Here is a 270325-nt window from a genome sequence, read left to right on the forward strand (position 1 = left end):
CAATGTGACAGAGAGCTATCAGTGGGCCATCTGACATTCTTGGCACCCTGGCCTCTAACGTGTACTTAGATCCCATCCCAGCTCGGCCCAGCCCCCCGTGCAGGTGCTCGGTGGCAGCCTTCTCTGGACAGTGCAGGCTACTGCGAGGGGCTGACGACTGTCCTGGCAAGTGTGTAGCCCTGGGTCCCGTGCGCTCTGGGTAACAGGACTACAGCTCCTGTTATGGAGCTTTGCATGAGGAACAAACAGCTCTGCCCTCAGGAAAGAGCGGCTGACTCTAGCCCCTGTAGGTGGGCTTCAGGGAGGTGGTGGCATTTGTATGCAGCCTCCGTGAGGGAGGGAGGAGCAAGGACAGAATGAGGGACGCGCTGCAGGCAAAGGGAAGCAGTGCGCCCCGTTGGCGCGGGCCCTACATACTCTGCAGCCAGTCGCCCTGTGCCCATTTGCCCGACAGGCCCAGGACAGCCCAGTTCATGCCTGCTGTTCTGGTATAAGCATCAACAACACGTCGTCAAGGTGGTCACCCTGCCTGGACTCCAGGTTGGTGAGGATGTGATGGAGCTTAAAAGCGGCGGACCTGTGACTCAGAGCCCAGCCTCCACGACCTTTGGCTCGACTGTGGGCCTAGACCTCTCTCCTGCACACCAGGCTACAGAGGGTCAAGAATGTGAGGGCCTCCGCTCCAAGGGCTTAACAGGAGGGAGGAGGGGATGGGCCCTTGCACCTTTGCCTCTGCTTCCCCCTTTGAGGGGGGTTAACAGTGACATCCGTCTCTGCAGAGCGGTTTGTTGGGACACAGTGACTGCAGGATCCAGGGCTGAGTTCCAGCCCACGCTCGCTAACTCTGTGTTGAAATAGGTTGGGACCTTGATTTCTGCAAGGCAAATGTTAGCTTAGCAGAGTGGCCACGTCAGATGGGCTGAGACTCCCCCGGCACCCCCTGGGGCCCTGGCAGCGTGGCTGTTCGCCGCCAACGTCACAGCACACTCCTTCCTTCTTCCCAGGCTCCCGAGTCCCAGGGTGACCCGGGAGCCCTCCACCCCCAGGCAGGCCTCAGCGGCTGCTGTTGCACTAGCTACCGCTGGGAGCTCGGCCACGGGGGGGGGGGGGGGGGGGGGCGGAACACAACCGGACTGGCATCCCTGCCACTCTTCCCGCCCTCTGGAAGGAGCTGGGGCAAGTGGGAGCAGGCTGCTACCCTCCCCTCCCCTGCCAGGCAGGTGTGCAGGTGAGTGCGTCGGGCCAGGCCGACTGCTTCCCCACCTTCCGAACCCCCCTTCCTCGCTGGGTAAACGTGGATACACACGGCCGCACCGCCTCGTCCCTAAGATCCTCCACGGGAGGGCTCGGATGGGGCCGTCCACCGGGAGGAGCAGGCCAGGCGCGGCGGCCCGGCCTGTCATTGCACACGAGTACCCGCTCAACGGCTGCGGAACGCCGAACGGAGCCCTGGCTTGTCCACGCGGCTTCGGGGCCGCGACCGGGCGCAGAGGCAGCCGCTGCCTGCCGCGGGGGGGAAGAGCAGGGGCCTCGGAGGGGCGGACGGAGGAAAAGGACAGAGCAGCGGGGCGTGCGCGGGGGGCTGCCTACAGGACGACTCCCAGGGCTCCGCTTCCCGAGAGCCGGGCGCCGACCGAAACGAACTTCCCGGGCGGAACTGGAACCCTGAGCCACCAGTGGCCGTAACCAGGCAACCGGCGAGCCGCCGCGAGGTGCGCAGGCGCAGCCCGCTACGGCGGCCGGCGCAAGCGCGGTCGCCTTCCGCCTGTCCCCAGCCTTGGAGGAAGTCCAACGGCAGAATGGGAGGGTCGCGCCTGCGCTAGGGTGCCGCTCGGCTTCTCCGCGCCGCCGAGTAGCCGTTCTCGGCGGGTGCGCCCGCTGGCCTCGGTCGTCCAAGACCGGTTCTTCACTTGGGTCTGACTGAAGAGCCCCGACTCTTCTCCCATCCTAAGACGAGAAAAGACTGGGAGAAAGAGCTAGCGTAACCAGGGCGACGTCTCCCAGCGGCCCTCCGAGCGCCCGGCCCGGCAGGTGGGCGAAGGGCGGGTCGCAGGGGGGGCGGGTCGCAGGGGCGAGGCCAAGGGGGCGGGACGAGGGGATGAACGCCGAAAGATTGGTCGCAGGCGAGGGAGGGGCCAACGGGGCGGACGAATGGATGGCCGGCGAGGGAGGGGGCGGAGCTAACGTACGGGGCGTAGCGGCTCGGGGGCAGCTGCGATGGGCGGGGCTGATGGGCGTGGTGGGCAGGCGTGGCGCGCGCTGACGTCGCGGTCGGACACGTCGGCGGCGCGGCGGCCGGAGCCGGATGTGCCAAGATGGCTGCTGCGGTTGTCGTGTCTGCGCTCGTCGCCGCAGCCGGGCCGGCTTTCGCCGGCTGCTCCTGAGGGGTTGGCCCAGGGATTGCGGAGGGGCCGGGCGGGAGCCTCGGCCGCCCTGTGGCGCGCCGGTGAGGGCCGGGATCGGGCGGAGGGTAGCGGCCGGGCCGGGCCCAGCCCCAAGCGGACGGCGCCTCTCCGGGTACCGCCAGGGGTCGGGCAGAGGCCCCGGGGGCGGGTGGGGACCTGCGGGCCCGGGGTGGGTCCGGCTGGGCCAGGTGCGCGGCCCTCCTGCCGCCCTCTGCCCCTCTGTTGGCCGCCTCGTCAGACTGACGGGAACCCCGCAGGTGTGGCCTGCACTGTGGCAAGTGCCGGTCGGGCTCAGCGGTGTCGACCCTTGGCTTAGCCCCGGTGGCCTGGCTGGAGGGTTGTGTTGGAATGGCCGGAAGACCAGACCTGCAACTTGTTAAAGAGTACACACGTGTACGAAAATTCTTTAGCAGTTTTGCGTGTCCTTTGCTTGGAAGCTTCTGAAGTAGTTCTGTCTCCATTGGCTGAGAGATCTCTCCCGAGCCGTGCTGGTGAAGAGACAGATTGGCATTGCTGTTGTCTGTTGGGAATTTCGTGGCAAAGTGACAGGTGTTGCAGCGGAGGTCTGTCACTTGTGTTTTACATTAAGGGTTAGAAGGCTGCGGAATAAAATTATTACAGTTCTTGTGGCGGAAGAATTACAGTCGAGTGTCTGGGCACATCACAGCCATTTGAAATGAGTTTTTGCTGCTTCACCTGAAAACACTTTTAAATGGCTTGGAGATTGGGCATGAGCTGCTTAAGATTGTGTGTTAAACCCGTGTGTGCAGATGTTAACCTGAGCGGTATTTCCCACCCCAGATATGGCAGAGAGCAAACCAGGTCACACACAGTTGTTTCTAACATTGATACTTTTGCAAGTTTCAGCAGAACCAGGCTCCCTGCAGGTTTTTTTCCCCCCCGTGCCGTTCTTAGGGTTCTGGGTGCTGTTATCTTGCAAAGATAAGGCAAGAGGCATGTTCCTGTGATTCATTCACCCTAAATAGCAGTAGGTCCCAAAATCGCCCAGAAAGCTTTCTTTATGGTAGTGTGTCGATTTTAATGATTCCTTCTTTTGTAAAGCTCTTTCCTGAATGTCAGTGCATCCTTTAGGATCTTTGTCATTTTTAGCAGTGTTGAGATTCCCTTTTCTGTAAATGTGTTTGATTCTGTATTTAGGAAAGTTGGAGTTTATGGTGTCTTTGAGCGGAGTGTCTCATAGTCTGACAGGGACATCACACTCACGGTTGCCGTGAGGGAGATTGAAGGCAAATGGTAGACTCCCACGTTCTTTCTGGCACTCCTATTGGTTTACACACTCCTAGTTTGAGGCCGCAGGTCTGAGGATAAGGAGTGGGCTTTAAGTGTCTTGGTCCACAGTCAGGAATTTATATTGGAAATAGGTTGTGCTTAAGTATTTCCCAGAGATACAAGGCAGTCTACTTGAAGGACTAGGTTTATGAGTAATGCATCTTTAAGAACAGCAGCTGGTGTCTCTGAAATAGTGCTTTTTGAAAAAGTTAGATGACTTGAGGGTGCAGGATGACTTCCTGGCTGGAATTAAGTTCCCTGGGGTCAGGAGGGAAACGATAGGCAGTTTTTCTGTTTGTGAATAGAGAAAAAAGATTAAAAGGTTAATGTTCAAGATTGTTCCAAATGAAATTGGCATATTGGTAAAAAGCTCTCAATTATGGGTGGGGGGGAGAGTAGGGGATTCTATGTTACAGGAAAGTGATAGTGTTTGCTTATAAAATGGTTCTTAGTCTGAGGGTTGAGAAAATACTTTTTAAGGGAAGTTTCTTCAAGGAAAGCATGTAAGTATAAACCTGTGAAATTTACATTTTGATAACATTTCCCTATTAAATAGCAGTAGGGATTAAGGCATCCCAGAATCCTCTGTGAGTAGAACTTTGTAAGATGAAACCCAGAAGAGACCTTAGAAATTGTCATATTGCTTCTCTCACTTCACAGATGAAGTGACAGGGTCACAGAAAGACAAGGGGTGTGCCCGGAGCCGTTCAGCTGGACACCCAGCCGGGCTCTCCCAGTTACGCCTCTGCTGTGTAATCCTCTGGGCCTCTGCCACGTGTGGTTTTTCTTTTTTAAAGCTGCTTAGGATGGTGAGGGTCCTCCGCTGAAGCCTCAAAAGGAGGAAGTCGTGTCTTGGAGGGTGTCCTGGGTGCCTCTGTTGCACAGATAACAAGAAGAGGCTCTGCTTGTTCTACTCTCAGTCCATAGAAAGCTGAGCTGTAAACGTTCTTTGTTTTGAAATGGCTCCTTATAACCCAGTGAGGTCTCCAATGCTGTTCCTAATATAGTCCGTTAAATTTGAGTGAGTTCCGGAGTGCTCTTCAGTCAGAAGGGGTTCCCTGTTGGCCTAGGACAGAGCATGTGTGGGCAGTAATGGTAGTGAAGTAATAGATTCCTAGGACTAGTTTCCAGAGAGGCATAGGAGCTTTCCTTTGTAAATAGCTTTACTTAAAACACATCCATAAGTGTGTTCTTGTATCTGGCTATCAGAAGAGATTTCCAAGAGCAAAAATTGTGTACATCTGCAGAAACGTGTGGGTTACACTCTGGAGTCCTTCCACGATTTCTCCCTCTGGTGTTTACTTATCCCCGTGATTGGCTAAACTTACCCTGTTTGTGAGGGTGGTACTAGGGGGAAGGACTTACACATAGAAAAAGACTTTGTGAAGAGACAGTACCTGGGTTTTTGCCTTAAAAGTACAGGTCAACTGTTCAAGATTATACTTAATGTATTTTATTTAGAAAAAAACCCACCACTAGCACCAGCAAGAAAAAACGCTGTAAAGATGATTTTGTGCCTTTGTTTTCTATAAAAGTTTTTTTGGCATTCTATTATTGAAAACTTTCGAAGGAAGTCGGTTGGTCAGTTTTATTTATTTATTTATTATTTTTTTAAAGATTTTATTTGACAGAGACAGTGGGAGAGGGAACACAAGCAGAGGGGAGTGGGAGAGGGAGAAGCAGGCTCCCCGCCGAGCAGGGAGCCCCATGCGGGGCTCTTTCCCAGGACCCTGGGATCATGACCTGAGCCGAAGGCAGATGAGCCACCCAGGCGCCCTGAGTTGGTCAGTTTTAAAGCTGCCTTAAGTTTACTTGGGGTTTTCATTCCAGGGATAGTTGTTACAGCTCTGGCAGTCAGAGGCAACTTGTTTTGCTAATGCTATTCAGGCAGTCATCACACAGAAAACGAGGGCTTTTGCATGGGAGCATAAAAGGCATTTTAATATATTTTAGATTTTGCAGCTTGTGTTACTCTGTACTTTATAACGCTCTTTCGTTAGAATGGAAATACAAATTTTAAACTTTTGTTTTCATTTCAAGATTTAATATTAACCTGTGTGAGAAGTATGATATGCAGTCTTAATATGAGGAGTTGGCTCTTTCGGGATCTGGAGATAATTTATGGAGAGATATCAGCGTACCTGGTAGTAAGTCAGACCAGCAGTTTAGCTGAGCTTCATCTCTGCCCCCTGGGTGAGGGCATCATGGAGGCAGCAGACATTCCACATGGGTATTCAGCTGGGCTACAAAACTGAACTGCAGAGAAGGCAGTGACTTGCGTAAAGTCAGTCAGTGAGCTCCGGGCACAGCCCGCGTTTGCGTCCCGATCCGGTGTGCTCCCTGTTCTTGCCTGTGCACACAGCAGCCCCTCTGGGGCGTGGTTCGGGGCGGGAGGGGGTGAGAGCAGGAGCTGAGGGACTGAAGATGCAAACTCTTAAGTTGTTTCCAGCCTTTTTCTGTTTTATTTAGTTTTCCTAATTCTGGCTGGGAGTTTGAATATATGGATTTTATGCTAATTTCTTCTTTTTCTTTTTCAGTTCAAATTAAGGAAAACCTATATCCTTCTTTCTGTAAGCAGCATCTAATTGTGCAAAAGATCAGTCATGCAGCCGCCTCCCCAGGCAGCCCCATCCGGTGTGGTTGGGCCACCTCCAGCTGGGACTCCTCAGAGCATGTTCTGGTCCAACAGACCGTATAGGAGACAGGCAAATAATAACGCACCCGTGACTCCTATAACTTGCCCACTGCAGCCGGTGACGGATCCATTTGCTTTTAGTAGACAGGCGCTACAAAATACATCGTTGGGCAGTTCGTCCAAAAGTAGCCCACCCATTCTGCAAGGCCCAGCCCCTCTACCAGCATTCCTTCAGCGCACCGGTCTGCCTGTGCCTCACACAAATGCTGGGGATACCCTCCAGGGACCGGTGTCACAGCCCAGAGCAGATGGCAGTCTGTTTTCCAGTGTGTGGACCCCTTCAACTCCATCGGAGCCCGAGGTGAACAGGAGTGCCGAGGTTGCTCCCGGCTCAGAACCTGAAGTTCAGACCCTGCCATATCCTCAGTACATTCCAGGAGCGGGTGTTGACAGTTCTCATGGGGGCCATCCTCACACGAACGTGCTTGGGCCCGATAGGCCCCTGAGTAGGCAGAACCCACATGACGGTGCTACAGCATCAGCACCATCCCCTTCCTTCCCTCAGCCTCGTCAGCAAATGCCGGGGCAGTGGGGACCCGGGCAGGGAGGCCCGCAGTCCTCGGGGCAACATTATTGGCCCCGCCCAGAAGGACCTGTTCAGAACGCGGTGCCTCACGCCTCCAGCGTTTCTCACTTCCCTGCTCCGTCCAACCCGCCTCAAGGTCCTGGCCACGAGCAGCTCAACCCACTGGTGTGTTTGCCAGGACCCTTCGCCAGTGATGGAAGCAACGAGGCGGCCTACCTACAAAGTGGAAACCATTCAACAAACTTTGATCCTGAAAATGCGTTCAGGCAAAATTCTAGAGCTGGGAATACTCGGGCGAGCCAGGAGCTCAGGCCAAATCCAGGAGTGAATAAAGAGCAGTTGCCAGACCTCGCTCTCGTTAATCCCCTCGCTCAGGGAAATAGCCCAGAAAGCCATTTGCACTACCCCCCAGGGGCCGGGACCAGCCGAGCCCTGTCAGAAGTGGACTCTGGGGCGCTCTCCATGTTTTTCCAAGGTGGGGAAACAGAAAATGAGGAGAATCTCTCCTCTGAAAAAACAGGCGCTGCTGGTCAGTCTGACTTCGACGGCTTCTCCCCCAGCCCCGCACTTGGTCATCCTCCTGCACATGTGGGAGCAGGTGGCATTTACCAGGCCTTTCCCAAAGGTTCCAACAATGAGGCCGCGCAGCAGGGAGGACTCCCACAACCTTATTTTTCTCAGTCTGCAGGCGCCCAGCCTGACCGGCCCCCGGCAGCAAGCACCACCGCTGTGTGGGGTAGCACAGCAAGTGCAGGGGTGCACGCGGCCAGCAGCTCACAGTCTGAGAATGTGGAAGACCTAGAATTCATTCAGAATCAGGAAGTTCTGCCAAGTGAGCCCCTGAGTTTGGACCCTTCCTCCCCAAGCGATCCGGTCAGATACGGGCCCCTTCCCGGGCCAGCCGTCCCCAGGCTTGGTGGTGTGGGCCACCCTGGAGGTGGGGGTCCAAATCTCGAGGCCCCCGATTCGTCGCCGCACCCTGTGCGGTCTGATGGTGCGTCATCCGGTTACAGCAGCAGGAACCACAGGAATCTCCCGAGTGCCGCCAGGCCCCAAGACGTAGGCACTTTCATTCAGCAGGAGGTTGGAAAACCTGAAGATGAGTCTTCGGGGAGTTTTTTTAAGCAAATTGATTCTTCTCCTGTGGGAGGAGAGACAAACGAGACCACCGTGAGTCAGAATCACCACAGCAGCCTGTCCCAGCCCTCAACCCCAAGCCCCCCAAAACCCACTGGAATATTTCAGACAAGTGCAAATAGTTCCTTTGAACCAGTGAAATCCCACTTAGTTGGAGTAAAACCTGTCGAGGCCGATCGTGCCAACGTGGTGGGTGAGGTGAGAGGGGCCACTGCCCACCAGAAGCAGCACAGAGCCATTGCTGCCCCACCCGACACCTCCCCCGGCAACCTGGAGCAGCCGCCGGACAACATGGAGACCCTGTTCACACTCCAGGCCTGTTCTCCACCCTTTTCCGTACCTGTGGAGGCTGGGCACGGGCTCGTGCACACCGGGGGACTGCCCTTGGAAACTGTGCTCCTGGCAGCGGAGAAAGGGCCTTTGGCCAGAGCCCAGGGAGCTGTGAAGTGTGAGAGCCCAGTGACGACGTTGTGGGCACAGAATGAGTTGCCAGATTTTGGAGGCAATGTTCTTCTAGCCCCAGCTGCTCCTGCGTTGCACATGCCTGTGAAACCCCAGCCGTCGGAAGTGATTCAGCCTCCAGATGAGGGCGTGTCCACGCTGCAGTCCCAGCAGCCGGGCTCCGGCCTCTCTCTGCCGAGTGGGGACAGCATCTGCGCTTCTGAGAACCTTGAGAATCCTCCCAAGATGGGAGAAGAGGAGGCCCTCCCGTCACAGGCAAGTTCCGGCTATGCCAGTCTATTGTCCTCACCGCCCACTGAATCTTTGCAGAATCAACCAGTCTTGATTGCCCAGCCTGATCAAAGCTATAATTTGGCTCAGCCCATTAATTTTTCTGTGTCCTTATCTAGTCCTAATGAGAAGAATCAGCCCTGGAGAGATGCTATGGTCGGGGATAAGCCCTCGGCAAGCAGCCGGGCTGTGGGGGGAGACTCTGGAGATGGTGCTGCTGTGTCTGGGATCACGGCCGGCTCTCTCACCCGCTCGCCTCTGCCTAACAGTCTCATGCACAGTAGTTTTCCACAAGTTCCTGGTACTTCGGAAATAGTTTCTAATCAGCCTGCTAATTTGCTGGTTCAGCCACCACCTCATCCAGTTCCAAAGAATTTGCTTTCAGAAAGCCAAAAGATTGATAATGCAGAGAACGTTCTTCCCGAGTTGGTTAGTAGCCCTGCTGGAAGCGCAGGCGTGATGTTAGTGCCCCCTGCAAACGCTACCTCAGTACCTACCGGTAATAAGGCAGATTACTCCAGTCATCGGGAAGAAACTTCTGGAGCCCTAGACTTCACACTCAATAGGACTTTGGAAAATCCTCTGCGAATGTATAGCCCCTCCCATTCCGACAGCTCTGCGGGTCAGCACACCGTCAGCAGTCACCCGAGACAACCTGGGCCCGGGCCACGTAACTCAGACCATTTCTACCAACAGGTGACAAAAGACGCTCCGGACCAGCGTGGCCTAGAGAGAGCCCAGCAGGAGCCAGCACCGCCTCTTCCACAAGGGCCCAAAGCAGCGTGTTCAGAACCTTCAAACCCAGGAAGTCCACCCTTGCAGGGACAGTCCCAAAACTTGGTCCCACCACCCGCAAGCCCAGCTCCAGGTGACACAGGTCAGCCGCTGCCGGCCCGGCCACCTCGGTCCTCCAGCGCGTCAGTCGCATCCACCAGCTCGAGCCAGGCAGCCATGCAGTCGGACCAGCACTGGCCGCAGCCGCCGCCTCCAGATTTGGCATCTTACTACTATTACAGACCCCTGTACGACGGCTACCAGTCCCATTACCCCTCGCCATACCCGCTGGAGCCCGGCACAGCCCCCCTCTATTACCAGGTATGGTCAAGCTCTTGTGTGACCAGTGGTTCCTTTCTCTCGAGCCGTGCTCCTTGGCAGGCTTTTGTTGCTCAGTGCAGAAGTAAGTCGTGCCATCACTGTGCAGAGTGCCGGTTCCAGGCGCCGCTGCGTGAGGCTTGCCCTGCCCAGTGCGGCCCATCTCTTGGAGGTTTACTCTGCACACCTTTGTATTGCATTGCATGCAGTACCTGATTCATTTTTTCACATGGCATCCCCCAACTTACATGGCTGAGAAGCCACCTGCTTCCTGTCCCGCTGGTGGCTTCTCTGTAGAACTTAAGTTGTGGGTTGCACACTTCGGGAAACTGGGATAGCCTCTGGAAGCTTCGGTGTGGTTTTGATGTGAAAAATCTACCTGACGAGTAACAGGGAACTCTAGTATTTGAAGTCCCTCCTTGAGAATAAAAACATTTAGAGAAAAAAGGTTTGGAATGTAATCCTAGCAAAACAGCCAAGGGGGATGAAATTCCATAACCTTCTTGAGGGACACGGTGGTCCCAGCAGCGGGGTGGGGGTGGCCGCTGTGCTACGCGGAAGCCTTGCCTTTCACCGTGGCCCCAGTGCGCGAATGTTGTTTAAATTGGGTTCTGTTCAATCCTGTTACTTTGAAACCATATGGTTCAAGCGTACACATTGGAACGCTGTCTGCTTCTCATCACTTGTAGCCCCAGCCCAGCATCACCCAAAGTTAGCTGAATTCACAGGAGCATGGACCGCAAGTTTGAAAAGCACGGTCCTACTGGGCAGGGGCAGGTGGCCATCCTGGGGGCCTCGCAGTCAGAGGCGGCTGGGCGTGCAGGGCTGGTTGGGGTTGGGCCAGGCGGCAGCCCCCATTGACAGGAGGCTTGGGTCTCCTTCGTAGGCTTTGAGCATCTTTGGGAATGTATGCATAGTGCACAACTAAGCACTGAGACCAGTCTAGATTCTGGAAGGAGCCCCAAGGACTCCTGTTGCCACACACCGAAACTGATTTTCGATGCGCCCAGAGCCCACCGGGGCTGGCAGAGCGTGAGGGGAGCAGTGCACCTGCTTTGGGTCCTTTGTGTAGCAAAGGACCTCCCAGGAATTCCAGCCAGAGCCCAGCACACTTTTGTGGGAGCCCGCTCCCTGCTGCTCTTTGGCCTTGTCGCCACAGCCTACAGCAGTGGTCAAGAATAAGTCCGTTTGACGTGATTTCTCCTCTTCTGCCAGGTGATAGCAGAGAGTCAGGCTCGTAGACCAAAGGGCTGATTTCTGTCTCATGCCTGGATCATCTCATCTCTGCTTCGGGTTTGCACACGGCCGCTTCTTAGAGACAGAGCCGCGGCCATTCATCGGTCCATTAATGGAGCCGAAAGCCTCATGAGAGTAGAATGTGATCCTCTCTTTTGAGGTTTCCTGTAGCTTCAGGACCCACTGAGATGAAATCCTGGTTATTTTGCTTACCTGAGATGGTGTCTGAAACAGAACACAAACTTGTGGGGTCATCGCACCTCCACATTCGAGACTTCAGGGACTCGAAGCCTGGTGGAGCCCTCGAGAGTCTCCACGGCTCCGTAGGGGTTGCCTGCTGAGACATTGGCCATTTCCTGAGCAGGAGCAGGGCAGTCCCTTTGAGGAAGATCCTGCCCCCTGCCTGTGGCTGTGGATTTCAGATTGTAGGTTTTCTGTTGTGCATGAAGGAAGAAGGCCCACGTCCAGTGCTGCTCCCAGAGGGCCATCGTCAGTGCCGTGCAGAGCTAGTGCCGGCTGCTCGACATGTTGTGTCTCTACCGGTCTCTAATGTCGCACAAACCCTTCTTCCGGCAGGACGTCTATGGCCTGTACGAGCCCAGGTTCAGGCCCCACGACAGTGCGGCATCTGCCTACGCTGAGAGCTACCGCTACGCCGGCCCTGAGCGACCCAGCTCCCGAGCAAGTCACTGCTCAGACCGGCCATCTGCCAGGTGATGGGCGTCCGTGTTGCTGGCTGTGGTGGTAACTTAGTGATCTGAGAAAGACTGTGCTTGTGAAGAGTTATACCAGCCTATCCCGTGTTTGTGTTTACTCAGCACGGGCAGAGCACAGGAGCACTTTGAAACTGAACGAAGCCCCGCCCCCACCCCACCCCCGAAGCCACCTTGTGCTGTCAGCCAGCGCTGGGTCAGGCCAGACCTTTGGCGGGATCCTCTTGGGGCCAGCTGCTCATCCTACGGCCGAGGCGCGTACACGGCTCTGGCATTTGGCTGACTGGGTGTTCAGGGCCCTTAGACCGTGGCAGCTTTGCCCTTGCACAGACTCTTCCCTACTACTAACCACAGAGGTGCTGGATTCTTGGGCCAGGCAGTCTTGGGCCAGAACACCTGCCACGTCCCTTTTGCAGCACTGCCCCTGTGCTAGAAGGCCCCCGCACACCCTGGTCTGCTGCTCTCTTTCGCTGACCAAGCCCGTCTCGTTCTGTGATTACAGATGAGGGATTCTTTTTTTAAGGTTTACTTACTTATTTTAGAGAGAGAACGCAGAGGGAGGGGCAGAGGGAGAGAGAATCTCAAGCAGACCCCCTGATGAGCACAAGAGTCCGACGCAGGGCTTGATCTCCTAACCCTGAGATCATGACCTGAGTTGAGATCAAGAGTCGGACATTTAACCAGCTGAGCCACCCAGGCGCCCCTGGATGAGGGATTTTGGAAGATCACGGGTATCATGCCTTCTGCCAACTAGGAACTGAGGCGGGTCCCAGCCCCCCACTTGGAGCCACAGGGTGTGCGGCCTGTTCCAGGGTGTGACCTTGCCTGCCTTCCAGGGCCTTCACCTGTACTCGCTCATTGTCCGCTTGGAGGAAGGACGGGTCATGGGTGTAGGTTTTGTTGCAAGAGTACATGGCTTCTTGAACTCGTAATAGAGGAGGTCTGATTGCCGATGGAGACTTTGTGCATGCGTTGCCTTTCAAAATCTTGGGGTCCTGTTGCTGGTCCTTCAAGGCTTTGATAGCTTGTCTGGAGACAAGGCTCTGTCTCTGTGAGCCTTTGCCTGTTGAGCTGGCCTCTCTGTGCATCGCTGACCTGCACGTGGCCCATACTTCTAGGAACTTTATGTAAGAAAGTTCGCAAGGGTTTAGCTCCTGTATAGCACCTAGAAGGTGAGGTTTGAAGTTAAGTGTTCTGACTCAGGGAAAGCAACGGGCAAGTGATTTCTAGAACCCCGTAAGCACGGGGGAGGGTGCAGCCAGCGCACAGCTTGCCATTCCAGTTTTCTGTCTGCTTGCCCACCTGCAAGTTAACATGGTACTTCACTCTAAGAGGCCAAAGGTGGCCCTGTGCTGTTGAAAAGTCATCCAACCAGAGGCTAGGCCGGGTCACACGGGAGTGGTTCTGTCCCGTCTTGCAGTGTTTCTGTCCTCCTGCTGTCTTCACCGCTCATTTGTGACACCTCTGGAGAACAGCCTGTTCTTCTTCCTGCCCCGCTTCGGTTGGGGGGAGGTGTGCGCTTGTGCCTGGTGTGAGCACATCCCTGCAGGGACTGCCTGTGGTGGGAACATGTCTTTCGTTTGTGTGGCTGTGTCTTTGCTGATGGATGAATGGGCCTGGTTGGTGAGGGCGGCAGGGAGGTGGCATGCTCTTGGTTCTGCCCTGTGTCAGATCATTGTTATGAGCCCACTGCTGGTGTGCTCAGGGGCCCCCACTCTGCAGATAGGTGGGGTCTAAGGGTTCTCCTCCAAAGCCCTGGGAAGGGGCCTTGTTCCTATAGCTGAGCCATGGGAGTGGGTGCTCCTCATAGGCTGCCTCTGCCCTAGGAGCTGTGCCAGCCAAGCCCCCAGGCTCAGCTGGGTGACATTCCTGAAGGGACATGAAAAAAGTTATATTTTAAAAGTCAAATATTGTCTAAAACTTGTTATTAAGAAACAAAAATGCTAGTAGGTTCTTCTGAGAATCTTATTGCCTCAGGTGCACTTGGGTGGCTTAGTTGGTTAAGCGTCCAACTCTTGATTTCAGCTCAGGTCTTGATCTGAGGGTTGCGAGATTGAGCCCCACACAGAGCTCTGGGCTGGCCCATGGAGTCTGCCTGACATTCTCTCCCTCTGCCCCTACCCCTCGCCCCCCATTCACTGCATGCACGCGCTCACTCTCTCACTTGCACCTCACTCTGTTGGAGGGAAAAAACAAGAATCTTACTGCCCAGAAGGTCTGACAGCTGACCTTGCTAAGTTCTGCTTTCTGTGCGCTGAGAGTCAGACTTGTAGCTTGGTCTTTGAGGCTGGTCTCCATCAGGCGCGCTTCAGGTCTCATACTGGTCACATTCAAGAGGCCGACACCAGGGGCTGAGCCAGCTGCAGTCCCACACCTGGGCGCACACCGTCACGTGTCCAAAGGACACAGCACGTGGTCTGTGTGGATGGGTTTGACAGCTCAGTGCGTTTTGCTCCTGCTAAGCGTGATACCAGAAACTCGAGAACCCGTTTGAGCCTTGCCATGCAGGACATAGTGCTGAGCACACAGAGAGCACACAGCTCGTTGATTCTGCATGGCACTTAAATAGGTACTTAAGAGATGGATTTTAAAGATTTTATTTATTTGTCAGAGAGAGAAAGAGCATGAGCAGGGGAGCTGCAGGCAGAGGGAGAAGCAGGCCCCCCCGCTAAGCAGGGAGCCCAACGCAGGGCTCGATCCCAGGACCCTGGGATCATGACCTGAACTGAAGGCAGACGCTTCAGCGACTGAGCCACCCAGGCGCCCCAAGAGATGAATTTTAATTAGCTGTGTGGGAGGGGGTCCCATCATCTCCTTGTTACTGCTTCGGGTCTACTGATGAGCGTTTTTTCACGACCAGAGCATTTTGCTGAATGCTTGATGCTCTGGCAATTGTGTATATGGACTGACGTCTTGTCCTAGTCTAAGAAGTAAGTAGGTGAGTTGTTTTTAACAGTGCGGTGTGTGCTTTCAGGCAAGGGTACCCCGAAGGTTACTATAATTCCAAAAGTGGATGGAGCAGTCAGAGTGACCACTATGCAGATTATTACTCCGGCCAGTTCGACTACGGAGGTACGTTCAGGATTCTGCATGGCCAACCACTGGTGCGTCCCGGTGTGCAGCTGCGCTCTGTGATCATTTCTTAGGAGACTTTCCTGTTTGTTAGTCCTCGTATGTTTTTAATCTAAGAGCCGAAGTAGTTGAAAATAATCTGTGCCTGGAAATAATTACATTGCTATTTTTCATTAGGAAATTACGATTTAGTTCTAGTGTTAATGTGTCTTTATCACATTAGTAGTTTCCTTTGACTTTTTAGCAAAGCGTTGTGCGTAGTTCCAGAGTGGCCTTGTCCATATGTGACTACTTAAATTGATTAAAATAAATAAAATGGAACACCAGCTTCTGGGTCGCACCCAGTGGCCTCCTGTGGCTGGGGGCCCCCGACTTGCGTGGTGGAGACGTCAGTTGTCCCCACTGTGCCAGGTGCTGCCTGCTGGTCTTGACGTGCTCCTGCTGGGCAGTGCATGCCCGTCGGTGGCCCTGCCACTCCCTGCTGTCTGGTGCCGGGCAGGGTCCCAGGCCCACAGCCTCTCAGGCATCCCGGCACAGCCACCCCGTCTGCTTCTTCCCACAGGCCTCTCTCCTTTCTACGTTTGTACTGCTGTAGATGTAAATTATGCTCACACCTGCCAAAAGTGGGACTTCTAGTTTATAATGTTAATGTATTTTTTTTTTAATATTTTAGTTTTGGAATATTTCTTTAAAACTTTCTGGGTTATGTTAGAAGACATACGAGGGAAATTTGTAGTCACAGGATTAAGTGTTAAAAGGTCGTGACTACGAACGAAATTTTAACAAAGATGTCTTCTAGCATGTTTTTTGGTTCTTTTTAATCACGTGTGTTGAGAGAACAGCCGGTGGCCATTAGGTGTTACACGTAATAGGCGGGACACCACCTGGTCCCTCTGCCTCACAGTTAACACTCTCCAAGGTCATGCTGATTTGTGGGAGGACAGTTTGGTTCGTCTAAGAGCCTGGAGGCATTCTTCAGTCCTGGGGCGGTGTGGTTTCTCTAGCAAGGGCCAGAGGAGTGTCTTCCCTTGCCTATAGTAATCAATCACAAATCCCCTGCTTACAGACCCAGGTCGCTGGGACCGGTACCACTATGGTTCCAGATTCAGGGATCCCCGCACCTGTGACCGGAGGTATTGGTATGATGCTGAATACGATGCATACAGGAAAGAAAACTATGCTTATGGCGACAGGTTGGTACAGTGCACTTTAATAAGAAGGGTTGCTCGTAACCAGAGCTTCGCTCCTGCGTCTCTGGCCTCGGGTCTGTCATTTACCCGAGCTGCACTTGTGTTCGGGATCCTGGTGAGCAGCTAACACTGGGGTCACTGTCTGAAAGAGAAGGATGAACCAGGCCCTCCTGGCAGTTCCCACTTGGGCTGTTGGAGGGGAACTGGCCTCAGCACAGGCGCTGGAAGTCGGCTCCTCCTCTTCTTGGGTCTGGGAGAGGCGTGGCCGCACGCAGCATGAACTTGAAGGATGTTTCTCCAGATCTGAAGGCAGGGATTTGAACTTGGGCTTGGGATGTGGCCGCTCTTCCAAGGGTAGGCTCTGACTGGTCTGAGGGTCACGACTCTGGGGTGGTGACGACACGGTGGGGCCTCACTGTTGGGTAGCAAAAGGCCGTCGTCCTGGAGTCACCCACCCACACTCCCCTTTCCTCGCCTCTGTCCCCGCTTCCGCCAGGCCGGAGAGGTACGATGACCCCTGGAGGTACGACCCTCGCTTCACTGGCAGTTTTGATGACGACCCTGAGCCCCACAGGGACCCTTACGGGGAAGAGGTGGACAGGCGCAGCGTGCACAGCGAGCGCTCAGCCCAGAGCCTGCGCAGCAGCTTCAGCTCCCACTCGCATCAGGTGGGGGCCCTCTCCCCCTCCCTTCCCGCGTGACTGCACGCCCGAGCCCCCGCGTTTCCAGGAGTTGATTTTTCCCGTTTGCTCTATGTTTTCTCAGAGTCAGATTTACAGAAATCACAGTGTGACTGCTGTTCCCTATGAGGCCCCACACCCCCCCGGCTCCTTGCCTGGCCAGTATGCCTACGGCGCCTACGGCAGCAATTTCAGCAGTGCCCAGGGCTTCCCAGAGTACGGTTACCCTGCCGAAGCTGGCTGGCCTACTGCGGAGCGAGGTGTGTGTGTGTGTGTGTGTGTTTGGTTGGGGCCCTGTGCTCTCATAGGTACAAAGGGATGTCGAGGCATACTGCTGGGGCAGCCTCCCAAGCCTGGGGTGATGGAGGGAGTGGATTTCAGCTCGCATGGGAATCAGCAATGGCCTGGCCTCATCTTCTGTGCAGAATACGGGCTGCTGTGAGTCACAGAGCTTGTCACAGCGGCTGAGAGCTGCCTGGCCTGTCCATAGTGGCCACGTCAGTGTGGCTCCAAGGACCGGCTCCCTGCCAGCTTCCTGGGTGCGGCTGCACTGTGTTCCCCAGTGCTGGCCACTTGGGTAAGCAGTTTGTGTGGGGACATTCCTAATTCCCCTTGAAAAGTTCCTGTGCGTGGACTTGTCACCTGTGCCACGTTCTCAGCTCCTCTCGGAGCTGTTCCATCAAATGCTTTTTCTTAGAGAAGTGCAACAGTGTGTGTCACGTCCTGTGAAAATCTCTCTGCACTTCAGGCATCCGCCGTTGTCATCCTTGTCGGTGCCCCGTGCCCGTCACTGCCAGGAGCCAGCCTCTGAAGAGAGCTGGGGACACGGATGCTCTGGTGGGGCCTCTGAGCAGCCGGCGGCCAGACGCTGCTTCCGAGTAGCCTGTGCTCAGTGCATGGGGCTGTTTTAAAGAAGTTTTGTTTTCAGAAGAGAATAGTTCTCGTTTTTAACAATCAGAACATTCTTTTTTTTTTTTTTTTTTTAAAGATTTTATTTGACAGAGAGAGACACAGCGAGAGAGGGAACACAAGCAGGGGGAGTGGGAGAGGGAGAAGCAGGCTCCTTGTTGAGCAGGGAGCCCGATGTGGGGCTCGATCCCAGGACCCTGGGATCATGATGTGAGCCAAAGGCAGACGCTTAACGACTGAGCCACCCAGGCGCCCCTGAAACATTCTTCTGACACATACCTAAGTTCTCCTTTTTGATGGGATATTTAGTAATTACTACCTTCCAGTTGAAAGCCAGGTCATCGTAACCAGTCTAACCTAGGATTCCAGCCATATGGGTACCTTGAAAATCTGTACTGTTGATCTGGTCCAGAAGCATTTTTTTTTTTATGATTTTTATTTATTTATTTTGAGAGAGAGACACACACACACACAGCATAAGCAGAGGGAGAGGGAGAAGCAGGCTCCTCGCTGAGCCGGGAGCCCGATGTGGGGCTCGATCCCAGGACCCTGGGACCGTGACCTGAGCCGAAGGCAGACGCCCAACCATCTGAGCCACCCAGGCGCCCCTGGTCCAGAAGCATTAAAAAATGACAAGCTGGTTGTTTCTTTCTCACTTTATTTAAATGTAGCTCCATCAAGACCAACTTCTCCTGAGAAGTTCTCAGTGCCTCATGTCTGTGCCAGGTTCGGTCCTGGGGGTCAGCTCATTAAAGTGATTCCAAATCTGCCTTCGGAAGGACAGCCTGCATTGGTTGAAATTCACAGCATGGAGGTAATTGCGTGAGTAGAAATTCTGCATCGCAGGACAGCCCTCTGAATAAGTGACCTTGGAAGATGTTTTTTTCCCATGAATCTTTAGGTCATAGGTTTTTTTATCGTGCTCGGTTGTTTCTCCCCTCAGAGGTCAGGACTTTGAGTACCTGCGTCGGGTGTTACATTAGACTTCGTTTCATTTGCATATTCATTTTGTCTTTATTCGCGTTTCTGGTTTAGCAGGGAGGACCCTGCTCGTGTTCATCTCATGGCTTTTGGTCACGGGTAGAGGAGCTTCGTGATCTGGTGGCAGGTGGGGTGGGGGGCCCTGTTCTGCGGGCTTGGCAGGCCTCTTCTGTGCATGTATTAGGGCCCTGCCTCAGTTGGAGGGGAGACGTAGAGTTTGAAAATCACGGTGGTAAAGCAGGCAGGCCGGCACTCAGTGAGGGCGTGGGGGTCCAGTGGAGCCGGCAGACGCGGGCCGGCGTGGATGTGCACCTGCTCCCCGTGAGCTGCTCTCTCTCTGCCCCCCCCCCCCCCCCATTGTGCCTCAGACCTTGCTGCAGCACATGCCGGAGCAGAAGGAGCTGCGCTCGTTCCCAGGACCACTCGGCAAGTACGTGCCCTGTCCAGCAGCCCACGACGGCCGTGCGGAGGCGGCCACTGTGCCCAGCTTCGCAGATGCAGTTGCTGCTGTCCATTGAGTGTGTGTTCTTTTTTCAGAGATGACACCCATAAAGTGGATGTTATTAATTTTGCACAGAACAAAGCTACAAAATGTTTGCAGAACGAAAATTTAATTGACAAAGAGTCTGCAAGTCTCCTTTGGAGTTTCATTGTTCTCTTGTGCAGACAGAATGGGGTAGGTTTCTTGTTGGCCTCCGTCTCGCCCCCCCCCCCCCCCGGCGGACTTGGGCGGGATTTCTGTGCCAAGCTGTGGGCGGCGAGCAGCGTCCCCATCCAGGGGCTCGCTCAGCAAGTGTCTTAGCGGTGATTTCAGGGAGTGGAATTCAAGGGCGTGTGGTTGGGTCTGCCTCTGTCAGCCTGTCAGGTCATCTGTGGTCTGTCCGTCCTGCTCCTGGCCAGGTCGTGAGCAGTGGCTTGTGCCCATGGGATCTTAACGTGCTCATTTGAGGAATCCTGTTGGGGGCCTCACCCATGCCGGGACGCCTGCGGTAAGTTCCGTGTGTAGTGACGCGCTTTCTTCTCCTTCCTGCCCCCGCGGCCCCTGCAGACCGTGGTGGGAACAGACCTCGCGGAGCTTTTGTTACGAGACCACAAAACCGCGTGGCTTCCTGGGAAGTCACCCAACGAGGCCAACCTGATTGATTTCACTAACGAGGCCGTGGAGCAAGTGGAGGAAGAGGAGTCCGGGGAGGCCCAGCTCTCATTTCTCACTGACAGCCAGGCAGCCGGCAGCAGTGCCCTTGAAAGGGAGACCGAGAGGTTCCGGGAGCTGTTGCTATACGGCCGCAAGAAGGTGAGGCCCCGGGCGGGCCCTGGCGTGCACGGTCCTGCTCTTAGGCGCGGTGGCACCTTAGCCCGGCACCACGGGCTCGTTCGGTGAAGAACATCTGGTGTCCGGAGTGTCTGCTCCCGGTAGCAGAGCCCTCTTCCAGGGGTCGCCAGCGTCGGAGACTTGCCTGTGCTTGGCCGCACCCCTGCTGCGTATACTTCTCAGGGACAGACCCGTGCGCGGGACAGAAAGCCAGCTGTCCTCACGCAGTTAGGCGTGCGTTCACTGTCTCTTCAGCGGGGTGTGCGCTGGGTGGGTGCCAAGCCCTGCAGGCCACAGAGCGCACGTGTGCTGGGGAAGCTCCCCGGGACTGTGCAGACCCAGGGATGGCCATGCCTGCGCTCTGGCGGCTGGGCTCTCACGGGCCCAGAGTTCTTAGTACTTTGATGTCGTGATGTGTTCGGAAAGCTCGTATTTGGTAAATAAACAATCCTCGTGTGGACGTCGTAGGACGGATCGGAACTGTAGAATCTGTCAGGTTTGGTTATCGTTTCCTCTACCGTGACACATCCATCTCCTTGAAGAGGCTGTCGTCTTGACTGCTACCCCAGATGATTCTGGACGCAGGGGAGGCCGCATTAGTAAAGGCTCTGTCTGTGTTGAGATGGTGTTCATGGAGGCCTTGTGTGTCGTTCTGGAACTGGGGATGCTTGCCAGTAGCGTTGCTCATAGTGGAAGGGACAGTCCGAGGTGGCAGGACTGCTGCTCGCTCGTCCTCGTTCCTCATCTGTGTGCTCCTTCCCTGTGCTGGCTGCTTGCTAGCAGAGAACAAAGCAACAAAGCCTTCGCAGACCCACTGCCACAGGGACTTTGCAACTAGGGCAGATTGGGAGAAGCGGGCTTCTCCTTCTTGTCTGAACCGGGCGCGTGTGTTGGCAGGTCTGTGACTCATACCTTCCTTCATGTGCACTCTGGCCCCTCTCCCCCGCCCCCGCCCCCACCCCCGTGTAACGACACACGGGCCGTTGCTTCTGCTCACGTATGTCACTGAAGTTGTTCTGATAACTCAGGTAACCACTAAAATGCTTTGCAGGATGCTTTAGAGTCTGCCATGAAAAATGCCTTGTGGGGTCACGCTCTGTTACTTGCAAGTAAGATGGACAGCCGGACACACGCCCGCGTCATGACCAGGTAGAGAATCTTACTGTGTAGACTGTTTCTGGGCACGTCCTGCTGGCCCAGTTGCGCTGCCTGGGCAGCTCTTGGAAGCACAGTGACCTGCAGCCCTTGTCACAGAAAGCTGGGGCGTGTTCTCTGCACCATGCTGCTGTCACACCGGCATGGGCTTGCTGGGCCCTCTTCCCTGTGGTTGGACTGCTGAGGGCTTTGTAAACATTTTTTTAACTGCAGAGTTTTCTATGCTCTGTGAAACCATCACGAATTCCTTAGTCTTTATTTCCTTTATTCTTTTGTTCAAATACTGGGCTTTGTGCACTTTGCCTGGGTCAGGCACCTGACGGTCATCAAAGGGCCAAGATGAGACCGGGCTTGTTTCTGCTTGTCTTTTAAATAGGGCTGACTTAGCTCTTTCTCTCTTCGTATCTGCCTAGGTTCGCCAACAGTCTTCCAATCAACGACCCTTTGCAGACAGTGTACCAGCTGATGTCGGGGCGGATGCCTGCTGCGTCCACGGTCAGTGTGCAGGGGCTCTCCCCAGGGTCCCCGTGGTCCCGCTCCCTGTCCGGGCTTGATCCTGTGACAGATGGCCTCCTGGGCCGCAAGGTCTGCACTTTCTCTCGTTCCAGCTTCTGCGTTGTGCTCTGCGAACTCACCTGTGACGAGATGAAAGTGATGCTCTCTTCCAAGCATAAGGGTTTATTTTGTTTTGCTTTTTTCTGACCCCAGTGTTGCGGAGATGAGAAGTGGGGAGACTGGAGGCCACATCTTGCTATGGTTTTGTCCAACCTGAGCAGCAACGTGGATGTGGAGTCCAGGGCGATGGCCACCATGGGTGACACTCTGGGTAGGCCGGGTGCAGGTGCGGGCATGGAGGTGGGGGCACCCAGCACACCTGGGCATGAGAGCCGCTGTCAGGGTGTGGAGGGCCACGGGGCTTCTCCATTTGTATGGCCTCTCTGGTGTTTGCTGTCCACGTGTTAAGATTTCTGGTAGAACTTGCAGTCACTGAGTCTTGGTCTGCTTTATGTCTCCTCAGCTTCAAAAGGTCTCTTAGATGCCGCACACTTTTGCTACCTCATGGCCCAGGTCGGGTTGGGGGTTTACACAAAGAAAACCACAAAACTCGTCTTAATTGGATCGAACCACAGGTGAGGAACGTCAGGGTATTTGTTTTTCTTTAGAAAGGAAGGATCTCTCCATCAGTTAACCCAGAAATGGCGCGTGTGCACCCGGCGGCAACAGCCTCCCATCTCGATCGCGAGGTGTTGATCACATGGCGTGATGTGCTTCTGGGTGCCTTGCTCAAGGATTAAAATTCTTTCCTCAACAGTTTGCCGTTTTCAAAGTTTGCGACCAATGAAGCTATTCAGAGGACAGAAGCCTATGAATATGCCCAGTCTCTTGGGGCACAGACCTGCTCCTTCCCCAATTTCCAGGTAAGCTGGAGCCACGCTGGTCCGTGGTTTTTACGAGTGGGGTGGTCAGTGCTAGCAAGTCTTTGGTTGTTGAGGGCTTTTGAGCTCTTACACAAAAAGTGATAGTGTTTTTTGGAAATCTTAGGGAGACATCTGTAATGCTTGAGAAGGAAGCTCTATTGAATTGAGGATTTCATTTGCATTTAAAATGTTTCTTGAGCGTATGGTTTCCAGTAGTTTCTGTCCACGGTTTTTAGTGTCTCAGGCAGAGTGTTACCTGGTCTGGGGGCGTGTGGTGTAAACATTGTGTAGCGCAGTGTTAGTGGGGACAGCTGTCCTGCCATGCTGGCTGGCCCGGGCACTCGTGGTGACAAGCCCCTCGTGACCAGCCTAGTAAGTGTGTTGAACAGGAAAAGTGAGTTTCTAAGAAGCTTGGTTCCAACTTTCATCTAAAAGCCCTCTGGGGTCGGAGCTCAGTGCTGTGGGGGGGGCTGGGGGCACACGTGAGGCACACAAGGTGTCGGAGGAGCTCCAGCTTGGGGGGCTGTCGGGTGACGCGGGGGCTCTGGAGGCGTGCTGGGACGACTGTGCTGTGCTCCCTTGTCCCAGGTGTTCAAGTTTATCTACTCCTGCCGCCTGGCTGAAATGGGGCTGGCCACACAGGCCTTCCACTACTGCGAGGTGATTGCCAAGAGCATCCTGCTGCAGCCGCACAAGCACTCACCCGTGCTCATCAGCCAGCTGGTTCAGGTAACGTCGGCTTGAATGTGCTTCCAGCAGCATTTACCCCGTGGGCGAGTCAGTATCACTGGACTTGGGGACTGACCTGTGACCGTGTAGACACTCGGGGCTTCCTTCTTCAACAGCTTAGAAATTCAGGTGTTCTTGGGCAGGTATTGGGTGTTTTGCGTGTTAGCTTAGGAAGTTTTCAGAGACCTTACCCCACTACGGAAGCTGGGCCATAAGCTTTGAAGGAAGAAGGACCCCATCTCCAGGAAACTCACTGTGGAGCGGTTGAATCTAGCGGTTAACAGCATGAGCTTCCGGAGTCCAGCAGCCTGGGTTGGGGTCCGTGCTGTTCCAGTGCCAGCCTCAGTTTCTTGCTCTGTAAAACAGACACCGCGCGAGCAGCCTGCAGGAGTGAGTGAGGCGCAAACAAGACAGGGCCGGCCGGCGCCCAGGGTGCGAGGGTGCCGCTCTTCCCCTCCCCCGAGGGGCTTCATTCTAGGAAACGCGCTCGCATGATAACCTGAGAAAGCGTTACTGTGGGAAGTTTCAGACGTCTAAGGAAATAAAATAATTAGCAAGTCCTCCTTCCCGCAGCTTCAGGAGCTGTTGAGCTAAGGCCACCTGGTTTCATCGTACCGCCATCCTGCACTGTCCCCACACCCCCCCACCGCCCATCAGAGTGTGTGTGGTTCTGGGTCCATTCAGCATTTTGATCAGTAAAGCCAAGTCTGTGTAGTCGATGACGGGGGCAGCAAAGTCGGCTCCGGGGGGCCCAGGTGCTGGCGGCCTCTGTGCACACGGGCTGCTGGGCTCGCTAGAGCGAATTCTAGGTCCCACGCACCCTTTCCAATGACTCGGCAGTACGTGCGAGGTTTCAGGGCAGGTCACCACACGCTTCAGAAACCCTATGTGATGGGAACTATCTCACTGGGCCCTGAAGATGCTTTTTGTTCCAGATGACGGTAGGTTTCAAAAACACGGTCTTCCTTGTCATGCCAGGTAGTAACAGGGCCCTTTCCTCCCTGTGTGTGTCCAGATCGCGTCCCAGCTGCGGCTCTTCGACCCGCAGCTGAGAGAGAAGCCGGAGGAGGAGGCCTTTGTTGAGCCCGCCTGGTTGGTCCAGCTGCAGTGTGTGGACAAGCAGGTCAAGGTGTGAAGTGTGCCCTCAGTCTCAGGGGACAGCATGTCAGAGACATGCTGACAGGTGTGGTTCACGCCCCCGTCGTTTTCACACCGAGCATGTTCGGTGTGAACGGTACGATTTTAGGGGTGTGCACGCTGGTCAGAGCACTCACGCTCCTCCTGAAGCCCGGACACAGTGAGCGGGTCGGCGGGGCCAGGCGGCGCCATGTCGGGCTCTTAGAAATGCCTGCTATTTCTCTCCGTCAGGAGGGCGCCACGGCATGGAGTCGGGACGGGACCTTCCCCCAGCGCTGTCCCAGCACCCCGAGCTCGGAGGCGGGGCAGTGCGACGGGCCAGCGCCCACCCAGCCCGGGGGCCCGGGCACCGGCAATCCGCTGCTGGCACCGCCTGGGCCCAGTGCTGAGCACTTGGGCCAGGGGGTGCGGCTGCTGCCTTCAGGTGAGCCCCGTGCAGCTGGAGAAGCAGCAGGCCTCCCCACCTTCCCCTCGCAGCCACTGCTTCCGAACGTGGGACATCGCCGTTCTGCCTGCGGGAGAGCGGAGGGGACGGGTCCTCCCAGCACTCAGCCTTCCCTCTCCCCATGCTTGCTCCCTCGGTGAGCCTGTCGGGTCTCACGGCCTTAACCGTTCGTCTGAGTGGGTGGGTGGCCTGCTGAGCCCTGGAGGGGGAGGAGGGGGGCGGGGAGGGTGCAGCGAACACCGAACTCTCAGGCCGCTGCTCCCCAGGCTGTGTTGGGGTCTCGCTGGGGGTCAGGGTCCAGGCCACACATGACATTTAATGATGTCCTCCCCTTGTCCCTAAAAAGTGCATGTTCTGCTTTTCCCCAAACTATCAATGCCCTGGCATCGTCAGCACTCTCTGCTTTGATGATTGGTTCTCTTATCCCGTAACGAAAGAAACGTGGCCACACGAAGGGACACGTGATAAACTGTTGAGGGACCGCCACTTAGCTTCTTCACGTGCCCGGAGTTAGCGCCAGTACCTCAGGCTTCTGTTCTTCGCTCTCTTGGTGCAGCTCCGCCGGCCCGCCCCGACAGCCAGCCGGCCCTCCCCGCCAGGGTGCCATTGTTCCCGGTGCCCCCACCCCCAGGCCCTGTTGAGCTGGGGCCTGGCTGTGGATCCCCAGGGGCTGCCCTTGGCTTTCCAGAGCCCTCTGGGCCTGACCCTGCAGCTCCGTACGCGGGGCCTGCCCTGCCACCTGGTGCACCATCTCTACAGGAAAGTGAGCACACGCCCCAGGAGGCCAGGAGCCAGGACCCAGGTAGGCCTGCTGCAGTGCCGTTCTGAGAGCAGAGCTCTGTTGGGTTTCGTGTTGAAGGAGGCGATTGGTGGAAGAGCCTTCAGTCATTTGAACTTGAGACGGGTTCTGTTCGTCGGTGTATACAAAGCGTTCTGGAAGCCGTAGGCTGGAGGGCTCGTTGATATCACTGCTGCTTTCTTCCGGGACTCAGCTGCGTGTCGGCATGTGGAGCGCGAGTGGGTGTCCGGGTGTGGCGGGCTGGCCGTGAGGTGTGCCCGTCCGCAGTCCCTCGTGGGGCTTCTCATGCCTGTTGTGTGCCGGTCCGGCTCTGTGCCCTTGAACAAAGCCAGACGTACACCCAGCCGGACTCTGAGCACCGCGGTGGCCCTGTGAGAAGCTGCACTGTGTCGCGAGCGCGTCATGCCAGTTCCTGTCGTGTGTTGGCGACACGGAGACCGCAGTGGCCTCTCTTCTGTTGACAGGGGCGATGGCACCGGAGGCGCTTGGGAGAAACTCGCTTCTGGAGCTGAGAGAAGAGGGTTTTGGTGGAAATTTTGCTCATCTGGTACTCTCCCACTTTTTCCCCCCAAGCTCTTTGTTTTCCATAAGTTGCGTTAATTAGCCCGAACTTGTCGTTCTCCAGTTGTAGTAAGAGGAGAACAGTGAAAACCACGAAATTGTCTTTTAAGCTGCTCTTCAGCAGGAGAGCACGCGTGAGGTGTAGTGCAGACCTGGCAGCGAGAGGGGTCGGTGCAAAGCACTGATGGGGGGGGAAGAGCGCTTCGAGGTGCAGACAGTCCCCTCCTGGGAGGCCGTGTTGCTGATGGCGACTTGTCCGGCACAGAGAGGCTTCCCCAGTCCTGCAGCCGTCTCTCTGCAGCAGGACCCCTGAAACTTCACTGCTCCTCTTGAAGTCCTCATTGCCATTCGCACAGGTGTCTGCTAGAAAGAGCACCTCCCTCTGTTGCTGTCCCGGGGAGGGACATGTGCTTTTCTGTGCAGGGCGTCCCGAAGCCTTCTTGACAAACTGGGCCTTCGTGGGCACGCCATCATAGGCCCTTGCTGTACCTTAGACTCCGTTAGGCGTTCTCCCACGACGATACTTTATTCTCATGTAAAATGAGAGTTTATGGAAAACAGGGTTTACGCTCAGCGATAAGTATTTTGGAAAAAAAACAAGTCTGTGTTTTAAAACGCCCCCTCCCCTTCTGTGCCCAGCGTCACCTTGGTGCACTCATGTACACCCCTTCTTCTAGCCCCGTGGTGCCCAGTGGACCCCACCCCCCCGTGTGGAGTCCTGCCGTGCGCCCTGATTCGGTTGCTTGTGAGAGCAGGCCGGAAGCAGGGGCAGCTGTCCCCCAGCCCGCTTCGCTCTGCTCGCGTCACTCACCAATGTCTTGAAGGCTCCTGGGGAGGTGCCGTGGCGAGCCTGCCCCCATGTTGCCTTGGGACAGGGCTCCTCCAGGATGTCGCAGGGCTCTGAGGGCCCCCCGGGTTGGGAGCATGCCAGCTCCAGTTCCATGCAGCCGCCAACAGCCGCTCCTGAAGTGAAGAGACCTGCGCCAGCTGCCAGGAGAGAGGCCAAGGAGCCCAAGAAGGTGATGCACGGCCCAGCTCCAGCAGGGTGGGGGCCCAGGGCCCGTGGAGGGGGTGCAGCTCCCACAGACAGCTTTCCTCCTACACCGGCGGCGGGGCAAAGGCATTCCGAGTGTCCTAAGCATCCAGTGGAGCGTGCAGAGCTTCATGAGCGTTCAGGTGTCCGTGTCCCCATATAACCACCAGCCAGAGCATAGTTGGAGCGGGACCAGGAGGCCGCGTGTGTCCATGGCCTGTCAGAACCCATCCCTAGAGGGTGGCCTCTTCTGACTTTGGGACCTGTCCCAGAACTTCTTACAAAGGGGGTAAATCTTTAAAAACCATTGTGTCATAGCATCTGTTGTATGCAGATGCTACAATTTTATTTATCCTTTTTTTCTCAGTAGCGGATATTGGCCTTTTTTTCAGTTTGGGGTTGTTCTGTAAAAGCCATATGTGTGTTCTTCTCTGTCTTTTGTTGGTGAAGGCACTTGTTTCTCATGGGACGTGCCTAGGGCCCAGGACAGCTGTGCGTCCGGTGTGCGAAGGTGCCACCAGTTTTCCTGGGTGGTTGTGCCAGGTGACCTCCTCCAGCAGAGCCAGAGAGGCCCAGTCATTCCTCGTCACTGGCCTGGAGGTCCCTGTCCCCGCACACACAGGGTCGGGCCTCTCCACGGCAGCCTCTCGGCGGGGGTTCGTGGCCCTTCCTGGTGTCGCTTTGCTTCACAAGCTAGTGCGCCAAGCACCTTTCTCGTGTACCCGTTACCACCTGTGTGTCTTCCTGTGTGGTGCTGGCTTGCGTCTTCTCCCACTTGAATGTTGTGCCACACGTCCTCTGTGAAATGTGTGCTTCCCCAGTGTCTTCTTCCCCCAGTCTGCGGACTGCCTTTTTGCTCTCTTAATGTTAGTTTATGTAGGACGTGTTCTTAATTTTCATACAGTTTGGTGTATCAAATTTTATTTAACCGTTAGTGTCTTTTTTTTAAGATTTTATTTATTTATTTGACAGAGAGAGGGAGAGAGTGTGAGAGAGAGAGCACAAGCAGGGGGAGCAGGAGAGGGAGATGCAGGCTCCCCAACGAGCAGAGAGCCCCACACCAGGCTCCCTCCGAGAACCCTGGGATCATGGACCGGAGCTGAAGGCAGACGCTTAACGACTGAGCCACCCAGGCGCCCTGCGTCTTTTCTTTTTTAAAGACTTATCCATTCATTTTAGAGAGAGAGTGAGCAAGCATGGGGTGGGGGAGGAGCGCAGAGGGAAAGGGGCACCCAAGCAGATTCCCCACAGAGCCCGACGTGGGGCTCGATCCCATGACCCCGAGATCACAACCTGAGCCGAAACCAAGATTCGCTTAAGCGACTGAGACACCCAGGCGCCCCTTAATGATGAACATCGTAAGGAGACACAAATTTAATTCAGAGTGTGTGTGAGCCTGAGCCGGAATAGGACACGCTGACCGGCCGTGAGCGTGCAGACCTGTGTCACCCTCCGCTGGGGAACTCAGGGTGGCGGGTTTGAGAGCACACGCACCTGCTGCTTCCTCGTTGGTCTGTGTTTTAGTTGAAGTATGGCCTTCTGGGATTGAAGTGAACGTCCCTGACACCTAACTGCTCCCAGTAGAGGACACGGGGCGGGGGGCTGTGTTTGAGGGGGGCCCATGAGGACATTCCGAGTCTGTTGGCCACTGCTCAGTCCCGGAGAACGCCAGAGGCTTCCATTCGTTGCCATTTAGACGGGAAAAGCTCCAAAAGGCACACTGTTCAGATGTTTTAATTGTAAAATACACATACCATAAAACTTACCATTTTAGCCATTTTTAAGGGCACGGTTTTGTGGCGTTCGACGCACGCTGCTCTGTAGCCGCCCTCTCCGCCCTCCTCCGGGACCTGTCTTCTCAGACTGGCCCTCAGTCCCCATTGAACACCATCCCTTCCCGCTCCCGCTTCTGTGGGCCTGACTCCTCTGGGTCCTCCGGGAGTGGATCCTCAGGGTCTGTCTTTCTGTGCCGGGCTCACCTCACCCAGCACCGTGTCCTCAAGGTGGCTCTGCTGGTTTTTACATTTAGAGTAGTGAATCCTGGTTCTCTCGTTGGCTTCCTGGGAAAAAAAGGACCGAAGCTTACTTGCCAGACGACAAGAACAAATCGGTGAGTGTCATGGAGGGCGGGCCCTGAGGGGCGTGCCGGCTCCTGTGCACGGTGGTCGCCGAGCGGGCCAGGGTCTCGTCTCCCGGAGGCTGCCGTGTCGGGAGGAAGCAGGTGCTGCTTCTGCTCAGCTCTGCCTCCTGACGTCTTCCGTTACTTTTCACAATCGTGGCAGATCGTCTGGGATGAAAAGAAGAACCGATGGGTGGATGTAAATGAGCCAGAGGAGGAGGTAAGTCAGAATTCCTCGCGCTTCCCTGGGCCCTGGCTCCCCATGCCGTCTCGGCGGCTTCGGGTCCGCAGGAGGGTCTCTGAGCCGCTTTCCCTCCGCAGAAGAAGGCTCCACCCCCACCACCAACCTCGCTCCCCAAGGCTCCGCTCGCTGCACCCCCCGGTCCTGGAGGGCCCCCGAGGGCCGCTGTGAACATGTTTTCTAGGAAAGCAGGTAACAAAGTCAAGCCGGAGATCAGAGTTGGTGTGAGAACTTGCTTGTTCTCCAGAGATACCAGAGCTTAGGGACCGTAAGTATATGGGTCAGATGGCGGTCCGTCTGTCTGCAGAGGGCATCCTGGTTCTCTGTGGGCGAGTCCGCAGGGAGAGCTCCCCTTCCCTAGAGCGTGAGAGCCCTGCTCAGCAGCCCCCGAGCTGGTAGCTTCGAAGTGCTGGGCGGGCACCTCCCCCGGGTGGCAGCCGGGCTGTGCTGTGTGGAAAGTCGCGTCCCCGCATGCTCTTCCCGCTCGGGGAAGGGGGGGCCCCGGGGAGCGGGGTCATGTGGTGCACTGACCTGAATCTGCCGCTTCTCCCGGCCCAGCTGGAGCCAGAGCACGCTACGTGGATGTTTTAAACCCGGGGGGGCCCCAGCGGAGTGAACCAGCTCTTGCTCCTGCTGAGTTTTTTGCTCCTCTTGCCCCACTCCCGATTCCTGCTCACTTGTTCGGACCAAACCCAGGTAGGCACTACGGGACCTTCTGACCTCTGACCCCTTTTCTGAGAGCCTCCGGCTTTCATCTCCCATAGGAAGAGTGACCCGGCCGATGTGCGGGGAGCCTGGGTTCATCTGCTCGTTCACAGGCTGCTTCCCCTGTCCCCCACGAGTGGGGCTGTGGGAAGTGTAGGGCCAGCAGTGTTTTAGATGGAATGACAGCTTCCCGCACTGTGCCCTTCACAGACGCAGAGGAAGCCCCACCTGCAGAGGGGGCCAGCAGGGAAGGGCAGGCGCCTGCAGGGGGTCCAGCCAACCTAGAGCCGGCCTCGGAGCCCCAGGTGAGCGGGGACACAGGACAGGCAGGAGGTCGGTGAGGGTTTGCCCCGCACCCTGCCCAGGAAAGGTGGCCCCGACCTTTGCATCAGGCCCGCCGTGCACCCAGGGGCCGAGTCTGGGTCTGTCGGAAGTCTCTCTCCCTTGAACAGAGGTCCTCGAGAGAAGCAGAGTATAACCATGTGCACGTGGTTACTGGAATCCGTGTCATAGAGATGTTTTTTAATTTTGGGAACTTGCACGTGAAATAGGATCATTCAGAGTCTGGTGTCTGAGGTGGACACAGTGGATTTTGCAAGCCTGGTTCCCCATTTAATTTAATGAGCTGCTTAACACGTGAGGGGTTACGTAACTCCTCAAAGCCTGTTTCCTGCTCGAAGATGGGGTGATAATGCCATCGCAGGGCCCAGGGTCCGCGTTCCCTAGAGTTGGGCCGTCCGTCCGCAGTGGAGCCCGTGGGCCCTGCAGCTGTTCAGAGGGATGCTTTACACCGAGCGGAGCGCCTCGGCGCCAGGGCCAGAGGGGGGCCGTGCCGTTCCGCCCAGTGAGGAGGACTGCATGTCTTCTTCCTCTGATAGGCGTTCGGCTCCTCGGCGTCGCTCCCCGGCCCTGAGCTCCCACCCACCCGTGAGGACAGCTCCCAGGGAGGAGAGGTAAGGCGCTCCCCGTAGGAGAGGACCTTCCCCGAAGCCAGACCCGGCACTTCACTCGTGTGTATTGTCCAAGTGGCTTCTTCTTTTAAAAGCGAGTGTTGACGAGTCGGAAAAGGCGGTTTAGCAGCTTTTTAGAACCTGCAAGGTGTCGTGTTCTCGCACAACAGACGGTCCCAGTTGTCTGTGCAGAGTTGCCCGGGAGCCCCACGTCGAGCAGAGCTGGAGCACACTCGCCCCAGGCTCCGCTCACACAGCAGGGCTGCCGAAGGCCCCCAGCTAGGGGCGTGTTCTCCATAAAAACTGTCCACGAAAGTAGGCGTTTTAAGCTAACCCTGGCTTTTCTCCCATTTGGACTGTACTGATTCTAACGGCGTCATGAAGCTCTCTGGGGTTAAACTGACTGCTTGGAGCAGCAACATGCATGTTGATTTTTTATTTGTCTGTGTTTTGTGTGTGTTCTTGCTGTTTTGTAGCTTTCACGCTGTAGTTCAATGAGTTCATTATCACGTGAAGTAAGCCAGCATTTTTATCAGGTACCTGTGGCTGGCGGTTCTCACTGAACACGAGTTGAACTGGGTCGCCTTTGTGTTCCCTCTGAGAGCGCTGTGCTGGCTGGCCGCCGTGCCCTTGTCGCTAACGCGCCCCACTGCCTCCCCGTCCGCTGCACGTCAGACGATGCAGTGTTCCTTTCTCCCAGGGCCCTCGGGGAGTCGGGAGCCGTCCAGAGGCACTGACAAGCATTTGGACCCCAAAATGGTCCTAGTGAATGATTGCAGTCTTGTAATTGTGTTCTTTCTGGATTGGTTTTTCCACATGGCCGGCCTCTGGCGTAGGCTCGCCGTGTGTGAGTGGGTCTCAGAAGCCCGCCGGGGGCAGGAGGGACTTTGAGCGCGAGACAGCGTCTCGTGGGCCAGGCCGAGGGCGGCGGGAAGCTGTCCTTTGGCCAGTCTGGGCGGGAGATAAAGGAATGCCTCATCTTTTCTGTGTATCGTGGAACAACGCATTTCCACTGGCTCAATAGAAGGCTTCGTGTGACCTTTTTATTTGCATACTAAAACACTGGATTTGATAGCTGGATACCGGAGGTCTGAAGTAATCAAAAATGTTTACTAACTGCTTAAAGTCGACGCTAATGGGACGTCTTGGTGCCGTGCACTCCTCGTTCCCGCATGTTCTGGTTTTAAGGCATTTCTCTCTGCATGCTGCTTTATGTCTTAACCATTTTCCCGTGAACCTGACGTAATTAAATCCAGTGTTGCGAGAAGTGTCTTCGACCTGCTTCGGTGGCTTACTTAGAGCACTGTAAACGGTCCCCCAGGAGTAGTGTCTGTGTTCACGAAGGGAGTAAACTGCTGTCACGGCACTGTGTTGACACGGGCTCTCTGTGGTTCTCAGGCTTCCAGTGACCACCCCCCTGCAGGGCCCGCTCCCGGGGCAGCCGTGCCCTTCTGCAGCCCTGCTCAGTTTGCACAGGTCAGTGCTCTCCTGTCCCCCAGCCCGTGCTGCGACCCACCGCGCCCGTGCCCCTTCTCCCTGGTCTGCCCCTCCCCTGCTCCTGGCCGAGCGGGGGCTCCTGCACTTTCCTGCTGACACACTGCGCCGTGGGTCTGGGTCTGACTCCCACGTGCTGGCCTTGGCCGCCCTTCACCTGCCAGCCCATGTCCTGCAGTTGGGGAATGTTCTTGAATGTTCCCTTGTGGTTCTCTCGCTCTGCCTTCTCCCTCTTCCATTCCCAGTTCTTGCCTGTAGTGTACAGACTGGCTGCCAGTTTGGGGGGAGCCGAGGAGTGGGGAGGGGTCGTCCTGGCATTCAGGATAGAAACTCTCACCTGAGCCCAGGTGTCCTGGTGCGGCCCCTGCCCTCACTGCCTGGGGTCGCCAGACCTGCTCCCTCGGCACCTCGCCACCCCGACCTCAGGGCGACCACGTCCCACTCGAGTTACAACCTGGCCGCCGCGCATCTGCTTTTCTGCTCCAAGATTTTTTTTTTCTTGTCCTGTTACCTCCATCTTGTAGCCTGTGCTGTACACGCATTCTTTGATGTTCGTTCCCACTAGGATTTGCAAGGGGGCAGAGGTAAACGCCCATGTGCTGCCCACGGGTTCTCCTGGGGCGGCTGCCGGCATCGGCCTCCCCTCCCACCACCCGACAAAACCGCAGACACCTTTAAAGAGACCGCCCGATTTGGTCCCCACCTGGTCGGTTACCGGCGGCTGCCCGTGGGTCGGTGTAGACGGTCCCGCACACCCGAGCCTCGCAGGTGTTCCCGGGATGCTGCCGGCCTCGGAGGCTGGGCGCGTGGAAGTCAGCGCTCTTCCTTGTCTTTCCAGGTCTCGGCCCCCTCGGGAGGCGCAAGGATGGGGAGGATTGGGCAGAGAAAATACCCGGCGTTGAGCTAGAAGGGTCCGCGTCCCGGAGTGCAGCATCTGGAACCCTGAAATCATTATTATGCTCCCCCAAGAGCTCCGACGGGTCACCTGCAACATCCCCGTGTTCCCGAGTGGGCACAGGAGTGACCCCCACCTGTTCTCCCCCCCCCCCCCCCCCCCGTCTGTGAAGGGCGGCCAGGGCCAGGTGCACAGCTCCTGTACGAGGCTGCCCCAGACGGGGAGCTCTCTGCTCCTTCGTTCACCCAACAGTGATTTAAGGGTAAAACAGTCTCAGTTGTGGAAGAGCGTTGTGCTGCGCGAGGCTGGAGGCATCTTGGCTGCAGGAAAGACTTTGCTCTTGAGGAACCCAGGTGTCTCTGCAAACCTAACCGTTCCTTATGCGTGCCCCCCCCCCCCCACCAAGGGTTCTTTAAAACGCTGAGCGAAGAGCGAGCCTTGGGGCCAAGAGAGGCCCCACTGCCTGCCTGGCGGCCCTGGGAGGTCCTTTCTGCGTCAGAGTCCTCAAGGAACTGTGGACTCGGTTTAGCAAGAATTCGGTTAGCTTTTGAGAGAGGCCTGAGTCACTGAAGTGCATCTCTGTCCGGTAGCAGAGACATCTCCAGCTGCTTCTTTGTGTCCCATGCGACCCAGGGGCCTGGCTTTGCCTGTCCACGAGAGGCGGTCCTGCCTCTGACAGCTGCGTCCCATACGGGACTGGTCCCCATGGATCCACCAGTACTAAAACTGTCACTGTAACAGATTGGATTTGGGTTTTTCCAGGCTGTGAATAGCCTGATCAGACTCCTCGTCAGAGAACCGTGAGGGGCTGCCACGACCTTTGTGTGATCATCGACCCTGTGCTCGGTCGTGACTGGTCTTCACGGCGCCATCCACTTGCCTTGCTTTCTCTCGCCTGACGTCCTCTCGGGTCGCTGACATCTTGAAGAGAGGGCGGAGACGACTTTGTTGACACGTGCTCCGAGTCTGAGGCCCCGCCTCCGTTTTCCCACACCAGATCTTCCGCAGGTCGTGTGCCGACCACCAGCCACCTGAAACCACAAAGGGAGAGCCCTCCCCCCGGACTCCAAGCTTTACGGCTCCATCGACTGTTCTGAAAATTACTCACATTCTTGTTAGCTCTGAAGAAACTGCAGAAAAGATTTAAATATTTCTAAGAATCATTAGAAAATAATTTCTGTAGGTTCTGCTGGGGAACGTAGTTTGGTATTTTAAATCTAAGTGCAGAAATGGTATAACTGTGGAATCCGCGCAGGCCTCCCGTTTCCCTGGGGCCCTGGGTCATCTAGGAAGGGTCACCCACGTGCACGTCTGGGTACATTACTCCTGTCACTTTGAGAGGGGCCGGGGCGGTTGACCGGGCAGCAGCCTCTGTGTCCCTTGGTCCAAACTCAGTGGGGTCCTGGGACCCCAGACCCTCCGGGCACCCCCCAGCTTCCTCCACCTGGCCTGCCCACCGTTGCCTGCGCCGACTGCCAGCGACTTTTGATTCAAGAAGCTCCCTCCCAGGCCAGGCGGGAGCTGCTATTTTTCCTAGATGCAAATTGTTACACTGCAAATTGGTAAATAAAGTATTTTGCGCTCGCAAGCGCCCTCATCTGTTTCCTTTTGTCTGTGGGTCACCAGGGGTGGTGTGGGGGGATGGGACAAGGCCCCTGCCTGCGGGTGCGGGCAGGAGGGGGGTCTGCTGGGGAACCCACGCCCACACCCACCCCCCCCCCCCCGCCTTGGCAGCAAGTGAGGTGCGTCCCTTGGGCAGGCCCGGTGTGGCCCCCCCACCCCTGGAGCCTGGGGAGCCGCAGGGTGGGGGAGGGGCGGCGCTGGCGGGCGCGCTGGGTCCTCCGGCCGCTAGGGGCCGCTGCGGGGGCCGAGCCCGGGATGCCGCCGACGCCCGTTGCCGGGGAGCGGCGGCCGGGCTCGCAGGGCCGGGGAGCCGGCGGCGCAGAGAGGTGGGCGCGGGGCGACCCCGGGCAGGGGTGCGGGTCCGGGGCGCGGGGTGACCCCTGGGCGGGGATGCGGGGCGCGGGGTGACCCCTGGGCGGGGCGGGGGCGCGGATCCAGGGCGCGGGGCGACCCCTGGGCGGGGCGGGGGTGCGGGTCCGGAGCGCGGGGCGACCCCTGGGCGGGGCGGGGCGGCGATGCGGATCTGGGGCGCAGGGTGACGCCTGGGCGGGGGTGCGGGGCGCGGGTCCGAAGCGCGGGGCGACCCCTCGGCGGGGCGGGGGCGCGTATCCGGGGCGCGGAGTGACCCCTGGGCGGGGGCGCGAGTCCGAAGCGCGGGGCGACCCTGGACGGGGCGGGGGCGCGGGTCCAGGGCGTGGGGGTGACCCCCGGGCGGGGACAGGAGCAGGAGTCCGGGGTTCAAGTTGACCCTTGGGCGGGGGCGGGGTCCGACTGCGCTGCGGTCGTTGCCCTGGGGACCCCGCGGTGGCCTCACTGGCTCCCAGGTTCTGAGCCTGGGGCCTTTGGTGGCGGTGGCGGCTTGGCCTCCAACCTGCAGAGGGTACCTCTCTTGGGGCGGGGTCTGCCGGAGGAGCGATGGGGGTGGGCACGCAGGTGAGTGAGGGCGCAGGAACCCCCCCATCCCCATCGGAGGCTACGGGCACTGGCCTTGACCTTGGGGTTATGGTTCTCCCCTGGTCACCCTTAGCACCCCACGGAGCGGCAGGCCGGTCGGCGTGGTGGCTTCCCATCCTGAGAGAGCCGCTTGCACCCACCTCCCAGGAGGAGGCAACGGGCGAACGTCTCAGTGTGTGTTCTTGCTAGACTGCTGCTGGCCTGTCCCTCTGTCACCCTGTACCACGGCGGTGCCGTGGGAGCATTCACCCGGCATGGGGGCCGTGGCTGTGGGAGGCCGATAGCTGGGTTTTCCTATAGGCTCCTGTGGGAGACAGCGGGACTTCAGGGCTCCTAGCCATGCAGCAACGGGCCCTGCCCCTACCGGCCGGCCCGGGCCTGAAGGGGAGCCCCTGTGCCTTCTCTCCTCAGTGACTGCCTGCCGACGTCTGACCGTGCATCCCTGACCCTGGGCTTCACCGGTAGCGCGCAGCGGGAGTTGTCTCCTGGGGCCTCCCCCCGGGGCGGGGGGGGGCTGGGCTGCCAGCACCTGTGCTCTGGCCCCTAGACTGTCCCAAGGTAGCGGGCCTGGGCCGTTCAGAGGCATCTCCCCCGCAGCCTGCCGCTTAGGGGCATCTGCAGCCTGAAGACAGAATGCTCAAGGGACAGCTTCCAAACACGGGCAGAGGCCTCGCAGCCCACCCAGGGTCCCCACCTACCAACAACGGTCAGGGCCCTGAGAAGAGCCCGGTGCTCCCTCTGAACCTTCCAGCACAAATCAGCAATGAGGACCCACAAGCCAAGGCCACACCCTTCACCCCAAAGCCACCGACGAGGCCCCGGCTGGAGCGAGCTCTGTCACTGGACGAGAAGGCATGGAGGAGGCGGCGTTTTCAAACCAGCCACGAGGACCTGGCCGCACGCAGTGGGGCCAGCCCCTCTAGGGGCTCCTTGCAGGACGAGGTCCCCAGGGCCCCCACCCACACTGACTCCCCACCCTGCCTGAGCACCTCCTTGCAGGAAATCCCCACATCCCGCAGGGCCCAGGGCAGCGCCGGAGGGAGCCCGAACTCGTGGGGTCACTGTATCTCCGGAATGATCGGCACTTCCCTGGACCTCCTGCACCGGGACGGGGCCTTGGCTGGGAGCCCCAGCAGGCTGCCGGCTGTGGGCCAGAAGGTGGCCTCCAATTCCCTGCGGTCAGCAGACAGGGTGGACTCGGTTCAGACCGACTGCAAGTCCCGCCTGCAGAGCAGACTGTTCCGGGCCCACGGCAGCCTGGGCCCCGGCCGGCCCCCAAGCCCCCTGGCCTGTGATGCCAAATCCTTCAGCCTCCTGGCGCCCATCCGCGCCAAGGACGTCCGGAGCAGGTAGGGCCTCCAGGGGATCGGGGGGGGGTGGTGGGGGGCATCCTCTGTGGCTTGTTTTAGCGTTCGCGTGCAGCCTCCTCGAGAAGCACGTGAAGGTTTTCTTGTAAAACTGTGTGGTGTGGAGATGTGGAGGCTAACGGCCCAGCTCCTTCCCAGAGGGACACCCCTTCCAGAACTTTCCCTCTGTGTTTCAGCATCACTCAGAGCACGCGTGCCTGTGAACCATGGTTCAGAGGCATCCGTGACCTTCTGCACACAACGCCGTATCTCGGTGGCTCTCTCTGGTTCTGAGCGTCGGGACAGCTTCCTGGGTCAGCGTGGGTGTGTCCGTGTTGCCATCTGTGTGGCCGCAGGGCCCCGCCGTGTCGCCTTGAGCGGTGCTGTCACTTCCGCACTCCGTCGCGGAGGAGCCTCCCGGGCCCCGGCTGGTGCTGTAGGCCTGCAGCGCGAGCAGCCGGGGCGGAGCTCTGTGCGCCCACCAGGCTGCTGGGACAGATAGCCGGAGGGGGCCTCTCGGGCCTCAGAGAGGGGGCCCCCTGGGCCGCTCGCTGGCTGCAGGGAGGGCGTGCAGGGCCCGATTGGCTGCACGTTGCTTCCAGGAGTGTCGCAATTTCTCTGAGACTCAGACTGTTTGTTGAGCGCCCCGTAGTCCATCAGCTCCCACTTGGCCCTACAACGACAGAGGACGCTTGGTTTCCAGGCTTTACGGGACTTTAGTGGCTAATGCGTTTTGACTTTATTATAGCTTCCAGAGAACCTAGCCAGGCGCTTCCCCCCCCGATGCCTTTCCTTCGCTCGTGACTCCTGCGCATGCTTCTGGCTCCAGCCGACAGACCGGGGGTCCCGGATACTTCCAAGCCCAGCCTGTCCAAGTGTGGTCTTCCCCGGGGACCTCAGTCGTGGGGCCCCCGCTGCCACTCTCCTGCCACTTGGCCCAGGCCGCTGCTCCCTACCAGGGTTGGGCGGGTTGTTTGAAGCACACACAGGCCCTGACTTGGGGGTCCCCGCACCACCCACTCCCCAGCATGGCACCCAAGGCCCCGGGTGAGGCCCTGGCCCCACTTCCCTCACCAAATTCCTCACCACCACTCCACCTGCTGCCCTCTCCCGTCCACACCAGGCCAGCACCAGCCCAGCTGGACCAGAGCCAGCAGATGGTGGGATGGTCACTGCACTGGTGTCCGTGACCCATGACCCCAAACCAGAAGTCCTGAAACAACAGGACCATATTCTCTCCCAGTTCTGGAGACCTCCAGTCAGAAATCCCGGTGTCGCAAGGCTGCGCTCCTTCCGGAGCCTCCAGGGCAGGGTCCTTCCCGCTCTTCCAGCTCCCGGCGGCCCCAGCGCCCCTCCGGCCTCTGCCCTCACCCGTCTCTCCTCCGACAGGGGCGCTGGTCATTGGATCTAGTGCCCACCCTCCATCTGGGACGCTCCCACGTTGCCATCCTTAACCATGCTGCAAAGCCCCCGTGGCCACCAAGGGTCCCCCGTGTGGGTTCTGAGGGTCAGGAGGCAGAGGAAGCTGATGGCGAGCCCTGCCGTGCCGGACGGAACCGGTTCCTCCGCTAGGGTTTCCGGAAGCCGGCGAGGCTTCGTGCACCTGCAGTGTCACCCCCACGGGAGCGGTGTGTGACTCGCACACCGCTCGTTCCAGAAGACGGGACTCTCGATTCAGAATCGGGTCCTCGATTCACTGTTTTCAGACGAGCAGCAAACAGCAGGATGATGGGGATCCCTCACCCCAGTTCTGCGGCCTGAAGACCCCGTCTCGGCCCCTCGGCGTGCTCTAGAACGGGCATGAGCACACTTCCTCTGAGAAGAGCTGGAGAGTCAGCGTCCCCCTTCCGTGGGCGTGCGCACATCTGCCGGGGTCGGGGAGAAGCAGACCGCCGCGGCGGGGCAGCGCCTCATTTAACGGCACCGACATTTGGATTTTAGGTCATTTTCCCGTGTCACGAAACACTGGTTTTCTTCCCCGAACCATTTGTAAGCGTGAAAACGGTTCTTAGCTCACAGACTGGCCACAAACAGGCGGGACCTGGCCGAGGTCAGAGCGGAGACCCCCGTGCTCAACCGGCCAGCTGCTGTGGACGGTGCGGGGCGCGGGGTGGAGAGTCGTCAGAGGCTTGGAAAGTACTCGGGGTGTCTGTTAACAACGTTGGGCCGGTTTCTCAAGGACGCTGCCGAACGAGCCGTCCATTATGAAACCCGGGTAAGCCGCGGTGGCGGGGCCGGGCCGAGCGGCCGCAGGGGAAAGGTTCTCCCACGTTCCAGAAGGTGGAAGCCGGCGGGGGAGGTGTGTGCGGGGCAGCGTGGAGGGGCGCGGTGTGGGGAGAAGGGCGGAAGCCAGGTGCGATCAGCGGCACCTGGTGGTCCACCCCAGTGTTCGGACCCCACCCCCTCTGCAGCCCACTGCCCCCCCCCCGTCTTCCTGCACCGCAGTGCCCAGCTGCCAGGCCTTGGCACACAGCCCCCTTGGCCTACCCCTGACAGACAGGACTGGACAGCCCTGCCTGCTGGGAACAAGGGGGAGCCTCAGAAGGAACAATCAGCCACCCCGGGTGCTGGCAAGAGCACTTTGAAAGAGCCCTCATTGGCACGCGGCCATCAGGGTGATGGCTGACAATGAGGGCTGTTCTTGTGGACTGATCAGGCCACCATCTTGGCATCACTGGAGTAGGGATAGGACCCACGGAGCTTATTGGGGTACATCTGCCAGGACATAGGAATGGAGTCTAATCAGCCTCTGATATGACCAACACTTAGGAGACGATGGAGCCCCCCTCTGGGTGTACAGGGGGACGGGTGGTCAGTGTCTGCAGCAGATGGATGGCCCTGGGTGGGGGACGGGTGGTCAGTGTCTGCAGCAGATGGATGGCACTAAGAGACCTAGGAGACAAAATGACCAAATACAGGAATGGCCATTGCCTGGGTACTGATTTCAGGAGTATCCTGACTGATCTCAAGCTGGGTTGGAAGAAGGTTCTGGAAGGAGAGCTCCCAGCAAAAGGAGGACCACAGACAGTTGGAGAAAGACTGAGGCGGCCACAGGTGGACACCGTGCAAGAGGAGAGATGACACAGGGAGGCTGGTGTCGCGCCCTAGCATGGGTGACCGGGCCTGTGTGCACATGCTGGGCTCGTCCACCTGTGCAGGAGAGAGCAGCCACGAGGCCACCGGCTGGACAAGGGCACAAACGCAGTCTTAGCCCTTTTTTGTTCTGTCCGTCGGCTGAGGACGGTTTTCTCATGGTTGAGAAGACGGTGCTACTGTTTCACGATACGTGAAAATTACAGGACACTCAGACTCTGCAGTCCCCAGATGAAGCTCTGTGGCCGCACGGGCTCGCCCCGCTGTCCGCGGAGCCCAGCAGGGCCGGGGCCGGGGCTGTAACCATGCGCACGCCGTGCTCCGGAACTCTTGAAACGAGTTGTGACCGGCGGTTGTTGTGAGGGTGGACGTGCCCCCTGCCCCCTGTAGCTTTCAGGGCCCCCGAGGCCATGCTGAGGTGGAGGCAAGGCCCTGGCCCAGGGCGCGCGTTGCCCCAGGCCGCTGCTGTCCAGGGCCAAGAGCCCAGATGTCACCTTCAAGTCCTTGGTCTCAGGAGGCGACCGAAAAGTTGAACGCGTGCTGGTGTTTGTAGAATTGTGAACACAGCGGGTTTTCCAAGAGGGCAGTGGACCATCGCGCTATGCCTCCTGCCAACCCGTGGGCTCTCAGGAAACCCCAGCTCTGGGAAGCCTCCCGAAAACTGGGGTTCCACACAACTGCGGGGGCCTGAGGTTGCAGGTGTGCCGGCAGGTGTGTCCCTGCACCTGGCCCCTCCCTGGGTCTGCCCATTCAGACCCTCGACTTCCGGCTGCCCTCTCTCCACAGGAGCTACCTGGAGGGGAGTCTCCTGGCGAGCGGGGCACTGATGGGGGCAGAAGAGCTGGCCCGGTACTTCCCAGACCGCAACATGGCCCTCTTCGTGGCCACCTGGAACATGCAGGGCCAGAAGGTAAGCCGTCCACTCCCACTCGGGTTCTCTCCTGGGGCCTCCGCGCCGCACGCCGTCTGCCTGGCCTCTCCCCAACACCTGGGTCACCCGGAAGGCCCCTGCCTCACCCACCTCCCCACTGCCTGGGGACGGAACGTGGTTTTCTTACACGTGCATGTTTGTTTTTAGGATAGCTTTAGGCTCACGGCGGATTTGAAGGGAACAGAGATTTCCCTAGAGCCCCCGCCCCCACGCACAACCTCCCCCTGTCCACACCCCACCGCTGGGCCAGCCATGACCGTCCGGGAGCCTGCACAGCCTGGTCTGGTCCTTGTCACCTTGGGGTCACCCTGGGTTACGTTCACTCGGCAGCTTCTGTGAGCAGGTGACAGCGGAGGCCTCTAGCCGCTCTGCCAAGACGGGTGCTTTGTGTCCTGACCACGCACAGGCCAGAAGTCTGCACCCTCATCTCTGGCCTGTGCTCCTGGAGGCTCCTGGACACTGCGCAGGTGGCTTTGTCTCCAGCTCAGCCATCTCTCCCCGGGCCTCCCTCCTCGCAGCAAGGACTGTCCCCGGGTCGGCGGTCTCCGTCCCCCGCATGTGCTCTGACTTCTGGGGGCTGGGCGTGGACTGCCCAGCACACCCCTGGGTGGGGCGAGGGGCACGGTGGTTGTCATGGTGACATCACAGAAGGCCCGTCCCTCCACACAGTGGTGCCCCAGGCTGGCACTGGGGGATGGGCGCTGCGGGGGAAACAAGGCAGGGCCGCCACCAGCACAGTTTGGCTGAAGAACCAGGGGCCCTGACGACACAGCCCCCAGAAGGAGACAGAAGTGATTCTCCCTCGGGCTGAAGGAGGCAGGTGCCCAGGCCGGTGGCACCACTGTCCATGGGACGGCGCTCTTGTCCAGGGCCCTGAGGGCTTGGAGGCCATGACATGCAGCCACAGGGTGGGGGAGGGCTCACCTGCAGGATCAGGGCGCCCGGCCCGGGCAGCACCACCTCCCCACCCGGAGTGCATCTGGGGGCACGGGCCACGTGGTGAGGGCGCGGCACAGATGCAGGCGTGGCGGTGACCAACTGGGGTGGAGGGCGGCCTGCCCAGACCTGAGGCTCCCCTGGACGCGTCCCACGGGCAGCGCTGGTCCCCGTGCTGCAGGAGAGGCCGGGGCTGCTGGCTCTGCGGGAGCCTCTTGCTATACACGGTTCTTCACAGGAGCTGCCCCCAAACCTGGACGAGCTCCTGCTGCCCGCCGAGGCCGACTACGCCCAGGACCTGTACGTCGTCGGGGTCCAGGAGGGCTGCTCCGACAGGTAAGGTGCACCCCTGCCCCACGTCTGCCCAGCCCGTCAGCCCCCCAGTCCCTGGGAACGGCGCTGAGGTCGGCCTTCGGGGCGGAAGCTGCTGTGGCCCGAGAGCCCCATGTGGGGTGAGGCCCGAGGCCACAGCAGGCCGGGGCTGCCCGCCAGAGCCGCTTCCTGGTCTGTGGGCGGCCCAGAGAACTTAGAATAAACGAGCTTCACTTCTTGTTGACTCACTGCTGATCTAAGAACGGCAGTGAAGAGCTGCGGGAGCCCTGGCTCAAGCCCGACCCCTCCGTGGGGTCCTAGGTCTGTAGCGCCCTGGCCACACGGCTGGGGTTTGCAGGGCGAGGGCAGGACCCGGGAGTCCCACCCCTCAGGAAGCCGCAGGAGGCCTGCCGTGCGCAGGTGCCCCTGACCCAGGGGAAGGGGCCAGGCTCCAGGCCCTCAGGGTAGCGGGAGAGCACCGGCCCGGAAGCCGCCCAGGGAACCTCGTGTTGCTTGTCGGTCCGCCACTCTCCCTGCAGGGCGAGGCCCGATGGCGGGGCTGTCTGGGCTGCAGGGTGAGGGGTGGTGGGTCTGGGAGGTTCCAGCCCCCTTCCCAGGCTGTCCTGGCTTCCCTCTGCAGGCGGGAGTGGGAGACGCGCCTGCAGGAGACGCTGGGCCCCCACTACGTCACACTGTACTCAGCGGCCCACGGGGCGCTCTACATGTCCGTGCTCATCCGCAGGGACCTCATCTGGTTCTGCTCAGGTAGGCGGGCTGCTCTGCTCTGCACCGGTGCCCTGGGCACCCCCACCCGGCAGGTGCGCGTGGGGCGGGCAGGGGCGGCCGTGTCAGCCTTGCCCCTCCATCCCGCAGAGGTGGAGAGCTCCACGGTGACCACGCGCATCGTATCTCATATCAAGACCAAGGGGGCCCTGGGCGTCAGCTTCACCTTCTTTGGCACCTCCTTCCTCTTCATCACGTCCCACTTCACCTGTAAGTTCCAGGCGCTAGGGACACCGCTCCCCCCATGTCCGCCGGGAGAGTCTGGAAGGCAGAGGCCCCGCCCCGCTGAGACGGTGTCCTCCAGTAGTGCTCAGCTCCAGTCTGGGCGCTGAGGAGGCTGGTGTGGCAGAGGGCGTGGGGCTCAGAGCGAGAGTACCCGGTGGGGCAGGCCGCCACAGACGCTGTGGTAGAGCACGCTGGGGGGCAGTGACCACCTAGGTGTCCCGTGTCCTCAAGCCTTGCTGGAGAGGCCCCCCCCACGCTCTGTTCTCACAGCTGGAGACGGGAAGGTGAGCGAGAGGCTGCTGGACTATAGCAGAACCGTCCAGGGCCTGGCCCTGCCCAAGAGCGTGCCCGACACCAGCCCCTTCCGCTCCGACGCTGGTGAGCCCCCGTCCGCGCACCACCGCCTTCTTCTCTGGGTACTTTAGTGAAAGTAAACTTTGAGAGCTTTTGAGAATCGAGGTCAGAAAAGTCTAGACTAGCCAATGGAAATAAAACCGCTGAGGCCTGGCGCTGGGTTCCTCACGAGCTGTGACCCTGTCGGCGCATTTGGCGGCTGCTTTCACGAGGAGCCTGGCCTCTCCAGCCCGGCTCTGCATCCTCCCCCCGCCCCCCCCCCCAGGCCCCCCTGCCCCCTGGCTGCCCCGCGGGACGGCGCCATGGCGGAGGCGGCGTGCGTGGCAAGTGTGGGCTCCTGTGAGCGTGAGGGCGCCATGCATCCCCGGATGTCTGTTGCTGTTTGAGAGAGAATCGTGACCCCGACTGTCGACCCAGGAGGCTGCAGGGCACAACCCCCACGGGCTGCGCCCCCTTCCCTGGGGAGTCCTTGCCTGTGGCTCTGGCTGGACACAGACCAGTCCCTGTCGCTAAGGCAGCACGGAGGGCCGGACTCACACGCTTTCCCATTTTGGCCAGCGGATGTCACCACCCGGTTCGATGGGGTGTTCTGGTTTGGAGACTTCAACTTCCGTCTGAGCGGTGGGCGTGTGGCCGTGGAGGCCATCCTGAAGCAGGACCTGGGAGAGAAGGTGTCTGCCCTGCTCCAGCATGACCAGCTCACCCAGGAGATGAAGAAAGGTGAGGTCTCAGGGAGGAGGTGTGGCCTCCCCACCCCCAAGAAGGCACAGCCTGCGGGGTTGACATGGGGCTGTGACTGTTCCAGGGTCCATCTTCAAGGGTTTCCAGGAGCCGGACATTCACTTCCTTCCATCGTACAAGTTCGACATTGGGAAGGACTCCTACGACACCACCTCCAAGCAGAGGACCCCCTCTTACACGGTGAGCACGCCCCTGGCGCCAGCCCGGCTCTGCGGCCGAGGTCTGGGTCCGCTCGCGCTTTGGAACGTGGGCCGAGGACGGAGGTTGGCCGTGAGGGCAGCGCCCACGAGCTGCGGGGCCTGCAGGGTGCGATCAGACTCGGGCCTGAGCCGCTCCGGGCTAGTGACCGCACCTCTCCGAGACTGCTGGGGTTGGGGGCAGTGCCCTCCGACAAAGGCCCTTCTGAGGGCCATCTGCTGGTCCCGGGACAGCGAGGCACACGCCCCACGCTGTCACTTGGTTGAGCTCCTGCCTCCACCCCCTCCACACTGGGTGCCCACACTGGGCTCGGGGGAGGGGCTCCAGGAACAGGCTCCGGGGCAGCGGGGGCGGGGGGGATCTGACGCGAGGACTCTGCTCAAGCACAGCCGAGGTGACGGGCACGCAGGCCGAGCCCTGCAGCAAAACTGTGCAGCATCTGGGCCCCCGTCTGTGGGCTCTTTTCTGCAGGACCGGGTCATGTACAGAAGCCGCCACAAGGGTGACATCTGTCCCATCAAGTATTCCTCCTGCCCTGGCATCAAGACGTCTGACCATCGCCCCGTGTACGGCCTGTTCCGGGTGAAAGTGAGGCCGGGGAGAGACAAGTCAGTACCCTGGCCACATGTCCTCACGTGTCCTGCCCTCGGGGCGCCGGGGGGCGGGATTCCTGATCTGAAGGGAGGGTCAGGGCTGGCCGGCCGTTCCTGACACACACGCGGCCGGGCCTGGCCCGGGCTCCGGAGGGGGTTCTGCTCGCGGGCGGTGGTGGTCACGCTCCGTACGCGGTGGGTCCCAGCGGCCCGCAGGGACCGGGTGGCAGAGTCGGCCTCCCGGAGGCTGCGGAAACAGCCGGCCCTCCTGGCTGACACTCTTTCCTCCACAGCATCCCGCTAGCTGCTGGCAAGTTTGACCGGGAACTGTACTTAATAGGAATTAAAAGACGGATTTCCAAAGAAATTCAGAGACAGCAGGCTCTGAAGAATCAGCACTCGAGTACTATTTGTACTGTTTCTTGAGGTCTGCCCAAGGGCCTCTGGCACCTCCACCGGGAGGTTACTTGATCAAAAGCCCCTAAAGACCGAAGAGGTTGCTGTGTGGGACTTCTTTTTGGGCTGCCGACGAACCACTGCTCGAGACTGACACGCTTTCTTACCAAGAACCCCACGGGGAGGCCAGCAGACCGGCCAGGCGGTACTGAGGCACCGGGGCCCCCGCCCGGAACGACACCAGCCACGCTCGCTCACAGCACGTCCCGGCAGGCCCCGCGCCGGCCGCACGTGCGGTGCCGGGAGGCAGGCGGTTGGGGGGGGCGGGGCCTGGAGCGGCCTGCTCACCCAGAGCGGGCGTTGGCAGCCTCCCAGCAGCCGCTCCAGTGCAAACTGGGAGGTGCCCTTCCCGCTCTGAGCACAGCGGGCCGGTACCGAAGAGGTAAGCTGCTCGGGGTCAGGCGGCCGAGGGGGGCGGTCTCTGTCCCACCGGTGCACACGCGGACTGAGGCCAGGCCCGGCCGGTGAGGCCAGAACCAGCCGACTTCCAAGCAGGGAACCCAGTCCTGCTGGGACAAGGCGGCCTGGCCTGTTTCAGGGCCGCCTCTCATCTTGGGGGGCTGGCCCGGCCCATCCAGCCATGAAGCCACCTCCCTCTCCTCTTCTGGTTTTGGTGATTTAAGACCATTTGCATACACGTCGCCAGCCTCAAATAGCATTAGCATAAGTAGTGCACTTCCTGGCCTGAGAAAGCAGGGGAGGCTTAGGGTGTCCCCACCACATTCCGGGTCTCTTCTTTCTTCGAGGGCTGAGTGCGTGACTGCCCACGATGGCTTCTGAAGACAGGCTCTGAATGTGGGAAAACCAAGGGGCACTCAATCTAGTCTTTTATTTATTTTTCCATATTTATATTTTTAAATAAATCCATATATTAAATCTTAAACTCTTTCTGGCCAAAGATCGAGTCCTAGAAAGAGATCATCTGTACACTGAGCCTGTTCTCCTGATGTTCTCAGAAAACGAGGGTGTCCAGTTCAATGGCAGGAAGTTTGGGGTATACCGTGGCTCCCCGGGGCCATCTGCTCTGCACCCAGCTGCCACCTCAACCGTGGGGCTGGCTGGAGGGGAGCTTTTAAGGGAGAAGGGGACACCCCAGACCTGAGTGGAGGAAATGAAGTCACTTCCACAGGGCATGTGTACCCCCTTTATTAGTGCCCACTTCCACAACACGGAACCAGGCACACCCAGTCTCTGACACAGAGGGGAGAGTCTGTTCATGAGAAGGTCCAGTCAACCCCATCGGACTTCAAGAAACTTGACTGTATAAAATTTTACTCAAAGAAATGTGCTGTTGAGTTTTGAATCATGATCTGAAAATGTCTGTTACAGATTTTTGCGGTGAGGGGCCTGGAGAGGAGGCATTTTTATGCATCTTCCCAGGCACCATCTCTGACCGACAGGACAGTGATGGCGCAGCATGGAGTCTGGCTTGAGACGGGGCTTTGTGTCTTATGGGGATCGTTGACACACACCTGAGGGGTCACGGGTCCCAAGTCAGGACACTCCCTTAAGAGCAGCCAGGAGATTTGAGATGAACAGGTTTCACTTAGAAAGTGGGGTTAAAATTCAGATGCATGAAAACATGGGCCAGTCTCTGAAAACCAGCTTCACCAAGAATCGAGAAGCACAGCATGAGGGTGGTTTTCATGACCCGGCTCTCATCGCCTCCATGTATTCTGCTGGCGCCAGGCCTCCCTCGGGCACCTGCTGAGCCTGCGGCAGCCAGCCCTGAAGGCTGCGTGGGGCCGAGAACAGGGAGGGGGCACAGCCGCATGCCAAGGGGAGCAGAGGTGCCAGGCCATGACAGGGTCAGGGGAGAAGCCAGTGGGAAGTAGTACAGGCAGGTTAGCACCAGCTTCCTGACCCTGGGTCTGGGCAGCACTTTGGCTGGCCCCAACATCCACCCAGGCCTCATGTCTTCACGAGCTCTGCCCCCCCACCCCCCACCCCACTGCATGCCTGCCGTGCGGACAAACTCCTGCCCTCTATCTCCCCTGGGTGCTGCCCTCCCCCTGGGGTAACCACAGAAACAAGGCAGTCCTGCTGCCCACCCGCCCTCCAACTCAGGCTCGTCTCCCTCGGGCCCCACCCCAGTGGGCATGGAGGGCCTGGCATCCCTGTTGTGCACCCCCCGCCCCCCCAGCAAATGTAGTCATTGGCACGTGTGCTGGAAAGGCACCTAAACAGGACGATGGGCTCCGGCAGAATAAGTGGATCAAATAACCCAAGTAACATTTACATGTCGATCTCGGAACAGCCCTGCCCTCCTGCCCGTGCGGCCGGCTCTCTCCCCAGCTGCCGAATGCTGGGGACAGCAGCGGCCCTGCAGCTACAAGAGGTGGCCCACGTGGGCTCCTGGGGACTCTACACGCACTCATGTTGGAGAACCACAAAGCTAACAAAGCTAGCCCATGTTACTAGGCACCGGGCCCTGCGGCACTCCTGACACGGCCACGCGCACCGGCTGAATCTAGTGCGCCTTCACTTTCCAGCACGTTCCTGGCTTTGCTCTCCCCACCGGCCACTGAGTCTGCCTCCCGTCCTGTGTGCTCAGACATGCCCGCAATCAGAACAAAGTATAAGAGGCCTCGCGACGTTGGGTCCAACCGGACGACCCTGAGGGAGATACCCCACTTGCCCGCTTCCAGCCGTTTCAGGGATGCTGCTGCTACTGCAGACACCCCATCCTTACTGAAAGTGAAGGAAAACCGTGCTGAGAGAAACGCTCCACGAAGCAGACCAGGGGCTCCTGCCCCGCCCCGGGGGCCGACTGTGGGGAGACAGTGTGGCACTGCTGATCTCCAGGAGCGCAGGACGGCAGCAAGAACGCTGACCTGCTCCCTGACAACAGTCTGCCTTGAACCTTCTTGCACTCCACTGGTTTCTAGCCACGGTGAGGGCAAACCTTTATTCCACCGAGTGGCCTATTCAACAGCAAAGAACCGGAAATTGAGCTGTGCTCAGCGACATTAAATTTGTCCAAGTTTAAGAGTCCCGTGGTTTGCACCATTTATGAATCTTTGCAGTAAACTCACACCCACAGAGAAACATATGAACACACACGGCTCCCGCAGCTGCAGTCGGGCCACGTGTCCGGCAGCCTCTAGCGGAAGAGCCGGTAGATCCTGGGCAGGCGCCCATCTCTGCTGGACAACGCCGCCTGGATGTGCTCGTAGGCTGGCAGGTCGCTCAGATCACCCAGGGCCGCCACCGCGGGCTTCCTGCGAAGCATCTGAGAGGCAACTCTCCGGATGTCTTCCGGCTTCACGCTGCCTGGCACAGGGGACAAAAATACCTCAGGGGATTGCCCGCCTCCTGCACGGACTCCGTCTCCATGTGTGGCTGCGGCCCCTCAAGGCCCTGGGGGTCTGAGGCCGGGCTGCAAACTCTAGAGGGTCCAGATTCAGCTGTGCGGACTACACTGTGAGTCAGGGTGAAATATCGGGTTTTTCTTGGTAAACGGGGAAATACCAGTGGTTTAAAAGGATTTTCAAATGCAGACATGTGCCCACCCAGAAAAGTTGACACACCTGTAATGCAACAGCTCCTTGTCTGCAGAGCTACCCACATGGAGAGGCTGCGGGGATGGAAAAAACACCCCCTCCCAGGGCTTCGTAGGGCGGCAGCCGCTCGCGCAGCCCAGCCTCCTGAGGAGGGACCTGGGACCATAGCCTGTGTGGGCACAAAAATGCACCGTGGGAACACACTGACCAGTAGCTTGGTTTTGCTACAGAAAACGAAGCCTTAGGGACATCGGGTACTGTGGTGTTCCATGGTCTGAGGGGCTCCCCGGGGTGGTGGGGGGGGGGGGTAAGGATGCACCTGTGGATGGGGGTAAGGATGCACCTGTGGACGGGATGCATGCTGGAGCTGCCACGAGGTAATAATCATCACCAAACAACCACTGGCCTAACCCTTGTGGGGTCACGGACACTTCGAGCTGATGGAAACATAGACTCGTCCCCCAAAGCGGGACACACAGAGAGAAATTCAAGGACTTCCCGTAGTTCACTCACGGCAGGCCATGGAAACCTGGGCTCAAGTCACAGAGGGCACCACCACGTGAGCCCCGTGTGGAGCATTTCCAACAGCTCACTGAGTCGGCTTAGAAACCTGGAGCGGTGGTGAAAGGCCCCTTTATACGGGGTGAAAAGCTGGGGTCACAGGGGTCGGTACTCAGGGACACAAGGCAGGGCTGGTCCAGGGTGAGGGCTCATGGGTGCAGGAGCCACAGGTAAACAGGTCTGTGGCAGTCTCCTGGGAGGGAAAAGAGGGAGCCCGATCTGTGCCCCCAGCAAGGTACTCACGGATGAGCGTGCACAGCTCGTGAGGCAGTTTCCTGGAACGGGTCGCCAGCACCTGTCTCCCTACGTCCTCAAAGATCACAGGCCTGGACTCCAGGTTCATCATGAGCATGGACATCAGCTGCGTCTTGGCCCGCTCCAGCTCCACCTGGGATTCAACCACCAAGTCACGCGGTTCGGTTCACAACAGCTCACACACCGTCACCCAGTCACAGCCACGTCACAAGGAAGACAAATCCAAGAGTCAGGGGCTCCACGCAGACCCCAGGCACAGGGCGTGCCCCCGGGGAAATTCTGAGGGGACCAGCTCGATCTACCAAGTCTGGGCCTCGAGCCTCTCTGACCAAGTGTGAAACTGACAACAATGGGACTCGCCGGCAAGTTCCGTCCACAAAGCTCAGCCTGAAACCGGAGGGCAGGGAAACACGGCTGGGTGAGCGACGGGAGTGGCTGGTGAAAGCAGCACACGCGTGCTGGAAGACGGGCCGGCTGCAGAGATTCCATGTCGCCGTCTAAGCAAGAGGACTCCTAACTGCAGACGAGTCCTTTCTGTTTTGCCAACTCCGGGCAAATACTTACAACTTACCTCAAATTAGCTTCACATTAACAGGAAGTACTTCCTAGCAGGCCACTAATGGAGCGCCCCCAACAGATTTTTAAACACGTTTTTGTAAAATTACTTTTTTGAAATACTTTTTTTTTAAAGCTTATTTTTCTGACTAAAAAGGGAATATGTGATCATTGCAAAAAGCAGGGACTGAGCAGGAAAGATCCATAGGTGAAGGCCGTGCACCAACTCAGCCCACACGCTGGGCCTCTCCTCCCAGGCCTCCTATGAGCATGCATACAGAACCTGCTTATTTGTACCAGTATTAGTCCAGGAAGAAACAAGATCTCTAAATATGTAAGATGACAAAAACTAAGCCAAAGAAACAAGGAAACAAAGACTTAGATTAAAACACAAAATGGAGTTCAGGGCGCCCAGCAGGCTCAGTCCACAGAGCACGTAGCTCTCGGTCTTGGGGTTGTGAGTTCCAGCCCCATGCTATGGATAAAGATTACCTTAAAATTAAAATCTTCAAAAACAGAACAAAACCAAAAAAGCAAAATAAAACATAAAATGGAAGTTAGGGGAGAGCTCGAAAACCACCCCGAGAGGCCCGCTCATCCTGTGCGATGTGGCTTTAGTTCCCATGGTTCTGCAGGGTGGCTGAAAAGGGCACACGAGACCGCTCTGTACCATTTCTTCCAGGAGGGCCGGGGCCAGGCAGGTGCGAGCAGGTCCAGTGCTGGCAGGGCAACAACTGTTCTTGGTGCTGAGACCAGGGAGCAGGAGAGGAGCTCAGCTGTAGGTCTGGGTCACCCCGGGGCTACACTGTTCTGGTGGGATGTTGGCGGTGCTGGGAGCACAGAGGCCAGCCACGCCCACACCGTGTTCTCTAACCTGCCAACACCGTGGGGGATGTCGGGATTCAGCTCTGTGCTGTACTTACCACATCCACAGTTCCCGCCATTAAAATAAATTCCTTCGTGAGGATTTCCACCATTTCTCGAACCTTTAGGGAAAAGGGAAAGATGAAGAGTGTGATCTGGACCTAATGGTCTGTCTCTTCCAATTCAAGACAATGACACCCCTGCTCCAAGAAACCAGCTCTGTGTCCGGGGACGTGAGCTGCACAGGAAGCAGGGGCGGGCGCTCACCTGTCTGGGGTCGGCGCTGGCGTGCACGCACAAGAGGCCCGTATCCTCATAGCTGTGGTGGTACGAGGTCGCGTTGTACATCCAGTGGTGCCTGTAGGGAGCAGGGACAAAGGGACACCTGGAAGGTGGTGTCACAGTCCAAAAGCACCTTCAGCTGGGCCTGGTGACCCTGGGGACAGCCAGGTGAAAGGAATCCAACCTACCTGTTGAGCACGTTAAGGTAGAGCCTGGTAAACATGCCTTTGCCAGGCCCACCGGCTGAGAAGGAGCCGCCACCCCCCATCATCATGTTCAGGACGGCGAAGGGGATGAAATCTTCCTCCTGCGGGAGACATGAGGGCAGAGCTTGGCCGGGAGGTGACACCCGGCTCTAGGACGTGGTAGGACCCGGCTGGGACTTACCAAGAAGGAACAGCTCTCCAGTCCTATCATGATGTGCGTGAGCTCAGGAAACGGGGCAGGACCCAGACTGACGTTGGACATGTCTCTTTCCAGCTATAAGCAAAGAGAGTGAATGGTGTACCCACACGGAAGACAAGCGGGCCTCAAAACCTCTCAGGTCAGATCAGCCTACAAAGAGTTCTAGCGGGGCGCCTGGGTGGCTTGTCAGTTGAGTGTCCCAACTTTTGATCTCAGGGTTGTGTGTTCAAGCCCCACACTGGGCTCCGTGCTGGGTGCGGAGCCTACTTTGAGAAAAAAAAAAAGGCAAAAGACCCCATCATGGTTTTACAGAAATCATACACGCACATCAGTAAACTCCCTCTAGAGAAAAGAATAGTCCTTTAACCTTCCAGTGAAGCTAAACGCAATCATTTTTTTTTTTTTTTAAAGATTTTACTCATTTATCTAAGGAGAAGAGAGGGAGAGAAAGAGAGCACAGAGGGAGAGGGAGAAGCAGGCTCCCCGCCAAGCAGGGAGCCCGATGCAGGGCTCAACCCCAGGACCCTGGGACCATGACCTGAGCCGACTGAGCCACAAGGTGCCCCTAAACTCATTCTTAAGTTCTCAGCTTTGCTTTAAACAAGGAACACGTCCTGCCCTAACACCACAATGTGTATTATGGTAAAGGCACAAATGCACAGCTCACTGTAACACCTGTGGGATAAAGCTGAGAACGTACCAAAAACAAAGTAAAGAAAGTACACATACCCCATCTTGGCTTTACCTTGACAACGCCCCCGGTGTACTGTGCTACCGATCTGTCAACGTCCACAGCCCTCTCACATCCCCAGGCCGGTTGGGTTCCCAGGAGGTACTTTTTGGCACATTCCACCAGGTGCTCATGCTCCACCCCGACTCCAGCCAGCACCATGCGGTCGGGGGTGTAGTAGTTTCTTAGGTATGAATGAAGCACTTCTCGATCAATCTTTGCTATGTTTTCTGTGGGGCAGAAACGGTGGAGGCCAACTGTGTTTTCCCGATAAGCAGCCTAACAAAAGAAGGGAGAAACACAGGTGACAGAGAGACCACGGCCAAGTCTCCTCCTGGCTGTGCCGGGCCTGCCATGACCCCAGCTGTGGCAGGAAAAGCTCACGGTTGCTTAGCTTTGCTAATTTGGCAGGAGCAATTTTGTTTGCTTACAAAAGCAGTAAAATCCCTCTCTCCAGAATGAAATCTCAAAAAAACCCCATGTAAAATAAAAAGCTCATTCTAGAAATGGATGAAAATCTTATTGCTGTAAGAATGAGAATGTGAAACGCTTGCATAAGTTGCAGGTTTGAGAATTAAGAATCTTCTGTCCACACCTATAACCTGTGAATAGCCTCAGGAAGGCAGACAAGCCCTCTCAACTATGCTGATGTTGGGAGGGCCACGAAGGCGGGTGCTTGCGGGCTTTCTAGTACCTCATGAATCATCTCCGTGAGAAGCGGTTCTGGGTCAGGCCGCATGTCAAGGTCCTCCAGCTCAAACTGGACAGCCATTCGGGTCATCTCAATTTCTTCATCTGCAAAGAACCGAGACAAGGCTCAGACCGTACCAACCAGGAGGGAAATGGCACTGGGCCTAGGCTGCCAGGCTGGGCCAAGGGTCATTGGCTGGCAGACACCGGCAGTCTCCTCGGCCTTCATCTGGGATAGACCTGGGGGCACTTGTGTGAGTGAGGGGGCAGGGCCTGGAGGCACTGGGCCTCTTGTCCAGCTTAGCCACCTGACCTGCCCCAAGCCCCGGCTTCCTTCCCAAGAGAGGCACTCAGGCCCCTGGCCCGTCTCCCCAGAGGGCTGCTGTGAGGACAGTCACGTGGAATGGGAAGGTGTTCACAAAAGAGGCACCATCCAGCATCACGGCTGCCACTTCATCCGCAACCTGGAGTAAGTACTGGAAGAACTACAAGGCCAGGCTGACGTGACCAGAGCACAGCCAGGGCGGCAGCAACGGGCAGCAGGGCCCTCTCTGGCCCACTGCGGGCACAGAATTCGAAGTCTTGCCACCACCAGGCCAAGGAAGGGGATGGACACAGGCACGTGGAAGCTTCTGGTGGCACACCAGCCCGGTGTTTAAAGACAGTCTGAAATGCCTTTCAGAAGTGAAAGACCCAGGGCTGCCTGGCTGGCTCTGTCAGAGGAGCGTGCGACTCTTGATCTCAGGGTTGTGAGTTTGAGCCCCACGTTGGGTGTAGAGAGTACTTAAGTTAGTAAATAAAAACTTAAAGGAAAAAAAAAAGATGAGAAATGAAAGACCCAATTTAACTAAAAACGTCAAAAGGCACAAAGTTATGTCAAAGTATTGAGCTCATTGAAGGACTTTTCTGACCATCAGTGTTATTTCCAAGGAAATCATGCCACCTCACTGGTAGCTGAGCTCAAGGGCTGCATACAACGCTCTTCCTCAGGGCAGCGCTTCCATGTGCCTCCCAAGGGCCCAGCCCCCAGCCCCTTCACGCAGCCCTGGGCCCACCTGTGAGCCTGGGGTGCAGGACCACGTCAGCCAGCAACCCAACCACCGTGTCCAGGCCTTTAGAGTCAGCAGACACAGCATACATGGTGGTGTCCCTGGAAAGAAGCAACGACATGAGGCACTGAGGTCACCACAGGTACACACCAACGGGGGCTGATTCCCCCCGCTGCACTGAGGACCAGCACACACTTGCTATGTCCCATCTTACAGGACAACTTCCAGTACGCACCGGAGTGACAGCAGCTGCCCAGCCAAGATGGACAGGAGCCATCCTGAGACATTTCCACAAGCAAAGGCCCCCTGCCACGGGGGCCTTATCACCTGCTTCCTGAGCATCAGCTGCCCCGACTCACGGTCAACATGCAGTATGCACGGCCTTATGTGGCTGCGGGACAGGCCACATGTGGCAGACAAACACCACCTGCCCTATCCACAGCGCCCCTCCATCTGTGTGCTGGCTACATACTGGACCTCTCCCGGTCCCCAAAAAGACCACTGCCTCTTCCTGGCTGAGCCTCTCCCCATGCTGTTCTGCGCCACCTCCTCCCCTCAGTTGGTCTGGCAAACTCCTTCAAGACCAGTCCAATCATGAGTTTATCATTCCTTTCCTGACTCCAGACCAGATTAGTTGCCTGTGCCCCACCAGTCTCGGTTTCTGGCTCTTGTATCCGTTACCTGTGGTGCAGCCCTCTGCCAGATCCGTGAGCATAGTGGGGACAGGGCCTGCTGCATCCCTAGTGCCCAGCTGGCAGTCTCTGGGAATTGCCTGGCCCTCCAACGTGTTCTCTGCTCTAAGTGCTGCTGCCTGCATGTTTCCCCCACCAAATTCTCCACCCAACCCGGCCTAGGCCAGGCTCGCTTCTCACCCCTAACCTCCACAAGCCTCTCCAGGGGGTAGGTTTCAGTGGGACTCTGACCAAGGATAAGAACCACAGTTCCACGTGGATGCAAAATACACTGGCGTACCTTGATGTCTGGCAGTCACAAATACCCCCGTGCTTTTCCAACGTAAGCAGAATTTCATCTTTGCTGTTAAATCGATCTGTCGACTATTAAAAATAAATAAGTAAACCTAAACACACGATCCAAAACAACCTCTAAAATATGTTCTCCGAGAAAAAAGTTTACGTTTACTTTGATAACATGTGAAATCAAATTATCTTTTAATCTAAAGATCTTTTAGTAGGATTATCTCAGCAGCTTAATCACTTATTAAAATAACCATTCTAAAGAAAGTAAAACTTGATAAACTCTTCTCAAGTATAGGCTCAAAGATTACAAACAGGACACTGACCGAAAATGCCAATTTTTCCAAAAAGTGAGCAATTCCACTAAGATATTTTGCTTCATATCTTGATCCTGAATTAATAAGAACTGGCAATAAAAAGAAAATTGACAGGTTAAACCAAACGTTGAAAAGGGGAGGTTTTAGGATGATTTAATCAAGAGAAACCTTTTAAAACTGAATGTGATCAGACAGGCTGACCTAATTACGTGAGGGTGACGACGTGTCCACTACCTGGGCTACGTCTCCACAGCTGCACACACCCACGTTGACACCGACAAGAGTTAGTTGTAGGCTTCATATTTATGGTGGAAAAGTGTTAGGTTTCTATGAAGGTAGAAAGGGAAAAAAGCCCACCGCCAACGGGGTGGTTCATGCTTTGTGTATTGTTTTCAGGGTCTATGCCGTACTTTTCCACTCAGGACACGATTCACAGATGACGTATGAAGCGTAACAATCGACTGAGGCACATGGGCGTGAAAATAAACGGGATGACCCACACCACCACCAACAGTACTTACTTCCTACTGTACAAAATTGTCCAAACTTGTTTTGGGAGGCCACGCGAAGCCCATTATCCAGCGTGGTGACTTTGGTTTCAAACTTTTCCTGTCCATCGACTGTAGCAAAAACAGGCTCAGGCACTCCGGGTAAGGGGGATGAGAGCGGGACGTTGGCAGAGGCGCTGCCACTCCTGGACTGTCTGTGTGGAGGAGCTCCGGACCTAGACACCGAAGTTACCCAGTTACAGCAAACCCGAGACCACCGAGCCTGTGGTGACCATCTGGGCCCAGCCGGTCACGTTCTGTCCACGTGAAAACTGGATGTGCCCCTCTCTGCAGATCTGTTTCTAGACACCTGGAGGCAGCGCTCGGGAGTGATCAGGGACACCGCTGCGGGTACAGATCCTGGCTCGGCCCAGGGGCCTGCGGCGAGCCGGTCAGTTCTTTGGGCCTGCCCTGCGCGGTCTGGACTCCAGCCCCCTCCCCAGACTCGCGTCTTAGAGCGCTCTCCACCACCCCCGCAAGGTCCCGGCCCCAGCGGCCCGCGGGTCCGATCCTGGACCACACCTGGTGGTTACCGCCAAAGCTTCTGCCCTTCCCGTCCCGGCCGGCTCTTGGCCGCGCTTCCCCAGCGGCTGCCCCCGCTCTCGTTCCCCATCTGTCGGCTGCTAAAGGCGACCCCCTCCGCGCCCCCCTGAAGTCAGACTCTCCTGCTACCCTGTCTATCGCCGGACCCCACTTTAGGTTGGAGGCGTTTACACGACCGCCCCCGCTTTGCCGGCGTACAGGGACGGGCCGCCCCCAACTGTGGCCCGAGGGGACGTGCCCGAGGCCAAGAAGGCGGGAGAGCGAGTGGGCGCGGAGGCCCCGCGGGCTCGGCCTCACAAGGGGGCCCGCGGCAGGACCGGGCCGGGGCGCAGGTGACGCGGGGCCTCCGACGGGCCCCAGCGGCCCGGGAGAGGTCAGGCGAACGGGGCTCGGGGCCCGCACCCGGGGCCCCCGGCAGGGAAGCGCCCTCGGCGCCCCGGAGACAAGGCCGGGGTCCCGAAGCCCGAGCCCGAACCAGCGGCGCCCCGTCTGCGCGCGGGGAAGCCAGAGGTTGAGCGTCCGCTCGGACGCCCGCCGCCCCGGCCCCCGGCCGGCCCCCGACGCGCGCCCGGCTCACCTCAGCCGCGAGCGGCGCCACGAGCCCGAGCCGCGCAGCAGCAGCCGCGCCGTCGCCAAGACCATAGCCGCCATCTTGGGTCTCCGCCCCCTGCTTCTGTCGTCACTTCCGACCCCGCCCCCGACGCCCCGCCCCTACGGCGCCAGCCCTCGGCGTTCGGGCGCTCGCTTCCGGTGCCGGGAGCGGAAGCCGCCGCGAGAGGCTGGGAGCGGCGGCCGGGCGGCGGGCGACGCGGGTGGGCGACTTGGGCCGCGGCCGGGGCGGAGCCGGGGCCATGGAGCCGCCGCTGCCAGGCTAGGGAGGGCCGGCGCTGCCGGGCCCGCGGCGATGGCGGGCTTTGCGCGCCGCCCGGGCGTCCCCCCGCTGTCGCGAGCCCGGAGCCTCGTCATTCCGGACGGTGAGCGGCCGGGCGCCCCCGCCCCGCCGGGCCGGGCGGCAGGTGAGGCGGGCCGCGGGCCGCGCGGCCAATCGCTGTCGTTGTTGTTGCAGCAGCTCCGGCGTTCTATGAGCGCCGCTCCTGGCTCCCCCAGCTAGACTGTGAGCGCCCCCGTGGCGGGGGCCTGGACCCCCACCTCTTCGGCATTCGGCCGACGTTTATGTGCTATGTGCCCAGCCCGGTGCTAGCTTCCGTGGGAGACACAGGTGAGAGACAAGCCAGGGGGCCCCCCGCCGGCACTGCCTGTAGGGACCTCGCCGTAGTCTTACCTCGCTCCCTGACCCAGCGATGGGCGCCGAGCACCGCTGGGGGCCGGCCCCTGGGAACGCAGAGGTGCAGGGAGGCCCCGCCAGCCAGGAGCTCGCGGTCTGGCCTTGGGGAGCCCCCTCCCCAACACAGACACCCCAGTGTGGGATGGTAAGTGCCAAAAGAGCGGTATGCCCGGCCGGAGCACCGAAAGCCACTCCTTCGTGGGGGTGGGGGGTGAGGCAGAGGAGCTGCTGGGCAGTGGCCAGCTTTTTAGTTCATTGTCACCCTCCCCAGAGCAGTTATGCTGCAGGGTGTCCAGGGTGTGGGGCGAGACTTTAGGTGGGGGTCTCATCAGGGTCTCAGAGGAGAATGGCAACCTGTGAGGGTATTCAGAAGGCTTCACAAGACAAAGGAGGGCACGCGTAGCCACGCTGGTCATCAGAGCCTACCGGGAGCTTTTCCTGAATCACACATGCCAGGGCCCGCGGAAGCCATACTGTCTCCATTGGTAGGAGCTGGGAGCTTGTGTTTGAAAAGTTCCCCAGCCTGTAAGAATTACTGCGATAGAGACCCTGTGTGGAAAACAAGTTGTCACAGAGGCCTCTGTGATCACGTTAAGGTGATGACGTCTCTTTGCAGATTTTGGCTACGGAAAGGGGAAGTGTACTAAGCAAGGTCTGCCAGGAGCCCAAGAGACACATTTTGGAGGTAGGGTAGTTGGGCAATTCTCTCTCTCCTCTCCCCAACACAAAGCGCCAAGCACATGCCCTGTGGCTGGTTGTCAGTTTGACAGCATATAATCAGTGTGCCAAGTGGGGGTGGAGTCCCACGGATTCAGTCTTGGCCCCAAGGTAGAGAGAGAGAGGGTACAAGGACAGATGAGCCTGATGTGCACGACAGCGATGTGGGAAGGCACACCAAAGGGGTCTGAAGAGGCAGCATGGGCTAGAACACTTTGCACAAGGTTGGCGCCTGGGCTCAGATGGCCATTGCTGGGAGAGCGGAAAGGAGGTAGGCAAAGAGAGAAGGGAAGGATGGGTGAGCAGGGAAATGGATAGAGGTGGAGCAGTGATCGCCAACCTGGCGGCACTTTTGGAACTCTCGGACGGCCCCCAGCGCAGGTTATGTCCCAGGCCAGCTGAGTCTGTGCGGGAGTGGAGGTGCATTGTCATCCCAAAGACCCCCGGGTGATCTCCATGGGCGGCAAGGAGCGGGAACCAGGGGGTTGGGAGTGGGAAGAGTTCATAAGTAAACTACCCCAAGGTGAAGAGTCACCCGTTCTACTGACCAAGCCAGCCAGGTGCCCCTGGGAAGGAGAATTCAGAATGTGAAAGTGGATCTGTTTTATTGGCTAGGTTTTTCATTTCCTAGTGTCACTGAATTCTGGTGGGACGAGAAGGGTGGCGGTCCTGAATTTAGATGTGGCTGTGTTTTAGAAAAACTAACGGGGAAGTTTCTTGTCAATGACTTGAGAGACATTTTCCAATTGTGTTGTGTCATATCGTTTTAGATGATAAACTTGAAGATCTTGCAGAGGCCAATCCATTCTCCTTTAAAGAGTTTCTGAAAACCAAGAACCTCAGCCTGTCAGGAGACGATACAGCCAACGACAGGATTTATTCAAAGGTAGATCCAAGGCGTCGTCTGCGATGACCGTACACAGAGAAACGTCCAGAGGACATCTCTCTTCCGACGTGGGATACGCTGCAGGCGCTGGGGGGCAGAGGGAGCCCGCAGCTCAAGCTGACGGGAACATCGGGTGGAGAAGCTGCCGGGAGCCCTCCTCTTTCCTGGGAGTTCCACTGCTGAGCCCCTCAGAAGACAGGCCTCCAGCGGCTTCTGGGTCTGACCCGTGCCTCCAATTGTTTTCTTTAGGAAGCCACGAGACACTCACTGGGGCTTGGCCGCAACTCCCCGACCTCCCAGACCATGGGGTATGGCTTAGAATATCAGCAGCCGTTTTTTGAAGACCCTACGGGGGCTGGTGATCTTCTGGACGAGGACACAGACGAGGGTGAGGACGGCGGCTGGGACGGGGCGTACCTGCCCTCCGCTGTGGAGCAGACCCGCTCCTCCGGGGTCGCCGCCAGCACATCACCCTGCAGCACGTACGTCTCCTTCTTCTCTGCTGCGTCGGAGCCGGTGGCGCCCAAGACACTGCCCCCGTGGACACGGAGCGACTCTGACTCTCGTGCCTCTCCGGTGGGGAGCCCCGGCACAGACTTCGCAGCCCACGGAGAGTCTCTGGGAGACAGGCACTTGCGGACACTGCAGATAAGCTACGAAGCAGTAAGTGAGGGGGCTCTGCAGCGTGCGCGCAGGCGACCTGGAGCCTCCGGTGGCCTTGGTGGCCTGGGGTCTCGGCTCCAAGGACAAGGTGGTCTGTGGTGCGGCCGTCTCCCGAATTGACAGATTCCGCGCGTGACGTGCCCCTGGAAGAGCAGTGTGCGGGGTGGTGGGGTGCGGCCCATCTCAGGCAGGAGCCGTGGAGACCCTCCGAGGTCCCCCTGTCAGGAAAGGGTCCGCTTCAGGCATCGGCTCAGGGACGTTTCGTTATGTTCTGAGGAGAAGAAATACGTTTAGAGATGATTATTACTTAAAAGAGAGTTAGAAGTAAAATTGGTGTTCGTGACCGGAGGCCTTTAAAGGGAGACTTCTCCACTCACGGTTTTCCGTTTTAAGCAAACAGTACGTTGACACTCTATAACGTTCGTTTATCGAGACGTTCCAGAGCCAGTTTGTAGAGGTGTAGACTCCTTTTGGGTGAGACCCAGAGTTTCTAATAAGGATTTTCTTCCTCTGCAGCTAAAAGATGAAAATTGTAAGCTGAGAAGAAAGCTGACTGAGGTTCAGAGCTTCTCTGAGACTCAAACAGAAATGTACGTAAGCTTTGAGTCAGCGCTGCGCTTCAAACGTCAATAATGAAGCGTTGGGGGTGGAACCAAGCTTGGCTTTCATTGTCTGTGGGTCATCAGCATCACACGTTCCTCCTCGTGTGCTGAGTGAAAGTTGATTTCAAATACCCGGCCCACACGGCCGCGCTTGCTAAAAGCAGCAGAGCGGTGGATGGCGAGCCAGCTGAGGAGCGCGCTCTGCGGCTGACGCCTCCGATCGGCCTCCCGAGGCCTGGCGCCCTCGTGGCGTTTATCCGCCCCGCCCCACCTAACTGCCTCTCAGATGAATTCTGAGAATGAGACGCGTGAGGGATCGACAGCTTGGTCTTCTCTGTCCCCAGGGTGAGGACATTGGAGCGGAAGCTGGAAGCCAAAATGATCAAGGAGGAAAGTGACTACCACGATCTGGAGTCAGTGGTGCAGCAGGTGGAGCAGAACCTGGAGCTGATGACGGTATGGGGGCCTGGGGGGCATTGTGTCGAGCCGGGTGTGCCCCCTCCTCTGCTGTCAGCCTGCAGGGGCACGGCGCCAGGAGGGGTCCCTCACAATGGGCCGACCTGCCGGTTCGTGAGAGCCGGAGGCCCCTGGGTGGGGGCAGAGCCCGCCTCCATTCCATGTCCATGTCTCGCCGTGTTACGCAGTGGTGATGCCCTTTTTTTTTTTTTTTTTTTGGTGCCAGAAACGGGCTGTGAAGGCAGAAAACCATGTCATGAAGCTGAAACAGGAGATCAGCTTGCTCCAGGTGACTAGACAGCATGGGCACAGGGTCCAGGAGCCTCCCAACAGTGGTGGCTCCCGCAGTCAGGCCACGCCGGCTCTCCCCCCAGCCCTGTTTTCTCTGCTTAGCAGGAGAGTGGTGGGCATGTACTGTATTGTCTGGGACAGCACGGACCCTGGCACGAATCTCCCATTTCTGTGGATGAGTGCTGAGGGCAGACTGAGGAAGCCCGGCTCCCTTGAGAGCCCCCTCAGGAGATGCCCACTGTGAGGGCCAGCCCCCATCCCTTCACTGCCTGTGCCGAGGCTGCCAGCTTCAGCTGGGCTCGTGCTGCCTCTCAGATGCTCTCTCGTGAAGCCGTCAAAGTGCTTTACTGCTCTCGCCCACCTCTAGGCACAGGTCTCTAACTTCAAGCGTGAGAATGAAGCCTTGCGGTCTGGCCAGGGCGCCAGCCTGACGGTGGTGAAGCAGAACACCGACGTGGCCTTGCAGAACCTCCGCGTCGTCATGAACAATGCCCACTCCTCAATAAAGTGAGTGCGGGGGAGCTGAAGGTGCCTGGACATGGGACAGGGGTGAGGCAGAGATGGCCGGCAGGCCTGGGGGGCGGTCTTCAGCTTGGTGTTTGAAACCATGACCACACTGCGTGCAGCAGATGGGGCTCCGGGAGCAGAAGTGCACTTGATGGTGCTGGTAACCCTGAGGCCGCATGTCGTGTGCCAGACTAGCAGGCTCTCGAACCGTCTTTGTGGTAATCACTGGTTTTACCAGAGCACTAACCTCAGACAGATCAGAGTCCCAGCTCCCTCACCTGCCGAACACCTCAGTTCTGCACGGAGAGGAGTAACAGTGTTTCCCTCCCGTCATAAGAAGCAGATGAGTTTGCAGGAGAACCCCCCCACAGAAATGGCCGCTCTGTTGCTCCCCGTGAGCACCCTGTCTGCCTGCCACGGGGCTGGGCCCCTCCGGGGAAGAGCAGCAGCCACCAGACACCCCAGGAGCTGTTTTCTGGCTTCTGTCGGGGCCGTTGGACAGTCGCGGTAGCAGGCCTGTAACGTCCACGTTTCCATTTTAGGCAGCTGGTTTCTGGAGCTGAAACGTTGAATCTTGTTGCTGAAATCCTTAAATCTATAGACAGAATTTCTGAAATTAAAGATGAGGAGGAGTCTTGAGAACCCTGAGGTGCTTCCGGGTCACAGCTCCGCTCACACCCGGATGTCCCTGCTCACTGGATTTGGAAATGCCGTTGTGTCTTTAAATATGTCGTCCTCACGGTAGTAAAGATACTTATCATGACATGCTAATTTCACGACCACACAGTGTGAGCAGCGCGCTGCAGGGAGAAGCAACCCCCGCGTGAGAGCCGCAGTGGCTTCTCCGTAAGCCTTCTGGGGGAGCTCCAGCTACTCCACGAACTAACGCTCTATCGGAAGACGTTTCTATAGAAGCCAGTGATTTTTTGAAGTTACTAAACCTGAAAATCACAGTTCTATAATGAGTGTTTTCTGTTATCATTGTGGAACGCTAATTGTAAGATAAGTCAATTGCTCGTCCTTAATTTCGACAGGAGAGAAAGCAGGGGAGCCGCAGTGAGTGGTTGCCTCAGAAGGGTCCTAGTGCCTCTCCGACCTCACCTGGTGCCCCTGATGGCTTGGAGTCCACTCCTGCGGGCCTGCGGGCCTGCGGGAGGTGCCTGCCCCGGGAGACCTGAGCGCGGATGCCCCATGCGGGGCCCCGGGTCACCCAGGTGGGCCACTGTGTGCAGCTATCACAATGCACACGTGGGCCTTGGGTTTGAAAAACTGCTTTGGCTGGAGGGTTTTGATATATGTTTCAAGTGGGGTTTTATACGATGAAGTTTAGAATTCAGGAATTTAGAGTGTGCAGAGCCTCCCTGTGTTAGCACAAGGCTTGTCCACAGTGCCTTTCCAACTGCTCCCCCACATAGGGAAGGCAGAACATGCACTACGTGCCTTCTTGCCTATTTTTCTGTAGACGTTATTTTTTTTAAGTAAGCTTCCCTTTTCCCTTCTGTTCAAATTGACAGTTTTCCTATTTAATAAATTGTAAAACTTCTATGAACTGTACCTTTTTTTTCTGATTTAATCAGGTCTTTATGCTTGAGAATCATGGTACTGTCCTTTGGCTTTAGGGCATGCATCTAGTCGTAAGGGGTGATTTGTGCTGAGAAATTCAGCATCAGTCCCGTGGCCTGTGGGGTCAAGGGTAGACTCAGACCAGGGCTGCCTGGGCCTGACCACAGTGGCCCGCACACTAGACGTCAGAGCTGCCTGTTTTGGAGTTGAACAGATTGGAATCTAGTACTGGAGCATTCTTCAGTCACGTGGTTGAATTTTTTTAAAAGACATTTAAACTGGGAAACATCACCTCATACTCCAGCCTGTTGGTGAGAAGCGGGTTCGGAGCTCTGGCGGCCTATTAGGAAAGCGCTAGGATGCGGTTCTCTTCTGGGTGCAGGCACGGGGCTTCCTGGGAGGATGCCTCCAGCCACAGCCCTGCATGCAGGCACAGCATTTTAAGGGGGTGCGGGATGTGCACCTAGAGCCCCCCTGGGGTGTTCCACCTACTGATGCTGCACTTGAGCCAGCCCTGACCTCTGCAAGGGCAGGCAGAGGGGCTGCGGGCGCCGGAAGGGTCTAGATGAAGCAAGCGGCCCGGTGCACACATAGGCTCTTCCTGCTGTCCCCCGTGTGTTTGGAGCGCTCACGGTAAGAGACTTAAATTGTATGGCCGTCCAGCTCTGCCTCTGCATTTCCGGCCCCGTGCAACCCGTCTGTTTCTCCAATCTGGCTCCCGGGGACGTCCCTTACCCCATGCCTCGCCTTGCAAAATCTCCGCCTGCTCTGTCCACCAGGCGAAGGCGCCCTGCTGGTTTCCAGCGGACACTGGCTGCTCTTCCGAGCCCCAGGCAGCATTACGCCCCCCCCCCCCCGCAATCCCTGAGACGCACCGCGCTCTGGGGGTGGCGCCCCTGCTCTGCCCCCGCCCCGCACGTACCCCCAGGAGGAGCAACCGCAGGCCGGCCCCGCTCGGGCAGGAGCGGCCTCCCAGACGGACCAGAGCTACGCGCTGGGCGTGGGGACCGGGGGCTGGGGCGGGCTCCGGCCCTGCGCGACGCCTGCCCCGGGCCAGGCAGCGGCAGCACTGAGCCCTTGGCCACCTTGCTCACTGGCTGCGCAACAACAGCCGCGGATATAGTCAGCACAGGCAGAAACGAGCGAGCGAGCGAGCGAGTTTCGGCGATGCGGAGGTCCCGCCCGGCCGACCACCCCCGCCCCGGCCAGCGCTCGGCAGTCCCGGGGGCGGCCGCGCGGGGGCAGCACTCGCCCGCTCGCCGACCCCGTCCCGGCGTGCCCCGCGCTGCGGCCGCGGGGCGGGACTTCCGGTTGTGCGGCCGCCGGAAGTGTGGGGGGCGGTGGCGCTGGCTGAGGGTGAGGGCGGCAGCGCGGTCGCCGGGGATGGGGCCGGGCCGCGGCGGGAGGAGCGGGGCCGGGGGCCGGGGGGGCCGGGCCGCGGCGGTGGTGGCGGCCGGGCTCTCGGCCGGCTCGGCTCACTCGCGCTCGGAGTGTGCACCTCGCGCCGCGGGACCGGCTGGCGTCCTCCTCTGGCTTGGCCTCCGGCCCCGGGTCCGTGCGGAGCCCCCGGGCCGTCCCTCCGCGAAGCCTCATGAGCCCCCTTCTGTTCCCGGCCCTCGGCCCCGCCGCGGCCTCCCGGACCGGCGCCCCTGTAGACGCGGGGGACCCTGCCCCCCGGGGGCGGCCTTCCCGGCGCCACACCTGCCACCTGCGTCCCCGTGCCCTCCGCCGTGCTGCTGGGTTCGGGTTTCCCAGGGCCTGGGCCGCGTCCCTGTGCCCTGGTGCCTCAGCCACGACACCCCGCCGTGTCGGCCCCAGGTGCCCGGCCGGGCCGGGGAAGGCGGAGACCAGGCTCTGGGGCCATGCCGGTGCCCGTCCGGCTGCCCCCGTAGGTCACAGCCTCGAGCGGGCCGGCCACGTCCACGTGGCTTCAGCGCCCCCGGGGAGCAAACAGTGGGTGTGTTCGCGGGTGTGGGGGGTGTCGGGTCAGTGGTCCAGGGCTCCCCCGAGCGGGACCGCCTGCTTCGGTCAGGCTTCCGTGGTGCCCCCAGGGGCGTGCCCGGGTCAGGGGCGGGTCTGTGAGATTCTGCGATCCGTCCCAGTGGCAGGTAGAAGTCATGGACGTAGACGCCGAAAGAGAGAAGATAGCAAAGGAGATCGCGGAGCTTGAGAGGATTTTGGATCCCACGTCCTCGGGCGTCGGAGTGGGGGTCTCGGAGTCTGGTCTCCCGTTGGATTCTGACGCAGGTACGCTTTCACGGGCCACAGCTGGAGCCCCTCCACCTGCCCTCCAGACGAACGTGGTGCTCGGCCACACTGACCTTGCCCTTACTCCCCGGGACGGCCTGTTAGCGCTCCTCAGTTGGCCGAGGACCTGCTGGCTGTGAGTGAGCGCGCTGTCTCGGGAGGTTGGCGGGCTGTCCTCAGGCATCAGAGGTTCCAGAGCTCAGTTTGTCCGCTGCCGCCACGCCGGACAGCTGGGAGTCACCCCCACATGCTGTCCTCGGTGCTCCCCTGGGCCCTGAGGCCCCTCACCACAGCTCTGATTAGAGGCCTGCCCACATGGTCAGAACCTACGAGAGACGGGGCCCTCGGGCCTCTCCCTGGCACCAGGTGCAGGTCTGAGGCTGTTTCTGAGTTTCAGACCACGCCAGGGCCTGCCTTTCGCCTGTAATCAGGGCCTCAGCCATGCCCCCGCCCCTGACTCCAGCACCCCCAGGACGGGGCTGGCTCCTTCGAGGTCTTCCCTCTCTGGCTGACCCTGCCCTTAGTTCAGGGCCTGTCTTGCCTAGTCAGTGAGTGGCGCTCAGCCACTGGCTGATGGCGAAGGAAGGTCCGGTTTTGTCCTGAGGCCTTTCAGCGTCTCCCCCGCCCGTGGCCATCAGGAAAAACCCTGTGCCGTACCTACTGGACATCTCTTTAGCAGATACGGGATTCTGTTGCTGGTCGCTCACACGGTGTGCTTGTGTTCCCACAGATTCACTGCCAGAGGAGGACTCGGAGGCTACTGGTTCCCCAGGCTCGGTAACTACTGGCCTGGGCTGTTTGTGGTACCCACCAAGGCAGACACCACCCTGCCAGTGGGCCCAAGACCAAGCGGGGAGTGCTCTGAGCACATCTCGGTTTTTCCAGGTGTTTGTTACCGGAAGCATCGCGTCACAAAGTATTTGTCACCAAAATTAAAATTGTTCCTAGAATAACATCTGTCCGAGGTTTGGCGTTCACGCCTCCTGACTTTCCTAAGCTCTCTATGACGCGTATGTGTCTGGGCATGGCGTCATGCGTGGAAGGTTTTGAGCGTGCTGCCTGGGTCTGGCCCTTTGTAGCTTACTTGTCTGCCTCGGTTTCCAGCGTGCAGTGGGGTAGTCACAGCACAAGTCACTCCGCACGTGTGATTGTCCAGGACGGTGTCTGGCACATAGTTCCTCAGTCGGGCCAGTTTTTATTGCTACTTTTTACTTTAGAATTTCATGTTAATTTGGAGAATTTTTACAATTTGTTTTTTGTCTTTTAATGAAGGCAGCAGGTACAGAGTTGATTCTGATTTTTAACGGCCAGGTAGTGCCTTTGGCTTAGGTTTATCATAGCTCCTCATTGACGGTCCTACGGGTTGTTCCCGGGTTTTAGTGCTGCTGCTGCTGCAGCGTCCGTCCTCACACGTGTTGGGGCTCACCGTTCCCTGCCAGTGACGAGAGCGCACGAGCCCATCCTGAGCCTCGAGTTCCATAGAAACGTTGTGGAAAGTAGACGGTATTTAGCTTTTCACGTTTTCCCACCCAAGATATATTTCCAGATGTTTGCTTCTTTTGTCTCAAGTTGTGGAACGTGCATATGCTGGACACAGTCCCACATCAGGGTGGTCTCCTGCTGGCCCAGGGACCGGAGCGTGAGCTCAGAGGCTCGTTGTGCTGCCCTGGGTCACGAGGTGGGGCAGCGTCTGCATGCCTCCTTCCTCACCTGCAGTTTCCCACTTGTAACCAGGAAGAGGAGAGGTGGGGTGAGGCCAGCAATGGTGAGGATGACCCCAAGGAAAAGACCCTTCCTGAAGACCCAGAGACCTGCCTGCAGTTGAACATGGTCTACCAGGAGGTCATCCAGGAGAGGCTGGTGGAGGTCAGCCTCCTACTGGCCCAGAACCAGGAGCAGCAGGTAGGACAGGGCCTGGCCTTCAGAACCGCCATGGCCAGACACCCCAGAATAGGGCTTTGAGCTCTGTCTGTTCCCTGACTGCCCGGGTCCCATTCACAAAGGGAGTCGCTGCTGCCTGACCCCAGATGGGCCCTTTGTATCTGCCACAGGAGGAGATCATGTGTGACCTGGCAGGGTCCAAGGGCTCCAAGGTGAAGGACAGCAAGAGCCTGCCCCCGAATTTGTACGTAGGGCACTTCATGAAACCCTACTTCAAGGACAGAGTGACCGGGGTGGTGAGTAGCGGGGGCCCTGCTCTCATCAGGGAGGGTGGAGCTGCACGGGAAGGAGCTCTCGTTTCCAAACTTGCTGTGGCTGTTGTGAATTCCCTTGGGTTGTTCAGGGTGATATTCTTTAGCTTCTCTCAAACTTTTTTTGGTTGCCAGTGGTGAAAGTCAGGGTCTCCAGCCTTGGAATGTGGCAAGCTGACCTCAGCTCCACAGATGAACCCTGGGGGCATTTCCATAAGAGGTGGCACCATGGGTGGGGCAGCTTGGCAGAATTGTGGTGGCCTGGTAGCGAGGTCCTGTGGAGCCACTGAGCCCGCCCCATGCTCCTCACGGCCCCCAGCCACTCACCAGGGAGTAGCTCTGGGCCCAAATGTCTGGTGCCAGGCCTCCCACGTGGCCAAACTGCTCGAGGAGGCTGAAGGAAAGGGCTCCAGAGTCTTAGTGAGGCCCCACCGGGACATGCTTGGCCCGTGAGGTGAGCATACCTGGGTTCTGTCTATGGTGTGACACTGCTTTGTCTGGCAGGGGCCTCCTGCCAATGAAGAGACGCGGGAGAAGGCTGCCCAGGGCATCAAGGCTTTCGAGGAGCTCTTGGTGACTAAGTGTAAGTGCCCAGGCCGGGGCCTCAGCACCACAGCCCTGCCTCTCCTCAGATGCCTTCTTGTGGCTCTGTGGGCTTCTTCGGGCCCTGACCACTGGGACTGGCCCCTCAAAGCCCTTGCCTGTCCCAGGCCACGTGGGGCCACCATCCCCACAGATCACTGTCTGGTCTTCCTTTTCATCCCTGAACACCCAGCCCCACGGGCCCAGCTGTGAGCTTGGGCCAGGGCATCCTGCTTGGTGGACAGAGGGCCCTGGGCCCACAGCCCAGCTCCCCTGCCAGCTCTGTGGTCCTGGCCTGGTCATGTGCCCACAGCTTCCTCACGTGAAAGTAGGGGAAGGCGTTGCTGATGTCATTGTTTCTCGTTAGGGAAAAACTGGGAAAAGGCCTTGCTCCGAAGATCAGTGGTGAGCGACCGCCTGCAGCGCCTGCTTCAGCCCAAGTTACTGAAGTAAGTCCGAGCACAGTCATGGACGTCGGCCTCCCCGGCGAGTGAGGGAGTCCGGGCTCAATGCTTTGTCACGGACACTCAGTGCAGCCGCGTCCCCTGCTCCCAGCGGAAGAGGTGCTGATCCCTGGAACTTTTCCCCAAAGAGGCATCTGGGCTCGAGGTCAGGCATGCGAGAGCTGGGCAGGCCGAGTGGCCGCAGTCAGTCATGCAGCTCGGGCGGTTTCTCTGGTCTGAATGTGGACCGTGCGTGAGACTTTTTATGTTGTGCTGGGGTGACACCATGCGACCAAATCACAGCACCTGGGGCTGGGCCAGGGGTTCCAGGGGCTGCCCCTAGTCTCAGGGCTTGATGTGTGGGTCAGGATTTGCTTCAGGGATGGCTTTCTTCTCCCTGGACTCCAGAAGGGCCAACTGCAGGCTTAAGTAGGCCGTGGCTTTGTCACCAGGCTTCCCGCAGAACACCTCCCTGCGTGCGGGGTCCAAGGCAGGTAGCTGGGATGCCGAATCAGTGGTGTCAATTGCTGTCTGTGTGTTCACAACTGCAGTGACAGCAGGAGAGGGAGTGTCGTTGCTTCCCGTGGGCAGGAAGCCGGGCAGCCTCCTGCCTGCGCAAGGCAGGCTTGGAGTCGGAGCCAGGCTCCAGTGTGTGCTTCCTGACACGCAGCTTCATCCTATGGAGTGATGTGCATGCCTGAGTACTCAGGGAAACTGCACTGGACCCAAGACACCCCCCCTCCCCGTGCCCCCCCCCCCCCCCCCCGAGCACAGCCACGATGTGGGTAACCCTGGTGTCTCTACCTGCCCTGTAGGCTTGAGTACTTGCACCAGAAACGGAGTAGGGTGACGAGTGAGGCAGAGAGGCAGGTCCTGGAGAAGCAGAGCAGGGAGGCGGAGAGGGAAGTCCAGGACATTCGGTGAGCTGGGTCTTACAGGGAGGCTGTGGCCTGGGGAGAGGCATGGAAGGCCCGGTGTGAGCCTGGCAGCCTGTTTCTGTCTCCAGGCAGCTCCCAGAGGAGGCCTTGCTGGGCAACAGGCTGGACAGTCACGACTGGGAGAAGATCTCGAACGTTAACGTGAGTCGGGGCAGTACTGGGCCAACGGCGGCTCGTGGCCGTGCTGGCAGTGGAGGGCGTGGGCTGGCATCGGCAGGGTCAGATTCAGGCAGTCAGGCTAAGTCCCTGGTGGCCGCCAGACCTACTGCGGCGCCCCTGGGCAGGTGAGTGTCAGGCCTGCCCCGCCGGGGTGAGCTACCTTTTCAGAGACGGATGAGCACGAAGGTTCAGGCTTCGTGCTTAGAGCCGACCCCTCGCTTCTGGGTGTGTGAGTCCTGGCAACCCGGGCTGGGACCCCACTTCTCCCCGGGTGCCAAGCTGCCAGCCGTCCGCGAGCAACAGCCCCTGCAGCTTGGGTTTCCCTGTTGGTGCAGTTTGAGGGTGGCCGCAGTGCGGAGGAGATCCGGAAGTTCTGGCAGAACTTCGAGCACCCGAGCATAAACAAGCAGGAGTGGAGCGGGCAGGAGGTAGACCAGCTGAAGGCCCTTGCGGCTGAGCATGGCCATCTGCAGTGGCAGAAGATCGCCAAGGAGCTGGGGGTGAGGACCGGAGGGGCCTCAGGTGCATGGCTGGGAGGCTGGGCGGGCTTGGGGTCACCACGGGCTGAGCATCACAGCCCAGTACTGGGAGCCGGCACATTGCTTCATCACGCCGCTCTTGAGGGTGTGGCCTACAGGGAGAACAGCCTCTCCACCCCTCTCTGGGCCACGTCTCTGGGCACTTCTGGCTCCTCAGCCTCCGTCTGTCTCCGAGTGCTCACTCGTCTTCCGTCTCCCTCCCAGGGCCTGTCTTAGCTGGGTCCTTCCTTATTTCCATCAAGTCAGGAGTTGGTTCTGATGGGTTTCGAGGGGAACGCTCTTCCCGGTTTTCTCTGGGTTCTTGTGGTGTTTTCCTCATTTCTAAGGCGAGGACCAAGAGTTCCACTCAGCTTCTGTCTGCACCATGAAGGTGTTGGAAGCTCGCCTCTCTCAGAACAGCTCACTGTGAACTAGGACCCTTTGCCGCCCCTTCAAACCTTAGTTTGTGTAGGAGGGTCCTTCTCATCTGTACGTCGTTAGGTGTCTCAGGAATCCTTTGTGTTGTGCTCTGTTTGAATTTCACTGGTTCACGGCCTGAGAGGGTGATGAGTAAAGTCCCCATGTTTGAATGGAGCACTCTTACAGACAGGCACACGCTCGCAGCGAACCGATTAAACCGAAGCTGCCCAGAGACCAGCATAGACCCTAGGGTGGCAGATGGTCCGTCTGTCCTGCCAAGCTCAGTCTGTAGAGCCGCTTGGCCGGAGCACTGTGCCCACATCAGAAAGGCACGCCCCCCCCCCCCCCCCCCGCGTGTCTAATAGTTGTGTTTCACGTACTGAGCTGCTGGGTAAGCTGGCGCATGTACACTTATGCTTCGTACGGTTGGTAAGTTGGGCTTTTAAAGTCGTTTTTGGTCTTTGTTTTCTTAGTTTCTGGGGTTTTATTTAGGGTTTTGGTTTAGAGCAGCGTTCGTTCTCGGTAAAAGTGAGAGGAAGGGGCGGAGACTCCCCTTGTGCCCTTCGCCCCCCCACCAGCATCATCCCTTCCCAGAACGGTGCTTCTGTTCAACCGAGGACAGGTCTGTGCTGACACACCGCCGCACCCAGAGCCGATGTGCACGTCAGGGCTGTGCTGCTGGGGGGCTGCCCCATGTGGGCTTGCACAGTGCACGGGGACACGGGTCTGCGGGGCAGCCTCCTGCAGACTAGTGCTCTGCCACCTATGCTGTGCCTCTTCCAGGGCCACCCAGAGCTGGGGGCCTGTCCCCGCAGCTTCCTCCTCTCGGGAACCGAGGTGTCTCCGGGCCTTTTCCCAGCCTGCCCACGTGTTCCGTTTTAGCACGAAAAACACCCCATTGTCTAGATCCATCTCACTTTGTCTCTCCACCTGCTGAGGGCATCTTGGTCGTTTCCAGGATTTGGCAGTTGTGAAGGTGCTGTTAACGTCTGTGCCCAGGCGTTCGTGTGGATGTGAGTGTTCAGGTCCTTTGGGTAAACACCAAGGAGCAGTCGTATGCTGAGAGGATGTTTGGGTCTGTTCTCCAGAGTGGCCACCCCGTGCTGTGCACCCCCGGCCACAGGCAGGGGTCCTGCTGCCCTGCACCCTCACCAGCCTGTGGTGGCGTCTGGGCTCCAGACTCGGGCGGTGCTCCCAGACGACGTGTGTTAGCATCACATGCACTTCTGCATCTCCGTGATGACAGATACAGGCTGCTTTAGGTCTCATTTGCATGTCTTCTTTGGCTAAGTGTGTAGGTTTTTGGTTTATTTTTAATCGGATTGTTTTTTTGCTGAGTTTTATTTTTTTATTTATTTTTTTTAAATGTTTTATTTATTTATCTGTCAGAGAGAGCACAAGCAGGGGAAGCGGTAGGCTCCCCGCTGAGCAGGGAGCCCGATGTGGGACTCGATCCCAGGACCCTGGGATCATGACCCGAGCTGAAGGCAGACGCTCAATCGACTGAGCCACCCAGGTGCCGCTTGCTGAGTTTTAAAGTCTTGTGTATTTGGGAGAACAGCTTTTACCAGACATGTCTCACAAGCATTTTTTCCTGTCTGCAGCTTGTCTTCTCATTTTTCTGACGTCTTCCACTGAGCAAAAGGTCTTAGTCGAGTCCAGCTGATCCGTTCTTTCAAGGACCATGCTTTTGGTGTTGTGTCTTAAAAGGCGTCCCCAAACCCAAACCTCATAGGCATGCAGATTGCGTGTGTCCAACCATACGTGTTCTCTGTAACTCAAGGGTTTTCTTTAGGAAAAAAGTTCAAATCGCATCGATTAGCTTTTGGGAGATACTCTCCCCATAAGGTGATGAATGAGGGGACAGGCTTGGGCGACCGCACCTGCCATGGAGACTGGTGCTTTATGTGCTGAGTTGGAGCCCATATGGAAGCCGAGATACAGTCAGTCCGGAGCTCTCCCTAGGGTGGCATCCCCAGAGAGGCCCGTTGGGGCCCCCGGATTAGGGCCGCTGTGCAGCCCCTACGTCATCAGAGGCGCGTGCTCTGCAGGGAGGCTCCTCCAGGCTGCTGAGCTGGCGGTGCCCGCTGAGGACTCCAGTGTCGCTCTGGGGTCATGTGAGTGCAGCGTTAACGGACTTACCTGGACACGCTGTGTGTCTGAACGTGCAGACTGGTGCTTCGCGGCCTCCTTCTGTCAGGCTCTCCACTGTCCCTGCAGGGTCTGCTAGGGGCGATAAGCTCGGTTCACAGCACCCTGGCCGTCCCTCTGCGGGGGGTACACACCCAGTAACACCCACTTTGCTTTGGTCTTGGGGCCTCGGAAGACCAACCGCAGCGCCTTCCAGTGCCTGCAGAAGTACCAGCAGCACAACAAGGCTCTGAAGCGCAAGGAGTGGACACGGGAGGAGGACCGCCTGCTCACCCAGCTTGTCCAGGAGATGCGCGTCGGCAGCCACATCCCCTACCGGAGAAGTGAGTGTCCGTGTGGGCCCTGCTCCCTGTGCCCCCCGCTGAGGCTCGCAAGCCCCTGGACCCAAGGCCCCTCACGGGTGGAGGCACCTCAGTCATGACAGGCTTGAGGGGCTGAAGGGGGACGCCCGGGGTCACCCAGCCCCTGCACCCCACGGCCCAATGACCTAGTGACCAGAGCAGCTCCTTGCTGAGTGACCCAGGAAGCGCGGTGCCCATCAGGCCCCTTTGTCCCCAGTTGTCTACTACATGGAAGGGAGAGACTCCATGCAGCTCATCTATCGGTGGACCAAGAGCTTGGACCCCAGCCTGAAGAAGGGGTTCTGGGCCCCAGAGGAAGACGCGGTGAGTATACGGTCGCAGAAGCCAAGGAGAGCCGTACTCCAGGATGTGAGCCTCGGCGCCCACTGTCCCTTCTGAAATGGACTGGTGCGGGCTGGGGAGCTTACGGCTGCCTGTAGAGGCCTTACTTGTTCGCTGTCCTTTACTGCAGAAGTTGCTTCAAGCAGTTGCCAAATATGGGGAGCAGGATTGGTTTAAAATCCGGGAAGAGGTGCCAGGTAGGAGCGATGCCCAGTGCCGAGATCGGTGAGTTGGACCTCGCTGGGTGAGGGAGGCCTTGCTGGGGTTGCTTCTGGGTAGGCCAGAGGGTGGGCGAGCAGCCTGCGGCCCCAGGGGATCTGCTGGCCGAGGCTGGGGTGACCTGGGAGCCCTGCGTAGCCAGGGTGTCTGGTTAGGAAGCAGGATGCGTGTTGGTTTTTTTGAAGCAGACTTTTGTATGGGCTCAACCTGAGGTGGCCCAGGGGGCGTTTCCCTGACTCTGTTGTTGAAGCTCCTGTTCCAGACCCCTGACGGCAAGGTCTCTGGAAGGCTGCTTTGGGAATGTCCTTTCTTCAGCCTGTTTTTTTTAACGGTTCATGATAACTTAATCTGTATGTCGTGCAACATACTCCAGTGAGGGGTTCTGGGGGGTTACTGTTGGTGAGCCGTGCAGCCGTCACCCCAGGCAACTTCAGAACGCAGTGACCACCCCCCAGAGAAACGCTGTTTGCCAACAACAAACAATCGAGGAAAGGGACAAGGGCTCGAATAGACCTTTCTCCAGAGAGCGCACGAGACAGGGCTCAGTGTCGTTAGTCGTTACAGAAACAGGGAGAGCAGCAGCGAGATGCCACCTTGCGCGCGTCAGGACGGTGGTTTTAAGGCCGCACAAAAGGGCAAGTTTAGACGAGGGTGCGGAGCGTGCGTGGTGCGGTGCCGCTTCCTTGGGCAGCTAGCCAGGGAACCATGCTGTTGGCCGGCAAACTGCCGCCCGCCCGCGGGAACCGGAAGCCAGGCCTCACACGGGCACCTACACACGTGTGGTCGTAACCGCGCTGGTCATGGGGCCACATGGCAGGAACTGACTATGTCAGTGGAGGAACAGGTTGATGACAAAAGTTGTTCTCAAGCTGGACAGACACTAGAGTACCGTTTGGTCTTAACGACGAAGCCCCGGGGCACCTGGTTGGCGTGGTCAGTGGAGTGCCCAACTCTTGATCTTGGGGCCATGGGTTCGAGCCCCGCATTGGGTGTAGAGAGGACTGAAAAGATAAGTGCATGAAGTCCTGACACACACACACACACCCCCCCCCGCCTCGTGGGTTCGCCTTGGCAACGGCAGTGTCTGTGTGAACGGGCACGCTCGGTGCTCTTGGATGTGTGCCTGCGAGTGGGGTTTTCAGGGCATGTGATGCTGTGGTTACCCGCAGTGGCGGCCCTGCCCTGTGCCCCCATGGGAGACACCCTCACCAGCCCCCATGAACCCCAGCTCCCGCAGGCGTGGGGTGTGAGGTGGCGTCTTGGTGGCTTCCGTTCGTGGCTCCCTGACAGCTCCTGGCATTGAGCATCTTTGTGTGTTGCCCGGCCCTTTGCATGTCTTCTCTGGAAAAACATCTGTTCTTGTCATTCTCCCAGTTAAAAAACCGAGTTGTTTTTGTGTCACGGTTTGTGTGAGTTGATACATGTTCGGCTACAAGTCCCTTATCCGAGGTCTCATCTGCCCGTCTTTCTCGATGGCGTCCTGTGAGACACATCAAGGTTTTAATTTTCATGAAGTTCAGTTATTCTGTGTTTTCTGTTCGTCCCCTGAGCTTTTGTCGCCGGGTCTCGGGAGCCCTTGCCGGCGTGGGGACAGTCGCGGGAGGGCATTCTGGCGCCCGAAACACCCTTGTGTCCTTGCCACTTTCAGGTACCTCAGACGGCTGCACTTCAGCTTGAAAAAGGGACGATGGAACGCAAGTGAAGAGGGGAAGCTGCTTGAGCTGATCGAGAAGTACGGTGTTGGTGAGTCTTGGGCCTCTGCAGGCCCTGAGCCCCCAGGAGGCACGGCTCGCGGCGACCCCAGCTGCCCTCCTGTCCGCAGCCTTTCCCCGGCTCAGCGGGCAGCAGCTTCTCTCCCTTGCGCACTGCCGAACGGTCGGGATGCAGAGTTCAGGAGCGCCGTCACTCCTCTCCTGGGGATGGCTGCTGCCGGCCACATGCACCTGCGCAGCCCGCTCTCTGGGCCCATCTCTAGGGCAGCTTTTTTTAAAGTTGAGTCACTCGGTGTGAGTTTATGGAGTCCGCCACTTTCCACTTAGCATTCTCTTGTCCGTTGTGACTGTTTTTCTGTCTTCACGCGTCCTTTGTTCTCCCGTTGTTGTCAACAGTCACATCCTGTCTCCCTGAGAAAGAGCACGGAACTTCCTCAGCCGCCTGTCTCTCGATGGATGTTTCTGTTGTTTCTCATTTCTGCCCCTTTTGCTCCTGGAAGGAGCGAAGGGCTTGGTCATTGCATCTGCTCATTATCTGCAGCATCTCCTCAGAAACAGACCCTAGATGTGGTGTTGTTGAGTTCAAGTGTGTGCAGAATCCTGAGTGTGGCACGGAGTCACACTGCCCTAAACACAAGGCACCAGTGTCCTCCTGCCTGTGGAGTCGGGAGAGAGAATAGTTTGCCACGTTTGGTGTAGAAGCCGGGGTGTGGCAGGATTGCACGGGCTGTGTTTACATAAACGCAGATGGTTTTTTTCTTCTTGTCTGTGTGTTTTCTAGAGTCTTGCTAAAGGGCTGATTATCCATTGAGAATCCGAAGGCCCACTTGTCACTGAGCTTCTCCGACGTGGGGAGCAGTGTGCAGCGGAGCACGCGTTCCCTCGGAACACGGTGCAGGTCTTCTACGGGAGACCACGCATCTGCGAGAAGAGCCTCTTGTTCAGGCTGTGAACATGTCATCAAAGACCATGGGAAGCAACTTCCGCGTTGTTTTGCTTTTGTAGGTCACTGGGCAAAAATAGCTTCTGAACTACCCCATCGGACGGGCTCCCAGTGTCTGAGCAAGTGGAAGATCATGGTCAGGGTGAGGCTTTGCCAAAAGTCAGTCGAAGGCCCTGTACCCGTGGGACCGGCATCACTGCTGGGCGGGGAGGGGAGGAAGGACATCTGGTTTCTGGCCCTGGCATCTTTTCTTCCTGGAAGTCAAGGGCAGAGAGCCCCAGCCTCTCCCATAGCTGCTGTCCCCTCAGAGTATTCGGGGGAGTGGGGGGTTGTGCTCCCAGCGCGCCGTGTCCAAGCCTGCTTGGGGTCTCTCCCCAAAGGGCTGGCCTGCCTGCTTGCTGTCCCTGGTCCGTGAGCCCTGGGCGGCCGAGGACTCCAATTAGCCCTTCCCCACAGAAAAAGCAGAGTCGGGGCAGGAGGCGGCGGCGGCGGCCCCTTGGCAGTATGCGGTGGAGCTCCAGCAGCGGGGACAGCAGCAGCGGGGACGGCAGCAGCGGGGGCGGCAGCAGCGGGGGCGGCAGCAGCGGGGACTCAGAGCCAGAGGAAGCCCCAGAGGCCAGGGCAGGTGGCCAGGCGCTGCCGTCAGCACAGCATACCGTGCCGGACATGGACCTGTGGGTGCCTGCCAGGCAGAGCACCAGTGAGCTGTGCGCAGGGGGAGCCCGGGGCTGGCCAGGACACCGTGCCGCCTCCCCCAGCCCTCCCCGGGCCTCCAGCGAGGCTCAGGACAGCAGAGCTGCTGGCCCCACAGCCTCGGCTTCCGCAGAGGAGGCAGGCCAGACGCACACTCCCTCCGGGACCCACAGCACCAGCGCGAGAGGCATCGGGCACCCAGGCTCGGCGGACACGCACCTCTCGAGCTCAGAGGAGCTGGCAGACAAGGTAGGCCCCAGACCCCAGTGCGCCCCACATGGCTGCTCGGGGGTCACTTAGCTGGTGCTAAGGCACAGCGGGCCGGCCTGCGCTCGCGTCAGCTGCGTTCTGGGCGCAGTGGGTCAGACACCCGTCCTGGCTCCAGAGAACGTTCACTTCTGGTGCGCAGGAGACTCGTGTCCAGAGCAGCAGCCTCTACTTCCCCAGGTTTGCTTTATAAGCCGTGCAGGGGCCCTGCCGGGTGGGGCCGCAGACTTGGAGCCATTTCTGACCTGTCTGTCCCTGAGTGGGGGTCGGCAGGGGGCAGCAAGCAGGAGGGTGTTCCCCTGGCTCGCGGAAGTCCAGACACTTCTCCTGTGCAGGGTCCCACTGTCCACCAGCCCTGTGTATGCCTGTCCCGGTCGGCGTCTGAGCTCTCAGGGCCCTGGCCACCTCCCTGGCTCTGGCTGTGTGCGGAGTTGCGGTGAGCAGGCTGGCCTGTCCTGGGAGAGATAGGAGACTGTGGCACCTGAGGGGACAGCAGGCTGTCCAGGCAGCCAGGCAGACTGCACACGCCAGCCCCTGCGGTGCCATCGGCTCGGGGGGGCTGGCCGGGGGAGCAGGGGCCCTCTGCTGGTGCTGGCTGCAGCCAAGCTGGGTAGGCAGGTGGGTGGCCAGGCCTTAGGGACCCTCCTGAGGCCGTCATGCCTCAGAGTGCTTCCGCCACCCCGCATTGGGACCCGGGCGCAGGGATGTGTGCTGCCTCTGCAGCCCCTGCACCAGGGCTTCCCACGTGTCCAGCCTCACGCCGTCTTTTCGTCAGAGTGGGAGCTGTCTGCTGAAGGTGCCACTGGAGACAGTGCTGCAGGTGCTCAGGACCAACACAGCCCGCCGGCGCCAGACGCTGGTAGGAGCTGGCCCCCCGTCGCCCCCCACTGCCACCGCCCTGTCGGCCCAGGGCCCCTCCCCAGTCCAGGGAAGGAGTGGAGGGTGGTGTGTGGGGCTGTGGGCAGCCTGGGAGCCCAGCCTGACTGGGAAGCCCAGGTGTCTGTCTTCCTTACACAGAAGGAGAAACTGAGACAACCGTGCCCACTCAGCCCGTCCCTGGGGGCCAGCCCCAGTGACAGTGGTGTGGCCGGGCCCCATGTACGGCGGCTGTGGCACAGGACGATCGGGAACAGGCGGCAGTGGCGAGGACATGCCCTGCAGAGGAGGCTCATTGAGCGCCAGCTTCTGGTGGCCATGAGCCCGTGGGTGGGCGACGTTGTCCTGCCCTGCACCCCCCGGAGGCCTGCCGTCGTGCACACTCGAGGTACTGCCCCAGGGTTCTTTTGAGAGCCTCCTGTGGGTTTGGGGTGGGGGAGACACAGGGCAGATACGGGGTGACCTTGCTGGGGAGGGGGTGCACGGGGAGGGACCCCTGTGCCAGTCTCATCTTTCTAGAAAGCATCCCTTTGGAGGGCTGTTTGGGTTTTGTCTCTGACTTGCTTAGCACACGAGGGACAGTCTGGAAATGACCAGCCATTTGGGCCTTAGCAAGGGTCTTCTCGGGGCTCGGATGCGCAGTGCCTGCATGCAGGTTTCTGGAGAGCTGGTCGTGTTCTCGGGGCTGGGGGGCGGGGGGGCTCCACAGGCCAGTCAGGGCCAGCCTGCCCTCTGGGCTCCTGCCCTTCCTTCTGGTTGAGCATGGCGGCAGATGGATGCGGGGTTCTTTGGGGCCTCAGGGAGAGGGGTCTTGGTAACTGCGCATGTGTGCCTTTGTCTTCTCAGCCGATGGCATCAGGAAGCAGCTGCAAGACGCCCGGCTGGCCAGCACCCCTGCGTTTACTGTTTTTATCCAGGTGAGAAGCCCCGTAAGGCAGAGCTTTTCTATCTTATGCTTGGTTTTCCTTGGGTAAAGGTGGATTCACTTCTTAAAATCTAACTTTTTGAAGTTTCAGACCTTTGGAAAGGGTCTTTCGGTGCCTTGCAACACCTAGTAGGCCAGTCACTATGGAAGGGACAGCCCCGTCCCTGCCACCATCAGTTAAACCCCATCCTGAGGAGGGACGGGGATGCTGGGACCCCAGTGCGTAAATGGAAGCTCGGAGGAGACCTCGGCTCCGAGGGAGCTTTGCTCCGACGCACCTAGGCTCTGAGGCCAGGCCGGGGCTGAGCAAAGGGGTCATGGCCTTGAGGGGCTGTGCCGGGCTCCGGACCTACCCCGAGCAGTGGTCAGAGCTGGCTCAAGTTCATCGCAGACGCCCTTGTCATCTTGGTCCTGGACGGGGAAGAGGGACAGGCCCTTGTCGTGCGTGTGCCATGCATGTGTCATGCGTGTCCCTCAGCTGTTCCAGATTGACACTGCTGGCTGCATGGAGGTCGTTCGAGAGAGGAAGGCCCAAACCCCTGCCCTGCTCCAGACTGGCACTCGGGACCCAGTGCCTGGGCTCCTACAGGTGAGAAGTAGGGAGTGAGCACCCGGCACAGGCTCACCCGGTTTCTGCCACCCTCCCTCCTCTTCCTGACACGGCAAGGCCAGTGCTGGGGTGGGTAGCAGCTGTCCAGCCAGAGAGTAAGAGACAGGAGGCATTCCTGAGTCCCCCTTTAGGCTGGTCCAGCCCCTGAGAGCAGCCCTGTTGGCTTTTGGCCCCCTCACGGCAACCCTTCTAGGAGGTGTCCGCCCATTTGCTTGGAGCCCTGAGGGCTTCACAACATGTCGGGGTGGGAGGGGGCAGAGCTGGTACCGTGCCGCCCCTGCGTGGAGGCCTCCAAGCTCTTGGACATCTACTGCTCTGGGCATTGGCCTTGCTGGGGTGAGGTGCCAGGTGTGGGGTCCGTGGGGTCCGTCGCATTCCTGTGTCCAGTTAAAACTGAAGGGAATGACAGAATGACCAGGTTGGCCCTGTGGTGCCATCCAGGCCCCAGAGACCCCGATTCCTTCTGCCTGGGGAGCCAAGCTCCTGCCTCTCCCTCAAATCCCACATAGGCCTGACCTCACCATGATGAGTTCACCCAGTGGTGCTTGTAGGAGGATGTGGGGAGGGAGGGAGGCCGGCCCTGGTGCTTGGGCCTTGCTCCCACTGCAGGTGAGAGCAGAAGGAAGGCTTTGCTGCAGGTAGAGAAGAGTGGGTCTGGGCCCTGGAACTTCCCTGAGGCGCACACTTTTGTTTTTCAGATGTCTTCGTTGCGGGACTCCCCAGGTACTCTCTCTGTTCCTGTCTGGACCATCTAACCTAACGGCAAAGGGGTGTTGGATTTCGGGTTTTGGGTAGCACAGCTGTGGCCCTGCTGACAGATCTTGTCCGAATCCCACGGCAGGGACAGAGCGTGGCAGGCGGGAGTGGGCAGAGGCAGCTCAAGCTCCTACCTACCCTGCACGTAAGCCAGCCCCGGGCATCCAGGAGGGGCCTCTGCTGCTGGCTGCCACCAGCCTCCCCACACCAGCAGCATCGTGCGAGGCTCTGGGGGCCTGGGAGACCACGTGAGGAGGACAGTGGTGCCCGGCGGTTGTTGTTTTGAAGATACCGAAGGCATGGGGCTGGCGGCCGGTACCCGGCAGGCCCTGCTGTCCTGGCTGCGGCAGGAGCTCGAGGAGGTCTGGGACGTGCGGATCAGATGCCAAAGCTCCTGCTCTGTACTCCCAGCAGCTGCCCGCCCTCCAGGAGGGCCCTCCGATGGGACAGGGGGGAGGCCTGTCTCCGGTTCGCACGCATGGAGCTCATCCACGTGTGTGTTGTGTCTTCCCTGCAGGCCGCAGCTTCCGGAATCCACCGGCACGAGAAGCTGTAAAGCAGAGCACCAGCCACAAAGGGAGCAGGGGTTTACAGCTCTGCCGTGCCGAGTCCAGTCCACCGGCGCCCCCGCCAGCTCCGTGTGGCCCTCGGCCCAAGCCCAAGACCGTCTCCGAGCTGCTCCGGGAGAAGCGGCTTCGGGAGGCCCGGGCCAGGAAGGCCGCTACCCCAGGCACCGTGGCTCTCCCACCGCAGCTGGTGCTGTCCTCGCCACTGATCCTCCAGCCCCGTCTACCACAGCCGCCCCCCACCCGCTCAGCCCCGGGCCCCGCTGCCACAGACACGGCGCTCTCTGGGCCTGGGATCCCTGCAGCAGCGGGGCTGAGTACTTCAGGCAAGGACGAGAGGGCTTCGACCCTGCCAGTCTTGGACCGCACCCTGGCCTCCACGGAGGCTGCCCCTGCTGCCTCCAGAGCTCCAGTTCCCAGCCGGGTCCTTGTGAGTGGCCATCAGGGTGGCCTGGGACAGTCTCAGGCCCCTGCCACGTCCCGGAAGCAGGGCCTGCCTGAGGCACCACTCTTTCTCCCAGCAGCCCCCAGCCCCATTCAGCTGCCTATCCAGCCCCTCAGCCTGACACCAGCTCTGGGCATGCACAAGGGTGGGCCTCACGTGGCGGCCAGCACGCCTCTGCCTGTCACCTGGGTGCTCACAGCCCAGGGGCTGCTCCCTGTGCCAGCCGTGGTGGGCCTTCCTGGGGCGGCAGGGACCTCTGATGCCAAGGGACTGTCCGTGACTCTGCCGTCCTCCCTGCCTGGGATGCGGGTAGGCCAGGGCCCCAGGCTCCCTGGGCTGAGCCACCCCTGGCAGCCCCCGGCCAACATGGACACAGACTCAGATTCTTCCTCCAGGGCAGACCTCTCGACCCTTCCGATGCTTTGCCAATCCCAGAGTTCTGTGGAAGTGGGCAGTGACGTGGCCCGTGTCCCTGGGGGACCTTCCTTCCCTGGAGAGGCCCAAGTGGCCAGGGAAATAGCTGCGCCCAGGATACCCTCCCAGGCCACACTCCTGGCTGACCACCCTGAAGCAAAACCCCCGTGGTCCAGCCAACCCCCTCTGCAAGCTGGCACTAGCCCTGGGAGTGGCCCAGGAGGGACACCGGGGTCCCCGGGGCCAGGGCGACCCATGGGACCTCTGGGCCTAGAGAGGCCACCCCTACCCCGGCCTGGGCCTGAGAGGGGTGCCCTGGACCTGGACCTCCTGTCCCAGGAGAGTGAGGCAGCCGTGCGGGATTGGCTGAGGGGACAGCAGGGGGTGTGCGTGCCCCCGCTAGGGAGCAGGCTGCCCTACCAGCCCCCAGCCTTGTGCAGCCTACGGGCCCTGTCTGGACTCCTGCTCCACAAGAAGGCTTTGGAGCAGAGAGCCACCTCCCTCGTGCCCAGTGGGGCAGCCGGAGCCCTGCAGGCCTCGCTGGGACAGGTGCGGAGGCAGCTCCAGGACAGCCCGGCCTACCTGCTGCTGAAGGCTCGGTTCCTGGCAGCCTTCACCCTCCCCGCACTCCTGGCCACGCTGTCTCCCCACGGCGTCCACACCACCCTGTCGGTGGCCACAAGGGCCGAGCCAGAGAGCGAGGACGACCTGGGGGAGTTGGAGCTCACTGATGGCTGCTCCACAAGTGGTCCTTGGGCAGGGCCGGCAGCCACCATCCCCGTTCAGGTAGGCGGCCATGGGCACAGAGGTTCCCCCCCCCAGCTCCCCCGTGGCCGTCTGCAGCGCCCCCGCCCAGTTGTGGGTGGGAGTTCGGCCAGCAGGGCTGGCCCACTGGTTGCTGGGGAGGAGGAAGCTGGCTCCAGGCCTGTTCAGTCTGTGCGGATGTGGCCCTCCTTTGAGGCCAGTGTGGAAAACAGAGGAAGGAACCTCTACACTCACGAAACCCCTTGGCCCCTCTTGGGGCTGCCGCCCCCACTACAAAGCCTTGCCTGAGGGAGCGGGTGACCTCAGGCCCTGTGCACCCTGCGCACGTACGGGCTCCTGCATTGGGGTACTAGCTCCACAGAGGTGGGCCTACCCTTGTTTCTGCACATCTGGGGACACCGAGATCCTTCCAGCTGGCAGCTCTGGTACCATGTACCCTGGAAGAGCTTTCTGAGCCGTGGAGGCCAACCGCTTTCCTTGTTCCCTAGCAAGAAGCCTGATACAAACACGCAGGAAGGTGTCCCCATGTCCTCTGTGGCTGCGTGTGCCCACGGGGCTCCCAGCAATTGTCCTCTGACCCTGTTCCTGGGTCCAGCAGGAGAGCCGGGCCACCTCGTGTGTCACATCAGGGAGGTTGTGGGGTCTCCTGCGGGTGGTGGCCCTTGCCCAGCTGGGGCTTTGTGCCGTCAGGACAGCGGAGGCAGGGTTTGTGGCTGGGGGCTGAGGGGGGAGGGCCTCCTGTCCCCTGGCCTGCGTGCAGGCTCTTCGCTGTCATCTGCCTGTGTTTCTCGGCACTGCCCTGCCAAGCCTGGCTGGGAGAACCGTGACATGGGAGGCTGGCTCCCTGGCATCACCAAGGGGATTGGAGTCTGCAAGTGGGATGGGGGGCTGGTGGGGAACCAGAGCCCGCGTGTGGCCATGTCTCTCCTGCAGGAGTCTCAGTTCATCTGCAAGCCACAGTGTGTCTGCAGGGACAGGTCTAGGGAGCAGCACATCCCTGGCAGCCTCCTCCCTGGTGTGACTCCTCACTGCCCCCACTTTCCCTGCCTGTTCTGCTAGGGAGTCACTCTTGTTCTTCTCTGCCTGGGTTTTGTTCTCAGGGAGCCCCAGACCCTGGGCAGAGCGCTGACTCTTCCTGCCTGGATGGTTCTGACAACCTTGACGTGCTGAGAACCCGGCATGCCTGGCATGTCCGGAAGAGGAGGCGGCTGGTGTGAGCGCAGGGTAAGCGTGGGCCTTCCCTGTGGCTCTGCTCTGGGCATGTGGGGGCCAACAGCTGTCCAGATGCAGGGCAGGCTGGCCCTTAGGAGCTCGCTCGCACCAAATGTGATGGTGTTAGGTGGGGTGTGGGTATATACAGGCCTCTGGGGGCAGGCCCAGGGTTGTGGAGGCCCCCGGGGGAAGGGCCATCTAATCCCCCTCCCCCAGGTGCAGCCCTCACCCACTGGGTTCCACACCCCAGGCTCTGTGCTTCCTTCTTGCTGGCACACATGTGCCTCAGGGCCTTTGCATTACTAGGCCCTCTGCCTAGCTTCCTTCTGTGTTTGTGAGGCTCATTCCCTTTGTCCGATCACATCTCTGCTCAGTGGTCGCCTCCTCAGAGATGCTCTATGACTGTTCTCCTGAGGCAGCGTTGTTGTCCCAGCGTCCATCTGTCTTGATCGCACTCTGCTCTCTACAGCTGACACGGTCTAGGTGTATATTTGTCATCTCTGCCGTGAACGTGTGCCCTTATGGGGAGTAATGTAGTTTTTGCTGCTGGGGCCTCAGTGTGCAGACAACAGGCACCAAGTAGGCCTTCAGCACGGATTAGTTGAGTTCACGGGGTGGAGAACCCATGCGGGGGAAGGACCCTGTCCAGGTCCACAGGTCCCGGAGACAAGAGCCAGCTCCTCTGAGCACGGTGGGGGCCGTGCCCTGAGAGGTCCTGGGTCCTGGAATAGGGCAGATGGGTCCACAGAGGGGATGCCAATGGGGTAGGGGCGTCCTTTGGAAGCCTACCCAGGCCCCAGGGTCTGCCCTCAGCATGGCCCCTGTGAGGACTGCAAGTGGGCAGCCAACCTGGTTCTGCTGTGCCCTCAAAGGGGGCATGGTGCCACCTTTGGTTCCTGCCCTACAGCACCGTCCATGGGGTCTGGCTGGGAGTCTGGGCATCCCCACCATCAGGGCATCTTTGCATTCCAGGAGGCAGGAGCCATGCTGGACCCTGGTGAGCCCACCTGCCCGGAGAGCCCCTCACCGACCCTTCCAGAGAAGGCCAAAGCAGCTGGAGACTGGGAGAGGCTCCGCCAGCAGGACTGTGAGGCCAGAGGGGCTTGGCTGGTCCTCAGGCACAAATTGGGATGTTTGAAGGAATAAAGGAATGGCTTATTTTTTTTTTTATTAAAAAGCAAGCCCTCAGGCTCTTGTGATGTTGCCCTGAGAGACCGGGCAGTGTACAGAGGGTTGGGGCCGCCTCTGGCCACGTCGGGAGCCGGCTGGCTGGGCCCTGAGATCCGAGGAGCCCCCTGAACCCCAGGCCTCAGTGTTGGGTGTGGGGTGCCCTTTCCACAAGACATGCTTGTGGCTCAGACCGAGGGGCCTGCCACGAGCTCCCAGGTGGCCACTGGTCTTGGTGCGGCCACGGGGACTGGGGTGGACCCCGCCTCGCTGCCTTCTGACCACCCTGCCAGCCGAGGTGGGCTCCTGGAACCAGCGGCAGCCAAGCTGCCACAAGTCGTGCAGCAGCCCCAGGCCAGTGCCGCCTTCCTCCTGAGCGGCCGCTTCTTGGCAGGATGCCAAGCCCCAGCACCCTCCACAGCTCTGAGGGATGCTCAGCCTTGGTTTGGGTGTGCAGCCTTTTGAGGCACTTGGTTCTAGAGGCTTCGTTCCTGTGTTCTCTGCATGTGACCCTCCCGCAGGGTGCCGCACCCACTGGGACTGACCCACCACCACACAGCCTCGTGAATGTGCTTTCACTTTTTAGTTTGTGCCCAGTGCTTTTTTGGCTCGTTTCTACTTTTCCTGGGGGCTTCTTTGGACCTGTGGTTGTTTAGAGGTTTCTGTTTAATTTTTAAATGTTTAAGGATTTTCCAGTTAGCTTTTTGTTACTGATTTCTAGTTTCTGATATGGAAAACATGATGTTTCTGTTGTTGAATTTTTACAAACACCCACTGTGAGGGAGACACCTTTTATTAGCTTCATTTTGCAAAACGGGGACACCGGTGGTCACCGCTCCAGGCCCAGGACTGGCTGCTTCTGGAGGCATGTCAGCCTCTGTCCTCCCAGAGACCTGCGGGGGGCAGGGGGGTGCAGGCTGCCCGCCACCCCGTGACTCAGACGCGCTGGAGGCAAAGCCCAGGGACTGAGGATGGAGAGCCCACAGGCAGGGAGCCGGTCAGGCAGAAGGCAGCTGCCTTGGGAAGGTGGAGCCAGGAGCCCTGGTCAGGACCTGCGCTGCCTGTCCGGCCTCTCCCTAGCTGTTGCCTCAGCCTGGCAGCCAGCATCTCCGGCCACCAGCACAGCTGCCCCGGCAAGGCATTGGCCTGGGGGTTGGTTTGGGGGGCCATGGAGAGTGGCCTCAGGGTCCTGGAAGCTGGCTGTCACAGTCCCGTGTGTCCTGGGCGGAGAGAGCTTGCTGAGGGGAGACTCTTCCAGGAAGGGACGGGGGTGTGCTGGGCTAGCTGTGGTGCGGGCTGGTGGCCCTGTGGGGCAAGCGTGGCCAAGCCCCTGGCCTTTTGGGGGCCGCAGCGGCCTCTCCAGCCACGTGCCCTCTAGATGCTACACTGCAACCCTCATGTGATCAAGGCCCCTTGCTGGCCAGCTGCGTGTGTGGGCCCCTGGCGGAGAGCCCAGAGTTGGGCCCAAAGCCCTGGGATCCCCACCTGCACCTTGCAGGCTGCCTGCACTGCTGGTCCCCAGCCGACCCCTGCTGGAGAAGCCTCCGGAAGCCCGTGTCCAGGCCAGAGCAGACTGGACAGTGCACTGACCTCCTCCAGCTCCGGGGAGGGTCTTTGCTCACACTTCCACTTAGTGGGCGCAGGGCTGGGCCTCCAGGCCTCTGAGCAAGACTTCCACTTTCCTCCGCCCCGCCTCCCGGGCCCTGCCAGGCAGACGAATCAGAAGGCAGGCCCAGGGACTGGCTCCCTTGGGCAGGACCTGCCGGGCTCCGTGGAGCTAACCAGCACCATCAGGAAGTGCACAGCTTTCCTCCTGGGCTCTGCCAGCCAGCCAGCCAGCCAGCCAGCAGCACCTCCTCCTGTTTATCGGATCGGGCTGGCCCAGGCTGACCAGTGTCCCACCGTGCAGGTGCCTCTCCAGGACCCTGAGGTAGGCGGGGCTGCTGCCCTTTCTGAAGGTGCCAGGAAGACACCTGTCTCTCTGCTCAGGGCTCCTGGGGCAGGGAGCCAGGTTGTGGGGCACCTACCCCAGAAGGGCAGTAAGTGGCCTCAACTCTTCTGCCTGTCCACTTTCACAGCCACGTGGTACCTGCTTGTTCGTCTCAATGGACTCAACAGCAGGGTGTCAGGTGTGGGACTTGTGGATTTTAGGCGGGAGAGGCAGGGAGCAGGCTGAACATTCCAAGGGCCATCCACTGAGTGCTAGTGTGTGTCTCTGGCTGGATGGGATGACCAAGGGCCATGGGAAGTCAGAGAAACTCCTGCAAAGACCCCGCCTGCTGCCACCTGGACCTCTGGGAGCGTGGTCTAGCCCCTCTGGGCTGGAAACCACGTTCCCACACCGGCTGAGGGTGCTCTGAGGTGGCAGTGGGTCAGCGTCTCCGTCCCCGCCACCAGGAGGAGGCTTCTGGTTTGGCCCAGGCCTCAAGAGAGTGGTTCCCACCCCCACTGGTGGAAGGGAGCAGCAGTGGGTGGTCCCGACACGGATGGCCCCCTTGTTGGGGAGCCTGAGTGCATGGGAACAGGCTTCGTCTGGGAAGGGAGAAGAGCCCCACGGTGGCTGGTGCCCAGGACCTGAGAGCCTGCAGAGGGCGCCAGAACGGCGCTGGCCGGGCCTCCGGATGCGGCGGGCCTGGCTCTCCTGTGGGCGGTCCACAGTCACCCTTCCCGAGCGAGCCGCCTGTGCCACGGTTGCACCACCAGCTGGCCGCCGGAAGGAGGGGGCAGGGGGGCTAAGCTCTGAGCGGCTGCCACGTCCAGGAAGGAGGAAGTCCCCCACAGCCCTGTCTGGCGCGCACGCGTGGGCGGGTGGGTCACTGCCCCAGGCTTGCTGGCCCCGCCTGGGTGCCTGCCTACCCACACGTGCCTGGGGGGCCCTGCCAGCCCCACACTTCCGGGATGGGGAGTGCGGGGTCCAGAGCAGGGCCACTATGTGGGGCGTGCAGTGTTCTCAGACGCCACCCATCCCTGGAGCCCTCCACGTCTCCCCCGACTCTCATCGTCCAGGGCGACCCACGGACAGGGAAAGCCCATGGGGGGGTGCAGCGGGCAGCAGGGCCCAGGGAGGGCCGCCCTGGCTGAGCTGGTGCCCCAGGTCACAGGGCCAGCACCGAGGAGGGAGGCCGGGGCAGGTGAGGCCGCGCCCCTGTCCTGGACAACCCCTCCCGGCGGCTCTCCCACCACCTGCAGCCGCGGCCACCGCCATGTCCGACTACGAGAACGAAGACCAGTGCTGGAATGCTCTGGAGAGCTTCCGCGTGAAGCTCATCTCTGTCATCGACCCCTCGCGCATCACACCCTACCTGAGGCAGTGCAAGGTGCTGAACCCCGACGACGAGGAGCAGGTGCTCAGTGACCCCAACCTAGTCATCCGCAAGCGGAAAGTCGGTCAGTGCCGCCTCATGCAGGAGCTTCAGGCACGGGAACGGGCACTCCCCAGCACCCCATGCCTTGTCCCTCCTGCTGGGAGCAGTGGTGCTTCCGTGCATAGCGGAGGCCCCGGGGAGAGCCCAGGGCGGGTGGGCAGGATGGCCACGGCCCCAGCCAGGTCCTGTGGGTTTCAGGCGTGCTCCTGGACATCCTGCAGCGGACCGGCCACAAGGGCTACGTGGCCTTCCTTGAGAGCCTGGAGCTCTACTACCCACAGCTCTACAAGAAGGTCACGGGCAAGGAGCCCACCCGTGTCTTCTCCATGATCATCGGTGAGGCCTGGGACCCCGCAGGCAGGCGGCTAATGGCTGGCCTCCCGATGGATAAACTGGGGACAAAAGGAGGTGGAAGGGGCACACTGGGTTGCCGCAGCTCTGTCCTGCTCCTTCTCTCTCTGCTGGAGGAAGGCAGACCCATACTGGGGTGGGGGACAGAGGCCCCCATGGGTTCCTGGGTCAGAACCCCTCTGACCCCACCAAAGCTTCGGCTCCTGGAAGGACGGGTGTCTGCTGGCCCCAGCAACAGGCGAAGCCACACTTTCCTGGCCTGGACGCATGTCCTCTTGCCTCACAATCAAGATCATGACAAAATGAGCCGAAGGGGGGAGGGTGCCTGGCCTCACGGCTGCTGTCCTGAGGGTGGGCCGGGGACGGGGCCACAAGGTGAGTCAGGAGCTCTGCCTGCTTCCTCGAAGGAGAGCACCAGCACCTTTGGGCGGCCCCTCGGCCGGGCCCCGAGCCTCCTGCAGTGGGGTGGCCGGCCCTCAAGCCTGGAGCCCAGGAGGGGTTGCGGCAGGGCAGCCGAGGGCCGGGCGGGCCCTCTGACGCGGCCTAGCTGTCTGCAGACGCGTCCGGGGAGTCGGGCCTGACACAGCTGCTGATGAGCGAGGTGCTGAAGCTGCAGAGGAAAGTGCAGGACCTGACCCAGCTGCTGAGCTCCAAGGACGACCTCATCAAGGAGCTGCGGGTGAAGGACAGCCTGCTCCGCAAGCACCAGGAGCGCGTGCAGCGGCTCAAGGAGGAATGCGAGGCGGGCAGCCGTGAGCTCAAGCGTTGCAAGGATGAAAACTATGACCTGGCCATGCGCCTGGCCCGCCAGAGCGAGGAGAAGGGCGCCGCGCTCATGCGCAGCCGCGACTTGCAGCTGGAGGTGCCCTGGCACCCGTGGCTGGAGGGTGGCGGGGCGTGGGGCGAGGCTGGCCGGCTGACGGGGTCTCCCCGCAGATTGAGCGGCTAAAGCACAGCCTCATGAAGGCGGAGGATGACTGCAGGGTGGAGCGCAAGCACACGCTGAAGCTCAGGCACGCCATGGAGCAGCGGCCCAGCCAGGAGCTGATGTGGGAACTGCAGCAGGAGAAGACACTGCTGCAGTCGCGCGTGCGGGAGCTGGAGGCCGCCGTGCAGGTGGGGCGCGCGTGCGGGGGCCAGGGGCCGCCGTGCAGGCGGGGTGAGTGCTCGTGGGAGCTGGAGGGGCCTGGCAGGATGCTGGTGCCAGCAGCAGGGTCCCCTCAAGTCTAGCTGCTTCCCTGCCACTCTCTCCCCTTCACCGCCCACCCACAGGAGGGGAAGCCAGACAAGAGCAGTCCCTACATCCAGGTGCTGGAGGAGGACTGGCGACAGGCGCTGCAGGAGCACCGAGAGCAAGCCAACACCATCCTCTCTCTGCGCAAGGACCTGCGGCAGGGCGAGGCTCTGCGTGCCCGGGTATGCCGCCGGGGCAGGTGGACTTCAGCCCGGGCCAAGCCAGGCGGGTGGGCTGAGGGACTGCCCTGTGTGCACGCAGCCCCTGGAATGCACACTCCAACTTCCCCCCTTCCTGGAGGTGCAGGCGCTTGGCCTCCTCGCCCCACTCCTGGCCCGTACTCCCCCAGGGTGGGCAGGCCCAGGCTCTGGTCTGGAAGTTCAGGGCTGGCAGGGGCCCCGGGGCTCAAGCAGCCTCCCCCTCCCTCCACTGGGCCTGACTGACCAGGGGCCAGAACGGGGGGTGGGGGCTAGCTGCTGACTCCCGCAGTGCGTGGAGGAGAAAGAGATGTTCGAGCTGCAGTGCCTGGCCCTCCGGAAGGACTCCAAGATGTACAAGGACCGCATCGAGGCCATCCTGCAGCAGATGGAGGAGGTGGCCATCGAGAGGGACCAGGTAGGCACCTCGCCACCTCCCACCCCAGGGTGGGGCGCGTTCCCCCGAGCCGCGGCGCCTTGCCCTTTGCCCTTTTGGGGGAGGGCACTTGTCTGAGAGCTCCTTGAAAAATGTGAACAATCGTGAAGGTGACCCCTTCTCCCACTGCCAGGAAAACTATTCCACTGGCGGGTTGTACCTTCAGATTCTGTTCAATATATGTATAGTTGCATTTTTGTCTTATAAAAACAGAAGCTGTCTCACTTGTAAATAGCTTTTTTATTTTTTTAAAGATTTATTTATTTTAGAGAGAGCAAGAGAGAGCGCGTGTGGTGGGGAGGGGCAGAGGGAGAGAGAATCCTAAGCAGACTCCCCGCTGAGTGGGGCTCGATCTCACCACCGCCGAGACCATGACCTGAGCCAAAATCAAGAGTGGGACGCTCACCCGATGGAGCCACCCAGGCGCCCCAGCCAACAGCTCTTTTAACTTCAAACACCACTGGCCCTTTGGCTGGCGGGCTGCGCTCCTGGGGCCCCGAGGCGGAAGCCCGTCTGGACTGTGTCCCCATCACTGCTCTCCACCACCTTCCCGCCACGTCACGCGGGGTCCTTTCTGCTCAGGTTATGGCCGGCGCTTCGGCGCCCGTCCGGAGGGGACTGGCAGCCTGCGTTCGGAGCCTCTGGCCCCGCAGTCCCACGGAAAGCCTCCCCGTGCGCGGGGCCTGCCTTGAGGGAAGCAGCACGACCAGAGCAGGGGGCCCGGCTGCCACCTTCCCTCGGGGCAGGCAGAGGAGGGGAGAGCGCGGTAGCCACCAAAGGCAGGCCACCAGCCAGGGACGCTGGGGCCGGGCAGCCCAAGTGAGCGGCTAGGATTCTCTCCGGTGGGTCCTAAGTCGGAAGCAGGGACACAAATGAAGGCGATTCTCAGTGATTCATCAAGTCCTGGCCGTTTGGGGCCGAGGGCTCCAGGGCATGTGGGTTAGCCTCCAGGCAGCGGGCAGGCTCCCAGCGGGCCACTCGGTGTGGGTCAGAGTTGTGTCCTCAGGTGTGGTCTGGCCGGAGAGCGTGGAGGGGACGGGCGCAGTAAAGCACATGACATGGCCATTAACAACCGTGTTCTTGATGCCAAGTCACACGGCAGACTGATAAAAGCCGTGTGCAGGGCGTGAGCCCGCGCCGGACATGCACTGGGCTGGAGGACTTGGGGAGGGCGCAGGGACGGCAGGGGGCTATTCTGGGATTGGGGCCTGAGGCTTTATCTTCACGTTCTGGGAGTCCTTTGGAACGCCTACTGCTCCTGCACGCACTGACCACGGGCTGAGAGGCGGGGGCAGCCTGAGGTCTCCCAGCGGCCGCCCAGCTCCCAGACAGAGCCTGCCCTGTGCCGTCCCCACAGGCCATCACCACGCGGGAGGAACTGCACGCACAGCACTCGCGAAGCCTGCAGGAGAAGGACGCGCTGCGGAAGCAGGTCCGGGAGCTGGCCGAGAAGGCAGACGAGCTACAACTCCAGCTCTTCCAGTGTGAGGGCCAGCTGCTGGCCGTGGAGTGCAGGCTCAAGCGGCAGCAGCTGGACACGCTCATCCTGGTGGGCCTCCCAGGGGCTGGCGGGGGGGGGCCTTTGTTGTGCACGCTGGTCAGAGCTGCAGCCCTGCCACAGTAGAGTGCAGGGGACTGGCCCTCAGGGGCAAGTGTGTCCCCAGAGACACCAGAGCCCAGAGGAGGGGACACCAGGCAGCCCAGGTCCAGGCCTGGCTCGGCTGTTGCTCCAGGGTGACCCTGGGCTGGTCGCAGGCCTTCCCGAGCCCCTTCTGTCCTCTGTAAGGGCCCCTCCTCCGCAGGCCACTCTGGGTGTCAGGAGGGGGAGGGAGGGGTGTTCTGGGCAGGGGCCAGGGCCAACCGTGGGCTGGAGAGGGGCCTGAGGACAGGGGCGGGCCGGGGACCCCTCACCAAGCCCCACCCCACCCCAGGCCCTGGGGGTGGCTGGGCTTCCCCACAGTCCGCTGACCGACCCCTCTTCTGTGACCACAGAGCTCTGACCTGGAGGACAGCTCACCCAGGAACTCCCAGGAGGTGAGTGTGAGCCTCAGGGTGGGCTCCAGGCCACCGTCCCCTGCGGGAGCTGGGCCAGCTGCTCTCCTCCCAGGCCTCACCTGGGCGGGCTGGCTGCCGTCTGGCCCTTGGGGCGGGCCTTCCTGCCAGGCCTCTGAGGAACAGCGCGGCAAGTTGGGTGGGTTCCTGGAGGGTGGCAGTCTAACTGGATGCCCGTCTCTCTCCCTGGAAGCTCTCACTCCCCCTGGACCTGGAGGCTGTCCAGCTCTCAGACAAAGGTGAGGAGGGGGCAGCTTCTCACGGACGAGTCTGGTCAAGGCCACCTTGTTGCCTGAGTTGGCGCCAGTCCTGGCAGGGTAGAGCTCTGTGCCACTGATCTTTCACAACCCTACTTTACAGATGGGGACACTGAGGCTTGGAGGGACGAGTAACCCCCCAGGCTCCCCAGCGAGCCAACAAGAGCCGTGTGTGGGGCCTATGCCCCAACTCTGATGTTGAGAGCACGTCCCTCCATCAGAGCCCACTCTGGGCCCAGGAGTGCAGGGCTGGGGCGTCCTGCTTTCCCTGAGCTTCCTCTTGGGCAGGGGGCAGGGGAAGTCGGCCAGCAAGTGTGGGAGGTGCAAACAGAGTGGGGAGGGGGGTGTGTCTCAGGGCCAGGCAGAGGTGGCAGGGAGATGGCCTGAGGGGTGACGAGGGGTGGCAAGGGGTTGAGGGGCTCATCTTGAAGGTGGCTGTCAGAGGGGAGGTGGGGAGGTCCGGGCAGGGAGGTGGCGTGGGAAACCAGACAGACCTCCTTAGCCTCAGGCCTGCCGCCAGCCTCCAAGGGAGGCAAAAGAGGACCAGCTGGTGCAGAAGTGAGGGAGCAGGTCAGTCTAACGCTGCCCAGAGACCTGAGCTTCAGGCCACGGAGCCCAACATGCGGACAGGCGGGCAGGACCCAGCAGGCAGTGAATGGTAGGGGAGACCCTGGGAGCCCAACCCAGGGGTGGCGTGGCCCCTTGAAGGAGCTGGGGCGGGCTTCTGGGTCAGAGGCCGAGGAAGGGAAGGTGCCAGCCTCAGGGAGAGACCTGGGTCTGGGTCTCTCGCCCTGTGACGTCAGTGAGACTAGATGTCCAGTCTCCCATCCTGGCCAGTTTAGGGGAGCCAGCCCATCAGAGCACCTTCTGTCTGAGGGTCCTGAGCCCGGGGCAAATTTTGAGGGGACCAGATAGCTTGGAATGTTCTGCTCCCAACTGCTGCAGTGCCCCAGCCCCCACCCGGGAGCAGAGTTCGATGGTGTGGCACTGCCTGGTGGGCTTCCAGCAGCCTCTGCCTGCCCAGAGGGAGTCGGGAGCTCCAGTCCTCTTGTCTACACAATGGGAGGTCTCTTGGGGTTGAAGTGAGCCCGGGAGATGATGCAGGACTGGCCCGGCAGCTTCAGGGGACAGGAGGTGGCCAGGTGTTGGCCATGCTAGGCGTGGTCCCACCAGCAGCTGGGTAGGACCGACAGGCCTAATTCTCTGTTCCAGGCGGCCCGGCCAACAGGAGCAGCCCGCAGCAGCCCTTTGTGGCTCTGCAGGAGGAGCAGCTTCCACTGACTTCCAACGTAAGGCTGCCCTGGGGTCCCTGCTGCCCTAGGGCGCCGCTGGCCTGGCCCTCCCTGTGACCGAGCCCAGGAAGGCTGATTGCCCAACCTGGATGCCGGGGGGTGATGGCAAGGGTCTCTGCCCGTGCGCTCTTGGGGTGCACTGTTTGGAACAGGAAGCCGAGTCCCCCCTTCTTGGATGAGGCAGCGGCCAGGGGGAGTGCGCAGGACGCGGCAGCCCGGAAAGCCTGTCTTCCGAGGCCCCAGGGCACTGTGGCCGGAGCGCGGGCTTGGAGCGCGGGCAGGCTGGCTGCGTGCCGGCGCCGTCCTGACCTCCGAGGGGCGGGACCGCACGCGGCGTGCGGTCGCAGGAGCCTGAGCCTCCCTCCTCCCGCAGGGCGCGGGCCTGAGCGGCGGGGAGCCCCCGGAGAAGGAGCGGCGGCGCCTCAAGGAGAGCTTCGAGAACTACCGCAGGTGCGCGGGGGGGGGCCGCGGGCGGGCTCCGGGAAGGCTGGCCGCGGAGGGGGCGCGGCGGCCCAGCGGACACGCGCTCGCCCTGCAGGAAGCGCGCCCTCAGGAAGATGCAGCACGGCTCGAGGCAGGGCGAGGTGGACTGGGACAACACCACGGGCAGTGACAACACGGACACCGAGGGCTCCTAGCCAGCCCAGCCGGAGGGGCGCCGGGAGCACGCGCCGGGACTCGCACACGCGTGCTCTAGCTATGCGTGCAGTGGTGTCAAATGCAGTTCCATAAATAAACGACCGGGGTCCCCGTACCGTGGCCTCCGCCGGCCTCGCTCCCGCGTCCCCGTCCCAGCCGCGCGCGCACCTCCCGCCCGCAGGGGGCAGCAGAGCCCGGTCCGCCAGGCGGCGGACGGAAGCCGAAAAGGGCCGTTTACGCCGCGTGCCCGCTTCCACGATGGCGGCGGCACGGCTTCAGCCGCGCGGGGCGGGGCGGGGCGGGGCAGCCGAGGTCGGAGGGCGGGATGCTGTGGGCTGCGCTGAGCCGCGTGCCGCCGCTACTAAGCTGCGTGCGTTCCCAGGGGCCGGGCCTGAGGTGGTTGTGGGGACGCGGGGGCGGTCCGGGGGCTGCGGGGAGAAGGCCGACCGGGGCCAGGGTCTGGGGTTGGCGGAGTTTGAGCTCGGAGCCGGGGCCCGGGGCCGCGCACTACCAGCTTGTCTACACTTGCAAGGTGAGCGTGCGACGGGTGCGAAGCTGGGTCCGCATCTGGTGCCGGCCGGCGCCGCGGGAAGAGGCTCCCCGAGCGCGGAGAACAGTATGGAGGGGGTGGAGCTGGCCTCGGGCCGGGGCCTTTCCGGGAGAGGGGCGGAGCTGGCCTCGGGGGCGGGGCCTTTCCGGGAGAGGGGCGGAGCTGGCCTCGGGGGCGGGGCCTCTCCGGGAGAGGGGGCGGAGCTGGCCTCGGGGGCGGGGCCTTTCCGGGAGAGGGGCGGAGCTGGCCTCGGGGGCGGGGCCTCTCCGGGAGAGGGGCGGAGCTGGCCTCGGGGGCGGGGCCTCTCCGGGAGAGGGGCGGAGCTGGCCTCGGGGGCGGGGCCTTTCCGGGAGAGCGGCGGAGCTGGCCTCGGGGGTGGGCCCGGCACACAGGGATAGGTAGGCTGTCGAGGAGGAGGAGAAGGAGGCCCTGCCCCGGGGTGGAGTTAATCCTCAGATGGGGCGGGGTCCTCCTGAGGGGCGGGACCAGGCACAGGCGTCACCGGGGCCTCGGGTGTCCCCCAGGTGTGTGGGAGCCGGTCCTCCAAGCGCATCTCCAAACTGGCCTATCACCGGGGAGTTGTCATCGTTACCTGCCCCGGCTGCCAGAAGCACCACGTCATCGCCGACAACCTGGGCTGGTTCTCAGACCTGGGCGGGAAGAGGTGAGGCCCCGTGGGCAGGGTGGGGGGACAAGCCCATGCCCGGGGCTGGCCTGCAGGGTTGGGGCTCCCTTCCTGTCGGGAGGCTCGTGGAGCCCGCCTCCCCAGCCTTGGGCATGCAGGAGGGGCTGTTAGGTTTGAGTTTCGGGAAAACTACAGACGACGCGGGCGGGGATGGGACCAGCCCCCTGTGGTCCTGCTTCGCTGCCGGACCTCTGCCCTCACCGCTGGCCTGTCCGTGTCCGGGCTCCAGGCCGCCCCCGAAGTGAGGGGCACGCTGGGCTGAGTCCTGCAGCACAGACTCCCTTCTGTCGTGTGGCTGCTCGGTCCCCACAGAGGTGCAGAGTGTCAGCTCCAGAGCAGGGCCCTAGCGCGTCACTCACGTTCTCTGCCCGCGCTGGCTGGTCGGTCATCACACCAGACTGGGGGTGTGAGTGAGGCGGAGTGTGTACCCCTCATGGGCAGGAGCCTCCTGGCCGGTGGCCCTGGGCCGTTCTGTGGGACTTCTGAGGGGCTCTTTCCCTTGAGACTGGGTTAGTAATAGCAGCTGCCTCTGGGGGCTCTGAAGGGTTCACGAGGTCAGCGTGCGGGGGCCTCATGGCCACACCAGCGTGGGGCCCCACGCTCCGGCTCCAGCCTGGCCCTGGGGTGCCCTTGGGTGCACTTGAAGACCCAAGGTGCAGGATGGGCTCGGGGCTGAGAGTGTCATGATGCCTTCTCTCTCAGGAATATCGAAGAAATCCTGGCGGCCAGAGGGGAGAAGGTGTGCCGAGTGGCTGGCGAGGGGGCTCTAGAGCTGGTTTTAGAGGCTGCCGGGAACCCCAAATCCACCACTGCTCCAGAGGGGGGTGAGGACCAGGACCCCACTCATCCTGGCAAGATGGAGCCCAGCTGACTCTGTCGTCTCCCTTCCAGAAGATTCTCCGGCCCTTCCGGGCTGGCCTGTTTTCTATCAATAAACACATCACTCGGAGATGGTGGGGCCTGGGGCCTTCTTGTTGTCCCTGGTTCCGGAGTCAGAATGATTCCGAGGAGCCTCCGCCAGGTGCTGGTCCTGGTGCTGCGCTGTCGCTCTGCACAGAGGACGGGCCCTGTACTTGCCGCTCACGGCTGTGTCTGTGTGGGGAGGCTGGACAGAGTCTGAGCCCCCAACCCCCGCTGTGGCCGGTAGCTCCGAGCGGTCCCTCTGCCCCTCTGAACTTGCACCTTCCCATTAGATGAAGATGCTAATGGGACACCCTGTCAGGAGGAAGGGCAGGAAGACAAGGTGTGGCACAGGTGTGGGGCGGTGCGGACGTGCTCTGCAGGCCAGGGCCCCGGTCTTGCTGGGTCTGGGGCAGGTGCCTGGAAGGCATGGCCGATCAGCCACTGTTCTTCCTTGGGGGGCAGCACCCACCGTGGGTCCTGTTCCTCTGGCCAGACACGGGGAGCTCCTACAGATCCCCCTTTCTCCTGTGCCCCCTGCCTTCCCCCGACACCTCCTGGACAGCGCTGGTGAGCCAGTGCCGCCCTCGGCCCTGACCCTTGGCTGCCGGCCAAATGGAGTCAGCAAATCCGGCAGCTCCCTGTGGCCACAGCGGGGCTGGGTGGCCGCCGTGGCGAGGGGGGTGGGAGTCACGGTGGGCCGCGTGCCCCACGTGGTGCCCTCCCCCCAGGGGCATGCGGTTTGTCTCCCGGCCTTGTTTGACGGCCTGCTCAGGATGTTCCTGTGTTTATGGGAGCGCGTGTATTTGCGGAAGTGTGACCTTCACTATTAATCACCAGCCACAGTATCGCAGCTCCTGGCAGGATCCGAGCTGACTGCTGCCCTGCGTCAGCGCCCCGGGCTCTGCTGTTGTTCTCCTGGGCGCTGGCACTGGGTGCTTTGACTTGATTACCCCCTGTCTTTCCCCTGGCTAACAACCGCCTATTATTCCGCCTCAGAGCCTCCCGTGCCATTTGCGGAGACTGTCGGCCTGGAGGCTGAGCCAGCCCCTGCGCCTGACCACCTCACTGTCCCCAGGTCCTCACTGGACCTGACAGTGCAGAGCTGGACAGAGGATGGCGGCCCGGGCCAATCCCGCTCTTCACAGATGGGGAAACTGAGGCCCGGGCTGTGGACATGGGTGGAGACCATATTTCTATTTCCTGTATTCTGATGCTTGATGTCCAGGCCCTGCTGACCCCGGAGGGGTTGCCCCTCTTGGGGTTAGTGCCTAGAGATAGTGAAAGACTCACCCATGAATGCACCCCATGGACAGGTACCAGCCAACAAGGGGGGGTCCCTACTCCCAGAGCCACTGAGGTGGTTCACACCATTGCTTCCCAGGAAAACCACAGCTCCTGGAGCCATAGAGAGGCAACGTGGCACCCTGTGGTACTTACCTGCAGAGCCTTCTCAGAGCGCCAGGATTCCCAAAGCACCGAGAACTGTTGGGTTGGGGGATTTAGCGACAGCCTCCCGGGGCCCCTGGGGGTGCCTCCCTGTGCGGGCGTGTCCCACCTGCAGCCCCCACCTGCAGACCTCCCTTCTGACCAGCTTTTGCCCTCCCCATGCCCCTCTCCCGACCCCCCACCCCTACCCTGCTGTGCAGCCTCCTGCGGTCAGGTGGGGTGCTCCAGGCCGAGCAGGTCACCACAAGTGAGGTGAGGCACCCCCTGCCGTGCCTGCTTCCCAGGCCCCGCATCTGTCCTCCTGGGGACACAGTGCCACAGAGCAGCTGTGGGGTTGGGGTGTCTGCTTGGGGGTGTGCTCCCCCTCTTTGTAGACGGCTCCATTGCACTCATCGGCTGGTGGTGCCAGGGCTGTGAGGTCATGGGCGCTCTACACCTCCCTTGCTCCGGGGCCCCGAGCAGGTCCCGGGCAGATGGGCCACAGGTCTGCAGCCCGTGAGGAGTCAGGCCTGGAAAGGCAAGTGCGCGCCCGGACAATGTGTGACTTTGTCCAGTTAGGACAGACAGCCACTCCCAGGGCTGAAAACAACAGAACCAACCTGTCGCCAAGTGGCTGGCTGGTGCCATTGCGGGGGGCTTAGAGCAGGTGGTGGCCCCAGGCCCTTTGCACGCTGCAGGCTTGCTTACCCAGGTAAGGTCAGTCACCTGGGGCCCCCCAAAGGACCAACATCCCCTCATCCTTAGCACTAATTCTGACAGCATTCACTTGGCAGACTTTATTTTTTTGGGAAAAAGAAAGAAAATGTACCTCTTGGGTTGGAAAGGACCCACTGACAGCATGGCAAACACGCATGAGCAATAAATATGCATGTACATTCAAGTATGTGGGGCGGCCCAGGAGAAGCCTGTGTTCTGGCCTCTGACCCCGCCCCCGGGCTCCCACCCACACCCTTCAGAGCATGGTCGCAGCAGGCCCAGGGCCCCCAGGTTGAACTGTGGGGTGGGGGTCCGGCCGCCTCCCCACGCTTGGAGAGCCTCAGAGAAAGACCAAGGAGCCCAGCTGGGGCACCACCTGAGGAGGAGGTGCCCCCCCACGCCCCGGGGGCTGTGGGGTCGTGGCATGGGGCCAGGGGCTCGCCAGAGGGCTGGTGGCCAGCCAAGGCAGTCTCCTGCCCAATCCCGTGGGCTGACGACGTGTGGGGGCTGGACCTTCCGCACAGGAGAAGGCAGTGATGTCATCTTCCCAGCTGAGGGCTGGGAAGTGCTCATTTGGGGACCCAGGGTTGAGCTGCGCTGAACCCCCCCAAGCTTCTGCCGGCCGCCCCTGGCCCTGGTGTGGTCGGGGAGCAGACCTCGTTGCTGGCTGGCATTCCAGACCAGGACTGTTCTGTCCCTGGGCTTCGGGGCTTGGAGTTGAGGGGTGTCACGGCTCATCCCCACCCTTCCCCTTGCCTCCCTGCTCAGGACTGGGCTCCAGCTGGGGCTGGGGGCTGAGTGCCAGGGCCCAGCGACCGTGCGTGGGGGCACCTGGCCTGCATGCACTGCCTCATCAGGCTCCAGGCTTTCTGACACAGGCTTCTACCTTCTCCAGCCCAGAGGAGGCGGGGGGGGGGGGGGCGGGGGGTAGGGCAAGAGCCTGGGCCTGGGGCAAGTGTGTCTGCTCTGTCATCCCTGGGACCCCCTCTGGGAGGAAAGAAACGTCCATGTCGCTGGCAGACCGCAGAGCAAAGGCTTCAGAGCGGCCTTTGGGGGCTTAGGGGAGGCAGCAGTTTTCACATTTGCCGGGCAGGATGGAGGGATGGAGCTGGGCGGGGCAGGGAGAGGCCATGGAGGGTCTGGACCAACAAGCTGCAGGCTGGACCTGGGGCAGGGAGGGGGCGGGGAGGGGGCGGGGAGAAGGCCGGGCCGGGCAGGCCTGCAGAAAGCCATGTCCCACCTGAGAGCTGGTCCAGGACAGAGCCATGCCCACCCGCCGGGGCAGCCAAAGCCTGAGCCTGCCACCCTGGGAGGGGGACAGCGTGGGGGCTGTGTGCCCAGCATCTGCCACAGTGGGAAGGGCCAGAGGGTCTGCAGTCAGCCATGGCCTCCAGAGGAATGGGCTTCTCGCGGGGCCGTGGGCGTCACAGAGGACGGTGTGCCCCCCGGCCCCGAGGCCGCGAGTAGGGCTGGGGCCAGCCTGGCTGTGGCTGCAGGATCTTAGCTGGCACCAGACTGGCACGGCTGCCGGGGCTCGGGGCTCCCGCCCACCTCCTGCTCGGGGCTCCCGGCGAGGTCCACCCGCTGCTCATCCATCCGCTTGGCCTGCACCCTCTGGATGAGGCTGAAGAAGTCCTCGTCAGGCATGGTGGGGCCGCGGGGCAGCACGTCAGGAGGCGGGCAGCGCTGGTCATCGATCCTGGAGGACTGGGCGGACACAGACACGTGGGTGGGCAGCTTGGGCCTCCCCCGCCTTGGAGGGCCGGCCTAGCACGTGGGCCCAGTGGTCTCAGGGATGACACCCAGGCAGGGGCTGCTGGCCAGCGAGCCGCTCTCCCTGCAACTACCGGTAAGATCAGCTCCGCGGGCAGTGCTCGGAGCCTCTGCGCAGGCCACCCCGGGAGGGAGGGCTGAGTAACCGCCAGGCACCGGGTGAGCGGGCCCGGGGCACGGGGCTGCTGGCCGGCCTTCCGTACTGTGCCCAACACCACCTGATGGGGATGTGTTCAGGAGCCCCGGGGGCAGGACTGGGGGCCGCAGCTCCCTGAGCCTGAGGCGCGGAGCTCCCCAGGGCCCCCATCAGGCCATCAGGCCAGGGGGCCGGGGGCGCCTTTGGGCTTCCGAGCAGGGTCTGGCGCAGAGGGCTGGGAGCTGGTGCAGCTGCTGGAGCGTGCGGGCATATGGGCCAGGGGCTCGGGGGTTCTCTCCAGGGGCTGGTTTTGAGGCTTTTCAGACTCGCCCAGGGCCGCGCTTTCCTCTGCTCTGTGGGAATAAAGGTCACACCTGGAAACTGCACCGTCCCGTGTGAGCCAGGCCACGGCTTCTCCTGCAGCCTTCCACGGGGTCCCTGAACCCCTCTGCCGTCTTGCCCTGCCTGGGGGGGCAGGGGGCCGGACCCCACCCCGACGGCGCCCCCCTGCTGGAGCTCCTGCCCGACGAGGAGGGCTTTCGGGAGGGGGGGCTCAGGAAGGGGCCTCAGGTCTGAGCACCCGGGGGCACCTGGGGGCACCGGCGGAGCCAGCCTGAGACGGACGGGCCAGGGGCCGCCACGGGCGTGAGGAGCCTCCACCAGCCGCCTCGGGGCAGGGGTGGGCACGGGGGGGGGCGCGGTGGGAGCCCCCAGCCTCCCCAGCTGCAGGCCCACCTGGCACTTGATGAGCATGTTGAAGAACTCGTCCCCCGGCTCCTGTGGGTCTCCGTCCCCGCGCAGACGGCCCAGGTTACTGTGGGTGACACGCAGCCCAGGCAGGCTGCCCACGCTGGCCCGCTGGTCGTCCAGCCGGCGGCCCTGGGAGCTGGCAATGAGGTCCAGGAGCTCCTCGGTCTGCGGGGATGCCGTCAGCGAGGGCTGGGCTGTGGGGGCAAGGTCGAGGGAGGGGGCCCCCCACGGGCTGGGTCAGGCCGAGTCCAGCCCCGCCCTCCACGCTGCCCAGGGGCATGGGAGTCCCAGGGGAGTCTCTGCTGGCCCCAGACCCCAGCTGCCCAAGGTTGTCCCTGTTGCAGGCCCCACGTGCACCCCCAGGGACTGCTCGGTGACGGGAGGAAGGCCTGGCTTCCCCCGCCTGCCCCGAGCCCGCCATGTACCCTGATACGGTATGTTCTGGAGGGCGGGGGTGATGACATGCTTCCCAGGATGCAGCTTTGGACGAGGCGGGGGACGAGGTGGTGACAGGGGGCACTTCTGCAGCTGGTGTGCCCCGCCCCCCAGAAGCAAGGGCTCCCAGGGGCACTGTGCAGGGCAGGGAGGGAGCGAGCCAAGGACAAGAGCTCCACGGGGGATACTCACCGACCCTCTCCTCCGGGGTGGGGGCAGCTGTGGCCTCGGCGGCCCCGGGCTGGCCCTCCTCCAGGGGACAGCGCTGGTCGTCCATTCGGCTGCTCTGGAACTTGCTCAGCAGGTCAAAGAAGCACTCTTCGTCAGAGGATGGGGCCCGAGGGATGCTCTGGGGGAGTGGGTGGGCAGCAGCAGTCGGCACCGGCTCTGGCCCAGCCACAGTGGCGCGGCTCTGGTCACCAGGCCCTCGACCCCGGACCCCACTGAGGGAGCTGCTCAGCCGGGGATGAGGTCAGGACCCTCGCCCCCCCCTGCCCAGCCTTCTCCCAGCATCAGCCCTGTCCAGGCCTCCACTGTCCTCCCACACCCTGCTACCCTGGAGTGCTCCCCGCCCAGCCCGCTTCCCAGCAGCGTCCCTGCGCCCCGCACCCCCCAGCCCCTGCCCCGTGGGACTCTGTCACACACTTGTGTCAGCCGCTGCCATGAGCTCCACCTGGGCCTGCCCTTCTGGGGCCCAGGCACCCACCACAGCACTCACCGGTGTCTGCCAAATGGACAAATCAACCAGTAGTGAGTGCGTGACTAGACCCTGTAGGCAGGAAGCCCTGCTGCCCGTTTTACGTACTACAGTGGTCTGTGCCAGGGCCCTGGCAAGTGGTGGTGAGGGATCCGGGGCCAGCAAAGTCAAGTCATATCGCCAAAGGCAAGGAGCCACAGTTGGGGGAGGTGAGGGCTCCTCTGTTCTACCCTAGTCCCACCTCTTCTGGGGTTTGGGGGCCAGACCCGTGGGCAGGCCCAGAGGACAGATGTGTGGCGGCCAGGACCCCGGGTGTGGGGTGTTCAGGCTAAAGAGAAGGTGCCAACATCCCCCAGCCTCTCCCTCTGCATGCTGGCTGAGGTGCCCAGGGTCTGCTCTGGGTGGCTGGGGGGCAGAGCCTGGACACACTGGGAGCACAGAGACTCTGGGAGATGCCATCAGTGTGCAGCCTGGGTGGTGGTGAGGGCTGACCCAGGGGCCACCTGCTAGGTCTAGGCAAACCCCACTGATGGGACCATCATGGGAGGGGACGGTGGTTCTCAGAGGGAGGGGGGAATGGGAAGTGGGAGACCAGGCCACTGGACCTGGCTGAGTCCCAACTGGCAAACACACTCCCCCTCTGGGCCTCAGTTTACACATCCATAGGAGGGGAGGCTGGAGGGCAGGGCCACGGCTGGTCCCCCCACCAGCCTCACCACGTCTGGTCCAGGGCCCTGAGGGCTGACTGGTGGATGGGGCAGCTTCCAGAGGCCACCTTCACCTCCCCTCTGATGCCAGTGCCCCCTGCCCAGCCCTGGCCTGTCCACCTCTCTGCTGGCTAGGTCCCAGATCTCCTGACGACCCCTTACCAGCCCGCTGCAGAGGTGGATACTGGGGCAAGGGAGCCTGCACACCTCCAAGGCCACAAGGAAGCAAGGGGCAGGCTGGGGACCCCCCCCAGACAGGCCCAGCCTAGGCCCCCAGGGCGGCACGGTCCCCGAAGGCCAAGAGTGACCCAGGAAGGGGCAGCTGAGTGGGTGGTCCCGACACAGCCCGTGCCATGAGCTGGGCCAGCAGCTGGCAGCTCGGAGGACAGAGACCCCACCCCTGTCCCCCCAGGGCAGGCCCAGAGCCAAGGCTGGGGTAGTTCAGGATCCCCCCAACTCAGGGCTCTGCTGTCCTGCGGAGCCCGGAGCAAACTGAAAGCTGGTGCTGAGTGCAAACGGGCCCTGGTGGGGGTGGGGGCTGCACTTGGCGGGGTGCTCCGGGCTGCGCATCAGCCCTGCCCTGGTGGGGGCTGTGCAGGTGCCTCCCCAGAAGGTCAAGGTCTGTTCACGGGTCCCTTGGGGCCCTAGGCTCAGCCAAGGGTGGGGGTGAGCACAGCACCACCCCCTGCAGGGGACCCCAGGTGGACTGTGGGCCAGTGAATGGAGCCAGGGCCCCTCCTGGAAAAGGTGTGGCCCTGGGGCTCCTCTTCTCTAGACACATGGGCACCCACACTCTTCCAGCCTCCCCTGGGCTGAGCTCGGGGCTCAAGGAGCTGAAGTAGGTGCTGTTTGCCCAGAAGCTTCTCCTGGCCTCATCACCCCTGTAGCTGGGGTGGGGCAGAGAGGGCCCCAGAGCAGAGCTGTCTGGGCCACCTGTGAAGGGCTGGGGCTCCCCTCGTTTGGGGGGGATGTGGGGCTGAGGCCACAGGTGTGCAGGGTGAGGCCCTGCTCCCCTCGTGTAGGCTGCCACCCTGGGTCCCAGACTCTCCTTTGCCCCCTGACTCGGGCTCCTTCTGGCCTGCAGGACTTCCAGCCCTGGGTCTCGCCAACTCCTCGCACCCCTGCCTGCCTGGGGGAGACAGCTGGGCTGGAGCAGAGGTGCTGGAGCCCACCCTGACAGCCCCAGGAGGACAGCTCTGCTCCGCCCCACCCCCCGCCCCATCCAGCTTCACACGGCCCGAGTGCTCCCCGAGCCTCCCCACGCCCGGGGCCCCACACTCACGCTGGATCCGCAGCTCCCCTCCAGCAGCAGGGGCCAGGTACTGCGCACCACTCACTGTCCCCGAGCCCGGCCGTGTGGCGTCTGTGCCGTCCCTGTCATCTCAGTGCTTAAATAGGCCCCCCCGGGGGGGGGCGCCATCCCCGCCCCGGCCCCCCCACTGCACTCCCTCGCTCCGGCGGGCGCACACTCATGCACGAGGCACAGACGCGCACGCACACGCTCTGTAAACATTCAGAGACTATTTCCAGCGCAGAGGGCTCCTGCTCCGGCCCACGGGTGGTCAGGCCAGAGGGGCGAGGGCGATGGAACCTGTCTGGGGAGCACTGTTCCTGCTGACAGGGGCCCGGCTTCCTTCCAAGGCTGGGTCAGCCCAGGAGAAGCGGCCTCTTTCTTCAGCCCCGACTCCCGAGACCGGGGCCGCCACAGCCCCCCAAGAAGCCAGAAGGATGCTGGCCTCTCCCACGGGCACGGGTCGTGCAGCCACTCCCCACACAGCGGCCCCAGGGGCCACCACTGCCCACGGCGCCCTCCCCACCCCTGCCGTTCACCACGGGGTCCCTTCCAGGCACTGGGCGGTCTGTGGAGCCTCGGCCTCTGGCCGGCCCCCAGGACAACCCTCCTCAGGCTGGCTGGGGGCCCAGTGGGGGCCGACCCTGGGGTGTTGGGGGAACTGGCTAGGAGCCTCAGCAGGAGGCGAGGACGGGATGGGGATGTGGAGCCCCCAGGGCACTCTGGGTCCCGCTCCTACAGGGAGCTCAGAGCCCTGGGAGGAGGGCCAGCCCACAGTTCTGACAGCAGGGAGCTGGGCCAATGTCTTCAGGGCAGGGGGACCAGTCTGCCACTGGGGTCCAGGCCTCCAGCTGTGGCCAGCCTTGGCACTCTGCCATAGGAATTTCCTCCAAAGGCGACCCCATGGCCCGGAGCCCTGCTACATCTCCGAGGAGCAGAGCTGGGGCTCCAGGAGCTAACCCCGGCCTTGGAACCCCAGCTCCACCATTCCAAGCTGGGTGCCCTCAGGCCACCTTCTCCACTGCCCTGTGCCTCAGTTTCCCCTCTTGGGACTGCTGTAAAGGCATGACGTGTGGCAAGCCTGAGCATTGGCTACCATTCACATTTGGCAGAAGGCACACCCCCCCCACCCCCCGCCGCCAAGGCGGCTAGGGCCAGGTTACCACGTGGAAAAGGCCTTCCTGTTCCAAAGCCTGCTGTGGTTCCCTGGCATCTGGGACCCTCCCCTACCAGGCACTTTCTGGGTGGACCCCGACCTTTGGGGCAAACCCAGCCCCACTCCCCATGTCCTGCCCCAGGAGGAGCTCCCGGGGCCCTCGACCTCACCCAGCCACACCTTCTCAGACCCCAAAGCCCCGTGTGATGGTGGCAAGGCCCCTGCCCTGAGGGCTGGGGGCCCCAAACACACAGTGTGGGCGGTAGCCCCACTCTCCTGCGGCCTCTCGTCACCTCTCACTGCCCGGACACTGACCCTGGCTGGCAGGCTGGAGGGCCGTGCCGGGGCCAAATGGGGTTGGCAGAGGCCCTCCTAGGCTCGTGGGAAAGATGGGTGCACAGCAGACATCTGGGGCTAAGAATACCCAGCACGGCGCCCACGCTCCTCAAAGGCTGGGAAGGTGCTCATTAAGCCCTCAGAGGAAACTGTTTTTAGACTAATTCCCAGAGATTTGGACCCAGGTGTTCTGCATGGGGGGGAAGGGGGATTCTAGGCTGACCTCTGAACCTGGGCTTGGCTGGGCCTCCCAAACCCTGGCCAGCTTCCGCAGGGGGACAACCTGCCAGGAGCCGGAGACCCCCGTTGCTCTGTCCCACCGGTCTGAATCCGACCCCCAGCCCATCCCTCCCTCCCCCAGCTCCCCGGCTGTCCGTCCACCTCTGAATGCTGTGCACCCGGACAGGGCTGCCGGCCGGGCCCAAGGGCCTGCGCCCCCCTGAGGCTGTGCTACAGAACCCCATCGGCGAGGCCTCCGGTCCAGTTTCTCCGTGCCTGGGCCTTGCCAAGGCCGGATGCAACTGGTGGCATGCTGTCTCTGCACCGAATGCCCTGCGCTCAGGACTGGGGGCGGCACACGGCCATGGCCTCTGCCCCCGGGGGGTGGGGGGCCCGGCCCGGCCCAGGGCTGCTGCACAGGATGGCACCCGAGAAGTCGCCTACCGTGCGAGGCACCTGCACCCGGACGTCCGCGCTGTCCAGCGGGGAGTGGCTGCCCTCTCGGGGCCTCTCAGCAGCCTCCAGCCCCTCCTGGTACTTCCTGCTCCTCATGGGGAGAGGGAGCACGTCCCTGCCTGGCCCCCGCCACTCCCCCACCTGGTGGCTGTCTCCATTCTGCTCCTGGGGAGGGGAGGAAGGCCAGGCATGGGCGAGGCTGTCAGCTCCCTGGCGCAGGACCCTAAGGGGGGCTGGCGGATGCAGGGCCCTGTCGACAGACACACAGCTAGGCACTCAGGGGTCGGGGCAGGAGGAGGTGAGGGCCTGGGTGGGGAGGAGAGGCAGGGCAGGGTGCTGGAGGGGCTGGGAGCTAGACGGCTGGCCCCACGCTGAGCAATGAGTGACCACGGCAGCCCTGAGCCTTGTTCCCCAACAGATCCCCCGACCGAACCCAGCCCCACTGGAGGACCCAGAGGCTCAGAGAGGTTAGCTCACTCCCCCAGGGCTACACAGCACCCACCTCTGGCAGGTAGAGAGTGGGCCTGGAGCCCTATCCTGCCCAGCTTCCAGTTGGCTGGGGTTTGCCGAGGCCTAGCTGCTCCCCCCGGGGCAGAGTCTGAGTGGGCAGGGAGCAGACAGGAGTGGGGGCCGCCAGCACACTGGGGACTTGGGGGTCTGCACTGTGTAAGGACACAGCTGGTGGGACCCCGGGATGAAGTGGGAGGGGACAGGGCCTTGTGGGGGCCTCTCTGGGGGCCGATGGCTGGCCCAGCGTCTCAGGCTGCAGAGGGCACGTTGGTCTCCCGTGCTAGGGATGGGTACAGACAAGAGCCGGGGTGGGCAGGGGCAGCTTGGCCAGCACTGCACCAGCCTCCGGAACCCGCTGCCGCGCTCCGCTTCTAACGGCAGGCGGCTGCCCCTCCGGCCCCAGGGGCCCCAGCCGCCCGCCCTGAGCCCCACTCACCCGCTCCAGGGGGAGCCTCAGCAGGCCCCAGGTCTCTGCACTCAGCCTCTGTGTCCTCTTGGGCCTGGCACCTGGAAGACAGCAGGCCCGGTCAGTCCGGCACTGACCCCTGGCCGAGTGGTGGGCTGGCCCGGGCCAGGGCTCTCCGGGAAGGGTCAGGCTGTCAGCCTGCACTCTGGGGGCTGGCAGGGGAACTTCCCATCTCATGGTCCCCGATGGAGACAGACGCGGTGTCTGCATGGCCTTACACCCCCCGGCTGCACAAGTAGTCAGGCGTGGAAGCGGGGCAGACCCTCTAGGGCCTGGGCGGGATCTGGCCTTGGAACTCCCCACAGGCCCAGTGTCTGAGCTCCTGCCCGTGCCTGGGGCCTCCCCACCGGCCCCTGTGCAGTCCTCTCCTGGAATGCCCTTCCTACCTCCATGCAGATGGGGCCTCAGACCCTGATCCGTGGCACTCCGTTCACCCCTCAACCTACACGCACATGGGCAGCCCAGGTCCTCCCACTGCCGAGCGCCCCTCCAGCTGCACACCCACTGGGTGCCCCAGGGGCCCTTGCGCAAAGGGGGGGCTGTGCGAGGCAAGGAAACGCGGCAGGTAGAGCGAATGAGGCCTCTGGTGTGGGCGGATGCTCCAGGGGTCCTGTCTTGGCAGCACCGGACCCTGGACCCACTACCTTTCCTCAAGCTCAGTGACCAGTCAGACCGGACCCGTGGGCCTGTCACCAGCAATGCAGAGGGAACACGCGTGGGAAGCATCTTACAGGGCCTGGTGTGCTGTGGACGCCTGCGGGCTGCATGGCGAGGAACGCGGCCCTCCGTGGCCACCCCAGCACAGCGCTGAGCTCCACGTGTGACACCCACAGCAGAGAGCGGCAGCGAGCCCTCAGCATGGCACCCCGACCCCACCCTGGGCCCATGCCCGCTGCCCGAGACACGGTCTCCGGAGGGAGAGGGGCTGGTTCAGGGCGTCCTTCAGGCCAGCCCAAACCAAACGCCCAGGGCTTCCTACGAGCGGGGCAGGTGTCCAGCCCTTCTCCCTGTCCTGGCCTCCGGGTTCTGAGGAAGCCACACCCTGTTCCCCACTCTCTAGAGGCCTTGGGTGGAAAAGCGGTGGTCCTCGGAGGAGGGCGTCGGTGGTGGCTGTCCCGGGAATCCAGGGAGGGGACAGCTGCAGCAGCCTGACCAGGAGACGGCGGCCAGTGGCTTCCTGGGCCCAGGATCTGGGGCTGTCCGCCGCCCCTCCCCCATCCCTTCAGCTGCCATGGTCAGTGCCAAGCCTGCCCCGGCCCCCTGCACACAGCCCCTGGCCAGCAAGCATTGCCCAGGTGCCGAGCCAGGGAGCGCCGTCTCTGAGCACGCAGCCTGGCCCCGTGTTGTGCGGCCGAATGAGCTGGAGCAGGCCCAGAGGGGGCTCCCCTCTGCTTGTTTCCTCATAAGGGCACCCACCCCGGCACCGTCCAGCCCCCCCCGGACTGGACGGGGCAGACCGCCCACCCCGGCACCGTCCAGCCCCCCCCGGACTGGACGGGGCAGACCGCCCACCCCGGCACCGTCCAGCCCCCCCCGGACTGGAGAAGGGCAGCTCTGAAGAAACAGTAGGATCCGTCCCGCACCGACTGGTGCCTGGGGGCGGCGCCCGGCTGGGGCAGTAATGGGGGAGCACCTTGGTTCCGGGGACAGCCGAGTGGCCCTGTCAGGACGGGCAGGCCACTGTGCGTGGCCCCTTTACTCACCACAGCCAGCAACAAGCTGGTTCCATCTCCCGCCACGGGCCGGCTGACCGCCCCTTCCTTGGCTGCTCCCTGATACCCGGGGTCCTGATTCGATGTCCCCACCTTGTCTGCTGGGCCCCGCCTGGCTGGACAGTCAGGCCCAGGCCGCGGTGGAGGCTGAAAGGCCCCTCTGAGACCCAGCTTGTGTCCGGCTCTGGGGCGGGCCCCCTCATGGCCCTCTGAGCTAAATGCACCCTCTGTCTGGAGAGCGGGCTGCCCTCACTGGGGCATTCAGGCTGGAGCTAGCGCACTTCCCGTCCCTCCCACCCCAGAGGGCAAGGTCTGGAAACTTCCCTGAGCACCACCCACTCCCGCCTGAGTCTGACCAGCACCCTCGTCATCGTCCATTTCTGCCCTATCAGGCTCGCGATGTGCCCCTCCCGTGTGCAGCTTGTCCCACTTAGGCGGGCAAACCTGCTTTCTAACTGCTTGGCTGTGTCCCCCAGCTCCTTCCTGCCTTCAGTCTCTTCCCAAATCCCAGCAGCTCCACCTTCAAAACAGACCCAAAATCTGACCCCTTCTCATCTTGCTGGGATCCGAGCAGCACCTTGCCAGCCTCCCTGCTCCCTTTGCCCCCTGTCCATGCTGGGGCGGGGCCAGAGAGATGCCCGCAGGGCCTGAGTTAGATCTTCTTCCTCTGTTCACCCTGCAGGGGCCCCCTGGCCTGGGGAGGGACTTACACAGAACAGGAGCCCCCCCCCCCCCGCCCCTGCATTGCTCCTCCCAGCCACCCCCCCCGCCCCTGCATTGCTCCTCCCAGCCAGGCTTACCCAGGCCCCAGGACCTTTGCACGGCTGTCCTCCATTTAAGTTCAGGCTCACTCCCTCCTCCCCTTCCAAGTCTTTGCTCAGATGTCACTGCTATGGACCAAATGTTTGTGTCCCTACGTTCCATGTCGAAGACCCACACTGCAACGTGATAACATTAGGAAGCGGGGCCTTGAAAAGTGATCAGGGTTGAGTCGAGGTCATGAGGGTGGCCCCAGTGTTGGGGTGGGTGCCCCTATAAGAAAACACCACAGAGCTCCCTCCAACCCCAGACCCCACCCTGCTGACTCCCTGCTCTCTCACCTCCAGCCTCCAGAAGCATCGGAAGTAAATACCCGTATTTTTAAGCCGCCTGTTCCGCGGTGCTCCGTTCTGCAGCCCGAGCTGACGGAGACGGCGGCCCCACACGGCCCACGCACACTCACACCCAGCCTCACGGCTCTTCCTTCTTCCCCAACACCTGTAGCGTGTTATCTGTTCACTACTGTTTGCCACACACTCGTCTCCTCCGTCCGCCTTGGCCAGCCTCACCGCCTGATGATGAGCAGGCAGCTTCCTGTTTATTACGTGGGGCCCTGCCTGTGGCTCCCCAGGTACCATCACGCCCGGCTGCCCTCCCAAGACTCTGGGTACCGGGGCTCAAGAAAAGACCTCCAGCCACAGTCACAGGGCCTGGAGGGGCAGAGCCAGGGTCAGGCCCACTTGGCAAGCCCCGGAAGGTCGAGCCAGGAGCAGCCAGAGAAGGGACAGACGTGAGGACACAGCTAGGACCCCCGGGGGCCCTGTCTTCAGCTGCATGTCACAGGGGCCTGGCCTGCAAACGGGCTGCAGGCCGCGTGCTGAGTGCGCAGCGGGACAGGGAGGCGCCCACATCTTCAGCCCTCCCCAGGGAGCGCCCTCATCCCTGCCAGGCACTATCCTCAGGACAACAGTGGGCCCAGGTCCCAGGCCAGGACCATGGGGCACAGCTGGGTCAAATCACGGGGTCAGCTAGCCAGGACTGGGCGAAGCCAAAACTGTGGCTTCTAGCCAGAGCCAGAAGCTGAAACTGTGGCTCAGACATTCACTCTGTACATCCCAGTCCGCTACGGAGGCCACACACAGTGTCCATGGACGGCCCATACCCTGTGGGACAGAAGATAGCCAGGCCCAGCTCCCCAGGGCTCAGGGCTGGCTCCATCCGCTTATGAACTCATCATGCTTCTGCGTCCCAGGTGGGTGCAGTGGGACCTCCATCTGACAAACCCATCCACCCTGGGCCCCTCACCAGAGAGGGCAGGGGCATGGCACAGCAGGAGACCTTGGGGGACTGACCCAGGCCCAGGCAGCAGTGGCAGGGAGGGGCCCACGTCCACCCAGACTCGTTCTGGGGTCTCTGTTGGGATGGGGGCTGCAAGGCTGGTAAAGTTAACCCACAAACTGGCACTCCCCCGGCCCCCTTCAGCACCCCCCACAAACTGACAGGCTGTACACACACGTGCCCCATCCCTACCCCAAAGGGTCAGTTCTGGAAACTGGGCCAGGCCGCCACCCAGGCTCCGTGCGCATTCACGGAATCAGAGAGTGAGTGATCCTGCCCCTGCAGGAGAGCCCTGTGGTGCCCCTCCACAAGGCCCTGCCCCTGCCAGGCTCACCTGAGCGGGGGTCTCCTCCAGGGCTGCCCAGACTCAGGGTGTCCGCCCTCCTGCAGCAGGAGCACTGCAGGGCCTGAAGGCCCCCAGAGCGGCCCAGGGCCCCCCCACCTGCCTCCATGGCCTGAGCGGGCAGCTCTGGAGATCGGCCCGTGTAGCGCCGGCAGCCGGGGGAGGGGGCTTCCAGGGGCCCTGGCTGGGAAGGGTCTGGGCACGGGGCAGGGCAGCAGAGCCGGCCTGGGGAGGACAGAAGCTGCCTTGTTCCCAGCACAGCCCAGCCGTTCACCCGTGATGTGCCCCGCCTTTCCCCAGCTCAGAAAAGAGGGAAAATGGCAGGAGAACCTGGGGCTGGCTGCGCCCCCGTGGGAGCCTTTCCAGAAGCCCGGCCCAGCCTTGCCCCCACTTGCTGCTGGCTTCCTCAGAGGGGGCCTCGCAGGGCCAGGGGCTCCAAGCAGAGCTGCCCACCCTCAGAAAAACCCCACCCAAAGGGTCGACACTGTCTGACACATCCTGGGGCAGGGTAGGGGGGTGAAGGGGGAGCCCTCCTCCACCCCACCCCCTTCAGCCACAGCACCCCAAACAGGGTGCCTGGGGGTCCCAGAGGGCTTTGCACCTTCGCTCCTATGCTCACCCCGAGTGGGAGCAACGCGTGCCCCCCATTTCCCGGGACAGGCCAGGCTCAGAAACCCCCGGCATTAGGCAGGGAAACGCGGCAGCCCCTCCACCACAACCTGGAGCCTCCCCCGGCCTTCTCCTCAGCAGGCCTGAAGCTCTGGAGGCTGGGGCGGGGCAGGCACCCCCGGGGACACGGCCACGAGGGGATTGGGGCCAGACTCCCCCAAAACTCAAGAACCACAAGTTGGGGTGCGTGCAGGTAGGGAGGGGGCAGCTAGCTCCCTGCTCAGAGCCTGCCCCACACCCACCTACAGCCACTTGGGAAGCCAGCTCAGGGTGGCCCCCCCTCCCTGGACCCCCTACTTTTTATCCATTTGCTTTGCAAGGAACATTCTGTTCCTGCGTGCCCCTGTGCGCCTAACAGTGTTGACCTGTATGGGGCGACCGGCAGCCCGTGAATGAGGTCATTACAGCTGCCTTGGCTCATCCCGGGCCTCACCTGCTTAGCACCCCGAACACTGCTCTCCTCCGCCTCTTGGCTGACGCGGCCTCCCCCTCCGGTCCCCCAGCCCAGCCCTTGGCCCGGAGTGTGTGGAGCACCGAGAGGGGCAGTGCGCGCCCTCTCCTCGTCCTCCTTGTCGGCCATGGTGTCACCAGGTGATAAACCAGGGGGGCTCAGGGTGACGACAGGCCCTCGCTGGCCCAGAGACCAGGAAGGACAGGCCTGCAGGCCTCACGTTCAGGCCACGGCTTTGTCCACACTGTCTCTGCCCCTGAACACTTTTCTCCCCCTGCTTTCCAATCTCCTGACTCCTGACTTGACCCGGGGAAACAGGGCCCCTCCGTCTGTGTCCTGAGCACCCTGGACACCCGGTCACCTCTCACCCCTACTGGGCGCTCCGGAGCAGGGCCGAGCAGCGGTGCCGATGCAGACACCCCCAGGGACGGACCACCCTTACTGGGCAGCTCTGTCCGACATTCTCCTGCTTGGGGGCAGAGGCCACCTCCTGGTAAACTGCCCCCAGAAGCCCAAGCACCCCAGGTGGCCCTCCTGCCACACCCCTGCCCACCCAGCCTGGGAGCTCACCTTGGGCCTCGTAACCAGCCAGGTCCGGCTTCTCTGTGGCCGCGGGGCTGGTCAGCCGGCCCAGCACCAGCTGCAGCTGTGCCACGTTCATGCGGGCTGTGAGCTCCCCGTTGCGGTCGCCGATCTACAGCCAAGCAGGGCCAGGTTAGTGGGCAGGTGGGCTGGGAGGCTCCGGCAGACTGGCCCTGAGCCCTGGGCCTCCAAGGGAACCAGGCCTCACTATACCTCAAGGATGGAGTCTGGGTGTTTGTCCCTGGGTAAGGGTGGCCACATGGGCCCCAGGCAGCCCCCCTCACACGCCCGGAACGCCTGGGGCCTCAGGCAGCCAGCCCTGTGCCACTCCCAAAGGCGGGGGGCCTGCCCCAGACTCCGCCTTTTCTCAGTCCCTGGAGCCTCCCATGCACCCCTCCGGCCCCGTCCAGGCCTCCAGCTCAGAGCAGAGGCTCAAAAGGAGGACCCTGCTGCAGAGGAGTGAGGGCACCACCCAAGAACAAGCCGAATGGTGGGAGGCCACAGCCGGACCTCGAATGGAGCCCTGGGGCCACTGGCGTGCTCCCGCCTCTGCTCAGGGGGCCGTGGGGGCCGGCCCTGCTGGGGGGCTCTCCTGACCCAAGCGTCCCCGTTGCCCCACCACCTGGGTTCCTATGGGTCTTGCCCACAACAGGCACGGGGCTCCGGTGGGTCTGGGAGTGTGCTGGGCGTGTGCCGGGGGGATGTGGCGTCACTGGGGCCAAAGGAGGACGGGACCCCGAGGTATAGGAAGGGGACAGGCTAGGAACTGGGAGGCTGGAGGCCACCCGGGACAACCTGACCGTAGTAGGAGGGTCCTGGGTGGACCGGCCCTTGAAGACCCTGCCTACCATCCCCAGGAAGGTGTCCAGCTGGGGGGCTCCAGGGGGGAAAGCCCAGGGGCGGCCATGCCTTTGTGGCCCTGGGCTGCCCGTGGCAGGTCATTTCCACCTTGGCCTGGCCGGGTTCCCTCGGGGGACACAGGACCTCGTCGTGGGCCCGCGCACAGGCAGTGCTGACGCTCTACGGGTGGAAAACAGACCCCCTGCTCCCCTCCCCCACCCCCTGGCTACAGCAGATAAGCCGCCACAGGGCCTCTGAAGGCACACCCAGCGCACGACACCCTAGAAGGGATGGAGGAGCGTCCAGGGAGGAGCCAGAGGGCACAGAGGCACCTGGCTGGTCTCAGGTGGGCTGGGCAGCGCCTGGGGGCCTCCCAGGCCAGCGAAGGCAGCGGCTGGGGACTGGCCGCAGGGCAGGCCGAGCTCACCTCCTGGGAGATCTCCAGGTGTTTCTTGGCGAAAGTCAGGGCCTGTGCCGGGCTCCCCATGGACACGTAGGCGTTCCCCAAACTCCAGCACGCCCGGCCCTCGCCCACTCTGCCAGGGCGGGAAACTGAGTTCACACGTGCAGCCCGCGGCCCGCCAGCCTGCCCACCAGCCTCCGGGTCGCCCGGCCCATCCTGACAGGAGCGCAGTGGGCGGGCCTGGAGCTCCTGGCAGGGCTTTGCTCGCCCCCTACTGGCTGAGGCTCCCCCCCCCCCGCCCCCCGCCCCCGTGACTCCCTCCACCCTTGGGGGCGGGTCCCTCAGATGATTAATCTTGTAATTAAGGTGAAAAAAACCACAAGATGTAAATGTAATCACTCAAGTGCAGGCCCAGGGGCTCTGCGCGCTCAATGATCCACAGCCATCATCATCTGGTTCCAAAGCGTCTCACCCACGAGAGCAAAAGGGCTGGCCACTTCGAGCCTCCCGACAGGTTGGCCCGTGGGCAGCCCGCTCCGCCCCACACCCCGCGAGAGGTGCACGGACCTGGTGACGGGGGCCCGACCCCCGGCCAGCCCATCCCCAGGGTCGCCACAAGTGGCCGGCCCAGCGCCCACCCAGTCTCTCCTGGTCCCACTTAGTGGACGGCGTGACCCCGCAGCGGAGGGAGGCTGAGGCCAGGTGGGCTGCCCTGCACAGAGTCTCTCGGCGGTCAGGGGCAGGGCGGGGCCTTGCTGGGAGCACCTTGCGGCTCAGGCCACGAGGACCGTCTGGAGCCCCCAGGTCCAGGCCGGACCCTGCGCGTCCCTGTGTCCTCGCCACGCGCACCTGTCAGCCAGCTCCTGGGCGATGAGCAGGTGGCGCAGGTGGTACTCGGCCGCGCGCTCATAGTCTTGCAGCAGCGTGTACGTGTTGCCCAGGCTGTAGCAGGCCTGCGCCTCCACCGCCTGGTCCTTGAGCTGCCGGGACAGCTGCAGCGTCTTCCTGCAGAGAGGGCAGAGGGTCAGCCCCAAGGAGGAGGGTTTCCAGCACCCCCTTTTCTGGGGGGCCCCCATCTGAGGGGTGGACAGTGGGCGATGGCGATGCAGTCCACCTGCTCAGTGACCTCAGCCCCAGGGTCCCACAGGCGTCTCCACAGAGGACCGGAGGACAGCATACCCCAGCTCGGGGTCCTGACTCAGGGTGTCAGGGCTCAGCACAGGACCCGGGGCTGGTGACCCAGTCTCTGCGACTCAGGCCAGGACGCAGACAGGGACGCCCAGGAGCCCACGTGGTCTCCACCCTCTGAGTCCACACAAGAGCGATTATATCAGCACCCCAGAGCCATCGTGGAGAACAAAGACAGCCCTGGGGTTCCCCAACGGCTGGCCCTGGGAGGTCCTCGGCCAAGACCAGCTGTGTCCCCGGCACACGGCAGCTTCTGCCGGCACTTACCGAGCGAAGGGCATGGTAGTTCTTCTTGTCCCTGGCAGTCCCAGAACATGGGCTTTGTCAGTCTGCCCTTCTGGGGTGGCCCAGACCCCCCCCCCACCTGGCCCCTGGGGAGGCTGGGAGGTCAGGCTCACCTCTGACCTTAGGCTGATGCCCAGGTGGGCCCCCCTCCCCCGGGCTGGGCTGGGCGGCTGGGGGCGCGCGGGCAGGCCTGCCTACTTGTAGTACTCGGCGGCCACGTCAAAGCGCCCCAGGAAGATGTGGGCGTTCCCCAGGTTGCTGTAGGCCCTCCTCTCGGCCGCCTTGTCTCCAAATTCCTTAGCAATGGCCAGGCGCTGAGGACACAGACCCGAGACCTGGGTGGTCACAGAGCAGCCCCAGGACCGAGGTGGATGGCAGACGCAGCCCCCCCGCCCAGGGCAGCCAGCCCAACGTCTGCGTGTGCAGAGAGGGCAGCCCGGGAACCCGCACCAAGCACAGACCAAGCAAGAAGGCTGGGGAGCCCCACGGCACTCACCTCCTTGTGGAAGGCCGTGGCCTCCATGAAGCTCCCCAGCAGGTAGTGGGTGTTGCCTAGGTTGCCATAGGCCCTGCCCTGGGCCGCCCGGTCGCCCAGCTCCTTCACCAGGGACAGATTCCTCCTGGGGGTCGCATCTGTCTGAGCCATGTCCCTCTCAGTGCGCGGGAAGCAGGGGCCCCATGACCCACCACCCACCCACCCAGGCTACAGGGTGATGAGCCGGCGGCCTCCGCTCGGCTCCTCCCAGAAAGAGTGTGCCCCAGCGGGTGCCGTGTGCGCTCCGAGGCTCAGTCAGGGGCTCGCCTGCCCCAGGAGGCTCCCGCAAACAGACGCTCAGCCCGACGTCCCTGGCCTTCTTGCAGCCGAATGTTTTCTAGCACCACGCTGGCTTCTCCACGCTGCTGTGGATGACTGATGTGTGGGGGACGCCGGGGGCCTGGGGGACCCCACCAGACGCTGAGGGCAGGTGCAGGTTGGGGGTGGGGAAGGAGAGCTGATGGCCCAGATGTGGGCGCTCTGTGCCTGGGGCGACTGCCCCACCCCGTGGCCGGCAGCAGGGGCTCAGGAAGTGCTACGGAACGCGTGGACACACCGTGGCCCGCCCCACTCACTCATAGAACTCGGAGGCTCTGCGCAGCGGCTCCCGGACATCGGGCGGCAGGTGCCCGGGGTCCTGCGTGGCGGTCCACGACAGCTGCTTGCCCTTGGCGTGGTACACATTGCCGATGTTGTACAGCGCCCTCGCCTCCCCGACCTGGGGGTGGCACCGAGGTTGGGGGACCCTCTGCAGACCTGGCCCCCGAGGAGCTCACTGGCCCCGGTCCCTGTGGCCCCCGAGGCAAGGACCTGGGGGGGCTCGCAGGTGATGGCCGCTCTCCGAGGACACCCCGAGTGACTGACTCAGCAGGGGAGGTGCGGCCACACCTGGCGCGGGCACCCTCTCGTCTCTGCTGCCCGGGCAGGGAGGAGGGGGCTCCCAGCCGGGCCTGGCCCCCCTGAGCTATGACCAGGGGAGAGTCATCCTGTTTCCTTGTCTGTGCTGACCCCACAGGGTCACGGAGGGAGGTCACAGAGCAGGGCAGTCAAGTGTCTGCACAGGCCTGGGCCTACAGCTGTTCCATCCCTGGCTGCCACGCCACCCAGTGTCCCTCTGGAGCCCAGAGCGGGGGGGTCAGTAAGAGGAAGGGCTGACACGGAAGATGGGGGGGCTAGGGACTCTAGCTTGGGCAGCTGGGGTGGGCCACCCTCCCATTTGCCTCCCACGGGGAACAGCATGGGGCCATAGGTTGGGGGCGCCCGCCCCCCAGCGAGCCGCTGACCGACCTTGTCCCCCTGCTCCTGGGCGATGTCCAGGTGCCGCTGGCAGCAGACGACAGCCTCATCAAAGCGGCCCAGGACCTTGAGTGTGTTGCCCAGGTTCCCGCTGGCCTTGGCCTCCCCCATGCGGTCACCGATGGTCCTGGAGGGCAGGGAGCAGTGAGCGGCCAGGCTGAGGGCCAGGTTCAGGATGCTGCACTCAGCAGGGAGCCTGGGCAAGGGTGGGGTTGGCCTGGCAGGACCAGCCTGGGCTGACTGGGGCAGTGCTGGGCAGGGGTCCTGAGGCTGGCGGGCAGGGCCCCCTCAGGCAGCCCCCTGGGCAGGGAGCCCAGCTGGGGTCACTTCTCTGCGGGGCCCAGCCTGCAGGTCTCCAGGTCTGGGGAGGCGCCCGGATGGAGACTGGGCGAGCCAGGGAGGAGGGGGGGACCTGGCCATGTGAATAAGTTTCAACAAGCTGTCTGGGTGCTGGGGACACCGTCTGGGGCTCGCCGGCCGGGGAAGGGCCTGTGGGCACGGCTGGCGGGAGCCCCATGAAGCTCCACTCCCTCTCAGGGGGCCCCCAGGGCCTCGGAGTGGTGACTGCAACGTGAAGGAGGAGCAGGGGTGGGGGACAAGCAAGGGAGGGTGTTCGGGGGTGAGAGCAAGCAGCTTGAGCCAAGGCCTGGAGGCCAGAGGGGAGTGGAGACCCTCAGAAGCACAGGTGGTCGCCCCCCCCACCCAGTCCCAGAGGCAGGCCCACGCGCACGGACACGCTCGGGATAGCGGGCCACAGCCACGCCCACACACGGACAGACAGACCACAGCCCTTCTCCCAGGTCCATGGCACCCGCTCGGGTCCCTTGGAGCTGAGCTTGCTGAGGCAGGGCGGCCACGCTCACCGGGCCAGCAGCAGGTCATGCCGGTGGTATTCCAGCGCCCGGGCGTACTCCTTCAGGTAGAAGTAGGCATTGCCCAGTTGGCTGTAGATGGCACTCAGCGTCTTCAGGTCCTCAGTGCCCACCTGCACCGCGGCCTCGAAGAAGGCCGCGCCCGCCTTGAAGTCCCCGGCCTTGCAGAGACGCTCCCCCTCCAGGGCGAGCTCCAGGCACGAGGCCTCCATCCTGGGCGAGGGGAGAAAAGTCACAGCCTGCCCCTCATGCAGTCACGCAGGGGACGCATGCTCCCCACCCCATCGTCATGAGGACCGCGAGGCCCCGGGACGGCGGTGACCCACGCCACACCTGTGCGCACGGTGCCCAGACACAGGTGCCGGGTCCGCTGGTGTGCCATCCGAGGCTGGCACACCTGTGTGCCTCACCTATGCCCAAACCTCACTGCCCGCCCCTCACTACCACGGCTCAGGAGCCCCCGGCAAAGGTGTGAGTCTGTGACCACAGCAAGACCCTCAGGCCACAGGGGCCAAGCTCCAAACACAGCCTCCCGAGAAATCTCAGGCGCCTGGGTGAGGGCCACCCCTGGGCCCGGTGCCACATCCTCCTTCCAGAGCAGCCGTGGGCCCTGAGCCTCACCAAGGACAACCGAGGCTTAGAGAGGTTCGGAGAGCTGGCCAAGGCCACACGGGCAGGACCTGACCCCTCCCTCATCCTAGAGTGCACCCCTGCCCTCCAAGGTCTCCGTGGGGGACTGCGGGCTCAGGCATCCTCTGTCCTCGCCGCCCATTCTTGGGGGAGGCATGGCTGCGTCCGAGCCAAGGGTCAGCCAGCCCTGAGAGCTGAGGCGTGCTCAGCTGGCCCCCTGACAAGCAGCAGCCCCCACCCCCATGGCGCTACCACGGGACGACTAGACAGGACCACATCCCAGGATGACCCCGGCCCCCGGGAAACTGCTCCAGGTCCCCGGCCGTGAACCCAGCCCAGCCCCAAGGGCCCAGGGCCCCACGTGACCACCAGCGCCCTCACTGGGCCCCACGTGACCCCACCAACCTTTGGGCCAGGGGCATCAGAGAAGCAGCCCCTGACCCTTGGGCCCTGCTTGCCCCCTGAGGTGGGGTCCGGGCCCCCCAGCTGCTAGCCTGGGCCCTGCTCACTGGCGGCCCCAGGGCCCCTGGGCCTTAGACGAGCTGCCCCGAGCACATGGCTGTCGGGGGGAGGGGCCTCGTGTGTGGGAGTCATTCAATCAGGCTGGCCCTGGGTCTGGCCCTCCCTGCTGTGGGGTCCTGAGCAGGCCACATCACCACTCAGAGCTTCAGTCTCCTCCGCCCTCTCCCGGCTGGTCCGCTATGGGTTCCGGGCTCAAGGCCATTGCCTGGCCCTAGGGCGGGAGAGCGGGGCCGCAAGCTGGAGGGCACCCCGGCAGGTGACCCTGCATGCAGCCCTGGAAAAGTGGGTGGCACGTTCTGCACAGCCGAGGGCCAACCCTGATTACTGGGGTCTGTGGAAAGCCCACAGGGAAGTGAAAATGTCCACACCAAGCGGCCCTCGTGCCCCAAGGCACCCACCCCTCTGGGCTGTGTTAGAGCCAGGATGGGATCGGCAGTTACGGGGGAAACGCACATCTCCCCTCAACAAACAAACAAACAAACCTGTCTATGGCGGTGCTTCTCAACCATTTAAGGAAACACCCCCTTGATACAAACCACAGTGCCCCGCCCACTTCACCCCTGCATTGTCAAGAAAACGGGCACTTAAACGTTTCCAACACCACACGTCAAACAGACAGGGGTGCAGCTGGTGAGCCCCGAGACGCTGAGCCCCGCGCCCGACACCCCACGGGCTCCGAGCTCTCTGCTGGGGAAGCCCCCCACCTTGCCCAGCCTCGACTCCCCAGCATCGGGGTCGCTCCTCCAGGGAGGGGTGGGCTCTGGGACCCAGCACCGGCCTGCCTGCTCCAGAATCGAGCAGAGTGCGGGGGGCCTCTCCGAGAGCCAGGGTCCAGAGTCTCGGGCCTCCTGCCCCCCACCCTCTGGGAAGGGCCATCCAGATGCCACGCTGCGGGAGCACCCCAGCAGCCCGCTCTTGCGGCCACTGCCACACACGGGGCTCCTTAAACAAGGCTGCTTGTCCTTGCCCAGCGGGGCGCCATGCCGTCTAACACGGTGGACCGACCTCTCCTCCCAGGTGACCTGGCAGGACCGGGGACTGGGGTCTGTGACACTGCCGCATCCAGAGCCGAGCTCGCCTTGCTGGCTCTGACAGGTTCGACCGGGGGAGCGGCCGCCTCCGACCCCGCATTCCTGCCGAGAACCCACGGCGAAGGAGGATTCTGGTGTGGGAAGGGCCTGGGGGGTCCACTGAGGGGGTGTCCGGCGCAGCCATTGCTGAGTCACAGACGGGCAGGTCTAACCCAGGCCCCAGGAACGTGAGGACACCCGCTGGAGAGGCCACAGGCAGGGTGTCCGGCCCGGGAGCCCCACCCCCTCTGCTGAGCCCGAGCGCCTCCCACGGCACCTTGACCTCCAGCCCCCTGCCCCGGTCACCTCCCAGCTGCCCGGGGTGCCCACCGCACCTCTTCCTCTGCAGGTTACGCATCTTCTGCACGTACAGCCACAGCTCCAGGCCCACGGGCAGCAGCAGGGGGCGGGGGCGGGGGGCGCCATACACCACCTTACACACGGCCTTCTCCGCCAAGCTCAGGGCCACAGGCTGGCCCTCTGTGGAGGCAGCCGGCATGGCGGGGCTCCAGGCCTCCCTCCTGGCCCGCCAACACCCGCCCCGCCTTGGCTGCTGGACCCGGGGAGGCACCGGCCTCGTGGTTCCCCTGCCTCTGCCCACCCCAGAGTGGTGGGCCAAAGGTTCTGGTGTCCTAGGCTCCAAGAGACCCCAGGTCCTTGGGCAGGCTGCACAGGGCCTCCCGGGGACTGAGGTGGATCAAGGGATCAGGGCAGCTCAGAGCCGGGGATCAGCATCGTCAGCAGGGAGGGCAGGGCCCGGGGGGGTCGGGGTGGGGGGAGACTCTCTCTGCCAGGCCACTTGCCCAGCTCAGCAACGGGCATTGGGGTGGCAGAGGGCTCCAAGGCTGTGCAGCTCTGGACCTGGGAAGAGGAAGGGGGTGCAGTTCTGGGGTTCCCTCTGACCCCGAACCTACCTGGAGTTGGAGCAGATGGAGGAACCCGAGAACAAGAGGGAGGATGGGAGGCCCAGGGCAAAGGCCATCCCAGATACAGGATCTCAAGGCCAGCATCAGCCCTGGACGCCCTGCCCACACTGGGGGGCCACAGGAGGGGCCAGGCAGGTGAAGACAGAGGTGCGGGGGTCTGGTCCCAGGCTGCCTGCTCTCCAGAGTGTCCAGACCGAGTACTTTCCTCCCTGCCCAGAGGCTTCGGCCGATGCCCCCCGTCTACCCCTCAGGACAGCTCAGCTGAGAGGTATAGGGCAGGCCTGGGTCACCTACTTTTTATCTGGCTCCTATTAACAAACTGGACCCCCAAACCCTGCACCCTCAGATCAACCCCAGGCCCCCTACTCTGCCTCCCAGGGCCTGCCTGAAGGGCAGGCTACCCTCTCTTGTCTTCCCTGAGACCTACCCAGCCTGGCCAGGCCCACTTCCCTGCTCAGTGAAGAAGATTCTGGAGCTTCTGTCCCCTGACAGCACCTCCGCAGGCCTGTCACCTGGCATGCGCCCACGTACACCAGGGATGGAGTGGTCTGCAGCCGCCCTGGGCTACCAACTCCAGGGCCAGTTTGTGGAGCTGGCCTTCCTGCCCACTGGCCACACATCCACCCAGCAGGGCTGCCTGGGGCCTATCCACCCCGTGGGCCACCAAGAGCTCCACTCTCGGGGCACAAGACCCCCCTGGAGCTCTGGGCTGGGCTGGGCTGGACAGAGTTCGCAGGGCCCCCAGGGCTGTGGTCTCAGCTCCCCGGCAGCCTCACCACCCTTACCCTGGGAGGGGTAGCCTCCCCACCCGGGATTTGTCATCCAGGCTAAACGGATGCTTCACTGTTGACGTGTATTCCTCCACCTTCCCAGGAGAGCTCAGACCCCACACCTCTGGGATGGGTCTGTGGAGGCCTGGGTGGGTGGGGCCGCATCCCCCTGCACGGACCCACCCCGATGCTGGGACTGCACAGCCTACCCTTCCTCACAAGGGCCCACCAGCCCAGCTTTCCCAGTGGCCAGACCACAGTGGCCAGGAGGCAGGATACTGTCTGCCAAGCTCCTGCCGCCCGCCCACAGGCTTACCGGTTAATAAAGTGGTTATCGACTCCCCCGTGGCCAGCCTCACTATTCTGGCCACCACATCATGCCCACACCCTTCCAGCCTGGCCTTGGCATCCAACACAGCATCCCAGGAGAAGCCATCAGCCCAGCCTCACTTGGACCAAACTGCCCTGCTCCCCATCAGGCTCCTGCCCCCACCAGCCTCTGTGGAGTCCTCCAGTGCTGACCACTTCAGCTGGCCTCCAAGCCAGGCCCCTAGCTCCCATCCCACATGGTTAACCGGGGGCTGTGTCCCCCTTCACCCCATTCTCTGTTAAATGCAGTCACTGTCCTCCCTCTCCAAGGATGTCACCCCCAGTCCGGGCCACCGAGCAGATGCTCCAGGACCCCTGCTCACCCCCATCCTGCTGCCGCCTAAGCAAAGCCATCCTGACTCCCTTCCACATGGAGATTTCTGGACAGCATAGGGTGGGGAGCATGGTGGGGACAGGAATTGCTGGTGGAGGGACATGTGTGTCACCTAGCTTGGGAAAGCATTGGGGGTTGCGTTTCTAGGGAGCCCTGGGGCCCGGTCATTCCTCCCCAGATGCCCGGCCGCGGCCAGTGCCTGGGGATATGGTGGAAGGAGCCACACGGGGACGGGGAGATGGCAGCGCGCCCGTCCTGCTCCTGAGGATGCCCCTACGCAGCCGCCTTATTTTGGGGCACACCTCTACCAGGTCACCCCACGGTGGGGGTGCTCACCACCCACTCCAGGAGCGCCCAGCTGCTGGCCTGAAGGGAGGGGGAGAAGAACCCCAGGGCCTCCCCACTTCTCAGGGGCCTCTTGGCCACCTGCCCATCCCCTGCACGCTCCTCCCCCAGGGCCGTCGGGCCCTCCCTCCCCAACCCCTGCTCCAGGCGAGCGGGGCGCGCAGCACAGTAGAGCAGAGTTCTGAGCATTAACTGCCCCCATCTGGCTCTGCCTCCCCGACCCTGTCCCCTCCCCAGGGCCCCATCTGGGGACTTGTTGGGCCCATGGGCACACTCATGCTCAGGCCCCTCTCAATGGGCCTTCCAAGCCCACGTCCCCAGACCCCCATGTCACCGGGCAGGAATTTGGCACGGGAAAGGAGCTGCTGGCAGTGGGCGGGGCCTGCCCCAGAGATTCCCCCAAACAACCATCTGCAGAGCGGTCAAACCAGACGGACCCTGTCATGGGACATCGACATGCTGGGCTGCCCACACCCCTCGGCTGCCCTGCCACAGGTGGGCATCCCTGGCCCGAGCGCAAGGGGGTGGACGACCGTCTGATGCCTTCCTCCAGCCCCGAGCCACCGTGGCGCAAGGGTGCTGGATCCAAGGAAGCGGTCCCCTCCTCTCCAGCTAACAGCCCCCATCTGTCCAGGATGCTCCCACACACGGATCCCCGACTCCCACCCCTGCCTGCCAGCCTCCAAAAGCCAGTTCTGAGGGGGAACTGCCCTGCCCACAGCTGGCTGCATCTACCCAAACTTCCCCGGGGTGTCCTCATGGACCTGCAGGAGGGCTTGGGGCTGCGCACCCCAAATCCATGCTGGGCTTGCCCCTTCAAGCTCAACTCAGTTCTCAGCTTACAAGGAGGCCAGGCTGGGCTCAGGGCCTCTCCCAGCATCTGTCCTCTGAGCTCTGTCCCTGCCAAGGACAGCGCCCCCAGGCTAGGGTCCTGTCTGGCGTGTTACTGCTGGGCCCCAGCCCCGGCCCACACCCCAGACTCCCAGGTTGAGCCTGTGGATGCAGACTAGCACAACAGGGACCCCATGCTCAGCCGTGCAGGATCTCCCAGGGCTAAAGCCCCTACACACGCGTGCGCACACACACAGCCGGTAGCTGCCGGGTCAACTCCTGTCCTTCCCACCGGGGTGCTGTGAAGGGGATCCTCTAGGGCGGGCCTCCAGTGTCAGCTGCCAGCAAACCCCCCCGCACACCCCTCCCCTACATGGGGCCCAGGAGCCAGGCCGGGGGGCTCGGCACTCGATCCTGGGACCACACAATGGGGGCTGTGTCTCTCACCAGTGGCACAGGGACCAAGGTGGGAGGAGCGGCAAGGCCTCCTTTTCACTCGCCACCAGGGCCTCATTCTGCACGTGGGGCGGAGCGGGGGCGGGGGGGGGAGTGCAACAGAGGTTTGCTGCTGATGCACTGCCCAGCGGGGCTGGAGAATCCTCTTAGGCAAGGCTAGGCCCTTGAAGGCTCAGCAGCTGGGGAGGCCGCCAGGTCCTAGGAATGATGATGTCCATCCAAGTTGGAGACCTGTCAGGCGCCCGGGAGGCAGGCAGGCTTGCCCCTGCCCGGCACTCGTGCTGACTGTGCCAGGCCCCTGGCATCCCTGGCAGAGTCCATTCCCCTGGGAGGACCTTGTGCCCACCCAGCTCGGGCACCTGGCATCACCGTGTGCGACACCCTCGACAGGCCGAGTCAGCACGCGGGCATGCCGTGCAGGTGTCATCTCTGACAAAGCACAGACCGCAGGCATCATCCATGAATCTGCCCAGAGGCAGCTGCCTTTTCAGGCAGGCACACACCCCAGCTGGCTGGCTGGCTCTGCAACCCGGATTCAAGCCTGCAGTCCCCTGAACCCCAGATTCATGGTGGGTCCATGGGGGACAAGGCCCCACCCATGACGAAACCCAGTCCCTTCAGCCAGGCTGCCTCCCGAGAACCCAGACCATGGCAATGGGGAGGTGGTGCCAGGCTTGGGAGGGAGCTCCTGGCAGCCCCCCTCCACACACCTGCTATGCCAGGGGGCCCAGCTGTCAGGAGCGCAGCTGGTGAAGCTGTAGGTCTCCCTCCCCTGTCCCAGGGCAGTGGGGGGGCTGAGGGGGGGTCCAGCAAGCAGCAGCCCATCCCAGCCAACCATCCTGACCACCCGCTGACCACCCGCTAATCCTGGACACAGAAGGGCACAAGCCTCGGGAGGCCTAGGGCCCCCACCCCCTGGTGGCCCCCACCCCTGCACCCCCTCCTCCCCCGCACCCGCCACCAGGGGTGCCCCCTTCCTCTGCATCCCCTCCCTCACTCTGGGCGCCCCCCACCCCAGCACCCCCCACCCCGACCCTAGCACCCCCTCCTCCCCCGCGCGTCCACCGCCGCCAGCCCAGCCCGCAGGGAGGGAGCGTCCCCGCCACGTTGCGCGCCCGCCGCAGCCTTTGTTCATGGCCTCCCGCCTCCGGCCGCGGGTCCCCGCGCGTCCCGCCGGTCCCCGCCGGTCCTCCCAGCCTACCTGGAGTAGAGGCGCCGGGCCGGGCCGGGCAGCTCGTCGGCGGCGGGCGGGGCCGGGCCGGCCATGGGGCCGGGGTCGCCGAAGGCCGGGGGCGCACACCCCCGCTCTCGCGCCACCCTGAGCCTGTCCCCCGTCCGCCGTCCGCCGTCCGCCGTCAGTCCGTCCGTCCGTCGGTCTGTCCGCCCGCCCGCGGGAGGCGCCGAGGAAGTGATGCGCGCGGGGCGCCGCCCCTCCCGCCGTGGCCGTGATGTCACCGCCGCCCGCGCGGGGAGGGGGCGCGGACCGAGCCGCGGGTCCCTCCCCCCTGCGCGCGGGCCCGGGGAGGGGGGCGGGGCCTCCGAGAGAGCGCGCCCCCTGCCTCCCAGCCCCCCTCCCGGAGGGGGGGGACGGACATGAGGGCAGGGACTGGTGCCGGCTTGGACGCTGAGCCCCGGGGTTCTTTGTGGGACCCGCGAGGCGCCTGGGTGGCAGTGCAGCCCTGCCGGCCTCCCCACCCCCACACGAGGGGCCGGCTGAGGCCTCCTTGCGTTTATTTGGCAGGCGGCCAGCCCTCCTTGGTGGTCCCCTGCCTTCCTCATCTCCAGCCCCAACATGCCCACCCCCTTCTCCAGACTGGCAGTGGGGTGCTGGCCGTGGGGGAGGACCCTCTGCCAACTTCAGAGACACCTGGGGAGCTGATGGCAACCCCCGACCGTCCTGGGCCCCCATGTGACTTCCCTGGTCTGGGGGGACTGAGGGGGCCAGGGGACCTGCGTGGCCTGGCCCAGGAAGCCCCCCCCCCCCGACCCTGCTGTTTCTCACCCCTGAAAGCTAGGGTGACCAGCTCACCCTCCCAACCTTGGTCTTATTTGTGAAATGTGGATGACTCTGAACACCTGGAAGGACACTGTGCCCACGCCCCCCACGCCCCCCACGCCCCCCACGCCCAGCGCGGAAGCCTCCCCTTGGGAATGCCTGGGAGCCCTGCCGGCTGAGAGCTTGTCCGGGGCCTCTCGGACCCCCACTCTTGGCTCTGCAGGACCTCCCTGCGCTTCCCCAAGGGCAGCGCCTGCCTGTCGGGGGCAGGGCACACCTGGGTCTCACCTGGTTCTGTCTTGCAGTTCTCAGCCCCAGTCTTCCTGGTGCAGCCAGAGGACTCCAGAACCTGGAAAAAGTCACTGGGGCCCGACAGGGCAGCGACGACTCGGAGCAGGAAGTGGGCTACTTCCCCAGGAAAGCTGCCCTAAGGTCAGGGACATGCCAGGGCCTCCCCGCAGGACCCTCGGCAGAACGCAGCCCACAGGCAAAGGCAAATGGCAACAAAAATAAACAGAAGATAAAAAAGGGCCTGTTGGCCTGGGGCTAGTTTGTTTTTCCTACGGAAGAGAGGCAGCGGGAATGAGAACCATCTGTGCCCAAGCGCTGGCGGCCTGGCAGCCCACCCTACTCACCTTCCCCCATGACCACAGGAGCTGGGCAAGGCCTTGCTCCCTGCTGTGGCTGTGCTGCTGGCTGGGGGGGGGGGGGGGGGGCGGGGGCGGGGCTACCACCCTTATCTGCCACAGCCCCAGGCCTGCGTCCAGAGCTGGCATCATTGCAAGGCTGGGGCCCCACCTATGGCAGGCCTGAGCTCAGCGCCCTCAGGAGGCCACGGCTGCTGGCCCCTATGGGTCCCCTGGGTCTGCGGCCAGGGGACTGGTGCCAAGAAGGCCCTCGGAGTTATGTGATATGAATGGCAGAATAAGGGAGAAATGTGTGGCCCCGTAGCGGTCACTGTGGGGAAAGCATCTTGTTTTCCTTCCTGGAAAGAGGCAGACTGGGGAGCAGGGGTCCCTGGGCTGGAAGAGTCTCCGCTTTATATGAGAGCTTTCCGGGGGAGCTGGAACCCTCTGGGGGTGCTGTGCGCTGAGCCGGCCAACGGCTCATGCTAAGAGGCCCCCCACCACGTCACCTGGCAGCAGTTGCTTTCCCGCTCTGAGCCCTGGTTCTGCCACCCGTGAATAGGGTTCAGTGGCTCAGTCCTGCAAGGGACCATGAAGGCTTGTGGGGTCTGGATGCTGCCAGTCACCGTTCCTGGAACACTGTAAGAGCTTGGGGAGCGCCGGCATTGGGGCCACTCTGCCTGAGCAATTGTGCCTGGTCCCCACTGGGCCCTGATGGTGGGCCTGGGTCCTGGCTGGATCGGGACAGCCCTGCTGCTCTGATGGAGGTGTGTCTCCCCTGTCGAGACCTTATTCTCTCCTGCCCAGGGAACCCGGGCAAGGAGTGGGATGTGATGAGGACTGGCGCCAGGCGACACGCCCAACCTGCATTGCCCACATAGCCCCCCACCTGTGAGAAGGAGCGCATCACTGGTCCACAGAGAGCGGGGGCTCCTGGGTGACAGGTCTGGGCCAGGAGGAGCTCCTGGAGGGCACCAGCCTTCCATCACCACCGGCCTCCCACTGGTGCTGCACCTGGCCTTCCCCCGTTCACTCTGCTCACCCTCCCCAGCCTCCTGGGGTGGGGGGAGGCACCTCTTCACATTCTGCCTCATAACTGCCACCCCACTTCGTGATGCTTGGTGCACCAGCCGGACAGAGTGCTCCCGTGGGAGGCCTCAAGCACGCCCCCTCCAGCCATCCGTCCTTAATGGGCCTCATTCCCAAAGGAGCATTAGAGGGAAGAAAAGCGATTTCTTGTCCAGACACATCCTTGAACGGAATGCGATGGGTAGGCACAGACAGTAATGCTGGACCCGGTCTGGGAGGCACCCGGTCTCGAGAGCCGACACATGGCATTCGGAGGGCCCAGGCTTTACTGTCAGCACGCATCAGCATCCGTGCCACCAGCACCCGAGGGCACCTGCCACGTGCCTGCCCTCCACCACTCAGCCTTCCTGGCATCCTGCCTCGTTGGCACGCCCCTCCTGTTGTACAGGTAAGCAGACAGGGCAGTGGTGTCCCAGGCCTCCAGACTGGGCTGCAGGGGAGCTGACGTCAAGCCCTGGTTTCCTGTCTTACCCCTTCCTGGATCTGCCCCCGGATCTGCCCCCTGGATCTGTCCCTGGGACACGCTTGGCGGGAGATGACAGTGGACAGTTGCAGGGTTCTTTCTGAGCCTCTGGAAGTGGGGAGACCTGGTGGACTCTCCAGGCTCCCCATGGGCCCAGGATGAAGGCCAGGCCGGCGGAAGCCATCCAGGCTGCCTGGAGCCATCTTAGGGACAAAGGATGCGCACGCAGGCTTCAGCAGGGTGTGTGACCTCCGAGGCGCCCCCTGCTCCCAGCTGTTGGCTGAGGCCGGGGGTAGATGGGGATATCCCTGTGGCCCGCATGGCCTTTCAGACCCACCTGCCTTCCGCTCCGGCCTCTGCAGCAAGGCGCCTCCTTGCAGGGCCCAGTGGGGGGTCTGGGAGCACTGCCAGAGCAGCCAAGCCCAATGCGGGTCCTGCAGGTTCCTGGCCAACCTCTGCCATGGATTCCCAACTAGAGAGTGCAAAGGTAGCCAAGGAGAAGACACACACACACACACACACACACACACACACACACACACACACACACTGGGTGCACACGCGTGCTTAAGTAAGATTTCTCAGGTTTACTGCGTTCCCCACGATCTCATTACCCTGAGAAGGAACTTCCTCTCCTGTACGTCCTCCTCCGTTGCCCTGAGGCCCCCATGGGTCACCCCGCAGCCGTTTCCTCTCTCCCGGGGCCTCTCAAAAGTCCTCGGAAAGTGGGGTCTGCCGGGGGTGGAGACGATGGGGTCACAGGCTCGAGCCGTGGGGAGCCAGCAGGAAACGTTCTGCTCGCCCACGGGTCCCAATGCCTCCCTAGGAGACCGCGTGCCCAGGAAATAGCTGGAGGTCCGAGGGAGGCCGTCCGCCACCCATGGCATCCACGACACCTGGCCACGCGGCATTCCTGCGGCTCACACCCCTGCTCACACCCGTGAGGCGGGACTCGCTTGCCTGCGGCAGGTCAGTCTGTGCGGGCTCAGCCTCGGCTTCGGTGATGGAAACCCTGCCCCTGCCTATCTGTGCACCCCCGGCCCGGCAGATGGGGGACGCGGTGAGATAGGGAGACACAGAGAGAGAGACAGAGACAGAAAGATGGAGGGAGAAGGCCTGACCCGTGCAGTGGAGAGTCTGGGGGCTCCGAGTACCCACACTGGTGTGTGGTGGAAGGGGGCGTCTAAAACAGACAGAATGAGGAAAGCAAACCTCCTGCCCCAAATCAATCCAAGGAAGCCCCCGAAGGCAAATAGAAAAGGCAGAGGATTTTTCCCTTTTAGGGGTTCTCTGCCCACAGCTCCCCATTCCAGGAGCGCCACCGAGGTTAAAAGCCACCCCCAGCCGTTCTGCCCCGAGACCTTGGCCAAGCTGACCCTCTGGCACTTATCCCGGAGGCCGTGGGGCGGTGAGCACGGGAGGAGAGTGAGCGAGGCGCTGTGAGCGCCCACCGAACTCCGCCGAGATGGGGTGGAGCCCTCTGCGTTTTCTCCTGGGGCCCCTGCACAGACGAGCACACACTGGGTGGCTTAAAATGAGAACGCTGTTCTCTCTCAGTTCGGGAGGCCTGAAGAATCAAGGGGCCCCAGGGCCACACTTCCTCCTGAGGCTCCGGGGGAGCGTCCTCCCTGCCTGTCCCGGCGCCTCGGACTGCAGGCATCCCTTCACTTCCGCTCCGTCCTCAACAGGCCTGTCCCCTTCTCTGGAAGGACTGGCCATCGGATGCAGCACCACCGACCCCAGGACACTCTCATCTTGGGGTCCTTCACTTAGTTACACCTGCAAAGACCCTTTCTTCCAAAGTGGGTCACATTTACACCCGGTGCATGTCTTTTGGGGACCCCAGCCACACTCACCTCCCGGTGTTTACTTTCAATGTTTGCTCCACGACTCGGGTCACCTAGTTTTGTGGCCTTAGCACCACGTAACATATCCTGTGAGCACTACCCAGGCCTCACAGGGAGATTTGCGCAGACCCGATGGGGGGTGAGGCTGGGTGACATCCGTCCATGGCTGCACCACTGCTCCTTGACCAGGCCCTCGCTGGTGGACACTGCTGCCCCCTCGTCCCCCCTGTTCCATGGAAGCCGAGCACCTGGGCTCCCCGGGGAGGGAGAAAACCTCTGTCTGTGGGGCCCTGGACAGGGACAGGCAGGGGCAATGTGGAGCTTGGGACGCCCCAGGCCCGTGCAGACGCTGCCCCCGGAGCAGGGGACAAGCCGGGAAGCAGGCCCAGGCCCAGCTCAGTGACTCACAAGCTGGGGCCCCAGCCCTTCCCTGGGTCTCTCTCCTCTCTCAAACAGAAGCTTGGAGGGTACAGTGTTGCCCTTGGCCTGGGCCTAGAACACATCGCACCCTCAGCAAGGGACAGCTGTCACTGGGAAACGTGCTCCTGCACTGACCTTCTCCCACCGCCTGGCTGGACCCCTCCTGCCTGGCCCGGGGGTCTGGGCAGACGCAGGGCCCTCCTCGGGCACAGACTTTGTGTGTGTGGCCAGTGAGCTAGGTGTTAGCCTGCCTCTCTGGCCCAGGTGCTCCATTTGGCGGCAAGACCAGAGGGGGCTGGGGGCCTCTGAGGCCACCAAGCTGAGGGACTGGGCTGGCCTGCCAGCTGGGAACCTGAAAAAGTGGCTGCAGTGGGCCTGCAGGAGGGGCCTCCACCCTCAGTACACCCACCTCCTCTCCCCCCCAACCCCCCAGCCTTGGCCCTTGAGTGCTGGGTGCTCACCACCTGTGTGTGCCTCCTGCCACATCTGGGGTGTGGTCACAGAGCCAGGAGGGAACCTGGTCCCGTGGGACCCCCTCAGTGCTACGGGAGCCCCCCCCCCGGCACACTTGCACCTGCCTCTCTGTGGAAGCCAGACTCCCTGAAGGCCCCACCTACTGCCAGGTGTCTGTCAAGGAAGAAGGACCCCAGTTTCAGCCCTTCCTCTGCCCTCACACGCGGTCACCCCCACCCACTCCTCGGGCGGTCAGGCAGGCTGGGGGGGCGGCGTGTTCCAGCGGCGCGGGGTGGTGGGGAGAACGGAGGGGTGCTCAGGGGGCCCGTGGCCACTACACAGTGAGGATGGGGTCTCAGGGAAGACGGTGGGCAGGACGCCGTGCCAGGTGAACCTGGCATGAGGAAGCAGGGTGGGCAGCTGTGGAGGGCACAGGACTTGGGGCTGAGCAAGGAGGCAGCCCGCTCTCCAGGGCACGGTGGGACCGGGGGCCACTACCACAGACGATCTCAAGAAGCACCGAGGACCCCTTCCCTGTGTCAGCAAGACCTATGCCTGGACTTGCCACAGGCCGCCGGGAAGGCAGCCAGGAGCCGCCGGCCTCAGTGGGGTCCCCCTGCATTGTCCGGCTGTCTGTCCAGCAGCAGAGAGGAAGCCCAAGGAAAGCAGGAGAGGGGGACCACACCTCCTGACGGCCCCCACCTCACCCCCCTCACCCTCGCCCATATGGGGTCTGTTCCCTGGGCCTCTGCCCTGTGGTTCCCCACAGCTACGGTTGCCATGGAAACCCTGCATCCTCGCGGCCCCTCCTCCCGCGGGTTACACGGGAAGCTCAGCCAGGCCGCCTCCTCTCCAGCCCTCTGTGGCCTCAGGGTGGGGTTTTTTTCGTAGCTTGATTCTTCCCAGTTGCCCTGGGAAAAGGACAGCAGGTCCTTTCCCTAACTTCCAAATCATCCGGTCAGATCTGCGGGACAGGGAGGGATGCTGGAGACACTGGGCCCTGGGGTCCGGTGCACCGCGTGGTGTGGGGCCCCCGCATCAGCGGCCCTAATCCATCTAGGGGCAATGATTGCTGTACACGGAGGGGGGCGGGGGGCAGCTGCTTAGTGTAGCATAGCAGGTGTCCACATGAGGCCTTAGGGAGTCCCCAGCCCCAAAGGCATCTGGAATCCTACCACTCTGGTCCTCCAAACTGCAAGCCTCCAGAGATGGGAGCACGGACATTTCCGGAAAGAGCATCTGGCCCAGAACAGTCGAGAAGAGAAGCAGAAGGAAGGAAGGAGAGACCAGTCCTCGGCCTCCCTCTCCAGACAACAGGACCCCAGGCTTCCAGGGTCCCTCCCTCTCCCTGCGGGACTGGTCAGAGCTCAGAGCCAGGCTGATTGGGAAATTACGGAGAGGACCCACTGGGGACAAACCAACCACATGCATTTACTTTGATCCCTTTGGAAGCCCCATTGAAATGACAGTAATGAGTTTCTTCGTTAAGTTTTAAGCTCATAAAGACACAGAGGACGGGAGAGGGAGGGAAGCAGCTGACGGGGAGGCTGGATTCTGGAGGTGACACCCCACAGCTGGAGGTCCGGACTGAGGGTCCCCCTGCCTGCAGAGGCAGAGAGCCAGGGAATGGGGGTGCCTACAGAGCCCCCTCCTTCTGCGTCCTCCCAAGCCGGAGAATGGAGGGGTCTTCTCAGGGTCTGGCCAGCCCCAAGGGTTTGGAGTGCACAGCCTGCCCGTCCCTCAGAGTGACCGGTTTGATCTGGGCCCCGTCTGTTGCAGATCGGATTCTTCGGATCTGCACCCGCCACTGCCCTCCGGCCATCTCTCTTGCACACAAAGGGGGACCAGGGGCAAAGCTAGAGGGACATGCCGCCATGCCTGCTCCTGCTTGACTCCCAGGGGTCCACCCGGCGCCCAAGCTCAGCACACCCTCCCCGCTCAGCTGCCTGGCCGTGCTGGCTCCCCAGAGGGCCAGGCTGAGGGCTCTGTGCCACAGCGGTGGGTGCCATGGGGCCTGGACCACGGGCTCAAGCACAGCTCTGCCTGAGCCTCTTACGTCTCATGCGGGCTGCCTGGGTGGCCCGGCCAGACTCAGCTCACAACGGCCGTGCTCGGTGCCAGGACTGGGCTCGCGGCCCAGCTGCACACTAGGACTTATATTTTAGAAGGCATGTGTCTCAGTCAGCTTGGGCTGTGTAACAAAACTCAGCCACCTCAGGCCAGGTGGACTTGCCCTGTTGCCACGGACATCCACAGACAAAGGCCACCTGTGCGTGTGTGTCCATTCTGGTACTCACCGCCCGCCTCCGGGTGCCAGCTATCTCTGGGCTGTGGTGGCTGAGGCGGCCCAGCCAGTGTGCAGAGCTTGGTCGGGAAGGCAGGGTCATGGCCCTCCTGACCCTCGGGCCCCAGAATGCAGCTGCCCCCCGGCATGGTCTTGCTTGGCAGGCCCAGCTCTGGGCCAAGGTGGCCTTGCCAAGTGCCCGGATCTTTTAGGGCAGTGCCCAGCAACTCCCCAAGACCGAGGGGCTGTTGCTCCCATACTGCTTCTGGGGGGCAGGTGTACCCCTGAGATTCTAAGAGACCAGGCTGCTCTGAGTTTCTCTGCCCCCAAACCCGAATTTCCTGAACACCAAGAGGAATCTTCTGCAAGAAGACTTTTACTAGAGTTTGTTTGGGAGGGAAAGACCTAGCTTCTGGGAGTAGGGGGGTGGTAGGGACGGCAAAAGGGTTGGGGGACCTTCATGGGGAGCTGGCCCCTGGCCATGACAGGGAGAAGGCAACACGTCATCTGCACCGGGGAGGACCCTGACTTCCATCGGGCAGACCGCCTGCCCCCGGGACTCCTAGACTCCCCGGGCCCCTGTAGGTGCGAGTTTGGAGCTGGGAAGGGGTGTGGGCGCACAGCCTTGACCACACACGGACCCACACCTGCAGTTGAAAACCTCGCATAATAAGGACGGTGGGTGCGGGCACAGATCTTAGCCAAATGACCAAACCCCAAGACCCACACGCAGGTCCAGGCACAGAATGCACCGCCAGGGTCCCCCAAGACCCTCCTGTCCCTCCACTGCCAAGGTGAGTACCTGGGGGGCCCCTCCTGGAGCCGCACCGACTCCAAGGAGGCAGGAGACTCTCAGGTTTTGAGTTTGGTAACTGGACTTCCCAGCGGCTCTGCCTCCTCCCGCCTCCCCCTACTGGGCACCTCCCTGCTGTCTCGAAGCCTGAAGGGTCTCAACCATCCCGCCCCTCCCCACACTGTGCTTCCGGAGGGCCAGGTGGCCCTGTCTGCCTCCAGGCCCACCTCCCCCCGCCCCCCACCCCCCACCCCCGCTCCTAGCTGCCAGGCTGCACCACCAGAGCCCCGGGTGGTCCCTGGGGGGCAGAGAGAGAAAGAAAACAGGGGAGGAGGCTGAGCGGGAGTGGCTCTGGACGGCTCTGGAAATCCTCCCTTCCTGCCAGAGCGTACCTGCCTCCTGCCTGCCCCCACTGCCATGGGGCCCCGTGGGGACGAGCGTCCCGGGTGTGTGTCCCCTGCCCAGGTGGGCTGGATGTGCGGGTGAGGCTCTGCTCCCCCCCGCCCCCACCGGGTTCCCGGAAGCCAGCCCAGAGGAGGGGCCTGTATGGATGGACGCCTGGGTTTCTCTGGCAACATCAGGGCGGGTGCCCCAACCTCCTGCCCAACCTCGGGCGCACCTGCAGGTGCGGGTGCCCCATGTCTGTGCTCTGCTGGCAGCGGGCCTTCGAGCCGCGGCCCCCGCTTGGCGCCCTCCCCGCAGATGGAGGCCTGGGGTCTGCCAGCTGGTGAGTACCTGGGGGGCCCTACCTGAGCCCGCCTGGCCTGCCCCGGACCCTTGGGGGAGGGGTGTGTGGGGGCACGGGCGGGTTGGGAAGGGGGACAGCCTTTCCTTCTTCCATGGACGTGGCTGAGTGCAGGGTAGCCATCCTTCTCTGTCCTGCCTGCCTGAGGAGGGGTCTTCCTGTCTGGGGGTTGCCTCTGGGGGCTTGGGGGCTCCTCGGGGCAAAGCCAGGCTGCCCTGGGCGTGCGATGCCCACGAGCCCTACCCCCGGGGCTGCCCTGCCTCTGGGCTCTGGTGCTGCTGTAAGGCCAGCGCTAGACTCTCCCTGATGAACTGTGCCTCAGTTTCCCCATGTGTACGGGGGGGCATAAATACTCTCCCACCGCCCGGATGGGGCTGATGGGTGGTTCTGCGTTGGTCCCACCTGGCAAGGCCATCAGCTGACAACGAGGCTCAGCCTGGACCCCATCCAGCTAACTCCCTGCACCAAGGGCCCCTCAGGCCGTCCGGTCCTGCCAAGTCCTCCATGCAGGAGTGCAGGTTACAGGGTGAGGCTGCGGTAGGAGACCCCCGGCCCCGAGTTAACTGTTCTGAGCTGTTTGAAGATGGTTTTGGTCCCTGGGGGTGTCCTTTCTCAGAATCCCCGGTCTACTCTGCTCGCTCCCGGTTTGGAGGAGGGGGTGCCGAGGGCAGGTCTCTGCTCTGTGTTGTGTGACTGTGGGCAAGGTGACAACGCCCTCCTCACGGGCTTGGGGAGGAGCCCCAGGTTGCCTGGGGAACGCCCTGGGTGCAGGGCCTGGCCCCTGGCAGGTGCCCCAAGCCGTCTCCACAAGTGACCCAGCGGGCCTGAGGGTGGGCGTGCGGGGCGGGGAGACGAGGAGGTGGCAGGGCCTGGGGGCGGGCGGAGCTCCCTGCTGACCTCTCTGTGGCTGTGGCCGTGAGACCCTCTTGGCAGCAGTGGATGGTGGCTCGGGGAGCCCCTGGGCAGCAGGTTTCATGGGCAGCGGTGCCATGGGTTTTGGTTGTGTAGCCGGGATGGGGAAGGGGTTGCCGGAGCCAAGAGGCCATGGGGGTGTGGACAGCCTTCATTTCATTCCTCTGCCCGCAGAGCCCGCTGCTCGAGGCTGATCTGCGGGGTTTATCTCTGCCCCACCTCGCCCACCAGGGCTTCCATCTGGCTTCCCTGATGGCGCTCTCCTCCCAACGGCCAACTGTCTTCCCAAATCGCTGGCCCTGTGTCACCTTGTCCCCGCCCTCACATCTGCCACCCTGGGGGCCCGACCAGCTTCCAGGAGTCCATCAGCTTCTGGAGAGCAGCTGTGGAGACACTGGGGCTGTTGGGGCAAAGTGGGCGGCAGAGGCTGGGGGACACTGCCCTGGCCAGACTCCCACACAGAGCCTTCGGCAGCCCAGGCCGGCCCTGCTCGTCCCGCTCCGCAGACCTAGGCGGTGTGCACACGTGTGTCTGTACGGTGTGTACCAGAGGGGAGGCGTGTGCTTTTGCGCAGCAGGGCCCAATATGACAGATGCTCTTGTCACCGGCATATCATTTCCCCAGATATGACCTGAGCCTGGGTCAGCCTCCCAAGTGCTTCCTTTTGGAACTCCGAGCCCCCACCCTCCACCCTCTCCCAGCCCGTGCTTCTTGGTGGCACGTGGGCAGGGCGTGTGGCGGCTGGAGACTCTGGTCTGGGTACAGGGCCAGTTTGGGCGTGTTCACTGAGGGGACCACCGAATGCCCAGGGCTGGGTCTGAGCAGGTGGCTGCAGGGTGTCACAGCCACGTCCAGGCCCGTGCGAGCTACGGTGGCTGGCAAGATCTCTGTGCTCTCAAACCCTGGGGCCCGGGGCTGTGGGCACGGTGGGCCATTCTCCTTCGAGGTCCGCGGACTCTGTCCCCAAGCCTGCTTGGTCTGCTTGGGGCTGGGGGCCCGGGGGACGAGCCGTGAGAAGCTGCTCCTGGAGGAAGGCCCCCACCCTGCTCTGCCCACCCCACCCCTCCAGCCAGCCCAGGCCATGAGAGCAGCCCCGCAGTGCCCGGGCCAGGACAGTAGCGTGGTCTGCACCGTGCAGTGGGCTGTGGGTGCTGTGGGTAAGCCCCCCCACCCCCCACCCCCCGGGGCAAGGGGCAGGGGCCCTGGTGAGCCGGTTTCTGGCTGCACTGGGCAGATGCCTCATGGAACGGGCCAGTGGTGTGGACCTGGGCTGGCGGTCCAAGCTCCGGGGTGGGCTGGGGGAGGGCAGAGGTGTCCTGGCTTTCCTTCCTCAGTCAGCCCCCTCCCCAGGCTACCCCCCCCACCCGTGAGCCCTCTGTGTTCCCTATGTCTCTGACCCTCAAAGAAGAAACCTTACCAGGTGGGGGCTAGTGCTCTGCCCACTTCACTGATGAGCGAAAGACCTGCCTGAGGTCAGCAGCGGGCCCCTGGGATGTCGAGGGGCCGGGCAGGGGTGCGTGCGGAGGCTTAGCTTGCTCTCCACAGTAAGCCTCAGGCCAAGAAGCCCACCACCCTTGTGGCCCCCCCCACCCCCCCCACCCGCTTCTGACCCTGCCAGGACCCTGGGCCATAAGACCGCTGCCAGGGAGACAAAACCACACAGAGCCTTGCCGCGTGCTGGGGGCTCTTGCAGGGATCCACCCCGGCCCCCCGCTGTCCCTGGTCCCCCGTGGTGGGGGCAGAGGAGCGGGCACCAGGACACAGTGGGGGTGGCATTGGTAGGTCGTGAGCCAGGGAGGAGGTGGGGGGGTCAGGATGGGGGTGCATATGCCACAGCCAGGGGAGCCGCCAGCTGGGCCTACTTCTCTGCTTAGGGTAGAGATGCGGGGGCCTGACCTGCGTGCGGGTGCCCCCCCCAGGCTGTGGCCTCTGGTACCCACACTGCTGCTTGGGGCCCTGGTCGGGGCCCGGCTCACAGAGCTGTGGTCGCCCCAGCAGGTGCCAGAGGGCTGGGGTCAGGGGTGCACTGAGGATCCTGGGCAGGGAGAGGCCTCGGGGGGCTGGCACGTCTCCCGATTGGGAGCCGCTCTGGAGTGGGGGTGGTAAAGCAGGCCTGCAGGGCGTGGCCAGTGGAGCGGGAGGAGAGGGAGGGGGCTCTGGGCTTGTCACAGCTCACAGGGCCACGACGCTGGGGTTATTTACACTGTCACACACTCGTTTCACGATTTTGCTTTTATCGACTCTGGTGTGTGGCAGTCGGCTGTTCGTCGTGTTTATGAAACAGCTGCTTCCTGCGGAGGGCCGCGGCTCTGGACCCCCCGCTTTCCTGCTCGTGGGAAACCGGGGCCACCAGCTGACCTCCAGAGAGACGCGGGCACTTGGCTCCGGCCGCCACGGCTCAGGATGACCCTCTCCCGCTGTCCTTGAGGAAGTCAGGTGGACGCTGGGGAGAATGCCCCCCAGGACCTCAGCCGATGGAGGCGCCCCAGGGCCTGGCCGAGGCAGGGTCCTTCAGCGGAGGCCCGGGGGCCGCAGTGACCACGGGGTCCTTCAGTGGAGGCTGCAGGGGGTTCTGCTCCAGGATGGGGAGCCTCTCTGTGAACGAGAGGAGGCTGAGCTGTCTCTGGGAGTCTCCTCTGTTGTCCAGCCTCTAAGGGTGGTGTGGGGGACACCATGGTCACCCCCTGGTGATGTCCCCCGAGCTTGCCAGCCCCCGTGTAGCAGAAGCCGTCTGCAGGCCCCGGGTATTCCCAGCATGTCACGGGAACACGCGTGTGCCCTGCGGCTCTCCTGGAAGGGCCTGCTTTTCCAAAGCCCGGGGGCAGCCCTCTGCCATGCCGACCCCTCGAAAACATCCCATAAAGAAACACAGGGTGGGACACACTGCATTTTGGCCTCACCAGGCGACGTCCCCAGTGGAGCAGGCAAGCCGGGGCAGGGCGGAACTCCTGGCCAGAGCTGGATGGCAGCCTCGGTGCCACCGGCAGGGGGACCCGCCTGCAGAGCTGTGTCATCAGTCTAGGCTACCAGGTGTGGTCGAGGGCCCTGGGGCCAAAGGCTGGATTTGGGGTTCTGCTGACTCTGTGGTCTGAGGCACATGCGTCTTTCCCCTCATCCCAACTGCAGGAGAAGCTGGTTGTTGGGGTCAAAGGGGCAGCACCTCACATTCCAGGCAGGCCTGTCCCTGGGGTGACTCCTCTCCTGCTGGTGGCTGAATGTGGGGCTGTGTCCCTATGACCAGGGCCCCGTTGGGCTCAGGGCCCCGCCCCGCATCCTTTCCTGGTGGCAGCTGGCTCCAGGCATCCCTGGTTCCCCAGGACAGACTCTTAGAATAAGCTTCACAGAGGCTCTCCATTCTGCCTGGAATTAGGAGCTCTTTTGCTGCAGACCCCCTTTCTCTGGGGCATCCTGAAAACGAAGAGTTCACAGCCAGCTCAGCTATCCCACTGCTCATGAACGCGGGCCATCCTGCTTAGCGCCCTCCTGCTGGAGTGAACTCACCAGAAGCTCACAATACCCAGAGGCAGGGCAGGGTGGGGTCTCCGGTCACCCAAGGTTACTCAGCTGGCTAGGGGCGGAGTGTGGATTTGAACGGCTCTCCTCCTTGGGGGACCATGCCAAGCTCAGAGCCAGCTGACTGCAGAGTCCGAGTCCTCTCCACCATACTGCCCTGCCAGGGTTGGCGAGAAGGTGACAGGACACCACTGCAGGTGGACCAGGCTGGGGTGCTCTCTGAGGGGGGCAGGGCCAAGGAAGCGGGCCTGGGGCTCCCAGGGCTCAGGCATCTTCAGCTAGGATGTCCGTGGGCCAAAGGGTGCCCTGAGCATTTGCCAGGGAGAGCTGAGAAGCCAGCTCCCCTGACCAACCCCGAGGAGCCAAGGGCAGCGGCCTGGGAGGTGGTTCCCAGAGGGCGTCGGGCTGGAGCACTGAACCTCTCGTCTAGCTGCTGGGGCCGTGTCCGGGGCTGGCTCCTCTCTCCTGACCCAGGGTCCCCAGGCTGAGCCCATCCGGAACTGAAGCTTGAGCCTGGGGTCAAGCCCCACCTCTGTCCCCAGCCCTGCACTGTGCGCCCTGGCTTTGGCTGAGCCCGCCCCCAGCCCTGGCCAGTCCACTCACCACACACACAGCTGTGGGCTCCCGTGCCCTGGGAGGATGGTGGGGGGCCTGCCCGTGGCCCCAGCAGGAGTCGAAGGCCTCGGCTCTGTCGCTGAGTGACAATGGGGTTATTATGCTGTCACAGGCCACCCAGAATTCTCTCCCACCCTGCTGAGGGGCAGCTCGTTAGGAAGGCCCCCCAAGCCGTTGCCAGCCCAGGGCCCGGCAGCCCACCATGCCCACCCAGTTTCCACGACTATCCTGAGGGTTTCCATTGTGGGCCAGGAGGCTGGGCTAGGCCGTGACCAGCCGGCAGTGACCAGCCGGCAGTGGCCAGCCCATCCTGAGCAAGGATGGACACCAGGCTGCAGACCGGCTGGCTGCCCCGTGAAAGCACCTTCTGACCCCAGGCAGGTGGTGGCTGGGGACTCACTGGGCTCTGCCCTCGACCCGGCCCTGTGGCCATGTCGACCTTGCTCATGGGGACGCTGCCTGCCGACCCAGGAGAAATGATCCTGCCCCAACCCAGAGATAACCAGAGGCGCTGCCCCGTCTCACTCTGGCTCCCTGGGGCCCTGGGCAGACCCTGTTTGCGCTGCTGGAGACGTCTGTGCCTGCCCAGTGGGCCAGGCGGGGACCTGGGAGGGACAGCCTCCTTCCCTGGGAGGGCATCCGGTCACCATGAGGATGGAGGACTTGGGGGCCAGCGTGCCCCACCTGCATGCCTTCTCTGGAGCCTCGGTCTCCCTCTCTGTCAGTTGGGCTGATGGTGGCGACTGCCTGCAAGGCTCGAGGTAGCAATTGGAGAGGGGGTGTGCCTGGGGGCGTTTTCTTGGCCCCCCTGCACCTTTCTCGGTTGTGGGCATCCTGAGACAGGAGAGTGAGGGAGCAGAAGGGGTACTGGGGGGCACACAGTCTGAGATGTTCTGCTCAGCACGGCCAGGTCTCCACACCTGACTCACGGGCTGCTTCTCTGTCCCCAGGGAACCTGGGCTCCCTCCACCTGCGGCTGAGGATGATGCCATGGCTGCCCTGAGGTGGCCCAGGCCCTCCCAACGGCCAGGTGACCTGCAGGGAGCTCCCCACGTGGCCTGGTCCGACCACACCGAGCAGCCAGGCGCCCGGGGGAAGGCCCACAGCCACCTGGTGTGGTCGGAAGGCGAGGAGGCCAAGGATGGGGACAGCTCGGTGTCATCAGGCCGCCTCTCTGGCTCCTCTGGGGGCCACGACTCCTGCACATCTCCCCCCGGGCCCTGGAAGGAGAGGCCCCCCCAGGTGCTGGGGCCCCGGCGGCAGCCCAGGGAGAGCAACCCACGGCTGGAGCAGCTGCGGGACAAGATCCGGGCCCAGGCCCAGTGGCAGGCCAGCTGCGCCTCCCTGGGCACCTCCACACTGTCCAGCGCCTCGCGCCTCTACAGAGCCTCCAAGCCAGACCCCCGGAGGAAGGCCAGGAAGCCGATGCACCCCACTCCAGCCCCGTGGGAGGCACTCAGGCCTGGGGCCTCCGTCAAAGGTGCTGTTTTGGGGGCTGTTGAGTGGCTGCTACATGGGAAGCATGGAAGCCCCTCCCGGAACCTGTCCTCACGATGCCCCCTTTCGCTCCTCTCCAGGCTCAGGCGGCCTGAGCGTGGCTCCGTGTGGAGTGGAAGACAGGGCAATCCCCGGCCAGGGGTGCAAGCTGTCCGGGGTCGCCCGGCGCCAGGCCTCAGGTGAGGGACTGCATGGCTGGCCATGCTGGCAGCCCTGCCCAGACCCTCCGGCGGCCGTCAGGGCGGCACGGTTCTGGACCCTGGGCTTCCCTCTCTCTATATGACTGGCGCTAGTATGATCCCGCTCAGGCGAGGACAGTAGAGAGGGCCCCCCCACCACGAAAGGGCCAGGCACAGACTTGGACCCGGCCTGCCATTCTCCGGAACGGGACCTCCTCTAAATCTCTGCTTCCCCCTCGGAGAAGGAAGGCGGGCAGGCCCTGCAAGGCAGCCCGGGGCTCAAAGGGCAGGGGGTCTCCTGCACAGAGCGGGTGACGTCTTTCCTGCATGGACACATACCAGCTGTAGGGGCTGTGGCTGAGCCTTCCGCCGGGCCTGGGAGGTGCTGAGGGCTCGGTCATGGGTAGGCAGACTTCTTGCCGGTGGGAAGGGGCCAGGGGGCCGAGGGAAGGTTTTGGCTTACTCTTTCACTCAACACATAGGAGGGGTGAGGTTGGAGAGGCAGACAGGAGCCATGCTTGGGGGCCAGAGGGCGGTGGCATTTAAAGAGTCTGGATTGCACCACTGGCCATGGGCACTGGGAACTGCTTTGGAGGGTTTTAAGCAGGGAGCCCCGGTGGGTTTGGGCTTTGGCAGGCCGGTACTGTTTGCAGGATGGGGAGCTGGGGGAGGTTATCTCTCTAGTCTAGAAGGGCAGCCTCATTCCAGCACGGTTTTGGATGCCCCGCAGTGGGGCAGGGGGACGGGCTCTGGAGCAGAAGTCAGGCTGCCTGGGATGCCCGAGGCTGCTGGGGTCTTCGGCGCAGGGGAACAGTATGGGGCCAGGGGACAACAGTGGCAGCAGGCAGGTTAGGTTGGGGCGGAGGTTGGTCAGTATGTGATCTGCGACCCCCGGGGTGCCAGCCGCAGGTACTTTTCGTGTCCCGCCCCAGCTGGATGTGTGAGCGGAGTCAGATGCAGGCCGGGGCCAAGGGGCCTGCCGGTCCGAGCCCAGGGGGCAGCGTCCAGCTCTGGCCTGGCCGTGGGCTGAAGCCGCTCCCCGCGCCCAGGTGCCCAGGCCGGCTGTGGCTCACAGAGATCACCCTGCCCTTCTCCTCCTCCACCCACGGGGACCCCAACGGCCTCAGCTCCCCAAGCACCCCCACCCCACGGAGGCCACCGGGGCTCCTCAGCCAAGATCAGGATTTGGCCGCTAGTCGCTCGGGGACTCAGCAGCCTCTAGTGTCACCATTCCTGACCGTCGCATCTCATCCTCTCCCCGTTAGAACCCTCTGGAGGCAGGCTTGGGGCAGGGCCTAGGTCTTTTTTTTTTTTTTCTTTTTAAATTATAGTAAGGTACACATAAGATTTACCACCTTCACCACTAGTAAGTGCACAGCTCAGGGGCGTCCGTGCGCTCACGCTGTTGTGCAGCCGTCCCTCTGTCTGTCCCCAGAACGTGGTCCTCTTCCCAGACTGAGCTCTGTTTGCGTCACACACAGACCTGTCCCCTCCCCCGGCCCCTGCCCGCCTCTCCTTGTCTGTGGGTCTGACTCCTCTAGGGCCTCGTGTCAGTGGATTCTACAGAATTAGGGCTCTTTTTGTCGGCTTGGGTGCTGGAGGCCCTTCCTGCCAGCAGGTTCTCGGCAGTGAGGACTGAGGGACCGGCCTGGGCCTGGAGAGTTCCTTCGGGCCAGGCTTTTCCAAGCGCCCCTGGCCCTGCTTACACGGCACTGGCTGGTTGGCTTCTTGGTGCCCCCCAAACGCAGCTGCACCCCGGCCATGGACAGAGACCCCGAGGCTGAACAGCACTGGGCCTCGGGAAGCTGGTCCCCTCCTGCCGGCCCACTGTGCTTGCCGAGGGACTCGGACAACCTCCACCCCCCTGGGGTGTCCATGTCCCCTCCTGTCCAGCCCGGCGGACCCCACCATGCAAAGCCCCTGTGGTCCTCACTCTGACCCCACCTCCCCCCGCGGAGCCCCTGTCCAGCCCGGCTGGCCGCTGCTCCCTGACAGCCCACTGAGTCAACACAAGGGCTGCAGGCCAGCCTGAGATGGGCAGGGCAGACCCAGCTGGGAGGCCGTTCCTGTCCTCAGGGGCTCTCGGCCCCAGGTACCCTGGAAGCTGTGAGCAGTCGGGGCCCTGTGAGGCCTGCTGGGGGGCGGGCAGTGCAGGGTATCCCTCCGGCCCTGCTCTCGGCTGCCCACTCTGGCACAGGCCCAAGGAGCAGGCAGGACAGGGGCTTTGCTCCATAGGAGCCCGGGTCCACAAGCGTGGCTATCCCCGTGAATGTGACTGCTCACCTTCCCTCCCTCTCCTCTCCCTGAAGTTCCACGGGAGAAAGCCAGAAGGATGCAAAGTAGTCCTTGCAAAAGGGAGAAGGCCCCCAGATCACCCATCCCCAGAAGAGCCACCAAAGACAAAGGTAAGGTCTGCCCATTTGGGGCCATGACATGTCCTGGGTGTAAACGTCTGTGACTCAGCTCACCAGGTGGGCACACGGCTTTCTGGTGCATGATTTCTGGTGCCGGGGACAGCAGAGGCCTGGGCTGCTGTGGGCCCGGGGACCTGGGATTGGCAGGGGCTTGGGGGGGGGGTGGGTCTGCAGGGCACAGGGGAAGGGAACAGCGCTGGCGTCCGCATCTCTGGGAAACGCAGACCCTGGCCGTCACCGCGGCACTGGGGGTCCCTGCCCATGCAGGGCCCACCCCCATGACGGAGGGAAAGCCCACAAAAGCCCCGAGCCCCCAGACTGTGAAAGTCTCCAAGCACACAGGGCCGCTCACTCACTGTGCCTTCACACACATTTATAGCCTGCACGCGTGTGTGTGAAGACGCACCGGTGATGGTGGGCGGCTGTGAGGTGTCCGGTGGACAGATGTGCTGGCTGCACGTCGGCGGCATCCCCGGGGAGCCACCGTGCAGCGGCCTTCAGTGGCCGGAGGGGGGGGAGCGTCTGCAGGAGGGAGGGCTTTCCCTATCTGCCTGGTTTGTTGGACTCCAGGCAGCAAACCCACAACACCTGCTTCACTGAGCCCCTGGTGGCGGCAAAGGCCTTTGGCCTTGTGTCCACGGTCCTCGGAGCCGTCATGCAGGGGCGCATCGGCCGACCGTGTCCCAGGAGAGTCCGAGGAAGACGTGGGGACAGTGGTGGGCTTGAGGTCCCAGAGGAATTTCTACCTGGGGCGTCTCTCCCCTGGGGCCTGGGCGGGTGGCGGGGTGGCGGTGTCCGGCAGAGACCCAGCTGTCCAGCCTGGGTGGGTTTGTGGCCACGCCCTTGGCCTGGATGCAGCAGTCCCCAGGAGGGCCCCGTGTGGCTTGTGGGGAACGAGGCGGCACTGTTCCTCAGGGGGGTCACTGCGGAGTAGCTGCACTCCCTGGACCCCAGTTCGGCCACCCTCATGGCCCTCCTCGGCCACAGGCGGGCTTGCCCCCATCCTGTAGATGGGGACGCTGAGGCTCACAGAGGCCCCCGCGGGCAAGCCAGCTCCAGGCCTGTGCGGCTCACCCAAGAGAGCCCAGTGGTGCATGCTCTGCCTGTGCCCCGCGCCTTCAGACCCACCACCTCTGCTGGGGGCAGCGCCGGCTCTGGCGGGACCATGACTGTCTCCCTCTCCCACGCTGGCTTCAGGGCCCCTCGAGGGAGGCGGGCAGCCGCAGGCCGCTGGGGCAGACACATCTATTCAGCAAGGGTAGGAGGCAACAAGAGAGGAGAGAGAGCCTCCACTTGAACCTGACGGTGAGGGATGCTGGGAGCCACGGAGAAGGTTCCAGAAGGCCCACTGAAAAGGCACGAGATATCACAGTTTTCTGGATCATTGTCTCCTCCTACCCCTCAGCTTTTTGGTTTGCTTTATTTCAATGGCTCTCTTGACAAATGACCTGCTTTCTGCCTGACACTGGGTCAGAGGGCTTGCCACGGGCTGCATCCATCATCGTTACCACCGTGTCACCCTGACGGACTTGACCATTAGTTTCTGTCAGTGACCAAGTCACAGCTGGGCTAAGGAGAGATGAGCTTGGGGTCAGAGGTCAGAGCCACAGGACTTGGGAATTGGATGAATTAGGAATTTGCTGTAGTTAACAAAAAATTAAATCGCAATAGTTATAAAATATTCATCCATCCGGGCCGATGGAAAATGAAGCCCAATATTTAATTTCAGATTATAGCACCTCACTTTGCATTTTTTACCATAGATTAGGTCGGCCCTGGGACTCTGACAGGGCACCTGGGGACTTCATCCATTTCCACAGATTAAAAATCCTCTCGTAAAAAAATTAATTGCCATTAGACTGCTCGGCGGAAGAAAAAATGTGCCCATCAGGACCCATTTATTGACCCGGACCCCTCTGGTGGGTTAAGGGGGGATGAGCGACCGGTGTTGGAGGGGCCTGGCCATCGGGCAGCCCCCTCGCCCGGGGTGGGGCGAATCCCTGCGTGGTATCCCTGGGGAGGGAGCCGCGGTGGGAATTTTGTGCAGTTCAGCCGTGTCGGGGGACCGGGGCAGAGGAGACTTGCTGGGGGGCCCAACCCCACTGGTGCCTTTCAAAACCCCAGTGTGTCCAGCTGGGCAGTGCCGGCCTCAGCCCTGGCCTTTGGCTCTGCCCGGAGCCAATCCTGACCCCTCCCGGCCCGAGCCCTGCAGTGAGGGACCACTTTCATGTTTGTGGTCCCGTGGGGTGGCGCTCACAGACGGGGAAACCAAGAAAAGTCACTCCCCCCAAGGCCCATCGCTAGTCATCGGCAGAGCCAGAGTTAGACCGGCTCTTAACCGCCAGTGTCCCAGGAGCCTGGTGTGGGCGGGCGTGGCCTCAGGGGCCCTCGCTGGAGGGGTGTGGCCTGTGGAGGGGTAGCCTTGGGGACAGGCCCTGGAGGGCAAGACTGCAAGGTGGTATAGCCTTGGGTCGTGTCCCAGAGGCCTCGGCTTTGGGGAGTGGCCGAGGCCCTTCCTACAGGTGTGGACTTTGAAGGGCGTGGCTTTGTGCAGCCCCCTCCCCTTCCTGGGGCCGCTGCTCCAGGCCTGTGACTATCTCGGGGTCTGGGCGGTGGGGGAGGGTCTCTGACCCTGTTGGCTGCCTGACCCCAGGGGTCGGCTTTCTGCATGGTCTCTGCCCTAAGGCACCCTTGCTTGGCAAAAACAACCCCTTTATGGGAGGCAGGACAGGTCTTGGCCTGGGAGGTCCAGTTTCCTGCCCAGGGCTGGACCTGGGGGAGATGCAGTGTGCGTGTGTGTGCGCGTGTGCGTGTGTGTGAGCTAAAGCTTGGCCAGTGCTTCTGGCCTCCGCCAGCAACCTGGTTTGTAGTGACTCTGGGGCTGGTGTTGGCATTTGGAGAGTGTAATCTGGGAGTATGAAGTAAGAGCTTTGATAAATGATGTTTCTTATGCGACAACATTTGCTAACAAAAGCTCATTGGTGGCTGGGAGGCGGTGGGCGTTTGTGTCTGTGTTCCCTGGGACCCCCCTCGTAGGCGGAGCCTCAGCAGCATAAAAGCGAAGACTTTCCTTGGCTCAGGGCAGAGGTCAGCGTAGCATTAGCCTCCCACTCGCCGCTCCTCATGACTACAGTCCTTGCTGGTGTGGGCCGGCGTTGACCGAGGGCGTGCGGTGCACCTGGGCCCGTGGCCTTGGTTTTACAGGCAAAGCCGTGGGGAGCGGGTTTTATTACCCCATTTACCCAGGGTCAGAGAAGTCAGGTCACCGTCCAGAGTCATCCTGGGACTCGGGCCTGCCTCTTGCTGGCCACTGGCTGAGGCTCACCCCAGCTCCTCTGGGAGCGTGTGAAGCAAGTCTCCGTGGGCTGCCCGGGGCCAAAGACCTCCCCATCTGGGCCCACATTCGGAAGGCCCCGGCCGCTCTGCTGTGTGTGCGTTTTCTCTGTTTAAGATTCTGAGTTGGTTGGTGTTTACGCCTGGAGGAAAGGACCCGCCCTGGTGAGGGCCCTGCTTGGGCCCCCTCCTGCCCTCCCCAGACTCCAGAGCAAGGCTCCCTCAAGAGACCAGGCCCCTACCGTGGAATTAGGTAGCTGGTACCCCCGCCTGTGCTCCTCCCTGCTCTGCTGGGGCATCAGGGGGTGGGCGCGGAGGGGAAGGAGGTGGCGTTGGGCGCAGGAGCAACCTCTCCCTGTCCAACGCCCTCCAAATCTGCCATCAGACGGGACTTGGAGAAAGCATTATATTTAAAAGCCAAAGAAAGGTTTTCTGCCCCTGAGAGACATGTTTTAGGCTCCTGGGAGGCAGGGCACAGCCACCTAGGCTTTCCCATGGTAGGGAATGCAGGATGGGAGCGGCAGGGGCTCCTCTAGGAGACACAGGTCAACCCCCAGTCGTGCTGTTTTCACCAAGTCTAGAGTGGGTGGCTCTGTGCCAGGTCGAGTCACCCATATGTGGCACCTGCACCCAGAGGTGCAGTGTCCAAGTCCATGATGCATGTAAGGGCCAAGGGGCGAGCTCCCTGGAGCAGGGCTGAGGGTGCCTGGGGCAAGGAGCTGGCTCTGCTCCTCCTGGGCCCTTACGGCTCCTGACACCTGCGACCACCTGTCTCTGCAGGAGATAGCAAGAGAGTTGGAGCTGCCGAGAGCTCCCCTGTCTGCCCCCGGATGCCCAGTCCAGCCTCTGTCCAAGGTGACCTGCAGCTGTCTGCCAACGCACCCAACCTGGCTTCCTGCGATCAGCCTATGACCATCCAAAACGCTATGGCCATCCTTAGAGACCTCCGCCAGCAAATCCAGGCCGGGCTGGAGCTGGCCCGGCACCGCCACCCCAGGGGAGGGCCAGAGCTGGGGCGGTCAAAGCCATGGCTGCAGGACCTGGCGGGGAGGAGGCAGTGGGGCCCCTGGAGCACCCCAGACGTGCGGGGCTCCTTCTCCAAGAGTCCTCAAGCAGGGATGGAGGGGAGGCACTCCTCCTTAGAGAGGCCTGGCAGCTTCCCCACTGGGCATCGCTGGAGCACCCTGGCTAGGTGGGAGTCCTATCCCCAGCAGACTGGAGCGGCCCCAGGACGGAACCCCTCCTTCCAGAGGCCCGGGAGCCCCCCTGAGAGGCTGACCTCCTTGCCTCAGCGGCCCTGGAGTGCCTCGGCCGGGCAGGCTTCCAGGTCCCAGCAGACTGGAGCGGCCCCAGGACGGAACCCCTCCTTCCAGAGGCCCGGGAGCCCCCCTGAGAGACTGACCTCCTTGCCGCAGCGGCCCTGGAGTGCCTCGGCCGGGCAGGCCTCCAGGCCCCAGCGGACCTGGGCCACTTACGAAGACTGGAAGAGCCCCGCCCGAAGACCCTGGAGCCCTTCTGCCCAGAGGTCCCGGAGTGCCTCCTCCACGCAGGGCACTGGCACCCCATGCAAGGGCAGAGGCTCCCTCCTGCCGCCCTCCGGAGTGGAGCACGGCTGGCTGAGGCCCGCCAGGGGCGCCCCTGGGAAGGAGGACAAGGTGCGGGTGCCGCCACCCTGCCCGAAGCCCCGGGGTGCCCTGGGCCACCCCTACAGCACCGAGGTGCTGCGGGAGTTCATGCGCCAGAAGACGTTGGCGCGGCAGCGGCAGGCCCTGGAGGAGAAGGCCTCGGCCGTGCGGGCGCTCGAGCTGAGGAACCAGAGGCTGCAGGAAGTCTACAGGAAGCAACGGGAGGCCGTCCTCGGCAAAGCCGTCCCTGTGGTCTCCCAGACGACCCCCGGCATTGTGACCTTTTTCCCGCACTGTGCGCCATCCAAGGTAGGTGCTGGGTTCGGGTGAGGACGCGGTGCCGGCCAGCTCAGCCCCTGAGCTCCCGGCAGCCCCAAATGCCTGCCTCCCCGGGGCTGGTGGAGGAGGGAGCCACTGCCTCTGCCCCAGCCCTAGAGAGGGGACCCCCATGGGGTCCAGCCTGAGCCCCTCTAGAGGGCAGGGCTAGTCCTGGGGCTAAGAGACTGGTCTCGGGGTCTTCCGGTTGGGACGGGGATCTCACTGTACTCTCCTCTGCTTTAGGGCCTGGAAGCTCCCGGGAGCCTGGGGTCGCCTGTGCTGGAGTGGAGCAAGGTGACCTCTGGCATGGTGCTGGGGGACCAGGAGGCCCGGGGCAGGTGGGTAGGCAGGCGGGGGGCTGCCGCTGCTGGGTGGGGCTCCCTCTGCCCAGAGCGGGTGATCATGGGGGGTGCCGCTTCCCACAGCACATTTACAGTGCACGATGCGGGGGCATCGGGCCATCCCCCCCTCTGCTCACAGAACATTTCAGCACCCCAAAGCAAACCCCATACCCGTCAGCAGCTCCCCAGCAGCCCGCCTGCGTTCTGCCTCCACAGAGGCATCTGTGGGGACCGTTCCTATGAGCGGAGTCCCACAGATGTGGTCGTTGGGGTCTGGTTTCTTCCTTGGGGCGTGTTCTCCGGGTTCACCCCTGCTGTAGCGCCTGTCAGGCTCTCCTTCCTTCTTCACGGCCAAATAGGACTCCACCGGATGACACTCCACACACTGTGTCCATTGGCTGGCTGGTGGACCCTTGGGCCACCTCCCGCCTTGGGCTGCAGTGAATGAATGGTTTGAATACCCATCTTGTGTTATGGACGTGGGAGTGGATTCACCGGGCGCCTCTATAGGGGAAGGCTGCGTCTCACTTTCGGGGAGCCGTCCGGTGGTTTTCCTCACCGGCTGCGTCGTTTTGCATCCCTCCCTCAGCAACGGAGGAGGGTGCCAGCCTCTCTGTGCTCTGCCTACCCTCCTTTTCTGTTTTGTTCTCTCTTGTTTTTGTTGTTTTCACGATTTTTTTTTTTTTTTGAAGATTGTATTTGTTTATTTGACCGAGAGAGACAGAGAGCGCACAAGCAGGGGCAGGCAGAGGAAGAAGCAGGCTCCCCACCGAGCAGGGAGCCCGACGCGGGGCTCGATCCCAGGACCCTGGGACCATGACCCGAGCCGAAGGCAGACGCTTCACGACTGAGCCACCCAGGCGCCCCTCTCCCTCCACATTTTAAAGGCATCGTAGGGGAATACACATAACATGGATTTACCATCTTCACTGCTTTTAAGTGCCAGTGCGTGCGTTCACACTGCTGTGCACAGTCCCCTCTGTCCGTCCCCAGCACATGGACACCTTCCCGCACTGGACTCTGTCCTGTCAAACCCCCTTCCCGTACCCCCGCCCCCACTCCCGCTCCCCACGTGTGTGGGTCCCACTCCGCTCGGGCCTCCTGGGGGTCGATCGTCGGGGATTGGTCCCGCACTCCCAGGTTCATCCACGTTGTAGCTGGTGTCAGGATTCCTTCCTTTTTATGGGAGAGTGGTGTTTTTGTTGTTGTTGAGTTGTAGGTGTTCCTCATACGTCTGGGCGTCGACCCTTATGAGATCCGGGCTTTGCCATCATCTCCCCCCTCCTGGAGGCCACCTTCTCACTCTGTTGACTGTGTCCTTCCATGCACACTTGTGCATTTTGAAACACTTTGGTTGAGCTCTTTTTTTCTCTTGTCGCCCTGGCTCTTGGTGTTAAACCCCAGGCCTCGGTCTCTCTCAGGCCGTGTGTGGCCCCTGGTGTATAGAGGCCCGTAGGCACCCCTCTGGCCAGAGACAGTCACTGCAAACGGACGCACTCCTTCACAGAAGCTGCGCCAGGCTCATCCCTGCACACACGTGTTTTGAACACGCAGCAGAGGATGCATGCGCCGGACCTGACCCCCTCTGCCTTCTCTCCCTGCAGCTTCTGCTTGTGTTTGAACAGAGCCTTGAATCACACTGACACTCTAGAGATGGACGGCCCCCAGGACGGCTGGGATGGTGCCCCCATGCTGATATCCGCCCGCTCCTCCCCGGGCCCCCTGAAGCTCCAGGACCTGACCACCCGCCCCCCGCGCCCAGGCATGTGCATCTACCTGGACCCCGAGGAGAGCGAGCGCCTGGTTACACCGGGGCCCCTGCACTTCCGCTACAAGCAGGCTCGGCTACAGGCGCTGGAGACCATGGCCAACGTCCTGAAGCAACGGATTGACATCCTCACGGCCAAGCTGCACAGGTCGGAGGCACCGGACACTCTCGGGGACCCGGTCTCAGACCTGTCACTCTCACGTCGCAGCACTGTGTCCACAGCCCCGGTCTGCTCTGGAGCCCTGGTGCCCAACAGGAGCGGAGGGGCCCCCTGGGACTGGGCAGACATGCCGGCCGGGACACTTGTCCCTCCCACCTGCTTCCTGGACGGCAGGACTCTGCCGTGGAGCCCCGACTGGGAGCGGCGACAGAGCGTGAGCCCAAGAGGCCACTACGACAGCAAGCCCCGAGGTAGGGCTGGGGTCCGGGCTGCGAGTGACCACCAGCCCCGCCAGTGGCCAAGGGGACCCCGCTTTCTCCCTGCACCTCGGCTTCTTCTCCCTAAAGGGGACATAACGAGGACAATACCACAACAGGTGTCTGGGCCGCCTGAGGGGACGTCGGTGGCAGTCCTGGCAGAGCCTGGTCATGCGCTAAATCTTCCATCAGCTACAGACCTTGTCAGCACCCTGGCCCCGGCGGGGGGAGGGGTGAGGCCTGGCCCTGAGGCCCTTCCAAAGAGGGGCAAGAAAGTGGACACGGCCCACCAGGCCCCTCCTGCCGTGGGGGCTGGGGGTGCCCCTCCCTCCGCCCCCACCCCCACCCGCCAGGGGTTCCTCCCCTCCTGCCAACTCCTGGGGTCCATCTCTCCAAGGTTTCATTGAGGACGGGCGTTTGGAGCTGGATAACAGGCTGGCAAGAAACACGGCTTCCTTGCAAGCCCTCGGCCCCTTCATCGGGAGGTGAGCCTGCGCGCCCCCCCCCGCGCCCCCCCGTGCCCCCCCGCGCCTCGGCCAAGCCACGAGCCAGCGGCAGTGCACAGCTGGTGCACAGGGGTCTGGGTGCAACCGGGCTGCTGGAGGGTGACACAGCTGCTGACCTGACCGCGAGAAGCCCCCAGACTTGGGTCAGGGCCTGCTGGCTCAGGCGCTGGCCACACGGTGGCTCAGAGACTCCACTCCGGCTGGGCCGTGGGCAGTGGGCTCCTGACCCAAGGTCCCCACTGATGGGGGCGCAGTCCCCGAATGCCCCCTTCCGCACGCTCCTCTGCATTGTCTCCCGGCCCCAGGCGGACACTGTCGGCCACACTTGTCTGTGTGATCGGCGGGTCCCCTCCCCCCCAGGTCCTGTGTCCCGCGTCTAAGTGCTCAGGACCACCCACCCACAGACCCTGCACCTTCTCATGGCTCTCGGCCCCAGCAAGGCCTGAGGCCTTCGGGGGCCCCTTCGTGCAGGCCCTGAGTCCAGTTGGTGGAACAGAATAATGGCTGCCAGCAGGGGGCAGCATTGGGCTGGACGGCTGGTTCTCCGCCGCCTGTGTCCCCGACCCGGAGGAGTGGTCTGGGAGGGGAGAGGCCCCAGAGGTTGACGGGTTCCCCGGGGCTCCAGGCAGACACCCCACATCTGCGCGTCCCCCTGCTGGACTGTGTCCACAGCCCCAGTCTGCTCTGGAGCCCTGGTGCCCAACGCAGCAGGGGATGCATGCGCACCCCTCACAGACCCAGCCGCCCACAGCGCCGGGCATTCCCACACCCAGGCGCTGCGTCCTCCCAGCGCCCCCGGCTCTGACCAGGCTGTGCAGAGTGCTGTCCTGGACGACCCAGCAGCCTTGCTGTGCAGGGATCAGCACCCAGGGACTTTGCGGGCCCCTCTGCGTCCAGAAAAGCTGCCTGGCCTGTCCCTTCCGAAAGAGCAGTTGCTGCTCCCAGGTCACAGCTCTGTGCCCCCTCGTCCAGCTTGTGGCCCTCCCTCCACTGCCCCAAGCTGGTGCCCCCCAAGTTCTCCAGACCCAGGGCCTGGCCCGTCTTGCTGCCTCTCAGGCCAGTTTCTGAGTTGGGGTGGGGCCGTGCCCCACACTGTCCATTCCCTGCTGGCACCGTGGGGCTCCGTCTGGTTGGGGACCCAGCCTGTCCCCAGCACGGCACGGTGAGGATGCCGGCTCCACCCTCCAAGGGCCCAGCATCTGGGGAAGGAAGGGGAGGGGAGGGCACGCCCCCGCAGGGTGCCTGTCCCCACCCGCAGGCCCTCTGCACCTCGGGCAGTGCCATCAGCACTCTGTGAGATGTGTTCTCGTTCCCATTTTACAGATAGGAACACTGAGGCTCAGAGAAGCACAGTGACATGTCAGGATCACATAGCTCGTGGGAGGTTCTTCCTCCCTGCGCATTCCCTAGTCCGGTACTCGCAGACTATGCCCTGAGAACTCGTTAGACATGCAGAGTCCCCGGCCCACCCCGGCCCCCCTGCACCCGGTGCGTGAGGCCAGTCCTTGGGATCTTTTGAGAACCACTGCACTGGGAAGTCTAGGCCTGAGGTCCACAGGGCCTGCGGGCCCCTGCTTGTCCGTGGACAAAGCTGGATGGGCAGCCAGCCATGCTCATCCTTCACGCAAGGGGGCAGCAGTCCTGCTCACATGGCAGAGTCAAGTCGTGTCCACAGAGGCAGAGGCTGAGTGGCCTGCAAAGCCCACGTGTTTGCCGTGTGTCCCTTTATGGGATGTGTTTGCCGACCCTGGCTTATTGAACGATGGCTGTGCGGGCATTCCCTTCAAGGAGAGCCGCCGAGTGCCCCTGCAGCGACCTGGTCTCTCCTGTCCCCTGATGGTCGCGCACTCCGGCAGCAGCCCCCGCCCCATCCCGGGGTCTACCTGGATTCAGCCCCTAGCCCGTCCACTGCCTCACCAGGGCTGCTCCCTCTTTCCAGGACCCTCTTTCCAGCCGTCTCCCCTGCAAGGCCAGGGGCTGCAGGGTGGGGACCGGGCAGTCACATAGCAGGTGCTCCGCAAACACTTGGGGCGGCTGGAGGAGGGCCATGCCCGCCCCCCCCCCGTCAGTCTCCACGGCCCATGGGTGTGTCCTTAGTCACTCGGGCAGTCCTGAGTCGCTGTGCGCCAGGGGGACAAACGTGACGTGAGGCAGAACTGTGTGCACCGCAGACACAGGCGCCCTGTTCACACAGTCGTTTCCCGGGCGGGGCTCTCCCGGCCTACTGCTGTCTCCAGAAAGGCCCAACCTGACGCCTTCCTCCCAATCCTGCCCGTGACATGTGCTGGCCAGCCTCAGGGCAAGGGGTTAGAGTGGCCTGAGCGGGGACAGGCCTCCGAGTCCAGCCGGCCGGCTGTGACCCCTGCGTCCTCGGGCACCTGGCTGGCTCAGGCTCCATCTGTGGGACGGGGCAGCGTTTTGGGCCATGAGCAGGTGGTGGTGAGGGTTAGGGCTGGTGTGTCCACCCCTCTCCGTTCTGGGCCTGGTGGACAGTGCCCCTTAGCAGATGGTAGAGGGAACGACAGAGATGAAGAATGTGCTCTGTGCCCCTCATTCCCAGAGTGGCTGTTTTCCCCCAAAGGGCCTGGCGTGGGAGCAGACCCAGAGCAGGCCCAGGCTTCCAGGCAAAGGGCATTCTTGTCTCAGCGCAGTGCCCAGCAGTGGTGGTGGAAGCCAAGGCTCAGCTGTCTGAGCTCCTGAGGGCTGCTGGTCCCTGGGGTACCAGTGCGGAGCCCCCTGCTGCCACTCACAGATGACGCCCCCCCAAGCTGGGGGACACTGCTGGTGTCGGCATCCATGGGTGCCACCTGCTCACTGCTGCCCTCCTGGTCCTCTGGTCACAGGCCCATCCCCCTTAGGCCTCTGGTCCTTGGCTTCAGCCTGGGACCTTGTGGGTCTGAGAGCTGCGTGTTCAGGCCGAGGGAAGCTGGGTTACCTCCCCCCACCCCCCGCCAGCCCTGCAGCTGCCTCGTACCGCATGGATGTTCCTGCCCGACTCTGCTCACGTGTGTGTTTGTGTGCCCCTAGCTCACTCGGGGTGCCAGCCATGTTGGACCCCACCTGCGGCTCCCTGCAGCTGGAGGAGATGCCGTCGGCCAGAGGGGCGGCGGGCTTGGTCACACCCTGGACCGCGCGAGGCTGCGGTAAGGGCGAGCCTACGGACAGGCCCTGGGCTGGCTGGTCGGGTGGCCGGGGAGGTCCGCTGGGGACCCCCTCCACTGCCTGATGCTCCCGTGTGGTCCTACGGGTTTAGAGAGATCCTTTTCTATGTGGAGAGTGTCCACGCGTCAGTATTAAAGTTTTTTGGAGGCTTTTGGGACCCAGTTGCTGGCTATGTGCTCTTGCCACGCCTCTGTTGTGACTGATACTTGGTCCAGGGGGGCCGTTGACGGCCCTGCTCCCGGACCTCTTCCTCGAGCACCCGCCGGCCCAGGCTTCTGCCTTTCCTTTTGCTTCTGAAGGGTTTTGTCCTGGGTTTCAGATGAGGAGACTCACCCAGGACCACAGGGCTGGTGCAGAGCGGGGGGTGCAGGGGTGCGTGGGGCGGTACCCTGCCTGGTGCGCCAAGGGGATGGTGGACTGTGGGGTGCTCCACTCAGGGAGGGGCAGCCGGAGGGGCCTGGCACAGTGGCTGGGGATGTGTGTAGAAGGCGGCCCACTGGGGGTGGGGGGTCTGTGCCATCTTCATCCCACGGCCAGTCTCTCCCACCTCCCCTGCCTCGTGCTCTGGGGGACTCTCCAGCCTGTGGTGGGGGCTGCTGGGGAGCCTCACACCTGGCCCCGCGTCTCCCTGTCTCCCGAGGCACCAGGAGCCTTAGCAGCCAGCCTGCTAATTAATTTATTTGCTCCTCTCTCTGCTCTTCCAACTTGTACCCACTGAGCACCTGCTGTGCCTGGTGCCCGAGATCAGGCCCAGCCCTGGAGGCACCTGCTTTTAGTGGGGGAGGCATCAGAAGATGCTCAAGGCAGGGCACACAGCATGTCAGGTTCCGAGCGATAAGTGACAAGGATAGGTGACCAGCTTCCGGGTAGGGGTTTCCACCGTGTTTCCAAGTCCCAGAGAGTGCGGCCCAGAGAGGGGCAGCAGGAGGCCGAGGGGCACCCAGGGATGAGCCGGGACTAGGGCTTGGACGCAGGTGCCAGCACTCTGTCCACCCCTGCTGCTCTTCTGGAAGGCTGGCTGAGCCAGGGGATGGCTGGCCGCTGTGAGGGTCAAGGGTGAGTCCTAGCCACCTGGAGGTGCCTGCCTCCTGGCCAGGATCCTGCAAAGGGGGTCAGGCTCTGGCCTTCCCTCCAGAGTGGGCAGCCCTCTCTTTAGTCCTCAGCCCCATTTACCATGCCTGCAGGGCCGAGCAGCCAGAGTGGCTCCTTGCTCTTGGGAGGGACGTCCACGGTGGGGGCCCCGGTACCAGAGGCCCCCCGAGAGGCTCCAGCAGGAACGAGCACTGCTGTCGCTGCAGTGAGGTTGGGGTGAGGACCCCGGAGGCACTGGCTTCAGTGGCTTCAGGGAACAGTGGAGATGGCGCCCCCATCCATCACCTCCACACCTGGGGTCCTGGCTCCCAGGAACCTGGGCACAGATTTATGTTCCCGAAAGCTGGGAAGAACACAGGTGGCCCTCGCCTCTCGACCGTCAAGTGGGGTGACGTGAAGCTCGGAGTTGAGGCAGAAGGCACGCGTCCCTGCCACTGCGGGGCTCTCAACTTTTAGCGCTGCTGTTAGCAGTGCTCTCTCCCTCCGGCCCTCCTGGGACGCCCGGCACACCTGCGCTCCCTGCGCGGTGTCTGCCCACGTGGGGGGGTCGGCATCTGCGGGGGGCAGGCGGCCCTACCTGGAGCCCATGGGGAGGGGTGTGAGAGCGGAGCTAGGGCAGAGAAGGGGAGCCTCTCCACATCCCAAGGGGAAAACCACCAGGCACTGGTTGGAAGGACAAAACACCTGCATTGTGGACTCCCACAACCAGGGGTGAGCTTCCCCACGGACTCATTCCGGGGAGCGGCGGTCAGTGGGTCCCCTGGGCTCCAGGGCAAGGACAGGCCCTCCTGCAGAGCTGCCCCTCCCCGCAGGCCCCTCTCAGCTGGGCGAGGGGCTGGGCCGAGTTAGAGGGGGCACCATGCCACCTGCTGTGGGGCCTCGGGGTCCCTAGGCCTCCCACCCACACTGGCCATGCCTTCCAGAGAAAGGAGACAGGGCAGAGCTGTCCCAGTCCCCTGCCCCGTGCCACATCCACGAACGGCCCTCCGGCAGCCTCGGAGTCTGGTCTGGGAGGAGCTGTTGGCCAGGGGCCCTGGTAGCTTCCACAGGCTGAACCTGAGCCTTCTGGAGAAACCTGCCCCTCTCCCTGGCTCGGCCTCCAGGCTGCCTCTCCAGGAGGTGGGAAGCAGGATGGACGACGGGGTGGAGGCTCACCCCAGCTTCTTGGTCCCTCCCGCGTCCCTCCTTACACTGTCTGTGGGACAGGGCCTATGTCTGTGCCGAAATCCTCTGGCAGGATCTCTTTACCCTGAGGCTGCAGGCAGCCCCCAGGACTCATTTGAAATCTGAGCTGCCCCCGCCTACAGTGGCTGAGAGCAGGATCTCAGGTAGCCAGAGACCAAGCAACGAGCACACCCAGTGTGCGTGTGCCGGGCTTGCATCCGACACCTCCTCCAGGAAGCCTCCCAGATAACACAGGCTGGGCCGGGTCCTGCCGCTCACCCGGTCATAGCTTGCTCTGCGGGCCGTGAGCACCTGAGGGTCTGGCTCTCCCTGCAGTTCCAGCCGCGGCCCGCCACGTGTGTGTGCCTGGGAAATGTTTGCCAAGAGTGTGAGTGAGCCAGCCACGCGATCCAGGGGAAGCCGGGCCGTTCTGCTCCGGAGGAGAAGCACTCCTGAGCATCCTGAGTGCCGGGGCCAGGCACTGTGTGCCCACGTGGGTCTCACTGGTCTCAGCGACTTGGGGGAGGTCCCATCCTCATGCCCCTGCTTATGGAGGAGCCTGGTGTTCAAAGAGGCACCATCACCTCGAGCCAATTGGTGGCAGAACAGGGGTTTGGACCCAGTTTTTCCTGCTGGGGGCAGTGTTGTCCAGTAGACAAACGTCTAGACCAGCATCACCCAATAGTGCTTATTTTCGAGACCACGTTGTCCGGTGGAACCTTCTGGAAGGAGGGGAATGTTCTAGATTCTGGGCTATCCAGTATGGTAGTCATCAGCCACATGGCTGTCTAGCCAAGGAATGGGGCCGGCAGGACCGAGGGGGGCGTGTTAGGTTTAGTTCCTTTTCATTTAATGTCAGTGGTACGTGTGGTGGCCGGCGGTCGGGCCAGACGGGGAGACTTTAGCTCCGGGGAGGGGGGCGCTCCCACCCAGGGCGCGGTGTCCTGTCAGCTCCTTCCGGCTTCAGGCCCTGATTCCCCGAGCTCAAGCCTCATAACTGAGAACACGCTTGTCGTGACAGGCCCGCCTCGGGGACAGCTCGGAGCTCAGGGCCATGGAGCCCGTGTCTCCATGGTGACCGTCTGGGGTACTGACATGTGGGGCCAGAGATAACAAGGAACACCCCTCCCCCAGCCTTCGAGCCTCCCGGGTGCCCGCAGGACGGTCCGCGGGCGCTCGGGCTGGCGGGGCCGGGGGGGTCCTGGGCATTTTCTCTGGCTCCAGCTTCTTTCCGTGGCCACAAAACAAAAGCAGAGGAGGATGTTTCCTTCTCGAGGGAACTTCAGCTCAGAAGAGACGCTTCAAGCCTTTCTCCGCAGTGGGTCTCCATTCCCCGTGGAGGCCAGCAGGACGGAAGGGCTGCCCCACGCTCAGCACACGTCAGGTGGCCGGAGCCCCTGCTTCTCCCCCGGGCTTCGTGCTTCAGAGTTTTCTCAGTGCCATGGAAATGCCCGGGGGCTGGTTTCGCTGAGGTCCACAGCCGCTCCCGCTGGGGCCATGGAAAGCTGGGCCGCTCTGCTCTGGATGAGGAGCACTGTCCGGGGGACGGCATTCTCCCTGCACACTGACCAGCCACGACGGTCATCCAAGAGCCACCGGGAGGGCACCAGCCCTGGGAGGGAGCCCACACACCCTCCTCTGCCCACCCCCACCAGGACCAGGCCCAGAAGATGGGAGGTGGGCCAAGGAGGGTGCAGCCGGCCACCCCTCCGACCATGGGGCCGCCCCTAGAGGCAGCCACAGAGGGGCCCAGAGCACCAATGGTGTGCAGAGCCTGAGCTGGCCCCTCCACTGCCCTGGGGGACTCCCCTGACCTGGGTGGGGAGGCTGAGGTTTCTGTGCTCACTCTCTGGAGCAACCCCAGAAATCCCAGGGACGCCTGGGGACCCTCCCAGCTGTGACCCTGAGTCCGCAGCAGCAGCTGCCCTCCGTCCGTCCCACACGTGCTTGGGCTTCTCACCGCCGGGGGTGGGGGGGGGCGTGGGCACCTCGTTTCCCGGCCGAGGCTCTGAAGGGCTAGTGATTTGTTCCAGGTCACCCAGGGAGGTCTGTCTGCTTGGCTCCCGCTGTCTCTGCAGACTCGGGCATCGCTCCCAGGGGAGTGTGGCCGAAGGTCAGGCGGCAGAACCCTGAGCTGAGGTGGAGCAGTCCCAGCAGCCGGCTGCCTCCCCCTGCCGTAGGCTGCACCCATCCGCCCTCCCTGGATGCTGTGCTGGGAGTTGGGCGCCTGCCCTCCTGCAGGACGAGGGCTGAGGCTGCTCAGCTGCCCCTTCTCCGTGGCTCCCACAGGTCAGCGCTCCGGGCACCTTGCCAACGTCCCCCGGAAGTCCCCAAGCTTTCTCAAGTCCCTGCAGGTGTGTCCTGCCCCCATCTATCGGGCTGATGACAGCTGTGTCCCCGGTAGGCCTGCCTGGCTGGGGTGAGCGGGGAGCAGCCCTCGCCCCCGGAGGCTGAGCGGAGAGGCCTGAGTGGGGAGCTTTTGGGTCATCCCTCCGAGAAGTGGGGCACCACCTGCCCTCTGGGGATTAGGGCTTTTGGGGAGCCATGGGGCAGCCGGGTGGGGCCCCCCCAGGAATCCTGAGGCTTGGGCCCTCCCTGCAGCTGGACCAGGAGAAGCAGGAGCAGGTGCTGACCCTTCTGCGGCAGCGGGCAGAGCTGGAGGTCTGGGAGACGCAGAAGGCCCTGGACCAGCTGGTCTTCAAGCATCAACTGGAGGTCAGCCGGCCCGGCCCGAAGGCCTGAGGGCTCTTCCCAGGCATGCCCCACTCCTGGCCAAGGGGCAGTGCCACCCCGCCTGCCCACCCGAGCCTGGGGCCCTCCCGGGTGGCTCTCTGGCTGCATGGGGGCCACCTGCCTTTGTGGAAGGTCAAGTTGGGGAGGTTGCAGAGGACACAGTGCCACCTGAAACGTGGGCCCTGCCGGAGGCCGGAAGAAGACAGCATGGCTGTCTGAGCTCAGGCCAGCTCAGTGGACTACACACAGATGCTCAGTTTAAAGCAGAAGCAGGACGTTTTGGCCCACTACTAACCTGGGGGCACCTGGCTGAGGGGACAGATGACCGCCTGAGCCTGTGTCCTGGGTGTGTTGGCATCTGAGTCTGGGGCCCTCTGTTGGAGCTCATGAGCTGATGTGTGCAGGGCACTCAACAGCCCCGGCAGGTCTGCCAGGAGGGGCAGGGGCCCCACATCTCCAAACCCCCTCTGCCCAGCCCCCTGCACTCGCTGTTCTGTGGGGTACAGATGGCACCTAGACCGGCGGCCGGCATCTGGGATCTGGTTGGATGTGATCAACCTTCTCTGTGTCTTTGGTTGGGGGACTGTTGGGATGTACTCACAGTACCTTTGGGGAGCCATTCCCAGGACGGTACCCCAGCCTGGGGGAGCATGTGCACACACAGGTACACGCATGCGCCTGTGTGTGCGAGCACCGTGCACACCCGCCCCGGGTTCCAGCTCTCTCCTTCCCCTCCTTGTTCCCAGCATCACGCCTGCTCGGTGCTTGCAGCTGCTGCAGCTGGGGTGCAGGGTTGTGGTTCCCGCCATCTGATCCCCCAACTCTGGGGTGCTCCAGCCCTGGCCTTGCTCTGTGTCTGCTTGGCACCTGCCGCCCTCCCCCACGCTACCACGTCCAACCCGGTCTAGGGGGCAGGGGGGCCTGTGAGCCCCACGTGGAGGAATGGACAAAGGACGCCTCTGAGGTTGGGGCCCCCACAACACAGCCCACTTCCTCTTCTTGCAGCATCTGATGGAGAAACACTCCACCCAGGCCAGGCCAGAACCGGCTTCGGCTTCAGCTTCGGAGCGGCCACCGGTGTGTGGAGTCCTGGAGCCGACAACCTCTCCGGACACCGTGACCACCAGACCCAGGTGGGGCCACAGGGGGCCGGCCACGGCCTCCCAACATAGCCACGGGCAGGCCGGCCGTCTCGGACAGGCGCGGGCAGCTGGTGCTGCTGGGGCTGTGTCTCCAGCACTCTCCCCCCTGCAGATCACACTCAGCCCTGGGCAGAGACGCGGCCACACCCTCCCAAGGTCCCCAGGAAGGACAGCAGAGTCAGGGGGACAAGTCAGCTTCTGCAGGTGAGAGTCCTCAAAACCACGCACACGGCAGGCATTCGACCCCGCGCCTGGGGCAGGCAGCGGGGCCCGGCTTTCAGCCACACGCCTCCCCTCCTCCTGCGGACAGGCTTTCCCGGTGCTTCTCCTTCCCTTTCCTGGGCTTTGTGCTCTTGCCGTCGACATCTACCTTAGACGGTTCAGACACTCCACGAGTCTCCTTTACTGTTGGAAACACTCTGTCCCCTCTGAAGGTGTCTGCACACCCCCATTTCCCATGCTCAATCTCGTTGGTGTAGACCCGATTCTGTCTCTGGCTTCAGTGTCCTTCTGCCTGAAGGACCCCTCCGTTAGAATTTCTGGTGGTGCCGGTGACACATTCTCTGAGCTTTTGTAAAGCCTAAGGACGAACCCATTTCATCTTTGTTTTTGAAATATCCTTTGCTGAAAATAGAACTCCAGGTGGATGTTTTTCCTTCTGGTTGATGCGCTGCCCGGTCTTCTGGCTTGCCCTGTTTACGAGAAACCTGGGGTCAGGCTCACTCTTCTCCCAGGCAGGAGGCGCTTTTTATCTCTGGCTGCTTTTCCCACTTTCTCTTCGTTACTGCTTTGGAGCTATGGGATATGACAGGTTTTGGCGTAGCTTCTCTTTCTGTCTCTTGTGCTTGGGGTGATGTTGTGAACTTTGCACCTGCGGGTGTATCATATTCGTCGTGGTGGGGAACGTCCGGCCACCGTGTCTCCTGTGTCCTCACCTCACCTCCACTCACCTGGATGTTTTGCCACCTTCGGTTCTTTCTGTGTGTGTGTTTGTTTCTTTTTTTCTTCCGTGTTTCCTTTTGGAGAGTTCCTACTGCCGTGCCTTCAAGTTCATCACTCCTTTCCTCTGCGGTGTCGGATCTGTCACTAATCCCACTCAGCATCTTTTTCTTTTCAAGCATTTGGGTTTTCATCTCAAAACGTTCCATTTGGACACTTTTTTATATCATCCCTGATTCTACTTAACTTATTAAACATAGGGAATATAGTTATAAACGTTTTAAAGTCCTTCTCTGGCTCATTCTGCTATCTGGGTCGGTTTTCCTGATTGATTACTCTCATTGTAGGTCATGCTTTCTTGCTTCTTCGCATGCCTGCTGGACACTGAATTTTACCTTGTTAGGTGCTATATTTATGTGCTCCCACAAAGTTGTGAGCTTTGTCCTGGAACACAGTTACTTGGATGCAGCTGGATCCTTCCAGGTGTTGCTTTGATAATTGCCAGGTGGCTATGAAGCAGGGCTCAGTCTGGGACCAAGGCAGGACCTTCTGTGGACTCTGCCCTAAGACCCGTGATCATGAGGTTTTCCAGCCTGGCTAGTGGAGACAGGTGCAACTCTGGGCCTTCTGCTCCTTCCCGATGCTTCTCTCCCCAGCATGGGTAGCTTCCTCATATGGTTCCCACAGAAGGCTTGTGGGGGACCCTCTAAATCTCCAGGTTCTCCCTGGGTGGCTCTCTCCTTTCTGGTCCTTCTTCCATGAGTTTTAGCTGCCTGGGTCTCTCTAGACTCCCAGCTCCATCTCCTCTTCGAGGGGTCTGCAAGGCTCTGCCTCAGTTTCCCCTCCCTGCACTGCAGCCTAGAAAACATTCTCCAGGCAGTAAGCTGTGACAAGCAGGGGTCTCACCTATGTTCTGTCTCTCAGGGATCACTGTGCTATGTTGCCTGATGACCAGTGCCTGGAAAATTGTTCTTTCGTACGTGTGTGTGAACATTTATATATGTATATGTATATATACATGTCATTTTTTTGTTTTGTTGCATTTTAAAGTTATTTTTAGTGGGCCAGTAAATCCACAATCCAATCCCTTTTACTCTCTTGGTGGGAAGCACAAGTCCTCAAATGGACTTTTTAAAACTATAGAGTTCTTTTTCCATCCCACCCAGCACTGAAGAACCGCCGGCAGTGGTCAGTGGTAAGACAGCTGCTCATGCCCAGAATGTGGGCTCTGCTGTCACCCCACCTGCTTGGTGCTAGACCTCAGAGGGGTCACTCTCTGTCTCTGGGCTGCAGTCTCTCCTTCTGTGGAAGTGAAGAAGCAGAACTAAGTCATCCCCAAGGCCCCTCTACCCTGGGTCTTGTCCTTTGTATGATCAGTGGGTTCACACACAACCTTGCATGGGGACAAAGGAGATGGTGCAATTCCCCTGGTGTGGCCTTGTGAAGACGTGGTGTGAAGCTGTGCATGTGGGGGGTATTAAACTACCCCAGACATCCCACCTTTGAGAGGCCCTCCTGGAGAAAAGGCCCCTGGAACCCCCACATGACCCAACCACCAACTGCTTTCTGTCCTCAGAGCCCCGGCAGGAAGTGAGACCAGACCAAGCTCCCTCCCAGCTGCCCCTGGCCAGGCTCTACCCTCGGGTCAACCCCACCCACCAGGTACAGGGAGAGGTCTCCTGGGGAGGGGCGTCCAGGGGAGGCACTGGCAGCATGTTTTAGACCCAAATCCTCCAGTTGACTGCCTGGGCCATCAGGTGCTGAGTGCTGAGGCCCACATCTCCTAGAGCCTGCACCCAGGGCGTCTCTGCTGCAGATTCTGGGCTGGCGGAGGCACTCCTTGCCACAGGCATCACCCACCCTTCCCACTGACATCTGCCCAAGCCCCTTCCTCATGCCTGGGGCGGTAGGTGAGAGCAGGCATTTCAACAAAGTTCTTCAGGCAGGCTGGCCCCCACCTTTCAGGCTGCACATTTCAGGGCACGCCGCCCAGTCTTTCCCCAACCCTCTTGGGCACAAACAAGTGCTCAGCCTGGATCAGGGCTGGGCAGGAGACCAAGACAAGCAGGACCCCGCCCTGCCCTTGGGAGCTCACAGTCAGGAGGGGGGTACTCCGCCTCAGGAAAGGAGAGGCGGGGCAGTCCAGGAGGGCTCCTTGGAGGCGGCGGCCACCCCTGGGCTGGGCACTGCTCCCGCCCAACGAGGCTGGTCCCGGAGTGGCCTGCTCGATGTACCCCGCCCCAGCGGAGCCTGGCGGGGCCCTGGAGCGCCGACGCCGCCGGAGCCCCGGGCCACTTCACGCTCCAGATGCTGGAGCTGAGCCTCCGGGAGGAGGAGCTGCACGCCCAGCACCAGACTGCGCTGCTGCGCCTGCGCGAGAAAGCACTGGAGGAGAAGATGTGCGCCGAGCTGGCCTGGTTGGAGCAGCAGCGAGCGTGAGCGCACGCGCGGTTCCGCCCCCGCCCGGGCCCCGCCTCTCGGCCCCGCCCCTGTTCGGGCCCCGCCCCCGAGCCCCGGGCCGGACCGCGTTGCGGGGAACCGACTGTACCGATCCCAGTAGTGATGGGTATTTGCGGGAAGTTAGCTAAGGCAGTGAAGCTCCAAGAACAAATACGTACTACTGAAACCACCCGCAGTGCCGCCTCTCCCGGGGAAGCCCTGCCTGTTTAGCACTCCTGTTGAGGGAGACACGCTTACGGCGGCGGACCAGCATTGGGAGTTGACCCAAGTGCTGTTCTGTAGCCTGACTTTCACCCTAGATCAGGAAAAGCTTCCCGCGCGCCCCTGCCCAACGCCACAAGTCGCAGGGTGCCCCACGCGGGCTGGCCGCCCAGCTCCTGTAGCCGGCCCGGGCTGGGCCTTCCAGCCGCCTCCCGCTCTGCGTCCTTACACTGAACAGGCGGAGAGACTCCCCTTAAAGTAAATGCCTGCGAGCCGGCTGGCTGTGTCCGTGACATGCATTTTGATGCACTGATTTTTGATGCATGGAGAGCTTCCTGATGGTCCCTCATTGGCTTCCAAAAAGTATACCCCAGCGAAGGTCCTCCCCGACAGTTGGCGAGCATACCAGGCTGTGCGTGTGCGGTTCCATGGTGCCCCCGGCCAAAGGACCCTCTGGGTGGGCTGAGGCTCCAGGGTGCAAGGCGCTGCCCTCCCTCAGTCTGTCAGGCCCGAAAGTGGTCATGAAGAGTAGGTGGGAAGAGTGACGGCCTGGGCCAGGCCCCCAGGCCCCCAGGGTTCGCCCAGCCTGTCCTGGCTGTGGGCGGGGGCCATCCCAGGTCCACCTGGCTGGCGGGGGCTGGCTGTGTCTGCAGTTTTCCACACCCACCTGTGGATGCCAGGTGAGCAGTGGGTCCTGCCTCCTCCCTCAGGTGTCTGGGCAGCAAGGAGAGCCCCACGGTGCTGGTAGACTTGGTGGAGAGGCAGCTGCAGGCCCTCAGTAGCCTTGAGCAGGAGCAGGTAAGGGCCAGCTCAGCCCCGAGGGGTGGGCAGGTGACCGGCACCGAGTTGGTCCTGCCACCCTCCCAGCTGGTGTTTGAGCGTTCTGCACCACACCGTGATAATTCCCTCGCCGTCACCACCCTCCCAGGGGGCTCAGGACCCCGTGGTACAAGGGGAGCGTCCAGTGGCGAGAGGGGGCAGTGTGGCCTGGATGCTGTGTGGCCCTGCTGTCCTGCCCCCTGTGGCCTCCTGGAGCCTCGCCAACGGGAGAATGACAGCAGTGTCTGCTGCGGGGGCTGCAGGGGCATCCGCGCGGCCGGCACTGGCCAGGGGCTGTGCACGACCACAGGGGCTCACCAGCTGCTCCGAGCCCAGTGTCCAGGGGCCGCTGTGTGGTGGGACCCATGTTAGCCCCCTTTATGCAGATGAAGAAACTGAGGCTCAGTGTAGGGGGCTTGCCTTGTTCAGGGACCCGCAGAGGGGCAGTGAGGGGTGGGGCTGGGTTGACAGAAACCCTCCCCCGAGACGGTCTGTATGGGCCAAGGAGGTGGGGTGGGGGATGTGGGGATTCCAGGCAGAGGGGCCAACGGGAGCAGACCCAGGCAGAAAAATGGGGTGACATCATGGCCATGAGCTGTGAAGGGGGCTGAGAAGGGGCTCCAGTTATCACAAGGCAATGAGGTGGTGAACCGGGTGGTCTGAGCCCCTGACCCCTGGGGCTTGAGCAGGGGGCCCAGCTCTGCCCAGCCTTGGTTTCCTCTTCTGACCTATAAAGGCTGCCGCCTCCCGGGGTGGGTGTGCAAAGACCCGAGCATGTGCTCCAGGCAAGGTGGCTCTGCCGAGGGGTGTGCCTTCAGAGACAAAGCAGGGACCAGAGGATACCTGTGGACAGTTTAATAAAGGGACGAGTCCAGGGGGTGGGGGCAGTGCGCAGAGCCTGGAGAGAAGGAGGGCTGAGTGGGGAAGGGCAGAGGTGCAGCCAGCTTGCCCCGACCCAGCCCTGGGGGCCCAGGGAACAACACCCTACCTTCCCTCCCGCCTCCTGCTAAGCATCCTGTTGGCCAAACCCACGGGGGGCGAACTTGCTGGAGCAGGATGAGAAGGGCACCTGGAGGGGCTCAGGGAAGGCCCCGCAGGAGCCGGGCTGCCCCCCAGACACCTGTTTTTCCCACTCATCACGTGGGTCTCTCTTTGTGCGGGGTTGGGGGTTTTGCTGATGCCTCCTCTGTCTGGTTCAGAGAGAAATCCGATGCCTGCGGAACACTCACCTGTTCTCCCACAAGGAGAGGATGCTGCTCCTACAGCATCAGAGGGACATCCTCTGCCTGCGGACGGCCGTGGCACACCTGCAGCAGGAGCTCAAGGCCTGGACCAGGCCGCCTCAGGTGGGCAAGCTCCCCGGGCTGGAGGCTTGTCACCTGTCCCCTGGCTGCTCCGTGGGACAGGGCAGGACCCCTGTCAATATGCCTGCGACCCAGAGCGGGGAGGGCCTGGGGAGAGGTGCAGCAGGAGGGCAGGAGGGGCAGCTACCTCCTGCGGGGACCAAGGAGGTTTCCTGGATACTGCAGCCCTTGTCAGGCTCTGGAGGGGGAGCCAGACCCCCCATGGTAGGGGAAGCCACTCGTCCAGGCCCAGGGGTGGAGGTGAGAGGCCCGGTGGAGGGGGGCGTTAGGCTAGAGCTGGGGATGGGGCCAGGGCTGGTGGCGGCCGAGGCAAGAAGGTGGGGTGGCCTGGGCTCCTAGGGGGGCTGCCCCTTGGGGAGCCCCAAGCAGCAGGGGTGTCCTTGCTCCAAATCCCTGTCCCCACCAGCTGTCCCATGGACGGACGACGCTGTGTGGACACGGAGTGGGGCAGCCGTCCCCAGCCTGCACCTCTCCTCTTTTGAGATGGGATGTTGATGGCCTCACCTGGCGGGGTGAGGATGGAATGAACTGGGTTCTGTGGGTTAGCAGTCATACTGCGGGATGAGCAGCCGGGTGGTGTGCGCCCTGCCCCAGGCCGACCTGCAGGACAGGTGACCCGGGGCAGCCTCAGGCAGGGAATCCCCAGCCCTGGGCCTTATGTCTGCACCTGTCTGGGGTGATTAGCAGAGGACACAGGGCTGCTGGGAGGTTAGAACCACCTGTTTGAGCTGGTGAGAACACCTGCTTCAGCACCACACACCGGGCAACCAGCGGCCTCGCCACATGAAGCCTGCCCCCTGCTTTGCCTGAGAGACAGGTGTATGTCACACGGCTCCCTTGTGCTGCTTCTCAGAGGTCTGGCCCCGAAGTCAAGCCTGCTCAGACGGAGGGGCCGGCACAGGGCTCCTCACGCCCCTCGACACCACATGGGCCTGGCAGCCCCACCAGCCCCAACCCCTGGAGAAGCCCTGAGAGCCCAGGCGCCCAACAGTGAGTTGCCACCGGCAGTCCTGGCCCCATGCTCACCATTAAAAGCCTTTCCTGTGCTGAGTGGCCCCTGTGCTCATGGCTGCCGGGCCCTGTACCTCTCAGCCCTGCTGAGGGGAGGGCGGCCCTGGGGACCCCGAGGGGGCCCTGCTCCAGCTGGCAGCCCATGGGGATGTGGGCAGAGGCCAGAGCAGCCCTGGCCCGGCGGGAGGAACGCAGCGCTGGCTCGTTCCTAGCCAGGCTGCTGGCTACGGCGTGGCCCTGGGGTGCCCTCTCTTCCCGAGCCTGCTTCCTCATCTGTGAAACAGAGACAGGGCTGCCACCATCCCCGGGCTATGCGGGGAGCAGCGAGACAAAGCAAGTAGATGGGCCTTGCTCGGGGGCAGTGTGGCCCCCCTCAGCTACCAGGAGCCCCTCCGAGGCCGGCGTGGGGCTGTCCTGCCTGCTGAGGCGGCTGAGCCTTCTCTCACAGATGGCCACGTGGCCGCTGGCTTCGTTTTGCAGCAAAAGGGCCTCCCCTGGCCGACGAGGGGGGCCCTGCCCAGGCTGAGTCACCGAGGGGGCGGCAGAGGCGTCCGATGCCAGGTGCCACCTGACCCAGAGCCCTGCTGTGGGGGAGAGCAAGCTACTTTTCCCATCAAGAGTGTCCTCCATCCCTACACTGGGAATGCCTCCTTCCCTTCTGTCTTTTTTTTTTTTAATATTTTATTTATTTATTTGACATGGAGAGAGAGACAGAGTGAGCACAAGCAGGGCGAGTGGCAGGCAGAGGCAGAGGGAGAAGCAGGCTCCCCACAGAGAAGGGGGAGCCCGATGCGGGACTCGATCCCGGGACTCCGGGATCATGACCTGAGCCGAAGGCAGTGGCTTAACCAACTGAGCCACCCAGGCGCCCTCCTTCCCTTCTGTCTTAAATAAAATGACCCCAGGGCTGTCGGCCCACCAGCCAGACTAATCACAGCAATCTGGGGGTGAGGACGCAGGAGGCAGCCCTCACGCCGGGAGGGGCTCACCGCCCTGCCCCCCGCCAGGAGCGGCCTTCACAGGGACCCCTGCCTGCCTGTGGGAGCCCTGGTGCCTCCGGCAGCCCTCTTCCCGTGTGGAGGGACCCTTTGCAGGCCACCACCGCACAAGGGGGTCATAGTCCACTCAGCTGCCCAGCCATGAGCCCCACTTGGCTTCCCTGTGAGAGCCCATCTCAAATAAATCTCAGCATGGACTGATCTACCCTTCACGTTGCTATGGATTGCCAGGCCTGGGGATCTCTGAAGAGGCTTCCAGGCTGACTGTACCCTCCCGGTACCCCGTACCCGGGAGCTCATTGGGAAGGCTGTGTGGGCGGGGCCGAGAGCGCAGGCGGGGGGCGGGGGGGGCAGGCCTGGGCCCCCGTGGGAGCCAGCCGTCCTCCTAGGGGGCAAGGCCCCCTTTGCTTTTCTCATCACACCAGTGAGGCAATAGTCACTGTTGTAGAGTTAGGGAACAGAGAAGCTGGGTACAAAGAAGGAAAAATTTCAGATTTTTTTATAACCACTCCCTCCCTCACTGAGAGAGATGTTTGACTTTTTGCTGGAGGTCACGCCACGCAGAGAACAGAGGTACTTCATTCTTTTGCTCAGGCAAGGGGAGCTCAGCAGAGCTCTGAGTGGGTCAGGGCCCAGGTGCATCCTTGAGTTAGTGCCCGTGGGCCACTCCCTGCACTCAGTGCCCCCCCAGGGCTCCTGGCCTGAGACCCTGGGTGTGGGGAGGGGGTGGGAGGGACGATGAACCTTTTAAAGGGCAAGGGGGCTCCAATTCCGGGTTATTTAGCCTGTCCAGCTCCCGAGGCAGCGCTGAGGGGTGGGTGATGGGCTCAGGTGCAGCAGCCCCCTTGCTCCGTCCTCTGCGTCCTTGCTCCTGGGGCCAGGCAGGGGCCTGCGTCTGGGACACCCCGGTGTGGCCAGCTGCCTCCCAGGCCTTGCCCCAGAGAAGTCAGAGCTCCAGCCCCTGAGTTGTCTCCTCCTTCAAAAAAGGCTCAAGATTACAGGCACTAAAGATGGCCCTACGACCCCACTCCCTGTTCACACTCCCGATGCGGTGTGGCCCCACTCGGGGGAGACGCTCGGGGCCGCCCTTGGCGGGGGGGCAGCCTGAGATGCCCAGCTGTAGCGAACAGAAGCAGGGCAAGCCAGAGAGTGGCGGCCGTGTCCCAGCAGGTCCCCACCACACTGACCGTCAGTCCCGGGGTCAGGAGGCCCGGCAGCCTTCCCCCCCGCAACTGCCTCCTTGAGGCTGTGACGATGGGGGAGGGGGTTCCTGATGCCGGTCCATGTGCCCAGAGCATGGCAGTGGGTCTGGGCGTGTGGCGTCCAGGCCTCCGACCTGCTGGGCCATCCCAGAGCTCAGGTCGGCCCAGTGGCCGGTCTCCATGCAGAAATCTTGACAGAACACCCTGTGCTGGGGGACAGACACCTCCCTCCTGCCATGCCCCAGCCCTGTGCCTGTGCCCTGTCAGCCCCCAACAATGGCCCCATCTGGGGGCAATGGCCCCCACTTGGGAAGGTGCCTGGTGGGCAGGGCCCAGGCCCTGTTTTCCCTCACCTGCGCGCTGCCCACTCAGCCACCGTCCATGCCCTGGACGCATGCTGTCCCACTTGGGGAGTGTCCTGGTCAGGGCTCGTCACCCGGGGAGGGCACAGCCCGGACAGACGGTCACAGGCCCTCTGCACTCACTGCCTTGCAGCCTTCCCACCGGGCAGGAGGACGGGACCCTGCCCCAGGCCACTTCAGCCACGGATAGTCCCCGGCCGCCTCCAAGGCCAGTGTGCAGAGAGGACATGCCTGTGGCCGGCGGCTGGCCTGACGCTGGGGGCCGGCTGGCAGAGAGCCAGAGCCCTGTGAGCCAAGGTAACCCGGCAAGGCAGCCGAGGACCGACGGTCATTCTGTCAGTGGGCCCTGGCCACCTGGGGCAGCACCGGGTTGAGGTCAGAAAGACCTGCATCCTGGCGAGCCTCCCCCGAGCTGTGTGACCGGGCATCCCCCTCCTCTCCCTCCATGTCTGGGTGCAGTGGGCCTGTCCAGGCAGCGTGGGTGGGCCGGCGAGGGGTGCTCCTGCCTGTCTTCAGTCTCCCGCTCTCTATATGGGGGGCCAGTTCAGGTGGTGGGCCCGTTCCCCGAGGCTGACTGTTTCACATGGCTTCAGAATTCCTGGACACCGTGCCATCCACATCCTGCCCATCCATGCTCACGGTCCCTTTGCCTCACAGGAGACCCCCAGCCCAACCCCCACCCCTTTTCCTCGGAGGAGAAGACCCGGCCTCTGATGGCAAGCCATACACAGAAACTCCAGGACCGACACTCCCTGGGCGGAGGGGGTCCCTGCAGCCCCCCGGAAGCCGGCGTGAGTCGAGGCTTGGCCCTGCACCCTCTGCAGGCAGAGTGGAGGCCTGGCCTTGCTTTGTTGGGCTCTACCATGTGGCTTTGGATGGGGGTGTCACCCTGTCCACCAGATGAGGGTATGGATGGGATGGGGCCTGTTTGGGCCTTCCCAGGTGGATTTGTCCGTTGAGGGGTCTTTGGAGTCCACGGGGGGAGGGTAATCTGGTAAGTGGGGGTCTCCAGGGCCATCTTTAAGGGGATGGTCTTTGTTCCTTACTGGAGTCATGGGAGCACAGGGGCTTTATCCACGGACCGACGCCACACCCCGGCTGTGGTCTTCCAACACATTTCCAGCAGGTGGCTGAAAGCAGCATGAGCCCAGCAGGGTCGGAATTGGGGCTGGATTTTGCCAACAGCCCCAGGGAGGAGCCCCAGCAGATGGAAAGCTGGCCGTCAGGGGAGCAGAGGTGTGAGGTTTGGAGGGCTGCCTGGGCCGGCGGGACCCTTGGGCAGGGGGCAGGGCCCTGGGGCATGGAGATGCCTGTCCTCTCCTGGAGAGATCCTCACTCCCTCCTGGCACCCCTCGTCCTGGCCTGGGCCCCCTGTGCACCCCCAGCCCTCCTCATGCCCTCCTGAGGCTGACTCCCTCTGTGGAAACAAAGACGTCACCTGGTGAATTGGCCCAAGACCCAGTAGTGGGGGGCAGCAGGCGGGGCCCTTCCAGGGCCTCTGAGCCTCCGAGCCTCTCACATGGCAACACCCCCAGAGACCTGATCCAGCAGGGACTGAGGCCAGAGCCCCTAAACACAGGGCCCCTTGCCCCCACCCGGGGAGTCCTGTGCTCTGACGGCCCCTCCCTAGTGGGGCAGATGCCTGGCAGGCCGGTTGTGAAGCTTATGAGGTAGTTGAAGGCCCTGCAGAGGCCCTGAGCTGTGGTGAGGAGGCTGGGGGGATGGGGCCCTCTCCGGGGAGCCCCCGGAATATCCCCACAAACATGCCTGCAGGATAGAGACCTGTTGGCAAGAGGACACCTGTGACCCCTTCTCTCGGCCGGAAGCTGCCCCGCCGACCACTGCTCCAGGTGATCCCCCCCCCAAAGGCCCCGCCTTGCACAAGGAACAGCAAAGTCTCACTTAAGGGTCATCCAAGACCAGCTCCTCAGTCAGGGCCAGCCTCTCCGTCTTCGCGGGCAGCGGCAGCTCTGAGGCTGGACATGCCCAGACGTGATTCCCTTCCGGGTGGTGCTGGGTGTAGTCGGGGGCTCAGCCACGCTGCCCGCCTGTCTGGTTTTGGGCCCCTGGCTTAGGGACCGTGGGGTGTGGGCTGCCGCTTGGCCCTGCGCCGCCGGGGTGACAGAGTGTGAGGACTGTGGGCCTCACCCCCAAACCCCCTCTGTCTGCAGCTCCCGCGCCACCCAGCCCGCGTGCGGGCAGCCCCCTGGAGCTGGGCCCCGAGTCTGAGTCTGAGTCCTCTCCCCGGAGCTGCTTGGGGTCCTGTGCCTCCTCTGTGAGCGGGCCGTCCTGCCACTCTCTTCAGGAGTTTCAGAAGGTGTCTGCCACTCTGGTCCAGCTTTCCCTGTCAGACTGGGAAGCTGGGGACCCCCCCGACGCAGACCCTGGCTGGTCTGGGGAGTTCTCTCCTCAGGACTCCTGGGGGCTCCACCGCGGCGGGGGGCAGGTGGCCCGGGAGAGGGTGGAGGGCAGCGGGGCCGGTCCCCGGCGCGGCTCCCCGACGGACGCAGGAGGCCCAGAGCCAGGCGGAGGCCCCCAGCAGGCGGGCTGGCTGCCGCCTCTCCCGGATGCCCCCTCTTGGAGGTCAGGGTCAGAGCTGTCAGAGGCGTCCAGCGAGCTCTGGGACGAGGAGAACCTGCTGGAGCCAGGCACTGGTGCTGAGCCAGCCCCGGGGCGCTCCTCCCCTGCGGGAGGCTCATCCCACCTGGAAAGTGGTGGGGCGCCCTGCTCTGCACCTCCTTCCTTGGGCCTTGGGGAGGGGCAGGAAGCTTCTGGAACCAGCGGGAGCCTGATCAGTGGATTAAATACAGGAAGAGCCAAACAGGCGTCCCCGGAGGCTGCCTGCATGGCACTCCCATCCAAAGCCTCTTCCTCCAGTGACTTAGACCTGCCCCTTTCCTCTCCCTCGGGGTCCTTGGCATCTGAAGCGGTGGATTTTGGTGAAGGAGGAGACACTGGGCCTCTGCAGGCCTCAGATGGCTGCCCAGAGGGGGCCGGGGACGCTGACCTGAGACTATCCAATGACGGGAAACCCCAACAGGCCTGGTCTGAGCCTGAAGTCCCCGTGAACCTGCGGGCTCCTCCTAGGGACCCTGGCGGTCTGGTAGCCCGGACACCCAAGGGCTGGGCGCCTGGGCGTAGGGAGAGGGGAGACGCCCCTGACTCCCCTGCCCCAGAGGAAGCCTGGTCCACCCTGGCCAGTGGGGTCTTGCCTGAGATCCTGTCTCCCGTGGATGACGTGCTGTCCTACGGCAGTGCCGACCTTCCACCCTCCACCCACAGGGATGCCAGCCTCCCTCCTCTGCCTCCCACCCTCCCAGCAGAGAGGGAGGCCAACGCCACCAGCCTCCACTCAGAAGACTTCCCTCCCCCACCTGAAGATGCCATGTCTCCCAGGGGCTCGCTGGGCTCCCCCGGGGAGGATGCCTCCATCAAAACTGGGGAGTTGCCCTCCTTGTCTGAGGAGGGCCTGCCTGAGCCGCTGTCCCCAGGGCCCCAGGAATCAGGGCTCTGCCTGGAGGTGGGCGGACAGGGTGGAAGCCTTAGGGACAAATTGGGTGAATCATGTTGTGATGGGGGAGCCCAGGCTGTGGGCAGCCAGTGGTCTGAGCCAGCTGGCTGGCTAGGGTCCCCCTTGTGGGGGGGGGCAGGTGATGCCACAGGGGGGCTCCCAAGGCTGCCAGTGCAGGCCCCAAGCCCATCCAGAGTGGCCTCTGAGGCCGGGGAGGGTCTGTCAGTGTTGTTGGCGGCTGGAGGTACAGGGCTGTCTGGCACCGGGCAGGGCGACCCAGCTCCTGCTTTGGGCGCAGGCCGCTGGGTGGACGCACCCGGCATGGAGAGAGCCGAGATGGTGGATTTGGTCTCCAGCCAGCTCACCAGAAGGATCCTGTGCGACTCGCTGGCTGTGCTCTCAGAGATGGCCCAGCCGGCGGCCCACTGATGGAGGACCTGGCGTGTCCCCGAGGCTGACCCGGCGTGTCCCTGAGGCTGATGGGACTCCTGAGGAGACAGTGCAGGGCCCGCGGTGACACACAGACCCCTGTGACGTTGCTGTGTCTTGTACCTGCGTGTGCCGGCACATGCGGGAAGCTCCGGAAGCCTGGACCCCTGAGGGCAGAGCCGCCATTCAGAATAGCCACCTGCCGCTGGTCGTGAGGGTGGTCACCTGACGGTAGGCCGAGGACCAGGCGCTGGCATGACATCAAGTGCAGTGGGCTCTGCATTCTTCTGGATGCTGGGTCCATTGCTTCCAGTGGGCACCTGAAAGGGTCCCTGTTCCACAGAGTTCAAGAGGCAGGAAAGTGAAAGGTTGTGCAGGGAGTGTCCGGAGGCTGGCTGGCCCAGGGCAGATGTGGAAGTCACGGATTTTAGAGAGAACAGTCTAGAGGAGCTGGGAGGGGAGCAGCTCCCAGGCTGAACGGGGCGCCAGGCCGCAAGACCACCTGCCAGGACAGAGAGCCATCCGGAAAGGCCAGGGGAGAGAGCGCGGTTCTGGGGACGTGGGGCAGCCCGGGGTGGAGGTGGGCGGGGGGCACGTCTGTACTCACAGCCCCAGCTCTGCTGGTTTCTGACACCCAGGCCTGCATGTGGGGCAGCCCACCTGTGCAGATTAGAGGAGCGGCCAGCTCAAGGGCCAAAGCTCACCGGCCAAGACTCGGCCTGTCCTCTGGCGGTAGGTGGGCCGAGGCCTCCCTGAGTGCTCAGGACACCTTCCGGAAGACACCAGAGCCCCTTCCCTGGTGGCCGTCCAGTGTTGAATGAGCCCTCGGGGACGCAGGTGGTCTTAAGGGGTGTTGGCTGATCCTTCAGGACTTGGCTTCTCCCATCCAGGGCCTCAGGCTTCCCCAGCTTTAAGAGAGGAACTCAGTCACTTGACTGCATTTATGGACCCCTGGGAAGACCCAGATTTTTGTGACTTGCAGGTTAGGTGGGAGACGTCTCCAAAGCTGGCCTGGCAGAGCGCCGAGGTCGGCCTGCACCTTCCACCTTCTAGCTCTGGAGAGGGGCCTCCTCCAGGCAGCCCTCCATCAGGCCCCAGCTCTGGGGCAGCCACGTGTCCAGGCCGGCTGCTGGCCAGACCCACCTTTGTCACACGCTGGCTCATCCTGGCTCAGGGCTCGGGGAGGCAGAGCTAAGACACTTCACGCTGCCTTCGCCCAGGAGAGGCTTGGGTGGGGGTGGGGGGTGTTCACGCTCTGTTCACGCTCACACTCTGTAGACACAATTTCCCAACAGCTTCTGAGCTACAGCTCCCTTATTGATTTCCTTCTGGTTTTCTGAACAAATTAGTCTGTAATTTTTTATTTTTCTCTATTTATTGCTGACCCTTTTGGATTTACGAGGCCGTGTGAGAGGAATTATGTATTTTACACACACGCGTTTGGCATGGTAATAAATCTCCTGCATCAAAACCCTGCAGATTTGCCTCAAACTCGATCGCCCCCTTTCTGGGGAGTGGGGTGGCTGCGCTCCCAGCTGGACCCTCCCGAACGACCTTCTCCGGGTGCCGGCAGGAGACGTGCTTGCGCCAGCGGCCCCGCGCCCAGGACAGTGGGGTCCGAGGGAAGCCGCGCTCTACAGTAACTTGGATTGTTCAGCTCAGCACCATGGATGGTGTCCGACGCCCTCAGTCTCAGCCGGCCCCACGAGTGCGAGCGTGGCTCTAGCGTTCGGGTCTATTGAGCCGGCGAAATTCCACACCGGGACTGCCAGCTGCCAGGGCCTCGCACGCCTTGGCTCCAATCCCTACTAACCTCTTGGGCCGATAAATCTTGATACCAGCCTCCAGAGAAGTCATTATCTTTCATAGGAAGTGATTATTTCCCAGTTAAAGCCCACATTTAATTTTCCAGTGATCTGTCTCTTTCAGCTGCCCTGCACTGTACCCTCCTGCATAAAATGCCCCTGAATGCACCTTCAGTCCTTCAAATCCCAAACCGCCGGACCAGCTTACGAGGCCTTTTGATCCCTTACCCTGAGTGGCCGTAACAGCCGCTCCTATAAAATACAGCTGAGGGCCAAGAGGGCAGGTGTGGAGCAGTGACGGCTTGCGGGCACTCCGGGGGAACACCGCAGCGCCGTCTGGGTGGTGCCCTCCTGCTCCCGGGGCACCTGGCCCCCCGGGGGTGGGAGGTGAGTGAGTAGCTGGTCCACCGGGGCCAGGTTGTCTGCTGTTGGATGAGCACCCCAAGCAAACCCAGCTGAGGAGGTCAGACTTGTCTGTGCCGGCTCCCCAGGCAGCTTCCGGGCCCAGAAGAAGGTCTGCAAGTCCCACATGGCCCACCCTCTGCCAGGCATCAGACCCCAAGCTGTGCCTCTCCGTTTGTCCCCCAACAGCGTACCTTTGCCCCCAGCAAAGGCCCTCCCACATCCCCGTGAGCACCGCCGGGAGCAGGCGGTGGTGTTTGCAAAATGGGGCGCGAGGTTTGGGGTACAAGGACAAGACCGTGGGCGCGCGCCCCTGCACCGTGGCCCTCCGTCCGACGGCTGCATCCGCCCGGGCTGGGACATGACCCGGCAGGGCCGCCGTGATGCTCAGAGTCTGTCCAAATCCTGCTCTCCACCTCTTCCTGGGGGCGTGTCCACCGCCCTCCGTGTCCACCGCCCCTGCTCTCCTCATTGGGAGGACACAGGATTGTCCCCAGAGGCCCCGTCCCTGGTGTGTGGCAGTGCTCTGGCATAATCCTCCTCCTAGAAGTTTTCCTGAGAATGTGTGGTGTTCCCGAGCAGCCCCACCTGGACACCAAACGACAGCTGGAGGGCAGGGCCCGCCCCGGAGTCTGGGCTGCAGCCGGATTCCTCTCTCTGCCCCGTGCAGAGCCTGCCCGGTCGGTGGGGGGCAGAAAAGGCTCAGCGGCTCTGCCCTCCGGGGCCCATGCCCATGCAGCTGCATGGGCGGCCCCGGGAGCAGGAAGGAGCTACGCCTTTGCCCGGCCCCTCCTGAGCCCCAGGGGCCCCCAGGTTGGAGACCCTCGCTGTCGAATTTGTGCCGTGTGCCCTTAGCCACCGTACCTGGCCCTCCGAGCCTCAGATTCCCCCTCTGTAAAACAGGAACACCAAATCCCTCACTGTATCAGCTCCGAGATGCAGCCCTCCCCACTGTCGAATGCCTGTGAAATCAGAGAGCATTCTTGTGTCGGAGGATCTGACACTCACCCTCAGCTGCGTGTTTCCGCCTTAGCAGCACAGTCGCCCAGCCTGCACGCCCACGGAGGGAGGGCAGGTGCCTCTCGAAGACCGGTGGGGGTGCCAGGGGCTGTCGTGGGGCTTGGAGCAGGGCCTGGAAGTCCAACAGAAGCTGTGATGCTGCCCCATTTCTCAGATTCTAAGATACAATCCCCCACACACCTTGTTTCAATGCTTCTGAATCTGGCTGCCTTTTACAATCGACAAGTGCATTGAAGTGATGCAGTCTCTCCGTGCTCGGCTAAGCTGGGTGCCACGGCTGGCTTGATGTCACCCCAGAGCAGCTTTGGGGTGAAGTATTACATGGCCATGCTGATTGGCCTCCAGTGGGGCTCACGGCGTCAGCGGCACCAGCCTGCCTTGCCCCCGTGGGGAGGGACATCCTGCTGCCACCTGTCTGATGAGACCTGAGGGAAAGGGATCCCACAGCAGGACGGGGGGTTCGGCCAGCGCACCCCAGAACAGGCGACTGCCTCCTGCTGGCCGAGGAGGGAACAGGAGAACCCCAAAGGCCGCTCAGTGGGGCCACATGCACCCCAACTGGCTGCCCCAGAGAGCCCCCCCTCTGGCTCCCTCAGTGCCTGGATGGGGACATACAGGCCCCAGGGCAGATTTGTGACGGTGGGGCTTGCCCCTGGGGAGGGAGGGGCACAGTCCCTCCAGGTGGCTTTGGGTGTCTCCCCAGAATTCATACGTTGAAGCCTTAACCCCCAGTGTGCTGGTGCCAGGAGGTAGCTTTGGGAGATGGTCAGGGTTTGATGGGGTCATGCAGGCGGGGCCCCACCCTGGTATTAGTGCCTCATGGGAAGAGGCCCCAGAGAGCTCGCTCTCCCTCTGTCCACGAGCACACACAGAGGAAGGGCCCCAGGAGGACACGGCGGGAAGGTGGCCGGCGGTCCACAAACCAGGGAGTGGGCCTCACTGGAAGCCGACCCTGCGTACCCTGACCCGGAACGTCCAGCCTCCTGAACAGTGAGAAACGAATGTCTGCCGTTCAGTAAATGCGCGGTCTGTGGGGTTTGTGAGGCACCCTTAGCAGGCCCTAGTCTGCAGCCTCACTAGTGAGGCCCCACCAGACCTCCTCCCCGCTAGTTCTGGGCTTCCTCTCTTCCCCTGGCTCACTCTGCTCCAGCTGTTCTTCCCATGTGCTTGCCCTTCTACCTCAGGGCCTTTGCACATGCCCTCCCTCTGCCTGGGCTGCAGAAGAGCCAAGAGGCCTGAAACATAAGAATTTGACCAGGCCAGTGACTGTTGCGGACTCGTGTCTGCTCTGTGACCCACTTCCTTTCTTCTTTGTTTTGGTCCCACAGTTCAGAAAAAATGTTGATATGCATAACAATTTCACGAATAGCAATTAAAAACCAGGTCTGCTGTTGAATTAAGCAAAAAGTCATATTGATAGGAGCTGAGGAATCGATAGGTCATCAGGGAGCTGGGCGTGAGCCAGGCTGCACCAACAAGCATCTGTGGGTCAGGCTCTGTATGCCGAAAACCGGACATGCAGCCACCGAGCAAAGAATCCACCAAGGGGCCTAAAGAAGACCCAGAACGTTGAAAATAGAGTGTGTAAGGCTAAACCGTGGGCCTGGATCACAGGAAGCTAGGACAGAGCGCCATGCCCACCGGGTCCTGGTGTCACAACCTTACATAGAAAAGCCCCTAAACCGACCAGTGGGGAAACGGTCACCAGGGGCCGCTGCCCAGAGAAGGCTCCTAACCCCCCTGACCAGGCACTGCCGGGCCGCACTGCCCCCGCCCCCCCCCCCCCCCCCCCGCCCCGGCAGGAGCCCTTTCTGCTCAGTAAAGCTGCCGCCCTGTCTGGGACTCTCCTTTCCCCAGCGCCCTCGGACACGGACCCAGGGGACGCCCGCCGGGCGCCTGGGACATTCTCTGGGGGCTCGTCTGGGATCTCAGGGAGGGTGAGCAATACCGCGACAAAGGCACTTTTTCTTTTCTCCTCCTTTCCCTTCTCGGGCCATCTCCGCCCTATAAAAGTTGCTCTGGAGAGCTGGAACACAACGGGAATCGGTCAGCCCGCGCAGCGCCGTTCTGAAGCCTCGGAGACCAGGCTTGCTGGACCTGGACTGTGCGAACGGTCCTGTCCCCCGAGCGGGGCATGTGGGCTCTGTCCAGGGTCAGGGCTTCGGAGGCTGTTCGATGGGAAGGAGCGCCCCCTCCCGACGCCTGAGGGTTCCTGGCCGAGGCTACTCTTCGGTGGCATATCCCAAAGCAAAAGGAACAATGGTGACCTGACCACGGCGACCCGACCCAGGGGACCGCTGACGCGAATCCCGAGCGAGCAGTGGGCGGAGCGGAGCGATCTCCTCTCGATGTCCTGGCTTTCTCTCCTCCCCTTGGCCTGTGGTGCCTGGAGCCTTGGAACAGAGGTCTCGCTCGTAATCCCCAGTGCCTGAGCCTTGAGGAGATTTCACTGTCCCTCTCTCTTTCCTGAGCCATGGCAAACAGGTCCCCGCTTTTCCCTGGATCCCTTTGACCCTGAGTTTTTTCCTGAGATCGTGCACCGGGTGATAGATGGGGGCGTCTCTGGGACCATAGATGACACCTGTGGCCCCTTCTGGCCCATGGTCCCGCCTCCAGTCTTCCACCTGGCAAAGGCTCATTGCACACTCTGCAGGCGTAGGGACGTCTCCAGGTAGGGTAGCCGAGAGGGCATGCAAATGGGGCAATCCCTGATTCGCCTCCCTCAGGGAATGCCACCAGAGCGGGGTCCTAAATCGGATCACACACCCCGAGCTCTCATCTGGAGCTCTAAGTCGGGGAGAGAACTCAGTCTGCCGATGATAATTTTGCGGCAATGGTTGGCAGATATCCCCCGGGGAAGCGCCACGGGCTGTGCACCTGAGGATCTAGTGGGGAGAGGCTCACTGCACACAGGCCACCCTAACATTGGAAAAGGAAAAGGAGGGCACAGGAAACAAAGGCCACACGGGTACGGAGCGGCTCCACCCCAGACGCGCCTCGACCCTGCTCCTAGATGCAGAGATAGGAGGGGACAGGGGTGGCAGGGGACATCCTGTTCAGGCCCCATTCAAGATTTGGAGAATCTTGTGGGCGCTCAGGAGTTCCTCCTTATTTGGTAGATGGGGAATACGCCCCCCACAGCTCACACTCCCCTGGAGTGCATCCTCTACAGCTGACCCTCAAAAGAAATGCTTGCTATTCTCTGCACTTGTGCATGGTCCGAGTACCAACTGGAAGATGGAGAAAACGGCCTCCTGAGGGAAGCATGAACCATGACACCATTCTGCAATTGGACCTCTTCTGTTAAAAAAAATAAGGCAAATGATCTGAGGTTCCTTTGCGTGGGCTCTCCTCGCGCTTCGGGGTAGCACTGGCTTGGAGAGGAAATATGTGAACGGCCCAGTTCCTCTGGCTGTGGTGCAACAGACTGGAACAAGGGAGGGACACATAAAAAGGAGAAGTCAGATCTTGACCAAACAGACAGGGAGCTGCTCCACCAAAGCATAGCGCACCCACTCCATACAAACCAGAGCCTCAAGCATCCCGTCAGCCCTCTCTGCTCCCCTTGCAGGAACAAGCCCCCAGTGACGGAGCGAACCCCGCACGGGTCTCCCACGCCTTCTTGCTCCAGGAGTTGAAGCAAATAAAAAAGTACACGGGGAAAAAAAAAGTACATGGGAAAATGTTTGGATGATCCTGATGAGTATATTGAGGTCCCCCCAAAAGACAGCCAGGTCTTCCGTCTTATCTGGAGAGATAGTATGCTCCTCCTGAATCAGACCCTCTCTACCTCTGAAAAGGATCATACGAGTGGCTGTGATTCATGGAGATGAGCAGTGGACAATGGGAAACCCAGGCCCTCCTTGGAATCCAGCCTGCGTCCGAGCGCCCCTCGACGGGGAAGGCCCGAGACCAGGGGCAGACTCCACACAAGGAACAGACAAAAGAGAACCTCTAGAGGAGGCTGACACCCTTCCAGGTCCCACTGGGAGCCAGGCTGCCCGACTAATGATGGGGGGCGGGGGGGGGGGGGTCCCTGAGGAAGGGAGATGGAAGACCAGGCATTTCTTTCAATGCATTACCGAGGGTGTCAAGCACACTTGTGACAGACCTCTTAATTATGCCCAGCTTTCTCAGGTCCAGCAAGGAGAGGAACCCCCTCAGACTTACTGGAAAAATTCTGAGAGGCCCTGATTAAACTATTAAACTTACCAACCTGCACCCTGATAATTACCAGGGGCAGCTTATTCTTAAGGACAAATTTATCACCCAGTCTACTTCTTTTCATTATATAGAGAGATTTTATTTATTTCCTTGAGAGAGAGAGAGAACACAGAGGCAGAGGAAGAAGCCGACTCCCCCCTGAGCAGGGAGCCTGAAGCAGGACTTAATCCCGGGACCCTGACATCATGACCTGAGCAGAAGGCAGACGCTTCACCGACTGAGCCACCCAGGTGCCCCTCATCCAGTCTACTTCTGACATTAGAAAAGTTACAAAAATCTCCTAGAGGACAGGAGGAAACTCTGGACAGCCTCCTGAAAATGGCTACCAAGATCTTTTGCGCTAGAAGAAGAGCCCCTGCCAGCATACAGCTAAAGGGAAGCTACCCTGTGGAGGCCTGGTAAAATGGGTTTCACCCACATGCCCAGATCTCGAGGAATCCGCTCTCTCCTGATCTGCACAGACATCCTTACTAACCGGGTAGAGGCCTCTCCCTGTAGGGCAGAGCAAGCCTCAGAAGTAACAAAGAGTGTGATAATTCCCCGGGTCGGGCTCCCACGGAACCTACAAAGTGACAACAGCCCCTCTTTACGGCGGCTGTTACTCCAGGAGTCTCCAAGGCGCGCTGGGGATCCAATACCATTTGCGCTGTGCCTGGAGACCACCATCTTCAGGAAAGGCAGGAAAAACGAAGGACCTCCTCAAAAGGCACCTCAGGGAGCTCACCCAGGAGACAGGACTTCCATGGCCAACTCTGCTGCCCATGGTCCTGTTAAGGATTAGGAACACACCCCAGGGAATAGGCCTGACTCCATAGGAGATGAACCTCTAAAAGATTTGAAGCTCCTTCTCAGGAAAAATCCAGACCTTTCCTTGATGCCAGATAGGTAATGACTATTAGCTTTTCTTGGTCATTCGTAGCTTTAGGTGCTTTCTTGCCTTTCATCTTTGCCATAGGATTATATGCAGTGTCTCCCCAGGAGTGGGAACCCTGTCAGAAACCGTGGTTATGCTCCTCCTTTATTTCTTTTTTTAAGATTTATGTATTCATTTATGTGTGTGTGAGAGAGAGAGTGAGCATGTGCACCAGTTGGGGGAGGGGCAGAGGGAAAGAATCTTTCAAGCCGACTCCCAACTGAGGGCAGAGCCTGACATGGGGCTCGATCCCATGACCCTGAGATCACGACCTGAGCCAAAACCACGAGTTGGACGCCCAACCAACTGAGCCACCCAGGCACCCTTGCTCCTCCTCTGTTCTCCTAGCATTAGCCCTATGGGCCGCCTTGGCCTTCTGCCCATCAGACGCATTTGTCTGTGTGTGAAACTCCTTTCTGCTGGCACCCCCCCAGCACCCACATCTGGGAGCAAAAAGGCGGCCTTCAGCCTGTTAAAAGGTTCCACAGCCACACCAGTCCGTGCTGAGAACTGTTGGCTGTGTGTGAGTCCATCCCCACCAGACAACTGGAAGGCTGATCCGGCCAACTTCACGGAATGGGCAAAGGCACAGGCCAACCTCTCATTCCACGTTGAGGGACCACTTCCATTTTTTTGCAAACTTGAGCAACTACTTATCGCTCCTTAAGTCAGGAATGGAGGATTTCCTCATAGAGGATACCCCCGTCCTTGGACCAACATTTGGCTCTTGATACCAATGCTACCATCTGCATCCAAGCAAAGCACCCCTAGGGGACCAAGGTAGGAACCCTATCCAGTCACCAATGTAACCACACCATAACGGTGACAGATACTCGGGAGACTGGCATTTTACAGACGTTGGGAGACACAGAATGTTTAAAATAGAGTGTGTAAGGCTAAACCATGGGCCCGGATCACAGGAAGCTAGGACAGAGCGCCATGCCCACCGGGTCCTGGCGCCACAGCCTATATAGAAAAGTCCCTAAACCGACCAATGGGCGTCTGCCTTCCGCTCAGGTCATGATCCCAGGGTCCCGGGATCCAGCCCCGCATCGGGCTCCCTGCTCAGGGGAGAGCCTGCTTCTCCCTCTCCCGCTCCCCCCGCTGTGTTCCCTCTCTCGCTGTTTCTCTCTCTGTCAAATAAAATCTTTAAAAAAAATAAGTAAATAAACCGACCACTGGGAAAACGGTCACCAGGGGCCGCTGCCCAGAGAAGGCTTCTAAACCCCCCGGACCAGGCACTGCCGGGCCGCGCTGCCCCCGGCCCCTCCGGCGGGAGCCCTTCTTTCTGCTCAGTAAAGCTGCCGCCCTGCCTGGGACCCTCCTTCCCCCAGCGCCCTCGGACACGGATCCGGGGGACGCCAGGAAGCTTTATTTCCCAGGCCTGCAAAGAAATCGGCTGCGGTCTACTGGAAAGCCCCGTACTCCGGCACCACAGCACGTCCGAGTCTGGGTGGGGGTCTGGCTGCGTGTCTGAGTTAGGATCTCAGATTAAAAAAGTCAAGGTCAGCGCCCCCGGCGGGGCTTCCGGATAAAGCACAGGGCCCCCAGTTAAAAGTAAGTTTCCGATCAGCAGCCGATCGTTTGCAAAAATGAGTGTCCCGTTAAATTTGCATTTCGGACGCGGGACCTTTTCAGTTGCTAAATCTGGCGACCCTGGAGGGGGCGGGGCCTGGCGGGCGCTCGGGGGCGGGGCCGGGCGCGCGCGCGGCGCACGTGACGCCGGTTGCCAGGGTGAAAGGTCAGGCGCGCCGCGGCACTCCCAACATGGCGGCGGCCGGGGCGGTGGCGGCGGCGGCGGCGGCGGCGGCAGCAGCGGCGGCGGCGGCGCGCAGCCAGGGAGCCCCGGCGCCGGCGGCAGCGGCGGCCCGAGCCCGGCGGCTGCCCCCGCTACTCGTGCTGCTGGCGGCGGCGGCGGCGGGCCCCGGGGCGGGCGGCGCGGCGCGGCTCTACCGCGCGGGCGAGGACGCCGTGTGGGTGCTGGACAGCGGCAGCGTGCGCGGGGCCACGGCCAACAGCTCGGCCGCGTGGCTCGTGCAGTTCTACTCCTCGTGGTGCGGCCACTGCATCGGCTACGCGCCCACCTGGCGGGCCCTGGCCGGGGACGTGCGAGGTGAGGCGCGCCCGCGCGCGACCCCTGCGCCCCGGCCTCGCAGCCGGCCCCCGGGGGAGCCCGGCGGGCTGGCGGGTCCTGAGGCAGAGCCCCCAGAAGCCCTCTGGCGGCCCGACCTGCGCAGGTGGGGCCGGGGGAGCCCCCCGCCCGGGCCTTTGTCCCTCTGTTTGCTGACGCACACCCCGCTTCGGCGCGCGGGTAGATCCCCCACTCCGTTCCCGAGCCCCCTGCCCTTTACACCCTCCCCCGCCACCTCTTCTGGTTTGGGTAGCTGACCATATGGTGGATGCTCAAAGTGAGCCTGCAACTCAGCCAGCCAGATGCGCTGGAGACCTCTGCGGAGGCAGACCAGGACCTGCAGGGCGTTCCTGGACGCACGTCCACCAAACTACACGGTCCTGCTGCCCACTGGTGACCAGTCCCTAGGTTCCTCGCCAGCCCTGCACCGGGGAGTTGTGGGCGGGGGGGGGGGGCGTCTGCATCAGCCCCTCGCCAGCTGGCTGAGCTTTAAAATGGAACGTCAATGGCTCCGAAGCCGGAGCTGTCCTCAGCAAGAGTGAGGTTTGGCAGGAGTCTAGCTGGTGCTCAGCTAACCTCTAATTATGTATTTCCGTGGGCAGGAGGATAACAAATTGCTACACTTTCTTCCTGCACTTTTGTTTCTAAGTCTTATATCCTCTGTTGTGATTTTTTTCTCATAGCCAGACAGATTCATAAACTTCTTAAAAGCCTAAATACGGTTTTTGTGCAAAATTGTAAATGATTATCTTTAATCTGTGTTCTCTTATCTCGGGGTGTTGGGATTCTTGATTCTGAAGGGTTTGTTCTTTGATCTCTTGTTTTCTTAAGCCCCCAGTGTTTGGAACCGAGGAGGTGGACACACCCTCCTTAGTAGGTTCTCTTAAAGCCTTTGCTCTGAGAACAAGCAAGCATTTCCATAACATAGAGAACTTTTCAGTTGTCATTTGTTTTTTAGTGGCGGAAGCCGATATGTAAATGCAAATGCAAATGCCGGTATCTGTGGCAAAACACTTGTTGCCTATTTTGTGCATATTTTGATTTTCTCGTTTAGTATCTGAAACATAAATATGGTAAGCCAGATTCGAACGTTACAAACTATTCTGTTGTTGAACCATCATGTAAGGAGCCTGGAAAATTGTCCCTGGAACTTGGAAGGAAGGTTTCTTCTAGAAAGAAGAGTGATAAAATCCAAACCTAATGGTGTGATTAACTCAGCTATTAGCTAAATAAGGTCACCTTACCAGGATTGGACGCTGTTCAAGTCAGGGCAGGAAGAAGGCCTGAGATGGAAGTGAGATGTGGCTGAAAGTGAAAAGCAGCTGTGGCCTGAAAAAGGGTGGGGACAGCTGCGGGGCACCTGGGCAGAGCCCTCAGCACTGAGGAGTGGCCCACTTGGGGTCCCCAAAGAGAGGTCACCTGGGGACTTGTTAGAAATACGTCAGCCCCAACCCAGGCCCTCTGGGTCAGAAACTGGGCACGAGGCCCAGCATCCTGCCAGCACAAGCACCAAGTCTGCAGGGTCACTGTTCTCAGGGACACCAGCCCTATGAGACACCTGCAAGGAAAGGCTCGTGGCCAAGAGCACCAGGAAACACAGCATATGAACTCTTCCTTGTGGATGTCCACCGCACACAAGAAGGAGTCCGCTAAGTCTAAGCCTTTGCTTCCCACGTGATCTACCACAGGGCCCTTTTTGTGCCCGATTTCAGCCAACTCCCCATGGAATCACTGGGAAGAAGCACCCTCCCTCCCCCCGCCCCCGCCCCCCACAGGGGAGCAGATGCCCATTTTTCCCTGTGGTCCCGTGTGGGCACAGGCTTCCCTCCCCCTGTCACCACTTTGGCCCATCAGTCACTTGTGAATTGGGTTGTCCAGTCCCTGGGGCACACAGACCTTGCACTGGGCCCCCTTGGGTGCCTCTCACCACCCCTTTTAAAATGGAGAGTGTCCAGCCAGCTTTTCCAATGCACCACTCCTCCACCCCATCTCAAGGCTTCTGGAAAGTGGGACAGGCTCTGCTCCCTGGTGAGATTGCCCGGGGTCATCTCACCTGGGGTCAGGGGAGCACTGTCTCCCCTGCTGTCCCTCCACCATTCCTGCCTTAGCGGCCTCTGCCATTTGCTCAGAAGGGACAGGAAGTGAGGGGTGGTCTGCAGAGAGTGAGGCTCCTTCCCCGCTCTGCAAGCCCGGTCTATTCACAGCTTAGGGGTGCCTTTGTTTTTCTAAAAGATTTAGATTGAACTTTAGCACTTCACTGACATTTTCAAGATTTTGAAAATAAATGTTTTTCCTTGTAAGGTGGCTTAACAAACAAAAGGTCTACTGTTAAGTGTAGCCAAATGTTCTAGTGTTTATGTGGATCTGGCTTAGGGCTGTCACTTCTAAATCCTTTGCAAAACAAAACCCTGCTATGTTCCTGGAAATCATCTAGCCCGGAGCTGTGGTGTTAGCTCGGTTTGTGATGCCGCCTCCTCTCACCACCCCTGAGCTATCTCTGACGTATCTCTGCAGAAACTTTGGTCAACTCAGGAGTGTCCCTGTCAGGATCACTGAGGCCTCAGCATCTGTTCTTACGGGTCTCGCATTTACTCCAGTCTTGCGGAAGCAGGGCAGATTTTCTGTAACGGCCCCTGGAATTCTAGGTGAGGCTCGAAGGGGAGCCCGAGACGTGGCGGGCAGTCATGTCCAGCACATGCCTCCTCTTCCGGTCCGGCAAGGGGGTGTTGGTGCGACCCATGTTGCGGACGGTGACACCCAGAGGCCGCACGAGGCTGAGTCGTTCACTTAGGGTCACACAGCTGAGCGACAGGGTGTGTCGCTCCAGGGCCCGAGGCTAAGTGTGTGGCGGCTGTGAGGCAGGTGCTCATTCTTGCTGCCCAGAGTCCACTCCGGCTTGCCCCCCTTGAGCTCCTCACTCACCACCTAGTCTGGTCTTCCCACCCACCTGGCTAGGCCGCAGGCCTCTTGGAGATGAGCTAGGACCGCCTGGTGTTCCCCATGGGCCCATGTTCGAGCAGGGGGTGGGGGGGTGGGCATAGTGGCTGATGGGGGAGGGGTGCCGATGGCAGCAGGAGCGACTGGTCAGTGCGCCTGCAGGGGTGTGCAAGGTGGGGAGCCCCGGGAGGCTGCCAGGAGTCTGCCCGGACTCTGGAGAGGGTGGACAGAGGATTGGGCAGGCAGGCAGGGGCGACGTCCACCTGTTAGGGCCCAGGAAAGCCTGTTGTGCCCCCCACCCCCTGCCCAGGTAGCTGTGGTTAGCCCAAGTGAGACATGCCCATGAGGCCCGGACTCCGTGCTGACCGAGGCCAGAGGAGCCCCACTGTGGCAACGCCAAGCTCAGTGACACCAAGTGCGAGAGCGCAGATTGGCAGGGTGCCGGGAAGAGGGGCTGGGGAATTCGGGGCTTTCCTTCTCCCCATGGCAGTGTTGCGAGGCTTCAGCAGTTCACCAGGAGAGACGCTCGCGTCTGGGACGGCTGTGCCCCATCAAGTGCCCTGGAACGGCTGCCCCGGACTATGTGTAGAGCTAGTTTAACCCACTGCACCCAGCGCTGGGCCAGGAGCGCGACAGAGACCCCGCCTCCGCTCTGAGAGGACGCTGAGCCAAGCATGCCAGGACTCTCCAGCCACCTCCAATAACTTCTACATAACTTGTGCTGGCCTCTGCTCGTCACTATGTGGGCTTAATTTCTACCCATGCTTCTATATCTTTTTTTTTTTTTTTTAAGTAGGCTCCTTGCCCAGCGCAGAGCCCAACACGGGGCTTGAACTCACAACCCTGAGATCATGACCTGAGCCGAGATCACGAGTCGGACAGTCAACTGACTGAGCCACCCAGGCGCCCCTACTCAGGCCTGTATAGCTTAAACTTGCACTTGAACTTGGCTCCTGTCTAAAAAGACCTTGTTCAAGCAGGAAGGGGCCTGCCGGGGTGGGGGTGGGGGTGGAAGAGTGGCCTCTGCGGGTGGGAACATGGAAGTCCCACCGCCCTGGCTTCACCGTGAGGGAGGACCCCGCCCCCCATGCAGCCCCGCCTTCCAGACAACCCTCTTCTTGCACCCTGTTCAACCTTGGAGGGCAGTGACTCCATACTGTAATCATTTTCTAGGACAAATTGATGCTTGCCTACAAGTTAGACTTATAAATACATTTTATTAGAACTTGGCAAATAGTGGTACGAGGTTTAATCCTGTATGTTAAGAATAGAATTGCTTGAAGGGTAAACTTGAAATAAATTTCAGTTTGCTGTTACATAGAAGCTTAAGTCTTTGACAGGTATTTTTTTAAGCCTGTGCTACTGAAAATGGGCAGGCTTGGGAGCAGAGCAGAGCGTGGCTTGCAGACTCCTTCTGTGGATGCCCCTGGAGGCCACGGTGCCTCCCAGCTGGTGCCCTTTACCCCTGGGTTTGGTTGGGGGTGGCCTGACATTGTTGCCCAGGCAGGCAGTTTGCATTCGGTTTAGAGTGTTTCTGTCCTTTGTGTGGTGGGATCTAGACAGGCAGGAGGAGGGGAGGGCACAAGTTGAATGAGGCAAGTACCCTGAAGCTAAACCTTTGAAATAGTTTGCATTTTATTTGATAAAATAGACTGTCTCTTTTGTGTTTCCATGAATGCCTCCATCTGCCGGTGCAGTGACTGCTGGTGTCTCTCTAACCGAAATTCTTCCTCATCTGCTTTCCTCACAAGCCTTCCCGCCTAGCGCAGGCAGGCTTCCTTCCCAAGATGGACAAAGGCCTGGTGAGGTGTCAGCCCGCCCCTCCACTCAGCCAGCTGGCCCAGGTTTGAGCAGGCGGGCGGGCGTGCTGTGTGGCTGGAGTGGAGCTTGTCCCCGAGAAGCTAGGGCCGGCGGCTGCTTCTGCGCTGGTGCGAGGCACTGTCCTCGCCCCGTCTGTACTCCAGTGTGCCCCCTACAGAAGCAGAGTCTGCCCTGCATTGATCCCGCAAGCTGGAACTTGTCCTGAGTACATTCTGTGTGGCCCTGGTAGGTGCGAGAAACAGTGAACGAGACGGGGAAGATCCGTGTGGAGCCTGTGCCTCAGAGGAAGGGACAGACGTGAACAGAAACACAAAATGAGGCTAATTGTAGGTCATAAGTCCTAGGAAAATAAACTGAATGATTGGATGGGCACCGGATGGTGGAGGAAGGCCTCTGGTGGCCTCGGGCGGCATGTGACGCTCAGAAGATGAGGGGCACGCCCCAGCCGGTGCCACGGCCGTGAGACAGGCAGGACTGCAGGCGTCCAGAGGACTGCAAGGGGCTGTCCCGGCTCTCCGGGGGAGAATGGGGGAGGTTCCGATGGGTCAGGCGGCAGGTGGAGCCCGGGGCTCCAGGCATGGAGGCTGGATGAACAGCAGGAAGGAAGAGCGGTTTTAAGCAGGCCGTCATATGATCTGGTTTCTATGTTAAAAAATCTGGCTGCTGTCTGGAGAACCGAGGGCCAGAGACTGACCAGGGTCAGATTGGGACGATGCGAGTGAGCCCCGCCAGGGCTGGCCACCTCCGGGGAGTGCTGACGGACCTGGGGCGGCAGATCCGGGCGGGAAGAACCGTAGGGGCACTGACACCCATCTTTCTGCAGCAGCACGGGTTCTCGGAGTTGACCCTTCCAGTTGGTGAACAGGAGGAAAGACTGCATTCTAGGCAGTATTGCATTTTTGGATAGATGATTTTTGGTCAAAGCTCACCAAGTGAGAGGTCTTCTCTCCCGGGGTACAGCAGGGGAGGGTATGTTTCCAGGACACAGCCAATGTCCCTGTGCTGGGCTGGTTTTCTTCCACTTCCTGCTGTTAATGAAACATTATCTAAAACCTGGAACTATGAAGAAAGAGGGCTGGCATGTCCTCTCCCCTGTCATTGTGGCCTGGTGTCACGGGCTCCCCAAGGGGCTGGTTTTCGGGGGCACGTACCGGTGTTGGACCCGGCGTCCTCACTGTTGGTTAAGCGTTCTGACTCAGAAGCTACGGCATAACTCATACACCTCATCTGGTGGAGGAACAGAGAGTTCCCCTGTCTGGTGGAAAAGGGCACCCCAGTGGTTAGGGGCTTCCTGCCCTGCTGGGCGTTAGCCAGCTTTGGCTCGGAGCGGCTGTTCCTGGCGGGTCGGGTGCTCCGTCTGTGTGCCCCTGACCTGCTCCTTCAGTGCTCAGTCCAGGAACACCTTTGATGCCTGTTTGTCCTGCATTTGTACGAGTCATGCCTCTCGCTTTTTGGAAATGAGGCCCTGACACTGGCCGCGGGAGGATGCAGGGTCTGGAGCCCTCACACTGCCGAAGGTACCAAGTGTCTGGTGTCTCAGGGACGGCAAAGGGAAGCCCCCTGGACCCGCAGTGTTCTTGGAGCGCCTGTAGACCAGTGGGGCGGCAGCCGGCGTACCCAGTGCCCACGCTCCTTGGGTAACACTGTAACTCTGGCCCTTTCACCATTGTGATGAGGACAAGCAGTTGGGTAAAACCCAGGGAAACCAAGATTTTCCTTTATCTTTTTCATTTTTAAGCCACCAGCAGTTGTGCCCTATTTCAAAAGGCAGGGTCCACCTCCCGGGTGCCTGGAAAAGTTGAAGGAGCTTTGGAGGCTGAAAAGCCAGAGTTGGTGACTGCAGCCTGGGCCACCTCCACTTTCCCTGTGGCGGGATCTGCAGCCCAGACCGTGCACTTCCCCCAAGGCTGGCTGCCCTGACTGCGCCTCGCCTGGGAAAGCAGCCAGCGCCCCTGGGAGGACAGCTGGCCCCCGCTTCCGGGGGGCCCAAGAGTGGGGGCCGAATGTGGACGTTGGACCAGCTGTGGGGTACAGGCTGGGTCAGGACACTCGGTCTACCCAGAACCTGGGTGCTGGGCTAGAGACTGACCTGAAGAGGAGCTGTGTTGACCTTGCTCAATGTGGCTGCCAGAGCCCAAGGAAGGCTGCCTTGCCTGGGTCTTTGCGGGCACCTAGATGGGGGGTGGCAGCCACTCTGCGGTCTCTGCCACCAGGACCCCACACTGCTGGTCAGAGTGATGTTGTTCACTCCTCACCCTGCAGGTGTGTCTGAGTCCCTCCCGAGACCTGCAGCCTCGCAGGACTGGCCCAGCCCCTGACTCTAGACCCCCTCGTGCTGGCCGCCCCTCCCCTCCCCCGGCTGCCTGCTGGTCTCCACCTGGGGCTATCTCCCCTCCCATCCCTGCCTCTGGGACCCTGGTCAGTCGCCAGCGCCCAGGAGGGTCACTGGGAGTTTGCTGTTGGCCTGCGTGAGCGTGGGGTCCCCTGCTGCCCCGCTGGTGAGTGCTCAGAACACATTCTAGCAGCAGGCGCTTACCAGCCTTGCCATGAGTGGGACGCGTGGCTGTCAGCCTGTCCTCACGGCCCCCTTAGAGGGGAGATGTTATCTGGCCTGTCTTATAGGCGGAGCCCTGAGGCACGGAGACTGGTAAGTTGCCCAGATCCTCCAAACCTGCTGAGAGGCAAAGCAGGATGTGGGCTGCACGATCAGCCTGCAGACGGGTGTCCTCATGTCATCCAGCACTGCTTGCCATCTATCTGCTCTAGGTGTGCCTGCTGGTGCTGGGACAGGCCAGGCAACTCTGGGGACACCTGGAAGGCCAATGGAGACGAGCACAGTAAAGGGGGCAGACGCCAGACTCGCCAGGACGTGACCTACGAAGAACGTGGGAGGACGCATAGTGTAGCTGTTGGGGGCGGGGTGGGGGTGAGACACATCAGGGCTAGAGGGCCAGGAAAAGCGGGGGGCCTGTCCGGACTGATTGAGAACAGCCTTGCTCCCAAGACCGTGGGGAGCCATCAGGGTCCTCTCAGGGCTGTGGCTGGGTCCCAGCTGGCTGCCGTCCACGTGGAGGCACATGGCAGGTGGAGGCGGCCTCCGCCCCGCACGGCTCCCAGCGCGCTGCAGTGTGCCGGTGCCCATCGCCAGCACGGCCTGCCTTGGCACCATCTCCTGCTTCTCCACCCAGGCATCCCCTTTGTCAGGCAGAGAACTCCCCTCGTCCCCCTAGGGTGGTGCATCGTCAGCGCTGAGCCGGCAGAGTGTGGCTCGCTCTGCACGGAGATCAGCTGGAACAGCAGTGCTCAGGTTAACTGTCACGAATGTCGTGGAGAGGAAGGCAGAGGAGGTGAAGACCGTTAGCCACCCGGTGCTTCTGTGACGCTAAGCGACAATTTCCTAGTTACTATCTCCGAGTCAAAGGATGGCACGGCTCAGGGGCAGAGGGCTCCTTGGGGCTGGGGCAGCCCCGGGGCCAGGGCGAGGGAGGCAGCACTGGGTGCCCCGCACTTACCCTGTGGGGCCTTACCGCTCAGCTCTCCCGCCTGTAAAGTAGGAGTGGTAACGGTCACATCGCAGGCTTGGGCATGAAGCTTAAATGGGATAACACAGATCATAGTGCTTTTAGAACATTGAGTCCTGCACAGGATGCAAGAGGTGATGTGGCCACCCCTGCAGAGCACATGGCGTCGTGTCGTCCGGACAAGCCCCAAGGGTGCCGGGAGTGGGAAGGAGCTCGTGTCGCTGCGCAGGGCGCCGTTGGCTGGGCTGCACCTGTGGCTCAGGGTGGGGCTCCACGCCCACTAGAGGACAGCTGGCTCCCCACTTCCGGGGGGCCCAAGAGTGGGGGACAAATGTGAACGTTGGACCAGCTGTGGGGTACAGGCTGGGTCAGGACACTCTGTCTACCCAGAACCTGGGTGCTGGGCTAGAGACTGACCTGAAGAGGAACACGGTTCCTGCCTGTGCGGAGAGGGCCCTGGTCGGGTGGAGAAGCAGTAGAAAATGTATTGGCGATACAAGGATAAGTTGTTTTCCTAAGGAATCAGTTTTCTGTATGTTTAACAAGGAAACACGCTGTGCAAAGGCTCGTTGATGAAGTGGTTGATTTCGTTCCACGCGTGACCATGTGGGGTTTGAAGGAGCACGTGTGTGTGCGCTGCATGGCCGGGAGTGGGCTGGATTTGAAGGAGGGAGTGTCTTCATCTGGAGCTTATAGGAGAAAGGGAGACATTCGCAGCACTCTTTTTTAAGATTTTATTTATTTATTTGACAGAGAGACACAGTGAGAGCGGGAACACAAGCAGGGGGAGTGGGAGAGGGAGAAGCAGGCTTCCCGCGGAGCAGGGAGCCCGATGTAGGGCTCGATCCCAGGACCCTGGGACCATGACCTGAGCCGAAGGCAGACGCTTAACGACTGAGCCACCCAGGTGCCCCTCGCAGCACTTTGAGAATGTTCAGGTCGGCACACTCGTGTTGTGTGTGTGCCGTGTGCCTGTGACATGGTGTTGCAAGCTGATTCTGAACCCTGGGCAGATTCCTTAGCCTCTCTGACCCTCAGCCTCCTCATCTGTAACATCCTGCCTGTTTCAGCCAGCAGACTTCCACAGTAGATGATTTGGTAAGAAAGCTTTGTAAAGTACCGTGTAGTTGACTTTGTTTTGGAAGCAAGACTGGTGGGGAGCTTTTCTTGCCATTTTAACTGTGCCTGGGCAGAGAATCAGGGTAGGCCTCCCTATGGGGGTGACATTTGTGTTGAAATCGATGAATAAAGCAGCAAGTACAAGTCAGAGGAAAGTGTGTTCCACCCAAGGAAGAGCAGGTGCAAAGGTCCTGGGGCAGGAATGCGCCTAGACTTGTCTGTGGCTTGGGGGAGGGGGGGAGTGAATGAGGAAGAGATGATGAGGGTACAAGTGCAGTGAGGTACGCCATCTGGAAGGTTACAAGGACACACAGGAGGTGATCTTGCCTGCAGATGTGCATGCCTTGCTGAGGGCTAGGCCACCCCCTGGGGCCCCTTCCAATAGGTTAGAATTTGAAGAATCACATAGCTCAATCTTGATCAGAATGTTTGCTTTCTTATCATGGGAACACAGTAGGTGGGAACAGCTGGCAGATACTGGGGCCTGGCGGCGGGGTGGGGGGTTCTGCCTAGAAAGCGAGCAGCCCAGTCAGCACAGTAGGTCTGGAGGGGGTGTGGGAGCCTGGCTACTGGTGGCTGCCCGGGGACACAGACTTTATCCTGCGTGTGCTCAGAGCTGGGCGCGTGGACGTGACCGCTGCGTCACACAGTCGTGGCAGGGGCGGGGGGCCTGTGCTGCAGAGCTGCTTTCGAGGCCTTACTCTGATCTGGGGCTGTGGTCTGAGCCTGGGGCGCGGGTGCCGGACAGCCTGACAGCCTCCAGTTCTCGGGGGCATAGCAGCTGCCTTCAGGGTTGCCGGGTTGTTGACGGCAGGGCTGACAGCCGTTCTTACCTCCACATGGGAAGCCAGTGTGTTCACACTGTCTCTCGCGCCGTGTTAGACTCAGAAGGGTTATTAAAATGTGGCTGGTGCCGCCATGGCCTTGGGTTGGTCAGGATCACTGTCATCTGCAGCGTCACGACCTGTGGTATCTGTTTTGCGGAGTGCTGTTTGGAGCCTCTCTACACCGGGGACTCCAGGAGGGTGGAAACCAAGCAGAGCACAAGTAGCCGCAGGGTGCACGTGCACAAGACAGTGTCTGCCAGCGCCCTGCAGACGGGGGTGGGGATGCATTCGCTTTTGTGCGTGAGACACACTTAGTAAGAAGAATCTGAAAAACAAAAGAAGTCAGACCAAGTCCCACCATGAAAACCAAACCATAGCCAACATCTTGGAGTGCATTCTTTCCATTTTTCTTCCCTGTTCCTGGTCTGGCTTGATTATTCATTGATTCCACCAAATGCTCAGTGTTAGCCCTTGGGGCAGTTCTTCATTTTCTTACATACTTTTTCTGGGCAGTGGGTGCTTTTGTTTTTTTAAGCATGAAATGACAATGTGTCATGGAAATTCCCAGTAAACAGTGAAACCCTGTGTTTGTGAGACAGGAACGAGGTAGCAAACAGGAGGCGTTTTGGCAAGATGAATGGGAAGAGAAGCGAGGATGACAGGCTGGGGAAGGTTCCCCCAGCAGGGCAGTGGAAACTGCCGTGGGGGGCGCCGTGTGCGGGGTGGGGGGCCGCCGCCAAGGAGGGTGCCACGTGCAGGGTGGGGGGCCACCGCCAAGGAGGGTGCCGCGTGCAGGGTGGGGGCCGCCACCGTGGAGGGCACCGTGTGCAGGGTGGGGGGCGCCGTGTGCAGGGTGGAGGGCGCCGTGTGCAGGGTGGGGGGCGCCGTGTGCAGGGTGGAGGGTGCCGTGTGCAGGGTGGAGGGCGCCGTGTGCAGGGTGGGGGGCCACCGCCAAGGAGAGTGCCACGTGCAGGGTGGGGACCGCCACCGTGGAGGGCACCGCATGCAGGGTGAAGGGTGCTGTGTGCAGGGTGGGGGGCCGCCGCCATGGAGGGCGCTGTTGGCACGGCGCTGAGCTGCATGCTCTGGGCCATCTGCTGCACTAATTGGATGAGAGTATTAACTGTTCTTCCTTAGTTCCATGTAATTCGAGACTCCAGAAAGATGTGACCGGTGGTTCAGGAAGGTTCCGTGATTCTTGTTTCGAGCCATCTGAAATGGCCTCGGGACAGGAATTGGTTTCAAGGAGGCAACGTGAGCCGAACAGTATTTGGTCATTGGTGGTGAAAGCCAGCTGCAGCTTTTTTCCACTTGATTCTTCCCATCACGTTGATATTGGTAAATGTTTTTGCAAGGACAGGGGAGGAAGGTGAGGATCTTTTAGCACAAGTGGTGCGTTAGATGGGAAACTGGCAGCTATGGTCTTGGCCATGTCTAAGAGTGCTCGTGTGGTATGGATCTCGTCATGGCCAGTGTCTTCTCTCCTCCCAGGCACGTGTTTAATGGAACCTCTGAAGTTCCAGATCATAGCCAGTACCCAGATCAAACTTGAGTGATGTGCTTTTTAACCAGACTACTGCTTTAGACTGGTGGTGTCCTGTGAGGACCCATAGCAGCACAGGGCCTCCTCAGGGTCTCCTCCGGGTCTCAGTGAGACACCCGTGAGCCCCCATGCAGCACTCCCTTGGCTGCAGGAGACCAGGAGCGGACCCGCCCACCCGCGGGGCGGCCCCGTGCCTCCAGGCCAGTGTCTGGAGTGCCTGGGTCCCGCCTGAGGCTCCTTGGCGGTGAGTGTTGTGCCGCTGTCCGCAGACGGCTGCGCTCCTCTGCCCTGCTTCCCCAGGTGCCCCCCCGAGCAGCCTGGAGATGTTCGGTGGTATCAACCGGAACATCCTAGGGAAAGGGAGCAAATCTTTTAAAGAGAGAAGCTCACTTTTTAGAGGGTACTGGAGAAGCCGTGCCTTTGAGACTGGTGACCACAGGGCCAAGCCAAGCACTCGTCTCCCTGTGTGCACTGCGCCTCAGGGTTGCTGTGAGCTAGGCTCCTCTGTGCACGAGTGTCCTGTCCATACATGATGCAGGGGTGAGATGACATGCCGCCCACGTTCGGTGGGGGGGTGCTGTTGGGAAGAAGGGAGTGAGCCAGAGGTCACCTACCCACAACAGCAGCTGGGAAGCCATCTCCCCAGAGCATCAGGCTCGAGTCACCGTGCAGGTGCACACAGGTTGCAGGAGATGGGGCGCAGAGGTGCCGTCAGCACGGCCCCGACGGTGGGGGCACCCAGGGTCTTCGACAGGGAGTGCGGGGGGTAGCGGAGCAGTAGATGAGAAGACACACCGCAGTCGCAGCCTCCTGACCAGTGAAACTTAGGGAGATGCGAACCCTGAGTAGAGCGTGTGTGTGTGTGTGTGTGTGTGTGTGACTCGGTGTGACCGTAGCCACCGCCGGCTGTGACCTGGCAGCAGGGTAGTTCTGGGAGCGGGCCACCTGGCCGGAGCTGGTATGACCTTGTGATATTCACATGTGCTGACATTCCCACGAGAAAACCTTTAAAGATAGGCAAAATACATATTTAAAACTGCTCCTGTTCTACTCCCAGGACCAGAGACCACATTCAAGGGTCTGGCGGAGGCGTCCAGGGAAAGTAGAAACCACTTCCCAGAAAGACCGCGGCTCGGACGCTGCAGCCTCGGATTCTCATTTGCACGAGTGCCCCCGGGAGTGTCGTCGCTACACGTGCAGGGCCGGGCCTCTCCATCTGCAGGCGCACTCTCGGCGGCCCCGCACAAGGCCAGCACGGTGGCTTCCGTCCGGCAGGGCCGTGCTCCATTAGGAGCACCCTCATTAGGCTTGCACCCTCAGCAGAAGTCCGTCCGCCGTGTTGTCCATGATGGGAGACACCTCCAGCCCAGGGAGGCTTTGCCCGCCTCTCCCAGCCTGACGCAGGAACGCTCTGTGCACGCGAGGGCTGGATCCATGACCTGGGGGAGGCGTGGGCTGGTGGCCCACGTGGATGTGGGCCCAGACCCACACTGAAGGTCACGCTCCTGCTTTTCAGACTGGGCTGCTGCCATCCGTGTTGCCGCCCTGGACTGCGCGGAGGAGGAGAACCACGAGGTGTGCCGAGCCTATAACATCCACTTCTACCCCACCTTCCGGGTGAGCACCCCTGCCCTCTCCCGCGGGCCTGCTCTCCTCCCACTCTGTCTCTCCTCTCTTTCCACCGGAGGGGCGCCTTCCCGCGACATTCACTGCGTATGTAACTCCTACACTCGGGCACATGGGGCATGTGACTTGGGACTTAGCAGGAACTCATTTACACGGGGTCACCTTTCGCGTTCCGCCCTCTTGGGTTGTGCATGTTGCCAGGGCTGGGGGGCTGTATGTGCACACCCAGCCCCCCACCCCATGGCAGCAGCAGAGGAGGGCGAGGTCTGCAGCCCGTAGACCCGGTGGGCGTGGGCATGCTCGGGGCTGCCATCGGGGCCGCCATCGGGGCCATGGGCCAGGTGTCTCCTCCCCAACCCCCTGCGTGTGTGGCCCATGTCAGGCTCGGCGCCGTTGGCTCACCATATATGTGGTGGGTCGGGTTGTCAGAGTGACACCTGGCGGGTACCTGTGGGTGGCCCTTCAGGCAGGTTTTACCCTTTCTTCCCCTGTGGGCAGAGAACAGACAAACCTGTTGAGAAGATTCTGAAGAAGCACGTGCGGGGTGTGTGCTCACATGCGTGTGTGCACTTGCGGTCCCGTGCGGGCACACGGGCGCATCAGGGCGGTGTTTACATCCCAGAAAACATGCAGCCTCTGAGGAAGCTTGCACCCCGCCCCAGTCTTCCTAAAACCCTGTGCTCTGTGTGGCTTGCAGCCCAATGCTTTCCAGCTGCTTACGTGGCTGGGCTTTGTGGCAGCCACGCCTCCACCCCACCCAGTGATGCTCCTCTGGAGTTTTGCGTAACTCATCCTCGGCTTTCTTGTCTGAGTTTTATTTTGTTTTAGCCGCACACACAGGGTGTTGCGCTCAGTGTGAGCTCCGGGCCTTCTCTCTCGTGCTGAACAGGTGTTCTGAGAGCACCCCGCACCCTTGGCTGTGGCTTCGGTCCCCTAAGAACACCTCCTTGTGTGACTGCGGCCATGTCTTCTGTTCACAGGCCCTGTGTCACCCCATCTGCTCCTTCCGTTTGCCCATTTTGCTCTTGGGTATTTGCAGTTTTCTTAACTGATTCACAGGAGTCCTGTACGCATCCTTGACACTGACTTTTCTTTCAGTTGTGAGAACTGAGAGTGTCTTCACCTGGTTTGCAGTTCTCACCTTCTTCAGCATCTCTTCTAGAGAAGGTTTTTGATTTTAATAGTTTCTTTTCTTCTGCTCACCCTCCCTGTAAGTCGTTTGTGTCACTCGAGCCTACCGTTAAGATACGTATTGATATCGCGAATCAGGGAAAGCGCCTACTGCGCGGCCTGGCTTCCAGCCCTGTTGGGTCAGGAAGTGTAGCTGACAGAACTCCGACGGGTACTAACCACACCCAGTGGGTCTGCTTAGAAACACTGATGTCGCAGACGTGCACAGAAATGTGCGGCTCCTTATCAGTCAACGTGAACTTTCTGGAGCAGATTAACTAAATTCTCACTCTTTAAGATGGTGGCCGTTTTCTTGCTTACAGATTAAACTTTTGCACAGACACCAAGTCAGACTTGTTTCTTACTTGTTCTGTGTTTTTCCTCTTAGTATTTCAAGGCATTTACAAAGGACTTTACAACTGGAGAAAATTTTAAAGGTAAGGACAAGCTTTATATTTTACTGACAGAGTCGCCTCATAAACCCGTTAAAGCAAAGGTGGTTTCAGGAGACCAGAGAGCCCATGTGATGGGGTCTGTGGGGCCCCTACCCCAGCTTCAGCGAATCTGCATCAGCACCTCTGACCCATCTTTCCTCGAAGAGCTCAAACATTTGTAGTTTCGGCAACAACTTTTTATTCTGTGTTTTGCCTTCCTTGTTAAATTTGATGGTGAAATCTCTTTTTTTTTAAGTAAGCTCTTTTACTCAAAAAAGATTTGGAGAAGGTCACAAACCACATGCTCACCTAATGAATTTTATGAGCGAGCCCCCCGGGGAGCCAGTGCTCATCTCAGGCTCCGATGTGCTACCAGTCAGTCCACGGTGACGGCTGTTCTCCATTAGGGTCGCCAGGCATGTTTTGAACTTGGCGTAGATGGCAGCGAGGCGCTCCCGGCCTCTGTCCTCACGCTGTGTGTGTGAGATCGGCCCCTTTTGTTCCCACGCGGGTCGCTGTGTGGTCTGTCGTGTGCGCCCGCCGCGGTCTGTGGATGGCTGTCGGTGCATCCTGCCGTGCCCGTGCCGTGCCCGTGCTGTGCCCTCCGAGGCCCCGGGGCGGTGGCGCTCCATGGGGCAGACGTAGTGGTGATGGCGGCTTGCCTCCCCGCAGGGCCCGACCGAGAGCTGCAGACTGTGAGGCGGACAATGATCGACTTCCTGCAGAACCACACGGACGGAGACAGGCCTCCTGCTTGCCCGCCTCTGGACCCCGTTCGGTGCGTAGTTGCGTGAAAAAGGGAATGTTAGGACTTGAATTTAATGTTGTAAAATATGGTTTTGCATTAAGTGATGTGGGTGCTGGCGTATGATGGCCAGCTCGCCGTTCTCGGAAGCACTAAAAGCCGCTTTGTTTCTCCTAAAAGGCCCAGTGACATCCTTTCTCTCATGGACAACCATGATAGCCGTTACGTGGCCGTCCTGTTGGAGAGCAACAGCTCCTATGTTGGCCGTGAGGTACTGTGTCTGTGTCTTGCCCCGTCTCACCGCATGCTGTGATTCGGTTCCCCTGTGGTAACGACCGCTTCCTCCTGATCGGTGGCGGTCCCGTGTTTCGCTCCTGTTAATTCTTGGGATGTAGTGGTGTCGCTCAGCGGACTGGCCGGTTCGCAGAGAAGACTGAGAAGGGCCCTCGAGGGTGAAGCAGGCAGGCTCACGGCCTCGTCCTCAGTGTGGGGCTGAGAGGGGCCCCCCAGACCCACCTTTCAGGGCACGCTGCCTCTTTCCTCGAGGCTCTATTTCTTTTCTTTAAATTTTTATTGTTATGTTAATCACCATACATTACATCATTAGTTTGTGATGTAGTGTTCCATGATTCACTGTTTGTGCATAACACCCAGTGCTCCACGCAGAACGTGCCCTCTTTAGTACCTGTCACCAGGCTAACCCATCCCCCTACCCTCCTCCCCTCTAGAACCCTCAGTTTGTTTTTCAGAGTCCATCATCTCTCATGGTTGGTCTCCCCCTCCAATTTACTCCCCTTCATTCTTCCCCTCCTGCTAGCTTCTTTTTTTTTCTTAACATATATTGTATTATTTGTTTCAGAAGTACAGATCTGTGATTCAACAGTCTTGCACAATTCACAGCGCTCACCGTAGCACATACCCTCCCCAATGTCTATCACCCAGCCACCCCCTCCCTCCCACCCCCCACCACTCCAGCAACCCTCAGTTTGTTTCCTGAGATTAAGAATTCCTCATATCAGTGAGGTCATATGATACATGTCTTTCTCTGATTGACTTATTTCACTCAGCATAACACCCTCCAGTTCCATCCACGTCGTTGCAAATGGCAAGATCTCATTCCTTTTGATGGCTGCATAATATTCCATTGTGTATATATACCACCTCTTCTTTATCCATTCATCTGTCGATGGACATCTTGGCTCTTTCCACAGTTTGGCTATTGTGGACATTGCTGCTATAAACATCGGGGTGCACGTACCCCTTTGGATCCCTACATTTGTATCTTTGGGGTAAATACCCAGTAGTGCAATTGCTGGATCGTATGGTAGCTCTATTTTCAACTGTTTGAGGAACCTCCATACTGTTTTCCAGAGGGGTTGCACCAGCTTGCATTCCCATCAACAGTGTAGGAGGCTTCCCCTTTCTCCACACCCCCGCCAACATCTGTCGTTCCCTGACTTGTTAATTTTAGCCATTCTGACTGGTGTGAGGTGGTATCTCATTGAGGTTTTGATTTGGATTTCCCTGATGCCGAGCGAGGTTGAGCACTTTTTCATGTGTCTGTTGGCCATTTGGATGTCTTCTTTGGAAAAATGTCTGTTCATGTCTTCTGCCCATTTTTTGATTGGATTATTTGTTCTTTGGGTGTTGAGTTTGATAAGTTCTTTATAGATTTTGGATACTAGCCCTTTATCTGATATGTCATTTGCAAATATCTTATCCCATTCTGTCGGTTGTCTTTTGGTTTTGTGGACTGTTTCTTTTGCTGTGCAAAAGCTTTTTATCTTGATGAAATCCCAATAGTTCATTTTTGCCCTGGCTTCCCTTGCCTTTGGCGATGTTTCTAGGAAGAAGTTGCTGCGGCTGAGGTCGAAGAGGTTGCTGCCTGTGTTCTCCTTTAGGATTTTGATGGACTCCTGTCTCACGTTTAGGTCTTTCAACCATTTGGAGTCTATTTTTGTGTGTGGTGTAAGGAAATGGTCCAGTTTCATTCTTCTGCATGTGGCTGTCCAATTTTCCCAACACCATTTGTTGGAGAGACTGTCTTTTTGCCATTGGACATTCTTTCCTGCTTTGTCAAAGATTAGTTAACCATAGAGTTGAGGGTCCATTTCTGGGCTCTCGATTCTGTTCCATTGATCTATGTGTCTGTTTTTGTGCCAGTACCATACTGTCTTGATGACAGCTTTGTAATAGAGCTGGAAGTCTGGAATTGTGATGCCGCCAGCTTTGCTTTTCTTTTTCAAGATTCCTCTGGCTATTCGGGGTCTTTTCTGGTTCCATGCAAATTTTAGGATTATTTGTTCCATTTCTTTGAGAAAAGTGGATGGTATTTTGATGGGGATTGCATTGAATGTGTAGATTGCTCTAGGTAGCATTGACATCTTCACAATGTCTGTTCTTCCAATCCATGAGCATGGAATGTTTTTCCATTTCTTGGTTTCTTCCTTAATTTCTTTCATGAGTATTTTATAGTTTTCTGAGAACAGATCCTTTGCCTCTTTGGTTAGATTTGTTCCTAGGTATCTTATGGTTTTGGGTGCAATTGTAAATGGGATCGACTCCTTAATTTCTCTCTCTTCTGTCTTGTTGTTGGTGTATAGGAATGCCACTGATTTCTGTGCATTGATTTTATATCCTGCCACTTGACTGAATTCCTGTATGAGTTCTAGCAGTTTTGGGGTGGAGTCTTTTGGGTTTTCCACATACAGTATCATATCATCTGCAAAGAGTGAGAGTTTGACTTCCTCTTTGACGATTTGGATGCCTTTGATTTCTTTTCGCTGTCTGATTGCTGTGGCTAGGACTTCTAATACTATGTTGAATAGCAGTGGTGAGAGTGGACATCCCTGCCGCGTTCCTGACCTTAGGGGAAAAGCTCTCAGCCTTTCCCCATTGAGAATGATATTCGCTGTAGGTTTTTCATAGATGGCTTTTATGATATTGAGGTATGTACCCTCTGTCCCTATACTCTGAAGAGTTTTGATCAAGAAAGGATGCTGTACTTTGTCAAATGCTTTTTCTGCATCTATTGAGAGGATCATATGATTCATGTTCTTTCTTTTCTTAATGTATTGTATCACGTTGATTGATTTGCGGATGTTGAGCCAACCTTGCAGCCCAGGGATAAATCCCACTTGGTCGTGGTGAATAATCATTTTAATGTACTGTTGGATCCTACTGGCTAGTATTTTGGTGAGAAGTTTTGCATCCATGTTCATCAAGGATATTGGTCTGTAATTCTCCTTTTTGATGGGGTCTTTGTCTGGTTTGGGGATCAAGGTAATGGTGGCCTCATTATAAATGAGTTTGGAAATTTTCCTTCCATTTCTATTTTTTGGAACAGATTCAGGAGAATAGGTATTAATTCTTTAAATGTTTGGTACAGTTCCCCTGGGAAGCCATCTGGCCCTGGGCTTTTGTTTTTTGGGAGATTTTTGATGTCTGCTTCAATTTCCTTAGTGGTTATAGGTCTGTTCAGGTTTTCTATTTCTTCCTGGTTCAGTTTTAGTAGTTGATACATCTCTAGGAATGCACCCATTTCTTCCAGGTTATCTAATTTGCTGGCATAGAGTTGCTCATAATATGTTCTTATAATTGTATTTCTTTTGTGTTGGTTGTGATTTCTCCTCTTTCATTCATGATTTTGTTGATTTGGGTCATTTCTCTTTTCTTTTTGATAAGTCTGGCCAGGGGTTTATTAATCTTGTTAATTCTTTCAAAGAACCAGCTCCTAGTTTCATTGATCTGTTCTACTGTTCTTTTGGTTTCTAGTTCATTGATTTCTGCTCTGATCTTTATTATTTCTCTTCTCCTGCTGGGTTTAGGCTTTATTTGCTGTTCTTTCTCCAGCTCCTTTAGGTGTAGGGTTAGGTTGTATATTTGAGACCTTTCTAGTTTCTTCAGAAAGGCTTGTATTGCTATATACTTTCCTCTGAGGACTGCCTTTGCTGCATCCCAAAGATTTTGAACAGTTGTGTTTTCATTTTCATCGGTTTCCATGAATTTTTTTAATTCTTCTTTAATTTCCTGTTTGACCCATTCATTCTTTAGTAGGATGCTCTTTAGCCTCCATGTATTTGAGTTCTTTCCGACTTTCCTCCTGTGATTGAGTTCTAGTTTCAAAGCATTGTGGTCTGAAAATATGCAGGGAATGATCCCAATCTTTTGGTACCGGTTGACACCTGATTTGTGACCTAGGATGTGATCTATTCTGGAGATGTTCCATGGGCACTAGAGAAGAATGTGTATTCTGTTGCTTTGGGATGGAATGTTCTGAATATGTCTGTGAAGTCCATTTGGTCCAGTGTGTCATTTAAAGTCTTTATTTCCTTGTTGATCTTTCGCTTAAATGATCTGTCCATTTCAGTCAGGGGGGTGTTAAAGTCCCCCACTATTATTGTATTGTTGTCAATGTGTTTCTTTGCTTTTGTTATTAATTGCCTTATATAATTGGCTGCTCCCACGTTCAGGGCATAGATATTTACAATTGTTAGATCTTCTTGTTGCATAGACCCTTTAAGTAGGATATAGTGTCCTTCCTCATCTCTTATTACAGTCTTTGGTTTAAAATCGAATTTGTCTGATATAAGGATTGCCACCCCAGCTTTCTTTTGGTGTCCATTAGCATGGTACATTATTTTCTACCCCTTCACTTTCAATCTGGGGGTGTCTTTGGGTCTAAAATGAGTCTCTTGCAGACAGCATATCGATGGGTCTTGTTTTTTTATCCAATCTGAGAGCCTGTGTCTTTTGATTGGGGCATTTAGCCCATTTACATTCAGGGTAACTATTGAAGGATATGAATTTAGTGCCATTGTATTGCCTGTAAGGTGACTGTTACTGTATATTGTCTGTGTTCCTTTCTGGTCTTTGTTGCTTTTGGGCGCTCTCTTTGCTTAGAGGACCCCTTTCAATATTTCTTGGAGGGCTCGTTTCATGTTTGCAAATTCCTTTAGTTTTTGTTTGTCCTGGAAGCTTTTTATCTCTCCTTCTATTTTCAATGACAGCCTAGCTGGATATAGTATTCTTGGCTGCATATTTTTCTCGTTTAGTGTTCTGAAGATATCATGCCAGTCCTTTCTGGCCTGCCAGGTCTCGGTGGATAGGTCTGTTGCCAATCTAATGTTTCTACCGTTGTAGGTTACATATCTCTTCTCCCGAGCTGCTTTCAGGATTTTCTCTTTGTCTCTGAGACTCGTAAGTTTTACTATTAGATGTCGGGGTGTTGACCTATTTTTATTGATTTTGAGAGGGGTTCTCTGTGCCTCCTGGATTTTGATGCCTGTTTCCTTCCTCACATTAGGGAAGTTCTCTGCTATTATTTGCTCCAATATACCTTCTGCCCCCCTCTCTCTTTCTTCTTCTTCTGGGATCCCAATTATTCTAATGTTGTTTCGTCTTATCGTATCGCTTATCTCTCGAATTCTGCCCTCGTGATCCTGTAGTTGTTTATCTCTCTTTTTCTCAGCCTCTTTATTTTCCAACATTTGGTCTTCTATATCACTGATTCTCTCTTCTGCCTCATTTATCCTAGCAGTTAGTGCCCCCATTTTTGATTGCACCTCATTAATAGCCTTTTTCATTTCGACTTGGTTAGATTTTAGTTCTTTTATTTCTCCAGAAAGCGTTTCTCTAATAACTTCCACACTTTTTTCAAGCCCAGCTAGTATCTTTAAAGTCATGATTCTGAACTCTAGGTCCGACATCGTACTAATGTCCGTATTGAGTAGGTCCCTGGCTGACGGTACTACCTCTTGTTCTTTTTGCTGAGGTGATTTTTTTCGTCTTGTCATTTTGTCCAGAGGAGAATAGATGAATGAGAGAACAAAATGCTAACAGGTTTACAACGTCCCCAGCAAATATACTGTATACAAATCAGAAAAGACCTGAAACCAGGGGAAAGGAAAGGGAAAGAAAGAAAGAAGAGAGGAAAAAAAAAAGAAAAAGATAAAAACAGAACAAAACAAAGAAAAACAGAATATGATCAAATATGATCAGGCTGGTACATAGATCAGTGGCACACACTAGCTTTTGGGCATATTTTGGTCTGTTAGAAAAAAGTGCCTCCTAAAATTTTAAAGAAAGAAAAACTTATATATGTACAAAATAAGGGTTGATATGATGAAGGGATGGCATATGACCTAAAGATGAAAATTATAAAAGATTTTATAAAAGGAATTGATAAGATAAGAGGTTGTTTGAAAAAAGAAAGAAGAGGATTTAAAAGAAAGAAAGAAAGAAAAAAAGGGGAGAGAATGTGATCAGGCAGGAGACTAGAACAGAGCCATACACTAGAGATTTAGGGTATATTTTGATCTGTTAGACGAAACTGTATCTCAAAATTAAAGAGAGAACAACTTATATATATATATATATATGCCAAAAATAAGGGTAACTGTGAAGGGATAGAATATGACTCTAAAAATGAAAAATAAAAATGTTTTTTTAAAAAAGGGATTGATGGGGCGCCTGGGTGGCTCAGTTGGTTAAGCGACCGCCTTCGGCTCAGGTCATGATCCCGGGGTCCTGGGATCGAGCCCCGCATCGGGCTCCTTGCCGGCGGGAAGCCTGCTTCTCCCTCTCCCACTCCCCCTGCTTGTGTTCCCTCTCTCTCTGTCTCTCTCTCTGTCAATTAAATAAATAATAAATAAATAAAATAAAAAAAATAAAGGGATTAATAAGATGTTGGCTGAAGAAGGGAAAAAAAAGACAGTTAAAAAAATTAACTTTGAAAGACTAAAGAATCATGGTAAAAAAGCCATGAAGTCTATGTGCAGTATTCCCCTAGCGCTGGAGTTCTCCCGTTCTCCTTGATCGGTAAACTTGGTCTTGGCTTGCTGGCTGTTCGTGCTGATCTTCTGGGGGAGGGGCCTGTTGCCGTGGTTCCCAAATGTCTTTGCCGGAGGCGGAATTGCCCCGCCCTTGTCGGTCCGGGCTAAGCAAGCTGCTCGGGTTTGCTCTCAGGAGCTTTTGTTCCCTGCAAGCTCTCGGCACAGCTTTGGAGGACCAGGGTGAAAATGGCGCCCTCCCAATCTCCACCCGGAGGAGCTGAGAACTCGGGGCCCCGCTCCTCAGTGCGCCCCCAGAGAAAAGCAGTCACTCCCGTGTCCCCGCTCTCCGGCCGCACTCCGTGCTCACCCGGCCTGTGACTGAGCGTTTCTATCTCTGGCACCCGACCCCGTGTGGAGTCTCCAAACCCAGCAGATCCCTGCGGTGCGCTCCCGCGCCGCTCCTCCCGGGGGAGGAAGGGGAGTCTCCCCAACTCTGCCGCTTGTTGGGTCCCTGCTGGGGGAGCAGTGGCCCGAGTGGGCCGCGGATCACAGTTTATGGCCACCCCGAGCTGAGAGCCCGCGCCTCGGCTCCGTCTCTGCAGCCGGCTTCCCCGCTCCGATCCCTGGGAGCTCTGCCGCACTCAGGCACCCCCGGTCTTTCTGTGACCCCGAGAGTCCTGAGACCACACTGTCCCGCGAGGGTTCCACCCCCTGCTTAGCCACTGGAGCGACGTCCCTCCACGGAGCCGACTTCTAAAAGTTCCAGTTTTGTGCTCCGCGGCTCTAGCACTTGCCAGAAGCGGCCGACGGAGGCCCCCTCCCCCGCCGTCTGTCCTCCGAATATCGCCTCGGATTCACTTCTCCGCACGTCCTACCTTCCAGTAAGTGGTCGCTTCTCTGTTCAGAGAGTTGTTGCTACTCTCCTGTTCGATCTCCTGTTGAGTTCGTAGGTGTTCAGATGGTTTGATCCCTATTCAGCTGAATTCCTGGGACCAGACGAAATCCAGGTCTCCTACTCCTCCGCCATCTTGCTCCCGTGGACAGGAGAATTTTCTTCATAAGTCACTTACAGCCAAATCCTCACCTCACGATCTGCTTCTGGGAAACCAGACAAAGATACCTGGTGCTATAGACTGAATGTTTGTGTCTCCTTCCCCAAGTTCCTCCACTGAAATTCGAGGCTCTATTTCTTACACGTCAGCATCGCCATCGAGATTTTTTCTTGGCTGTGTTGGGAACATTCAACTTTTTTGCCATGTCCAAGATTCTGTAAGACATCGTTTCTGCGGTGGAACTTTGTTCTGCTCTTGTTTCACGCGTGGGGTCTGAAACCTCTGCCTCTGGCACCACACTCTGGCCTGGATGACGGGACCTCCCCTCAGAGGTGGCAGGAGGCACCTGACTGGCGGGGCTGGCACTCGTGCCCATGCCCAGCACCCTCCTCCACCTCACTGCCTGCCTCCCAGCCGTGTTGCCCTCCTCCGGGAGCTCTGGGGGTGGAGGCCGAGGCCATGTGTTCCTGGCGGGAGCTCCGTTGGTATGCGCTCAGGCACGGGCTGCAGATGTTAGCGACCCGACCACCTCACTGTGACTCCCGAGCCCTCCGAGTTGGGTGGCGACATCGTGCCACCTTCTGTGGCTGACCGGGATTCTCGGGGTGGGGGGTTAGGAGGAGCCCCCAGCAGTAGGACCCAGCATTCCCATGTGACACCCCCCACGCTGTCCCAAAGCTGCCTCTCTCACCTGTGTGCTTGTGTTCTCAGACGCCCCCCCTTTCCGCTCGCAGACCTGAGCAGGGACTGCTTCTCTGGGCAGGTGGCTGCGACCTTTCCCAGGAGGGCGCCCTGCCGCAGCTCAAGTGTGGAGCGTGTGGTGTGCACTTTCAGCAACGTCTCTGTTCAGGACACACCGATTCTGTTGCTGAAAGGAGTCAGAGGTGCAGGTTCCACACCTGATTGTCTTGGTGGCCCATGCCGGGCTTGAGGGTCCTCTCTCACGCTGTCCTAGCTCCTGAGATGCCACTCCTGTGGTCCTTCCACGTCTCCATCCTGTGCCTTTAGCCTGAGCAGAGCTGGACAGGGGCAGCCCGGAGCCTGCTGGTTCATCAGCTGCTGACCGGGGCCGCGGTACCGTCCAGGGGTACCGTTAGCCTCCCATGTGCAGGGCAGACACCGCCTGGTGCACAGCCTTGTGTGTGAGGGACAGCTCAGGGCTAGGTGGTGCATGGGGGGCATGCGGGCTCAGAAAGCACGGAACGGGTTCACTGACAGATGATCCTCTGTAAGCTTGCTAAGCGAGGTTATCGTGACAGCCTGCACCAGGCATCTCCTTCAGTTGCCCAAGGGTGCAATAAAAATGAAGATGTGAATGTCAGTCTGGCTTAGAGAGGAGATAAATACGGCTTTTTCCAGATGACATTGTTTTTCTGATTTCTGTGCTCATGCTGCTTTGTGCTTGGTCAAGGTAACACTTCCTGAGACACGGCCACGCACAGCGAAGGTGACATTGCTTTCTCCTTCCCCAGGTGATCTTAGACCTGCTTCCGTATGAGAACATTGTGGTGAAGAGAGTGCTGAATACAGATAAAGGCTTCCTGGAGAAACTCGGTGTTTCTTCCATTCCTTCCTGTTACTTGATTTACCCAAATGGGACACGTGGATTAATTAACATGTAAGTGTGATTTGGCTTCAGGAGTGCTTGCAACACCTGGTGGGATCTGAGGAGCCTCTCCAAGTGTGAGAGCCTCCTCTGGGCTAGATGCCATGAACCTCTTCACGGTTAAGACCGCAGAACCCACCTGATGCCGTCCGCATCCACTGAATGCCACTAAAAAGTGAACAGCCTGAAGCATGGTTGGGAAGGGCCACAGGTGAGAAGGTGAGACGGGGTCCTGAGGCCCGTGGGGTCTGCCATGGCCCCAGCCTCCAGTGGGAGCAGAAGGCCTGCCTGCCCCGGGGGGGCGCCCACCTAGCCCACCCGCCTGTAGGTGCCCGTGTAGCCGGTGATGACTTGGCCGCTCTTGGCGAGTCTCTGTGTGCTGGGACACAGCCCAGCCAGGATGTGCTTCGTCCATCCCCAGGCTCCTGGCTCAGCTGGGAAGTGGCCTCCCCAGAACCTCAGACACACCCCCCAGTCCCTTGGGTATGTTTCTCTTCTTAAGAAGCAGAAGTCAGGGTAGGCACGACAACCTCTGTGGATTGGGTCACTCATGCTCTGTGAGCGAGCTCATTAGGGCCTGCACCCCTGGGGCTCCGGCCAGTGTCACATCACAGCAGGTGTTACCCTCGATGGAGTGTCCCTGAACAAAATGCCACTTGTTCTGAAGAAAAATTCTTGTTTTATATTAAAAGCGTCATCTGTAGCACGTCTTCACATCAAATGACGTGGATATTTGGGAATTAGAATGAGCCCTGGATGTTGTTGATGACCCCTGAACTCCTTTGGAGGTGCCCAGTAATGGTCTTTACACACCTCAGGGTGCGTGCTCCTCCCCAGCCAGTCCAGGGCCCCACAGCCCCTGATGCCCCTGCCGCCCCCGCAGCCCTGACTGCCGACGCCCCGCTCGAGCCGGCAGAGGTTGCTGGGCTGGCTGAAAACCCTAGTTGGAGGACACCTGTTCCTAGTCCCTACTGCAGCTGTAACTCGGGTCTTTGTGGCTCCATCTTACTTTGCCCGACACCCGCACTGCCGGGGTCCAGCCCCTCCTCCCGCAGCACCTGCAGCAAATGCCCAAAGAGTGGGTGGGCTGGGGGGCCCGGACAAGCCCCCTCAATGTGGTTGCTCAGGGGCCACAGCTGCCTGGGTGCCTGGCACGCGCTCGGACACCCGCGGAGTGGGGGCCAGGCCCCCGGAGGCACCCTGGCCTGCGTCCACACCTGGCCCCCTTTCTCGCAGCGGGAAGCCCCTCCGATCGTTTTTTTCCTCTTATTTGAAGTCATTGCCGGATGTGAGGAAAAAATTGCTTTCGTTGCCTGAAAAGCCCAACAAAGAAGAAAACCCCGAAATCGTGGTTTGGAGAGAATTTGACAGGCAGGTATTCCTTTTGGCCCTGCGCTGGCCGGGGTGTGGCTGCATGCGCGGGCGTGTGCGCAGCCCCGTGGCGGTGGGATTCACTCAGACACACACCTGTCGGCTGTTGGGGAATTGTCGGTGTCGTCCCGTGGGGAGTGGTGTTCCCTCGGGGTGGGTGCAAGGAAAGGGAACGTTCACAACGAAGGTGTTCTCACCGGACTTCACGGTCTTTGCTCTCAGGTCGAAACTCTACACTGCGGACCTGGAGTCGGGGCTGCATTACCTCCTGAGGGTGGAGCTGGCTGCCCACAAGTCCTTGGCGGGGGCCGAGCTGCGCACACTCAAGGACTTCGTCACTGTCCTTGCCAAGGTGTGCGGCGGGGGGCCCAGGAGGCCGCCCTGGGGGATCTGCGGGGAACAGAGCCGACCTCAGCTGGATGCCCACTCTGTCTCCAGCGGCACAGGCCTGTGTTGGCCTTTGTCCCCACTCACCACGTGCCTATCAGGCGCCCACCCAATTCTGAGCCCCGGGGATGGCAGAGCACAAGTTGCTGCTTGCCGGGTGACCGGACAAGGTGTCGAGGCAGGGCTGGGGCCGTGACACGTCCAAAAGGGGGCATTTCTGGAGGGCCGGAGGGGGAGGAGGCCGCCTAGTAGCCAGCCCTGTGCAGTGTGCCCAGGCGGCCGGGGCCCGGGGCAGCGGCACCCCTACCTTCACTGGTGGGCGGAGCGGTGGTGGCTCGCAGGTCAGCGTCGGTCAGGAGATGGGCTGTCGGGGTTACCTTTCTGCCAGGAGCTCTTAGCTCTGGGGCCAAGAATCCAAGGCTCACTATTTCCTTGGGCCAGAGCAGCAGAAGCAGGAGGTCATCCCTCTTCCCTAGGGGGTGCCTGGGGCCCCTCCGCACTCTCACCTCGGGGAAGACCTCGGTCACAGTGGCCTGAGGACAGAGCCCTTTGCCCCTGCATCTGGCACCACATCCGTGCTTGTTGTCTCTAAGATAAGGCTTTGTTCTAAAGAACTTCTCTTGGGGCGCCTGGCTGGCTCTGTTGGTGGAGCCTGGGGCTCTTGATCTTGAGGTTGTGGGTTCGAGCCCCGCATTGGGCATAGAGATGACTTAAAATCTTAAAAATAAGTAACTTCTCTTGCATCAGGTAAGGGCTTGATACGGTGATTCCTGTTCAGCACTTCAATAGTACGTTGTACACTTGTGTCCTGTGACTTTTGAAATGGAAGGAAGGAGGCCGAACTCGGAGTGATGAGCCACGTGATACATTTCCAATGAAGAAAGGGGGTTGTGTAGACCGGTGTGTGCCCGTTGTGTGGGTCCCAGCTCAGAGCCCCGCAGCCCTCCCTCCTCTGCCTTCAGTGAATCAGAGGCGTGCTCTCCTCGCTCAGCTCTTCCTCGTCCTCTACCTGAGCTGGGCGGAGAGCTCTGTAGGTCAAGGTGACTGTAAATTATTCTTAGCAGTTTTTCTATAGCTTGGCCGAAACTGGAAGTTGGATGCTGGCACGTCGGGACACGGGGTCCTACGGCATTGAGCTGTGCTGTCCCCGCCACAGCAGGCTTCTGCTCCGGTTTCTGAGCTCTGGGCGGCATCAAGGACAAGTCCCGTGGAGAAGGGCCACGCCCCCCGCATTGCCGAGCCGGTGCCTCTCCGGGCTCCGAGGAGCCGCAGCTGCGTGGCCGGCACAGACATTTAGCTAACCAGCAGATTACACACTTCTGCATAAAAGCCTCAGTGGGATGCGCCTTCTCTACAGGGTTGTGCAGTCAGACAGCAGAGCGGGGTGGGGGGGGGCGGGGGGGCGGGGGGAGCTCTGAGTGCAGTAGGCAGGATCGGCGTGCGTTACCTCCGGGCGCCGAAGAGCTAAGTAGGCGGTGCTTTCAGAAAGGACTGCAGAGCCCTTGACAATGTGATGAATAAGGCACATCGTGGCCATGCCGTCTGTCACTGGGAAGCCGTCGCTGGCTGAGCGCCGAGCCGGTGGCTGAGGTGCAGGAGGCTGTGCGAGCCAGGGGCTTGCTGCAGCTCCTCCCGTCCCCCTACACTGCTCTGGACAGACCCCTCACCCCAGTACCAGGGGAGACCCCTGGGACCTCTCCCACCCTGACCCGGTAGGTCCATGTCAGGCAGACCCCACCTCGCCTAGGTCCCCAGGGACGGCTCTGCCGTGGGTGGCATTTCCCCGAATGGTCTCCAAGCATGGGTCCTTCCTTGCTTAGCTGTTCCCTGGCCGGGCGCCGGTCAAGAAGCTGCTAGAGACGCTGCAGGAGTGGCTGGCCAACCTTCCCCTGGACAGGATCCCCTACAACGCCGTCCTCGACCTGGTCAACAACAAGATGCGGGTGAGCCTGCCCCCCGACCCCTCGTGCGCCGCTGTGTGCTCGGTAGCCCCCCTGCTTTCCCTCCTGCTCGGGGACCTGACCCGGCCTGCCATCACTGCACGCGTCTCGTGTGCGGAGCTGCGCATGGCCCTCCGCGCTGCGCCCTGTGGTTTCCACCGTCTCTGTTGCTGTGACACTCCCTGCGCATGCCTCGTCTACCGAGGCCATGGGAGGCGTGCCGTGACACGGAGCGGGCGGGGTGGCGCTCGGGCTTTTGTGTTACTTAAATTTGTAGTAAACTCACAAATCTTACACCAAAAAGGCTAATAAAACTGTGTGCTCGATGAGAAGCATGGAGGCCCTGCTGGAGGCCCCCCAGGCCAGGTCTCCTTCCTGCCCGAGCTCTCGGCGTCCTCCAGTCAGGACGCTTTCGTGGGCAGTGTGCAAGCCTGCGCGCGCGCACACACACATCAGGCACACATCGGGCGCTCCAACAGGTGCGTTGTGCCAGCAGTACAGAGACACGTGCTGGGCGCTTACCTTGACCTCACCCTGACCTTCCCCCAAGCTGGAGGCCAGCACAGGCTCCTCGGTTACAGGGTTTGTCTGCATGCACGTCCGTGTGGGAGCCATGCACTTTAGGCCCTGTGGACAAGCCCTGTGCTGGCCAGCCTGCCGGGAGACACAGAGCATGGACGTAGGCTTGGTTGGAAGCACCTGCTTGGCTACAGACATGTGGCTCCTGAGCTGTTGGGGCCTCAGCTCACCACCGATGCAGTCGTGGTCCGCACCTGCTGTGGCTGAGAATCGCTGGACCGTTGAGCTTTTTCACTCTCACTCTTCCCCAGTAGGGTTGGTTTAATTGACCCTAATGCACGAGGCTGGGGTATCCTTGATGCTTTAATAAAGCTCTCGTTTATCCGGATACACACAAACCCTTCCCTCCCTGGGCAGGGGGAGAGGAAAGGCGTGGGCCACGTCCCCCTATTTTGAGAACTCCTTTAGTAAAACAGAGACTCTGTTCTCTCCTTTGTTTGGTATTGAATTTACATACACACGTAGTAAGATGTGCAGTGACAAAGTTTTGATAAATGTACACTCTGTGTAACCAGCAACCAATAAAGATAGAGGACGTTCATCAGCTATTTTAACAATTCAATTATCTTTTATTCTCTCCCTCACCCCACCCCCAGATTTCTGGAATATTCCTTATTAATCATATAAAGTGGGTTGGATGTCAAGGAAGCCGACCAGAGTTCAGGGGTTACACATGTTCTCTCTGGAAATTGTTCCACACTTTGACCGTTGAAGCTGGGACCCATCCAGAGGCGCTGGACGGCACAGGTAAACTGTCCCCGCGTGGGCCCAGGGCATGCCAAGCCCACCTGCCACGTTCACCGTGCTGGGGCCTGCCAGGTGTCATGAGCAGCTGTGTGGGAGGGGACATGTCACCAGGGCTGCCCTGGGGGGCCCTGGCTAAGGAGTGTGGAGGGAAGCATCTTTCTTACATGGTGCTGGGAGCTTTGGAGCTCACCAGCCTGTGCATGGCTGACCTGCAGGGACTGAGTCACAGAACGAGGGCACACTCTCGAGGAGTTCTTCTTTCTTTCAAAAGCGTGAGCACAAGTGAAGCGTATTCGGAGATGTCTGTTACCTGTTGTTGCAAAACGAATAACCCTACAGCTTAGCTTTCTCTCAAAGTATCTGTGGGCCAGGGACTCAGATGGGGCTGGACCGGGGTCCCCGGCTGCTGGTCTCTCACGAGCCTGCGGGCCCAGTGTCGGCCAAGGCTGGGGTTTCATCGGAAGTCTGCACTGGGAAGAGCCCCCTCCCCTGACCACTCGTGGGGTGGTGGCGGGGTTCGCGGCCTTGCCGGCTGTTGGCCAGTGGCACGCTCAGTTCCTCACCGTGGGCGTGTCCTCGGTGTGGTGCTGCTCACTTCCGCTGTGGCCCCGGTCAGCCGGGCGCGGCCAGCCCGGCCTGCTGGGGGCAGGGCCGAGCCAGCCGAGCTAGGCGGAGCTGCGGCCTGGGCCTTCGCAGAGTCCACCCGCACAAGAGGTTTTTTAAAAGCTACAAAAGATTAGGTTGGCTTTAAGAGTTTTAATTATCAGGAAATCACTAAAGCAGAATTGTCATCTTTTGTGTCCTACACAGGCCGCGAAAACCATTCTGGGTGTTTATACATTTCCGACTCTGTTGCATGTGCACTTCCCCTGTGAAGCTGGCCTCTGGCCGCCAGGGGTGGATCGCCTACCTTTTATTTATTTTTTAATTTATTTTTTGTTTTTAAAGATTTTATTTTTTTATTTGATAGGGAGAGCGCATGAGCAGGGGGAGGGCAGAGGCAGAGGGAGAAGCAGGTTTCCCACTGAGCAGGAGCCCGATGTGGGACTCGGTCCCAGGACCCTGGGATCATGACCTGAGCCGAAGGCAGACGCTTAACTCACTGAGCCACCCAGGCGCCCTGACCGCCTGCCTTTTAGTTGCCACTTCAAGTGGGCAGCTGCAGGGATTATTCTACTGAGTAAAGGCAGGCACTCCCACAGTCCCAAAATCCTTTCCAGCAAGACTGAAGTCTGCGGTACCTCTGCTACATAAACCAAACCAAACGCTGGGGCTTGAAAGACCCAGTTTTATACGCACAGGATTCAGTGCGGGCGACCCCACCGGGCGGTGGGAGACCCAGAAGGCGGGAAGCCTGCGGGGTGAGCCCAGCTCCCCACGGCCCCACGCTTGCTCAGGAAGGACCTTGAGGAGGAGCCAGCCGGCACACGGCATCTTGTGTCTTGGCCTGTTGGTCAAATGGGCCTTGCCCAACCCGGATCCATGGTGGGCACAAAGTGTCAGCCTGGCGCTGGGAGAATCAGCAAAGTCACGCTGCAGGGGGCGCGTGCCATCTGTGGAAATCGTCACCACCCCGGCTCTCCTCAGGGTGACGTGGATGTCCATGTCTCGGGGACCCTGTGGGGGGTGCGCTCCGCTGAGGGGCCGGTCAGGGGGCCCTGCAGGGGCTCACAGGGCACGCCGTCAGGAAGATGTCCGGGGCGCAGGCCGGAGCCATATCCGAGGAGTGTGTCTCATGCCCAGAGAACTGGGTCACGTGGACACCGCTGGATTAGGTCTTGGAAGGTTTTCCTCTCCTTAGTGCGTGTTTAAACCCCATCGACTAAAAAGCCGTCGCGTCCTCTAATCCCCCACAGGTAGGGGTTTATGGTTCTTGTCCACTCGAAAGATTAGGGCGGCCGGGCTGCAGCGGTTTGGTGGGGAGAGACAAGGAGGATTACCCGGGGATGCATGGCAGCTGGTGGCAGGGAGGGGAGGGCCAGGAGCCTCGGGAGGGCCGGCTGGCTGCGTGTCCTCACTGCGTGCGCGGCCCCGCGCTGCCCACCGCCCTCGGAGACGCGCCGAGCTGAGGCAACGGTGGCCGTCCGCTCAGCTGGGGCTTCCGCCAGCCCCGGTGAGGCCCGCCAAGGTCAGTGACCGGTGCAGGGCCCTGGCCCTCCACAAGCGGAACCACAGCAGTGAAGAAGGAGATCGCCCGCGAGGGCCTGCTCTTGATAAGACGGATTCAGTCTCAAAAGCACGTCTTTTTTTTCCAATTATTTTGCTGTGTTTCTTTTAATGCTGACATTTAATCTGCTTTAATCTCACGGTCTCTCGCTTGTTGGCTCAATCCCCCGCATTAGCTGTCTGAAGGGAGCTGCCGGCGCCAGCCCCTTGCCCGCCCCCCCTTTTGCTGTTCTCAGGGGTCTTCATTTTAGCGACATGGTGGCTGCTTCCTTCTCCTGTTGGGGGCTGTTTCCTCGAACGATCGTGTTCTCCGCATTCACAATGTCTACGCAGACTGCATGTCCTGGTGATCTGTGCCCACATATATGGGGCACATGGTCCGCATGGCTGGGCGATGCCAGAGTTGCCGCTCATGGAGAGGGTTAACCTCTCTAGAGGAGGTAGGTCCTCGCCGGCCTGCTGCCCTCTCGTTCCTGGAAGGAGCCCTGGTGTCTCGCTGCCTCTGGCTGGTTTTCCCAGGTATTTGTGCCCACCCTGGAGTGCTGCGCCCCGACGCGGGCAATGGGTGTGCTCTCCGGGGACACGGTGCCACCCCTTCTGGATGCAGTGGGCATCTGGGGCATGCTGCTTTCTCCCTGTGTCCTTCCCGTGCAGACAAGCAGGGCTGTCCCGCGTGTGCCGGCTCAGGCCCCTGGCCCGTTCCTGGCTCCCGACACCAGCACCAGCCCCGGGGCCCTCGGACACGCTCCCACAGTGCTGATGCTGTCTGCCCCCATCCCTCTGCAGGTTTGGAGGATGACCCCCAGGCAGTGCTGCAGACCATCAGGAGGTACATTCACACCTTCTTCGGCTGTAAGGAGTGCAGTGAGCATTTTGAGGAGATGGCTAAAGAATCCATGGATTCCGTGAAGACCGCAGACCAAGCGATTCTCTGGCTTTGGAAAAAACACAACTTAGTCAACAACCGCCTGGCTGGTAAGCAGCAGTGCCCTGGGGCAGCCAAGCCTGGGTCCAGGGGGCCAGCGCCGTGGGGGTGAGGATGTGTAGACGGGCGCTGGCAGAGTGGGCCTGTGGGTGGCCGCCCGGAGGGTTGCCAAGAACGCAGCCCCGCCAGGCCCCCGCGGACGTTTGACAGGAGAGACTGGGGTAGAATCAGCCTCCAGGAGGGAGTTGGTGGCGCTGCGGTCTGCTCTCAGTAAACCAAATCCCACAAAGTCGTCTGTTTAAAAACCAGAGAGGGCACGTCTGTCGCCTCAGAGTTAATTCAAACTGGTCCTAAATCACTGGCAGATTGAAATTAGGCTTAAAAATAATTCTGCTGATGGATAAATCTTAATAGAGATGAGTCAAAAAAACACCACTAAACTATTGGTTTTTATTTAATCCACTGTATTAGGAAACATAGTACAACTCATGCACTAAAGAAAATTGGGTTTTTTTTTTTTGCCCCCAGAGCTGCTGCGGCTCAGCTCGCGTGGCCATGGCACCTCTGCTTGCCGGGGGTTCGTCCGTGGCTGTCTGCTTCCACTGCGGCCCTAGTTCCGAGACCCTCCACCTCTCGGTGTGCACCCCCCTGCCCCCACCGCACCCCGCACCCACGGGGTTATCCCGGCAGCTCCCGGCTCCGGCACCGCTGGACAAGACTCCCCCAGGCGGTCCCGGCTCAGGAGCCCTGCGTGCCCCCCTCAGTCTTGCGCTGCAACAGAAAGGGGCTTTCAGCGGCCCGAGCCATTGTGTCCCTCCTTCGATTCTCTGCCCCCCAGGCCCACCCCCGGCCTCTGGATGGAGGCCGCAGAGACCTGCCCTGGGCCTTGCTGTGTCTGTGGTGTGTGGCACCAGGCCCCGGCAGCTGCTTCTCGGTCACCGCGTGGGCACATCCACATTTTGCCAGGCACAGACCCTGGGGGGTGGTGCCTGGGCATCGGGTGCCGCCCCGCCCTCCCGGCTGTGTGCCCATGGGCCAGAGGACAGCGTCCCCACTGGTTCACACCCATCAGACACGTGGTTTTGTCCCCGTCTACTCGTAGAAGCACTTTCAGGGGGCAGGGCACCCCAAGTCGTGTCGGAGGACTCTGGGAGCGCGGTGTGGCACACTTCCTGTGCCCAGAACCCCTGTGGTCCTCGTGTCTAGTGGCAGAGAGCCGGAGCTGGGGGGCTGGGTGGGTGTCGCTCACACGGGTGTGAGAGAAGCGGAAGTGAGCAGGGCAGGCTGTGCGGGCACGTGCCCGGAGCGGGCGGCCGGGGACTCCCCAGGCTGGTGCTCCATTGGCTCCGTCATCCAGAGGAGCGAACACACTGATGCAGGGGGACAGGAGAAGTATCAGCCGTGACCTCCATGCCTGGCCGGTGGGGGCCATGACGGAACAGCCTTTGTGACTGGACGTTGAGCAGGAAGGAGTGTAACCTTCAACGTGTGGGTGCTCTGAATCCGAGCCCACGTGTGCGGAGCTGATGGCACGTCCAGCGCTCACCCGCCGGGCAGCTCTTGGAGTCCCTGGGGGGATCGGGGTTGTTGCGAGGAGCGGTCGTGCTGGCCCAGTCGACGCCGTGCGGTGTGGTTCGCGTGTGCGAGACTGTGCCGCCTCGCTGCTGCCTCTGGAAGCAGGACGGGCGCTGGCTTTGCGTGGGTTCCCATGGCAGGTCTCACTCCCAGGACCGTTTCTAGAGTTCGGGATGGGATTTGGGGGTCTGGGAAGGGCCCACACAAGCCCGAAGTGCTGTGGAATCGTCTGGACAGCCAGCCTCATGGGGTTTGTGTGGCTGTGGACCTCAGATGCACCTTAAGTGGGGAGAGGACAAGCAAGGGCGGGGGCACGTCAAGCAGGGGGCCTCAGGGTCACAGGGAGGCAGAGTAGCTGCAGGTGGGAACGGGGTCTGGCCAGGTGGATGGCACCATCCAAGTGTGGACCCTTGCCTTGCCGTGGCCACGGGGCCCTGCCAGAGATGCCAGGGAAGAAACATTTATGTGGGGGGCTGGGGGGACGGGCATCCGTGCAGGAGGGACTGGCATGAGCCCGGGAGCACTGGGAGGTCACGGTGCAGGTGAGGGGACAGGGGAGGTGTCCGGGGGGGAATGGGGCCGTCAGGTCACAGGGGACCCCTCCACTGTTACTCTCCCTCCCCATCCCAGGCCATCTGAGCGAGGACCCCAAGTTTCCGAAGGTTCCGTGGCCCGCCCCGGACCTCTGCCCGGCCTGCCACGAAGAGATCAAGGGCCTGCACAGCTGGAACGAGGGTCAGGTGCTCCTGTTCTTAAAGCGGCACTACAGCAGCGACAATCTCGTGGATGTGTATGCAGCGGACCCGGGAGATGCCAGCGAAGGAGGCGGCCCACCCCAGGGCGGGGAGCGGGAGCGAGGCCTCGCCTCCCCAGAGAAGCCTCAGGGAGAACAGCATGCCAAGAGTCTCCGTCCACCCAGCATGCTGCCTCCCAGACCCCGCCTGCCAGACGGTCCGCAGCTCAGCCTGGATGGGAGACTGCAGAGCGCTGGCGGGGCTGAGGGCCGCAGGGAGGCGGAGGCGGCCGTGCCCTTTCTGGGGATGGGCTTCTCCAGCCTGGACATGAGCCTCTGCGTCTTGCTGTACGTGGCCTCTTCCTTGTTTCTCATGGTGATGTACTTTTTCTTCCGAGTGCGGTCCAAGCGATGGAAAGTCCGACATCACCGGCCGTCGGTGTAGACCCAGGTGGGATCACAGAAGCGCCTTCGGGAAAACAGCCCCACCGTACCACCTGCAGCTTTAATAAAAGATCAGGGATTTTATAAACACGTCAGACCCAGTTTCACACCCGCTGGCGTCTGGGCTCCCAAGTCCTCGTTGGGCAAGCAGTCTTCCTGTGGGGGGCAAGCCAGCCTTCGTCATGGGACCACCCGCTCTCCTGGTGTACTCCCTGGACGCCTTGATAGATCCAATGGCAAAAAGATGTCTGTATTTTTACTCTTCTAGGTCTAAAAAAATGAGTGGGAGTCCCAGCTAAACGAACAGAACTTTTCCCGCCTGCCTTCATCCTGAGTTTCTAGATGCATGTCGCGTTCTGCAAGCCTGGCTCGGGATTCCGAGAACAATGGAGCCCTTGCGCGCACTGGGGGGGCACCGGGCGATTTTGCGCAGCCAGCCTTGGCCCAGCAGAGCTGGAGCGCGGCCCCCAGCCCACCTCACTCCCTGGCCGCGCCTCGAAGCCAGTCTGGTTCTCAGAGATTCATTTGTGTTTGTGCTTTTCAGCTGCTTGGTTGTTTCTGCTGAAGCAAGAGAGCATCCCTGTGGTGCCGAAGTGGCTCAGAACCAAAGGACGACCCCTCCGTCACCTCCGTGCTCTGCAGGCCGCTTTCACTCCAGATGCTGAGTCTGCAGCAGGAGGGAGGGGAGAGGAGGGTCTGTGGCTTTGCTGCATTGCAAGGAACCCCACTGTTGAGCCATGTGGAGGGCCGTGTTTGTGGGGGGAGGGGACAAGATGGTGGCCAAGGCCGTGCCTTCGTGAATCTGGTGGCAGGAGAGCGTTCAGTGACCACGCGCCGTCCCAAGTGCCTGTGCCCGGCACCGAGGGCAGAGCCCCACAGGGGAGGGTTGTGGGGTGGCCACGGCTTGGGAGTGAGTCCGCAGGGGACCTTTCGAGGACCCCTTGGTCCTCTGTGTCCCGTGGTCTGGCAGCTGCAGGGCCTGCTGCTGGACGAAGCAGACGCTAGGACCCGAGGGCCCAGCGACACGGCGATGCCTGGCGGCCCCCCTGGGGTGACGTGTGCAGTCACCAGAACTTTTAAGGCCAAATTCCAAATTTCATTTTCCTGAAGCTGTCTTACGATGGGTCCTGGCACAGGGCCCTGGTCCCCCAGGCTTTGGTGATTGATTTTTTTACCATTTAATGATTTTAATACATTATTTGTAAAACCCAAATCATCTAGAGGTAAATTTACCTCTGGAGATGTAAACAAACAAAGTGAACAAACTGCCATTTTCGTGGAGATCCTTCATGACCGTTGGTTTGTCTACAAGCTCAGAGGCGTCTGTGTGCTCCTGTCACGAGGATGGTTGTAAATAGTCTCTTCCACTTTGCCTAGCGTGTTCTCTGTGTTTACAACCTCCCACTGACCATGGGCGTGTCTGGGGGGGCAGTGGGTGAGCCGTCGGGAGCTTGAGCTCCTGCAGGGGGGCGGGGGGATGGGGCGCGGGAACGGGCGATGGGGTGCGGTCTGCAGGCTCTCCTCAGCTGCCTGGCTTCTGTGGCTTCTCTGTCTCCAGAGGTTTCTTCTCATTTGACACGTGTTTAACCCCTAGAAGCCTGTGTGCCTCGTTGGCGGTTGTGCGCCTGGGTCACTGAAGACCCTGTCTTACTTCCTTTCATCCTGAAAACTGGCCAGATTCACCCGCAGAATCCAAAGGGAAATACTTAGCACCATGAATGAAACCGCCTTCTGGTTCGTGTCCACTGTGTTTCTTTCCCTAAAGTAAGTTTCTGCCCATGGTGTGGACCGGGATGAAGATGCAGAACGCTGGATGCCGTGACCTCTACAAAACCCACGGCACAGCCTCTCGGGCTTCATAATAATATTGCACTTTGAGGTCGCCACTATTTGAGGGACAAGTTTGTGACTCCCCGAGGGAGCAGGTTTCCACTAGACCACGAGCAGTCAGGGACGGGTGGTATGCCAAAGTGGCCACGGGACGTGTGTCTCGTGTGCAGGTATGACGTGGCCACACGCCTCACGTGGCCTGCTAGGAACTGGATGCTATCTTTGGGCAAGGTTTAAGGTCTGTTTTCTAAAGTTGTAAGTATTGAGACTAATGAATAGAATAGTTCAGTAATTTAAATGTGTATTTATTTTTAATGGAAGGATTTTGATTAAAAAGAAGCTAATTGACATGGAAACGTCTGAAATTTCTTACCTGCAAGAAAAGTGAACATTTTGTATTTAAGTGAACTATAATGTGCACATTTTTAAAATAAATAAATCTGACATTTGGAAGGCCTGTAATTCTTTTGAAAACGTGAGCTCGCTCTAACAGTGATAGGAGGCCGGGGTACAGAACGGAGCCCCCCTTCTCTTCTGGAGTTTGCAGACTGGGCATCCGAAATCCCGGGGTTTCTTGTATTGAACCAGAGGCTTTTCGGAAGACAGCCCAGGGCTCAGGTGGAAAGTGAAAAATGGAAGATCAATTATAGATTATCTTCTTGGGGCTGATCTAGACGGGGGCCGGCCACAGGACCACAGCCTTCACACGTGTCACAGGGTAGATCAATGTCATGCGATGGGGATGGATGCATGAGTCACAGGACTTCACGACGCACCAGGGGTGCCCTGGTGAAGGGAGCCCCCGACCCACCCAGTGCTGGACACAGCTCTCCGCGGCCGCCCCCTGCCGTCCTGGATCTGCACACCCCAGCATGGCCTCCTAGCCGGGGCTTGGCCCCCAACACCTGTTTGCTGCATTGGATTCTGAACTCTTGATTCCTTCTGCTTCTACCTATTGTTTTGTCCTGCTGGGGGCGGGGAGGGCGGGGCACTCGGGTCGTGTGTGGCTTCTGAGAGACCTGCTGCCTGTGGTTTCTGTGGATTCACCTTCCCGGCCAGGCCGTGTGCAAGCTGGTAGGTACCCCCCTCCCCCTGGTGTGCCAGCCAGGCAGGGCACGGACCATGCCACCATTTTGGGTCCGTGTGGTGCTGGTGTTGGCGCAGGTCCCCCATTTGGTAACCCTTCACAGGCCTTGAGTCCTGGGCGGTTCCTGCTGGGGGTGCCCCCGTGCCCCTCCTCCTCAGCTGCCCTGGGGGTGTGGGGGTGGCCTGCAGCAGGAGATCTGGGGAAGGTTGTGCAACAGGTCCCTCAGGACAGTGGCAACAGTTGAGTGCTGAGCCACACCTAGAGCCAGAGATGCGTGGGAGCCGGGGCTGGAGGCCAGGGGGGCTGGAGGGGCCACCCGCTGGAGTCCTGAATGCTGCCCTGTAGGGCAGGGTGGAGCACCCGCTTGCTTCGAATTCCCAAGCCTTTGGGCTGGCCTGGAGCTCAGCAGGTGGAAACTGCCTGCCCCGGCAAAGGGAGGGAAGGTGGGGTGAGGCTGGGGGACTGGGGGTGGGGGGATTGCGGACAAGGGCCCGAGGAGAAGTGAGTAGGGGGAATGGGGGAGCTGGTGGAGGAGCTGGAAGTCTAGGGAGGTGGGGAAGTGCGGAGGAGGGGGCTGGGGGAAAGGCAGGCGGAGTGGTGGGGTTGCTGGGGAGGTGGGCGGGGCGGGGCGAGGCAGGCACAGCGACTGCAGACCGAGGGAGGTGGGATGGTGGGGAGGCGGGCTGGGGTAACAGGACGGGGGGCGTGGTCGGCGGAGGTGGGGAGGGGTGGGGGACAGGGGCCCTGGGGAGGTGGGCGGCCGCGAGCCTCCTTCAGCACCGCGGACAGCGCCCGGGCCCAGAGGCTCCGCGCGCGCCAAGCCTCACACACAGGGTCGCGGTTCCGAGGCACCCGGGCTTTGCGGGAGGTCTGAGCCCTCCTGGGGTCGCAGAGGAGGAAGGAGGAGGGCGGCCTGGACCACCCGGACTCCATCTCCGGCCTGGCGGTCGCCATGCTGCTGGAAACCGAGCTCAGTCGAGACCGAGATCAGCCGGGGGCCCCCATGGCCGCTGCCGTCTGCAGCTTCCGTGGGACTCGGGGTAAGGGCCCCCGCGAACCTATCGGCCTCCAGCCCGGGCAAGGCGAACTCCAAGGGGAGAAACGGCTAGGATGGCAGAGTCAGGCATAGGGACGGTGGGGAGAGAGGGACCCGGGACACAGCAGAGAAAGGAAGAGAGTCTAGAGAAACCGCTGGGGGGGGGGGGGGTTGGCACCCATGAGAGATGGAAACAGGAGCGAGGGATGCAAGTCTGACAGATCCCATGGGCAGAGGGCCTGAAGTTCCCGGTGACGGCTCCAGAGGCCGTGGGCTGTTGTGGAGCGCCCTGAGAACAGAAGGGGCCTTGCAGACACTGCTGGGGGGGGGGGGGAGGTATAGCTCGGAGTGGGGGGGCATCAGTTTCCTCCAGAGACCCCACGCCCCTCAGCTCTCCCACACTGCCCAACAAGGCAGAACTGGGACCCCTGGGCGGGTCTCCCGCCTGAACCGCCCTCCCCAAGGGCCACTCGATCGCCGTGGACGTTGGAAAATAATGGAGGCATTGTTGGCAGGCCAGCCAGATGCTGAGCGTGTGGGGCCGCCACTTCCTGGACCCGCTGCCCGCCTGCCCCTTCCCTACTCGAACCACACATGGTCCTTCTAGGCAGCTGACACTCCACGGCTGACACCCCAGTGCACCCAGCACCCCTTGGCTCCCCGGCTTGTGCACCCTTGCCCTGCCCTCTGGGTAGCAGTGTCCTGTACAGGGAAGGGATGCAGCGCTGGTGGCATGAGCCTTTGCTCAAAACCATGACTCTCTGGTTCTGCTGGGATCTGGGAGGACACTGTGCTTTTCCTGCCCACATCCTTCCAGGCTTGCCTCCTTGGTAAAGCGCACAGACCAGGCGAATGGAGGCCAGGATAGGAGCAGGGTGATGACTGTCCTTCACCATGGGACTCTCCCAAGTGGAGGGATCTGGAGGCTGGCGGAAACCTGCTCACCCCCATCACTGCCCGGGGCCCTGGCCTCACCATGCCTCATGCTGCAACGGCCCCACACTGCTGTTTCTTAATTATTGGGGGGGGGGGGTGGTGCTGGCCTGTAGTGCCCTCTGGGCAGGAGCAGCTGCTCTGGGGTAGGTGCGTCTCTCTACAGGCAAGCATGGGTGGTTCCTATGGGCTTACCCTTTGGATTGGGGACAAGATACTGGAAAATCGAGTGTGGGAGCTGCATTCTGTGCAAGCCGGTGTGTGGAGGGAAGTGTCCTTCCTGACCTTCCTGACCTGAGTCCTGGCCGCGTGTCTGGGCCCAGGACACCGGGTGTACCTGCTGAGAATCGCCCTTCTCTGTGCCCATTCTGGTGGCAGTTCTCACTGTGGGACCCAGAAGCTGGTCACAGCCAGGAGGTCTGAGGTTGCGTCTGGCTCCTGGTGGCTTTGCTGTGAGCCTTTGGACGCTACACTCACCCTCTCTGGGTCTCGGGTCGCGTTCTTGCCGTCACCAAGCCTCCCAGCCCCGGCTCTCAAAAGGCGGTGGGACGCGCCTCCCTCCCGGACAGTCCTCCCGGGACCCCCAGCCTGCCCGCACGCGTGCACGCCCGAGCCCAGGCCTCAGCCGGCGGCCCGCGGCGCGGGGCAGGAAGCAGCGGGGCCCGGGTAAGCGCCCGCGGGCAGCCCTGGCCTGACTTCTCCCCTGACTGTCCCCGCCCTCCTCGGCCCGGCACTCGGGTGGCTGGCGTCTGGGCACCCCGAGTCCCCTCGCAAAGGCGCGCGGAGCCGGCGGACGCCCGCGGCGCGTCTCAGCGACCCCCCCGGCCCCGCCCCGCGCCGCGGCCCCGCCCCCCGGCCGCTCCGCCCTCCGCGCGGCCTGAGGCTCCGGGCCCCAGGGCGGCCCGCGGGCGCAGCGCCCAGCAGCGCGGGGAATAGCTCGGACACCGGCCTGGGGCCCCGGAAGCCGTGGCCTCCCCGGGCCCCGGAAAAGTTCGGGGCCGGAGAGCCGCGGCACCAGGCGACGGGACCCATGGAGGCGCGCGGGGAGCTGGGCCCGGGCCGCGAGTCAGCGGGCGGCGACCTGCTGCTGGCGCTTCTGGCGCGAAGGGAGGACCTGCGCCGAGGTGGGTGCCCAGGCTTGAGCGGCTGCACGGGGAGACCCGGAGGTCCTCGCTCCTTTCCGGGCTTGGCCACGGAGGTGGCGGGAGACAGGGGACCCGGGCGGGCGTGGGTGCAAGGGCCCAAGCACGTCCCCACCTGGGCGCCCCAGCAGCGAGTCAGCGTCGGGGCCCCTTGAGCCGCGTCGGTTGTGCGGTTGCAGCCCCGCACTGCTCAGGCCGTGGAGTCCTTGGGGTCCCACGACCGATTTAGGAAAGCCTCTCCCTTATCAGGAGAGTAATTGGAGAGCAACCGTGCGGCCCAGTGAACACCGGGCAAGAGGATCCCCGAGAGGGCCGACCCCACCCAGACCCTCCACACTTTCCAGGGAAGAGAGTCAGATGCAGGGGCCAGAGTGTAGCCGGAGCCCGTTCGCAGATGTCCCTAGTTGAGGTCTCCTTGTCTGCACCCACACGCACCTGCTCATTGGCCCACTCCCAGGCTGGTCCTTAGGACCCTTCTACAGGAAAGACCCCAGCTTCCCGGCTGCACCAGTCCTGCACCCGTCCCCCAGGCGCTTTGGTTCCCGGAGAAGAGGGATCAGCAATGTTCTCCTTGTCGACGCCCGCAGGACCACAGGAGGGAGATGGAGGCGGGCCTGGTCGGGTGGGGAGTGGCAGGGACCGAGCAGGTGGGAACGAGGTTACATCCAGGCTGTGGGGTCTCTTCCGTCCCCTACTTATTTATTTATTTTTCCGACGGTTCCTGGGAGGGGTTGGCCGCAGGGGCTGGGAGGAAAGGGTGGGAGGGCGGAGGGAGAGGGAGGGAGGGGAGGCGGGCTCCGAATGCGATCGCTCAGGAGAGCTGGCCCGGAGCGGCGGGCGGGCGTGAGTCTCCACTGCGCCCCGCCGGTGCTGAGGGTAGGAGACCACGCCGAGGCTGGAGTCACCATGCAGCGTAAGGCCCGGGTCGCAGGGTGCGGCGGGGAGCAACAGGGGCGCGGCCGGGGGCGGCTTTTGCAGGACGCGGGGCAGGGGGCAAGTCGGCCGGGCGCTGTCCGGGCCACGGTGCTGAATCCGCACGCGTAGGCCTGTCCAGCCACCAGCTTTAGGCCGTCGCCTCCCGCGAGGGGGCCCGGGACCCGCGGCGGATGCCCGCGCTCCTTGGGCACCGGGGCCTTGGTTTGGTCCGACGCGGGACCGCGTCCTTTGCGAGTTTCCTGCCGCTGAGCGAGGGAGGTCGATCGATCAGGGTTCTTTCAGCCTGGGACCCAGGGAGGCCCTTCTCTAGTCCTCCTACCCACTGCGGAGCCGGCCTGGAGCCGGAGGGGTCTCTGGCGGGGAGGAGAGCATGGCCAGGTGGGTGCAATGTTTGCGCAGGCTCCTGCTGCTGGCTCTCTCCTCTCCAGAAGACCTTTTCTAAATCAACAGGGTGACTCACCCCGTGAGCACCCTGCAAATCCCCACATGGGCCAGTGGCTCCCACAAGCTGTCCCTCGAGTCTCCCCAGCCTCGTTCCCCCAGAGGCCTGCAGTCCCACGGTAGCAGAGCCGAGCGTCGGAGTAACTCTCGTCAGGAACCGACATTTGAGTGTGGTGACAGAGATCCAGTTGTCCAGACCATGGACAAGGACCCTCGAGGGCTCCCAGAGATGGGGAGGACACCAGCTTTTACCTTGGTGCCTGTGCAGGGCTGGGCAGCCAGGCTTCAGCAAGGGATCTCCAGCTGCAAGGATATTTAATTGTGCAAAATAATAATGGGGATTGGGCGGTGGGTACCCCAGGACCCACATGCGCCTTGCCTCTGGGTGCTGGTAGAGAGCCCCTGGGGTGGGGTTTTCATCTGAGCTCAACGTGCACCCTTCGTGCTCGCTGGGAACATTTTGCAGTTGACGGTATCTGGCCGAATGGAATGGCTGGGGCCCCTTCCTGCTCACGGGCACACTTCTAAACCTTTTTCAGTTTTCCCAAATTTTAACTGTGGGCCAGGCAGTGGACTTTGGTACCATGCACTCCCTACATCTGGAAGCCAAGCAGCCACTCACTCCAACTGGGGAGGAGGGTGTGCAGGGAAGGGGGTCTCCCGTGGCAACCCTGGGCCCCGAGGACTGGAGTGGGAAGGGCACTCCAGTGCTCCGCTCAGTGCGGTGCCCCTGACCTCGGCGGCTCCTTGGCCTGCAGAGATCCCGCTGTGCGCCGGCTGCGACCAGCACATCCTGGACCGCTTCATCCTGAAGGCGCTGGACCGCCACTGGCACAGCAAGTGCCTGAAGTGCACCGACTGCCACACGCCCCTGGCGGAGCGCTGCTTCAGCCGCGGGGAGAGCGTCTACTGCAAGGACGACTTCTTCAAGTGAGCGTGGCCGCGGGCTCTCGAGGGGAGGCCAGGGGCGCAGTCTGCTCCTGCAAGGCGGGCCCCTCCTGTGTGTTGGGGGGAAGCTCCACGGGCAGCCAGGCCTGGCCGGCGCAGCAGCTAAATTCTCTCCAAGTAATTAATTTTGCAAATCATGGAAACAGTCATTTGAAAAGACAACCCCAAGTTTGCAGGACTTGATTGGATTTACTCCCCCTTAATTTCAGTCTTGTTTTTGTCCTTAATGCTGGGGAGGGGGTGCTTTCCAGGCACAAGCCTCTGGGGTCTAAGGGACCTGCCCCAAGGATCCAGCATCCCAACCCGGCACCAAGGTCAGGGCGGCTAGGCTCCTCCCCAGGGCTTCTGGGTCCCTTCTCGGTATTCTGTGCGGCTCTGTGGGGGCTGCCCGGCCGGCGAATAGGGGCAGGGCCGGGGTGAGCTTCCCTCCTGAGCCGCCCTGCGCGGCGCCCCGCTCCTCGCTCTCCAACCCGCTCCGGGCGAAGGAGCCGCCAAGGCCGAGCTGAGCCGCGCCCTGTGCGTCCCGCAGGCGATTCGGGACCAAGTGCTCCGCGTGCCAGCTGGGCATCCCGCCCACGCAGGTGGTGCGCCGCGCCCAGGACTTCGTGTACCACCTGCACTGTTTCGCCTGCGTCGTGTGCAAGCGGCAGCTGGCCACGGGGGACGAGTTCTACCTCATGGAAGACAGCCGGCTCGTGTGCAAGGCGGATTACGAGACGGCCAAGCAGCGCGGTCAGTGGGAGAGCCCACCCACTCTCCTTTCCCCGTCTGCAAAATGGGGCTGGGGTCAGTCCGGTAGGGGCGCCGAGGGATCCTCACGTCCAGCGCTCGCCGCAGCACATTCGATAAGGGGCGCGAACTTAAGCGTCTTCCCTCCAGGCGCGGGGGCCGGGGCCGGGTGGGGACGGTCCCCGGCGCGCCTCCGGGGAAGCCTGGCTCCGGGGCTTTAGCGGCCTCCTCACTCCGGCCGCGGGGAGGTTGGTCTGAGATGTATGGAGTTGAATTGAATTATCGCCCCAAACCCTTGACCGTGAAGATCCGGCCCTACCCACAGCCTTAGAACAAAGGGGAACCCGGGGGAGGCGGGAGGAGGGAGCGGGCCGCCTCACAGCCGCCCCTCCACCCCTACTGAGGTGTCCGCGCCCCGGCGGGGTGGGGGGCTGTCGGGTGGCGGAGGGCCCCGGCCTCACCCCACCCCTCGCGGCGCAGAGGCCGAGGCCACGGCCAAGCGGCCGCGCACGACCATCACCGCCAAGCAGCTGGAGACGCTGAAGAGCGCCTACAACACGTCGCCCAAGCCGGCGCGCCACGTGCGCGAGCAGCTCTCGTCCGAGACCGGCCTGGACATGCGCGTCGTGCAGGTCAGCGCCCCGCGCCCGGCCCCGCGCCCCGCCGCCCGGCCGGCCCGCCGCTCACCCGCCCCTCCGCCCCGCCGCAGGTGTGGTTCCAGAACCGCCGCGCCAAGGAAAAGCGGCTCAAGAAGGACGCGGGCCGGCAGCGCTGGGGCCAGTACTTCCGCAGCATGAAGCGCGCCCGCGGCGGCCCCAAGTCGGACAAGGACAGCGTCCAGGAGGAGGGGCAGGACAGCGACGCCGACGTCTCCTTCACGGGTACGGCGGGCGGCCGCGCCCCCGAGGGCAGGGCGCAGCCGGGGAGTCCCGCAGCTCGCGCGCCCCGCTGTCCGGGAGCCTGCCAGTGTGAACCTCCCAGTCAGGGGCTGCCCTATAGCCTTCCTTTCAAAGCGTTCATAGATTCTGGTCCGCCGCCCCCAAGCCCTGCGGTTTGGCCCCTGGGGCGCTCAGCTCTTCCCCTGGTGGAGGACAGCCCGCACGACCCACGTGGCCCTCAGCAGGCTTTCTGGCGGGGAAGGGGTCCGGACCATCTCTGGGGCTCCTGGCCCTTGCAATGATTTTTAGGAAAGTGGGCAGCACAGTTTTGGGGTAAGTGACAAAAAGTCCTGGCTGTTTGGAAGGGCGGGGGTCCCACCCTTGCTGTGTGGGATCTGATTATCTCATTCTCCGGTACCAGGGAGATCCCATACTTATCCCATAATGCCTATCTTCAGACAATTTGTGCAAGAGACTCTTTGGCTGCACTGTGACCTTAGGCTACTCACTCTGCTGCTCAGAGCCTTAATTAAGTTGTCTGCAAAATGGGAGTGCTGGCCACCCTTCCCAAGGCAGCCTTGGGGGTTATCCTGCAACCCTGGGCCCTGACTGGCCTGTTGCTGGCCCTGATCCCGCCGGGGGGTCCCACCATTCCGTAGACACCAGGTGGGACTGAGCTGAACAAACCCAACAAGGACAGAGGCAGAGGGCTGCGTAAGTTCTGAGAGCAGGAGAGCCTTGGGCTGGCCTATCCGGCGGCCGGCGGGAGCAGGTCACCCCTGAAGGAGGGGCGCTGGGGGCAGGAGGTGGAGGGGGGCGGGCACTGAGCAGCGCTGTCTGCTTCCATTGCAGATGAGCCAACCATGGCCGAAATGGGCCCTGCCAACGGCCTCTACAGCAGCCTGGGGGAGCCCACCCCGGCCTTGGGCAGGCCCACGGGAGCCCCAGGCAGCTTCCCGCTGGAGCACGGAGGCCTGGCCGGCCCGGAGCAGTACCGTGAGCTGCGCCCCGGCAGCCCCTACGGTGTCCCCCCATCACCAGCTGCCCTGCAGAGCCTCCCTGGCCCCCAGCCCCTTCTCTCCAGCTTAGTATACCCAGATGCCAGCTTGGGCCTGGTGCCCACGGGGGCGCCAGGTGGGCCCCCGCCCATGAGGGTGCTGGCAGGAAACGGACCCAGCTCCGACCTGTCCACAGGGAGCAGTGGGGGCTACCCCGACTTCCCTGCCAGCCCCGCCTCCTGGCTGGACGAGGTTGACCACGGCCAGTTCTGACCGAGGCCCACAGCTCCACCGAGCAGCGGACATGAGGGGTGTGGGCAGCAGGGCTGCCCCTGGCTGGGTGGCCCGGAGCGGCACTCCCCTCCTCTCCCGAAGCCCTGGACCTCTGCGGGAAGCAGGTGCCGCCGGCGGCGGGGGACAGGATGCAGACCGCAGAGGAGGGCTCCTTCCTACGGAGCGCCCGACCCGGCGGCCCTCCCTCGGGGGCGGAGGGACTCCAGCGGCTCCTGTCAGTGCCCCCTCTCTCCTCCTTGGACACGGGGCCACCGGCCTGGGGGCCGCCCAGCAAGCCTTGTTCTGTAAGCAGATTTCTCTCTTGATCGACCAGTTAACTGGACGCTTGCTGTTTCTGGACACGAAGTGTCACCCCACCCAGGCTGGACCTTCACTCCGGCCTCGCTCCAGCCAAGGGCAGCAGTCTTCAGGCTGGAGGATGCTTTACTTTCTGAAATGAAAAACCATAGTACGAACCATGCCTTTATTTTCCGAGCTCCATCCACCTGATGGAGGCCCACTTTAGGTCAGAGATGGGCCTCTTCTGTCCACGGGCAGGAGGCCACGCCTGTGTCCCTCTCGTCCCTAACCCTCACCTCCCCCGGGAGCCTCCTCTCCGGTCTTCCCTGGGGGAGCTGGCTCTAGAGCTTTCTGTTCTGGACTCTACCGCCCGTCGGAGGAGACACCGCTGGGTGCCCTTCTCCAGGAGCAACACGTTAAGGCCGTGGGGACCTCCCTCCATGCCGACACCAAGTTTCCGTCCCCTCCCCCATCACAGCCGCCCCCAGGCCCTCCGTGTCCAGGCCACGCCCAGCCCGCCGATTTCCGTTGCCAAACAGCCTGGGGCCCTCCCTGGCGGGGCGGGCTCTAACTGCCTGAGGATCGGGCCGTCTCCTCCACCGGTCGCCGTGCTGCCGCCCGACCCAGACTCCGCGGCTGGCAGCGGGTGAGGCCCAGTCACCCCCGCAAACCTGCATCCCAAGCTACCTGTCGGTTCTGTGGACGTCGCGTGTTTTTTATTTACTCTCTGACCATCAGCTCTTTCCAAGACTTCAATAAATTTGTCAGTGACAGTCTAGAAGGTCCGGGTCTTTAGTGCAGCTGGGGACGCGTGGGCGCAGGGGGGTGTTGGGGGTGAGAGCGGTTCCCTGACAGTGGGAGGCCATCCTTGCCAGGGCTGGCACCTGCTGTGAACCGGGCCCCTCTGTCTCTGGATCTTGGCCAAACTTCTGAGCACCGGAAGGAGAGGTGGGAAAACCACCTGCCCAGCCTTGGGGGGAGGGCGGGCCCCTGGGAGAGGCAGGGGCTGGAGTGGCGGGGGGGGGGGCGGCTGGAGTGGCGGGGGGGGGGGGTAGGGGGAGTCAGCCGGAGTCAGCCGATCAGAAGATTCATGGCGCATGGTCCCAGGGTTCTCGCCCACTCGGATTCCAATCCTAGCCATCTGCTAACTTGCTGTGTGACTCTGGGCAAGTGAGCTGCCCCTCTGAGCCCTGTTTCCTCCTGTGGAGCGGAGACAGTCGTAGCAGCCCCTCGAAGGGGAGGTACAAGAAGGGAGTCCGTGCTCGGGGCCTCACCTCGCCCCCGGCGGTGAGTGCTCCCTGGAGCGGCGGTTGGGGCACCGAGGCGGGCGGGAGGAGGGGCGCTCTCTAGGAGCTGGCTGCGAGGATTGTCGTCGGCAGCTCCAGGCTCACATGCCCCCACATCCAAGAGGCACTCAGGGCAGCCCCGGGGACGGGGAATTGGGCGGCACCGGGGGAGGATTCGGGGCTGGGAGAAGGCCGTTCCATCTGGGCTGCAACCAGGGCAGTCAGCCCTATAGCAGGAGGACCGGACGGTGGCCCATTATTAGACAGCGCCTGCTGAGAGCAAAGGCCTGGCGCCAGGAAGTGTGAGCGGTCCTGGGTTGGCCTGAGGGTTGGTGCTCAAAGGTCAGGCCCCCGCTGGGGTGGGGGAGGGGGGTGGCTCGGGGGCTGGTGGGGCCGGGTCCTGGAGCGGTCGACCTCGCACTTCCTCCCCGGGGGATAGGGAGCCCCCGGAAAGGAAAGCAGCCCCGTCCAATTTGCGATCCGGGGCCAGGCGGCGCAGAGGTGGACGCTGTGTGATCAGGCAGCCCTCGGGGGGCGGGTGTAAATCCTCAAGTCGACCCCCGCTCCCGCCTTGAGCCCCTCCCCCAGGCCGCCCGGGACCTTTTAGGCGCTGACAGGTTAATAAAGTGCTAAGTGTCCCCACGGGGCCCTCCGCCTGTTGGCAGTTGCCCGCCGAGCTCGCTCCAGCTGGCGGCATGTCGATAATCCCAGAGCCAAGTGGGGGCGGCGGGCCGGGGGTGGGCAGCCTCTGAGACCCCTCGGGGCCCGGCCCAGCCCGTGCGTGGGAAGCACGAGACCCTGGCCGGTGCGCTGGAGGGGACACACGAGATGTGCCCAGGCACCTGGCAGATGCGTTTGGCCATCAGACCCACAGTCTCCCTATAGTGCTCGCTCGCGTACCCTCTCTGGCTCGGTGTCCCCATCTGGATGGAGCAGCACCCGGGCAGAAACACAGCTCCACATCCCGAGGCCACAACGAAGCCCGCTCGTCGGGTACCTGTGGGTGTCCCTGTCTCCCCAGGAGGGGACCCCAGGGCCCTCGCCAGGACTGGCACAGCAGCAGGGAGGGGAGCGGAGGGCCGGAGGCGCTGCTCAGGACCCTGACCGGCATTGCCAGTTGGCATCAGGGGTGCTGCCAGGCCGGGAGGCACCCCGGTGGGGACACCCTGTCGAGGATTCGGGACCCACTTGAACTTGATAACCTTTTTCAGCAGGGGGTAGGACTTGTTAACCTTTGAACCCAGGGATGTGTTACATTATCAAATGTAAATGAGTGAATAATATAAATAATAATATTGACCAATACGAAGAGGGTCTTCTCTCCTTTTAAATATCAAATTCACACAAGAGGCGAAAGTTCAAAGGACAGTCCCAAATCAAGGACAAGTCTCTCCCTGGGAGGAGGACACACCTGCTCCCCCTCTTGCTCATCTCCCTCCTCACCCCCCCACAAGCTGGCTTGTCTTGGGGGACTGGCCCCCCCAGATGTGGACAGGAGGGGGTCCAAACCCTGGGGGCTTGCCTGGTTGGGTAGCAAGACTATAAATCAATGGGTTTTCAAAGGAATCAGTCTGGAGCGCTAAAATCCCAGGGGCTGTAATGATCAATTCTTTAAGCCCATAATTGTTCAAATTACTCCGAGCAACATAAAACATTAATTTTAAGAAATTTAATAGAAAAAAGCTCTTTAAATCCACAACGAGATAAATGACACCCAGCATTGCGACCTTTTTCCATACCTTGGTGACATTGAATAATCTGAAAGTTATTTACATTTTCATTCTTCGTGGAAAATGTTGACAAGCTTTTGGCCGCCGTGGGCGAGGTGCACAGCCGTGCGGAGGGCCCCCTCCCCCTAATTAATGGGGGAGCCACGGCTTCATAAAGCAGGATTTTCATCAGTCTGCCCGGGCGACCTGTGGGGGCAGCTCCCCCCCCCCTTCACCGGAGCTGATGCAACAAGGCTCATTTTTTATCATAAAAAGATTCCCTCCTGACCAGCGGAGCCCCTCTTGGCCGAACCCGATGGGGACTAAGGAGCGGCTGTCATGGGGGGCGTCGCGTGGATGGGGTCCGCGGCCAAACCTGAGAGGAAGCGACAGGTTCTGCAGACCCCAGAGTCAGGGATGCGCGTGTGGGACAGGTGTGCGCACGTGTGCGTGAGCGCATGTGGATGTGGGCGTGGGGGTCATCCCCAGGTGTGGGGGCACAGCCCTCGAGCCCTCAACTCCACGTGTTCCCGAGAGACCGCCTGGGTGCGCCTCGGCCACGTTGCGGGACGTGACGCATGGGGTGGCCAAGCTGTGGGCTGACGTCTGGGTGCGGAGCTGGGGCTTGGCTAGGTGCAGGAGCGAAGCTGTGTGACCTTGGGCGGTGGCGCAACCTCTCTGAGCCTGCACAGAGCAGCATCACAGCCTCCCTTCCAGGGTCACTGTGAGGGTAACAGGCTCCGATGAAGGGCTGGGCAAAGCTGGGGATGCGACGAAACCACCTCCCTCAGGTTTTGAGGGCTAATCCCACTGATGCAGAGGAAACAGCCCCCGAACTGCACCACGCCCCGACTCTCTGTGCCTGTGTGCCTTCTTCCCGAACTTGTCAGTCTCAGTCACTGTGAGGGAAGCAGGGCTTGTGTGCACAGGTTCTGGGGGCTCTGGCATCCTTCCCACTTCTGAACGGGGCACCCAGGTCTAGGTGTCCTCTGAGCCAGGTGCTGGGGTGGGGGACCCAGACGGGGCGGCAGGAGTGGCTCAGGTCCACCTGCCCCCCTCCAGCCAGTGTCTGCCCCTCGGGTGGGCAGGCAGGAGGCGGTGTGGGGACCTGCTGGGGGAGGTCATGTGCTCAAGGTGATTGGTCTGGGAAGACCCCAACCCAGAGCGGTCCCCTGTCGCTGAGGGGTCCCCATCCCTGAAGGTTCCCCCAAACCTGAGAGGTCCCCTGTCCCTGAGGGATCTCCCATCCCAGAAGGTTCCCCCAAAGCTGAAGGGTCCCCTATCCGGAGGGGTCCCCCATCCTTGAGGGCTGTCCTATCCCCAAACCTGAGGGCAGCCATCATTCTGCTGCCCCCCCCCCACGTCTGTGGCCATCAGCTGTGGGCCAAGAGGTGACTCAGTGCCTCTCTCTGCACGCCGTCTCCCTCATCTGTGACGGGGTGATCTGGCCGACAAGCACAGGAAGAGACGCATCACTGGTCTCCGGGGAAATCTAGTCAGAACCACATAAGATGCCACCTTCCACCCATGGATGGCGACAAAACGAGACAAACCAGATACTAACAAGTGCTTGTGGGGCCTTGGAGAAACTGAGGCCGTCAAGCTGCTGCTGGGGTTCCAAGATGCCGCCGCCGTGGGCACCAGCCTGGTAGCAGCTCCGCACCATCAGCACAGTGGTCCCGCGTGGCCCAGCGACTCCACTCGTGGGTGCGCACACGAGGGATGGAACACAGGGACCCAGATACCCGGACACGAATGTTCAGAGCGGCACAGGAACCCAACGGTGGAAACAGCCCAGATGTCCATCAGTGAATAAACCGATAAAAAACTGGGGCCCATCCGTGCCATGGGAAAGCACGCAGCCATAATGCGGAGTGACGCGCACGAGCCCCGTGCCACGGCTGGACGAGCCTGGGAATGTCACGCTGGCTGAAAGCCACCGGACACGGGAGGCTGCGTGTTATACGGTCCTCTTGATAGAAAATGTCCAGAGCAGGCAAATTCAGAGACAGAGAAGATTCGTGGGGGGGGGGGGGGGGGGGGGAGCAAGTGACTGCTAATGGGTCCGGGACTCTGTGAGGTGCTGGAAACGTCCGGAGCTGGGCGGAGGGCAAGCGCACTCCACACGTGTTGTGGCTGAGCTTACGTGCGTGTCACGGCCTCGGGCGGCAAACAGGAGATCCTGCAATAACGGTGGGAGGACCCCCACTCTGCCGGGTCACGGATCCCAGCGTCAACGCCCCCCCACCCCAATGTGGCCCCCTTCGGACAAGGCCCTGGAAGCCGCCCCCCCCGGAGACCCCCGCCACGGAGGAGCGCACGGAGGGTCCACGGCCCTGCTGGCACCCGCGGGGAGGACCGTGCATCTGGCCCCAGCCTGCAAGGCGGCGGGGCGGGACTGGCAGCAGACGGACCCTCCCCAGCTGAGCACAGCTGGCCAGGAACTCGTTGCCCCCTCCCCAGGAAAAGGCTTGTGTCCAGGGAGGCTTGACTTGGGGGCTGAGCAGAGAAATGCATTTCCAGCCCCCAGACCCGCTGCCCCCCCGGCCTGATGGTCATCTACAAAGTGGCTCCGGCTTGCCCCCCAGCCTAAAGCTCCACAAGAGACCCCTGACCATTGTCCCCGGGCCAGCCCGCCCTGACCACCAGCTTTGTTTGAGCTCCAGAAAGGGCAGAGGTCGAGACCTGTGATGTTTCAGGGTGACAGGGTGACACACACCCTCTCCACAGGCCCCCCACCCTCAATTTCTTTCTGTGCTGGGAGAACAATGCTTTGCTGCAGACAAGGCGGGTGCGTCTGCACTCTGAAGAGGCTCCCCTTGGCCTCCCTGGAGGGCAGGAGGGCAGGTCGGCCAGCCGCCACCAGTTCTGAGCTGCGTGGGGGGGGGGCACCCCCGCGATGGCTGGCAGGGCAGAAAGGGACCAGGTCCCCTGAGCTCCACCACGCGCTGGCACCTCATGTAGCCCAGCTTCTTGGGATGGGGCAGCCACCCCGCCCCAGGGCCCTGGCACCCAGCGTGGGGTTTGGGGAGGACACCCCTGACTGGTTCCCCAGTAGCCAGGCCCGTTGTGGGGCCTGCCTTGGGGCCTGGTGCTGCGTGTGAATCTCCCAGGCTTCCAGAAGATTCCTCCTCAGCCACCTCAGCCAGAAACCCCTCTGCAGTTTACAGCCAAGAGCCCCACCAGGCCTTTCCTGGGGGAGGGGGCGGCGGCTCCTGTCTCCTGGACAAATGTTTCCTTCAGCGATCTGGCTAATCTCTAGAATGACAAGGTTTAAAATTTAATTAGCAAGTTCCTCTTATGCAAACTCTCCTCATTAAACTAAGTGTCCTATTAGTTAAAATGAAGCCCGGTGGGGGTTGGATGTGGACCTAGGGCTCCTGCTGGGTGCAGAGCCTCGGGGTTGCCAGCCGGTGGTAACGCCGGGGTGGGTGGGTGGGGGGGCGGCTCCTCCCCCAGTCCTTCAGGTGACACCAGGCGGCAGGACCCCCGAGGGAGGGGCCGCGGGCTGGGGGTGGGACCAGGGCTCTGCCCGCAGGGCCCAGAGATGACTGCCTGTCTCTGCCACCTCCATGCCTGTGGGGCCACTGGGACCCCCGTCCCATCTCCAGGCCTGGGCTGGCCTGGCGGCGGCTCCCATAAGGGGGAGACCACTCTCAGGGTTGAGAAAGCAACGTGTGTGGCTTCTCTTTTTGTTACAAAAGTGATATAGATGCTCCTTGGAGAAAACATGGAAACCTTACAGGACCCCTCCCCTCCACCGTTAACTCTAACCAAGAAGCCACCTCGGTGTTGCTCCTTATACTTGCTCCCTCGGCCTGTGCCCACCGGCTCCATAAGCCGTGTGATTCTCACTTTGTGTCACTCCTGGGCCATTTCCTGGGCCGCCGAATGTCCCTCGAGATGCATTCTGCTGGTGGCCTTACCTGAGGTCTGGCTGTTTGGCCCCTTGCGTGGTTTCTGCTCGGCTCCTGGGGACGTCAGCTCCAGGCACGCGGGGACCCGGTCCAGCCTGGGCAGGTCGGCCACTCGCCTGCCCCTTCCCCCATGCCCCAGAGTCTAGAGCTGTCTGACCAGGACCCACCTGGTCCTGGGGAAGGGTCAGCATCTTTCCTCTCCAGGGGCATCTTCCTGACCAAAGGGAACAACCCCCGTGTTGCCTTCCTCTTCTTTTCTGGAATGTTCCAGGCCAAGGCCGCTCCCCACCCCCTGTCCTTAATCCCCCCTGTCTCTGATGGGGCTCGAGCGCAGTCTGGGAATCCATGGTCACCTTCGTGGCTCCCACCCCAGCCCCAGCTCTCCTCCCCTCCCCCGAGGGTTCCTGGCTTGAGAATGTAGAGTTTCTCAAACTGTAGCCAAGGGGCGACTGCTCTCAGAGGCTCCTGGGGGCTCCCCACAAGTCCTTAAAAGCCTGTGTTCCTGGCCGCAGGCCTGGGGCCGGTGAGGGGAGGCACCCATCCCATCCGGCGGGTGTGCATCCGGGTCAGAGACTGGCAGTTCTCAGCCTGGCATCTCTGGAGTGTGGATGCCGACCAGGCTGGAGGACCCTGGGGGGGCAGCTGGCTGAGGGGTGGACACCGAGAGGCGCTTCCAGCCCCCAGGGAAGCTGGAGCACCAGTCCCGTCCTCACCCAGAGCCCTGCCCACCTTGCCTTTGCCCTGGCCTCGCCCCCTTGGGGGCCTCTCCCGCTGCCCCCCGCCCCCCCCACCCAACACCTGTCCACAGGCCAGGACTGCCTTCTCCTCCAGCTGGCTGGTGGTCCCTCCCTCCCCAAGCCCCGCCACGCAGGCCTACACCGCCCTTCCGTCCCGCGAGCTGGACGACACCCGACGGGCCTGGAGGCTCGCACCCACCCCGGTGGCTCGCACCCCCCACCCCTACATCTGGCCATCCTTCTCGTCCATCTGGCCCTTTGTGCGTGGGCCACAGGCGGGAGGCAGGCACTCCACGAGGGTCCAGGAGGGCCGCGGCCCGCCTCCCCCAAGGGGCCCAGCCGGCCCGCCTCCTGTCACTGTCCTTCAGCAAACCCTCTGAGGAATTTCTCAGTGGAGCTGTCTCCTGATTTCTCATGGCTGGGGTTCACGCACCCAGGGTCGAGGGGGGCCATGGTGGGGGATGGGGAGCTGAGCAGGGGCGGGGGCCCTGCTGTCCCCAGCCCCGTGCCGGTCGGCCCAAATCCAGACTGTCCCTCAGTGACAAGGACGCATTTGCAAAGCCCCACCCCCCATCCCCCCAACCCCGCCCTGCCTGTGGTATTTTGCAAAAGGAACCCCAAACAACTTGTTCTCTTAGGAGTGGGCACAAGCTAACTCAGGAGAAGGCAGAACCACTCGTGGGTTTTAGGGGGGCTGCATATTTGTGGCTTCCTGTTTTTGTCTGGGTCAAAATAACTCGGCCCATTAGTTTTTGATTCCAACTAAACTGTTTAATTAAATAGCCGGTTTCAGCTTTTAGGCCGATCTCTTATTAACTCTGTAATCTCTTGGAAATACGAGAAGACAGCTCTCCAGGTTTGACCGCGTAGGGTGTGTTTTAGACACCCGGACAACCTGGGCCTGAGGGACCCTCCCTGTGTGTCCATGACTGAAGTGGCTTTAAGTATTTAAGTATTTAAGGGAGTTTAATTGAGTTGTAGAAGTTCCTGGACATCGCTCTTAGAGTTTGCTAAGCTCCGTTGGTGAACCGTATTTGTAAACTAAAATTTAGAACTTAGGAAACAACGTGAGTTTTGAGTTAATTGAATTGCTGAAAAACCAAAGTAATTACACTGAATACTCTTTTTTTTTTTTTAAGATTTTATTTATTTGACAGAGAGAGCTGAAGCAGAGCGAGAGGGAGAAGCAGGCTCCCCACTGAGCAGGGAGCCCGACGCAGGGCTCCACCCCAGGACCCCGGGATCATGACCTGAGCCGAAGGCTGATGCTTAACGACTGAGCCACCCAGGTGCCCCTGAATACTCTTCTTTTTATGCTAAAAAAAAAAAAAGGAACATTCAAGAGCACAGAATATTTGACCAATTAAATCTTTGTTGCCCAACTTCACGCTGGGCCGTTGCATCCTCTGGGTGGTCAGATCCCCCGTCCTTACCCACCCCTCCTCTGGTGCGTCCCCCGAAGAGAGGTGTTCGAGTCTAACCCCCGGGATGCGTGAAGGGGACCTGCTGTGGAAAAGGGTCTTTGCAGATGTAACTGAGTGAGATGAGGTCATAGTGGTTGGGGTGGGTCCTAATCCGGGGACTGGTGTCTCCCCTAATCCGGGGACTGGTGTCTCACTCCAGGGAGTGAGCAGGGAGACACACAGTAATGGGGCCGTGCAAGGACAGAGGCAGAGATGGGTGGCGCGGGGATAGGCCGGGGTGGGGGGCCGCCAGGATCCCAGGCACCACCAGAGGCCGGAGGGAGGCCTGGACCAGACCCTCCTCGGAGCCTGCGGCGGAGCTAGCCTGCCCACACCTTGATTTCGGACGGTGGCCTCCACAGGTGGGAGAGAATATGGGTGTTTGAAGCGGGCACGTCTGTAGTACTTTGCTACGGCAGCCCCCCAGGCCTGCCACCCGGTGCTGGCACCACCCCCGTGATGTGATGTGGGTCCCTCGGGTCCCTGCCACGTGCAGGGCACAGGGTGAGCAGGAGTCCGTGGGTCCTGAGCGGGTCAGCTGGGTGCCTGCAGGGGTCCCAGTCCTCCAGGGGCCTGGCCCTTCCTTCCAGGGCCTGCCCGCGCCAGCTGGGCCCGTCCTTCCCTCCCGGGCTGCCCCCCGTAGCCAATAGCCTGTGGGTATCTGCAGGTTCAACCTGCAGCCCAGTGGTGCCCCGAGTCTTCCAGGGCCTTTTTATAGGCTGAGGGGGTGGGGAGTAAGCACGTTGGCTGACCCTCCCCCGCACAAAGGCCCCTGCGACCCTGCCTGGCCCTCCCCAATCTGCCAATATTAGAAAGGATTTGTGTCCCCGATAAATAATGCAAAGTTAAATTACATCCGCTCTGGCTTAAATTTTCATATTCCTATTTCTCATCTCCATAAAGAAATTCTGCTTGTGGGCCTCCCAGGGTGGCCTCTGTCAGCTGCCAGGAAGCTCCTAATGAAATTGCTCCTCCGGGGGGCGGCCGGGCAGGGGGTGGGGGCGGCCCCCCTGCCGGGGGAAAAGGTAAAAGGCCGGAGTTCAAATTATTTATCTCCCTAATAACGTAACCGATCGCAGGCATCGAGCGGCCTCGAGCTGGGGCAGGCGGGTGATGCATGAGGAGGCGGGCTGGGGAGGCGTGGGATCTTCCCGGGGGTGACCCCACCACAAGGGCACAGCAAGGACAGGCCTCGGAGATGGCCGCAGAGCAGGGATCCCCCCACAGCCAGGGAGAGGTGGGGCCAGCGGGGCTCAGGGAGTGAGCACGACCCACACGCCCTTGAGAAAATGCAGGAGGACCGGGCCACAGATGCTCCCCTGGGGTCTCGGCCCCTCTGCCGTAGCTGAAGTCAGGGGCTGGCTTTTGCCCACTTTCTAGTGGTTTTCCCAGACCTGGGACAAAGCAGGTGCTTGGAAAATGTTGGGTGCACGGTGTTGCCCACTGAGGGTCCTCCTAGGGGTACAGGCAGGAGGGGAGACCCTGGGCTTGCCCCGGGGGGGGGGGCGCCAAGGGGCCAGATAGAATGAATTGGAATCCCAGGCAGGATGGGGAGAGGCCCCTCAGGCTGACATCCTTGAGAGTGCCAGGCAGGGGGCTGTGGATGGCCTTAAAGGGCCAGGGGGAGAAGGAGTTCCCCACCTGGGGAGCAGCCCTGGGAGGAAGGGCATGTGGCCAGAGTTTGGGAAGGAAGCAGCCAGGCATGGGAAGCCCCCAGACCAAGACAAAGATCTGCAGCTAGAATTTAAATCCCTGGTTACCACTGCAAGGAAGAGGGCGCCCACCGTGTGCACCCTTCCAGACCGCAAGGTCCTCCAGCATCAGACCTCCGTGCGCCCCTCTGCTCCACGAATTGTGTCACTGGTCCAGGACCAGCATCCCCGGCTGGTTCACCCAGGCCCCGGTGGCCGTCCCCTGGGTCCCCTACCTCCAGAGAGGTCAAGGTGAGCCCTTGCCTGGCTGAGTGCTGCAGCCTCGCTGGCCTGCATCTTGGCCCCACACCCCACCTTCCCTCCCAGCCGGGTCCAGCACCCCAGGTTGGAGAGCCCCAGACCCTGGTTGGACAGGCAGCATGGCCCGGGTTTCCTGCCTCCCTCTCCGTCTGCCGCACCCCCCCACCACCGCCGTATTTATGGCCACTTAATCTGTGTGAGCGGCCAGCCCTAATATATCTCCAAGTATTGATCAGCTTTAGGCTGATAGAAGTTCAAGCTCACAGGGCCTTGCTCTTTGACCCCCAAATAGGGTATGAATCTCAATCGAATAGACTGGTATTCGCACATGGCTTCTACCCCGGGCTAGAGGCTGCAGGGAAAATCAATGGAGAGTACTAATGACTCACGATTTATAGAACACCTGCCATTTTAATATTAGAATAAATGTTATATTGCAAAGGGAGGGGACGCAGGGGGTCTCAGGGAAAATATTTCTTAGAGAGCCTTTTCTGCTGGAAAATGATGTGCGTGGAATTTTATGAAGTCAAATTTATAGACCTCATTTAGGCTTATAATTTAAAACTGCTTATGAGAAAGACATTAAGTAGAGTGCTGGGGTGGGGGGGGCAGGGGCTGGATGAGTGGGTGGTCCCAGAGCTGGAGGTGGGGGGAAGCTGCAGGGAGGGGTGTCCAGGGTGCCAGGGTGGGGCTCCGCCAGGGCCTGAGCAGCTGGGCATCTCGGGGAGGCAGTGGGCAGGGCAGGATTAGTCCAGGGCAGGGGCCAGCTGGTGGGGGAGGGGGCGCCGGGGAGTCTTCGCTGCAGGGCGGCAGGCCTGACCCAAGAAGGTGAGTCTCCCCGCAGATATCCACACCACCCCAGGCGAAGCCGGGCACGTGTGTGCATGTATGTGCCCTCCGCATGCTCGCCGGGGCACTGTCTGCCCCCACGCAGTGCACACGCACATGCCGCCCAGTGCCCGTTCACCCCATGCCGTGCCCCCGTGCACACACACACCCCTGCTCTTCCGCAGCCTTTCTTCCACCTCCTCTGATTTCCCTGCTGAAGAAAATTCTCGGCCCCAAGCTTCCCACCCCTACAGGGGCTCCAAGTCCCCTGTGTCCTGGGCTGGGTGAAGGTCAAAGGGATATCCTAAACTTTGTCATTTAGATAAACTCTGCTGGGTGACTGGGGGCGGGTGGGTACCATTGTCCGGTAGAAATAGGCTCAGGCCCAGGAGGGCTTCGCCGTCCGGTCTGACATGAAGGCAAGAGGCAGCCGCCTCCCCCGCCCCCCTCCCCACCCCGTGGCAGCCTGACCCCCCAGGCAGAGGCAGGCCCTGGGTGTGGAGGAGAGGACCGGGAGGCCCAACCCAGCTGGCACGGCCCCTCCGAGGGTCTGTGTGTCTGATGGAGACCTCTGGGGCTGCCTGTGGGTGAGCAAATCCTTTCCCTCCGGGCCTCAGTTTCCCCAGCTGTGTCTGGAGAGCTTCCTCGGACCCTGGCCTGATCCCGCACAGTCCCTGCCAGAAACATGCCTGCCCGCGAGGCCTGGCCTTGGGGATCTGGCATTTCTGGAGGAGCGCTGGACGGGGCAGGGATTAGCCGTTTCCTAAGCTGTATCCTCCACCCCAGGACGCCCCTCCAGGCGTGGGGCTCCTCGCTGAGAGCTGGGGAGACATCTTTCTGGACGCAAACCTTCCTCCACCCCCATCCAGAATTGCCGGCTTCCCTGCCAAGCGCTCGGGCAGGGCCCGGCAGGTCCCCACTGCGCTTTCCCCAGCGCGAGGTGACAACTCGCTCTCCTTCGTAAGCTCCTTGCACGCTGCCCATGGCGCCCGCTGTGGGATGGGCATATGTTACATTTCCGACTTTATTAAAGGAGTGTGTGGAGCTTGGGAATGCTGCCTTCTCTCGGTGGTCAATTCTGCTCCTGGAGGCCATAAATCTCCAGGCCTATGATTTGTGACTCCGCACTCCCGATAAATTAAATCTTTCTTGATGAAAAGGTTGGAGCTCCCGGCTCTGCTTCAGGTCACTGTGCTTGTCCAGAGTGAGTGGTGAGGGGCCCTGGGCGGGGCTCCACGCTGCCCCCCACCAGCTGCCTGCCCACAGCGGGGCGCGGGGAGGTGGGGGGGGCCAGCCTGGCAGCCGGGCAGAGGGGACACGGCTCCCTGGCAGAGCCCGGCCCTCGGTGGCGCCTTGCTGCCAGACGCGCAGCCGGCTCCCTCCGGATTCTCAGCTGCCAGTGGACATTTTAGCTCTTGGTCTAAAATGTTTGCAGATCTCCAAAGGAAGAAGAACAAAGCCGTTCTTGCTCCTCTCAGAGGGCATGGTCGCAGGGGACAGGGCCCGTGCAGGGAGACCTGCGGGCATTGCCCAGGCCCTATCCTGCGGGCTAGCCTTGAGCAGTTCCAGAACTGACTTCTGGGGACCTTCCCTGCTGGGGCCTGGGGGGCAGGGGTCAGACCACTGGGCTCCTGTGTCCAGCTTCTTGGGCCACACCTCCCCCACATCCTCTGAGCCGAGGTCCCTAACCTGGGAGCTAAGACGGGCCACCGACTCCTGGCGCAGCGCCACACACACATGCTGAGCTCTGGGTCACCGCTAGCCGCCCGTCAGGCTGGAACCGACGACTGCCCTAACTTCCTCTGAACACAGAGGGCTGGACCTGAATGCCAGGCTCCTGCACAGTGGCTTCTAGAAGCAGCGAGGAAAGCATTATCCCTCCAGCCCACTCTGGGCCGGCGTTGGAGGTCTGCGCCAGGGACAACCGGACCCTGGGCAGGAGGTGGCCAGCGTTCCCTCAGAGCAAGCCTCTGACCCCACAAGGGTTTGAAAACCGTTCACAGAATCATCCAGGACTTTAGACCCGCTCTTGGAATACAGTGCAGATCTGTCTCAGAAACCAAAAGGAATGAGGTCTGCATTTTGGAACAAAAAGATTTATGGCTGCAGTTAAAGGTTGATCCCAGGGAAAGTGCTGGAGAAATTGCTCTGACCCCAGAACAGAATCTCCCAGAGCCCAGCAAACTGGGCCGAAGTCCACACAGCAGCCGGAGCTCGGGTTTCAGGGTGGTGTCTCGGAGCCCACATTCCTGCCCCGCAGGGGCTTAGGCTCTGGCACCCGAGACAAAAGCCCTAACCCCAGGCTTCCTGGGACTCCATTATGCTGATGAAGCACTCAGGCCTTTTTGGCTGATTGCTTTCGGGAGAGCTGCCCGTCCGGGGGGCCGCTGGGAAGTCCCATCTGGGAGGGGTGGGGGGCCATCCCGGGTCAGTGCCGCCTGGTGAGGGGAGGCCCATTTGAACACCAGTAACTCTCCCGACTAAACACAGGTGTGCCTTTGCCCCCTGGGCACCCCCAGCCCCCAGAGCTGAGCTCAGGGAGGAAGGGGGGCAGGAAGTGGCCCGGCAGGGATCCAGGGACCTTTGGGTCCAACATCTTGGGGGCTCAGGGTTCCTGCCCAGTGAGGAGGGTCTATTCACTGGGCTTCTGGGCCCCAGGCCCTGGGCATGGCCGCCTCGCTGGACAGACTGTGGGTGAAGCTGAGACCGGCAGCAAGACCACAGCTGCCAGGCTATAGCCCATGAGGCTTTGGGACAGAGGCTCCTGGTGGTCGGGGGCATGTTCAGAGAGGTGCCCCCGGAAAGGCCCCTCCCCTGCTTGCCCAGGTGTCTGTTCACACCTGCCACCTCACTGCTCCAGACCCTCAGGTCTGCCCCTCCCTCAGGGAGCTCACAGTCAGGGGGGCGGACCAGCCAGGGGGCAGCCCAAGGCCCAGTCCCTCACAGCCCAGCTCACCCATCCCCACCCGGCCCCCAATGCCTTGGCTCCTTTCTGACTCTCTGGCCTCAGGGCCTTTGTACCTGCTCTGTGCTCTGCCTGGCTCACCCTTCCACATTGGCTCCCTGGACACCTTGCACGTGGCTCATACCACTTGGGGTCACTGGGGTGGGGCCCGGCCTGCGTGTTGGGTCGCTGGGTCGGGCCAGAGTGGGAGAGCCTGGGGCCAGGGGAGGGGGTGAGAGGTGGAGGGGCCTGGCAGTGGGGCTCAGGGCACACTGCTCCAAAATACCATCCCCGGGCATATCAAAGACCTGAAGCTGATGGAATCTCTCCCCAAATCGGTCCTGAGACCCTCCTGTGAGAGGCAGTCTCCCCACACCCGGGGGATAGGAGCACCCTTGTCTCCAAAGGCAGGGGGCACCCCGGGAAGAACCAGGACAAGGCCTCACTCCCCAGGTCACCACGCTGCCCCCACACTCCTTGACCTGTCGTGCTCCTCCAGGACGGAACTCGAGATGCATGCACGTGCTTTTCTTCTGTTCATCTGTCTTTATCAGTTTACCTCTCAGACCCTCCAGGGATGCTAAGAGGGTTGAGGAAACTTCTTGCTCCCGTGCGCTGGCGTGGGTCAGGTGCGGAACCGGATTCCAGGGGTGACAAGGGGCACAGACGCTCAGCTTTGGGGCCACACGCACCTGGGACTGTGTCAGTGGCCTGGCCCCCGTAACGGTGACCACAGACTGGGGAGCTTCACACAACGGGAACCTACTCTTTCCCGACTCTCGAGGCTCAGTCCCAAACCAAGATGTTTGCAGGGCCGCCCTCCCTCCAGCCGCTGTAGAGGAGGGGTCCTGCTCGCCTCTCCTAGCTCCTGGTGGCCCCAGGTGTCCCTTGGGCCATGGCCACATCGCCCCAAGTCTCTGCCTCCTTCACACAGCTTCTGCTTTGAGCCTGCCCCTCTCCCCTTCTTACGAGAACCCCAGTTTTTGGATGTAGGGCCCACTCTAACCCAGGAGGATCTTGTCTCTGAGACCCCTGGGTCTGCCTCTCACTGGCTGACCGTGAGCCCCGGCCAGCCTCTGTGCCTCCATGCGCCCCTCTGTAAGGTGGACGCGACCATCCTCACTTAGAGAATCGGCAGCCTCTAGGAGGCTGCCTGACCACCTGCTTGAACTCTGGACTGAGAGCAACGTCCCTGACAGCCAGGCGGGCCCAGGATTCGAAGGCCTTGGCGCCAAGCTGAGAGCTTTCCTGCTCTCCCAAGTGAAGCATCTGGGCCTCAAAGAGGTGTCTCTGAACGTCTGTGCCCAGCTGGAGGGGAGCCATTGATTCAGCTGCATTTCGAGCAATTTCTGACTATCAAGGCATCAGTCTGTGGGGAATGGATGGTTTTGGGCCAGCAATGATTGGCCCAGCAGGGTTGTGCTGGCCACCTCTCTGGGTCACTACAGGGGCCCCGGCAGCCTCTGTCCACTGAAGCTTGTGGGCCTGAGGCCCAGGGGCCCCTGCTCTGGCCCCCCACCCTGCTCTCAGGGTGGGCTCTCCCTGCCAAACCCACCCTCCTGGGTTTGGACAGAGGTTCGAAGGCTTGCTCGGCCCCTGCTGTTCACCAACCACCTCTTCCAACAGTGCTGGCAGGGGGGCCCGGCCCCCATCCTGCACACCCTCATGCTGGCACATGGGGGCTTCCCAACCTGGACACTATTACCACCAGCAACAGTCATGGCTACCAGCCGCGTGGCGGGACTCTGCCCGGCACCAAGGGAAGATGACCCTGGACAACTTAGTGGATCCTTGTAGCAGTTGATGCAACGGGGCCCATCACCGACTTAAAGATGAGTAAACTGAGCCTCCCAGAAATGACATCACTCACTTAAACTCACAGGGGCTTCAGGGGCTGCGGGCAGGGCGCCAGGTCCAAGACCACTTCCAGCTGATGTCAAAAGCTTGCTGCCCCCCTCCCCCTCATCTCCCACATCCACCTGTTGAAGTTTTCCAGCAGAATGGGAACCCCCAGAGGCCCCCACCAGCCTCCCCAGAACAGCCTCCGAGGCTGGGGGTGGAGGGAAACAGGCTCCAGGGCCCCATGAACACTGTGTGGGGAAGTTGGGGGCCCTCCACAGCCCAGAGCTCACCCCTTGGTGCCCCAGCTCCCCCTGGGCACCTTGTCTCATTCCTGTCCACCCAGCACTAGGGCAGCAGGTGTGGGTGCTGGGCAGGGGGCTAGGGCGAGGGCAGGTGTGGGTGCTGGGTGGGGGCAAAAGGGCCTCCGGGCAGCTCTGCCAAGGACCTTGGGTGCCAGCCTTGAGCCTGGGGATCTTTTGTTGGTGGGGGAGGGGGGACTGTCTGACTCTTGGGGTGGCATCAAATTGCGCAGGACGGAAATCAGACCCTGTGCAGCCTACATCTGAGAAGGGGACATTCTTTGTTTGCTCCTGGTGGTAAATTCCAGCCTCCTGGTGTCCCCTCTGCAATTCTGTTGACTTAATTTGGCTTTTGTCTGGGTGGCCCCCCCGGGGGGGGTGCGGATTACCTGGGGGTCCAGTTACAATGAGTTCAGGGGCCAGTGGCAGAGGTGGGCTTGAGGCCTGTTTTCCTGTTGTCCTGGTAACAACCTGGCTGCTCTGGGCTCCGTCAGCAGCATCAGCGCGGCAAGGCCTGCCCTGGGGAGCAAGCAGGGTGGATGCCCCCCCGCCCCTGTGTGTGGGCCAGGGGTTGGGGGACGTTCCAGCTGGAGAACATCAATCGCAAAGGTCCTGAAGTGGGAAGACCTAGGCATGTCCCAGGACCTGGAAGGAGATCGAGGCAAGGAGAGGGGGGGTGCCAGACAGCTGGTGGGGCGGGACAGACATTGTGGCGATAATGGGCACTGTGGGTCGATGGGCAGGCTTAAGTGGGCTCCACTTTACAGAAGAGAAACTGAGGGTCAGAGTGGCTCAGAGGCAGCACCCTGGCGATGCAGCTGATGGGCTGAGCTGGGATCAAATCCCAGGGGAACCGGGGATTTCGACCCACCTCTGTGATCACTGCAGCCTGCGCCCACCCTTCCGGGGGTCCCCGACCAGAGTGAAGACCCCAATCCAATTGGACAAGCGGCCTTGTACACACACTCGCGAACAATGAGTCCCCCAGGCTGGTGCAATGTTGCTGGCGGACGGGTTGGGGGGCCCGTGAGCCCCAGCGCTGCCGCCCCCCACCCCACGGCTGGCTGACCTCTGCTGCCCCCTGGCGGCCACCCCAGCCCGGAGAGCATCGACCCCACTGTCTATTACCTCGAGGCTTCCTCTCAGGCCCAACCTGGGATTCTGCAAACAGGTTCACCAAATTGTCAATTAAGTGAAAATCAATCCTGAGCCATTCATCATGGGCCGCCATCGATCGGGGCCCCTGGGGAGCGATTGAGGCCAAGTGCAGCCCCGCATCTCCTGCACCAGGGCAGCCTCTGCGATCCATCATCTGGAATGGCCACTGCGCCCATGGGGGCTTGGGGCCGGCCTGGGCAGGCGGGTGGAAACGGGCACAGGGCCCTCTGCCCACGGAGCCTCCTCTCCTCCCACCAGCCCACACACACCTCCCCCTTCCCTGCCCCTGCCCACCCTCGCCTTCCCTGAGGACTAAGACCCTCCATCCCTCTCCTCGCTGGCTCTCTCTCATGGTGCCCACGAGGACCCTGGGGTCCCTCATGAGGGTCCATAGCCAAGGGTCCCGAAGTATGTGGGAGGAGATGGACTCTCCTCCCATCCTTAGCCTCCTCTCTTTGTCTGGCCTCCCCACCGTGGGCACCCTGATCTCTGCTCCCCCATCTGCCCTGCCCCCAGCATGGGGCCATAACCCATGTGGCACCTTAATGCACTGAGCTCAGCTCCAGTCACCCCCTCCAGGGAGGCCCCCACCCAGGGACCAGTCTCGGGACCACAGGCCAGGGATGCATCCCCAGGAGACCAGAGCCCCCACAACTCCCCCATGACTCCCCACACACACCTGGGAAGTCTGCAAGCCCCAGAGACACACACTTTTCTTTTAGAATTCCCTCACGATACAACACTCGAGTCATTATTTCTATGTCAGGAAGAGACAAACCGCCTCCACCCTGCCTGCAGTCTGCCTGTTCCCAGGCCCCTTGATGGAGCTGCGCCAGCCCAGACCTCTGGAGCCTCCCAGCAGGCCATGGCTGAGATCCCATGCATGTGATCAGTGCTTGGGGGCTGGACGCCTTGTTCTACAAGCCAGTGGCACTTCTGGTACAGGGGCCCCCCTGTACACCCTCGTAGTCTCCACGGAACAGATGAGAGCATGACAGGGACACCCCCAGCCCCTCTTCCTGGGCTTCAAGGTGGGAACCAGCAAGAGTGGAAACCACCACCCTCCCCCTACTCGAGCTCAGGATTTGGGCTGGACATGAGGATTGTTCCATGAGGACTGGAAGCAGCCAGGCACTCGGGTGCCTTACAAATGTTGACCCCCATGGCTCTCCTGCTTGCACTTCCGGGATCAGTTCATAGCTGGCCAGCCTAGCCCACTTTCTGTGGGCTGCATACTGTGACACAGAGGAGGGCGGGTCATGCCACTTGCCCAGGCAATGAGCAACCTGAGTAGGAGAAAAACTCTTTGTTCAAATACACACTTGGAGCATCACTCATTCATTTGTTGATTTATTCACCCAGAAATATTTATTGAATCATCAGAGAACTTTAGCTTCTACCCATGACAGAGAAACAGGAACTGAATTTGCCCTCAAACTAAAAAGAAACAACAGCAAAATATATAAAATATGTATATGAAACAATGATCTTCTGACATTGGAAGACAGACAGCTCAGGACAGGGATCCATGGATGTGGGAAGCAAACGAGGTGCTTGCTTTCAGGCCTGGCATGGGGAGAGGAACCCACAGAGAGCCAGCAGTCTTCGGAGAGAAGGCTGTGAGGACAGAGGGGGCTCCCGAGAGCCACAGGGCTTCCCCCAGAAGTCTCTGGCTGCCTGCCCAGCCTGTGCATATGCAAGTGAGGGCCCGGGGCTGGAGAAGAACCACAGGAGAGGAAGAGGAATCCTCGGAACTCACACAGGGCTGGGAGGGTTTAGAAGTGCCCACCAACCCGAGTGGAAGGCCCCATAATACACAGGACGTCAGGTAGAACACTCAGAAGGGTCTCACCTCAGCACTGGGGCAAAATTAGCCTGGAACTAAGGATGCTCTAACAGACCAACAGAACTCAATAGCCAGCATCCGAAGAGGCAAACTGTTCCTAATAATATCACTACAACCCAGAACAAAGCTCATGAGGATTTACAGGGATACAAAATATCCTTCACTGGAGAAGGTGAAATCTACACTGTCTAGCATCCAAGCAAAAATTACTAGGTATGCAAAGAAGCAGGGCAATATGTCCCAGGATGAGCGGAAAATCAATAAAATGAGTCAGAAATGATGCAGGTGAGAGAATGAGCCGAGAGGGCTGTCGGGACAGGTGCCAGAGCCGTGCTCCCTACGCTCCAGGAGAAGGAGAGAAGGCTGAGCGTATAAAGGAGGGTGTGGAAGACACAAAGGCTGGAATCACATCTCTGGAGAGGAAAGACCACGGCATTGGATAGAAAGACACTAGAGAAAGGAAGGTGGCACGTGAACTTGGAGACACGGCAACAGAAACACAGAGGGAAAAGGCAACGAAAGGTGGCCTAATGCACCTGCCGCTGGAGTCCTTGAGGTTAAGGACAGAGTAGGGGAAGTACATGAGGAATTAATAGCCAAAATCTTCCCCGAATTGATAGAGCCTATAAACCCACAGGTCCAAGAAGCTCTACAAACCCCAAACACAAGAAATATGAAGAAAAATGATGCTGAAACTCATTACATTTCTTAAAACCAGCGATGAAGAAAGAGCATGCCGGGAAAGCAGCATACTTGCAGAAGGACAGCCATCTCCTCTGCAGAAGCAGTGCGGGCATCTCGAAGGCTCTGAAAGAAAATACTCATCGCCATTGAATTCCACAAATGGGGAAGTCTCTGTCAAAAATGAAGTGAAAGAAGGGCTTTTCGGGCCTAAAAAAGCTGAGAGAATTCTTCACCAGCAAACCCACAGTGCAAGAAATGTTAAAGGAAATCCTTCAGACAAAGAGAGAATTATTCCCTGTGGAAAGATCAATCTATGCAAAGAAATGAAGAGCACAGGGAATGGAAACCTTATGGGTAATAGAAAGTGCTTTCTTTGTAATAAAAAAATTTTAAATCATTGACTGTTTTAGGCAAAAATTGTGATAATGTGTTACGGGGTGTACGGGGATGGAGAACAGACAGTAGGGGACACCAACAACCACAGCAAACATGAATGGTCTGAACACCCCACTAAAACCTGGCGCTGTGTTCTTCAGCTCAGGGTGCGTTAGCCGGAGAGAATCTCAGCCCGCGAGAGAAACCAAACACCGAAGGCCCGTAGTGCTTGGTTCCATCTCTAAGACCCACAGAGAATAGTCAAATTCCCAGAAACAGAAAGCAGGACACAGGCAACCGGGGTCTCTGTGCTCAGCAGGGAGTCTGCTTGGGATTCTCTCTCTCCCTCTGCCTCTGCTCCATCCCCCGTTCACACACACACTCTCTCTCTAAATAAATAAATCTTTTCTTAAAGATTTTATTTATTGGGATGCCTGCGTGGCTCAGTCCATTAAGTGACTGTTTTCAGCTCAGTTCATGATCCCAGCATCCTGGGATTGAGCCCCATGACTGGCTCTCTGCTCAGCGGGAGCCTGCTGCTCCCCCTGCTTGGCTCTCTCTCTCTCTGACAAATAAATAAATAAAATCTTTTTTTTATAAATTTTTTTTAAGATTTTATTTATTTGAGAGAGAGAATGAGAGAGAGAGAGAGCGCGCGCATGAGAGGGGGTTGGGTCAGAGGGAGAAGCAGACTCCCTGCTGAGCAGAGAGCCCGATGTGGGACTCGATCCCGGGACTCCAGGATCATGACCTGAGCTGAAGGCAGACGCTTCACCGACTGAGGCACCCAGGTACCCCTCAAATAAGTAAATCTTTAAAAAACAAAGAAAAGAAAAAGACAATGATTGTCAGAATCAATGGGAAAATCTCTGTGTGCCAGGTACCGCTCTGGACGTGTGGTCAGCAAGCACATCCTCGCCTGCCCCCAGCCCCACTCACCTGTGCGGGAGAGACCAGCAACAAGGAGATGGTGTGACGACTATTGGGAAGGGGCGGGATGACAGGGCAAAAGGCTTCTGGAGGCCGTGGGGCCTGTGGGTGCCAGGAAGAGGCTCGGGGCCAAGGGAGCTCGGGGCTGGACCCCGCGTGGTCCATTTTAGCAGCATTATTTATAATAGCAAAGAAATAGCATCCTCCCACATGTCTAAGTGTCGGGGAAACTATTAAGGGTTTTATGCTACAACCAATCCACTGAGGATTTTGCAGCCATTGAAAAAATATTTTTCAAACAGCGTATTGACTAACTTGGGAAAATGTCTGTTGCCACGAGTGGAAAGCAGGAAATAAAATCAACCACGTGACACAATTATGACACGGCACCCACATTGTGCGTGCACACAGACATGCACACACACGGGCACAGATGCACAGATACACACGTGTGCAGGACACACGGAGATACACATGCATGTGCATGTGCACGGACACATGTGCGCACTCAACGCGCACTCACACGCACAGACGCTCATGTGCGCAGGTACACACATGCAAGACACACGTGCACTCACAGAGACACACACATGTGCACGGATGCAGACCCAGACACATGTGCATGGACACATACGTGCACTCACACAGAGACACACACGTGTGCACAGATGCAGACCCAGACACACATGCAAGACACACGTGCACTCACAGAGACACACATGTGTGCACGGATGCAGGCCCAGACACACGTGCATGGACACACACGTGCACTCACACACAGACACACTCGTGTGCATGGATGCAGACCCAGACACACGTGCATGGACACACACGTGCACTCACACACAGACACACACGTGTGCACAGATGCAGACCCAGACACACATGCAAGACACACGTGCACTCACAGAGACACACTCATGTGCACGGATGCAGGCCCAGACACACGTGCATGGACACACACGTGCACTCACACACAGACACACTCATGTGCACGGATGCAGGCCCAGACACACGTGCATGGACACACACGTGCACTCACACAAACACACACGCGTGTGCACGGATGCAGACCCAGACACCCGTGCATGGACACACACGTGCACTCACACACAGACACACACACACCACACACATCTGGCATCTCCCCCACCTTGGCAGAGTTGGAATTAAGGCCTTGTGACAGCCACTGGCCCAGGCCCAGCCACAGTCCCGAGAGCGCCTCCAGGATTACTCCCTCCCGTCCCAGGCTGGCCCCCAGGGTTAACACGCGGTGTGATGACTGAGCTCCCCCATCCGACAGGCCCTGCCCGCGGCCCATGTAAGGGCACGTAAACAGCAAGGCCGCTGCTCTGCCCTCGATGCACGGGCTCTGCGTCCCAGGAACAAATGAGAATCTTACTTGGATCCTCATAAATCTCCCATTCCTGACAAATCCGAAGGAAGACAGGGGCAAAGGAGAAAGGGGGCAGGAGAGAGCCGGAGTCCCCTGCTAATTCTTTCCAACTGCTGTTTATTGAAATGAGGCACCAGGGATAAACCAGAGCTAGATCGATAATGGTCTGTCTAACACAATCAGCCCAGGGCCTCGGCTGCCGGCCCCCGCCCCCGCCAGGTGAAGGCCGGGAGGAGAGAGGCCAGCATGGCCCCAGGCCTGGCTACCCGCCGCCCCACCCCGGGGAAGCTGCGCAGCCCCTGACCCAGGCCCTCCGACCCCTGGCGCTCCTCTCCTCCCCGCCCTCCTTCCCCACGGGCAGGCATCTCTTCCCAGGGTTACCCAGAGATGTGAGTGGCTCATGGGGAGCAGGGCTCCCACCCAGCCTGGCTCGCGTCACACTGCGTGCTGCGCCCCAGATGTTCCAGCTTGCCTACAGTCCTCATTCCGCACCGTCACGGCGCCCAGGCTGGGAACACCTGGCCACAGCCGGCTCTGGGTAACCTGCACAGCCTGGGCCTCCCTGACCTCATGTCTGTGAGGGCCCGGGCCCCGGTCTCAGGCAGGAGCAGCAGGATGGGGCACATGTGGGGCTCCCGCTGGAGGCTGCATCTCCCAAAATGGACTTGACACTGTCGGCGGACCACCCTGCCCCTCTCACTCGGATCCAGGCTGCGTGGGGCCTCGTGAGTCCCCGTGAGGAGTGCGGGCAACCCCAACCCAGCCTCCTGGGGTGGAGACCCTGGCCCCTCCCAGCTCCCAGCTCCCCAGAGCCGGTCCTGCTCTCCATGCACCGCGCCCACCCCTGCCCCCCAAGCTGACATCTGAACGTGCGAGCAGCCCATGACCTCAACTGAGTCGAGAAGCAGGCTTTGGCAGAGACTGCCCGGTTCTGCCGCCAGTGAGGACCAGCACAAGCTGGGGTGAGGATGGAGAGAAGCGGGGCTGCAGGCAGGTGAGGTGGGGCCCGGACAGGGGCTCTGAGTTCAGTCGTTTGGAATACGCCCGCGGGCCACCTGTGTGCTGGCTTCCCCAGGATAGACCGGCCGGTCCGTCGTAGGAGGGAGACCGACACAGGTCACAGCAGGGCATGCATGTGCCCTCCCCACCGTAAGGGAGAGAGCGCCAAGAAATACAGCGGTCTTGAAGCCGCATGGCCTTGCGATGGGTCTCCCAGGACCGGCTGGGGAAGACGTCTACTGCTTCCCGGGTGATGGGAGGGGGACGTTTGGCCCCCCGTCCTGCCGGGCTCTCTGGGGTGGGGGGTCTCTATCATGCTGGGCCTGAGGCAGGTCCAGTGACTCAATCAACAAATCCCATGCCAGGCTTTGCCTGACCTCGAGGGTCGAAACTCAGCTTGCACTCGACCTTGTCAGGAGAACGCTTTGGAAGGTTTATAGTCGGGCGCCTCTTTCCAGAAGACTCCAAGACGTGTCCGCATGCTGCTCCTGCAGGTGAGAGACAATGGCATGGACCACCCCCCAGGAGGCGGGTGTGGCAGGGCCCAGGGCTAACGGTGGAGCAGGAACCGACTCTGCTTCCTGGCTAAGCGAGCGGAAGGGGAAATGGGCTGATCCCCGCCCCAGGTTCACTTCTCCAGCAGGGCACGGACACCTTCACCTGCAGTCAGGCTTTCCTGGAGGCGAGCGGCCTGAGCAGGGTTTGCCGCGTCCCCTCTGCAGGGACGTGGGTAGTGGGGTGCTCAGCCAGCAAGGCAAGACGCCTGGCCTCTACGGGATCACGAGGGAGCTGCCTGCCCTCTGGCCCTTTCTTCCTCCGGGAAATGTCTTCCCTGTGCCTGGCCCCAAGTGCTTTTTCCCCAAGGAAAACACAGGACAGTGGCACTGGAGAGACACCGCTACCTGAAGGAGCGGAAGGCCACCTTTCCACTGGGTGACCCCTGACCAGCCACCTCTAGGCATCTGCTTCTAGAGGCCCGGGCTCCAGCGCCCCTCGCTCAGAGCTCCGCAGGCAGCTTCCCCCGAGTGCCTGGAAACAAGGCTGCCTCAGGAACAAGGGCACGGTGGGTGAAAACCCTCCAGGGCCCAGACCCGCAAGCAACCCTTCATCTACAACTCTGGAGCCCAAGGGAAGTCCACAGAGCCGGGGAAGATGTGGTCATACAGAATGTGCTGGGCATGGCTCACCGGGAGAGCAAGAGACGGCCGCCTCACCCAACCTGGAGACCCCCACTCGGTGCATCTGGGCACGAGCAGGGGTCCATGGCCTCACAAGCTCCAGGCAGGCTGGTGCTCCGGGGGAGTACCCTGGCCTGGTGGACCCCAAGAAACAGCTCTGCCCAGCGGAGGGCCGACCCTCCAGGGCCATCCCCACGTAGGCTGGAGTCCGGGGCTCATGTCTGCACAATGCCGAGCTCTCCCTGGGTGTAGATCTGCTTCTGACTCTTCCTAACCCTCTGGCCTCAGTTTCCCCATCTGCAGGGGAGGGGTCCGGGGTGGCCCCATTGGTTCTGGGTGCTGATTGAAATGGCGTGCAGTGCCCCCAGGAGGGGAGGATTCTGCACGCTCTCCCAGGAGAGGACAAGCCTCCTTTGCTTTGTTTTGAGTGCCCTGGCCAGGGGGGCAAGCTGACCGGGAAATACAGGGTGCCACCAGACACAGGGTAGGCGCCACCGGCAGCACGGCCGCCGCCTGGGCCCCGAGCACGCGGAGAGGAGCGACCAAGGTGGAGAGGAAATCAAAAGCAAATTATTTTTGGGATTATGGCTCTCGAGCCCCGGCAGGATATGGCCCATTTTTCAGAGCAGACAAAGCCATTTTCCGAGGGATCAATTTTGCCCGAGCAAGTCGCCTCCTCTCAGCCCACAATCCATCATATTTCCCCATTTGCAATTTCTCGTGTCTGAGTGTTTTAAGTTTCCGATGAATTATTTCATAAAGCTTTCTTTCCTCCTGCTGAAGCAAGGTGCCCGGGCCGGCCGGAGTCGCGGGCCACACGCACGGTCAGCCCTGGTCAGGGCCGCGGCAGCAGAGCCCCCGAGTGTGCAAGCCGGGCCACGAGGGCGGGAGCCGGTGGGACCACGGCGGGGCCAGGCCCCCAGCCACGCGGGGGCGGGGGAGGCGGGTGCGGGCAAAGTTTTTGAAGAGATTTATTCTGATGTGCTGCTGAGGGAGGGTCATCCTTCAAGAGGCAGCGCGTATAAAAATTTCCCGGCCTGTTGATTGGTCTGTCACAGTGATTTGTGGCTCTCCCCCCGAGGTAATGGGGAGCAACTGGGCCCTTGAAAGGCAGCCGGACAGATTGCTGAGCTGAGCGGGCGGGAGACCGCGGCGGCCGGCAAGATTTATTGACCTCGACCCGCGGAGGTCCCCTCAGTGCTTTTAATCTGGCCTTTAAGCTTGTCACCAGCCCTGATTGCGGCCCGGCCGGCTCCCCGGGGCCCCACAGGCAGAGGCACGGGGCCGCCCAGGGGCCTCGCCATCTGGCCCACTGCCCCTGTGGGTGCCCCTGCCCCACGGAGGAGACACGTTGACCCGCTGCCGCCCTGATTTGCCACCAGCTGGGGCTGCTGCTTTTTTATAAAACAACTTTATTGAGATATAACTCACATCCCATACAGCTCACCCACTTAAAGCGCACGTTCGGTGGTTTCCACGGTGCTCGCGAGGCCAAGCAGCTATCACCGGGGTCCACCGCAGGGCATGCTCCCCGCCCCAGAGAGAACCCCTGGAAGCAGCTCTGCAGTTTCTTACTCAACTAAATAGACTCTCACCACATGATCCAGCCATCGCGCTCCTTGGTTTTTACCCAAAGGCGTTGAACACTCATGTCTGCGCAAACATCTGCACACATGTATTCGGAGCATGTTTATTCATGGTCGCCAAAAGTTGGAAGCAACCAAGGTGCCCTTCAGCAGGTGAACAGAGTGGACGTGTGAGCCGTGGTCCATGCAGACCACGGAATACTATTCAGAGCTAAACAGAAATGTGCTACGAATCCAGGGAGAGACGTGGAGGCAGCTTAAGTGCTATTAGTAACTGAGAGAAGCCGGCTGAAAAGCCGTCTACGTGTGGATCGAAACCACCCTGAGTTACTGCCCTTGCCAGTTACAAAGCCCATCAGGACATGGACAAGAGGGGACAGGTGTTGGCCAGGGCACGGAGAAAGGGTCCTGGAGCACGGCTGGGGAACATACTCTCATGTATTTGGAAGTTGCTAAGGTAGTAGGTCTTAAAATTTCCCATTACAGGACGGAAGGACTGTGACCCCGAGAGGTGGGGGGGGTCCACCGCACATGCATGTGCCCATCGTGTGCCATGTGGCCTGCTGACACAACATGGCGTGTCACCCTTCACACGAGCATGATGCCTCCGAGGGTCGCCGTGCCGCGCTGAGCGCGTCAGGGTCATTCCCTTCACGGCTGAATGATGTACCCTCCTCGGGACAGGTTCCTCTTGTTCATCCATCATTTGTGGATGGGCACGTGGGCTGTTCCCCTTTGGCCACCGTGAGTGGCACCACCGTGGACACTTGTGGACATGTTTTCCCGTGGAGGGCAGTTGTCATGTCTCTTGGGGGTGCACCCAGGGCTGGAGGGGCCACGTGTTGGGTGGCCCATGTGTGGCCGTTTGGGGAGCTGCCAGAGGGTAGCTGCCATGCATTCGTTTCCCACATGTCCCCTGATGGTTGAAGTGAGCAAGCCCATCATCCCAGATCTGCGAGACACAGAAAAGTGTGAAAACAAACTGTCCGCCGTGGGCCCCGCGAGCCCGCTCATCTTCTGTCGAGCCTTGCTCCTTCCTGCCACCAGCTGTGCCACTTGTTTGTCTTAGCCGTCCCTCGGGGTTTAGCAGAAGGCTTTCCCTCCACTGTTGAAACCCTCCTGCACGCATTTTAAACCACTGTCTCGTATTCCAGGTGCTGGAGGCCCCGCTGTTTGCCCAGCGGCGTTCCAGGCGCTCCGGGTACGAAGAATAATGCCTCCCAGAGGTGCTGTCCACGCCCCGCAGCCTGGGTTTGCCCCTTCTTGGGGCCCAGGTCCTGGCGTGGCCATCGGCCGGCTAGAGGCACAATGACGGAGACAAGGGCAGACCCTCGGGGTCCAGCATGCCCCTCAGACTTGCCTCTCTCCGTAAGCACCCCATTCTTCCTAGGGCTGCCCAGAAGGCGAGGTCCACACCTTCCTGACCTCTGGGGGACCAGACCTGTCGTGGGCCCCTTGGGAGGTGGTGCGCTGCAGGGGGATGGGGGGCCTTGCACCCCAGGTTCTTGGGGAACTGGGGAAGTCATGGGACAGCCCATTTGTCACCTTAGCAGGGACCAAATTCCCTTTTCTCCAGAAGACTGGGAAGCCCCTAGTGTTTGAAAATCAATAATTCCAACGACACCAGGGGCTGGGCAGGGACACTGAAGGGAGGTGACGAGGAGCCAACACGCTTTGCCTCTTTGAAGACACCTTTTCCGAGGCCCCTCCTGTGGCCGGGACGTGGGCTCCATCTATTCTGAGCTCGCATTTAGAAATTAAATTCCCTTTAGCCAAAAAGGAGCCTGGCTTCAATCAGCTGGGGGCACGTCCTCCCTCCCTCGCCCCAGCCCGCCCTCCCCACCGCACCTCCCGTAAGTATGCAAATGGGGGCACCTTGCGAGCAGCCAGCCATCGATCCTGCCCGCTAGTCAGGGAAATGAAATTAAAACAGGGTTGCAGGCTGCCCTGCACACGGCCCCCCGCTGCTTGGGTATTCTTGGACACAGCTCTCCCGGGCCCCGCCTGGCCCCTGGCCCCGCTGCCCTGGGGGACCTGTCCTAGCAGCGGATGGCCCTGACCTTGAGAACTTCCCGCCGCAGGATCCCCCACCGGGTCAGGTCCAAGGAGCACCTTGGCCCTGGGATAGGAAATCACATCCCGAAAGTGAGTGTCCCTCCCGGCAGGGCCTGTGATGGAGTTCAGGTCCCAGAGCCCATGGAAGACCCCAGAATGGGTGGCCTGCAGTCCCCACCCCCGGTGGCTTTGGTACACACCCCTGAACACCCTCGTTTTCATCCTCGCGCCCACTCTCGTCCCACAATTCCGCGGGAGCCAGGCCTGGTGCTGGACCCCAGAGACACGGGAAGATGCTGCCAATCCCCCGTCCCCCCACCCCAGAGCTGATCAGAGTGTGCTTGCTGGTGAGAGGCCTCCGGGAGGGGAAGGGTCTTCAGGAGTGATGGTGGGGTTTCAGGCTGGGAGCAGGGTTGCTGAGGTGGAGCCTCTGCCCAGGGCCCCCAACACCCAGCTCTGCGGCAGATGGATGTGGGTGAGGGCCCCTGCCGTTCATCCCAAGCCAGAACAGGCCCCAGGGGGCACTTCTGGGGTCATGGCTCCATCCCCACCTGCGGGCCCCCCAAGCCAGGAGGCAGTTGCTTCCAGGGGCAGGAACAAGTGAGGAAGTTGGGACCTACTTGGGGTGAGCCACTCTTGGGCCCTGTTCCCACTCAGGCAGCCCTGGGGGGCCGACAGGTCAGGGCCAGACCCACTCCAGGCTGCATGGGAGTTCTCGTGGAGATGCGGGGTAGAGTGAGTAGACACCGTGAACTGGTGCTACTTGGGAAGGGGGTGGGATGACAGAGGGCCCAGGGTGGCCCTGCTCTCCTCAGCCCAGCCCACCCGCCTCCTCGGGTGCCTCCTGTCCCTACCTCAGGGCCTTTGCACCTGCCGCTCCCTGCCCCCAGGGCCTCGTGGGGCAGGTTCCTTCTTGCCACTGAGCAATCAGCTCTCAGGTCACCGCCTCCCCACGGACCCGGATCAGCACCTTGGCCTGCTGCTCCTCCATCACGACGGCCTCGACTTTCACCCTGGACAGTTACGTTTCTGCCCGTCTTCCCTGCTGGAATGTCAGCTCTGTGAGGCCAGGAACTTTGTGGAAAGCGGAGCTTGGCTCCCCGAGCTCAGACCCTGTGCAGAGACCATCCCAGTGTTCTGCCTGTGCATCTCCCGGGCCCTCCCACTGGATCTCTGGGCTTGTTTCTGTTGTGACCCTGTTTTACAGGGTGGGACCCCTCTAATAAGGGGCAGGACTGGGCCCAGGGCCCCGCCGCTGCCCCTGCAGGCTGCCCGTGGCCAGTCTGTCTGAAATGGGGCCTGCGGGTAGACCTTCAGACGGGTACGTGGAGCTGGCCCCACAGCCCGGGTTCTGGGGAGCCTCCTGTCCCCCCCGTGCCAGGGCGGGAGCAGAACAGCCCCATCTTCGATTTAGAGCTGTAACGTTAATTACGATGTGTGACGCTCACCGTAATTAAACTGATTCATTCCCAACAATCAAGGCTACGCTGCATAATATATTTAATTAGCCAGATTTCCTGTGCACGTTGGCAGGACGGAACTGGCAAGTTCTCGGTGTAATACACTTAATTCTGAAATAAATCATTGTTTGTAGAGGCGCGCGCTCAGCCCACCCCCCCAGGGGGCCAAGGGCACTGGGGGGGTGGAGCTCTGGCATCGCTGGCCACCCCATCGGCATATATGCGTGGGGAAGTCCTTCCTGGTGTGGGGCGAGCGAGGGAGGAGGGCCGGCTGCCTGGCCCGGGGGCAGGGGGAGGCCGAGAGGGTGCTCTGCCCAGTGACATCCGCCAGACTCCTCACGGGAAGCGCGCAGAGCCCTCAGGCTGCCACCAGAAAAACCATCTGTGGGTGTCGGCGCTGGGGTCAGACAGCTGGGTATGGGGTCCCCCAGTCCTAGGCTCATGTGGGCCCCGTGTTCCCAGCTACAGCCCAGCCAGTGCCAGCACAGCCCTTAGAAGACCCCGGGCCTGGGCCGGCTCCCTTCCCCAGGCTGGGGCCACGTGCCCGTCCTTTGGAGCACCCTCGTCCCCACCTGAGCTCTGTGAGGACCCACACAGCTTCCACCCCTGAAAGCCCAAACAAGGAATTAAAGACATTTCCAGGACCAAAGCCTGCAGGCTTTGTCCCTCCCAGCAGAGTCCCCGGGAAAGGAGGGGGTCCTTGTGCGTGTCTTCCACCCCCCCACCCCCCCCCGCTGGGAGCAGGGTAGGAGGAGCCCTGGCGAGCCTCCCTTTTGGACAGCCCTCCTGCCCCGGGCTCCGGTTACCGTGTGCGCCACCACCTGCCACCCGGGTGGCTGGCCTCGTGCATAATTCAGACATCTCGGAGAGGTCCCAGCGAATGGGCATTGACAAGGCCTGACCAGGCTGATCGGATGTCGAGACATCAGACCCACGGGGAACAGGACCTGTGTCCTTTTGCCCTGTCTGTGCTTGGTGACAGGCCAGGCAGGGAGTAGCGTGGGTGGTGTCCTCCTTCCATAGGGGGCCCTGTTGGCTGCAGGTGCCTCGAGACACAGCCTTTTCCGCCCCCTGGGATGCTCAGGGGGTGAGGGCCGTGTGCCCGGATCCAGCCCCGTCCCTCACCTGCCCTGTGGCCTTGATCTGGACGTCATAGCCCCAACCCTCGAGCCTCAGTTTCCCATCTGTGAAACAACCCAGGGCAGCACTGCTGCAGCACCCAGAACCCATGGCCACCCCCACGTGGGCCACTCCAACGGGACCTGCTGCTGAGGTCACTGCCCCTGTGGGCTTCCAGGCATCGTGGCTCTACATCTCAGCTCGGCCAGGGGCCACTGGGAGACTGCGTAGCCCACTGCCCCTCTTGCCAGGAAGGCTGCAGGGTGGGTCTGACCCCTAAAGGCCCTTCCTGGTCTGAATCTCGGGTGTGACCACAAGGAATTTTGGCTTAAGCGGAGAACCAGACGGTGTGTATGTGCATGCCTGCCCTGCGTGCCCCACCACCTGCTGCCGGCCAGTCCTGCAGGCCCTGAGCCCGGGCTCGGAGGACCCAGCCTCCAGGACCACAAAGCCACCCTAACCGCGTCCCCCCAGACATGCCAGTCCCGGGGGCGGGGGGAGCACTGGACGCAGAGAGAAGCCTGGGTGGGCCGCCTCCCAGGCCTCTGCCTCCTCCCTCTCTGTCCGAGGGGCCCCTGAGAAGGCTGCTGAGAGTAGAGGGGTGTGAAAGCCAAGGGCGGAGAGGGGCTCACCAGGAACCCTGAGGGCCCTGCCAGGCCCGCCCGGGGCCCGGCGGCAGCTCGTCGGACGTGGACGTGTCCTTTCTGGATCGGGCCGGCCCCTCCCAGTCCCGCGCGTCTCGTGTGGGCACCTGCAGACCAGGTAACCCGAGCCTGCTGCTCCGGCTGCCACAGCTCAGTTGAGAAAAGTGGGACCCCTCCCCTTAAATGATTGATGACCGGCGGGAACAGTGGACCCTGGAGAACATCTGGCGGGCAGGGGGGCCCACCTGTGCTAGCGTCAGATGAAACTGCCTTTCGGGAGGGGGCACCGGCTGGTGGGGGCCGTGCCCAGGTGTGCCCGCTCCGCGCTCTGGGTGCTGACATGTGGGGTTTGCTGGGGGCAGGGCGGCTGCCGGGTGCCCTCTCGTTGTTCCCAGGGATTCACGTGGGCTCAATGGGCGCTGCTGTGTCCCCACAGCAGACATGCAAGCCACAAGCATCACGTGTCCTTGTGCGTGCTCCCACACGCCCACATCACCGGTGCACTTGTGCACACGCGTGTGCTTGCATGCGCACACACCCCACACATGGGCACACGTCCTTCCATGAGGGTGACCTGCCAACTCAGCCCTGACTCTGGGGACCGCGGGGACCTCTCTTAGCCTGAAAGAAAGTTCCCTTCCCTGCCCCACCCGGGAGGAGGTCCTGACCGGGGCCTCGGGGCACTGGCAAGCCAACTGGGCAGTGTGCTCCCCACTGAGGCCTGAGGACAGGGCATGAGGGCAGGGGAGCTGGGTGAAGAGGGGGTGGGCAGAGCCGTGCTCCTGGTGAGCCTGACCTTGGGGAGCCCCTCACCCTAAGTGGCTGCTCTGGGGACACACAAACTGGCACCGGACCCCTCCTCTTGTGCCATTCCATCCACTCCTCTCACCTGGACATCACCTCATTTTACATCTGGGGAGACTGAGGCCAGAGTGGGGAAGAACTTGCCCAGAGCTGCCCAGCCCCACAGCAGGCAGTCAAATGCCCAAATCCTCACACACGTGGGTGCCTGGCAGCTGGGGCAGCTGGCCGGGGCAGGGGACCCCTGCTCCGCCCCCAGGTGGACGATGGTGTCACCCTGCTTCTGAGCTGGGGTCAAGCCCCTTGGGTAGATTCACACCAGCTCTGCCTGTAGGCCCTGGGTGCAGGCAGCCAGAGCAAGGGGCCTCCCACCAACTGCAGGGAAGCCAGGGTCCCATCTGTGGGCTGAGGCTGGGAGGGGCATCCCACGCTCCGGAACCTTCCAGAGATAGGGTACTAGGTCTAAGAGTGATGTCTGTGAAGAAGAAATGGTAATGCTCCCCAGAGCCAGGCAGCACCCCTTGGTGCGGGGATGAGGAGGGGGGAGGAGTGGGCTTGCACCCCCACCCAGGGCCCCCGATGGGTGGTTGAGGAGAGAACAGCCCACGCCAGCGGGGAGCCTCTGCAGGCTTGGCCTCAAGGCATCGGTGTTCTGCCCAGAGCAGGCATGGCCTGAGAGCCTGATGGCTTCTGCCTTCCTGGTTGTCCCCAGCCTGGCCCCACCCAGGGGGCATCTCACACTCTGGGCCCTGAGTCAATGGTGCCCTCATTGCAGGGACACCTGCACAGCAGCCCTTAATTGTGCCTCTTATTGGACTCCCGAGATCATGTCCTGGTTGATGTCTCTAATGATCCTGACCCGGGGCCAAGTGTCCGGGCTGGAGGGCGACAGGTGCCAAGAGCACCAGCATCCGGGAGCTTACGCTAGGAGCTAGAATGCAGCCCCTACTTCCCAGCTGCGACCAGGGGGAGGGGTGGGCCTCACAGCCATGCAGACGGCTGTGGAGCAGAGACTCGAGCTGCTGGGGGGACAGGGCACCCCACCAAGGTCTGGGGAAGAGCCCCTGCTCAGAAATGGTCCATGTCCCCACATGGAAACTGACACTTTGCCTGAATTCACCAACTCCAGGGGCCGTCTGGAGAGTGGGCTGGGGTGGGTGAGCAAAAAGCAGAATGGGCCCCTGGCCTGCCCCCCATGGAGCTGCCCAAGGGGAGGAGGTCCAGGCTGGCCGAAGCAGCATCCCAACCCCACCCGTGGAGGCATTTGGACATTCCTGGGCCAGCCTCACTGGCTCAGAGATTCTGATTTCCCCATACCTGGTCCCTTCTGGGCCAAAACCTTCCCAAGTGATGCTAAGAGGTGGTCGAGGTATGAGCCTGCCCCAGAGAGATCCTGCCCCG

General features: G+C 60.9%; 11 protein-coding genes and 1 long non-coding RNA gene across 48 annotated transcripts; 9 read left to right on the plus strand and 3 right to left on the minus strand.

The window, feature by feature from the left end:
* The first annotated feature begins 1787 nt into the window (after positions 1-1787).
* On the plus strand, positions 1788-35239 carry SEC16A (SEC16 homolog A, endoplasmic reticulum export factor). Of its 9 annotated transcripts, XM_027615840.2 has the most exons (32): positions 2297-2446; positions 6233-8770; positions 9482-9880; positions 11690-11826; positions 14801-14898; positions 15965-16091; positions 16585-16756; positions 16854-17028; positions 18349-18491; positions 19027-19088; positions 19196-19334; positions 19707-19952; positions 21022-21119; positions 21539-21620; positions 21834-21951; positions 22144-22255; positions 22438-22543; positions 23132-23272; positions 24288-24401; positions 24641-24833; positions 25411-25656; positions 26118-26200; positions 27090-27233; positions 29277-29357; positions 29530-29586; positions 29688-29799; positions 30166-30303; positions 30523-30617; positions 31191-31265; positions 31739-31798; positions 32661-32738; positions 33595-35239. In XM_027615840.2, exons 2-32 carry the CDS (start codon positions 6299-6301, stop codon positions 33661-33663), a joined length of 6372 nt encoding a protein of 2123 aa, XP_027471641.2. In that variant the 5' UTR covers positions 2297-2446; positions 6233-6298; the 3' UTR covers positions 33664-35239. The 9 variants fall into 9 exon arrangements, with proteins under 9 accessions (XP_027471635.2, XP_027471641.2, XP_027471634.2 ...); XM_027615834.2 differs by lacking the exon at positions 2297-2446 and adding an exon at positions 1788-2031 and having other exon boundaries at positions 6233-9880; XM_027615833.2 differs by having other exon boundaries at positions 6233-9880.
* A 285-nt stretch (positions 35240-35524) lies between these two features.
* On the plus strand, positions 35525-48942 carry INPP5E (inositol polyphosphate-5-phosphatase E). Of its 4 annotated transcripts, none has more exons than XM_027615912.1 (11): positions 35525-35600; positions 36640-37577; positions 41454-41577; positions 42773-42870; positions 43487-43611; positions 43720-43839; positions 44086-44232; positions 44767-44928; positions 45014-45129; positions 45619-45755; positions 46034-48942. In XM_027615912.1, the coding sequence occupies exons 2-11, from the start codon at positions 36862-36864 to the stop codon at positions 46164-46166; spliced, it is 1878 nt and encodes a 625-aa protein (XP_027471713.1). In that variant the 5' UTR covers positions 35525-35600; positions 36640-36861; the 3' UTR covers positions 46167-48942. The 4 variants fall into 4 exon arrangements, with proteins under 4 accessions (XP_027471713.1, XP_027471716.1, XP_027471717.1 ...); XM_027615915.1 differs by having other exon boundaries at positions 44125-44232; XM_027615914.1 differs by lacking the exon at positions 35525-35600 and adding an exon at positions 36107-36207.
* Positions 48943-49077: 135 nt separating this feature from the next.
* On the minus strand, positions 49078-58179 carry PMPCA (peptidase, mitochondrial processing subunit alpha). 4 transcript variants are annotated; one of them, XM_027615920.1, is made up of 14 exons: positions 58050-58179; positions 56903-57105; positions 56391-56470; positions 56063-56145; positions 55097-55191; positions 54046-54146; positions 53367-53630; positions 52604-52696; positions 52405-52523; positions 52202-52292; positions 51994-52056; positions 50504-50648; positions 49727-49868; positions 49078-49465 (listed from the first exon to the last, which is right to left on the minus strand). In XM_027615920.1, exons 1-14 carry the CDS (start codon positions 58121-58123, stop codon positions 49300-49302), a joined length of 1719 nt encoding a protein of 572 aa, XP_027471721.1. In that variant the 5' UTR covers positions 58124-58179; the 3' UTR covers positions 49078-49299. The 4 variants fall into 4 exon arrangements, with proteins under 4 accessions (XP_027471721.1, XP_027471722.1, XP_027471724.1 ...); XM_027615921.1 differs by lacking the exon at positions 49727-49868 and having other exon boundaries at positions 49078-49469; positions 58050-58178; XM_027615922.1 differs by lacking the exon at positions 49727-49868 and having other exon boundaries at positions 49335-49465.
* Positions 58180-58227: 48 nt separating this feature from the next.
* Positions 58228-64424, plus strand: ENTR1 (endosome associated trafficking regulator 1). 6 transcript variants are annotated; one of them, XM_027615964.1, is made up of 10 exons: positions 58228-58446; positions 58539-58691; positions 59374-59442; positions 60245-60360; positions 60610-61023; positions 61540-61613; positions 61970-62081; positions 62308-62370; positions 62740-62879; positions 63422-64424. In XM_027615964.1, exons 1-10 carry the CDS (start codon positions 58377-58379, stop codon positions 63516-63518), a joined length of 1308 nt encoding a protein of 435 aa, XP_027471765.1. In that variant the 5' UTR covers positions 58228-58376; the 3' UTR covers positions 63519-64424. The 6 variants fall into 6 exon arrangements, with proteins under 6 accessions (XP_027471765.1, XP_027471766.1, XP_027471769.1 ...); XM_027615965.1 differs by having other exon boundaries at positions 58542-58691; XM_027615968.1 differs by lacking the exon at positions 58539-58691 and having other exon boundaries at positions 58228-58488.
* A 1384-nt stretch (positions 64425-65808) lies between these two features.
* Positions 65809-86956, plus strand: SNAPC4 (small nuclear RNA activating complex polypeptide 4). 5 transcript variants are annotated; one of them, XM_035723659.1, is made up of 25 exons: positions 65809-65993; positions 66545-66689; positions 67420-67466; positions 68424-68591; positions 68741-68866; positions 69386-69464; positions 69831-69912; positions 70722-70826; positions 70913-70985; positions 71339-71503; positions 74268-74415; positions 74651-74757; positions 74906-75000; positions 76643-76737; positions 77712-77791; positions 78106-78591; positions 78945-79045; positions 79333-79468; positions 79627-79873; positions 80332-80402; positions 80889-80999; positions 81719-81743; positions 82294-83987; positions 85067-85190; positions 86151-86950. In XM_035723659.1, exons 1-24 carry the CDS (start codon positions 65826-65828, stop codon positions 85181-85183), a joined length of 4671 nt encoding a protein of 1556 aa, XP_035579552.1. In that variant the 5' UTR covers positions 65809-65825; the 3' UTR covers positions 85184-85190; positions 86151-86950. The 5 variants fall into 5 exon arrangements, with proteins under 5 accessions (XP_035579552.1, XP_027471643.2, XP_027471648.2 ...); XM_027615842.2 differs by lacking the exon at positions 65809-65993 and adding an exon at positions 66005-66330 and having other exon boundaries at positions 86151-86952; XM_027615847.2 differs by lacking the exons at positions 65809-65993; positions 71339-71503 and adding an exon at positions 66005-66330 and having other exon boundaries at positions 86151-86956.
* A 2241-nt stretch (positions 86957-89197) lies between these two features.
* CARD9 (caspase recruitment domain family member 9) lies at positions 89198-96305 on the plus strand. 2 transcript variants are annotated; one of them, XM_027615909.2, is made up of 12 exons: positions 89234-89732; positions 89909-90046; positions 90619-90923; positions 90998-91177; positions 91334-91477; positions 91785-91910; positions 93286-93477; positions 93921-93962; positions 94174-94219; positions 95450-95526; positions 95903-95979; positions 96068-96305. In XM_027615909.2, exons 1-12 carry the CDS (start codon positions 89276-89278, stop codon positions 96165-96167), a joined length of 1884 nt encoding a protein of 627 aa, XP_027471710.1. In that variant the 5' UTR covers positions 89234-89275; the 3' UTR covers positions 96168-96305. The 2 variants fall into 2 exon arrangements, 1 of the variants encoding a protein (XP_027471710.1); XR_003523736.2 differs by lacking the exon at positions 94174-94219 and having other exon boundaries at positions 89198-89732; positions 96068-96132.
* Positions 96276-98352, plus strand: DNLZ (DNL-type zinc finger). The gene is given in 4 exon segments (XM_027614724.2): positions 96276-96456; positions 96458-96700; positions 97243-97382; positions 98106-98352. Coding segments are annotated over 4 exon segments (582 nt in total). The 5' UTR covers positions 96276-96426; the 3' UTR covers positions 98275-98352.
* A 2167-nt stretch (positions 98353-100519) lies between these two features.
* On the minus strand, positions 100520-129605 carry GPSM1 (G protein signaling modulator 1). Of its 8 annotated transcripts, XM_027616662.2 has the most exons (15): positions 129538-129589; positions 129191-129264; positions 120645-120866; positions 119773-119908; positions 119061-119203; positions 118447-118570; positions 118149-118264; positions 117327-117482; positions 116502-116610; positions 115223-115346; positions 109351-109421; positions 108393-108569; positions 103735-103891; positions 103093-103301; positions 100520-102155 (listed from the first exon to the last, which is right to left on the minus strand). In XM_027616662.2, the coding sequence occupies exons 3-15, from the start codon at positions 120863-120865 to the stop codon at positions 101949-101951; spliced, it is 1950 nt and encodes a 649-aa protein (XP_027472463.1). In that variant the 5' UTR covers position 120866; positions 129191-129264; positions 129538-129589; the 3' UTR covers positions 100520-101948. The 8 variants fall into 8 exon arrangements, with proteins under 8 accessions (XP_027472463.1, XP_027472462.1, XP_027472461.1 ...); XM_027616661.2 differs by having other exon boundaries at positions 129191-129605; XM_027616660.2 differs by lacking the exons at positions 129191-129264; positions 129538-129589 and adding an exon at positions 128108-128305.
* Positions 129606-137486: 7881 nt separating this feature from the next.
* CCDC187 (coiled-coil domain containing 187) lies at positions 137487-179119 on the plus strand. 5 transcript variants are annotated; one of them, XM_027616807.2, is made up of 24 exons: positions 137487-137604; positions 143613-144142; positions 144240-144338; positions 146648-146743; positions 150204-150338; positions 150866-152019; positions 152272-152366; positions 153974-154548; positions 154952-155039; positions 158088-158203; positions 162768-162832; positions 163080-163193; positions 164217-164344; positions 164466-164557; positions 166869-166954; positions 167537-167727; positions 168664-168751; positions 169972-170118; positions 170990-171126; positions 173843-174006; positions 174367-174500; positions 174833-174945; positions 175483-175559; positions 175881-179119. In XM_027616807.2, the coding sequence occupies exons 1-24, from the start codon at positions 137516-137518 to the stop codon at positions 177647-177649; spliced, it is 6282 nt and encodes a 2093-aa protein (XP_027472608.2). In that variant the 5' UTR covers positions 137487-137515; the 3' UTR covers positions 177650-179119. The 5 variants fall into 5 exon arrangements, with proteins under 5 accessions (XP_027472608.2, XP_027472609.2, XP_027472612.2 ...); XM_027616808.2 differs by having other exon boundaries at positions 174836-174945; XM_027616810.2 differs by lacking the exon at positions 137487-137604 and adding an exon at positions 142036-142244.
* LOC113935069 lies at positions 140759-142756 on the minus strand. Its single transcript, XR_003523886.2, has 3 exons — positions 142651-142756; positions 141435-141942; positions 140759-141129 (listed from the first exon to the last, which is right to left on the minus strand). It is a non-coding gene; the product is annotated as an uncharacterized LOC113935069 (long non-coding RNA).
* Positions 177789-226464, plus strand: QSOX2 (quiescin sulfhydryl oxidase 2). Its single transcript, XM_027614723.2, has 15 exons — positions 177789-177860; positions 179223-179322; positions 180063-180248; positions 187827-188126; positions 201429-201529; positions 203097-203145; positions 203815-203920; positions 204068-204158; positions 213185-213330; positions 214555-214689; positions 214912-215041; positions 216897-217019; positions 218192-218342; positions 221295-221483; positions 223639-226464. Exons 1-15 carry the CDS (start codon positions 177789-177791, stop codon positions 224184-224186), a joined length of 2427 nt encoding a protein of 808 aa, XP_027470524.2. The 3' UTR covers positions 224187-226464.
* A 1590-nt stretch (positions 226465-228054) lies between these two features.
* On the plus strand, positions 228055-235425 carry LHX3 (LIM homeobox 3). 2 transcript variants are annotated; one of them, XM_027616614.1, is made up of 6 exons: positions 228055-228142; positions 232349-232520; positions 233068-233270; positions 233748-233899; positions 233977-234148; positions 234998-235425. In XM_027616614.1, the coding sequence occupies exons 1-6, from the start codon at positions 228055-228057 to the stop codon at positions 235414-235416; spliced, it is 1206 nt and encodes a 401-aa protein (XP_027472415.1). In that variant the 3' UTR covers positions 235417-235425. The 2 variants fall into 2 exon arrangements, with proteins under 2 accessions (XP_027472415.1, XP_027472414.1); XM_027616613.1 differs by lacking the exon at positions 228055-228142 and adding an exon at positions 230086-230195.
* The last annotated feature ends 34900 nt before the right edge of the window (positions 235426-270325 follow it).

The sequence above is a fragment of the Zalophus californianus genome, chromosome 13 (assembly GCF_009762305.2).
Source record: "Zalophus californianus isolate mZalCal1 chromosome 13, mZalCal1.pri.v2, whole genome shotgun sequence".
NCBI classification, from domain to species: domain Eukaryota; kingdom Metazoa; phylum Chordata; class Mammalia; order Carnivora; family Otariidae; genus Zalophus; species Zalophus californianus.

Bases quoted from the DNA above. Each gene is read 5' to 3' on its own strand.
- CCDC187 (XM_027616807.2), top strand. From the start codon at position 137,516: ATGTCTGTGCTCTGCTGGCAGCGGGCCTTCGAGCCGCGGCCCCCGCTT. The intron at 144,339-146,647 runs GTGAGGGACTGC...CTCTCCCTGAAG, and splicing joins CGCCCGGCGCCAGGCCTCAG to TTCCACGGGAGAAAGCCAGA. The intron at 162,833-163,079 runs GTGTGTCCTGCC...CCCTCCCTGCAG, and splicing joins GCTTTCTCAAGTCCCTGCAG to CTGGACCAGGAGAAGCAGGA.
- QSOX2 (XM_027614723.2), top strand. From the start codon at position 177,789: ATGCGGGAAGCTCCGGAAGCCTGGACCCCTGAGGGCAGAGCCGCCATT. The intron at 203,146-203,814 runs GTAAGGACAAGC...GCCTCCCCGCAG, and splicing joins AACTGGAGAAAATTTTAAAG to GGCCCGACCGAGAGCTGCAG. The intron at 217,020-218,191 runs GTGAGCCTGCCC...CCCCACCCCCAG, and splicing joins TGGTCAACAACAAGATGCGG to ATTTCTGGAATATTCCTTAT.
- LHX3 (XM_027616613.1), top strand. From the start codon at position 230,102: ATGGAGGCGCGCGGGGAGCTGGGCCCGGGCCGCGAGTCAGCGGGCGGC. The intron at 232,521-233,067 runs GTGAGCGTGGCC...TGCGTCCCGCAG, and splicing joins TGCAAGGACGACTTCTTCAA to GCGATTCGGGACCAAGTGCT. The intron at 234,149-234,997 runs GTACGGCGGGCG...CTTCCATTGCAG, and splicing joins CGCCGACGTCTCCTTCACGG to ATGAGCCAACCATGGCCGAA.
- SNAPC4 (XM_027615842.2), top strand. From the start codon at position 66,034: ATGAGCCCCCTTCTGTTCCCGGCCCTCGGCCCCGCCGCGGCCTCCCGG. The intron at 66,331-66,544 runs GTAGGTCACAGC...GATCCGTCCCAG, and splicing joins GTGCCCGTCCGGCTGCCCCC to TGGCAGGTAGAAGTCATGGA. The intron at 71,504-74,267 runs GTGAGGACCGGA...GGGCCTCGGAAG, and splicing joins AGATCGCCAAGGAGCTGGGG to ACCAACCGCAGCGCCTTCCA.
- CARD9 (XM_027615909.2), top strand. From the start codon at position 89,276: ATGTGGGGCGTGCAGTGTTCTCAGACGCCACCCATCCCTGGAGCCCTC. The intron at 90,924-90,997 runs GTGCCCTGGCAC...GTCTCCCCGCAG, and splicing joins GCCGCGACTTGCAGCTGGAG to ATTGAGCGGCTAAAGCACAG. The intron at 91,478-91,784 runs GTATGCCGCCGG...TGACTCCCGCAG, and splicing joins GCGAGGCTCTGCGTGCCCGG to TGCGTGGAGGAGAAAGAGAT.
- SEC16A (XM_027615834.2), top strand. From the start codon at position 6,299: ATGCAGCCGCCTCCCCAGGCAGCCCCATCCGGTGTGGTTGGGCCACCT. The intron at 25,657-26,117 runs GTAGGCCTGCTG...TTCTGTTGACAG, and splicing joins GGCCAGGAGCCAGGACCCAG to GGGCGATGGCACCGGAGGCG. The intron at 31,799-32,660 runs GTACCTGTGGCT...TGTGGTTCTCAG, and splicing joins TAAGCCAGCATTTTTATCAG to GCTTCCAGTGACCACCCCCC.
- GPSM1 (XM_027616660.2), bottom strand. From the start codon at position 128,172: ATGGCCGGCCCGGCCCCGCCCGCCGCCGACGAGCTGCCCGGCCCGGCC. The intron at 118,571-119,060 runs GTGAGTGGGGCG...TGCGACCCCCAG, and splicing joins AGAGCCTCCGAGTTCTATGA to GAGGAATCTGTCCCTGGTGA. The intron at 103,892-108,392 runs GTAGGCGACTTC...CCACTCCCCCAG, and splicing joins GGGTGCAGGTGCCTCGCACG to AGCATCCCTCGGGCCCCATC.
- ENTR1 (XM_027615964.1), top strand. From the start codon at position 58,377: ATGGCGGGCTTTGCGCGCCGCCCGGGCGTCCCCCCGCTGTCGCGAGCC. The intron at 58,692-59,373 runs GTGAGAGACAAG...GTCTCTTTGCAG, and splicing joins AGCTTCCGTGGGAGACACAG to ATTTTGGCTACGGAAAGGGG. The intron at 59,443-60,244 runs GTAGGGTAGTTG...ATATCGTTTTAG, and splicing joins CCAAGAGACACATTTTGGAG to ATGATAAACTTGAAGATCTT.
- PMPCA (XM_027615920.1), bottom strand. From the start codon at position 58,123: ATGGCGGCTATGGTCTTGGCGACGGCGCGGCTGCTGCTGCGCGGCTCG. The intron at 55,192-56,062 runs GTACGCCAGTGT...GCTTCTTTCCAG, and splicing joins TGTGACTGCCAGACATCAAG to GGACACCACCATGTATGCTG. The intron at 54,147-55,096 runs GTGGGCCCAGGG...GGTTCTTTGCAG, and splicing joins CCTGCACCCCAGGCTCACAG to ATGAAGAAATTGAGATGACC.
- INPP5E (XM_027615912.1), top strand. From the start codon at position 36,862: ATGCTCAAGGGACAGCTTCCAAACACGGGCAGAGGCCTCGCAGCCCAC. The intron at 37,578-41,453 runs GTAGGGCCTCCA...CTCTCTCCACAG, and splicing joins GCCAAGGACGTCCGGAGCAG to GAGCTACCTGGAGGGGAGTC. The intron at 44,233-44,766 runs GTGAGCCCCCGT...CATTTTGGCCAG, and splicing joins CCCCTTCCGCTCCGACGCTG to CGGATGTCACCACCCGGTTC.